At 46.7% G+C, this 288,358-nt stretch overlaps 1 protein-coding gene across 7 annotated transcripts; it reads left to right on the forward strand.

The window, feature by feature from the left end:
• Window positions 1–11,799: 11,799 nt before the first annotated feature.
• On the forward strand, window positions 11,800–230,963 carry LOC140485559 (electrogenic sodium bicarbonate cotransporter 1-like). Of its 7 annotated transcripts, XM_072583789.1 has the most exons (27): window positions 11,801–12,197; window positions 41,786–41,859; window positions 45,283–45,465; window positions 82,357–82,489; window positions 85,145–85,305; window positions 86,226–86,405; window positions 89,109–89,204; window positions 94,382–94,458; window positions 97,600–97,757; window positions 98,612–98,699; window positions 106,646–106,800; window positions 123,012–123,125; window positions 125,970–126,144; window positions 130,765–130,898; window positions 140,817–141,088; window positions 175,779–175,861; window positions 187,091–187,276; window positions 191,159–191,272; window positions 193,522–193,683; window positions 202,612–202,790; window positions 206,079–206,151; window positions 209,231–209,299; window positions 211,997–212,170; window positions 216,620–216,778; window positions 221,279–221,357; window positions 226,626–226,705; window positions 230,586–230,963. In XM_072583789.1, the coding sequence occupies exons 2-26, from the start codon at window positions 41,787–41,789 to the stop codon at window positions 226,667–226,669; spliced, it is 3,321 nt and encodes a 1,106-aa protein (XP_072439890.1). In that variant the 5' UTR covers window positions 11,801–12,197; window position 41,786; the 3' UTR covers window positions 226,670–226,705; window positions 230,586–230,963. The 7 variants fall into 7 exon arrangements, with proteins under 7 accessions (XP_072439888.1, XP_072439889.1, XP_072439890.1 ...); XM_072583787.1 differs by lacking the exon at window positions 221,279–221,357 and having other exon boundaries at window positions 11,800–12,197; XM_072583788.1 differs by lacking the exon at window positions 221,279–221,357 and having other exon boundaries at window positions 11,800–12,197; window positions 86,226–86,378.
• Window positions 230,964–288,358: the final 57,395 nt, after the last annotated feature.

Below are 288,358 nucleotides of genomic sequence, written 5' to 3' on the forward strand. Positions count from 1 at the left end.
CACGCTAATGTTCCCAGTGAAGTACTGAAGGGGAGCTGCACTGTCACACACTGTTGTTCCCAGTGCTGTACAGAGAGGGAGCTACACTGTCTCACACTGATGTTCCCAATCTAGTGCTGAAGGGGAGCTGCACTGTCACACGCTGATGTTCCCAGTGCAGTACTGAAGGGGAGCTGCACTGTCACACGCTGATGTTCCTAGTGCAATACTGAAAGGGAGCTACACTGTCGGTGGCTAATGTTCCCAGTGCAGTAGTGAAGGGGAGCTGCACTGTCACACGCTGATGTTCCCAGTGAAGTACTGAAGGGGAGCTGCACTGTCACGCTCTGATCTTCCCATTGCAGTACTGAAGGGGAGCTGCACTGTCACACCCTTATGTTCCCAGTGCAGTACTGAAGGAGAGCGGCACTGTCAGGGTCTCTTTTTCCCAGTGAAGTACTGAAGGGGAGCTGCACTGTCACACGCTGATGTTCCCAGTCTAGTACTGACGGGGAGCTGCACTGTCACACACTGATGTTCCCAGTGCAGTACTGAAGGGGAGCTGCACTGTCACACGCTGATGTTCCCAGTGAAGTACTGAAGGGGAGCTGCACTGTCACACACTGATGTTCCCAGTGCAGTACTGAAGGGGAGCTGCACTGTCACACGCTGATGTTCCCAGTGAAGTACTGAAGGGGAGCTGCACTGTTACACACTGTTGTTCCCAGTGCTGTACAGAAGGGGAGCTACACTGTCTCACACTGATGTTCCCAATCTAGTGCTGAAGGGAAGCTGCACTGTCAGGGACTGATGTTCCCAATCTAGTGCTGAAGGGGAGCTGCACTGTTACACACTGTTGTTCCCAGTGCTGTACAGAAGGCGAGCTACACTGTCTCACACTGATGTTCCCAATCTAGTGCTGAAGGGGAGCTGCACTGTTACACACTGTTGTTCCCAGTGCTGTACAGAAGGGGAGCTACACTGTCTCACACTGATGTTCCCAATCTAGTGCTGAAGGGGAGCTGCACTGTCAGTGGTTGATGTTCCCAGTGCAGTACTGAAGGGGAGCTGCACTGTCAGGGGCTGATGTTCCCAGTGCAGTACTGAAGGGGAGCTGCACTGTCACACGCTGATGTTCCCAGTGCAGTACTGAAAGGGAGCTACACTGTCAGTGGCTGATGTTCCCAGTGCAGTAGTGAAGGGGAGCTGCACTGTCACACGCTGATGTTCCCAGTGCAGTACTGAAGGGGAGCTGCACTGTCACACGCTAATGTTCCCAGTGCAGTACTGAAGGGGAGCTACACTGTCAGTGGCTGATGTTCCCTGTGCAGTACTGACGGGGAGCTGCACTGTCTCACACTGATGTTCCCAGTCTAGTGCTGAAGGGGGGCTGCACTGTCACATGCTGATCTTCCCAGTGCAGTACTGAAGGGGAGCTGCACTGTCTCACACTGATGTTCCCAGTCTAGTGCTGAAGGGGAGCTGCACTGTCACACACTGATGCTCCCAGTGCATTACTGAAGGGGAGCTGCACTGTCACACGCTGATGTTCCCAGTGCAGTACTAGAGGGGAGCTGCACTGTCACACGCTGATGTTCCAAGTGCAGTACTGAAGGGGAGCTGCACTGTCACACGCTGATGTTCCCAGTGAAGTACTGAAGGGGAGCTGCACTGTCACACACTGATGTTTCCAGTGCTGTACTCAAGGGGAGCTGCACTGTCACACACTGATGTTCCCAGTGCAGTACTAGAGGGGAGCTGCACTGTCACACGCTGATGTTCCCAGTGCAGTACTGAAGGGGAGCTGCACTGTCACACGCTAATCTTCCCAGTGAAGTACTGAAGGGGAGCTACACTGTTAGTGGCTGATGTTCCCAGTGCAGTACGGAAGGGGAGCTGCGCTGTCACACGCTGATGTTCCCAGTGAAGCACTGAAGGGGAGCTGCACTGTCACACGCTGATGTTCCCAGTGCAGTGCTGAAGGGGAGCTGCACTGTCACACGCTGATGTTCCCAGCGCAGTAATGAAGGGGAGCTGCACTGTCACACACTGATGTTCCCAGCGCAGTAATGAAGGGGAGCTGCACTGTCACACACTGATGTTCCCAGTGCAGTACTGAAGGGGAGCTGCACTGTCACACGCTGATGTTCCCAGTGCAGTACTGAAGGGGAGCTGCACTGTCACACGCTAATGTTCCCAGTGCAGTACTGAAGGGGAGCTACACTGTCAGTGGCTGATGTTCCCTGTGCAGTACTGACGGGGAGCTGCACTGTCTCACACTGATGTTCCCAGTCTAGTGCTGAAGGGGGGCTGCACTGTCACATGCTGATCTTCCCAGTGCAGTACTGAAGGGGAGCTGCACTGTCTCACACTGATGTTCCCAGTCTAGTGCTGAAGGGGAGCTGCACTGTCACACACTGATGTTCCCAGTGCATTACTGAAGGGGAGCTGCACTGTCACACGCTGATGTTCCCAGTGCAGTACTAGAGGGGAGCTGCACTGTCACACGCTGATGTTCCAAGTGCAGTACTGAAGGGGAGCTGCACTGTCACACGCTGATGTTCCCAGTGAAGTACTGAAGGGGAGCTGCACTGTCACACACTGATGTTTCCAGTGCTGTACTCAAGGGGAGCTGCACTGTCACACACTGATGTTCCCAGTGCAGTACTAGAGGGGAGCTGCACTGTCACACGCTGATGTTCCCAGTGCAGTACTGAAGGGGAGCTGCACTGTCACACGCTAATCTTCCCAGTGAAGTACTGAAGGGGAGCTACACTGTTAGTGGCTGATGTTCCCAGTGCAGTACGGAAGGGGAGCTGCGCTGTCACACGCTGATGTTCCCAGTGAAGCACTGAAGGGGAGCTGCACTGTCACACGCTGATGTTCCCAGTGCAGTGCTGAAGGGGAGCTGCACTGTCACACGCTGATGTTCCCAGCGCAGTAATGAAGGGGAGCTGCACTGTCACACACTGATGTTCCCAGCGCAGTAATGAAGGGGAGCTGCACTGTCACACACTGATGTTCCCAGTGCAGTAATGAAAGGGAGCTGCACTGTCACACGCTGATGTTCTCAGTGCAATACTGAAGGGGAGCTGCACTGTCACACGCTGATTTTCCCAGTGCAGTGCTGAAGGGGAGCTGCACTGTCACACGCTGATTTTCCCAGTGCAGTACTGAAGGGGAGCTGCACTGTCACACCCTGATGTTCCCAGTGTAGTACTGAAGGGGAGCTGCACTGTCACACACTGATGTTCCCAGTGCAGTTATAGAGGGGATCTGCACTGTCACACGCTGATGTTCTCAGTGCAATACTGAAGGGGAGCTGCACTGTCAGGTGCTGTTGTTCCCAGTGCAATACTGAAGGGGAGCTGCACTGTCACACGCTGATGTTCTCAGTGCAGTACTGAAGGGAAGCTGCACTGTCACACGCTAATGTTCCCAGTCAAGTTCTGAAGGGGAGCTGCACTGTCACGCACTGTTGTTCCAAGTGCAGCATTGAAGTGGAGCTGCACTGTCACATGCGGATGTTCCCAATGTAGTACTGAAGGGGAACTGTACTGTCACACGCTAATGTTCCCAGTGTAGTACTGAAGGGGAGCTGCACTGTCACACGCTAATGTTCCCAGTGTAGTACTGAAGGGGAACTGCACTGTCACACGCTGATGTTCCCAGTGAAGTACTGAAGGGGAGCTGCACTGTCACACGCTAATGTTCCCAGTGTAGTACTGAAGGGGAGCTGCACTGTCACACGCTAATGTTCCCAGTGTAGTACTGAAGGGGAACTGCACTGTCACACGCTGATGTTCCCAGTGTAGTACTGAAGGGGAGCTGCACTGTCACACGCTGATGTTCCCAGTGCAGTAGTGAAGGGGAGCTGCACGGTCAGTGGCTGATGTTCCCAGTGCTGTACTGAAGGGGAGCTGCACTGTCACAACCTCATTTTCCCAGTGTAGTACGGAAGGAGAGCTGCTCTGTCACGCGCTGATGTTCCCAGTGCAGTACTGAAGGGGAGCTGCACTGTCACACGCTGATGTTCCCAGTGCAGTACTGAAGGGGAGCTGCACTGTTAGTGGCTGATGTTCCCAGTGCAGTACTGAAGGGGATCTGCTCTGTCACACGCTGATGTTCCCAGTGCAGTACTGAAGGGGAGCTGCACTGCCAGGGGCTGTTGTTCCCAGTGCTGTACTGAAGGGGAGCTGCACTGTCACACACTGATGTTCCCAGTGCAGTACTGAAGGGGAGTTGCACTGTCACAGGCTAATGTTCCCAGTGAAGTACTGAAGGGGAGCTACACTGTTAGTGGCTGATGTTCCCAGTGCAGTACTGAAGGGGATCTGCTCTGTCACACGCTGATGTTCCCAGTGCAGTACTGAAGGGGAGCTGCACTGCCAGGGGCTGTTGTTCCCAGTGCTGTACTGAAGGGGAGCTGCACTGTCACACACTGATGTTCCCAGTGCAGTACTGAAGGGGAGCTGCACTGTCACACACTGATGTTCCCAGTGCAGTACTGAAGGGGATCTGCTCTGTCACACGCTGATGTTCCCAGTGCAGTACTGAAGGGGAGCTGCACTGCCAGGGGCTGTTGTTCCCAGTGCTGTACTGAAGGGGAGCTGCACTGTCACACACTGATGTTCCCAGTGCAGTACTGAAGGGGAGCTGCACTGTCACAGGCTAATGTTCCCAGTGAAGTACTGAAGGGGAGCTGCACTGTTAGTGGCTGATGTTCCCAGTGCAGTACTGAAGGGGATCTGCTCTGTCACACGCTGATGTTCCCAGTGCAGTACTGAAGGGGAGCTGCACTGTCACAGGCTAATGTTCCCAGTGAAGTACTGAAGGGGAGCTACACTGTTAGTGGCTGATGTTCCCAGTGCAGTACTGAAGGGGAGCTGCGCTGTCACACGCTGATGTTCCCAGTGCTGTACTCAAGGGGAGCTGCACTGTCACACACTGATGTTCCCAGTGCAGTACTAGAGGGGAGCTGCACTGTCACACGCTGATGTTCCCAGTGCAGTACTGAAGGGGAGCTGCACTGTCACACGCTAATCTTCCCAGTGAAGTACTGAAGGGGAGCTACACTGTTAGTGGCTGATGTTCCCAGTGCAGTACGGAAGGGGAGCTGCGCTGTCACACGCTGATGTTCCCAGTGAAGCACTGAAGGGGAGCTGCACTGTCACACGCTGATGTTCCCAGTGCAGTGCTGAAGGGGAGCTGCACTGTCACACGCTGATGTTCCCAGCGCAGTAATGAAGGGGAGCTGCACTGTCACACACTGATGTTCCCAGCGCAGTAATGAAGGGGAGCTGCACTGTCACACACTGATGTTCCCAGTGCAGTAATGAAAGGGAGCTGCACTGTCACACGCTGATGTTCTCAGTGCAATACTGAAGTGGAGCTGCACTGTCACACGCTGATTTTCCCAGTGCAGTGCTGAAGGGGAGCTGCACTGTCACACGCTGATTTTCCCAGTGCAGTACTGAAGGGGAGCTGCACTGTCACACACTGATGTTCCCAGTGTAGTACTGAAGGGGAGCTGCACTGTCACACACTGATGTTCCCAGTGCAGTTCTAGAGGGGAGCTGCACTGTCACACGCTGATGTTCTCAGTGCAATACTGAAGGGGAGCTGCACTGTCAGGTGCTGTTGTTCCCAGTGCAATACTGAAGGGGAGCTGCACTGTCACACGCTGATGTTCTCAGTGCAGTACTGAAGGGAAGCTGCACTGTCACACGCTAATGTTCCCAGTCAAGTTCTGAAGGGGAGCTGCACTGTCACGCACTGTTGTTCCAAGTGCAGCATTGAAGTGGAGCTGCACTGTCACATGCGGATGTTCCCAATGTAGTACTGAAGGGGAACTGTACTGTCACACGCTAATGTTCCCAGTGTAGTACTGAAGGGGAGCTGCACTGTCACACGCTGATGTTCCCAGTGAAGTACTGAAGGGGAGCTGCACTGTCACACGCTAATGTTCCCAGTGTAGTACTGAAGGGGAACTGCACTGTCACACGCTGATGTTCCCAGTGAAGTACTGAAGGGGAGCTGCACTGTCACACGCTAATGTTCCCAGTGTAGTACTGAAGGGGAGCTGCACTGTCACACGCTGATGTTCCCAGTGCAGTAGTGAAGGGGAGCTGCACGGTCAGTGGCTGATGTTCCCAGTGCTGTACTGAAGGGGAGCTGCACTGTCACAACCTCATGTTCCCAGTGTAGTACGGAAGGAGAGCTGCTCTGTCACGCGCTGATGTTCCCAGTGCAGTACTGAAGGGGAGCTGCACTGTTAGTGGCTGATGTTCCCAGTGCAGTACTGAAGGGGATCTGCTCTGTCACACGCTGATGTTCCCAGTGCAGTACTGAAGGGGAGCTGCACTGCCAGGGGCTGTTGTTCCCAGTGCTGTACTGAAGGGGAGCTGCACTGTCACACACTGATGTTCCCAGTGCAGTACTGAAGGGGAGTTGCACTGTCACAGGCTAATGTTCCCAGTGAAGTACTGAAGGGGAGCTACACTGTTAGTGGCTGATGTACCCAGTGCAGTACTGAAGGGGATCTGCTCTGTCACACGCTGATGTTCCCAGTGCAGTACTGAAGGGGAGCTGCACTGCCAGGGGCTGTTGTTCCCAGTGCTGTACTGAAGGGGAGCTGCACTGTCACACACTGATGTTCCCAGTGCAGTACTGAAGGGGAGCTGCACTGTCACAGGCTAATGTTCCCAGTGAAGTACTGAAGGGGAGCTACACTGTTAGTGGCTGATGTTCCCACTGCAGTACTGAAGGGGAGCTGCGCTGTCACACGCTGATGTTCCCAGTGAAGCACTGAAGGGGAGCTGCACTGTCACACGCTCATGTTCCCAGTGCTGTACTGAAGGGGAGCTGCACTGTCACACACTGATGTTCCCAGTGCAGTACTGAAGGGGAGCTGCACTGTCACACGCTAATCTTCCCAGTGAAGTACTGAAGGGGAGCTACACTGTTAGTGGCTGATGTTCCCAGTGCAGTACGGAAGGGGAGCTGCGCTGTCACACGCTGATGTTCCCAGTGAAGCACTGAAGGGGAGCTGCACTGTCACACGCTGATGTTCCCAGTGCAGTGCTGAAGGGGAGCTGCACTGTCACACGCTGATGTTCCCAGCGCAGTAATGAAGGGGAGCTGCACTGTCACACACTGATGTTCCCAGCGCAGTAATGAAAGGGAGCTGCACTGTCACACGCTGATGTTCTCAGTGCAATACTGAAGGGGAGCTGCACTGTCACACGCTGATTTTCCCAGTGCAGTGCTGAAGGGGAGCTGCACTGTCACACGCTGATTTTCCCAGTGCAGTACTGAAGGGGAGCTGCACTGTCACACACTGATGTTCCCAGTGTAGTACTGAAGGGGAGCTGCACTGTCACACACTGATGTTCCCAGTGCAGTTCTAGAGGGGAGCTGCACTGTCACACGCTGATGTTCTCAGTGCAATACTGAAGGGGAGCTGCACTGTCAGGTGCTGTTGTTCCCAGTGCAATACTGAAGGGGAGCTGCACTGTCACACGCTGATGTTCTCAGTGCAGTACTGAAGGGAAGCTGCACTGTCACACGCTAATGTTCCCAGTCAAGTTCTGAAGGGGAGCTGCACTGTCACGCACTGTTGTTCCAAGTGCAGCATTGAAGTGGAGCTGCACTGTCACATGCGGATGTTCCCAATGTAGTACTGAAGGGGAACTGTACTGTCACACGCTAATGTTCCCAGTGTAGTACTGAAGGGGAGCTGCACTGTCACACGCTGATGTTCCCAGTGAAGTACTGAAGGGGAGCTGCACTGTCACACGCTAATGTTCCCAGTGTAGTACTGAAGGGGAACTGCACTGTCACACGCTGATGTTCCCAGTGAAGTACTGAAGGGGAGCTGCACTGTCACACGCTAATGTTCCCAGTGTAGTACTGAAGGGGAGCTGCACTGTCACACGCTGATGTTCCCAGTGCAGTAGTGAAGGGGAGCTGCACGGTCAGTGGCTGATGTTCCCAGTGCTGTACTGAAGGGGAGCTGCACTGTCACAACCTCATGTTCCCAGTGTAGTACGGAAGGAGAGCTGCTCTGTCACGCGCTGATGTTCCCAGTGCAGTACTGAAGGGGAGCTGCACTGTTAGTGGCTGATGTTCCCAGTGCAGTACTGAAGGGGATCTGCTCTGTCACACGCTGATGTTCCCAGTGCAGTACTGAAGGGGAGCTGCACTGCCAGGGGCTGTTGTTCCCAGTGCTGTACTGAAGGGGAGCTGCACTGTCACACACTGATGTTCCCAGTGCAGTACTGAAGGGGAGTTGCACTGTCACAGGCTAATGTTCCCAGTGAAGTACTGAAGGGGAGCTACACTGTTAGTGGCTGATGTTCCCAGTGCAGTACTGAAGGGGATCTGCTCTGTCACACGCTGATGTTCCCAGTGCAGTACTGAAGGGGAGCTGCACTGCCAGGGGCTGTTGTTCCCAGTGCTGTACTGAAGGGGAGCTGCACTGTCACACACTGATGTTCCCAGTGCAGTACTGAAGGGGAGCTGCACTGTCACAGGCTAATGTTCCCAGTGAAGTACTGAAGGGGAGCTACACTGTTAGTGGCTGATGTTCCCACTGCAGTACTGAAGGGGAGCTGCGCTGTCACACGCTGATGTTCCCAGTGAAGCACTGAAGGGGAGCTGCACTGTCACACGCTCATGTTCCCAGTGCTGTACTGAAGGGGAGCTGCACTGTCACACACTGATGTTCCCAGTGCAGTACTGAAGGGGAGCTGCACTGTCACAGGCTAATGTTCCCAGTGAAGTACTAAAGGGGAGCTGCACTCTCACACACTGATGTTCCCAGTGCAGTGCTGAAGGGGAGCTGCACTGTCACACGCTGATGTTCCCCGCGCAGTAATGAAGGGGACCTGCACTGTCACACACTGATGTTCCCAGCGCAGTAATGAAGGGGAGCTGCACTGTCACACACTGATGTTCCCAGCGCAGTAATGAAGGGGAGCTGCACTGTCACACACTGATGTTCCCAGTGCAGTACTGAAGGGGAGCTGCACTGTCACACACTGATGTTCCCAGTGCAGTTCTAGAGGGGAGCTGCACTGTCACACGCTGATGTTCCCAGTGCAGTACTGAAGGGGAGCTGCACTGTCACATGCTGATATTCCCAGTGCAGTACTGAAGGGGAGCTGCACTGTCACATGCTGATTTTCACAGTGTAGTACTGACGGGGAGCTGCACTGTCAGTGGATGATGTTTCCAGTGTTGTACTGAAGGGGAGCTGCACTGTCACACGCTGATGTTCCCAGTGCAGTACTGAAGGGGAGCTGCACTGTCACACGCTGATGTTCCTAGTGCAGTACTGAAGGGAAGCTGCACTGTCACACCCTGATGTTCCCAGTGCAGTACTGGAGGGGAGCTGCACTGTCACAAGCTGATGTTCCCAGTGTTGTACTGAAGGGGAGCTGCACTGTCACACGCTGATGTTCCCAGTGTAGTACTGAAGGGGAACTGCACTGTCACACGCTGATGTTACCAGTTTAGTACTGAAGTGGAGCTTCACTGTCACACGCTGATGTTCCCAGCACAGTACTGAAGGGGAGCTGCACTGTCACATGCTGATGTTCCCAGTGCAGTACTGAAGGGGAGCTGCACTGTCACACGCTGATGTTCACAGTGTAGTACTGAAGGAGAGCTACACTGTCACACACTGATGTTCCCAGTGCAGTACTGAAGGGGAGCTGCACTGTCACGCGCTGATGTTCCCAGTGCAGTACTGAAGGGGAGCTGCACTGTCAGGGGCTGATGTTCCCAGTGCAGTACTGAAGGGAAGCTACACTGTCAGGGGCTGATGTTCCCAGTGCCACACTGAAGGGGAGCTGCTCTGTCAGGGGCTGATGTTCCCAGTACAGTACTGAAGGGAAGCTACACTGTCAGGGGCTGATATTCCCAGTGCCGTACTGAAGGGGAGCTGCACTGTCACACGCTGATGTTCCCAGTGTAGTACTGAAGGGGAACTGCACTGTCACACGCTGATGTTACCAGTTTAGTACTGAAGGGGAGCTTCACTGTCACACGCTGATGTTCCCAGCACAGTACTGAAGGGGAGCTGCACTGTCACATGCTGATGTTCCCAGTGCAGTACTGAAGGGGAGCTGCACTGTCACACGCTGATGTTCCCAGTGCAGTGCTGAAGGGGAGCTACATTGTCGCAGCTGTTGCCTTTCAGATGGGACGTTAAACAGAAACTCTACCTGCGTTTTCAGGTTTGGTAATGATCATGCTGCCAATATTTTGAACAGCAAGTGGATTAGAATATAAGTTTTATAAGACCAATAGCAGAAACAGACCGTTCAGCCCATCGAGTCTGCTGTGCCTTCAATTAAATCATGGCTGTTTTGTAACCCCCAAGTCCGCTTTCTACCTTTCCCCAGAAACACCGTCACTAATTAAGGTCTGATTATCCCAGTCTTGAACATGACCTGACCCCCCCCCCCTCCCCGACACACACAGCCATGAAGAATCCCTAACCTCTGAGAGAAGGAACAGTTTGCGATTTTACACAAGATTTGTTTCTGGAAGGCATTAACAGCTGATTCAGCAAGTCATTTTTCAAAACGTTTCTTATGAGATCTTGCTATGCAAATTGGTTGTTAATTTTCCCCCATTACAACAGTGGTTATACTTCGGAATTGAAACAAAGAGGAAACCCCCCATGTGTCGCCGTGAAGCGCCTCACTGGGGTTACTGCATGCCTTTTTCTGGGGAGAGACCTGGGTTTTTTTGGTGTGGTTTGGAGGGGGAGGATGAAGGTGGTGTTGGAAGTGGCTCTCTCTGTCTGTGTGTGTCTGTGTCTGTGTGTGTTTGTCTGTGTCTGTGTGTGTCTGTCAGTGTCTGTGTGTGTCTGTGTCTGTGTGTGTGTCTGAGTGTGTTTGTCTGTGTCTGTGTGTGTGTCTGTCTGTATCTGTTTGTTTGTGTGTCTGTCTGTGTGTTTGTCTGTGTGTGTCTGTCTGTGTCTGTGTGTCTGTGAGTTTGTCTGTGTGTGTATGTCTGTCTGTCTGTGTGTTTGTCTGTGTCTGTGTGTCTGTGTGTTTATCTGTGTGTGTCTGTCTGTCTGTGTTTGTTTGTGTGTCTGTCTGTGTGTGTCTGTGTGTTTGTTTGTGTGTCTGTCTGTCTGTCTGTGTGTCTGTCTGTGTGTATGTCTGTCTGTCTGTGTGTTTGTCTGTGTCTGTATGTCTGTGTGTTTATCTGTGTTTGTTTGTGTGTCTGTCTGTGTGTGTCTGTGTGTTTGTTTGTGTGTCTGTCTGTCTGTGTGTGTCTGTCTGTGTGTTTGTCTGTGTGTGTGTGAACCAGTAGAGAGCGCTCCTCCACAGGCTGCCCCGCCACACACACACAGACAGACACAGTTCGGCGTCTGATATCAGATTATAAAAAACACACACATGAAACTTTGCAGCTCGTGGTCGGAGACCAACAGTTACTAAACTTTACAGTAAAACTGAAATAACTGCTTTGTCCCGGAAATGTGGAGATTATTTGATGTGTTCCCTGGCTGCAGACACTTGCATGGGACTGTCTCGCTTTGCTAAACACAAATGTTTGCGAAATATAAAACAAGTGAAAGGAACTTAGGATGGTAGGAAGAGAAACTGCTGGGGGAGGGAAATCCGTATAAACGCTGAATGCACACTATTCACTTGCCTGGCTGTGTCTAAAACCATGCTCTTGTATCGCATGTGGTTCTTATACTGACTTTGGAATTGAGCTAATTCTGTTAGAGATGCTGGAGGTTCACATTAGTGCAACTCTCCAAGGGTCGGTCAGCAGAGGACTAAAGTCCCTTTAACAGGGCACTTTGACCCCTTGAAGATCTTGCCTCCCACTTGGCTGAGTGACGTGGTACAAGACCGGCTCTTTAAATATGGAAAGGCAACTTGGACTCTGAGTTACTCAAGAGCCAGAGAGAAAGGCGGCGTGTGTGTGAGGGAGAGAGAACTGGAGCGGCCAATTACACACTGAGGCAGGAACTATCCAAGGACAGACAGACACACACAGACACAGAGAGGAAATCCTCCCTCTCTGTGTCCTCTCCCAAAACTGCGGCCGCATGTTGTGACAGTGAGTCTGGGCAGAGACTGACACACACACACAGAGACAGAGAGAAGTGCCTGACCGTCAGACTCTGTGCCCAGGCGGGGTGTGGGGGCAGGAAGACCTCGGGAGACCCTGGACACAGCTCGGAGGTAAGAAGCAGCAGAGGCTTGAGCTATTATTGACTGGTCTCTGCAGCAGCAAGTCCAGCGAAGAATGAGAAGGGTATTGTATGTGTCTGGGTATTGTTCAGTGTGTGAGACAGAGAGAGGGGTTCTGACTGTACAGCATTGTCTGCGAGGGAGAGGGGGTTTTCTGTGAGTACGGAGCATTGACTGAGAGGGGGGTGGAAGAGAATTGTCTGTGAGCATTGTTAAATGTGTGTGTGTGAGTTAAGAGAGAGGATTATATGAGAGAGATAATGTGAGAGAGAGAGCTTTGTTCAGTGACTGTGTTAGAGAGAGAGGCGAGAGGGCTAGAAGTGTATTGTAAGTGAATGCCTGGGGTTTCTGTGTCTCTGTATGACTGTGTGTGTCGGTGTGTGCCGAGGGTGGGGGAAGATCAGTTTTTGTGTCGCTTTCCTGGCTGTTGTGGAGCAGCGATTGCCCGAGTCCCCTTGAGGACAAAGAGAGTGTGCGGGACACGGGTTTTTTTGTGTGAGATGGTAGTGGTCGGGGAGGGTGGGGATGTTCGGAGGGAGGGTGTGTGTGGGTGGGGAGGTGGTGGAGCGTGTTTCCTGCATCTCGGGCGGGGGGCTGAGTTTGGAAATGAATGAAGGGAGACGGGCAGTGGGATTGTGTTTCACTTTGTGCTCCTGAGGACTGTGTTGTGGTCGGTGGGGGAGCCACGTGTTTCTCCAGTCTGAGCCACCATGTGAAACAATCCACACCACAGAGGCACAGGATTAGGCCATTCAGCCCATCCAGCCTGCCCCACCATCGAATGAAGGCTGATCTGTTTCTCAACCCCATTCTCCTGCCTTCTCCAGTAACCAGATCCCTTAATAATCAAGAACCTATCTATCTCTGTCTCACATACACTCAATGACTTGGCATGCAAAACTCTGACTGGGACTGGGGGGGGGGGCAGAATACCCTGGCTGTTCATGCTGGCCGAGGGGGTGACAGGGTGGGCAGGGATGTGCCCAGATTTGCTTCATTCACTTCACACTCCCAACATTGTGGGATCAAGTCACATTGCGAGAGAGATTGACACAAAATCGATACTAACACATTACTACAGTACTGAGGCAGTGCCGCACTGTCGGAGGGTCAGTGATGAGGGAGTGCCGCACTGTCGGAGGGTCAGTGCTGAGGGGGTGCTGCACTGTTGGTGGGTCAGTGATGAGGGAGTGCTGCACTGTCAGAGGGTCAGTACTGAGGGAGTGGGCACTGTCGGAGGGTCAGTGATGAGGGAGTGCCGCACTGTTGGAGGGTCAGTGCTGAGGGAGTGGGCACTGTCGGAGGGTCAGTCTTGAGGCAGTGCCACACTGTTGGAGGGTCAGTGCTGAGGGAGTGCCACACTGTCACAGGGTCAGTGCTGAGGGAATGCCATACTGTCGGAGGGTCAGTGCTGAGGCAGCGGGCACTGTCGGAGGGTCAGTGCTGAGGGAGTGTCGCACTGTCGGAGGGTCAGTGCTGTGGGAGTGCCACACTGTCGGAGGGTCAGTGCTGAGGGAGCGCCGCACTGTCGGAGGGTCAGTACTGAGGGAGTGCTGCACTGTCGGAGGGGCAGTGCTGAGGGAGTGTCGCACTGTCACAGGGTCAGTGCTGAGGGAATGCTGCACTGTTGGAGGGTCAGTGCTGAGGGAGTGGGCACAGTCGGAGGGTCAGTGCTGAGGGAGCGGGCACTGTCAGAGGGTCAGTGCTGAGGGAGTGCCGCACTGTCAGAGGGTCAGTGCTCAGGGTGTGCCGCACTATCATAGGGTCAGTGCTGAGGGAGTGCCGCACCGTCAGAGGGTCAGTGCTGAGGGTGTGCCGCACTATCATAGGGTCAGTGCTGAGGCAGTGCCGCACTGTCAGAGGGTCAGTGCTGAGGGATTGCCGCACTGTCAGAGGGTCAGTGCTGAGGGAGTGCCACACTGTCGGAGGGTCAGTGCTGAGGGAGTGCCGCACTGTCAGAGGGTCAGTGCTGAGGGAGTGCCGCACTGTCAGAGGGTCAGTGCTCAGGGTGTGCCGCACTATCATAGGGTCAGTGCTGAGGGAGTGCCGCACCGTCAGAGGGTCAGTGCTGAGGGAGTGCCGCACCGTCAGAGGGTCAGTGCTGAGGATGTGCCGCACTATCATAGGGTCAGTGCTGAGGCAGTGCCGCACTGTCAGAGGGTCAGTGCTGAGGGATTGCCACATTGTCGGAGGGTCAGGATTGTGGAATGCTTCACTGTTGATGCCGTGGTCTTTAAATGAGAAACTAATCCATGGCTCTAGCTGCGATCTCAGGCTGATGTAAAGGATCCCAGGTGTGTGCTGGAAGAAGAGCAGGGTATTTCTCTCCTTGTGATAATGAGTATTTCCCAAGGAATCTCACTCAAAACAGATTTTTCTGCACACTTTTCCATTGCTGTTTGCTCTACTATCCCCTCCAGTGTACTTTTCCTGGCCTACAAGCTGTGTTTAAAAGCCGTGAAATCTTGTAAGGTGCTAGAGAAATGCAGGTGTTTCTCCACCTGAGACTGCCACAGGAACAATGTAGAGGTGAGATCCCTGACTTTTTGATCAGTTCAGTGCTTCAGTGCTGTCCCGTCTTGGGGCTGTGAGAGCTGATGGTAAAGTGCAGTGTAACCAGCTGGTCTAAATCTGAAAAATTTCAAATCTTCCTTTAGCAGTGACCCAAACTCAGTACAATCCTCTGTCTTCACATCCCATCCACCTTGCTCGCTCTCTGCACGATATACTGACTGTGCTCCTTTCCTTCCCCAGGATTACTGGCTGTGCATTTATATAGCATTTATCTTACCCTTTGGAAGTGTTTTGTTGTCACTAAGCCCTTTATAAAGTGTCGTCATTGTTGTAAAGTAGGAACTCTGGCAGGGTTAGCTTTCCCAGACAGGTAATGACCAGATAATCTGTGTTTTTTTTAACAATGGTGATTGAAGGATAAATGTTAGCTAGCTCACTTCAGTCAAATGTTCTCTGTTGTATAATGGCTATCTGATTTATTTTTCGTGTGTCCCTGCAAGGGCAGATGGGGTTCAGTTTAACACCTCTGTCTAAATTCTGGATTAGTGGTGCTGGAAGAGCACAGCAGTTCAGGCAGCATCCAAGGAGCAGCGAAATCGACGTTTCGGGCAAAAGCCCTTCATCAGGAATAAAGGCAGAGAGCCTGAAGCGTGGAGAGATAAGCTAGAGGAGGGTGGGGGTGGGGAGAAAGTAGCATGGAGTACAATGGGTGAGTGGGGGAGTGGGACAGGAGTTTTTACCTCTGTCTAAAGACAGCTCCGCTGATAGTGCTGCACTCCATTAACCCTGGCTCTGGGGCTGTCAGCCTGGATTTTGTACTGGCTCAAAGTAGCCTTGACTAATCAGCAAGAGAGACATCGAACATGTTGGCGCAGTACAGGCCTTTCGGCTCCTCGATGTTGCACCGACCTGTGAACTCAATCTGACGCCCATCAATCCTCCACTATTCCATTCTCGTCCATACGTCTATCCTATGACCATTGAAATGCCCTGAAAGTTGGTGAGTTTGTTTTGTGTCCCTGTCTGAATTAAGGAAGTTTATAGGGGATTATCAGTATTTCCCCCTCCCCCCTCAGTGATGAAGAGTTCCTAAACCAGAACACTTGTCTCTTTATGAAGGTTTATGAAGTTTTGACTTCAAACGTTATAAGGAGCTCGCACAATGAAAGCTTGGCCTTTTCTTTGATGTAACATCCAGGTTACACACTGTCCCTTTGTTTTGAGGGGAACGTTAAAAATCCTGTGGCTCTATTTTGAGGAGCAGGCTTGTCCTCCCCATTGGGTGTTTTTTTTAACGGTGAAGGGTAACCGCAGAATGTTCATCCCAGCTTCTTCAAACATGGTCTTTAAAAACGGGGTATTGCTGTATACAAATTGGCTGCTGCTTGCCCTCCAAAACAACCTGATGCTTCAGAAAGGGTTTTGCTGGCAGAGGTAATGAAAGATGCTATGTCAATGCGTTGTTCCTGAGTACACTTCTCGTGTACATACAACAAGTCTCTCTCACATTATCAGCCTCCACACTTTCCAATCACAAGCATACAGAACACTCAGTCCCCATCACCCTATACCCAGTAGTTGCATAGCGCTGTTGCCCCTCGCTGTTAAAAACCCCACTCACACCTGTGACTGCTGTCTACGGGACCTCCACCCCCAATAAAACACCCTCATATACACTGTCACACGTTCACTTACTCTCACACTGTCTCTCTCTCACACACACATACAAACACACACAATCACTCATGCTCTCACACACAATCTGTCATACACACACACTCTTCTTTCACACACACTCTCTCATACACACACCCTCTGTCTCAAACACACACACACACACACATACAGTCTCTCACATACACTCTCTCTCACACACACACACATTTACACACACAAACACACACACTCTCTTAACACAATCTTTCACACACGTACTCTCACACATTCACACTCCCACACACCCTCAAGCTCTCTCAATCTCACACACACTCTCTCATACACTTGCACACACACTCTCTCACACACACCCTCTCTCACACTCACATACTCACACACACGTTCTCATACATTCTCTCACTCTCACACACTTGCTCACTCTCACCCTCTTTTACACACACTCTGTCATGCACACTCACTCACACACACTGTCTAACACATACACTCTCGCACACGCACACACATACTCTCTCACACACTCTCTCTCACACACACACTCTCATACATGCACCCTCTGTCTCACACACACTCTTCTCTCACACACACTCTTCTCTCTCACACACACTCTGTCACACACACACTCTCTCACACACACACTCTTCTCTCTCACACACACTCTGTCACACACACACTCTCTCACACACACACTCTCTCTCACACACTCTTCTCTCACACACACACACTCTCTCACGCACACACTCTCTCTCATACACGCACCCTCTGTCACACACACCCTTCTCTCACACACACACACTCTCTCACACACACACTCTCTCACACACACACTCTCTCACACACACACACTCTCTCTCACACACACACACTCTCTCACACACACACACACTCTCTCACACACACTCTCACACACACACTCTCTCACACACACACACTCTCCCACACACACACTCTCATACATGCATCCTCTGTCTCACACACACTCTTCTCTCACACACTCTCTCACACACACACTCTCCCACACACACACACTCTCATACACACACTCTCTCTCATACACGCACCCTCTGTCACACACACTCTTCTCTCACACACACATTCTCTCACACACATGCACTCTTACACATACACATTCTTTCTCAAACACACACACCTTCTCACACAAACATGCACTCTCACACACTCGCACACTATCTCATTCACACACATACACACACTCTCTCACATACATGCCCTATCTCTCTCACACACATGCACTTTCTCCCGCACACACACTCTTCTCTCTCTATCTGACACACACACACACGTGCACGCACACACACATACTCTCTCTCACACACACACACACATTCTCTTATGCACACACACTCTTTCACTCACACACTCTCTCACTCATACACACACACACACACACACAGAGCTGTCTGTTGGTTTTGCCTGTGACAATGTTAACTCTCCTACTCTAGAAAGGCAGCATCCTGCAGACCACTGTTGTCATCTGGGGAATGTAACAGTCAGTTTATGTACAGCAAGATCCACCTGCAAGGGCAAAGTGAGAATGACCACGTCTGCTTTTTCCTGATACTGGCAGAGGGATCACTATGCCAGGACCTCATAAATAAACACTATTCTTCTCTGCCAAAAACTTTCCTGATGTTCCAGACCAACATTTATCCCTCAACTGACAAAATTATCTGGTTGTTCTCACATTGGTTTTGATGGCATCACGCAATACACAAACCACTCTTAACAAAAAGGCGAGACCTTGCTTTGCTTCCATCCAGATTTGTAGATGGATCAGATCCCACACAGAGATATGGATTAGATGGTGCAGTTTGACAGCAACAATTGCAAAAATGTCAGCCAGTACCATTGGGCCTCCTCCTCCTCTCCCTCTGTTTCTCTTTGATGTAACTTGAGATTTTTGCAAGAGTTTGTGGATTGTGGAAGGTGGATTAAAATTGACGTTTCAGGCAAAAGACCTTCTCTTTTGCCCCAACGTCGATTTTACTGCTCCTCGGATGCTGTGCTTTTCCAGCACCTCTCATCCAGAATCTGGCTCCCAGCATCTGCAGTCACGGTTTTTATGAAGGTGGATTAATGTTTGATGTCCTGCTTGTGTTCCCTTTGGCTTTCGGTATCCACAGAGAAGGGAAGGAAGAAGTTTTCGTGTGTTGTGCTAGTAATTTTTTCCAATGATTCATTCTACTGTAATTTATTCTAATGTATTATTTCAACATGATGTCTCATGATTTATTTAATTTTAAATTCTGTTATAATTCTGTTAAACAATGTTGTAACCACAACTGGATGGGAGTATGAGGAATATTTGAGGACTCTGGGACTATACTTGATGGAGTTGTGAAGGGTGAGGTGGAATCTAATTGAAACATCCTGAAAGGCCTGGACAGAGTGGATCTTGGGAAGATGGTAGGAGAGACTGGGACCTGAGGGTACCACCTTAGAGTAAAGGGAAAACCCTTTAGAATGGAGATAAGGAGAAACTTCTTCAGCCAGAGAGTGGGGAATCTATGGAATGCATTGCCACAGAAGGCAGTGGAGGCCAGGGCATTGTGTGCATTTAAGACAGAGATAGATAGGTTCTTGATTGTTAAGGGGATCAAGGGTTATGGGGAGAAAGTGTGAAAACGTAGTTGAGAAACTGATCAGCCATGATTGAATGGGGGAGCAGACTCAGTGGGCTGAATAGCTTAATTTCTGCTCCTATGTCTTATGGTCTTATGGTATAAACGTCCTCCAGGTAAATATTGGGAATTTTCAACTCATTGCCTTTGGTGTCCAAATTGCCGCTATCACACCTCCTGTTAGAAAATAACCCAGACTCTGTGTAACCTTGTTTCCTTTGTTGACCAGACGTTACGAGTCTAGAAGTGTATTGATGTCATTACTCAGATCTCCTGGTTCTCCCTTCATAGCTGCATCTGAATCTGTTCCTGCTTTGTCCTGTCTCCTTGGCTGGTTGCCAAGCTCTGGTTGGAGAACTTGCAGGCGAATCCACTGAATTTGTTGGCCAATTGGCAATTGAGTGGCATGTGTTGGCTGTTCCTCAGGAATCAGTGACTCCCTCCCCAGGGTGGGGGGGGGGGAAGGCTGAGGGAGTGGGGTGAGGGTGGCACAGCTGGCTGCCCTGTATAAGACTGGCAGACTTCCATCACCCATCAGTTCCACAGGAAGACCGGGGGTCCACTTGTTGAGGGGGAGGTGGAGTTTGTGGGTTAAGTTAAAAAAATCACACAACACCAGGTTATAGTCCAACAGGTTTAATTGGAAGCACTAGCTTTCAGAGCGACGCTCCTTCATCAGGTGATAGTGGAGGGCTCGATCGTAACACAGAATTTATAGCAAAAATTTGCAGTGTGATGTAACTGAAATTATACATTGAAAAATTGATTGTCTGTTAAGCCTTTCATCTGTTAGAATAGAGGAAGTCAGTTGCAAGGGGTGGAGATGGCTGTCTGTGGGAACCCCCTCTTTCACATTGAAGGACATTTAGTGCCTTTAAAAGAGGGGTCATGCCCTTAAGCCACCCATTGGAGGTTGCTGGCCAATCCCATCTGGTTTCTCCTATGAACCTATGAATCAGGAGAAGGAATAGACCATTCAGCCTCTCCAGCCTGCTGTGTCATTCAGTGAGATCATTGGCTGATCTGATTTTTATCCTCAAGCCTACATTCCCACCTGCCCTTGGTAACCTTACATCCATAAGAACCGACATACACCTGCCTTAAAAATATTCAGGGACTCTACTTTCATCGCTTTTTCAGGAAGAGAGCTCCAAACATGATAGAGATATAGGAGCAAGAGTCTGTTCCACCATTCACCAAGATCATGGCTGATCTAATCATCCTCAACTCCATTTTCCAGCCTTACCCTCATAACCATCTGTGAGAGAAAAGAAATCACCTCATCGCTGTCTTAGATGGGTGACCCCTAATTCTTAAGCATTGGCACCTTGTTCTAGCTTGTTCCTCTCCACAGTCTCCCTGCAAAGACCCTTCAGCATCTTGTATGTTTCAATCAAGTTGACTTTTACTCCAGCAGATACAAGACTAACCCCTCCCACCTTTCCTCATATGCCAACCTGTTCATTTCTGGTGTTAGTCTGGGAAACCATCTCAGAACTGCCTCCAATGCATTTACATCCTGTCTTAAATAAGGAGACCAAACTGTACGGAATACTCCAGAGATGCTCTCACAGGGCCCGGTATCACTGAAGAATAGCTTTTCTATTTTTGTATTTAATTCCCCTTCTGATAAATGATAACATTCGACTAGCTTTCCTGATTACTTGCTGTACCAACGCATGAACCTTCTGTGATTCATCACGAGAACACCTAGGTCTCTCTCCTGGAGAGGGATTCTGGCCCCTCTCCCTATTTTCATTCAAACAGGGCAGAGCCCAAATGAGAGAAGCAGGGAGAGGAAGGGTCTGAGGAAGGGTCACCAGACCCGAAACATTAACTCTGATTTCTCCGCACAGATGCTGCCAGACCTGCTGAGCTTTTCCAGCAATTTCTGTTTTTGTTTGAGATCTAAAGGGGTGGGAGGAGACTCATAAGCACCAGCTAAGAGTTGGGCTGAATGGCCTGTTTCTGAAAAGGCTTGTACCTGTACTGTATTGAAATAACATGAAGGAGACAAGGATCCCTCATCATCCTTTATTTAGCTGTGCATAGGCTCAGAAAGTGATCAGAACCTCTGAATTGCCTGTTTCTTTTTTTTAAGCATGAACAGGATGTCTGACACTCCTATTTGTTTTTTTTCTTTATTCTTTTTTTTTCTTTTAGTGAACAGAACTTTGGACACTCCTGTTCTTTTTTATTATTTTTCTTTTAGGGCTTATTTTCCCCAGCACCCGTGTTGTGTGTGTGCAGGTGTGAGACACAGTGAAAGAGAATCGCCTGTTTCTAACTGTCAGCCAGGGCCCCCTGATTGGCCCCAGGTTAACAGCCCCAATCAGGGATCTCAGGGTAAATGAGATCCACCTGGTTTTTGTTCCAATCACTAATGCCTCCCCACCTCATGTTCAGGGATTCACATCGGATTCTTTCCTTGTTGCCTCTCCTGGGATATTTTCAGCCCAGGTCCAGTTCCTCTGACTGTGATGTGGACACGGGAATAATCAAATAGGAATAGCCCTGTGTGCAACTACAGGGATAGCTCCGGCCGAGTTACTGATGGGGATAAGACTCCGCACCAGATATTCCTGGACTTGGGGGGGGGGAAGGGCGTGGGGGTGGGGGGGTGAGGGGGGGGTTGGTTTTGGTGGGGGTGGAATGGTGGCTGGAATGTCAGTGCCAACCATGTGCCTCCTGGAAGTGAGAGACGGATTACTTTGTGTATATTCCATGTAATTCTGTGTAAGATGAGGAGAGGGAGAGTGCTGGCTGGACTTGTAAGTACTCATGGGGAGATTAGCATTGACTGTGAAGAAGCAGCTGTTGGTGCAGCTGAGGAAAGTCTGGCCTTGGGTTTGCTCAGCTGGGCCATTGCTTCAGGAACATTTTTTGTTAATACGTTACTTGGTCTGCGTTTATGACAGGTGTTCAGTGTGTCTTTTTTCACATTGAGAGATCTTCACAAGTGCAGTCATGTTGCGAGATCCCCAGGTATTTGAACCTCAGCTGCTGGCCAGTGTAGACCTGCCAAGGCTGGGTAAGCGTGGTTAGTGCCAACAATGGTTAGTTCTGGTGAGGCTGGGGCAGCGTGAGGAATTGACAGCGCTGGATGTGGTTATTCACCTGCAGCAGCAGGAGGTTTAATTAATTTGTAAAATGTCATCTTTTTGCAGCATACTTTCAAGGCCAGAATGACTAATTTCATTGCTATCTGATATTAGATGGAGCTGAAATGTCAAAAGTGGTGATAAAATGAGTTTCACATCGGGTGGGATGAAAGAATTTGCGCAGTTCAGTCACCAGCCTGAAAGTATTAATGCTCAAGGGTCTTGATAAAGTAGACAGGCAGAGGGTGGTGGTGGAGGGTTGTTTTTCAGACTGGAGGCCTGTGACCAGTGGAGTGCCACAAGGATCGGTGCTGGGTCCACTGCTTTTTGTCATTTATATAAACGATTTGGATGTGATCATAGCAGGTATAGTTAGTAAGTTTGCCACTCAGGTGGATTGAGCTTGTAAGAAGGCCTAAGGTGTATTAGCGTTCATTAGCAGAGGGATTGAATTCGAGAGTCGTGAGGTGATGTTGCAGCTGTACAAGACTTTGGTTAGGCCACATTTGGAGTACTGTGTGCAGTTCTGGTCACCTCACTTTAGGAAAGATGTGGAAGCTTTGGAGAGGGTGCAGAGGAGATTTACCAGGATGTTGCCTGGAATGGAGAATAGGTCGTATGAGGATAGGTTGAGAGTGCTAGGCCTTTTCTCACTGGAACGGCGAAGGATGAGGGGTGACTTGATAGAGGTTTATAAGATGATCAGGGGAATAGATAGAGTAGACAGTCAGAGACTTTTTCCCTGGGTACAACAGAGTGTTATAAGGGGACATAAATTTAAGGTGAAGGGTGGAAGGTATAGGGGGGATGTCAGGAGTAGGTTCTTTACCCAGAGAGTGGTGGGGGCATGGAATGCGCTGCCTGTGGGAGTGGCAGAGTCAGAATCATTGGTGACCTTTAAGCAGCATTTGGATAGGTACATGGATAGGTGCTTAAGCTAGGACAAATGTTCAGCACAACATCGTGGGCCGAAGGGCCTGTTCTGTGCTGTATTGTTCTATGTTCTATGTTCTATGACACCAAAATTGGAGGTATAGTAGACAGTGAAGAGGGTTACCTCAGATTACAACAGGATCTTGATCAGATGGGCCAATGGGCTGAGAAGTAAGTGGCAGATGGAGTTTAATTCAGATAAATGCGAGGTGCTGCATTTTGGGAAAGCCAACCTTAGCAGGACTTGTACACTTAATGGTAAGGTTCTAGAGAATGTTGCTGAATAAAGAAACGTTGGAGCGCAGGTTCATAGCTCCTTGAAAGTGGAGTCGCAGGTAGATAGGATAGTGAAGAAGGTATGCTCTCCTTTATTGGTCAGAGTTTGAGTACAGGGGTTGGGCAGCCATGTTGCGGCTGTACAGGACTTTGGTTAGGCCACTGTTGGAATATTGTGTGCAATTCTGGTCTCCTTCCTATCGTAAAGATATTGTGAAACTTGAAAGGGTTCAGAAAAGGTTTACAAGGATGTTGCCAGTGTTGGAGGATCTGAGCTATCGGGAGAGGCTGAACAGACTTGGACTGTTTTCCCTGGAGCGTCGGAGGCTGAGGGGTGACCTTATAGAGGTTTACAAAATTATGAGGGAGATGGATAGGATAAGTCGACAAAGTCTTTTCCCTGGGGTCAGGGAGTCCACAACTAAAGGGCATAGGTTTAGGGTGAAAGAGGAAAGATATAAAAGAGACCTAAGAGGTAACTTTTTCACACAGAGGGTGGTACGTGTATGGAATAAGCTGCCAGAGGAAGTGGAGGAGGCTGGTACAATTGCAACATTTAAAAGGCATTTGGATGAGTATACGAATAGGAAGGGATAAGAAGGATATGGGCCAAGTGCTGGCAAGTGGGACTAGATTGGGTTTGAATATCTGGTCGGCGTGGACGGGTTAGACCAAAGGGTTTGTTTCCGTGCTGTACATCTCTATGACTCTCTGACTCTGTAACACAGCAAGCCAGGCAGCATTAGGAGGTGGAGAAGTCAATGTTTCGGATGTATCCCATTTCCACCTCCTGATGCTGCCTGACTTGCTGTGTTTTTCCAGCCTCCTGCCTGTTCACTTTGGATTCCAGCATCTGCAGTGTTTTTTGACTATAACCAAGCGTCTTGATAAAGCAGAAAAATCCAAACACTGGTGTAGGGGTCGGTCACCAGAAATTATGATTGTCATGGAGGTCTACAGCATGGAAACAGGCCCTTCAGCCCAACTTGGCCATGCTGCCCAGTTTTTACAATTGAACTAGTGCCATTTGCCTGCATTTGGTCCATACTCTCCATACCTACCCTATTCAGATGCCTGTCTAACTGTTTCTTAAATGATAAAATTATATTCGCTTCCACCATTACATCTGGCAACCCATTCCAGACACTCACCACCCTCTTTGTGAAACAAATTGCCCCTCTGCACCCTGTTGTATCTCTCCCCACTCACCTTAAACCAGTGCCATCTAATTTTCAAAGGGAAAAACTGTTGGCTATCTATCTTATCTATGCCCCTCATGGTTTTATAGACCTCTATAAGGTCACCCCTCGGTCTCCTACACTCTGGGGAAAAAGTCCCAGCCTATTCAACCTCTCCTTATAACTCAAATTTTCCAGTCCACATAACATCCTTATAAATCTTTTCTGCACTGTTTTTAGTGTAATCCTTCCGATAGTACAACACCAGGTTATAGTCCAACAGGTTTAACTGGAAGCACTCCTTCATCAGGAGCGGCACTTCGAAAGCTAGCGCTTCCAAATAAACCTGTTGGACTATAACCTGGTGTTCTGTGATTTTTAACTTTGTATACCCCAGTCCAACACCGCCATCTCCAAATCATGACTTCCTATAGTAGGGTGACCAGACCTGCATAAAGTACTCCAAATGTGGCCTCCATCGTCTTGTGCAGCTGCAACAAGATGTCCCAACTCCGATACTCAATTTTTAAAAAAAACATTCATTCACAGGTTGTGGTTTCACTGACTAGGTCAACAGTTATTTCCCATCATTAATTGCTCAGAAGGAGAACAAAAAACATAAGTGAACTAGATAGATTTTTAACAACAATGGTTTCATGGTCATCATGAGCAAGTCAATTCCAGATTTTTATTGAATTCAGATCCACCATGGTGGGATTTGAACCCAGGTCTTCAGGACATTATCTGGCCCTCAGGATTAATAGGAGAAAGTGAGGACTGCAGATGCTTGAGATCAGAGTCAAGTGTGTGGTGCTGGAAAAATGCAGCAGGTCAGGCAGCACCCGAGGAGCAGGAGAATCGACATTTTGGGCAAAAGCCCTTCATCAGGAATCGTGATGAAAGGTTTATGCCTGAAACGTTGATTCTCCCGCTTCTCAGATGCTGCCTGACCTGCTGTGCTTTTCTCTCAAGATTAATAGCCTAGTGACAGTGCCATTTGGGCACCACCTCCCTTTTATTGATTAAAGATCCTGAGTAGAGGTGAGGGGAAGAGCATCTAACAAAGTATTCTGTGGTCTGGAACACAGCCTGAAAAGACAGTGAAAGTAGATTCAATAATCAGAAGGGAATTTATGTGGGAAGTACATGGGACTGGGGCAATTGGGATGGTTCTTCCAAAGAGGCAGCACATGTCTGAGTCATGGAAACTCAGAAAATAGGGGTAGGAGTAGGCCATTCAGCCCTTCGAGCCTGCACTGCCATTCATATATGATCAGGCTGATTATGGTTTTCTCCATGGAATCATATAGTCCAGACGAGACCCTTCAGCCTACTGGGTCAACACTGACCAAATCTGCACTCAGCTCACTTCCCAGCACTTGGGCCATAAGCCTTGAATGGTGTGGAATCTTTTACCTTTCCCTGAGAGGACATGCAGGGCTTTAACATTTTTTTCCAAAAGTTACTGTCATGCAATCCCAGAATCCCAGTCCCGCTTTCTCCCCATAACCCGTGATCCCTTTAGCTGCACAGGTAATGTCCAGCTCTCTCTTGAATCTATCTCATGAACTGGTCCCAACCGCTTCCTGTGGGAGAGAATTCCACAGGTTCACAGCTCTCTGAGTGAAGACATTCACCCCAATCCCTTATTTTTAAACTGTGAATGGCCTCTTGCTGTGTTTCTAATTCTGTGAGATCCCAGAGTCTGACTGTGCTCACTCTTGCAGCCCGCTAGCACACCCAAGATCTGAGGCTATAACCCAGTCAAACATCTGAAATGAGCTGTTCATTACTTTGTAATTGATGTAAGTAATGCTAATGTCAGTTTGCCAGTCAGCTTGCATTTACTGACTCGCTATTAATCCATATCTGACCATAAAACTTACTCGTAATTAACTGCATTTCCAAATATGATGTAAGGCCAGTTTAATCTTTAATCTCTCGGTGTGACTGTCACATTCCCGTGAGATTGGTCGGGTTACCAACTCCCCAGGACTGGCCTGCAGTCTCCAGGGGAATTAAAAAGGAAGACTTGCATTCATATAGCACCTTTTTACCTCTACCTGCTTTTCAGTTAATGCAATAATCTTGAAGCGTAGTTACAGTATAGTGTAGGAAGCAGCCACTGTCGGTTTGCGCACAGCAAGATCCCACAAACAGCACTGTGAAAACGACTGAGAAAATCTGATTTTTTTAAAAAATTGTGGTGTGGATATAAGGGATAAGTATTGGCCAGGACACTGGTTGAACTCCCCTGCTCTTCACAGAGTCATAGAATCATATAGTCAAAAAGTGTGGTGCTGGTAAAGCACAGCTGGTCAGGCAGCATCTAAGGATACTTCCTGTGGTTTTCCAGCACCACACTTTTGAATCTAATCTGCAGCATCTGCAGTCCTCACTTTCTCCAGAGAATCATATAGTCCAGATGAGACCCTTCAGCCCACTGAGTCAACGCTGACCAAATTTGCACTCATCTCACTTCCCAGCACTTGGCCCATAGCCTTGAATGGTTTGGAATCTTTTACCTTTCCCTGAGAGGACAGGCAGGGCTAAAGGCAGAAGTGAGGACTGCGGATGCTGGAGATCAGAATCAAGATTAGAGTGGTGCTGGAAAAACACAGCAGGTCAGGCAGCATGTGAGGAGCAGGAAAATCAATTTCGGGCAAAAATCCTTCATCAGGAATCAGGCAAAAGGGCTTTACTTTAACATTTTTTCCAAAAGTTACTGTTACCAGCAGTGTAGGGAGAGCCGCAGCACTACGCTGGAATTTGAGCATGGATTTTCTATTCTAACTCCTGGATTGGGATTTGAACCATAAATGCATTATGCCTGTGATGGTGCCAATCACAAGAAGCAAGTGACAGATTAGTCAATTGGCTAATGAAGGGCCAACTTGATTTTCAGTAGACTGCGGGGACAGTGTGGATGGAGGTTTTGGGTGATAGTTGGGGGAGGTATGTGGAGGGGTTGGTGTTCAGAGGCAAACAGTCATGTGACAGAACCTACCAGAACACATTGGGTATGACCCCACCAGTATACCACCACAAGAACTGAAAACCCACTGTGTGAGCAATTAGGTTCCTGTCCTGAATGGTGCTTTCAAAACAAACTCAAGATTCAATGGGAATAAGGTGTACGTGTAAACTGCAAGAGTTATGGAGGAGGCACGGGCCTAGTTCTGAGGAAGGGTCACTTGACCCAAAACATTAGCTTTCATTTCTCTCCACAGATGCTGCCAGACCTGCCGAGCTTTTCCAGCAATGCTGCTGTAGTCAGTAAAATGACAGCGTTAGGAATCCTGTACCCCAGCTTGCTGTTCTGGGAACATTGGTTTCAAATTCCACCATGGCAGAGGTGGAATTTGAATTCAATAAAAGTCTGGAATTAGAGTCACAGTGTCATAGAGATGTACAGCACAGAATCAGACCCTTCGGTCCAACTTCTCCATGCCGACCAGATATCCTAAATTAATCTAGTCCCATTTGCCAGCACTTGGCCCATATCCCTCTAAACCCTTCCTATTCATATACCCATTAGATGCCTTTTAAATGTTGCAATTGTACCAGTCTCCACCACATCCTTTGGCAGCTCATTCCATCCACGCACCACCCTCTGTGTGAAAAAGTTGCCCCTTAGGTTCCTTTCACCCTAAACCTATGCCCTCTAGTTCTGGACTCCCCGACCCCAGGGAAAAGACTTTGTCTATTTATCCGATCCACGTCCCTGATGATTTTGTAAATCTCTATAAGGTCACCCCTCAGCCTCCAACGCTCCAGGGAAAACAGCCCCAGCCTGTTCAGCCTTTCCCTATCGCTCAAATCCTCCAGCCTTGGCCACATCCTTGTAAATCTTTTCTGAACTCTTTCAAGTTTCACAACATCTTTCCAATAGGAAGGAGACCAGAATTGCACACAATATTCCAACAGTGGCCTAACCAATGCCCTGTACAGCCGCAACATGACCTCTCAACTCCTGTACTCAATACTCTGACCAATAAAGGAAAGCATACCAAATGCCTTCTTCACTATCCTATCTACCTGAGACTCCACTTTCAAAGAGCTATGAACCTGAACTCCAAGGTCTCTTTGTTCAGCAACACTCCCTAGGACCTTATCATTAAGTGTAAAAGTCCTGCTCTGATTTGCCATTCTAAAATGTAGCACCTCACATTTATCTAAATTAAACCCCATCTGCCATTCCTCAGCTCATTGGCCCATTTGATCAAGATCCTGTTGTAATCTGAGGTAACCTTCTTCACTGTCCACTACACCCCCAATTCTGGTGTCATCTGCAAACTTACTAACTATACCTGCTATGTTCACATCCAAATCGTTTGTATAAATGACAAAAAGTAGTGGACCCAGCACTGATCCTTGTGGCACTCCACTGGTCACAGGCCTCCAGTCTGAAAAACAACCCTCCACCACCACCCTCTGTCTTCTACCTTTGAGCCAGTTCTGTATCCAAATGGCTAGTTCTCCCTGTATTCCATGAGATCTAACCTTGCTAACCAGTCTCCCATTGGGAACCTTGTCGAATGCCTTACTGAATCCATATAGGTCACGTAGGTAACCTAATGGTAACTGTTGTCGTAAAAGTCTATCTGGTTCACTGACGTTCTTCAGGGGAGGAAATCTGCCCTTCTTACCTGGTTTGGCCTACATGTGACTCCAGACCCATAGCAAGTGGGTTGACTCATAACTACCCTCTAAGCAATCCCAGTAGAGCAGTAATTACCATCCTAGTCAATGGTGCCCACAATGAATACAAAAATAGTTTAATGTATTGACACTAGTGAATAGCTGGTGAGTTTGCAAAGGAGTGTAACATGCAGTAGGTTTTGCAGCAAATAAAGTATTTGTTCAACATTTACTTAAACCGATCTACAGGTTACAAAACAAAGAATTGTGAACGTTGGAGGTCTAAAACAAACATAAACACTGGAGAAACTCAGCAAGTCTGGCAGCATGTACAGAGAGAAAGCAGAGTTACCGTTTCTGCTCCAGTGACCCTGCTTCAGAACTGTTCTGATTAGTTGGATTTGAAACGTTAACTGTTTTCTCTTCACACATACTGCTATAAAGTCTACAGAGTCTGTTTGAACAACAAACCTTACCAAACATTCAACAGAGTGTATTGTTTCTGTAGAATCAATCACTACCACTCACGGCAGTGTAGTCTCATGATGTGATTGCCAATGGTATGTACCAGTCATCATTAGACAGGCAAGAGGCAAAGGATAACAGACTAAGGAACAGACTGGACTGATTTGGAGACACCATTGTTGAATTTGAGTGTCAGTTATAAACTGTTAAAGCTCAATTGTCATGTTTTGTCTTGAACACATTAATTAGTCTTCAACATTGAATGCACTTCCCACAGTCTATTCTACATTTAATTACTTGGAACAGCTTGTGGTTGGACTACAATGCTGATTTATATATTTTTTTCTTAAATGATTTAATATAGTCATATGACTTTCCCTTAGATTGGACTTTATTTGATAATGAACTTCCTTAGAATCCTACTGAGACAAAAATGATCTATTATGAAAAGTATGATGTTTGCTAATATATTTTAATCCCAGGAGCAGGTGCATGCAGATCATGTAACCTACACGGAACTGTCTACATTCTCCAATAGCATTACATTGAAATTACAGCTTACAAATGGAGCTTTTGAGAAGAAAAGGGATTTATACTCTTGTTGCATCCCTCCCTATCACTCCATTCTCCCTCCTGTGCTTCTCCATTTCTCCTTGATGCCATTTACACTATCTGAGCAAAAGAGTAAGGACAGTCTTCAAATGGAGTTGGTATTTAATGGGCTGAATGGCCTTATCCTGATCCTATTTTTATGTTCTTATATTTAAAAGAGTAGGAGGAGACCTTTTGGCCCCTCAGGCCTGCACTGGCGTTAAATACAATCACAGCTGATCTTTTCATAGAATCATAGAATCTTTACAGCGTGGAAACTTTTGCTTCAACTTCACTGCAGACTGTAAGTCCACATGACCTCGCAGGAGTTGGAGGCCATTCAGCCCATTGAGTCTGCTCCACCGTTAAATGAGATCATGGTCTGATCATCCTCAACACTGCTTTCCAGCCTTTTCCCCATATCCCTGGTTCCCTTCTGATTCATAATCTGTCTATCTCAGCCTTGAATATATTTAATAATCCCGCCTCCATAGCCCTCTGTGGGAAAGAATTCCACGGATTCACTCCCCTCCGTAACAAGAAATTCCTCCTCACCCTTCCCTGTTTTAAATGGGTGATCCTTGATTCTGAGATGATGTCCTCTGGTCCTCGACTGTCCCACAGGAGAAACACCCTCTCCATACCAACCCTGTCACCTCCCCTAATATTATATGCTTCAGTTAGGTCACTTCTCATTCTGTGAAACTCCAATGAATACAGGCCCAATCTACTCATCCTCCATAAGACAGTCCCTCCATTCCCAGCACCAACCTCGTGAACCTTTTCTGTAGATTAGATTACATTACAGTGTGGAAACAGGCCCTTCGGCCCAATAAGTCCACACCGCCCCGCCAAAGCGCAACCCACCCATACCCCTACATTTACCCCTTACCTAACACTACGGGCAATTTAGCATGGCCAATTCACCTGGCCTGCACATCTTTGGACTGTGGGAGGAAACTGGAGCACCTGGAGGAAACCCACGCAGACACGGGGAGAATGTGCAAACTCCACAGTCAGTCAGGCAAACAGTCAGTCACCTGAGGCGGGAATTGAACCCAGGTCTCTGGCGCTGTGAGGCAGCAGTGCTAACCACTGTGCCACCGTGTCTCCAATGCTAATATCTCTTTTGTTAGATACAGAGCCCAAAACCATTCACAGTATTCCAGCTGTGGTCTGATAGTGCCTGTATAGTTTTAGCAAAACTTCCCTTCCTGTATTCCTGCTGAAATGAAAAGGCCAACATTCTGTTTGTCTTCCCTATTACTCTCTGTGATTTATGCACAAGGGCCCCCCAAATCCTTCTGTTCTGTAACTTTCTGAAGTCTTGCTCCATTTAAATAATATTCAGCTCCTTTATTCTCCCAGCCAAAATGCAGGTCCTTATCCCTGCACATTACAGTCCATCTGCCAAGGTTTTTGCCCAGCCACCTAACTTGTCTGTATTCCTCTGTAGACTCTGTCATTCTTCACCACTTGCTTTCCCACCTGTTTGGTGTCTTCCACAAATTAACTCACTTTCCCCATCCAAGTAGTTAATATTGATTGTAAATAATTATGATTCTAGCATTGTTCCCTGTGACACTTCATGAAAATGCTCCCCTTATCCCAACTCTCTGTCTTCTATTAATTAGTCGATTCTAATTCCATGCTAATATATACTATCTCCAACACTATTGCCTCTTCTCTTAAGTAGCCTAATGTGCTGTATCTTGTCAAATGCCTTCTGAAAATCCCAATATATTACATCCTCTACTTCCCCCTTATCTATACTGCTTGATACCTCCACAAGGAGTTCTATTGAACTTGCAAAGCATGAGTACACCTTTATGAAACCTTGCTGGATCATACCATTTTCCAAATGTTGCACTATCACATCCTTGAAAATGAACTCAACCATTTTCCCAATAATAGATGGTGAGCTCACTGGTTCCCACCTTCTCCTAGTGTTCCTTGAGTCTTTGCAAGGCCAACCTCTGTCTGTTTCAGCCTTGAAAGAACTCAACATTGGTACATCCATCGTCAGTCCCAGATGGACACATTTCCCATCATCTCAGACCTAACAATTACCTGTTACCCTGAGACTGTGCCCATGTGTTTGGGATACCCCACTGGGAGCATCATCCTCTCTGTGTTTACCCTGTGAAGCTCCTGCACAATCTGCAGAAGGGGGCATGTAAATGGGCGATTCTTTCTACTATAGTATTCTTCTTTTATTCTCCAAGAGATTTTGATTTTATGCTGGTTGCTCAACCTTCAGTCTCAAACAACTGCAATTTAGGGTGTTGAGTTAGTTATTGAAATAACTCCCTGGAGCCGGTAGCCCGTCACCTAGTCACCCTTTATTTATATGTGGAGTGTACACAGGCTGTGGTCTGCCAGCTCTGAGCCAGTCCCTAGAGTGAGAAGACTTTCTGAATCATCTATTTCTTTCATTGGCTCCCTCAGAGCCAGCGCTCAGAGTGTGAGGATGTCCAACACTTCTGTTCATTTTTAAAAAAAATTATTAACTAATACAAGTTACAAACAGTTAACAATGAACAGCAGTTTGCAAGAAACAGCAATTTTACAGGAGAATGGGGCAGCAGAGCCAGGACCCCCCCCACCTCCCCCCCCGCCCCCCCCGCTCCCAAACCCCACCATAAAACCAGTTCACAGGGAAAATGGGATGAACCTCTGTATCTCTTGTTTCTATCTGTCAGCCAGGGCTCCCCGATTGGCCCGGATTAACAAACCCCAATCATGGATCTCGTACTGAATGAGATTGGAACAGGCTGACTCTGTTCCCATCACTACACTTATCACTTGGGCTGACTGCTCTGGTGTGTACGGGATACTGAGACAGCACAGTATCACAGCAGGAAATGGTCATGATGCTTCTGCCATCTTCGGAGACTTCAGAGGGTATAATCAGGAGACAAATTGACACTGGAATCTGAGACTAGGGGTAGGGCTTGCAGACAGGAAGTAGGTGTACGTGCATAACCTTGAAAGTAATGATAGGTTTATTTTCTGTTGGAATAAATCCCTAGTGAGGCCCAGCTGAAGCGCTGCACCTAGTTCAAGCACATGACGTGAAGATGGATGTCAAGGCCTTGGAGAGGGGATTTTCTTGCACATTAATGAAACACAGGGGTCTGGTTAGCTTGGTTGGCTGGATGGCTGGTTTGTGATGCAAGCTAATGGTTCACGTCCTGCACTGGCTGACATTTTTACCAACTCTCCTTCTCGACCTCTGCCCTCGCCTCAGGCATGGTGACCCTCAGGTTAACCTATCACCAGTTGCCTTTCTCTAATGAGAGGGCTGTCCCTATGGTCTCGTAGGACTCTGGTGACTTTATCTTTTATCTATTCTGTAAACAAATCGGTGTGCTATGGCATGCCAACTTAGCCTTTGTTGTAGCATAGTCCGTGACCAGTCCCACCAGCTTCCTCAAAGGAGTCATTGAAACCCTCCAGTGTGGAAGCAGGCCATTCAGCCCATCCAGTCCACACTGACCGTCCGAAGAGCATCCCACCCAAACCCAATCACCTATCCTATCCCCATAACTCCACATTTCCCATGGCTAACCCACACATCCCTGGATACTATGGGCAATTTAGTATGGCCAATCCACCCTAACCTGCACATCTTTGGACTGTGGGAGGAAACCGGAGCACACGGAGGAAACCCACGCAGACACGGGGAAACTCCACACAGACTGAGGGTGGAATCAAGCCCGGGTCCCTGGCGCTGTGAGGCAGCAGTGCTAACCACTGGAGAATGTTCCAAACAATGACCATCAGCGTTACGTACCTGGGCAGTTATGATCTGGTCCACACTCACCCACCCCAGTTCACTGACATTTATTCCTCCATCAATATCGGTGCAGCAAATTGTTTAATGGTTAGTTATTTTATATATGGGAGCTTACTGTACACAAATTAGCTGCAGTGTTTCCCCAGATTAAAACATTGACGTTTCAGAAAAAATATTTGATTGGTTGTTAAGGACTTTGAAATGTTCCATAAAGTGGTGAAGAAATGCAAGCTACTTCCTTTGTGATGTCTGGGTGATGTTGTTGTTTATGTATTCTGAATTCTTACAGGTTAAGGTTAAAACTGCGACTCTGAATATTTGCAGAATCCTGACATTTGATTGGCATAAATCCTAAAGCAGAAAAGCACCAGGATCCTGAAGTGACTGGGACTTGGATAAATTGGCACCCTCCACCTCCCAAGTTTTAATGTGAAAACATTTAAAAGAATTACTGACAGCAGGATAGGCCATTCCTCCCTTCCAGGCTGTTCCGCCATTTAGAATGATCATTGCAAATCATCCAACTCCGTCCCCTGTTCTCTCATTATCCTTTGATTCTTTCAGCTCAAAGAACTATATCTAACACCTTCTTGAAAACTTTCAATGTTCAACCTTCACCTCAACAGTGGCTCAGTGGTTAGCACTGCTGCCTCACAGCACCAGGGTTCCTGGTTCAATTCCAGCCTTGGGTGACTGTCTGTCATTCTCCCCATGTCTGTGTGGGTTTCCTCCCACATTCCAAAGATGTTAGGGTGAATTGGCCATGTTAATTTGCCGATAGTGTTGGGTGCATTAGTCAGAGGGAAATGGGTCTGGGTGGACTTGTTGGGCCAAAGGGCCTGATTCCACACTGTAGGGAACCTAATGTAGGGAACTTAGAAAATTCCACAGGCTTCCCGTTCTCTGGGTGAAAAATATTTACCCTCAACTCAGTCCTTAGACTGTGACCCCCGGTTCTGAATTCCCCTGTCATCAGGAACATCCTTCTCTGTATATCCTGTCCCGTCCTGTTAGAATTTGCTAGTTTCTATGAGATTCCCTCCCTCATTCCCCGGGTCATACACTTGGAAACAGACCCATCGGTCCAACTGTCCACGCTGACCAAGTTTTCCAAACTAAACTAGTCCCACTTGCCTGCGTTTGGCTCATATCCCTCCAAACCTTATCGATTCATGTACCTATCCAAATGTCTTTTAAACGTTGTAACTGTGCCTGCTTCTATCATTTCCTCTGGCAATTCATTCCATAAGTGAACCACCCACTGTAAGAAAAAGTTGCCCCTCAGGTCCCTTTTAAATCTTTCTCCTCTCAACTTAAAATATGCCCCCTAGTTTTGAACTCCCCAAACTAGAGAAATTACCTTTGCTATTTACCTTATCCATGCCCCTCATGATTTTATAAACCTGTATAAGGTCACCCCTCAACCTCCTGTGCTCCAGTGAAACAAGTCCCAGCCTATCCTTATAACTCAAACCCTCCAATCCTGGCAACACCCTGGTAAATCTTTCCTGAACCCTCTCCAGTTTAATAATAACCTCCCTTTAACAGAGGACCAGAACTTCATGCAAAACTCTCGAAGCGGCCTCACCGATGTTCTATACAATCTCACTGTGATTATAATCCTAACTGATCCAGTCTCTCTTCATACATCAGTCCTGCCATCCCAGGAGTCCGTCTGGGAAACCTTCGCTGCACTCCCTCCCTCGCCAGAACATCCTTCCTCAGGCATGGAGACCAAAACTGCCCACAATACTTCAGGTTTACTTTTGGAAAAGTGACATCCAAGCCTCCACACAAGACCCCAGTCCCCCAGCAGGCTCTCTGTCACCCATGTCTTCAAAGTGCTGAATTAAATTTGATGGTGGGGGAGTCTAAAACCAGAGGGTATAGGTTTAAGGTGAGAGAGGAGAATGCAACAGGGTCCGGGGACAATTTGTTTCACACACAGGATGGTGTGTGTCTGGCACGGGCTGCCAGAGGGAGTTGTGGAAGTGAGTATAATTTCAGTATTTAAGAAACAGTTAGACAGGTATGTGAATGGGATAGGTATGGAGGGATATGGACCAAATGCAGGCAAATGGGACTAGACTAATTATGAGAACTGGGCGGCATGGCCAAGTTGGGCTGAAGGGCCTGTTTCCGTGCTGTAGATCTCTATTACTCTGTTTGAAGAGCTTTCATGATTTTGGTCTGGTTTGTGATGTTATTTTGAACTTGTGACAGTGAGATTTGAGTCCCTCTGCTGCTTCCCTGCAGTGAGATTGTAACAATCCCTCTTGATTTCTGGATGAATCTCACTGATTAAATTGTGTTAGTTGTGACTTGGTTAGTAACACTCTCGATTCCTGAGTGTCCAGGTTGTGAGTGAGCTCAGGAGGAAGCAAAGGTGTAGTGATAATGTCACTGAATTGGTAATACCAACACCAGAAACTCCAGCCCATTCTGGGATTGTACATTGACTCTCACCATGACTAATGGTGAAAATCCAATTCAATTTTAAAAACCCTCCTACTTCTGTACCTGGCCCAAAACAATCTACTGGATGCTCCATTGCGCTGTCCAGGGTGCTGTCCTTCCAGATGACACATTAAGCCAAGGCCTGATTGTCTATACCGATCCAAGCAATCTCAAAATACTGTGTTGAGGAAAGGCAGAGGGGTTCTCCTGGAGTTCTGGCCATCAGACAAGGTTGCACTAGTGTCACAAAAACACAGAGAATCTGGTCATTATTATCTCGCTGTTTGACAACATGTTTTGTTCAAAATGTATCGCAATGTCTTCACAGGGAGAGGCAGTAAACAGTGGTAATGTTCCTTGCCTAGTCATCCTTAGACTTGATTCTGGGAAAAAGGTTCATAACACACCAATGCAAGAACTTCAATTCAGTTAGGAACAGGAATAGTCATTAGCCCCTCAAACCTACCCCACTATTGAATATGGTCATGGTTGACTGAATGTTTCAATACCATTTACTTGTCCCATAACCATAACCTTTATGTCACTGGGAATTGGAAATATATCAATCTTTACTTCAAACTATACCTAAAGACCATACCAAAAGTCCGTCACTTGAAGACCGTACCTAAACACTGTACCTAAAGACCGTACCTAAAGACCGTACCTAAAGACAGTACCTAAAGACTGTACCTAAGATCGTACTTGAAGACCGTACCTGAAGACCATACCTATAGACCATAACTAAAGACCATACTAATGACCATAACTAAAGACCGTACCTAAAGACCGTACCTAAAGACCGTACCTAAAGACCATACCTGAAGACTGTCCCTAAGAACCATACCTAAAGACTGTACCTAAAGACTGTCCCTGAAGACCATACCTAAAGACCGTACCTATAGACCGTCCCTAATGACCATACCTAAAGACCGCACCTAAAGACTGTCCCTGAAGACCATACCTAAAGACCCGTCCCTAAAGACCATACCTGAAGACTGTCCCTAAAGACCATACCTAAAGACCGTCCCTAAAGACCATAACTAAAGACCATACCTGAAGACTGTCCCTAAAGACCATACCTAAAGACCGTCCCTAAAGACCATACCGAAGACTGTCCTTAAAGACTGCCCCTAAAAACCGTACCTAAACGCCGTACCTAAAGACCGTACCTAAAGACCATACCTAAAGACCATACCTAAATGCCATAACTAAAGACCATACCGAAAGACCGTATCTAAAGGCAGTACCTAAAGACCATACCTGAAGACTGTCCCTAAAGACCATACCTAAAGACCATCCCTAAAGACTATATGTAAAGGCCGTACCTGAAGACAATACCTAAAGACCGTCCCTAAAGACCGTACCTGAAGACAATACCTGAAGACCATACCTAAGGACCATACCTAAAGACCGTCCCTAAAGACCATACCTGAAGACTGTCCCTAAAGACCATACCTAAAGACCGTCCCTAAAGACCATAACTAAAGACCATACCTGAAGACTGTCCCTAAAGACATACCTAAAGACCGTCTCTAAAGACCATACCGAAGACTGTCCTTAAAGACTGCCCCTAAAAACCGTACCTAAACGCCGTACCTAAAGACCGTACCTAAAGACCATACCTAAAGACCATACCTAAATGCCATAACTAAAGGACCATACCGAAAGACCGTATCTAAAGGCAGTACCTAAAGACCATACCTGAGACTGTCCCTAAAGACCATACCTAAAGACCATCCCTAAAGACTATATGTAAAGGCCGTACCTGAAGACAATACTAAAGACCGTCCCTAAAGACCGTACCTGAAGACAATACCTGAAGACCATACCTAAGGACCATACCTAAAGACCGTCCCTAAAGACCATACCTGAAGACAATACCTAAAGACCAACCTAAGGACCATACTAAAGACCATCCCTAAAGACCATACCTGAAGACAATACCTAAAGACCATACCTGAAGACCTTACCTAAAGACCGTCCCTAAAGTCCATATCTAAAGACCATACCTGAAGACTGTCCCTAAAGACCGTACCTAAACACCGTATCTAAAGACCATACCTAAATGCCATAACTAAAGACTGTACCTGAAGACAATACTGAAGACCATACCTAAGGACCATACCTAAAGACCGTACCTAAAGACCATACCTGAAGACCATACCTAAAGGCCGCACCTAAAGACCATACCTAAAGACCTTACCTGAAGACTGTCCCTAAAGACCATACCTAAAGACCGTATCTAAAGGCAGTACCTAAAGACCATACCTGAAGACTGTCCCTAAAGACCATACCTAAAGACCATCCCTAAAGACTATATGTAAAGGCCGTACCTAAAGACCATACCTGAAGACCATACCTAAAGACCATCCCTAAAGACTATATGTAAAGGCCGTACCTGAAGACAATACCTGAAGACCATACCTAAGGACCATACCTAAAGACCATACCTAAAGACCATACCTAAAGACCTTACCTGAAGACTGTCCCTAAAGACCATACCTAAAGACCGTCCCTAAAGTCCATATCTAAAGACCATACCTGAAGACTGTCCCTAAAGACCGTACCTAAACACCGTATCTAAAGACTGTCCCTAAAGACCGTACCTAAACACCATACCTAAACACCGTATCTAAAGACAGTACCTAAAGACCGTACCTGAAGACCATACCTAAAGACCATACCTAAAGACCATACCTAAAGACCATAACTAAAGACCGTTTCTAAAGACTGGTACTTGAAGACCATACCTGAAGACTGTCCCTAAGACCATACCTAAAGACCGTACCTAAAGACCATAACTAAAGACCGTTTCTAAAGACTGTACTTGAAGACCATACCTGAAGACTGTCCCTAAAGACAATACCTAAAGACTATACCTGAAGACTGTCCCCAAAGACCTTACCTGAAGATTGTCCCTAAAGACCATACCTGAAGACGTACCTAAAGACCGTACCTAAAGACCATACCTAAAGACTATACCTGAAGACTGTCCCTAAAGACCATACTAAAGACCGTACCTAAAGACCATACCTAAAGACTATACCTGAAGACTGTCCCTAAAGACCTTACCTGAAGATTGTCCCTAAAGGCCATACCTGGAGCGACTGGGCTTATATACACTTGAGTTTAGAAGGATGAGAGGGGATCTGATTGAGACGCATAAGATTATTAAAGGATTGGACACTCTGTAGGGCAGGAAACATGTTTCCGCTGATGGGTGAGTCCAGAACCAGAGGACACAGTTTAAAAATAAGGGGTGGGCCATTTAGAACAGAGTTGAGGAGAAACCTCTTCACCCAGAATAGTGGTGGATGTATGGAATGCTCTGCCCAGAAGGCAGTGGAGGCCAAGTCTCTGGATACTTTCAAGAAAGAGATGGATAAAGCTCTTTAAGATAGTGGAATCAAGGGTTATGGGGATAAGGCAGGAACAGGATACTGATTAAGGATGATCAGCCATGATCATAATGAATGGTGGTGCTGGCTCGAAGGCAGAATGCCTACTCCTGCACCTATTGTCTATTGTCTATTATCAACACTTCTTACAGACCCCTCCCACCCCGGTTATGATCTCATCCAACCTCTTCTATCAGGCAGAAGACACAAAACTTTAAACAGCCGCACCAACAGATTCAAGAACAGCTACTTCCCCTCTGTTATTAGACTTCTGAAGGGACCTCTCAAATTTTAAATTTAATATTGATCTCACTGTCTGTGCACCTTCTCTGCAGCTGTAATTCTGTATTCCTCTCTCTGTTCTAATACCCGATGCACGTTGTATGGTATGATCTGCCTGTACTGTTTGCAAAACAAAATTATTCACTGTACCCAGGTACATGGGACAATAATAAATCAAATCAAAATAAAAAGACTACACTTCCACCATCTCTGTGGTAGAGAATTGCAAAGATTCACAGGTCTCCAAATTTAACCAAAATCTCCTCATTTCAGTCCTAATTGGCATTTGCCTTATTTTTAAATTGTGGCCCCTGCTTTTAGATTCCCCAACAGGGGAAACGTGTACCTACACCCACCCTGTCCATCCCTTTCAGTATTTTCTAAGTTTCAATGAGGTCACTTCTCAGTCTTTGAAATTGTAGAGATTACAAGCCCATGGGACAGTCCCACCATTCCGAGAACAACCTTCATCACACTTTCTCTCTGGCAATGATACCTTTCCTGAGTTAGGGAGACCGAAACTATGCACTGTGCTCCATGTGTGGTGTAACCAAACTCCTATATAGTTGGAGCAAGACGTCACTACTCCTGTACTCAAATCCTCTTGCAATAAGAGCTAATGTTCCACTAGCCTCCACAGGAAAATACTTTATAAAAATCATTGTCAAAGTCACAGTCTTGGTGATTATCCTAAGTTGTTGTAAAAACTGATGTTAAGTGGATGAAAGTTTGCTGTCCTCCTCTGGTCTGACTTCAGATTCTCAGCAAAGTGGTTCACTTCCTCCACCATGACACATCAGCGACAGTGTGGACCTCCATAAGATCCGCTGTGGCCACTTGCCAAGACTTTTTCAACAGCTCCGTCCAACCCCATGACTCCTACCATCTCAAAAGGCACATGGGAATACCGCCCCCTCCAAGGCACATTCCCCTCCAAGCCACTCACCATCCTGACTTGGAATATAATGCCGTTCCTTCACTGTCACTGGGTCAAAATTCATGGAAATCGGTTCAAGAAGGCAGCTCACCACCACAGGGGTAATTAGAATTGGGTGATAAATGCTGGCCTTGTCAGCAATGCCTACATTCCATGAAAGAATTTAATAAAACTCTTTGAGGTGTTCCATGGTCATGAAAAATGTTTTATCAATGCAAGATTTTATTTCTGTTTGAACAGAGTGTCCACTCTGAGCTACCTTTCTATGGGCTAGGGGTGATGGTCATGGGTAAGCTTGAGTGACTTGCCAGTGCCTGAGAGCAGGTGATTTGCTAAGTTTGTGTTTGGAGTTGGGGAAGTGGTTGTATCTTTTAAAGCTAAGGAGGCCTCTTGCTGAACCTGCCCAGCCTCTGCATTTCCAGCCCAGCCCTGTCACATCCGACACATCAAATTCAATCAGCCTTAGAGAGCCCGGCTTGGATTAACTGGCTCACACTACGCAATACAGCGGTCCTTTCAAGGACACAAGGTTCGGACAATGCAGAGGCTCCAGTCGTAACGTTGACCAATAACATCTTTGTCAACCAGAAAGTAATGAGGAAGTCTTATGCACAGCTCCAGCTCTGAAAGCAACATCTAGTGCATCCACAGAAAAATGCGACCAATCTTTCTTCCTCTTCTACTATTACAGGATGGAAGATGAGGCTGTACTGGACAGAGGAGCCTCCTTTATCAAACATGTCTGTGATGAAGAGGAAGTAGAGGGTATGTAAATGGCATTTTTTTTCAACTCCTTTAATTGTTACATTTAGCTAACAGTGACTACAATTCCCTTTAGCATGTAGTCTGAGATGGTGCAGGTGCTATAAAAATAGAAGTTCTTTTCTCTATCTCTCTCTCTGTCTCTCAATCTCTCTCTTGCTCACTCTCTATCTCTCTCCCTCTCCCTCTCTCCACATGCAAGGTGCTGTGGTAAATTGTTCAGTGAGTGGGTCTTTGACACAAACCTGTTGAATTCTGCTTTTCGATGATAATCAGCCTTGCTATAATTCAGTAATATTCCACAGCAATTTGCACTTATTTGTGGAGCTGTTACATGTCACAAGCCAAATTTGATACTGAGACAGGTTTCGAAAAACCTGGTCAAAAGAGTAGGTCTTGAGGAATGTTCTGGAGGTGAGGAGGGAGGCAGGATGGTTTTGGGACAGAATTCCAAAGCTCGGGGTCTGGGCAGCTGAATGTACCGAGTGCCAATGTGGGAATGAGGGGCCCAGAATTGGAGGGACTGCAGAGATTATTGAAGGGTTGTAGGACCAGGAAATGCCATAGAGATTAGAAGGATGTAAAATCCTGCAGGGTTCTGAACAGCGAAATGAGAGTTGTTAACTTGAAGGTGTTGCCAGAGTGAAAACTGATGAGGCCCAGCCAGCACTTAGATAATACCTGGTTATATCATTAATTAATTGAGGATTTTTCATTTTACGAATCCTGCTGCACTCTTTTATTATTAGAATATGTGGCATTCACTCTGGCCACTAGCATGAATGTTGCAGTGCACGTTTGGCTGTTTAATCAGTGGTTATTATTGTTTTGGGTTAGCGCACAAGACATTAATCCTCTGTCTGGCAGTGTGTGCTGCATTATGTAAACACCATGTGGTGTCCTGGAGAGGTGTGTTTCAAAGCCCAGGCTTCTGTCTGGGTCATCAGCAGGGTTCTCCCAAAACAAACCTCGTTATTACGCGGTACAGAAAGAGACACGCGGTACAGAAAGAGACCATTCAGGCCATCTGATCCATGCTGGGGTTAATGTTGCACATGGGCCTCCCTCTTTCATGTTCATCTGTCAATGCTTCCTTCTATTCCTTTCTCCCTCATGTACCTAATTGTCTTCCTCTTCTCAATCATTACATTACACATTCCCCACTCTCTGTGGAAAGAAATTTCTCCTGAGTTCCTGACTGGATTTATTTGGGACCGTCTTGTTTGTATTGATTTCACCACCCCCCCCCCCCCCCCCCCCCCCACCCCTTCCCCAGTTTTGCTTTTTCCCACAAGTGGGAACATCTCCCCCTCATCAGCCTTTTCAAGTTTGAAGTATCAAACCTTGAGGATTCTTATTTGGAGTGGAAAATGAGAATGAAAGTGAGACAGTGAGTCGAAGGGGTTATGCTGGGTTTGATGGGCTGATGGAACCAATGTTTCCCCTCGTGCTCTTTTCTCTCTGAACTCCGTGTTCAGCAGCAACCTCTGTGTGTGGAGGTCGATGCGTTGCCATGCCGATTGGCATGCCTGGAACCTCCCAGTTGCTGTGTTACCACAAAGCTTTGAGGGAACCTTGACATTCCACAGGCTATTCAGTCCATTAAATTGGCCCCACTCTCCAATTAGAGCAAGTACAGCTGCACACCTTGAACATTGGCTGGGTGTGTGTGCAGAAGACGTACAGAATCGTAGAAATGGTCACAGCACAGGCGGAGGCCATTTGACCTCCTGTTTCTCTGCTGGCTCTCTGCAGGTGCAGTGCAGAGCTTGGGGAAGTGGGGGTGTAAGCAGGGTTATGGATGTAAGGTCAGCAGGTCAGGCAGCATCAAAGGAGCAGGAGAATCGACGTTTCCGTCATAAGCCCTTCTTATGCCTGAAACGTCAATTCTCCTGCTCCTTTGATGCTGCCTGACCTGCGCTTTTCCAGCAACACATTTTTCAGCTCTGATCTCCAGCATCTGCAGTCCTCACTTTCTCCTATGGATGTAAGGGTTTGATTGTGAGGAGTGATGAACAAGAACTGCTTAATATCGAGGCCTGTGTCTCCCTGCAGAGAAGTCAGGCCCAGACTGGCTCAATTCCTGGACGATTTACCACATGACCGCTCTCCTCCAGCAGCCCTGCTTGGTCCAATAACCTTTGCCCCCCCCCCCCCCCCCCCCCCCCCAATGCATCAAACGTGTTTTCCCAACCAGTAAAACAGAAACATTCCCAGGAACAAAATCAATATCTGTGGCCTGTTGACTCCCCCTCCCCAGGGTGTTTGGATCAGCAGAAGTGATGGGGTGGGCAATTCTTCACTGCTGGAGGCTCTTGGACAATCTTATAGAGTTGACAACGTCCACACACAGTGTTAAACTGCAGCTATCCAAGGCTGAAGCACCAGGAAACCTCCATTCGATGGAATGATCAGCAGTTTAACACGGGCATCACTGTTACCATCTCCTTGTCTATTAAACTGACTTGTTTATCTGGACATGAGTAAGTCATGTAAAGAGACGGCAATAATTAATTTTAAATCTGTGGTTAATAGTCAGACGTGTTAAAGGGTATGGGGTGAGTGATCTCGAGTTGGATCACAGATTGGCCGTGATCTCATTGACTCATGGCATAACTGGCTGAATATTCATAATAAGTCCGACTGGACAAAGAATGTCTGCATTATTTGTCTGAGATGACGCAGTCTGAAATGATCATCTCCCTTCTCACCTATCCGCTCCACCCTCCTCTCCAACCTATCTCCATCACCCCCCCACCCCCTATCTATCGCATTCCCAGCTACCCACCTGTTAGCCTCACACCCCTCCCATTTATCTCTCAGCCCCTTTGTTACCCCACCTCATTCCTGATGAAGGGCTTATGCCCAAAACGATAATTCCCCTGCTCCTCGGATGCTGCCTGACCTGCTGTGTTTTGACTCTGATCTCCAGTATCTGTAGGCCTCACTTTCTCCCAGTTCCCAGAAGGCCTCACTGTGAATACTTGTCTGAACTCCCAAGAATCATTAATGGAACAGCTCAGCAGTTATTACAGGTGGAAGATGATTTTCTTTGATTGATATTTGAGGCTATAAATAATTATTCTTTCTTTGAACTCTTTCTGTCAATGTCTGTGTATTTATTTGGGCAAGATTAAGGAATGTGATTAGACATTAAAGCATTAACATTTAACATGTAACACTTTTCTCAGTAGGAATATGAAGGGTTGCAGATCCTAGGTAGATGTGATGAATGTACAGGTTGATCATGAACTAATTGAACAGCAACACAATGTGAAGGGGTTGAATGGCCTCCTATTCCTGTATCCCACTCCATTCCCACAGCTAGGTGTTGAGTGTTTAACGCTGTACACGGACAGTGCATGCATGCCGACTGAGTGTGTAATGAAGCTGAGTCCCTGGTTAACCCTTTGTTGTTTGTTTCAGGTCACCATACTGTTTATATTGGGGTCCATGTCCCAAAGAGCTACCGCAGAAGGAGACGTCATCGGAGACGAACAGGGGCGAAGGAACGGAATAAAGAACGGGAAAGGTCAACTGAGGCTTCTGATCGCTCAGACACTGAAAACAACGATGACCCAACAAGTGGAAGTCTCTTCAAACCGCTCCGTGAGTACCACCATGTGTATCCTCCAGCCACTCAGCATCCTTCATCTACAACATGTGTCCATGTCTCTCCCGGTACCAAGGAGAATGACACCATTCACACAGTAAACGTGCACATGCCCCAGTCAAACTAGACATTGGCAAAATTTGTAACGAGTTCCCAACGTAACACGAGGAATCTTTCCAGTGAGATAAAAGGCAAGGTTACTCCCATTTGCAGTAGAGATGAAAAGAGTCTGAGTGAGTGAGGAATCGTTTCAATGATAGTTAGGTGCCTGATTTTTCCTTTTAGTACTTTTCATTTTGTCATGATGTCAGCATCACTGGCCCAGCATCTATTGGCCGTCCCTAGCTGCTCTTTGAGAAGGTGGAGGTAAGCTGTCTTCTTAAACCGTGTGCTGTGGGTAGACCCACAATGCCCTGACAAAGGGATTTCCAGGATTTTGATTCAGCGACACTGAAGGAATGACGATATATTTCCAAGTTTTGTTTTCAGGAACGAGGTAGATACAGCTCTTGTGGCTAAAAGGATAAAGAGATGGTGGGATGAGGGTATTGAGCTCAGTGACCAGCCATGATCATACTGAATGGCAGACCAGGCTCAAGGGCCCAAATGGCTTACTCCTGTTTGATCTTCTATGTTTCTATGTAAGTCAGGATGATCAGTGGCTTGGAGGGGGACTTGCAGGGGGTGGTGTTCCTATGTATCTGCTGCCGTTGTCCTTCTGGATGGAAGTGGTCGTGGGTTTGGAAGGTGCTGTCTAAGAAGCTTTGATGAATTTCTGTTCAGTAGGTGCTTCCATGGTGGAGTTAGTGAATGTTTAAGGTGGTGGATACAGGTCTGATCAGCTGGGCTAATACGCATTTACAAAGCAAATATCTCACCATTGTTGGCCCCTGGCTATAATGTATGAAGGTTTATTTATTTCTGACCCTAAAGTTTGTAGATTGTGCCTGAACTATATCCTATTTGCATTTGTGAGGGGATAGGAGGCGACAGAGGCAACAACAACATTCATTCTTATAGCACCTTTAAAGTAGCATGGTCCTTTCCAGCTGTATTATTGGACAGGTCTGGGACACTGAACCACAGCAAGAGATTGTAGGGCAAGTGAATGCAAACCTGGTCAATGAGGCAGGTTTGCAGGAGGAGAGAGAGGGTTTGGGAAGGTGTGTGTGTGTGTGTGTGTGTGTGTATATGTGTGTGTCAGTGTGACTGTGAGTATGTATATGTGAGTGTGTATGTGTGTGTTTCTGTGTGTGTGTCTGTGTGAGAGTGTGTGTATGGGTGTGTGTGTGTGTGTATGTGTGTGTGTCTGTGTGTGTGTGTGTGTGTCTGTGGGTGTGTGTGTGTGTCTGTGTGTGTGTATGTGTGAGAGTGTGTGTGTGTGTGAGTGTGTGAGTGTGTCTGTGTGTGTGTGTCTGTGTGTGTGTGTATGTGTGTGTGTCTGTGTGTGTGTGTCTGTGGGTGTGTGTGTGTGTCTGTGTGTGTGTGTATGTGTGAGAGTGTGTGAGTGTGTGTGTGTGTGTGAGAGTGTGTGAGTGTGTGTGTGTCTGTGTGTGTGTGTATGTGTGTGTGTGTCTGTGGGTGTGTGTGTGAGTGTATGTGTGCGTGTGTGTGTGTATTGAGCCACAGTGACAGTGGTGAGAACCTGCAGGATGGGAGTAGAGTTGAAGTTTCTGACTGATGTTCACAAACACAAATTGCATTTCCGCCTCACTTGCTGATTTGACTTTGTGTTTTACTTCGGGAAGCTGCTGTTTCTTTGTCTCCAATATGTGACAACAAAATTTTCCATTTCGACCCTGTGTTGCCAGAAGAGTCAAAGCTTGAATGGCGCCCAAACTTTAAAATTTCAATGTCACTGGGTGAAGTTTTTGAATTGGGTTTACAATTAGAGTCATGGAGATGTACAGCACAGAAACTGACCCTTCAGTCCAACTCATCCATGCCAACCAGATATTCCAATCTGACCTAGTCCCATTTGCCAGCACCTGGCCCATATCCCTCCAAACCCTTCCTATTTATATAGCCATCAAGATGTCTTTTAAATGCTGTAATTGTACCAGCCTCCACCACATCCTCTGGCAGCTCATTCTATACACGCACCACCCTCTGCATGAAAAAATTGCCCCTTAGATCTCTTTTCTATCTTCCCCCTCTCACCCTAAATCTGTGCCCTCTAGTTCTGGACTCCCCGACCCCAGGGAAAAGACCTTGTCTATTTATCCTACCCACATCCTCATGATTTGAAAAACCTCTATAAGGTCACCCCTCAGCCTCTGATGCTCCAGGGAAAACAGCCCCAGCCTATTCAGCTTCTCTCTATAGCTCAAACTCTCCAACCTGGCCCGCCAGCCTCTTATACCATCACCTCTCCTTCCTCACTCCTCCCTTCCCAAACTTCTGCTTCTAAGCACACTGGATGATTTGTTCTTTGTATGATTGGATAGATGGAGATGGGCATCTTGTTGGGTATCTCCCACTTAATGGTTGCTCAGAAATCTTGTTTGAAGCCTCGGGATTTGTAACAAACCCAATTGAACCCGACATTTAAGAGACCGGGCGTTCAGTTTAAAAACTGGATTATTTGGCATCATATTGAGCTCAAAATGATAGAATTGTTACAATGCAGAAAGAGGCCACTTGCCCCATTGTGTCTGTGCCAGCTCTTCAAACGATCATCATTCCTTAGTGCCAACCTCCCACCTTTCCCTGTGCACACCACCTCTATCCAAATTCACCTTCTGGAGATGTTGGACTGGGGTGGACAAGGTCAGAAACCACACATCACCAGATTAGAGTCCAATGGGTTTATTTGAAATCACAAGCTTTCGGAGCAGCACTCGAACAAACCTGTTGGACTATGACCTGGTGTTGTGTGACTTCTCACTGTAACTGAATCATCATGCAATGCCGGTTTTGAACGCCTCAATTGAACCTGCCCCCATCACCTTTCTAAGCAGTGTGTTCCACACTCCTACCCCTCGTTATGTGAGAAGGTTTCTCTCTCCCATCATTCTTGTTTCGTTTCCAAATCACTTTCAGTTCTTTGTGCATCTCACTCTTGTTCCTTTCACCCCATGAAAGAACTGGGGCTGATTGTCCTCTTGCTCCTCCTTCCCGCTATCTCTCAATTGTAGACGACTGGTTGGAATGGGAGCCAGATCAACCACATCTCAGTGGGACCCTTTTCTCCACAAACAATCTGAACAAACCCTTTCCTAGTTTGAGCAGCCCTCTGCCGTCTCTTTTGTCAGAGAAAGCAGCCCAGCCAGTTTCTTCATTTCCTGATGTCCTGGTCCTTCCTCAATTTAACATCATTCTTGTCAATCGTTTCTTGCCTTTTCTCCTGCACTTTCATATCCTTTTCAAATTTGGAGACGGGAACACTGCACTGGTCTGTGGGTTTGTTTGAAAGTAAAATCGAAAAGACTGTCTATGGGGTGGAGTTTTAAATATTTTAAAAAATATTTCACAAAACGTACATAAAAGCCTTGGGGTCACCATGGTCTTATTAACTCGATGAGCTCACAATGGAACCCACGTTCACCAGCTGAACAGCAGCACCCTTTAATCTGTACATCTGTGAGTGACTGCAGTTACAATGAGCTAAGCTTACTTAATTCTTTGCTGAAGTTCACTTTGTGTTTTGTCAGAGGCAACAGTTTTTAAAAAATGTCTAATTTCTGGTAATCGCTGCAGAGTTGCGATAAACGGCTTCAGGGCCATTGTTACTGGATTCCTGGATGTGAGATGGGACATTTGGTTTATCACATCAGCTCCACCATTGAATGAGCCCACAATGGATATGGTTGTGGCTTTAACTGCACTTTCCCTCCTGTTCCCTCCCCTAAACAATCTGTGACTCCCTCCTGAATCAAAACTCCAAGCATTTCCACCATGAATGTATTTTCTGACTCAGCGTTCACTGCCACATGGAAAAAAGAAACTAACATTTCTCTGGGAGATGAAGTTCCTCCTCTTCTCTGACTGGAATGATTAGATTAGATTCCCAACAGTGTGGAAACAGGCCCTTCGGCCCAACCAGTCCACACCGACCCTCCGAAGAATAACCACCCAGACCCATTTTCCTCTGACTAATGTACCTAACACTATGGGAAATTTAGCATGGTCAATTCACCTGACCTGCAACCCTTGGACTGTGGGAGGAAACCGGAGCACCCGGAGGAAACCCCTGCAGACACGGGGAGAATGTGCAGACTCCACACAGACAGTCGCCCGAGGCCGGAATTGAACCTGGGACCCTGGTGCTGTGAGGCAGCAGTGCTAACCACTGAGCCACCGTGAATGGGTGACTTATTCTCCAGTGTCCCTCAGATGTTCTTTTCACGGTATTTCCGTCAATGAATCCCCGACTGTCAACATTCAGGGCTACCGTTGATCAGAAACTCAGCTATATAAGTGCGCTGGTTACAAGAGTAGATCAGAGAGCAGGAATCCTGCAACGAGTAACTCATCTCCTGATATACTGTCACTGCCCTCTGGAGAGTTTAGAATTATTGTGCTGAGCTTTTGACTTGCTTCTGCTGAGATGGGTGCCTTTAGCTTTGTGTCAGGAATTCTGGATTTCGGATTTCTCAGAGAATGGGGCTGTCAGACTAGTTTGTCCTCAGGATGAGCATTGACCTGTCACAGAGTCTCAGCTATATCTCAGAGACTCTCATTTTTGGATCGTTGTCTGGAGTCACTTTAAACAGGTTCGCAAAATTCATAATAGGATCGATCAGACACCTGACATTCCCTGCTGCTGTCACTGCATTGTCTTCATCACAATAGTTACAGACTATTTTTCTCCCTTATGAACTAACATTCCCACCCTGCTATAAGGTATGCATTGAATGATCTCAATCTTTATCTGACAGTGCTTTCATAGTCACGCTGAATTCATTCCAATCATTGTCAGATGCCTTTAGAGTAATTGAATCTTAGAGTCATATGTGAATCATAGAGGTCTACAGAAAAAGGCCCTTTGGCCCATCATATCCACATTGGTCAAACCCCCTCACTATTCTTTCCCAGCAGTTGGCCCACAGCCCTGTACACTTTGACATCACAAGTGAACATCTAAATCCTTCTTCAATGTGATGGGAGTTTCTGCCTCTCCCACCCTCACAGGCCCTTTCCTTTCAATATATCCCCCCCCCCCCCCCCCGCCACCCCGCTCATTGATCCCTCCACCAAAAGGAGGTGTGCCTTCCTGTCTACTCTATCTGTGTTCCTTATTCATTTATCCATCTCAATCATGTCCACTCTCGATCCCCTCTGCTTTAAGGAAACCAACCCCAGTCTGTCCAATCTCTCTTCATCACTGAATCGCTCCAGCCCAGGCAACATCTTGAGAAATCTCCTCTGCATCCTGTCCTAGTGTGATCACTTTTCTCCGACAACGTGAATTCCACAACAATACTCTGGCTGTGGTCTAACCAACATCCTGTACAATTCCAGAATAGACTCCCTGCTTTAATGCCTCAACTAATGAAGGCAGGTATACCAGATGGCTTCTTCACTGCTTTATCCTGATACCTTAAGAGACTAGTGCACATGTACACCAAGGTCCCTCTGGTCCTCAGTCCGACTGTTCATCCTGTCTACCCTCGCTTTGTTTGTCCTGCGCGAATGTATTGCTCCACATTGTCTTGGATTGAATTCCATTTGCCACCGATCAGCCCATCTGACCAGTCTGTAATCTCAGACTATTCTCCTTGCTCATTACCACCCACCAACTTTTGTATTGTTTGTCAATGTAGGATTGACCTTCCTACATTGATGTATAAACCATTTATATAACAAACAGCAGAGTTCCACCACTGGCCCCTGTGGGACTCCACTGGATACAGTTGGAAATAACTCCCCACAACCATCACCCTCTGCTCTCCGGCCACTCGGCTTTGGTTTTTAATAGGTGTGCTTGTCTACTTCCAGGTGAAACCTCCTCTACAAGCTGCAGTTAAAAGCAGCTGTTTACCCCTTTTGCTGGACATGTTTTTGCTTGTTTTATCTGACTGCATCCAAAATATTTGCAACTTGTCCTATTGAGTTGGATTTTTCTGTTGGTGCTTCTCGGATACTTGGTACCATTCTCCATGCTGTTGCCTGAATAAGGTGGGAGCTGTTTGCCAACACCGTGCCCGGCATTCCTCCATATTGTGGACAGACCTGGACCTGTATGTTCTGGATGCTCTTCATTTACAAACTTCAGAACTTCTTTGAGAGTTAGAGTCACCTCTGTCAGCATTCACACTGCCATAGTAGAATCATAGAATCCCTACAGTGTGGAAGCAGGCCATTCAGTCCACACTGACCCTCAAACAGCATCCCACCCAGACTCACCTGATCCCTGTAACTGTTACATTTCCCATGGCCAACCCACCCAGCCTGTACATCCCTGGACACTATGGGCAATTTAGCATGGCCAATGCACCTCTTTGGACTGTGGAAGGAAACCAGAGGACCCGGAGGAAACCCATACAGACACAGGGAGAATGTGCAAACTCCACATAGACAATCACCCGAGGGTGGAATCGAACCTGGGTCCCTGGTACTGTGAGGCAGCAGTGCTAACCACTGTGCTACCGTGCCATCCCCCAAGATCTATTATGTGTAAGATGATTCTATTTTTAGTTGCGAGAATTCACAGGTTTCTGAGAGTGGAGTTATTGACACGACACCTTGATCAGTAAACTCTCTATATTCAGCTTTGGCCCTTGATTTAGAAAGCATATCATTACCGTTTGTGCATAACATGTATTAAGGCTCAAAGCATGCAGTCAGAGCTGATCAAATTTCTCTTGTGTGCACCTTCTGGTCTGAGGGTAGAATATACTTTTGAAACTGTCTCTTCCAAACAGTGACAAAAATATGGTGACTTGGACTTGTTCTGGTTTGCTCAACTTGCCTGTATCTGTTAAATAATTCTGCCTTTGATCTGGTTTGAACCGCCTGACTCTGCCTCCCACCCCCAGTTATTCGGACAGGAGCCCGAATGGGGAAGCTCTGTCTGTTTCCTCTGGAACAGTGTTTTTTCACTGGGATTCACGGTGTTCCAGGGAGAGCTCCCAGCCGGGCTCCTTTTTATTTCACATCCACACACTTCCCCCCTCATTCCTGATGAAGATCTTATGCTCGAATGTCGACTCTCCTGCTTCTCGGATGCTGCCTGACCCACTGTGCTTTTCCAGCACCACATTTTTTGATCCCACACTCCCCTCAGTACCTCTTCTGACACTGTGTTTAGGCTGTGCAACATTACACTGAAAAGTAGGGACTAGCAGCAGGAGTAGGCTATTCGGCCCTTTGAGCCTGCTGCACCATTCAATATGGCTGACCATCCAACTCAGTGCCCTGTTCCTGCTTTCTCCCCCATACCCTTTGATCCCTTTGACCCTAACAATCTGCATCTTCCTTGAAAGTCTTCGGTGCTTTCCCATCTCACAGTATTATGTAGATCCCAGTATTCCTCTCAGATATTCTCTGCTGAGTACGTTGAACCTTGTCCCAACAGCATGAGTGAACTGTCCCACAGCGCCCTCAGGCGTGGCCCTGCCCAGTTGGTACAGCTCCCCGAGAGGCCGTCCCAGACTGGGGCTGCATCCCCGACAGGGCAGTGTTTCCCCATGGCTACCCACTGGCTCCCTGAACTCCATCTCTGGATTATGGAAACTTTGAAGGGTGGCGGGGGGTGTGTGTGTTTGTGGTGAACGTCTGGTCTCTTGGGGATGGGTGGGATCAGTGTCTGTCTCTGGGGGAGGGGGGATGGGTGGGATCAGTGTCTGTCTCTGGGGGAGGGGGGATGGGTGGGTTTCTGTCCATGGGGATGGGGGAGAGTAGGGGTGAGTGTGTGTGTTTGGGTAGTCTCAGCCTGTCATATTCACGAATGAAGCTTCACCCCTGTTGTGTCTTTGATAGAAACGTGTAACAGGGCTGAATGGCCTCCTGTGTTGCAGCAGACCACACCTTCCAAGAGGCACCGTGTAGTTCTGGAGCAGGTCCGGCGTGTCAGCTCTTGTCCTCCTCCCACATGCACTTTCCAGAGAGGGATTGGAAATCGGGAACATGAACCCGATCTGATTTAACCCTCCGTACCAAACCCCCAGGGTAACTGCAGAATCACCCCCCACTCTCCATCCACCCTCACCCCCACTCCCCATCCACCCTTAACCCCCACTCCCCATCCACCCTTAACCCCACTCCCATCCACCCTTACCCCCACTCCCAGCCACCCTTAACCCCCACTCCCCATCCACCCTCACCGCCCATTCTCCATCCACCCTCACCCCCCCACTCCCCATCCACCCTCACCCCCACTCCCCATCCACCCTTAACCCCCACTCCCCATCCACCCTTAACCCCCACTCCCCATCCACCCTCACACCCCCACTCCCCATCCACCCTTAACCCCCACTCCCCATCCAACCCTCACCGCCCATTCTCCATCCACCCCTCACCCCCACTCCCCATCCACCCTCACCCCCCCACTCCCCATCCACCCTTAACCCCACTCCCCATCCACCCTCACCCCCCACTCCCCATCCACCCTCTCACCCCCACTCCCCATCCACCTAACCCCACTCCCCATCCACCCTCACCCCCACTCCCCATCCACCCTTAACCCCACTCCCCATCCCCCCACACCCCCCACTCCCCATTCACCCTCACCCCCCCACTCCCCATCCACCCTTAACCCCACTCCCCATCCACCCTCACCCCCCCCACTCCCAATCCACCCTCACCCCCCCACTCCCCATCCACCCTCACCCCACTCCCCATCCACCCTTACCCCCACTCCCCATCCACCCTCACCCCCCCACTCCCCATCCACCCTCACCCCCACTCCCCATCCACCCTCACCCCCCCACTCCCCATCCACCCTCACCCCCACTCCCCCATCCACCCTCACCCACCCACTCCCCATCCACCCTCACCCCCACTCTCCATCCACCCTCACCCCCACTCCCCATCCACCCTCACCCCCACTCCCCATCCACCCTCACCCCCACTCCCCATCCACCCTCACCCCCCACTCCCCATCCACCCTCAACCCCCCACTCCCCAACCGCCCTCACCCCCCACTCCCCATCCACCCTCACCCCCACTCCCCATCCACCCTTAACCCCACTCCCCATCCACCCTCACCCCCCACTCCCCATCCACCCTTAACCCCACTCCCCATCCACCCTCAGCCCCCCACTCCCCATCCACCCTTACCCCCACTCCCCATTCACCCTCACCCCCACTCCCCATCCACCCTTAACCCCACTCCCCATCCACCCTCACCCCCCACTCCCATCCACCCTCACCCCCCACTCCCCATCCACCCTCACCCCCCACTCCCCATCCCACCCTCACCCCCCCCACTCCCCATCCCACCCTCACCCCCCACTCCCCATCCACCCTCACCCCCCACTCCCCATCCACCCTCACCCCCCACTCCCCATCCACCCTCACCCCCACTCCCCATCCACCCTTAACCCCACTCCCCATCCACCCTCACCCCCCCACTCCCCATCCACCCTCACCCCCCCTCTCCCCATCCACCCTCACCCCCACTCCCCATCCACCCTCACCGCCCACTCTCCATCCACCCTCACCGCCCACTCCCCATCCACCCTCACCCCCCACTCTCCATCCACCCTCACCCCCCACTCTCCATCCACCCTCACCCCCCACTCCCCATCCACCCTCACCCCCCCACTCCCCATCCACCCTCATCCCCAATCTCCATCCACCCTCACCCCCACTCTCCATCCACCCTCACCGCCCACTCCCCATCCACCCTCACCCCCCCACTCCCCATCCACCCTCACCCCCCCACTCCCCATCCACCCTCATCCCCAATCTCCATCCACCCTCACCCCCACTCTCCATCCACCCTCACCCCCACTCCCCATCCACCCTCACCGCCCACTCTCCATCCACCCTCACCGCCCACTCCCCATCCCACCCTCACCCCCCACTGTCCATCCACCCTCACCCCCCACTCCCCATCCACCCTCACCCCCCCACTCCCCATCCACCCTCATCCCCAATCTCCATCCACCCTCACCCCCACTCCCCATCCACCCTTACCCCCCCACTCCCCATCCACCCTTACCCCCCACTCTCCATCCACCCTCACCCCCACTCCCCATCCACCCTTACCCCCCACTCTCCATCCACCCTCACCCCCCACTCTCCATCCACCCTCACCCCCCCACTCCCCATCCACCCTCACCCCCCACTCCCCATCCACCCTCACCGCCCACTCCCCATCCACCCTCACCCCCCACTCCCCATCCACCCTCACCGCCCACTCCCCATCCACCCTCACCCCCCCACTCCCCATCCGCCCTCATCCCCAATCTCCATCCACCCTCACCCCCCACTCTCCATCCACCCTCACCCCCACTCCCCATCCACCCTCACCCCCACTCCCCATCCACCCTCACCGCCTACTCCCCATCCACCCTCACCCCACTCCCCATCCACCCTTACCCCCACTCCCCATCCACCCTTACCCCCCCCACTCCCCATCCGCCCTCACCGCCCACTCCCCATCCACCCTCACCCCCCCACTCTCCATCCACCCTCACCCCCACTCCCCATCCACCCTCACCCCCACTCCCCATCCACCCTCACCCCCACTCCCCATCCACCCTCACCCCCCCACTCCCCATCCGCCCTCACCGCCCACTCCCCATCCACCCTCACCCCCCACTCCCCATCCACCCTCACCCCCACTCCCCATCCACCCTCACCCCCCCACTCCCCATCCACCTTCACCGCCCACTCCCCATCCACCCTCACCCCCACTCCCCATCCACCCTTACCCCCCACTCCCCATCCACCCTCACCCCCCACTCCCCATCCACCCTCACCCCCCCATTCCCCATCCACCTTCACCGCCCACTCCCCATCCACCCTCACCCCCACTCCCCATCCACCCTTACCCCCCACTCCCCATCCACCCTTACCCCCCCACTCCCCATCCGCCCTCACCGCCCACTCCCCATCCACCCTCACCCCCCACTCCCCATCCACCCTCACCCCCACTCCCCATCCACCCTCACCCCCACTCCCCATCCACCCTCACCCCCACTCCCCATCCACCCTCACCACCACTCCCCATCCACCCTCACCCCCACTCCCCATCCACCCTCACCCCCCCACTCCCCATCCGCCCTCACCGCCCACTCCCCATCCACCCTCACCCCCCACTCCCCATCCACCCTCACCCCCACTCCCCATCCACCCTCACCCCCCCACTCCCCATCCACCCTCACCCCCACTCCCCATCCACCCTCACCCCCCCACTCCCCATCCACCCTCACCCCCACTCCCCATCCACCCTCACCCCCCCACTCCCCATCCGCCCTCACCGCCCACTCCCCATCCACCCTCACCCCCCACTCTCCATCCACCCTCACCCCCACTCCCCATCCACCCTCACCCCCCCACTCCCCATCCACCCTCACCCCCACTCCCCATCCACCCTCACCCCCACTCCCCATCCACCCTCACCCCCCCACTCCCCATCCACCCTCACCCCCACTCCCCATCCACCCTCACCCCCACTCCCCATCCACCCTTACCCCCACTCTCCATCCACCCTTACCCCCACTCCCCATCCACCCTCACCCCCACTCTCCATCCACCCTCACCCCCACTCCCCATCCACCCTCACCCCCACTCTCCATCCACCCTTACCCCCACTCTCCATCCACCCTCACCCCCACTCTCCATCCACCCTCACCCCCACTCTCCATCCACCCTCACCCCCCACTCTCCATCCACCCTCACCCCCACTCCCCATCCACCCTCACCGCCCACTCCCCATCCACCCTCACCCCCACTCTCCATCCACCCTCACCCCCCACTCTCCATCCACCCTCACCCCCACTCCCCATCCACCCTCACCGCCCATTCTCCATCCACCCTCACCGCCCACTCCCCATCCACCCTTAACCCCACTCCCCATCCACCCTCACCGCCCACTCCCCATCCACCCTCACCCCCCACTCCCCATCCACCCTCACCCCCCCACTCCCCATCCGCCCTCATCCCCAATCTCCATCCACCCTCACTCCCCACTCTCCATACGCCCTCCCCCCCACTCTCCATCCACACTCACCCCCCCATTCCCCATCTACCCTCACCCCCCACTCTCCATCCACCCTCACCCCCCACTCCCCATCCACCCTCACCCCCCCACTCCCCATCCGCCCTCATCCCCAATCTCCATCCACCCTCACTCCCCTCTCTCCATACGCCCTCCCCCCCCACTCTCCATCCACACTCACCCCCCCATTCCCCATCTACCCTCACCCCCCACTCTCCATCCACACTCACCCCCCCACTCCCCATCTACCCTCACCCCCACTCCACATTCACCCTCACCTCCCACTCCACATCCACCCTCACTCCCACTCTCCTTCGACCCACACCCCCAATCTCCATCCACCCTCACCCCCCACTCTCTATCCACCCTCATCACTCTCTCTCCATCCACCCTCACCCCCACTCCCCATCCACCCTCACTCCCTCTCTCCATCCACCCTCACCCCTCACTCCCCATCCATCCTCACTCCCCACTCTCCATCCACCCTCACCCCTCACTCCCCATCCATCCTCACTCCCCACTCTCCATCCACCCTCACTCCCCACTCTCCATCCACCCTCACCCCTCACTCCCCATCCATCCTCACTCCCCACTCTCCATCCACCCTCACCCCTCACTCCCCATCCATCCTCACTCCCCACTCTCCATCCACCCTCACCCCTCACTCCCCATCCATCCTCACTCCCCACTCTCCATCCACCCTCACCACTCACTCTCCATTCACCCTCACCCCCCACTCTCCATCCACCCCCACTCCCAATCTCCATCCACTCCAACTCCCTCTCTCCATCCACCCTCACCCCCCCACTCCTCATCCACCCTCACTCCCACTCCCTGTTCACACTCGCTCACATTCTCTATGCCCGATCAGCACTGAGCAGATATCCAACCCTGGGACTTGCTGCTGAATCACAGCAGAGAGTGTTCTTTATCCTTCAGCTCTGGGACAGGTTTCCACTGCCCTGCACATGTCACCTTTTGTGATGATTATGTTTCACTGGTTGTGAAACATTTCCAGATGTGGTGTGTTTGTTAGTATGGTGTTTACTCCTGCCCACCTACCAAAACTGAATGGTCTGTACACACACCTTGAGAAGATGCAATAAATTGAGTCTATCTTGCCTTGGCCAATCCCCTGAGTTCCTGCAGGATTGACCTGGAGTCTCCAGGTATTGATGCTCCCTTCTGTATAAGAGGGTTAAGGAGGCGTCCGGCATTGCTTACCCTCATCAGCCGGGGTGTTGGGAATAAAATGAGCCGAATTATGCTGCAGCTGTATCAGACATTGGTGAGGCTACATTTGGAAGATTGTGTGTAGTTCCGGTCACCACACAAGATTAGATTACATTACTTACAGTGTGGAAACAGGCCCTTCGGCCCAACAAGTCCACACCGCCCTGCCGAAGCGCAACCCACCCATGCCCCTGCATTTACCCCTATCCTAACACTACGGGCAATTTAGCATGGCCAATTTACTTGACCTGCACATCTTTGGACTGTGGGAGGAAACCGGAGCACCCAGAGGAAACCCACGCAGACACGGGGAAAACATGCAAACTCCACACAGTCAGTCACCTGAGGCGGGAATTGAACCCGGGTTCATGGCGCTGTGAGGCAGCAGTGCTAACCACTGTGCCACCGTGCCGCCCACAAGATGTAGTGGCTTTAGAGAGATTGCAGAAGAGATGTTGCCTGGATTGGAATGTATTAGCTTTAAGGAGAGGTTAGACAAACTTGGATTGTTCTCATGAGGGTGTTGGCATTAGAGAGGCGACCTGCTAGAAGTATATAAATGATAAGGTGGGCATGGATAGGGTGAATACTCAGAGTCTTTATCCCAGGGCGGAAATGTCAAATAACGGGGCCATTAGTTTAAGGTGAGAAGGGGAAAGGTTAAATGTACAGAGAAAGTTTTTTATGCCGAGAGTGGTAGGTGCCAGGAACACTCTGCCAAGAGAAGGGGTAGAAACAGATACAATAGGCATTCCGAACAGGCAGGAATAGAGGGATATGGACCATGTGCGGGCAGATAGGATTAATTTAGAATGGTATTGTGGTCAGCACAGACATGATGGGCCAAAGGGCAACTACCTGTGCTGTGCTGTTCTGTTTTTTCTATTTTCTATGTTCTAAGCGTCACTCTGGACTCAAAACATGAGCTCTGTTTCTCTGTGCACAGAAGCTGCCAGACCTGCTGAGTTTCTCCAGCACTTTGTTTCAGATTTCCAGCATCTGAAACATTTTGCTGTTGTGTAGGTTGAGTCCCCAGAACACTGCTGTCTGCAACACTGAGTAAAGTCAGAGAGGAGTTTAGTTGTTTGAACTTTTTACCAGGAATGAAGATATTGAAAGAGGGAGAAAAGGGCTGTTTGGTTGACAGTTAGGCACCGTGCAGTAAAGGGTCTGTCCATGTGGTGTCTGGGAACAGTGTTACAGCATCAATGTGACAAGAGCAGCTCCTGGTTGGAAAGTGGAGACAAGTATTTTCACCCTACAGGTGTACGGTTCATCCCAGTTCAGGGGAGGAGGAGACCTAGTGGTATTATTGCTGGACTGTTAATCCAGAGACTCGGTTAATGTTCTGGGGACCTGGGTTTGAATCAAGCCAAGGCAAGTGGTGGAATTTAATAAACATCTGGAACTAAGAGTCTAATGCTGACCCTGAATCATTGGCTGATTGTTGGGAAAAACCCATGTGGTTCACTAATGTCCTTTCGGGAAGGAAACTGCCTATCTGGTCTGGTGACTCTAGAAGCATAGCGATGTAGTTGCCCTCTGGGGCAATTATGGATGGAGAATAAGTACCAATCTAGCCAGCTATGCCCACATTCCAGGAATGAAGTTAAAAAGTCAGCCACCCCATGCAGCACACTGACTATCTTTAGGTAACACTTCTATAATGGGAACCATCTGAAGGCTCCTCATAAGAATGATACACCAATAGAATTTGGATGCAAGAAGGGGATGTTATGACAGATGATCATAGTTGGTCAAAGTGGAGAGTCTTACCACTGGAGGGTAAGAATAACACAATTCACACAAGCACCATCTGAACTCTCCGTACAATATCAAACATTCAATAGGTCTCATTGTTATAGAGTCACAGAGATGTACAGCACGGAAACAGACCCTTCGGCCCAACCCGACCATGCCGACCAGATATCCCAACCCAATCTAGTCCCACCTGCCAGCACCCGGCCCATATCCCTCTAAACTCTTCCTATTCATATACCTATCCAGATAACTCTTAAATGTTGTAATTGTACCAGCCTCCACCACTTCCTCTGGCAGCTCATTCCATACACGTACCACCCTCTGTGTGTAAACGTTACCCCTTAGGTCTCTTTTATATCTTTCCCCTCTCACCCTAAACCTATGCCCTCTAGTTCTGGACTCCCCAACCCCAGGGAAAAGATGATGTCTATTTACCCTATCCATGCTCCTCATGATTTTACAAACCTCTAGAATGTCCCCCCTCAGCCTCCAACATCTCATACATTTAGGATTCAGAGTTGTTGAGAAAGGCAAGGGGGGAGGGAGAAAGCTGATAGAGACCTTCATAATCCTGAAAGGGTTTGATAGTGTAGAGAAAATGTTTCGCGTTGTGAGGTGTTCAACCCTAGGGTCATAAGTAGAATGCAGTCGCTACAATAAATTCCATCGGGGACTGGGGGAGTGGTGAGAATGTGGATCTGGTGAATTGGATAGATGTGTAGCAGGACATGCAGAGCAGTCAGTGTGGGACAGAAAGGTGTGGGAGAAGGATCCTGTGGGACGGAGTGTGGGATTGATTGAGCTGAAGGCCTGGATTTCTGTGCCAGTCCCTGGGGTTTGTGATCAGAACACCATGTGCAACGGTCAAGTATCAGGGTCATGGTCTCTTTGCGTTTTGGCTTTCTGTAGAATAATGAATTCCAGCAAACGTATACCAGAACAGACTCTCCAGCTCGGTCTTTAGTTGTTCTGATGGATGTCTCAACTGAATAATTCAGTTGTGCAAACTTTAGCAGATCGTCTATCTTTTTTGTTCTTGCTCACCACAGTCTTGCCTAATAATTCCTGACAGCTCAGAACACCACCTCTCTTCCTCCTCTCTGTGAAATATTCTCCCCCCGTTCCTTTCTATGGTTCCTGTAGGTTCTGGTGAAAGGTTTCAGGCTGACATGGGAACTCTACCATTGAAGGGAATGCTGCATTTCGACTTCCTCATTCAGTTAGTTATGAAGTTACGGATTCTCAAATCATTCTCTTGAGTCCATTCAAGCAGATCAGTCACAAGATGTGCTCACAGATTGGATCCTAGCCTGTGGTTTAGTTTTCACAGAAATGCACATTCTTGCATGTGAGCAACTTAGTGGATAAACAGCAGAAACCTCAGCTCATCCTGCCTGTACCGGCTCTCTGAGTGAGCATTAAGAATTTGTGCAATTCTCCTGCCTGTTCTCCCCTACCGGAAAATTGATTTTATTTGTCTGGCCCTCAGAACTGACCCTCCGACAGTGCGGCACTCCCTCAGCACTGACCCTCCGACAGTGCGGCACTCCCTCAGCACTGACCCGCCGACAGTGCGGCACTCCCTCAGCACTGACCCTCCGACAGTGCGGCACTCCCTCAGCACTGATCCTCCAACAATGTGGCACTTCCTCAGCACTGGCCCTCCGACAGTGCCCACTCCCTCAGCACTGACCTCTAACAGTGCGGCGCTCTCTCAGCACTGATCCTTCGACTGTGTGGCGCTCCCTCAGCACTGTCGCTCTGACAGTGCAGCACCCCTCAGCACTGACCCTCTGACAGTGCAGCACCCCTCAGCACTGACCCTCTGACAGTGCAGCACCCCTCAGCACTGACCCTCTGACAGTGCAGCACTCCCTCAGCACTGACCCTCTGACAGTGCAGCACTCCCTCAGCACTGACCCACTGTCTGTCGTTGACATAGCCGTAGGTGGCTGGTTATGTGTATGGAGGTTGATTTATGAATTGCTTTGGTGCACATTTCTATGGGTCAGATATTCAGTGTAAGATCTCACAGTGACTACCACGTAATAGCATTTTAATTGAATTGCATGAAGAACATCCTTTAACTGATGTCCCCAGAGCTTTGAACCATTGCTTTGGGGAATCTGGGGCTCAGGAATATGATGATTGAATCAATGAAAAGTATTGTTGAAGGATCTGAGGACTGTATGTGATGAGTGCCTCTCATATCTCACTTTCATCCCCTTGCATCGTCACGTAGCCAGTGTATCAAGAATTGTCAGTAATTTGGACACAGTATGCATGATCAACCACAGTAGCAATTAACGATTGCTTTAAGGGATTAAAAAAGGGATTAAAAAAGGGAACAAGTTCCTATAATCACGAGTAAACTTTATAGATTAGCCATTTGGAATTAGTAGCTTGTTACTTTAAAAGTAATCACTTTCAAAGGAATATGCAGTCATTAAACTGGTCCCTAATCCCAATGGCAAATAGTCAGTACCTGAGCCAAGAATCCTATTGGAACTGACCTCTCAGTCAGATCCACAATAACGGTGGCCACCCACAGTGCGCAGTTTGTGGATGCTAGGCAGGTCTCCCAGGGTCTGATCAACCCTGCGTGTCATCTGACAACAGGGCTGGAGAGGGAACAGCATGGTATCGGGGTGGGGGGAAGGGAGTAGAGGTGGGTGGGTTTGTGGAGACTTGGAGAAAGAGACTGGACAACAGGAGCTCACCACCAACACCCCTCCCCTCCCCACAGTATCATCATGTGGCACACTGTGAGGGTCGTCTACCCTTTCTCTCTCTAGGCACAGGCTGTAGGCTCACCACCTGCTGACCTTGCCTCAGCGTTGTCCTTTATGTCCAGCGAAAGCATAGTTAGTGCCAACACCAGACAGGCATGATGGACTAGACCTCTTCACTGGCTGTGAGGTGCTTCACAATGCCAAAGGGTAGTGAAAGGTGCTATGTAAATGTAGGTTTCCCATCCTGTCTTCATTCACGCTCTTTTTTTCTTCGATCCTTTCACACTATTTCTCTTCCAATGTTTTTTATCAACATGGCAACATGGTAAATTGCCCATAGTGTTCAGGGATATATATGTTAGAATACATTAGTCAGGGGAAACAGAGAGTAATGGGATAAGGGAAATGGGTCTGGGTGGGATGCTCTTTGGAGGGTCGGTATGGACTTGTAGGGCCGAAGGGCCTGTTTCCACACATTCTATAACTCCAAAAGGACATTTGGAGCAGAGGATAGGGGACACATGAGGTTTAATATAGAGAAGTGTGAGGTGATGCACCTTAGTGGGAACAACATTGACAAACAAAATTAAATACAGGGTACAATATTTAAATGGGTGAAGGAGCAGAGGGACTTTGGTGTAAGTGTGAATGGATCATTGAGGATCAGGACAGGTGGAGAGAGCAGTTCATAAAGCACACTGTCCTCAACTTTATTAATAGGGGCATACAGCTGAAGAGCAAGGAGGTGATGTTGAACTTGTGCAAGACCCTTGTCAAACCAGCTGGAGTGTCGTGTACGTTGGTGGATGTCATATTATCGGAAAGACGTGAAATCATTGGAGAGGGTGCATGAGGAACTTCAGTGATGGGGAGAGTTTAAAGATGTTGAGACTGGTCTCCATGAAGAGAGGAAGGCCGAGAGGAGATTTGATAGAGGTTTCCAACTTCATGGGGGGGCTGGACAGGGTAGATAGAGAGAAGTGATTCCCGCTGGTAATGATTGAGAGGGTGTAGATTTAAAGGGAGGTATAACTGAAGCAAGGGTGAAGTGAGAAAACCCTTTCTCACCCAGTGAGTGGTTCGAGTGCACTGCCTGGAAATGTGGTGGAGGCAGCTTCAGCTGAGACTTTCAAGAGGGTATTGGGTGGTTATTTGGATAGAAATAGTGTGAGACGATAAGGGGAAAAGGCAGGAGATTGGCACTAGGGAATAGAGCCGGTGGCAGGAACGATGAACTGACTGGCCTCTCTGCACTGTAATAATTGTGTGACTCGATGAAACCAGGCAGTGGCAAGGGGGAATGTGCTGACTCGAGGTGGGTTCCCCACCAATGGCAGGCTGCCCTAATTTCCTCTGTTCTCCTGCCCACCAATGGCACATAAACATCAGCTGAGGTCAGTCACCCCTCAGCCTTTATTTTTCGAGAGAGAGAGAGAGTCCCAGCATGTTTGCTCTTTGCTGGTAGTTATTACCTTTAAGTGCTATCATTCTGACAGGTGCACCTTCTGCACGGTCATATCCTTTGGTAAAACTGAGGCCTGAACTGTGTATTTTTTTTTAACAAGGGAGAATAATCATTGATGGACTGTTCTTTCACTTCAAAACCATATACGTACCCAAGACAGTTTTGTCTTTGTGGGCTGTGGATTGTGCTGTATTTCTAGTGAACAGTGGCAGTTGTTCACGGTTACAGTATGAGATAATTGAGGGATTGGTGTCACCGAACACTCTGGGTAGGGCCATAAATATTCACCATGGAATTCCAGGGGTTTAAGCCTTTCATTGCTGGCAGGGAGCTCGCACTGTGATCTTTATATAACGATGATTAATTTTTAATCATGGTATTACTGCATTATAAATTAAATTGACATCATACCATTACAGAGTTTTTTTAATATACCAGACTTAAACAGTGAAAAAATATAAAATAAAGAATCTAGGGGCTGGATCTTAAGAATCTTCCAGAAGGCCAGAGTGTTTCTGCCCCCTGGGGTTGGGGGGCTTCGCTTTCTATTCATTCTCAGTCGAGGGTTTGGATCAATGACCTTTGGGTGTTTGAAGATAAACGTTCCAGGGACTAACCAGCTGGGAATCCCACAGTACGGTCAAGGTAAACCAGTTAAATCCAGCTCCATCTCCCTGCCTTTGAGGTGGATAAAAGGCAAGATGGGGCCTTAATTCAAGTCATGAGAATGAAAGATAGGCATTATTGTTGGCATCAGGATTCACAAAAACAGGATTTACAAAAACAGGCCATTCAGCCCATCTGCTAGTGTTTCTGTTCCACATCAGTCTGTCACACCAACAACATCTCCTGTTAGATGTGACATTCTAATCACCTCAGCTACCAGCTGTGGCAATGAGCTCATATTCCCACCACTGTCTGGGTGGAGAACCTTTTTCTGACTTTGTTGCTGGGTTTCTGGGTGATGGCCCGTCTGTCTGGGCTCCCTCTGCTCATCCCCTCAGCCGTCGCTTTTCTGAGAGAGGGGTCCTGGCCTGTTCAGCTTTTCCTGATGGTTCTAACCTCTTTGGCTGTGAGCTCCCCTGAACCACAGGAACATGGAGCGTGATGAACCTCCCGGGCTCCATTTCATGGTGTTGCTGACCATCTGTGAGAGAAGGGGAGATTGGCTTTGCACTGTCCCCTCCATCCTCACTCCTCTTACCCCTGCTCCCTGGGCTGCTTGGTGCAAAATGGCCGCTGACAGTTATTGTCATCAGTAACTCCCTTCCATCAGCTCCCCCATCCACTCCCTGCAAGACCTGTCCCTAACCCCTTTAACACATGTCAGGAAAGAATGAACAGACTGGGACTCGAGTGTAAAGAAAGCTGACGGGTTGACGTTATAGAAGGACCTAAAATAATTCATCATGTAGACACAGAAGACATACTTCCACTCACAGAGGAAGCAAAAGTGAGAAGCTTTCAAGACAAGACAGTCACAAATGAATCCAGAACAAAGACTCTTTACCCCAAGAATGGTGGGAATGTGAAACTAGCTACCATTGGAAGTAACAGACTCAGAAACTGCTGGAAAAACTCAGTAAGTCTGGCACCATATGTGAGGAGAGAAACAGTTAACATTCTGAGTTTATTATGACTCCAATAAATGGAAGTATTTGAGGTGCTTGGTATGGCTGTAATTTAAGGCTGACGATCAAGCCCTTGGTGTTCAAGCTGCAGGTTCACAATTTATGGATGACATAAACTTGGAAGCGTTGTGAACTGTGAGAAGGACAGGATAGACTTCAAAAGGACAAAGACAACTTATTGCAGCAGGTGAGTAGGTGAGAGATGCGGAGGTGTGTGAAGTGACTTATTTTGGGAGGAAGAACTTGGAGACAAAACAAAGTGCACAATTCTACAGTGGCTGCAAGGACAGAGGAACTTGGTCTAACAAGTGAAAAAGTCTGATGTCCTTCAGGGAAGGAGATGCTGTCCTTCTCTGGCCAGGCAAACATTCACTAAATCTAATTGTTGAAGGCAGCAGAACCAGGTGGGTGAGATGATCAAACCTTATCACATCTTGGGCTGTATTATTAGGGGAGAAAGTGAGGACTGCAGATGCTGGAGATCAGAGCTGAAAATGTGTTGCTGGAAAAGCGCAGCAGGTCAGGCAGCATCCAAGGAGCAGGAGAATCAATGTTTCGGGCATGAGCCCTTCTTCAGGAATCATTCCTGAAGAAGGGCTCATGCCCAAAACGTCGATTCTCCTGCTCCTTGGATGCTGCCTGACCTGCTGCGCTTTTCCAGCAACACATTTTCAGCTCTGTATTATTAGGGGCATAGAATAAAAGAGTAACAAGTTTATGGCAAACATATTTAGGGCACTATTTAAACATGAGCTGGAGTATTGTGTATCAATCTAGGTGCCACACTTTAATGCAGAGTCCGAGGTTTGGGAACGGTTCTGGGGATAAGGCATTCAGTTATGAGGACAGATTGGGAAAGTTAGGAAGATTTTCTGTGGAGATGGGAAGGCTTGATGGAAGTGTCTAGATAGAGCAGACAGGGAGAATCTATTTCCATTTGCAAGAATATTGAGATTGAATAAACACAGATTCCAATGTCCTACGTTCTAAAATATCAGCCCTTGAAGAATAAAACAAACCATTTGTGAATAGCTCTGAATTTGCTCTGAACACACCCACTGATAGTTTAGATTTTGCCCTGATATTAAAATAGATTATGAAATGTATGAATTATTGATCTTTATACTTTCTGAAAAGCCTGATGTAATTGAGAAGTTGTTAAACATTTATGTGTGGATGTGGTTACCAAGAGTTACTGTTTAGCCAGGGCTTGGTTACAGGCAGGTAATCCCAATCATTAACTCCTTCCCACTCCTCGTGGAGTCATGGTCATTCTGTACCAACTCCAACACTGCTGTGTCACTCTAGTTAGTAAGTTAACAAATTGTTTTAAGATTCTTTTCCCCTTTGCTTGGTTCAGTAGGTAAGATGGAAAAATGAGAGGAAACCTCAGTGAGCCAGAGAAAGCTCTGCGAGGGTTTGTCAGAGTAGATAGACTTTGAGAGATTGTAATCGCTGGTGGGGAGTCTAAATGCAAGCCCACACTGTCAGGGTAAAGAGCTGTTCATTTAGGACTGAGATAGAAACAGAAGTAGGCTATTCAGCCCCTCCAGCCTATTCTACATTCACTGAGATCATGGCTGATCTGTGGCCTTACTCTGTATGTATGCCTTTGGTCCATATCCCTTAATAGCTTTGCTTCACAAAAAATCATCTCTCTCAAATTTTAAATTAACAACAGATCCAGCATCCTTATGGAAGAGAGTTCCAAACCTCTCCCACCCTTTGTGTGTAGCTGTGCTTCCTAACATCTCTCCTGAACCTGGCCCCCATTCTCAGACTGTGCCCCTAGTTCTAGAATCCCCAACCAGTGGGAATCGTTTAACTTTACCTACCCTGTAATTACCGGTTAATATATTGAAGATTTGATCATTTCACCCCTTAACCTTCTAAATTCAAGAGAAAACGGGCCTAACTTGTATAATCTGTCCTCACATGTAACTCCCAAAGTCTAGGTATCATTCTTGTAAACGTCCAAGACCAGTCAATCCTTCCTTAGGTGTGGAGCCCAGATCTGCCTGCAGTGCTCCTAGTGGGGTCTCACCAGGGTTTTGTGTAGCTGCAGCATAACCTCTGCATCCTTACACGCTAGTCCTCTCGATACATAGGCTAGCATTCCATTAGCTTGCTTGATTATTTTCTATACCCATTTGTGACATTTTTAAGATGTATCCACCCAAACGCCCATGTTTCTGAGATGAGGAGCAGTCACATCACTCCACAGGTTTGTGAATCTTTCGGAATCTCTGTTTCAGAGGATTGTGGACACCCATCAGTGAATGTGTTTGAGGATATGGCCAGAGGTTTGGCTTCTCTGGAAATTGAGGGATACAGGGAGTGGGCAGGAAAATAGGGTGGAAGGCTGAGGTTAGCTATTACCATATTGAGTGGTGCAGTGTGACATGTGGGTTACTCCAGCTCCTTTTTCTTATGAGTAGCGTCCTTGCCTTTTGAGTCAGAACATCATCAGTTCAATCCCCATTCCTTAATCTTCAATACATCCCCATCCACCAATCAGAATGCTGCACTGTTGGTGCACTGTGTATTCAGTTACAATATTAACTGCTTCTAACCTGAGAAAAATGGATTTGTGTTTAGGTAGCACCTTCCCCCAGCCTCAAGATATTCCAAAAGACTTGACAACTGATGAAGTCCTTTTGAAACGTAGTCACTGTAATGAAGTAGGAAGCCAGTTTGCAAATCTCAATCTGACCTTGACCAGGTTATTTGCTTTAAGCGGTGTTGATTGGTGGTAAATATCAGTCAGGACCGTAGGGAGGGCGGAGGGTGGGGGGGTGGTGGGGAGGAGTGTATGGTGGATTTCTCCTGCTCTTCTTCAGAATAACACTCTCAGTTCATTCGTGCCCGTCCAAGCAGGTTGAAGGGGCCTTCATATCTTATTCGAGAGATGGCACCATGACAATGCAGCATGTTGTTGATGGACCTGAAAGGGTTAACGCTGAGGTGTGCCATAAGCACCACCCACTATGATGATGTCATATGGACTTGTGGGTAAAGTAACTTGGGATTTTAGAACATAGAACATAGAACATAGAACAATACAGCACAGAACAGGCCCTTCGGCCCACGATGTTGTGCCGAACTTCTATCCTAGATTAAGCACCCATCCATGTACCTATCCAAATGCCGCTTAAAGGTCGCCAATGATTCTGACTCTACCACTCCCACGGGCAGCGCATTCCATGCCCCCACCACTCTCTGGGTAAAGAACCCACCCCTGACATCTCCCCTATACCTTCCACCCTTCACCTTAAATTTATGTCCCCTTGTAACACTCTGTTGTACCCGGGGAAAAAGTTTCTGACTGTCTACTCTATCTATTCCTCTGATCATCTTATAAACCTCTATCAAGTCACCCCTCATCCTTCGCCGTTCCAACGAGAAAAGGCCGAGAACTCTCAACCTATCCTCGTACGACCTACTCTCCATTCCAGGCAACATCCTGGTAAATCTTCTCTGCACCCTCTCCAAAGCTTCCACATCTTTCCTAAAGTGAGGCGACCAGAACTGCACACAGTACTCCAAATGTGGCCTAACCAAAGTCCTGTACAGCTGCAACATCACCTCACGACTCTTGAATTCAATCCCTCTGCTAATGAACGATAATACTCCATAGGCCTTCTTACAAACTCTATCCACCTGAGTGGCAACCTTCAAAGATCTATGTACGTAGACCCCAAGATCCCTCTGTTCCTCCACCTGACCAAGAACCCTACCATTAACCCTGTATTCCGCATTCTTATTTGTTCTTCCAAAATGGACAACCTCACACTTGGCAGGGTTGAACTCCATCTGCCACTCCTCAGCCCAGCTCTGCATCATATCTAAGTCCCTCTGCAGCCGACAACAGCCCTCCTCACTGTCCACAACTCCACCTAACTTTGTATCATCTGCAAATTTACTGACCCACCCTTCGACTCCCTCCTCTAAGTCATTAATAAAAATTACAAACAGCAGAGGACCCAGAACTGATCCCTGCGGAACTCCACTTGTAACTGGACTCCATGCTGAATATTTACCATCTACCACCACTCTCTGACTTCGACCGGTTAGCCAGTTTTCTATCCAATTGGCCAAATTTCCCTCTATCCCATGCCTCCTGACTTTCCGCATAAGCCTACCATGGGGAACCTTATCAAATGCCTTACTAAAATCCATGTACACTACATCCTCTGCTCTACCCTCATCCACATGCTTGGTCACCTCCTTGAAGAATTCAATAAGACTTGTAAGGCAAGACCTACCCTTCACAAATCCGTGCTGGCTGTCCCTAATCAAGCAGTGTCTTTCCAGATACTCGTAAATCCTATCCCTCAGTACCCTTTCCATTACTTTGCCTACCACAGAAGTAAGACTAACTGGCCTGTAATTCCCGGGGTTATCCCTATTCCCTTTTTTGAACAGGGGCACAACATTCGCTACTCTCCAGTCCCCTGGTACCACCCCAGTTGCCAGTGAAGACGAGAAGATCATTGCCAATGGTACTGCAATTTTCTCTCTTGCTTCCCACATAATCCTAGGATATATCCCGTCAGGCCCGGGGGACTTGTCTATCCTCAAGTTGTTCAAAATGTCCAACACATCTTCCTTCCTAACAGGTATCTCTTCTAGCTTATCAGTCCGTTTCACACTCTCCTCTTCAACAATACGGTCCCTCTCGTTCGTAAATACTGAAGAGAAGTACTTGTTCAAGACCTCTCCTATCTCTTCCGACTCAATACACAGTCTCCCACCACTGTCCTTGATCGGACCTACCCTCGTTCTCGTCATTCTCAGGTTTCTCACATACGCATAGAATGCCTTTGGGTTATCCTTGATCCTATCCGCCAGGGATTTTTCATGCCCTCTCTTAGCTCTCCTAATCCCTTTCTTCAGGTCCCTTCTGGCTATCCTGTATCCCTCCACTGCTCTGTCTGAACCTTGTTTCCTCAACCTTATGTAAGCCTCCTTCTTCCTCTTTACTAGACATTCAACCTCCCTCGTCAACCAAGGCTCCCTCACACGACCATTTCTTTCCTGCCTGATCGGTACATACATATCAAGGACACGTCGTATCTGCTCCTTGAAAAAGTCCCACATTTCCACCACATCCTTCCCTGACAGCCTATGCTCCCAACGTATGCTCCTCAAATCCTGTCTTACAGCATCGTAATTTCCCTTCCCCCAATTGTAAAATCTACCTTGTTGTGCGCACCTATCTCTCTCCATAACCAAGGTGAAAGTCACAGAATTGTGGTCGCCATCACCAAAATGTTCACCCACTAACAAGCCCACCACTTGTCCCGGTTCGTTACCGAGTACCAAATCCAATATGGCCTCCCCTCTGGTTGGACAATCTACATACTGCGTTAGAAAAGCTTCCTGGACACACTGCACAAACACCGCCCCATCCAATCTACTTGATCTAAAGAGCTTCCAATCAATATTTGGGAAGTTGAAGTCGCCCATGACTACGACCCTGTGGCTTCTGCACCTTTCCAAAATCTGTTTCCCAATCTGTTTCTCCACATCTCTGCTGCTATTGGGGGGCCTATAATAAACACCCAACAAGGTGACTGCACCTTTCCTATTTCTGACTTCAGCCCATACTACCTCCAGAGGCAGATCCCCCTCAAACTTCCTTTCTGCAGCCGTTATACCATTTCTAATTAGCAATGCCACCCCCCCTCCTTTTTTACCACCCTCCCTAATCTTACTGAAACATCTGTAACCAGGAACCTCCAACAGCCATTCCTGTCCCTCATCTATCCATGTTTCCGTGATGGCCACAACATCGTAGTCCCAGGTACCGATCCACGCCTTAAGTTCACCCACCTTATTTCTGATACTCCTTGCGTTGAAGTATACGCACTTGAGCCCATCTCTGTGTCCGCAAGTAGTCCCTGTCAGTGCTACCTTCTCCACAGCCTCCCTACAGTCTTGGACATCCTGACACACAGCTAGCTTACTTGCTGGACTACAAGTCCGGATCCCATCCCCTGCCAAATTAGTTTAAACCCCCCCGAAGAGTGCTAGCAAACCTACCCCCCAGGATATTGGTGCCCTTCTGGTTCAGGTGCAACCCGTCCTGTTTATACAGGTCCCACCTTCCCCAGAATGCAGTCCAATTGTCCAAATATCTGAAGCCCTCCCTCCTACACCATCCTTGCAGCCACGTGTTCAACTGCACTCTCTCCCTATTCTTTGCCTCTCTGTCACGTGGCACCGGCAACAACCCAGAGATGACGACTCTGTCTGTCCTAGCTTTTAGCTTCCAGCCTAACTCCTTGAGCTCTTGAATGATTTTGAGGAGTGAGTCTGAACATCTAGGGCCTCCTCCAAACCGCTAATGTTACTAATGTTACCTGTAACTAGTTTTTGCTAAGGTCGAATAAACTCTGTCTTGTTAACTGCAAGACCCTCTTCCAGCTGGACCAGAAAGTGGTTTTCCTGTCCCACACTAGATAGAGCAGTCCCTGCAGAACCGTACTCTGGGAGGGGATTGATGCAGTAACTCTTTGTTAGGAGCATGTGCTCATGCAGAGGAGTGAGCGGCTGTGGCCCCTCCAATGCAGCACTCCATCGGTCACACACTGGGAACATCAGTGCTGACATGAACACTCACGCTGCTGCAGTGGGATCAACTCTTGGCTACCATTTTGAAGGAGACCAGGGGCTTTCTCACTGGGATGGAGAGGTGGGAGGGCTTCACCACCATCTTCCTCAAATTTACAACACCTTTCTCCTTATAGATTGAGCCCTACAACGTGGAGACAGGCCCTTTGGCCCAAACTGGTCCATGCCCATCAAAGTGTCCATTCACGCTAACCCCATTTCCCTGCACTTGGTCCATATCCTTCTAAACCTTTCCTCCCCATGTATTTGTCCAAATGCCTTTTAAATGTTGATAATGTACCCTCCTCAACCACTTCCTCTGGCAGCTCATTCCATATGCGTACCACCCTCTGTGTAAAAGCATTGTCCTTCAGGTTCCCTTTTATTCTTTCCCCCTAACCTTAAACTGATGCCCTCTAGTTCTCGAATCACCAACCCTGGGAAAAAGACTGAGTGCATTCACCCTATCCACGCCTTTCATGATCTTATACACTTCTATAAGGTCCCCCCTCAGTCCCTTACACTCTAAAGAAAAAAGTCCTAGCTTGTCCAACCTCTCCCTATAACCCAGACCATTGAGTCTAGGCAACATTCTTGTAAATTTCTCCTGCCCTCTTTCCAGTTTAATAACATCCTTCCTATAGCAAGGTGACCAAAACTGAACATAATACTCCAAGTGTGGCCTCACCAACGTCCTGTACAACTGCAACATAGCTTCCCAACTTCTATCCTCAGTGCCCTGACTGATGAAGGCTATGTTGGTGGTGTGACTGAATTCATAGTTTCTGACTCCAGCTCTTGGATACAAAGATTGTCAAAACTACCCACAGGGGAAAGAAAACCAGGAAACTTCACTTCTCAGTGGAGGTGCTGGTATACAAGACGGGCCAGAGCAGTATGAGACATTACCAGAAACAAAAACAGAAGTTGCGGGAAAAGCTCAACAGATCTGGCACCATCTGTGAAAAGAAATCAAAGTTAATGTTTTGGATCCGGTGACCCTTTCTCAATTCTGATTTCTGTCCACAGATGCTGCCAGACCTGCTGAGCTTTTCCAGCAACTTCTGTTTTTGTTTCTGGTTTACAGCATCCGCAGTTTTTATTCAGTGTGAGATATTGTTCAGTTTTACTGGTTCTTCTTCTGTATATGTAACTCCCTCCCTCCTCTATGTTCACATTTGTAAAGGCCATTCCCAGTATCCCTCTGATGACTTTCCCTAATCCTTACGCTATTACAACTGGTTGGCGTGTGTTGTGTCACCACAGTCTTACCAGACCTGAGGGACCACAATCTCATTAGAGAGAAGTGACTTGTGGTGATTTAACCGGAGGGCTACCAGACCTCAGGAGAGGGAAGAGGTTGGGAAGAAGAGTCCTTCATAATAACCTCAAACCAGTGATGGGAATTGAACCCACACTGTTGGTATCAAATTGCTCTGCAAGCCAACGATACAGCCAACTGAGCTAAACTGATTCCCGGCAACAGGCTAGTGTCCTGTGCAATAAGGCTCTTGATAATTTTGGAAGTAATGTCTTCACTTGGAGGAATGGGAAGCTTTGCTGAAGAACTTGATCAGGCCTGATTCTGGTCAATGAACATTCAGCTAACATCACTAAAAACCAAATTGACACATTGTTGTTCGTGAGATCTTGCTATGCACAGCTTGACTATTGTCCTTCCAGTGTTCTGGCAGTGATCACAGTTCTGAAATACTCATTAACTCCATTAATGCCCTTTGGAACACCCTGAGGTTGTGAAATATGCTGTTTTGTTTACTGCAGTCTCTACCCCAGTTTCTGATTCGCCCATTTTTCCACACTGCTGTTTTGTGCCACAAGGTTAGAATAAGGAATTACTTAGCCTGAAGACCTGATGTTCCCACTGGAAACTGGGAATACTGAGCATCTACATCGTATCTGTCACTGGCTTCATCCTTCCTCAGCTCTGGGTTGCTAACTTTGATTGGTTTATAACTGCTCCCCGCTATCCACGCTCCCCCACCACCATCCAATATGTTCATCCTCACTCGATCCAATCCTTCTCTTCCTGTGGCCAATTGGAAAGCCAAAAATCCTTCACTTTCTGATTGGACAATTATGCATGGTCAGCCTAAACCACACACCCTCCCTCTCCCCAAACCCCAATATATTTTTGGGTGAATTAACAGAAGGCAATGAACACAAAGAAGACAACTTTCTTTTAACGCCCCTGGGAATTTTCTCTCAGATGTTTGCTCACAGCAGTGTGTTGCAGCGTCATCCTCAGAGTTCACACATTGTTCTTTCATTCTCTTTCCCTGGAAATTGTTTGAATTGAATCTCGAATTCAGCAGTTTCTGTCAAATGTAAGGCTGTGTGGAGTAGTTTGTCTGAAAGGGCTTGGGGTAATTTATAAGCATTTTGAAAAAAAAACAAGAAGAATGTTAAAAATGAATTGAAAGCCGGTGAGCAGTTCTGGATTTAACCCTTGTCGTGCTGGATTTTGAGTGACAGCACAGCTCAAAGTGTCAACATTGCACATAGAAGGTACAAGGGTTGCTCCCAATCAGAATATCTTACAAAAATGACTTGCAGGTTTTGACTGCCGTCTAGAATGTTCCGATTAATTATGCCCCATGATTTGCACCTGTGACTGAACCTAAAATCTACGCGTCCATTGTGTGTGTGTGTGTGAGTGTGTGTTTTTCCTTAATTTGCTCCGTCTGTGACTCATTCTAAGGTTTAGTTTTATTACTCAGATTCTGAGGCTGTTTGGTGGCTCAGTCAAGTGGCCACGTTTCTCTTGGATACTAGATTTCTGCAGCTCAGGGGAGGTTATTCGGCCCATCACACTTTGACAGGGCTGTCCAATGTTTGACCACGCCTCCCCCGATTTTATCCCCATATCCCAGCAAGCCTGTTCCTTTCTGAGGAACCTGTTGGAGGTTCCGCTGCTTCTAGTGCTTTTTCAAACGGTGTGTTCCAGATCACAACCACCCTCTACGTGTAGAACTCCACTTAATTCCTCCCCGAATTAGTCTAGCCGGTGCTCCCCTGCTTTCAGTTCCACTTTTTGTTTTATCAACTGGTTGGACATGGGTGTCATTGATTGGCCAGTTTTTATTGGCTGTCCTTAGTTGTCTGTGACCAATGGTGTTCCACAAGGATCAGTGTTGAGAGCTCTGTTGTTTGTAATTTATGTAAATGATTTGGATGAAAATGGCAGTGCTCTGATTAGTAAGTTGGCAGACGACTCAAATGTTGGTGGAGTTGTGGATAGTGAGGAAGAATACAAAAGGATGCAGGAGCATGTGGATCGTTTGGAAGGTTGGGCAGAGCAATGGCAGATGGAGTTTAATGGAGATAGTGAGGATTGCAGATGCTGGAAAGTCAGAGTTGAGCTTGAAAAAGCACAGCAGGTCAAGCAGCATTAGAGGAGCAGGGCAGTCGATGTTTCCACCAGGAACCATGAACCCAGACATGTGTGAGGTGAGGCACTGTGGATGGTCAAAAGCAAGAGGAAAGTATACAGTAAATGGCCAAATCCTGAGGAGCTCCAATATACAGAGGGATCTCGGAGTGCAGGTCCATCGCTCCCTGAAACTTGCCAGTAGTTTCTCCTTATTCACCTCGAAACCTCATGTAATTTTGAATTCCTGTATTCCATCTCCTCTTACCCTGCTCTGCCCAAACCAGAACAGTGGCAGGTTTTCCCTCACTCAGTGAGTGTTCATACCACTGTCAGAATGTAAATGTTGTTGTTCCTCAGTTGAATGAAAGGTTTATTGATTTTTATAAATGAAAGAAAAGATGGCTCAAGCTCATGGTCAGATGTGAACACTTCCTGGTTCACCAGTTTTGATGGGTCAGTGACAAGTTCATCTGGGTCGGGAGACGTTTGATATGATACATTGATTTCTGATCAGCCATTGTGTCCTTGCCCTCATTAAAGAATGGTGATGTTATCCACTTAGTTCCTTACTGACAAGAGAAATGTCAGGGTATGCTTGCAAAAAAAACTCTGTATTTGTATAGCATGTTTTGCGTCTCAGTGTGTTTTGAGAATCAATGAAGCAATTTCAAAGACTTGCCTCTGGTGCTATAAGGAAATGCTGTTAATTTATTCACGGGAACCTCAACATTCCAGACATGTCCCGATCATCCTGTTCTTTGTCATATTGATTGAGGAATGACTGTTGGACTGAGGACCACAGGGAAAGCTGCCCTACTGTCTGTTGAACATTGGGGTGGGTCTGTTATTGCTAGCAGAGAGGGAGGTGGCCTCAGTTTAACATTGGACTCAGGGACAGCCCCTCAGCTCTGTACCTAGAATAGTTTCTAAGCTCGAGTCTGAAGTGGTACACGAACCGATAACCACCATGCTTCAAGAGAAAGATAGTGTTAACCACTGACCCACCTCATCTTCTGCCTCGGAACACTTCAACCCCAGGGCATCAATGTGGACTTCAACAGTTTCCTCATTTCCCCTTCCCCCACCTCACTCTAGTTCCAAACTTCCAGCTCAGCACTGTCCCCATGACTTGTCCTACCTGCCTATCTCCTTTTCCACCTATCCACTCCACCCTCCTCCCTGACCTATCACCTTCATCCTCTCCCCCACTCACCTATTGTACTCCATGCTACTTTCGCCCCACCCCCACCCTCCTCTAGCTTATCTCTCCATGTTTCAGGCTCTCTGCCTTTATTCCTGATGAAGGGCTTTTGCCCGAAACGTCGATTTCGAAGCTACTTGGAAGCTGCCTGAACTGCTGTGCTCTTCCAGCACCACTAATCCAGAATCTGGTTTCCAGTATCTGCAGTCATTGTTTTTACCCTGTAGTGCTCTGAGCTTACCTGTCGTGGACTTCACAGTAACTGTGATAAAACTGAACTACCTCTCATAAGGTCCTCACCTTGAGAGAGAATCTGACCCTACCTTGCTCCAGAGTCAGGTCTCTGACCTGAGACCCAGGTAGTATTTACCCTCTGAGTCAGAGCAATGGGAAATCACTGGGCCAGGAAACAGTAACTAAATTGTAAAGATAAATTAATTCAGAACTTTCTGCAGAAGTCAGTTTGCACCTGAACAAAGGGCAGAACTGACTCAATATTTATTTCTGCTGAGTGGAATTATTCATGAATAACCTCCTGTGGAAATAACAGGGCCTCTGAGTCAAACTGGACTACTCCAATGTTCGTGTGCCTAGAAACCACCTCCTACCCAATCTCCAACAAACTCAATGTCAACATATCGTTCTCATCCTGCTTTCACCTGTTTGTTCAGCTTCCTCTTCCTTGTATTGAGACCATTCGGCCCAACCTGGGCTAACATGTTATCACAGTCTCGCCATTCTCTGGGTAAAGACATTTCTCCTCAATTCTCAGTTGGAATTTTTAATGGTCAGTTTACGCTAATGACGAATACTGTTAAAAGCAGAGAATTACTGCCATATATATAAATTATTGCTGTTTCTCATTAAGTGCATCATTATAGGGTCAGTTGGCTGGATGCCTGGGTTGCAATACCAGGTGACACCAACAGCGTGGGTTCAGTTCCCTTCACCAGCTGAGGTTACCATAAAGGACTCTCCTTCTCAACCTCTCCCTCTCACCCTGAGGCACGGTGACCAGTTGTGTGTGTGTGTGTCTCTCTCTGTCTCTCTCTCAAGAGAGAGCAGGGCTATGGTACTCCTGCAGCTTAGAGGAATGAGAGGTAATCTAATTGAGGTCTGTAAGATGCTCAAGGGGATTGACAGAGTAGACACAGAGGGGATGTTTCCTCATGTGAGGCAATCTACAACAAGAGGTCAGAGTTTTAGGATAAGGGATAGCAAATTTAAAACAGATGACGAAAAATTACTTCTCACAAAGGGTCATGAATCTGTGGGATTCTCTCTCCCAGAGTGCAATGGATGCTGGGATTTCGGGTAAATTTAAGGAGGGGAGAGACAGGTTTTTAATTAATAAGAGGTTGAAGGATAATGGGGAGCGGGCAGGGAAGTGAAGTTGAGGCTAACATGAGATCAGCCAGGATTGTATGAAATAGTGGAACAGGCTGGAGGGGCTGAATGGCCTTCTCCTGCTCCTAGTTTTCATGTTCGGCTGTTAATATAATTGTGCTCTCACTTCCTGACTGCATGTCTGCCCACATATTTATTTTCAGTAGTTAGCTGTACCAGACGGTCTAAACACTTGGAATGAAGAGTCTGTGTGTAATGGAGTGGTTGTGGGACTGAGCCTGTAGACAATAGACAATAGACAGTAGACAGTAGGTGCAGGAGTAGGCCATTCTGCCCTTCGAGCCTGCACCACCATTCATTATGATCATAGCTGATCATCCTCAATCAGTATCCTGTTCCTGCCTTATCTCCATAACCCTGGATTCCACTATCCTTGAGAGCTCTATCCAACTCTTTCTTAAATGAATCCAGAGACTGGGCCTCCACTGCCCTCTGGGGCAGAGCATTCCACACAGCCCACCACTCTCTGGGTGAAGAAGTTTCTCCTCATCTCTGTCCTAAATGGTCTACCCCTTATCTTTAAGCTGTGTCCTCTGGTTCGGCACTCACCCATCAGTGGAAACATGTTTCCTGCCTCCAGGGTGTCCAATCCTTTAATAATCTTATACGTCTCAATCAGATCCCCTCTCAGTCTTCTAAACTCAAGGGTATACAAGCCCAGTCGCTCCAATCTTTCAACATAAGATAGTCCTGCCATTCCAGGAATTGACCTCGTGAACCTACGCTGTACTCCCTCAATAGCCAGAATGTCTTTCCTCAAATTTGGAGACCAGAACTGCACGCCATACTCCAGGTGTGGTCTCACCAGGGCCCTGTACAGCTGCAGAAGAACCTCTCTGCTTCTATATTCAATCCCTCTTGTTATGAAGGCCAGCATGCTATTAGCCTTCTTCACTACCTGCTGTACCTGCATGCTTACCTTCATTGACTGGTGTACAAGAACACCCAGATCTCTTTGTAATGCCCCTTTACCTAAATTGATTCCATTTAGGTAGTAATCTGCCTTCCGGTTCTTGCCACCAAAGTGGATCACCATACATTTATCCACATTAAACTGCATCTGCCATGCATCTGACCACTCACCTGACCTTTCCAGGTCACCCTGTAATCTCCTAACATCCTCGTCACATTTCACCCTGCCACCCAACTTAGTATCATCAGCAAATTTGCTAATGTTATTACTAATACCATCTTCTATATCATTAATATATATTGTAAAAAGCTGCGGTCCCAGCACTGATCCCTGCGGTACCCCACTGGTCACTGCCTGCCATTCCGAAATGGAGCCATTTATCACTACGCTTTGTTTCCTATCAGCCAACCAATTTTCAATCCAAGTCAGTACTTTGCCCCCAATACCATGCACGCTAATTTTGCTCACTAACCTCCTATGTGGGACTTTATCAAAGGCTTTCTACATCCACTGGATCTCCCTTGTCCATCTTCAGAGTTACATTCTCAAAAAATTCCAGAAGATTAGTCTAGCATGATTTTCCCTTCATAAATCCATGCTGACTCTGGCCTATCCTGTTACTGCTATCCACATGTGTCATAATTTCATCCTTTATAATGGACTCCAGCATCTTTCCCACCACTGAGGTCAGACTAACTGGTCTATAATTTCCTGCTTTCTCTCTCCCACCTTTCTTAAAAAGTGGTATAACAAATTAGCCACCCTCCAATCTGCAGGAACTGATCCCGAATCTATCGAACTCTGGAAAATAATCACCAACGCATCCACGATTTCTCGAGCCACCTCGTGCAGTACCCTGGGATGTAGACCATCAGGCCCTGGGGACTTATCAACCTTCAGACCTAACAGCCTCTCCAACACCAATTCCTGGCAAATATAAATTCCCTTCAGTTCAGGTCCTTCAGCCACTGTTACCTCTGGGAGATTGCTTGTGTCTTCCCCAGTGAACACAGATCTGAAGTACCAATTCAACTCTTCTGCCATTTCTTTGTTCCCATAATATAGTCCCCTGTTTCTGTCTTCAAGGGCCCAATTTTAGTCTTAACCATTTTTTTCCATTTCACATACCTTAAAAAAGCTTTTACTATCCTCCTTTATATTTTTGGCCAGTTAACCTTCGTACCTCATTTTTTCTCTGCGTATTTCCTTCTTAATAATCCTCTGTTGTTCTTTAAAGGTTCCTAGTCCTCTGTTTTCCCACTTATCTTTGCTATGTTATACTTTTTCTCCTTTGACTTTATATGTTTCTTAACTTCCCTCGTCAGCCACAGCCACCCATGCCTCCTCCTCGGATCTTTCTTCCTTTTTGGAATGAACTGATCCTGCAACAACTGCATTATATCCAGAAATATCTGCCATTGTGCCTCCACTGTCATCCCTGCTAAGGTATTGAACCATTGAACTTTGGCCAGCTCCTCCCTCATAGCTCCATAGTTCCCTTTATTCAACTGAAATGTTGTCACTACCGATTGTACCCTCTCCCTCTCAAATTGCAGATTGAAGCTTATTGTATTATGGTCACTACTTCCTAATGGCTCCTTCACTTCGAGGTCCCTGATCAATTCTGGTTCGTTGCACAATACCAGATCCAGAATTACCTTCTCCCTGGAGGGCTCCAGCACTAGCTGTTCTAAGAATCCACCTCAGAGGCACTCCACAAAGTCTCTTTCTTGAGGTCCAATACCATCCTGATTCTCCCAGTCTACCTGCATGTTGAAATCCCCCATAACAACTGTAGTAACATCTTTGCGACAGGCAATTATCCCAGGGGTGCTGGAATAATTTCATTCTCCTGTACATGTCTTTCCCAGCTCCGTCACCACCTTGTGTTGTAACAAGGCCTTGAACTCCATAACAGAGAATGGTCAGTGGGACGTAACAATGTCAGATGAACAGGGAATGTTAATTATAGGCTGGGACATTCATCATGAGGCCCTGTACCTCTGGACACTAGAAGAGAACGTGAGCCTCCCATCCTTGTTAATAACTCGTCCCACTTCCCCTCTTCCTCTGTAATTCTCTCCAACCCTATATCTCTCCGAGATATCTGCCCTCCTCCAATTCTGGCCTCATGAGCAGCCCAGATTTTCTTAACCGCACCATTGGTGGCTGGGCTTCCACCTGCCTGGGTCCTGAACTCTGGAATACTGTCCTCCTAAACCTTATCACCTCTCTCTCTCTCGCACTTTAACACACTCTACCTAGCACACACATCTCTGGTCCCCTTCTCCTTTATGGAGCTTAGTGTTAAATCTTTAGGTGGGTTTTTGTTTCTTTGAAGCACTCTGCGGATGTTGGTAATGGCGTTAAAGGTGCTATGTTAATGCGAGCCATTGTTGTGAAATGCAGTAACTTTGTCTTTGCAGTCTCACCTGCTGCTGAGAGGATTCGCTTCATCTTGGGGGAGGATGACGAAAGTCCAGCCCCACAGCTCTTCACGGAATTGGATGAACTCCTGGCCGTGGATGGACAGGAGATGGAATGGAAGGAAACAGCCAGGCAAGCAAACCTTCTCCTGTTCAGAAAAATCCCAGATGAGGAACCAGTTTCTGTGAGCTCAGGATGACTCACAGGCGATACTGGAGTGCTTTTGACATGTACCCATTGTTACAGCGCAAGGGTATCGAGCGGGTAATTTGTACAAAGCAAGCTGCACCAAACAGCAAAGGATCGGACGATCTGTTTCTGAGATGTTAGTTGAGGCATACGTAGTGCCCACAGATTTTAGATATAGTTTCAGCCAACACCTGACAGACAGGGAAACCCGTCCATTGTGTCAGTGTCAACTGTTTGTACCATGAGGATTCTCACACCAGCTGTAAGGTTGGAGTCTGCACTCTGTGCACCATCAGATCTTGAGAGCTTCTACACTGAGCCAGTTATCACATTCGACCTTCCCCTCCCTTCCAAGAGTTTGTGATTTTCATTGTCATCAATCTATTCAAGATCGACCTTCTCTAGAACAGGGATAAGGAGAAACAGTTTCAGTCGGAGAGTGGGGAATCGATGGAATTCACTGCCACAGACAGCTGTGGAGGCCAGGGCATTGAGTGTGTTTAAGACAGAGATAGATAGGTTCCTGGTTGTCAAGGGGATCAAGGGTTACGGGGAGACATGGGGTTGAGAAACTTGTCAGCCATGATTGAATGGTGGAGCAGACTTGATGGGTTGAATGGTCTTATTTCTGCTCCTATGTCTTATGGTCTTATGATCTTAAACCCTCTTTTCAGCCTCCCTGGGCCTAACCCTCAACAACCATCCCCTCTAATTTCCCCATTATCTCTCTCCATGTGTCCCAAACAAAGGTATGTTATGCATGACTCCAACCTCCTGCTAACTTAAGTCTCCACTCCCTCCAAACTGTTGAGTAACCAACTGAACATTCCTATCTCTGAAAGCACAATCGTCACCCTCCTTCTCTACAAACCTAATCGTTTGACCAATTTATCACTGCCCACTCTCCATCCACAGTTTCTCACCATGAAGTCCTTAAAAGAGGGCTCCCCAGTCTCCTATGCAAGTGCTTATGCCCTCAACGATCCCCACTTAAATGAATTATAGAACAGAATCCCTACAGCGTAGAAACAGGCTCTTCGGCCCAGCAGGTCCATACCAACCCTCCAAAGAGTAACCCACCCAGACCCATTCCCCTTCCCTACTATTCTACATTTACCCATGACTAATGCACTTAGCCTACGTATCCCTGAACATTTGGGCGGCACGGTGGCACAGTGGTTAGCACTGCTGCCTCACAGCACCAGAGACCTGGGTTCAATTCCCGCCTCAGGCGACTCTCTGTGTGGAGTTTGCACATTCTCCCCGTGTCTGCATGGGTTTCCTCCGGGTGCTCCGGTTTCCTCCCACAGTCCAAAGATGTGCAGGTCAGGTGAATTGGCCATGCTAAATTGCCCGTAGTGTTAGGTAAGGGGTATGGGTGGGTTGCGCTTCGGCGGGGCAGTGTGGACTTGTTGGGCCGAAGGGCCTATTTCCACACTAATCTAATCTAAATCCTTCTTCGATGTGATGGGGGTTCCGCCTCTCCCACCTTTACAGGCAGTCAATTCCAGATTCCCCATTCCCCCTCTGGGTGAGAAAGGGTTCCCTTGAAACCCTCTGCCCCTTCCCCAATCCCCGGACACTGATCCCTCCACCAAGGGGAAAAATTTCTAAAACAAAAACAGTAAATTGCTGGAGAAGCTCAGCAGGTCTGGCAGCATCTGTAGACAGAAGGCAGAGTTAATGTTTAGGCTGCAGTGACCCTTCTTCAGAACATTGTTATCACCGAGATAAAATTGTCTGTTCGATGCGGTTCCTGCCTCGGTCTCGGACTTCTCTGCTCCAAGAAAAACAACCCCAGTCTGTCCCATCCCTCTCCATAACTGGGACTCTCCAGGCCAGGCAACATCCCAGGAAATCTCCTCCCTAGTGCAATCACATCCCTCCCACTGTGTTGATTCCAGAGCTGTTGAAGAAACTGTCAGCTCTCTCCTGATATTTATTAATGGAGTGATTGACAACTCCATTGTGTTAGACTAGATTAGACTCCCTACAGTGTGGAAACAGGCCATTTGGCCCAACAAGTCCACGCTGACCCTCTGAAGAGGAGTAACCCATCCAGACCCATTCCCCTACCTTATATTTTCCCCTGACTAATGCACCTAACACTATGGACAATTTAGCATGGCCAGTTCACCTGACCTGCACATCTTTGGACTGTGGGAGGAAACCAGAGCACCCGGAGGAAACCAGCACAGACACGGGGAGAATGTGCAAACTCCACACAGTCAGTCGCCTGAGGCAGGAATCAAACCCGGGTCTCTGGCGCTGTGAGACAGCAGTGCTAACAACTGACTCACCATGCCACCCAGCGGGTGAGTGGGAAAGGGAAACTAGCCTGTGGTTTAATTCCTAAGCTACAACAAAGCAGGGTTTATTCACTTAGCAGAGGCTTTGCATTAGGAGCTGGGTCTACAGCACAGCCTCCCAAGAACAGCAGGCTCAGTGAGCAGAGGGTCATTGGAGGGCTTGTAAAATTGTGAAGGGTGGTCTCTGAGTGTGACCGTTGAAGAAAACCACTTCCATTCTGCCCAGGATACGCAAGGTCACTGGAGGTAGACATGCTTTATATTTAAAGCTTTCCTTGCTGTCCAATAGGTGGATCAAATTTGAAGAGAAGGTTGAAGAAGGGGGTGAGCGATGGAGCAAACCTCATGTGGCCACGCTGTCCTTGCACAGTTTATTTGAACTCCGGACGTGTATAGAGAAGGGACTGGTCCTGCTGGATCTGGAAGCTTCGACACTCCCACAGATTATTGGTATGTTTCTACAACTCAGCACCTGGGGACATCCCGGACCCTCAGCTTACGTTCATAAAGGTGCTATATCAATGCATGGTGTATGAATATACAATTTCAGTGCAGTTCCTGAAGGAGTGCTACACTGTTGGAAATGCCATCATTTAGATGGAACATTGAACTACAGTACTACTGTAGCATGATGTGTCTCTGTTTCATTCATATTCTGTGTGCCCCCCCTCCTGCCAGATGAGTTTAAACCCCTCCCAAAAACACTAATAAACCTTCCTGCAAGGATGTTGGTCCCGATGTGGTTCAGGTGCAAACCATCTTGTTTGTGCATGCCCTTAAAAATGGTCCCAGGGATCTAGGAACCTAAAACCCTCCATCGAGCCACACATTTGTCTGCCCTATTATCCTATTTCTATACTCACTAGCATGTGACACCAAGAGAAATCCAGAGATTATGAACATTTGAGGTCCTGCTGTTTAATCGACTGCCTAGCTCCCTGAATTCTTGATGTAAGACCATATTCCTCACTTTGGTACCAACATGTACCACGAGCTGTAACCCATCACCGTCCCTTTTCAGGATGGCCTGCAGCTCCATTTGCCCTCCCAGTTCAGGATGAGAATGAGAGTTTTCACCAGCCAGTATTTCTGAGAATGGACGGTCAGGTCTTTTATTTACAGCTGCTAGTTTTGTGGAGCTTACTGTGTGCAAATTGACTGCTGTTTCCTACATTCCAAGACCGACCGCCCTTTAGAAATACTTCATTGGCTGTAAAGTGTGTTTTGAGGACATGAAAGAGGCAAGAGCAATGCAGGTTCTGTATTGATGGTGCCTGGTAACTTTGTCACAGCAGAGTTCGGAATTGGGAGCTGGCTTCCTGACCCCTCCAGGGGGAGGGGATTGACCCTTTCTTCCTGTGTTTTGGCAGAGACAATCATTGATAACCAAATTGCTCACGGGCTTTTAAAAGCCGAGCTGAAGGAGAAGGTGACCTACACGCTCCTGCGCAAGCATCGGCACCAGACGAAGAAATCCAACCTCCGCTCACTGGCTGAAATTGGGAAGACGGTGTCGAGTGCAAGTAGGCTGTTTTCCGCCTCGGATAATGGTAATGCTGGTGCCAATTTGCTGCAGTAACCTCCCCCACCCCCCCACCACCCCCCCCCCCCCCCCCCAGCCCCACCAACTCCTGTTACTGTCTACCAGCCCCACTGCTCCTCTTCAGCCCTGACGTCCTCCCTCATCATCCTCCATGTATGGTCTCATATCATATGAAGGAAACATCACCCCAAAAGAACAACTTCATGGAGACTCTTCACCCATGGGCGAGGGTGCAGGTAGGGGCAGCTCCAACAACCTCTGAACCCTGCCCCGACCTCCCATTCCACCCCCCCCCTACCTATTATTAGACACTACATCCAGAGTATCGCAATGTCCAAACATCTTATTAAGATAATACGCCAACCAGGAGGGAAGTGTAGACGATTAGGACAAAATGGCATTTCCTTCTATGGAATGTAAGAAACAAAGGAGGCCATTCAGCCCCTCAAATCAGTTCCAGATTCTGCTTCACCGTGACTGCTCTGCATTCCAACTTCACTCTGTAAAATCCTTAACCAATAAATTTCTGTCAAGTCTCCCAACTCCCACAATCCCAACAGTCCGAAAGCGCTTCAGGGAAGAGAGAGTTTCAGATTCCCACTCTGCTTTGTGTGGAGTAGATTAGAAACACACAATGGGAAAGGAATCCTTTACCCATGGGCAATTCCTCACAGAAAGCACTTGTATGCTATTACCTGATTTATAGCTTGTTCCGTCTGTTGTAGAGTTATGGATGCCAAGAGCTGTAGCAGATTGCCCTGTAGTTAGTACAAAGCCGTTCCGTATACTTTCAACTCTGACCCTTCAAACATGTTCCCAGTGTCAAGATAATTAATCAGCAGAGTTAAACTTGCCACACCTTTACAAAGACACCGAGGAGTGGAAATTGACTCCAAATGTAACCTGTCACAATAATTCAAAATGGGAAACTGTTAGCTCATTAGACCCACTAACCATTGGGTAATCTGGAACATTTGAGTCTTTTTGAGTTAATGATTTGGGTAATTTTTCTGCTAAAAGCTGCATTATCTGGCAATCCCATGCATCCACCTGCCTGGTTAGTGTATACCCTTCTTAAAATAGTTCTCGGCTACTCCTGCACCAACGTAGATCCCTGAAGATCCCATTGACCAACTGGTAAGAGACAGCAGTAATATTACACTCAGAGAGATGTCTGTTCCTCTCAGTTAGTGTTCCTGCCTCTACGCTGTAACTATTGAAATCATTTGGACTTTCAGATGGCGTACTGGTTGACTGGCGTAATCCCTGGTGGGAAGTTCATTGTTTCTTTCTTGTGGATTGTGGAGTCACATGGCACAGGCGGAGACCATTTGGCCCATCATTTCCTCTGCCATGCCTCTTAACAGAATGATCAAATTACACCCACTCCCCTTGTTCTTTCTCCATAGAGCAGCAAATGGAGTCTTGCTCCAATTCTCCCTTTGGAAAGTTCTTTAATTTTTGCAATAAAGTGATTTAAAACCTGCAAACATAAAATAATATCAAACAATAATGAAGATATTTTCTTATAGTAATATTTTAAATGATCTATTACAACAAGATATATATACATATATAAATATATATATATTTATCACTGAGCTCCTCATGTGTACTGATTGGAGCTGGAGTGGACGGTGTTATAGAAATCACCAGTCAGTCACTACCCCATCTTTGGGTATGATCACCATACATGAAATCAATTGGAGCATTGGTAATGGAGTTGGTTAGATCTCAGTTTATTCATTGGGGTGAATCTTGTGAGGTTCTGGCTGACTGTACTGATCCAGACTATACTGACATCATGGAAACTCGGTTTCTCAACAAACCCCAACCCCTTGGGGGGGTGCAATGTTACAGATTTGTGACATTCCATTGACAGAATCAACAATACATGACCATTCCGATACACCACCTCCCAACGCCCTGATCCACATGCTCCACCAAGTAAAATTCAACATCAGGAGGTCAACCTCACCAGCTTCACCCTGACATATACTGGTTGTGAATTACTCAAATGCTGATAATGATGTGGGTTTTTGAATATGATTTTAAGTTACATATCCTTCATGTTTTTAGTGAAGGAGCGATACTGAAAGTAGATTGTAATTCAATAACTCATGACCTGATTGGCTAGAATAACTTTGTGGAACCCTGAATTATCTCAGTCAAAGTAATTTTCCAAACTGTCAAAATGAATACATTAGGCCTTTATTCTACAAGATGGATTAACAAACCTAAGGATATGTAATTAATATTTTGCATCTTAATTCATTTTGCTTCTTAAACATTATTGACCAGGGTTGACTGTTCACTTGTCATCTTCAGGTTTATAGTGAGATTTCTCCCAATATTGGAAACAGTTTGCAAATGTGAAATATTTTGAATACATTTGCGCATTTAAAGTATCGGACTACATTTGAATATTTGTAAGATTGGAATAATAATTTCCGAAGGTTTTGGAGTACAACACATTCCCTGGTTAACTGAGTTTGACAAGCAATATGACGAGATATGAGATTTGATCTGTTGATTTTGTTCCTTGTAATTGTCTGATATTTGAGATTGCTGGTCTAGAAATTCCTCCTCTTGACTGTCCTTTTTTGCTGTAAATCAAATTTCCTGCTGCTGTTGCTAGATTTTTCTCTTTCTCTCGCCTTTGCCTTGCTGCCGTGCTCTCTCCATCTCGCTATCGATGGCCTCCAATAAGCTTGCAGTCCGCTCAAGAACTCTGTACCTTGCCTGGCATTTCGATGCGCAGACCAGGACCTCCAAGCCCAGCAGAGCCTAAGCATGGCACTGCTCAGTAAGTCCAACACTTACCAGCGAGGGGAGTGGTGGGGGAGGGGGGTACAGTGTGATCTGAGCTACAAGGAGACCAACTGAGCAATAGTAACCTGCTCATTTTATTCATTTGTGCTCTTGTGCATCGACTGAGGTTGTATTACATCAAGTATAGAGGATTAACGGGTGATTGAGTTATAGAGTCTACAGCACTGAAACAGACCCTTTAGTCCAACTTGTCTACGCCATCCAAGTTTCCCAAACTAAACTGGTCCCATGTTCTTGCGTTTGGCCCATATCCCTCTAAACCTTTCTTATTCATGTACCTGTCCAAATGTACACTACTTCTAGCATTTCATCCCACACACAAGCCATCCCCCCCCCAATCTCTCACCTCCCTTTCTATCCTTCCTGTAGCATTTGTATCCTGGAACATTAAGCTGCCAGTCCTGCCCATTCCTGAGCCATGTTTCTGTAATTGCTATGATATCCCAGTCCCATGTTCCCAACCATGCCCTGAGTTCATCTGCCTTCCCTGTTAGGCCTCTTGCATTAAAGTTAATGCAGTTTAATATATCAGTCCTACCTCCTTCTTTGCCAAGCTTTTGTCTGCCTTGACTATTTGACTTGCTTCCCTTATCTACTGTACCAGCCTCAGTCTTTTTCCTTTTCTCACTACTGTTTTGGTTCCCACCCTCACCCTTACTCATCTAAAGCCTCCCCAACAGAACTAGCAAAACTCCATACATTTGTCCCCTTCCAACATAAGTGGACCCCCCTCCACTTGTCCCTCTTATCCAGGTCATTTCCATCCCAGAAGAGATTCCAATGATCCAAAAATGCACAACCTTCTCCCCTGCATCAGATCCTCAGCCAAACATTCATCTGCTCTATCCTCATATTCCTACTCTCACTAGCCCGTCACACCAGGAGTTATCCAGATATTACTACCCTCGAGAACCTACATTTTAACTTCCTGCCTAGTTTTCTGTATTCTCTCTGTAGAACCTTATTCCTTTTCTAACCTCTGTCATTGGTACCAACATGTCCAACAACCTCCTGCTGCTCCCTGTCCCCTTTGAAATATTCTGTACCTGCTCTGAGATATCCTCAATGCTGGCACCAGGGAGGCAACACACCATTCTGATGTCACACTGACACCCTTACTCACTATTGTAAATTTACAAAGAAAAACAGATTAAGGCTTAGAGGTTTTAATAAGTCTTAAAATCAAGCAAAAACCAAAGGCCGTTCTTTTCCCCTGGAGTTTCAGGCAGTGATTTAGTTTGAAATCACTGATAGCTCTTGCAGCTGCCCCTAATGTTGGATGTTAGAGCCCACCCACCCCCCAACACATCAGCTATGAAACTGTACTGCATGTTGGTTATTTCAGTGTAACCCAATCTCCAAAGCCCTTGTGCGATTTCTCAGCCTGACAGCTGTGAAACTACACTGTTAACTGCTCCACAAAAAGCCGATCTCTGAGCCTTATGCAACTCCTCAGCCTCCAACCTTGCTAACTGGTCACTGTCCTGAAACACTCACTCCTTCCTCCCTTCCAAAGCGTCTTTTTTTAAAAAGTTCCAAAAACAATGCAAAACTTATGAAAACAGTGATTACGGCCCCAAGGATATGAGTAAATCCAAACCAAGAGCAGTTCTCACAGCCATGATCCTCTCCCAACCACCATTAGACATGAGGGGCTGAATGGCCTCCTCCTGCTCCTATGAAAAGTACAGCTGTCTCAGAGATATTACCACAGCATCAGGTAGTTTTGTTACGGCTGAATTATGGAGCATTTGGGAGCTCTGTGACCGGGACCTCAGTGGCTGTAGGATTGGTGGAGGCCTAGTTTTACCCCACCCACTGAAGACTCAGATTGCACTGAGTACAAAGCCAGGCATTTCAGCTGACGCCCATAGAGTTTGATGGTGACGCCCATAGAGTTTGATGGTGACGCCCATAGAGTTTGATGGTGACGCCCATGGAGTTTAATGGTGATGCCCATAGAGTTTGGTACTGATGCCCATGGAGTTTGATGCTGGGTGAGTTTTCTACTGGAAACGTGAACCCATCCCGCGTTGGCATTACCTTATGAACTGCTGGCAGAGCCTTCAATGGGGTAATGTTAGCGAGAGTCTGTAATCATAGGCCTCAGCTTATTGACCTCCCATAACCCTCCACCCTAAACCTCCCAACACTCACCTACTACAACCCCCCGTCCCATCCCAGCACAACCCTCACTTCCCACCCCCCCGAGAATGGATCTGCTGGGGTGTGAGCTCCATTTTCCCCCAACTCCCCCATTAACCTCCACCCCTTAAAGTTCCCCAGCATGGACTTGCTCTCTGTACCACAATCTCTCAGTAGGTGTGCTATCCAGCTCCTTTAACATAGGTAAGGCACAGCCCTTGAAGTCCTAGTCTAACTGATAAGGAGGAGAATGGTTGGGTGTTGAGCCCATTCTGTCTCAATGTGACTGCGACAATATTGACCTGGAGGGTAGGCTGTATATACTGCCTTCAGCGGTATAGCACAGGACCTCTGGTATTTCAATCCAGCCCTCACTTCAGTTCTAAAGTATGAGATCCAGCCACATGTTCTCAGAACAGAGCAGATGTTATCAAGTGGCCTTTTGTTATAAGTAAGTCTTTATAGGGATGGTTATTAGTGATTGTAGGGAAAGTCTGTCCTGACCATTTATTTCAACACTCTGCTCTCCAGAATGAAGGTAACCAGAACCTTGAAACAGCAGCTGGCCCCACTACATTTTCTTAAAAATGTGTTGCTGGAAAAGCGCAGCAGGCCAGGCAGCATCAAAGGAACAGGAGAATCGACGTTTCGGGCATAAGCCCTTCTTCAGGATCTCCAACATCTGCAGTCCTCACTTTTTCCACTACATTTTCTTACCAGCCTGAGATTTGGCAGTGCACTCATCCAGCAGTAAATATCTGTACCCTCACACAGCCAGAGGCCACTTTAAACCAGGTCCGACAAGCTGACTGGGGTTGAAACTGCAGCAAATAAGATGGCATTGGTACCACGATGTAGGTGACTTGGAGTGAATCTGTTTCAACATAGCTTGAAGTGTATCTGTTTAGAGTCATTTCGCCTCAGATTTTTAAAGCTTTACGATTCATTCTGGGAGGCTCAAGGTATGCAATCACAAGTTGTACAGAGACTATTTTTTTCCTCAAGAAATGGTTCCTTCCTTCGCTGCGTGGATGGGTTAATGGAAACACAAAACTGAGTTTGGGCTTCCTGTCACGTACTCCAGGGTGGGTGCTCTCTCCTCCCTGGGTGAGCATGAGTGTCTTACCCACAGCAACAGCCTGAGGTGCAGTGGGTGCAGCCCATTAACCAGCAGTCCCCCGCCTCCATTCCCACTCTTGGGCTTGCTGGCCTACAGGCGAGTATCGAGGATACTGGCAAACTCTTTGGAGGGTCGGTCTAGACTTGATGGGCCGAATGGCCTGAATCCACACTGTAGGGATTCTATGGGGGAGCACTCACAGTTGAAGGTAAGATGTTGTGGATTTGACTTTGAATAATGCCCACTTGTGCCCTCAGGTGGATCCCAACAGAGCAAAGGCGTTCCTCCCGGTGAATGGGCCAATGTTTATTCCCTAATTAGAGACAAAAATATTATTTTTAAAAAGTGCTTGTTTAAGTTATTAAAATTCTATTGGTTAAGTGTTAATTCAGTCATTTAGATCAAATTTAACTCCCTAAAGATGAAAACAGCAATAAGTAAATCCAGCGAAACAATTGTAACAATGGCTTCCATCAGACCCTCAGAAATGCCTTTCCCAAAATAAAGCCACTTCTCTGCAGCATTTTTTTTGCTAACCTGCCTTAAAAGTTAATAGCAATATATTAATGACAAGACCAATGTTTATCTAATAACTGTTTAACCATTTAGGGTTTTACATCCCTACCCTGAATTAATGCCACTAAATATGACCTTGTTCTCCCATTGGTGTCTGTGGGACCTTGTTGTGAGCAGGTTGGTTGATGTGGTTTCTGCAGTGTAACAGTGACTACACTGCAAAGGTAAAGCCTCCTTGGCTGCAAAATACATTGGGATATTCTGGGGTTGGAAAAGACAGTGTACAAATTGCTAATCTTTCTTTAATCCTGGGCCCAGTCCACAGTAGTTTTTGGAGATGCAACTTAGGAAGAGACTCTGACTCTCCCGGGAGGAAGTGAAGGTTTTCCCGCATCTTGCAAGAGGATTCACAGCCAACTGTTGTGTGTCTAAGACAGTACTGCCCGCTGTAATCCACACCTCTCTGCCGATAGCCTCAAGCTCCTTGCAGCAACGTGGAGGGATCTGCAGTCCCACGGAATGGGAATGCAGCGTCAAGGTGGTTCCTGCAGCTACACATTGAAGTGCTGGCCTTCTCCCCAGCTTCCCAGGACTCAGTCCCAGGGTGACACTGGTGGCAGGCGTGTTGCACAGTCATAGGAGGACCCCATAGTTTCACCAGAGATTCACCGAGGAGTGAATCCTCCACCGCAGAATAACTCCCAACGTCTGTTTCAGTACTTACGGACCTCTCCTCCACCCAAGACATCTCCCCACACCTTCGGGGTGTTGCCTTTGGCCATAGAGTCACAAAACCAGAGACATCCACAAGCTGCAGAAGCCCATGCAGCAATTCCTGAGCTTCTCAGCTCCCAACGATGAGTGATCAATGGACAGTGAGGGGCATGCTACACTCACACAGGTTAGGGATCTCCCAGATTTTAGCATGGGGCCCTCCTCACTGAGTTCACACTCCACTCAGGAGACTCAAACATCCAACTGGGGCATTCAGGAGGGGATTGGATGATGATATGGATAGAAATGGGGCACATGGATGTGGAGAAAAGGCGGGGAATTGGCATTAGGGGATAGAAGCAGTGCAGGCACAGTTGGCTGAATAGCCTCCCTCCGGGCCACATCAGTTTTGCGATTCTGTGAAAACCCATTTCCAGCAGTGGGGAAGAATTGAGGAAAAAGATTTCTGTGCAATGCAACATGCACTCAAAAGAAAAGAGACAAGAGTAGCCAGTAATCGAGGCTTGCATGCTTTGATTTTTCTCTCTCAGAATCTATTCTTCAGCTGCATGCTTTCCGTCTGTGTTCTGGATGGAGTTGCCCTGGATAACAATGAGAGTTCTGTTTTAATTCCTGTCATTGGGTTTCCATTCCAGGTAGCCCCGGATTAACCCATCGGAACTTGACTACAGGGAGCATGAACGATATCTCGGACAAACCAGACAAGGATCAGGTGACTGTGGGTGAGGGTTGGGAGGGGAGGCTCTGAAGACAGAAATGATACAGCTTTCAGAAGACTTCACAAAGTCACAACTTTGGGAACATCCAAGAAAAAACCCAAATTGGCCAGCCTGGAAGTTACAGCCCTCAATACCTTCACTCATTGTCAGAGAGTTTGTGTTATTAATGTTTTCAGTGAATGTGAACATTGCTGTTTGGGCGAGACAAGTCACCCTTTGACAACCCGGTGGTGGTTTGCTGCAGTCTGTATTGTTGGGGCACATTCACAGAGCAGGTTTTGTTTTAGTTATTTATTCCTGGGTGTCACTGGCTGGGCCAGCATTTATTCCCTGTCCCTAGTTACCCCTTGAGAAGGTGGGGGTGAGCTGCCTTCTTGACCCGCTGCAGTCCACATGCTGTAGGTAGACCCACAATGTCCTTAGGGAGGGAATTCCAGGATTTTGAAGCAGCAACACAGGAGGATATATTTCCAAGTCAGGATAGTGAGGGGCTTGTAGGGGAACTTGTAGGGTGGTGTTCCCAAGTATCTGCTGCCTTTGTCCTTCTAGGTGGAAGTGGTTGTGGTTTTGGAAGGAGCTGTCTGAGGATCTTTGGTGGATTTCTGCAGCGCACCTTGTATATGGTACACACTGCTGCTACTGAGCATTGGTGATGGAGGGAGTGGATGTTTATGGATGTGGTGCCAATCAAGTGGCTGCTTTGTCCTTCTTGAGTGTTGTTGGAGCTGCACCCATCCAGGCAAGTGCAGAGTATTCCATCACACTCCTGACTTGTACTTTGTAGATGGTGGACAGGCTTTGGGGAGAGAGGAGTTGAGTTAGTCGTCACAGTATTCCTGTGAAGGAATATTTGGGAGGGAGTTCCAGGATTTTGACCCAGGGAGAAAGGGATAATGTATTTGTCAGAATGATGTGAGACTTAGACCTTCAAACCCGTTAGGATGCATTTAATATAGTAATTTGGTTACAATTAGTATAATGTCTGGTGATGCCTTTTGCTTTGTCTTAATAAAAAATCCTTGCTCTTGTTTTCAAATTCCTCCATGGTTTCGTCAAACCCTACCTGAGTCACCCCTCCAGCTCCACAACACTCGTGTTTCTCTGATTGTCACCCCGATGCATTTTCCAAATCTAATCACTTCGTCATTGGTGGTTGTGTTTCCAGCTTTTGAGGTGCTAAGCTCTACACTTCTCTTGCTAACCCCTTCCCCGTCTCTCTAAGGCATTCCTTACAACCTCCACACACTTTCCTGTTTCCTTCTTGGTTGATTCAGTAATGTACCACAGGACATTCTGTTACACTTACAAGGTTTTTGCCGTAAATGTTGGGAGCTCTGCACAGAAGGTCCTGCGGTGCTGTTTGAAACCGCAGTCTGCATTTAGTCTCCTCCAACCGTGCCCTGATTGCTCACTTGCACTGACTCTGCAGGGTTGACACATGTGTGTGGTTCTGACCTTGTATTCTTCACTGGTCTTGGCAGTGAGCCGTACCGAAAGCAGTTCCCACTCCCTCTTCGGAGGCTAAAGCTTGGCAATGAACTGGATCAGTACCTAGTGGTGTTCGCTCTGATTCTTGAACGGTCATGTCAGAAATCTCAGTCCCCAATGGTGCTCACTGCCTGGGTGCCACCCCTAACCTGGCCCTGAAAGCCCCCAACCCAGAACACAACAGCTTCTCCCCAACCCAACTTCCCCTGCACTCTCCCCCGTCAAACACTCGGGCCCCTTTGGGGATCGGTTATTCAGAATCCTGAACATACAACACTCTTGTTATATTCCCACGCTCCCTGATTGTGACTCCTTCATCTCATCCCCATGAATGCCATTTACACTGTCCCTTTCCATGGTGACCGATAGTCCAACAATGAAATGGACAAACTAACTGGGCATTACCAAAGAGGGTAGTGTTTACATTCAGAGTGCCACAAGTCAACAAATTATTGTCGTCCTTTCTGTGTGACAAGTGGACACTGCTCGTCCCGAGCCAGAAAGAAGATTTGTTTCCCCACACTCCTGTGAAAATCTCTGACCTCTTTTCAGCTGCCAAGAAACTATAAAGCAGCAGGAGTTGAAGAAAGGAGGATTTACATCAGGCCTTGACCATGAGGTGACCCAAGGATGGGTCTGGTTGCCTTGGAGATAGTTTTACAGGAGTCAGAAACTTCTCAAAGGAACCATGAGATGGAGGGGTGGGATTTATTCCCAGTGAAAGAGCTGTGGCTGAGGAGAACTGACCACAGATGGAGCAGCTGAAGGAGACTCCCGTGGTGAACAGAGGGGGACAGCATGAGATCCTCAACTCTCTCTGTTTGTAACAAAACTGTCAGTCCAAAGTGCATTACTAATAACTTAAAATCTTGTTAACCCTTTTCATTGCTGATTTCTTCAAACATAGTGATTTACAGCAACATTTCAAAACCAAACATTTAAACAGTACCAGAGGACAAGGATCAATGGATTTCTCCTACCCAATTTTCCTTCAATTCTCATCCTCAAAGAGCTACTTCTTTGACCAATCATTTCAGTCATCTTATCTTCTGTGGCTCAGTGCCATACTCTGCAAGATAATCCTCTGGAAAGCACCCTGCTCTGTTCGAACTATGTGTGGTTGCTGTGTAAATGTAGGCTGGGTGGCTGTTTATTGATTTAATGATTAGATTGACTGTCTGCTATTTATGAGCACAACTTTTTGTCTCCCCCACATCTCCTTTGATTTATCATAGTATTGAATCTTCCAACATTTTGGAGAAAGTGGTAAATTAGCAAGTGTCTCTCAGGGCATTAATTCCCTGTTGTGTTACACTGAGTGTGTCTCTGGGCAATAATTACCTGTTGTGTTACACTGAGTGTGTCTCTGGGCAGTAATTACCTGTTGTGTTACACTGAGTGTGTCTCTGGGCAATAATTCCCTGTTGTGTTACACTGAGTGTGTCTCTGGGCAGTAATTACCTGTTGTATTACACTGAGTGTGTCCCTGGGCAGTAATTCCCTGTTGTGTTACACTGAGTGTGTCCCTGAGCAGTAATTCCCTGTTGTGTTACACTGAGTGTGTCCCTGAGCAGTAATTCCCTGTTGTGTTACACTGAGTGTGTGTCCCTGGACAGTAATCACTTGTGGGTTTTTTTTTACTGTAGCTCAAGAACAAGTTCATGAAGAAGCTCCCACGTGATGCAGAAGCGTCCAATGTGCTGGTGGGTGAGGTGGACTTCCTGGACATTCCGTTTATTGCCTTTGTACGTCTGCAGCAAGCTGTGATGCTGGGTGCTCTGACTGAGGTTCCCGTGCCAACCAGGTGAGGATGCTGTGACAGGACCTTTCACCCTGCCAGGTCCCCAAAGTTCCTCTGTGAAGACCAACATGTGTCATCATTGTCAGTGACTCAGTGTGGAGCCCGCTCACCCCTGACTCTCAGGGTTATAGCTTCAAGTCCCACATCATAAAGCCGAGTGCAGGTTCCAGACTCTCTCTTGCAGTGCAGAACCAAGGGAGCATTACACCTTTGGAAACGCTGTCTTTCCATTGACGTGTTAAATGGAGGTCCCCCCTCCCATGAGGTAGATGTTTTGTAATTTAACCTCCATGTTTGTTACATTTCAATCATGACCTCAAGAGGAATGTGTGTCTAATTGGCAGGGAAGTGATTTAGGACAGTTTGACGTGCCAATAAACAATGCTATCTAAATTCACCAGCTTCTTTCCTTCCTGTGGATTTGTGAGATGTTTTCCCAAAGTGTCCTTGGGAAATGTACAACTCAATATCTGCTTAAAGGAGGAGAGAGCAGTAGGTAGACTGAGTGGTTTCAGAACAAAACTTCAGAGGGTAGCCAGCCAGCTGAAGTTGGGCGAGAAAGCACAGAAAGTGAGGGAAAAGCTCAGCAGGTCTGAGAAAGAGTCACTGGACCCGAAACGTTACCACTGATTTCTCCCCACAGATACTGCCAGACCTATTGAACTTTTCTAGCAACTTCTGTTTTTGTTTCTGATTTCCAGCATCCGTAGTTCTTTTATATTTGGCTGAAGTTGGGATGTGTGGTACTGGAGGAGTGTGGAGATTTTGGAGGAATATGGGGCTGATAACATTGGGTAACTGAGCCACTTTGTTTCTGAACTGTTTGAGACTTACACCATTATTATGTTGCTGTCTAGGTTTCTGTTTGTTCTGCTTGGACCTAAAGGCAAGGCAAAATCATACCATGAAATTGGGAGAGCAATCGCCACACTCATGTCTGATGAGGTGAGGGTTATGGACATGTTGTCTATCTGTGATGTCAACACATATTACTGGGAGCTGTGCCTTACAGAGTGTGCAACAAAGATCTATTGGACTTCCTCCAAGATCATCTGATGAGGAAGGATTGATTAGAGTGAGGAGATTGAGATGAATGAGTTTGAGTGACGTTACTGAGGTGGAATTAGACGATATCAGTGAGGGCACAACTATGAGGGTGGGAGTTCATCTTGGGATCAAATGTATCACTGGTCAGGAATAGACCGTCTTAATCTAGACTCTTCAAAGATTCATGGTCAATGAAGTGTTGATATATCACAAGGATGCAACAGGCACTATATAAATATAAAACCTCTTTATTCAAAGACTTCCAGGCTTTGGAGAAACAGCACCCATGATGAACTCTGTCATGATTAGAATCTAAATCTTCCCATCTTTGGAGTGTTGGAGGCAGGCATGTGTCTGATGATGAAGATCAGTATCTCAAACAGTCCTGGTGCATTGACCTCCATGGAGAATGCCCAGGAACTTTCAACTCCCAATTCTGGTTTTTATTTAGCTGAAGTTGGGACGTGTGGGACTGGAGGAGTGTGGAGATTTTGGATGAGCATGGAGCTGTTGGAAGCGCTGGGCTCCTCCGTCTGTAACTTTGAGTCAGAGACTGCAGGCATATTTGACTAATGTTCCTGAATTGATATCCAGGAAACATTTGACAAAATTTAGGGTGGCACAATGGCTCGGTGGTTAGCACTGCTGCCTCACAGTGCCAGGGACCCAGCTTCGATTCTACCCTTGGGCGATTATCTGTGTGGAGTTTGCACATTCTCACCATGTCTGCGCAGGTTTCCTCTCACAATCCAAAGGTGTGCAATTCAGGTGAATTGGCTGTGCTAAATTTCCTATAGGTGCATTAGACAGGGGTAAATGTAGAGTAATAGGATAGGGGAATGGGTCTGGGTGGGTTACTCTTAGGGTTTGTGTGGACTTGTTGGACTAAATGGCCTATTTCCATGCTGTAGGGATTCTATGGAAATTCCTGTGCTAACTTCTGAGGAACACAAGAACTGTCTACCCCCTGACCATTCACACTGATTCCCACCCTCCTACTTACCCCCCTTACCTGATCTAAATACCCCCCATTAATTCCTGGATCATCCAAATACCCATCAGAACCTAGTTACCACCTCACTCATATGTCAAGGGTTACCGAGGGACACACAGGAAAGTGGGACTGAATCCAAAACCAGATCAGACCTGATCTTATTAAATGGAGGAACAGGTCCAACGGGCAGAATGGCTTCCTTTTACCCCAGGTCCTGTTTCTTTTTCCACTCACCATTCCCCCCCCCCCCCCCCTTACCCACTCTCCTCACCATTCCCCCCTTCACCCATTCTCTGGTTTTCACACCCACGCCAACTGATTGAATTAAAGAAAGATTAGGCCCAAGCTTTACTCACCCACCATCTGGTTCTGTTTCAATGTTTAAAAAAAAATACAATACAGCAGGAATTATTTGACATGATCACCATAAAAACATTTAGTGATTTCCCAAATCAAGCTGCTGCACCTTGAAGAATATTCCAACCGTTAGTGAGATAAACATTTTTATTCAGTAAGAATGCCTTGATCTCAAGAGTAGCTTCTGTTTAGTAACATTAATCATCCTTTTAAGTGACTACTTCCCTAGACCAATTCTTCAGCTTTGAAAAAAATTAATGTTTTCGAATTAACCTCATCCATGGCATAAAGACTCGGACAAAACAGAATGAGGTTATTCGGCCCATTGACTCCCTTTCTTTCCCACAGCCCGGTGTTTGTTCCTTTTTCATGTTTTGATGTAAGTTACAATTGAATCTGCCTTTTCAGGTCACAACAACCTGACACATTGAAATAAAAAGTTCCCCTGTGTCTCCCCTCTTGGCAGTTATCTGAAATTTATTTCCCTCAGTTACTGACCCTTTTGCCAATGGAAACCGAATAAATGGGGAGAAATTCTCAAAATCCTTTGTGGCTTTTTTAGTATCTTCTTCTCTATCGGTCTGACCCCTGGGTAAGGTGAGGAGGCAGAGTAAATATGTAAAGGAGTGATGACAAATCATCACCTTCAGTGCATTATTAATATTCAAGGCCTCTGCCAAATTATTGACTAATGAATATTTACAGAGGAGACCAGAGGATAAAAGGAATGCATATTTCACTGATAAACTCTCATGACTTGGACTTTTCTTCTCAAATTCTCTGCCTGAAGACCAACCTGACACCTCGCATCACGGTCACCACTCTGTGTAAGACAAAGGTGCACATTCCGAATCTGTCCCAGCCAGAACAGGGAGTCGGAATGCTGGGCTGTCACACTCTCTGTCCCGCCGAATGTTGGAGAAATTTGCAGGTTGATCCTTCACCTGTCTGGCCAAACGATGAATGCACATCCCTTACCCATCGGGTCTTGCTGTGGGAGCTTGTACCTGGAAGAGAGATGGTATTGACCATGCCCCTTTCTGCACCCAAACCATTTCAATCCTTTCCATAACTTTTCAGGCTCAAGTCATTTTTCACAATCTGGCCTCGTTAACTCGAGACAGTTTGTTAAAAAAAGACTACTTTCTATTGGTTAAAAACCATTTAACTTACCTTGTGGAAACAGTTTGTTGGATTGGTCATATTTTCTTTAATCTTCCACGGAATGTAAGTGCCAGGATGTGGGGAGGTCAGTACTTCTCTCTTGTCCCTAATTGCCTAGGAACGGAGTTTCTTACTCAGCCACTTAAGAGTCAGCCACATTGCTGTGGGTCTGGAGTCACGTGTAGGCCAGGCCAGGTAAGGATGGCAGATTTCCCCCCCGAAGGATGTTCCAGTAAAGGTTTTCATGATAATGGTTACTTAGTCTTCATTAGTCTGGCTTTTAATCCCAATCTTTGCTAATGCAAATTTCTTCAGGTGCTGTGGTTGGGTTTGAACTCACAACTAAGAACGTCCCCTAAACCTCTGCATTGTTAATCCCGTGACCCCACTGGACCCTCCCTCCCGAACCTGAGTATATTCAAAAGATAAAGTTTCTTTATCAAAATGGGCTCTTTGTAATGATGAGGCTCTCACCGAGCTGTGAGGAAGGAGCAGGTATTCACTACAGGGAGTCATGTGGACAGAGAGACACCACTGTGTCAAACTCCCTCTCCTTTTCCTGTTTCTCTCAGGCAGCCATGCAAATCCAATCAGTAGACATGTACCATACAATCTAATCAAATGAAAGAGTTTGCATTGGTATGGCACCTCACAAGTGAGTGGCTAACTTTGATTATGTCTGGAGATTGCATCACATGACATGCTGCCCTCAAGTGGTCAACCCAGGGGCAAAACCCAAAAAAAGCCCCAAACTCTTTTAAAGTAATTACCAAGAGTGTTTGAGCCACCTTTCCCTAATATCCCCTTCACTCTGTCTGGGTGTTGTTTACGGCAATGGCTTGGGGATTATTCTTTTAGAACATAGAAATGGCAGCACGTTACAAGTCCTTCAGCCCTCAATGTTGTGCCAACCTGTGGAACCAATCTGAAGCCCATCTACCCGACATTATTCCATTCTCATCCGTATGCCTATCCATTTAAATACCCTTAAAGTTGGTGAGTCTACTATTGTTGCAGGCAGTACGTTCCACGCCCCTACTACTCTCTGAGTAAAGAAACTACCTCTGACATCTGTCCTATATCTATCACCCCTCAGTTTAAAGCTATGCCCCCTCCTGCTAGCCATCGCCATCCAAGGAAAAAGGCTCTCCCTGTCCACCCTATTTAACCCTCTGATTATCTTATATGTCTCAGTTATGTCACCTCTCAACCTTCTTCTCTCTAATGAAAACAGCCTCAAGTCCCTCAGCTTTTCCTTATAAGATGTTCCCTCCGTACCAGGCAACATCCTAGTAAATCTCCTATGAACCCTTTCCAAAGCTTCCACATCCTTCCAATAATGCAGTGACCAGAACTGTATACAATACTCCAAGTGTGGCCACACCAGAGCTTTGTACAGCTGAAGCATGAGCTCATGGCTTCAAAACTCAATCCCTCTACCAATAAAAGCAAACACACTGTATGCCTTCTTAACAACCCATCAACCTGGGTGGCAACGTTCAGGGATCTATGTCCATGGACACCGAGATCTCTCTGCTCATCTACACTACCAAGAACCTTACCATTAGCCCAGTACTTTGCATTCCTGTTACTCCTTCCAAAGTGAATCACCTCATACTTTTCTGCATTTAACTCCATTTGCCACCTCTCAGCCCATCTCTGCAGCTTATATATGTCTCTCTGTAATCTACAACATCCTTCAGCACTATCCACAACTCCACCAACCTTAGTGTCATCCGCAAATTTACTAACCCATCCTTCTACACTCTCACCCTGGTGATTTATAAAAATCACAAACAGCAGTGTCCCCAAAACAGATTCTTGTGGGACACCACTAGTAACTGAACTCCAGGATGAACATTTCCCATCAACCACTACCCTCTGTCTTCTTTCAGCTAGCCAGCTTCTAATCCAGGATTCCTGGCTCAGAACTTTTAATCCTGAATGTGGAGGCCGTAGGGGTAAGGCGTTTGGGGGTTCATCCTGGAGGCTGGGCCCAGTTTCAAAATGTAGTGACCCTTTCTGCTTCCTGTTGTCCCAACTCAAAGCTAATGCAGGAATATTTCTCCCAGGTTTCGGTAGAGCTGGCCTGTTGAAGGTAAGGCCCCGTTATCACTAACTGTCCGATCTCCTCTATCACAGACTGGCTTCCCCAGGGGCCCTGCGTTCAGCATTGGATCAGCTCTGTAAGAACAGCCACTCGACATAAGTCAGCACACACCCAGTAGCCATCTCATACGATCGGGCACTTGGAGGGGAATAAACGTGCGGGGTGACAGAGAGAGAGAGAGCAGAGGACAATAGGACTGACTAAATCACTCAACAGAGAGTCAGTTTAGGTTTGATGGGCTGAGCGGCCTCCTTCTGCATTGTGAAAACACTGACATTCTTGATGAAGGTTGAATTAATAATGAGCTGTTCTCCAGTACGCAATACCACTCAGTGACCTGGTTTCCTTGCAGTAAAAACAGAAACACCACAACTTCACAAAGTGGGTATGTTGGCTGTAAGCTGTGGGTGAGGGGTGTGGTGGGTGGGGGGAACATCCATGTTCTCTCCACCTCCCCCCTCATTCCCCACCCCCCACTATCCCCCTACTCCACCCTGTCAGCGTTCCATTCTGGGTGCACCTTGAAACTGCTTCAAGCATTGTGTCGTCCCGGGGATGAAACCTGCTTTCTGCAGGAGACGTGATTGTTTTCTCTTGTAAAATCTGGCACAATGTCTCTTGTTCACTGAGGCTATCACTGCCTGTCACAGCCTTGTCCTATTCCGCACACTTGCTGTTGTCTCCATTGTCTGACAGCTCAGTCTCTTAACGTCCCAATTCTACCGGGTCCAGTTAAATGCTGTTGTGGCTGTTGTGTGTGTTTTTAATGCAGTCTGTTCATTGTTCAGGTGTAGGCCCACCAGTAGATGTGATACTCTAACAGTGGTGAGGTGCCAAAGTGGGGGGTGGGGAGGTCAGTGTGCTGCCTCACACATAGAAAGGACAGTGGGAAGGGCACTGCAGTGAGGAGAAATTGCGAGTGCGTCAGTATAATTAGGGCATTGTGTTTCCTTTACGAATTCAGCTACCAATGGCTTTTGTTCTCAGGTTGGTTCAGTGCCGACATATAATGTGACCCAGAGTCATGTCTTCTCTTCTTCTTGTGTGCACTTGCAACTTAATCAAGCTCTTTACTAATGACCTAATCGAGGCGTTTAGGATTACAACAGGATAGGTCATAGAGTATTAGAGATGTACAGCACGGAAACAGACCTTTCGGTCCAACCCATCCATACCGACCAGATATCCCAACCCAATCTAGTCCCACCTGACAGCACCCGGCCCATATCCCTCCAAACCCTTCCTATTCATATACCCATCCAAATGCCTTTTAAATGTTGTAATTGTACCAGCCTCCACCACATCCTCTGGCAGCTCATTCCATACACATACCACCCTCTGTGTGAAAACATTGCCCCATAGTTCCCTTTTATATCTTTCCCCTCTCACCCTAAACCTATGCCCTCTAGTTCTGGACTCCCCGACTCCAGGGAAAAGACTTTGCCTATTTATCCTATCCATGCCCCTCAATTTTGTAAACCTCTATAAGGTCACCCCTCAGCCTCCGATGCTCCAGGGAAAACAGCTCCAGCCTGTTCAGCCTCTCCCTATAGCTCAAATCCTCCAACCCTGGGAACATCCTTGCAAATCTTTTCTGAACCCTTTCAAGTTTCACAAAAACTCTCCGGTAGGAAGGAGACCAGAATTGCACGCAATATTCCAACAGTCGAGAAGCTATTTCCTCCTGTGGGGGAGACCAGAACTGGAATCCATAAATTGAATACAGTGACCAGAATCCAATGGGAAATTCACCTGAAATCTCGTTCCCCAGATGTGGAGGTGCCGGTGTTAGACTGGGATGGACAAGGTCAGAAGTCACACAACACCAGCTTATAGCCCAAAATCACAAGCTTTCGGAGCAGATTTCAAATAAATCTGTTGGTTGATAACTTGGTGTCACATGTCTTCTGACTCTTTCCCGAGAGAGTGGGGAGAATGTGGAATACATTCCCACCGGGGGTGGGCGAGGTCAAGTTAAACGAGAAATGACAGAGAAAGGGACAGCACAAAATCGGGTGAAGATGATTGGAGGAGGGACCCAAGGAGTATAAACCCACCGGGGTGTGTAACCTGTGCCCTTGCTGTACGTTCTATGCAGGAGGGATGAATTAAATTCTCGACCCAGTCATACAGCTGGTCAGTAAAGTGACCGTTCTCTCACACTTTCAGAGTCCATTAATAAATCATTATTTCCTAAGATGTTTAAATACATTTAAAAATATGTGTTTACCTAACAGGGATGTCCTGCCAAAAATAGCAGGACAAGCCAGACTGCCACAGATGTTTTCCAATTGGTCTGGTCGGAGATGTTATTGCACACCTCTGGAGCAGGTGGCACTTGAAGCTGCACCTCCTAGCTCAGAGGCATGGACACTATCACTGTGTCACAAGAGACTCCCCAGATTACTGCATTATTTTTGTTTGTTATGATATTGTTCTTATCATCCTGGGGCAACCAATTTGGAGCGACACCGTGGCTCAGTGTTTAGCACTGCTGCCTCACAGCGCCAGGGACCGGGTTCGATTCCAGCCTCGAGTGACTGTCTGTGTGGAGTTACACATTCTCCCAGTGTCTGTATGGGTTTCCTCCGGGTGCACCAGTTTCCTCCCACAGTCCAAAGATGTGCAAGTTAGGTGAATTGGCCAATAGAAATCGCCATAGTGTCCAGGGATGTGTAGGTTAGGTGCATTAGTCAGGAGTAAATATAGGGTAGGGGGAATGGGTCTGGGTGGGTTACTCTTCGGAGGGTCAGTGTGGACTTGTTGGGCCGAAGGGCCTGTTTCCACGCTTTAGGGAATCTAATCTAAACCTGTTCAGAAATGTGATGGCATGCCCCTGGACCAAGTGGGACTTGAACCCAGATTTCCTGACTCAGAGGTATGGACACTGCCATAATGCCATACTCAACCTTCAGTGAAGTGAAGGAAGGCATAACCTCCGATATCACACAACATCTAGGAGAGGCAGTGTTAGTGGCCCTACCTCTGGGCCAGGATTGAAAGAGCACAGAGATCTGGGTTGAGTGGTGGAGGGTCTGTTGTGTTTATAGAAGAGGCCAATTGACCTTCCTCTCGTTATAGACAGTCTGGATGATTCCCCCACCCCGTTCTGACATTCCTAGTTGGAACTGAGTCAGGAGCGATGAGCATTTGTGATGTTATTTGTTGGTGTTTACAATATGTGACTGGAGTTCTGCTTTTCCCTCTCGGATTGTTTAGCTGTTTCACGACATCGCCTACAAGGCGAAGGATAATGCTGATCTCCTGGCCGGAATTGACGAGTTCCTGGATGAGGTGATTGTCCTTCCTCCTGGAGAGTGGGATCCTGAGATTCGAATAGAGCCTCCAAAGTCACTCCCTTCATCCGACAAAAGGTAAAGATATCAGTGTTTGGAATGGAAATATGGACACACGAGGTAAGGAGTCCTACTCTGGAGTTGGCCCTTTATATCTGGGACTGGTCTAGATACTCAGGGTTACCAGTGCCTGGTAACTGAACTGCTCTCAAATGGTCCACACAGAGGATAGCAAAGACAATCTACTTATCAAATGGTCTCTCAAATACTGGGACTAGTATCCCTCCGCCCTTACGGGACTAGTATCCCCCCGTACAATTTGAAAGCAACGACGGGCAGTTGTCCCTAGTGCCCGGGCCAATATTTGTCATTAGTCTTAAACAAAGTCAGTGAGCGAGTTATTAATGGATCTGGTCGCCCAGTGGTTTGCTCAGTGAGGGACAGATTGATTGTCCAAAGGCATGAGATCAAATCCCATTATAGGACCTGAATTTAAGTTCAATTAACTGAATGAACAAAACCTAATCTCATGGTGCTGACTGTGAAACGACTGAAATCTTGTAATACCCACTCACTCCAGAACGTCATTCCAATCGCCTGACAAACCCCTCCATTGTTTGATAAGATGGTGGCTCACCATCACCTTGTTAAATACATTTAGGGATGGGTCATAAATCTGGTGTTGTCAGTGATATCTGCGAGCTGAGAACAACCTTTTTAAAAAATCACTTTCCCATTTGTGAGATCCTGCTGTGTACAAATTCAAGGACTGAATTCCCTATGATGCATCACTTCAAAATTATTTCTTAATGCACTTCAGGATATTCTTAGGTTGTGAAAGGCGCTATAGGAATGGATGAATTTATTTTAGTCTGACCACCTGGGGTGGCATGGTGGCTCAGTGGTTAGCACTGCTATCTCACAGCACTAGGAACCCGGATTCGATGCCACCCTCAGGCGATGGTCTATGTGGAGTTTACACACTTCCCCCTGGGTCTGTGTGGGTTCCCTCAGGGTGCTCCGGTTTCTTCCCACAGTCCAAAGGTGTGCAGGTTAGGGTAGAGTGTCCAGAGATGTACAGGCTAGGTGGATTAGCTATACTATAGTGTCCGGGGATGCACAGGATTGGCCATGGGAAATGCAGGGTGCACAGGATTGGCCATGGGAAATGCAGGGTGCACAGGATTGGCCATGGGAAATGCAGGTTCTAGGGCTGGGGTAAGGAAGTGGTTTGGGTGAGATGCCCTTTTGACGGTCTGTGTGGACTCAATGGGCCGAAAGTCCTGCTTTCACACCGTGGGGATTCCGTTATTCTAACTATAGCATGGTAAAGCCTAGCAAGTGGTGTTGGTGTAGGTATTTACTCAGGACTCCTCACAGAGACACAGCCAAGATCAAACTCACTCTGGAAACAGAGAGGGCCAGTAAACACATTAAAACTGACTCATCAGTCTTTGGAGCACGTGAATTCAAAGGCTTCAGAATGAAAGATAATGTCAATTTTATGTAAAGGTATATTTCTGCTTGAAAGCCAAAATATTTGAAGGAGATGCCGGAAGAGAAGGAGGAGGCGGTGGTGGTGATCATGGTTGAATCTCAGAGGTCAGCTCAACATGCTCCAGGGTCAAATAGCCAACCCTGCCCGTTCAACAGGCACACATTGTCATGGGTATATCTGAGGCTGGCTAGAGATAGGAGGATGAGATGGTACAGTTTGCTGGGAAGCTAGATGAGATTACTCTGATATCAAAAGTTACATTACTCGGACTCAATGGAAGAATAGAAACACATTGGGTTAGAGAGCTCCAATCACTGCAATGTATGTTAGGATGTAAGTAAAGAGTTGACAGCACTGTGAGGATGAGAGAGGGTGTTGTTTTGACATCAGGAGCAGCCCTGGGAGTGTAGGAACAACTCCCAATGCCCAGAGAGCCCATGGTTAATAAAGTCCAGGCAGAGTTAGCAATCTATAGAGGCAACACAATCCATGGTTACAGCTAGAGACACAGAAAACCTGCTGACGTTGGGATCTGTTCAAACCAGGAGGGTTAAAATGTAGTGATTTTACAAATATTTCCGCAACGGGCCTCTGAGTGGTCATACAAATGGGGAGCAGGTGTCGCGTGGACACTCTGGTTTGTCACCACCCAGTCACCTCTCACTCTGGGCTTTTCACAAAAAGTAACAAAAAATGTGATTGATTTTCTTTTCCCTTTGATTGGTTTACCGGTGTTCCTCTCAGTTTCTCCTTCTGTTGTCCCCCCCTCAAGGGACTAAAGGGAACAGGGGAGAAAGCAGGAACAGGGGACTGAGTTGGATGATCATACTGAATGGTTGAGCTGGCTCGAAGGGCCGAATGGCCTACTCCTGCTCATATTTACTATGTTTCTGTGTTTCCATACCCCTCTTTCTCCCTCCACTCCCCTGTTGTTACTCTGCACCACTTTCCAGTTGATCTTTTTCCCTCCTGATGAATGGCCTAAGGCGTTCGTTCTGATCTCTATGTCAATGGTGGGGAGCTACCAGGGAGGAGCACAGTGTTTGAGCTGCATCATGTTCAAACCTTGTCCCTGACAAATACCCCAACTCCCAGTCCTCCAACTTACCAATTTTCTTGGTACAGAGGTGGTTTCAGTGTGTACTGCAGGATCCCACAGACAGGAACTTGTAAATAACTGAATAATCTGTTGATTGATAGAGCTCCCCTGCAGCTTCCTAATGGCAGTGAGGAAAGAACAAGTATCGGCCAAACCCGTGACACCAACATAGAGCCATACAGCATGGAAACAGACCCTTCGGCCCAACCAGGCCATGCCGACCTGAATCCCAAACTAAACTAGTCCCACCTGCCTGCTCCTGGCCCATATCCCTCCAGACCCTTGCTATTCATGTATTTATCCAAATGTCTTTTCAACATTGTAACTGTACCTGCATCATATCCACCACTTCCACAGGAAATTAATTTCAGACGCAAACTCTGTGCAAAATATTTACTCCTCATGTCTTGATAAATCTGTCTCCTCTCACCTTAAAAATGTGCCCTCAATTTTGAAATCCCCTATTGTAGGGAAAGGACAACTACCATTAATCCTATCTGTATCCCTCATGATTGTATAAACTTCTATAAAGTTACCTCTCAACCTCCTACGCTCCAGTGAAGAAGGTCCCAGGCAAAACAGCCTCGTCTTATAACCCAAACCCTCCATATCAGGCAATATTCTTGTATATCTCTTCTGAATACTCTCCAGTTTAATAATATCCTTCCTGGAACTGGTCCAGAAGTGGACGCAGTACTCCAGAAGGTGGTACTCCTGTACAACCTCGACATGGTGCAATTTTGGGGCAGCATAGTGGCTCAGTGGTTAGCACTGCTGCCTCACAACGCCAGGGACCCGGGTTCGATTCCAGCCTTGGGTGACTGTCTGTGTGGAGTTTGCACATTCCCTCCATGTCTGCGTGGGTTTCCTTCGGGTGCTCCCACAGTCTAAAGATGTGCAGGTCAGGTGAATTAGCCATTCTAAATTGGTCATGCTAAGGCAATTAGAGAGAAATGGGTCTAGGTGGGTTACTCTCCGGAGGGTTGGTGTGGACTTGTTAGGCTGAAGGGCCTGTTTCAGCACAGTAGGGAATTTAATCTCAGTCCCAACTCCTATACTCAACACATCCACAAATAAATGTAAAACCATATTGTTCAGGACATGGGGAGAACATCATCTGACGTTTGTGTATATCAGTGTGGCACTACCTCAGCACTGACCCTCCGACAATGTGGCACTCCCTCAGCACTGACCCTCTGACAGTGCGGCGCTCCCTCAGCAATGTTACTGAGAATACAGCGATACAGGCTACAAGATTAGATGGAATTGAGGTTGACAAAGAGGACGTTTTAGCAATTTTGGAAGATCTGAAAATAGATAAGACCCCGGGGCTGGATGGGATTTATCCTCGGATTCTCTGGGAGGCCATGGAGGAGATTGCAGAGCCTTTAGCCTTGATCTTTATGTCATCATTGTCTACAGGACTAGTGCCAGAAGACTGGAGGATAGCAAATGTTGTTCCTTGTTTAAGAAGGGGAGTAGAGACAACCCTGGTAATTATAGGCCAGTAAGCCTTACTTCAGTTGTGGGTAAAGTGTTGGAAATCGTTATAAGAGATGGGATTTATAATCATCTGGAAAGGAATAATTTGATTAGGGATAGTCAATATGGTTTTGTGAAGGGTAGGTCATGCCTCACAAACCTTATTGAGTTCTTTGAGAAGGTGACAAACAGATGGATGAGGGTAAAGCGGTTGACATGGTGTATATGAACTTCAGTAAGGCGTTTGATAAGGTTCCTCATGGTGGGCTATTGCACAAAATAAGGACATTCAGGATTGAGGGTGAGTTAGTGGTTTGGATCAGAAATTGGCTTGCTGAAAGAAGACAGAGGGTGGTGGTTGGTGGGAAATGTTCATTCCTGTAGCTTGGTTACCAGTGGTGTTTTGGGGCCCCTGCTGTTTATCATTTTTATAAATGATCTGGAGGTGGGCATAGAGGGTAGGTTAGTAAATTTGCATATGACCTTAAAGTAGGCAGAATTGTGGATAGTGCCGAAGGATGTTGTGGGTTACAGAGAGACATAGATAAGATCCAAGCTGGGCTGAGGTTGGCAAATGGAATTTATTGCAGAAAAGTGTGAGTAGTTTGCTTCAGAAGACATAGCAGGAATGCAGAGTATTGGGCTAATGGTAAAATTCTTGGCAGTGTAGATGAACAGAGAGATCTTGGTGTCCAGATGCATAAATCCCTGAAAGTTGCCACCCAGGTTGATAAGGTTGTTAAGAAGGCATATGGTGTTTATTGGTAGGGAGATTGAATTTTGGAGCCACGAGATCATGCTTCAGCTGTACAAGATACTGGTGCGGCCACACCTGGAGTATTGTGGACAGTTCTGGTCACCACATTATAGGAAGGATGTGGAAGCTTTGGAAAGGACTCAGAGGAGATTTACTAGGATGTTGCCTGGTATGGAAGGAAGGTCTTACGAGGAAATGCTGAGGAAACTGAGGCTGTTTTCGTTGGGAGAGAAGAAGATTGAGAGATGACTTAACTGAGACATATAAGATAATCAGAGGGTTAGATAGGGTGGACAGGGAGAGCCTTTTTCCTTGGATGGTGAAGGATAACATGAGGGGACGTAGCTTGAAATTGAGGGGTGATAGATTTAGGAGAGATATCAGGGTAGTTTCTTTACTCAGAGAGTAGTACGGGTGTGTAACGGCATGTCTGCAACAGTCGTAGACTCCGCAATGTTAAGCGCATTTAAACGGGCATTGGGCATATATAGGGATAATAATGGAATGGTGTAGGTTAGATGGGCAGCAGATTATTTCCACAGGTCAGCACAACATCGGGGGCCGAAAGGCCTATACTGTGTTGTAATGTTCTATGTTCTATGACCCTCTGTTATAGAGAATGGAGACCTGACCTCTCAGCCTGAGGACAGGAATATCCCCATGTGGGGCAATGGCTGACAATATTTAACAATGTTTGAATGGAGCTGGTCAAGCAGTAATCCGTCAATAAAATCCGAATGAGCGGATGCTGTCAATCAGATGGAGTACTGTTTGTCCACATTCATTCCGGGGTTGAAGTGTTCATTGCCTAATTGTGGAGAGCTATGTTGTAAGGTAGGATGTGAAGGGTCTCTCTGAGCTGGGTGTGATGCGAAGGCCTGTTAACGAGTGAGTTTTTTGAGTGTTACTTTGTTGTGTATGAAGAGGTGGTAATCTGCCAATGATGTGGAAATATTAGCCCCCACAACATCGCCCTAAACCCTGTCAGTGTGGAAACACATTAGCTGCAGGTATACCAGAGCTTCTACAACATCAGAGAGCCTGCTGTTCCTCCTTGCTTTCAAACTGCTTTAATTTAGTGACTACTTTTGTGATGGAACGAGACAGTACAATTCTAGATCTAAATTCAAACCAATCCTGAACTGACCCAGGACAATGTTCATCTGACCCTCTGGAATACTGGTTTGCAGTTGCAACTCTCACACGCTCAAACTTGCTTTAAATATCGGAAAGTGGACAGCTGCTCTGACCCCCATGGAGTCTGCCTCAAGATTAGTTCACATCGCGTCTTGTTACTCCTCCCTCCTCAAGCTCACCAACCTACCTTGAGTATTGAATACAGGATTTGGGAGGTCATGTTGTGACTGTACAGGACATTGGTTAGTCCACTTTTGGAATATTGTGTGCAATTTTGGTCTCCCTACTATCGGAAGGATGTTGTGAAACCTGAAAGGGTTCAGAAAAGACTTACAAGGATGTTGCCAGGGCTGGAGGATTTCAGCTGTGGGGAGAGGTTGAACAGGCTGGGGCTGTTTTCCCTGGAGCGTCGGAGGCTGAGGGGTGATCTTATAGAAGTTTATAAAATCATGAGGGAAATGGTTAGAAAAAAACAGACAAGGTCTTTTCCTTGGGGTCGGGGAGTCCAGAACTAGAGGGCATAGGTTTATGTGAGAGGGGAAAGATATAAAAGGCACCTAAGGGGCAACCTTTTCATGCAGAGGGTGGTACGTGTATGGAATGAGCTGCTAGAGGATGTGGTGGAGGCTGGTACAATTAAAGCATTTAAGAGGCATTTGGATGGGTATATGAATAGGAAGGGTTTGGAGGGATATGGGCCAGGTGCTGGCAGGTGGGACTAGATTGGGTCGGGATATCTGGTCGGGTTGGATCGAAGGGTCTGTTTCCATGCTGAACATCTCTATGGGTCTCAATGATTCTATGACTCATGGTGTATCAGAGATTTGATCTTCAAATTGACACTCTGGTTTTCAAATCCTTCCTACATTGACTCAGGCCTCTTTGATCTTGTCATTCCCTCTATCTGAGTGCTAACCAGCTCTCTCCATATTCCTCTAATCCCCGCCTCATTAATACATCCCACTTCCCTCTCTCCTCATTGGCAGCTCTCTCACCTCCCTCTCTCTCAGCCTCACCACCTCTCTCTCCTCTTTTAAGACACTCCTTAATATTTACCTCTCTGACCAAGATTCTCATCTCTTTTTAAAGTTTCATTCAGGGAGTTGGGTGTCACTGGCTGGGCCAGTATTTTTGCCCCGTCCCTAGTTGCCCCTTCAGAAGGTGGGGGTGAGCTGCCTTCTTGACCCGCTGCAGTCCACGTGCTGTGGGTTGACCCACAATGCCCTTAGGGAGGGAATTCCAGGATTCTGACCAAGTGACAGAGAAGGAACAGCGATATATTTCCAAGTCAGAATGGTGAGTGGCTTGGAGGGGAACTTTCAGGGGGTGGTGTTGTATGTGATGCTGCCCTTGTCTTTTGGAAGTGGTTGTGGGTTTGGAAGGAGCTGTCTGAGGATCTTTGGTGAATTTCTCCAGTGCATCTTGTAGCTGGTACACACTGCTGCTACTGAGCATCGGTGGTGAAGGGAATGGATGCTTGTGGATGTGGTGTGAACCAAGCGGCTGCTTTGTCCTGGATGGTGTCGAGCTTCTTGAGTGTTGTTGGAGTTGTCCCCATCCAGGGCAAGTGGGGAGTATTCCATCACACTCCGGACTTGTACTTTGTAGATGGTGGGACAGGCTTTGGGGAGTCAGGAGGTGAGTTACTTGCCGCAGTATTCCAAGCCTCTGACCTGCTCTTGTAGCCACTGTATTTATGTGGCAAGTCCAGTTGAGTTTCTGGTCAATGTCCTGTTCTGTCCAAATGTCCTTATGCGATTCAGTGTCAAACTTTGATTGGAAACATAGCTATGAAGTGCTTTGCAATGTTTTGCTGCATTAAGATGCTACATAAATGCAAGGTGCTGTTGTGAGCAGTTCTCAGTGATTCAGAACAACCTAAAGTGAATCAAACCTCTGCTCTCCTTCCTGCATTACACTCCACTCCCAGTTTATCATGTTAACGGACTGAGTAAAAACAAAAGAAACCTTCCTCATTAACTAAATTAATTTGACAAGGCTCACCTATATTTTTATACAGAACAGAACAACATCACTGCAGAAGTAATGAATCAGTTTGAAGGGCTTTTAGAGCACATTAAGGTGCTACGTGAATGCAGGTCCTCCCTTTCGTCAGGGAGTTGTGATTTTTGGATTGTTGCTTGACCCTGTTACTTTATAATATTGACATTTGGAAGATTAAAAAGTCAAATTGGTTTTCAGTGTGTGTATAATCCCTGAACAGAACCCCATCAGTAAGAGTCAAGTAAATAAGTGCCCCCTCCCAGCTGTGAAGGACCAGATATTTCATCCTCAGTATGTGCAGTATGATCAGTTAGAGTTCCACCAGCAGTCCCTGAGTTCAAGAAATAGCAACAACAGCAATGTGCATTTATGTAGCACCTTTAGTACTCTCGAAAGTGTAGGCCCTGGAGCAGCAGCACGGTGGCTCAGTGGTTAGCACTGCTGCCTCACAGCACCGAGGACCCAGATTTGATTCCAGCCTCAGGTGACTGTCTGTGTGGAGTTTGCGTATTCTCCCCGTGTCTGTGTGGGTTTCCTCCGGGTGCTCCGGTTTCCTCCAAGATGTGCAGGTTAGGTAGATAGGCCATGCTAAATTACCCATACTGGTCAGGGATGTATAGGTTAGCCATGGGAAATGCAGGGTTACAGGGATGGTGTGGGTCTGGGTGAGATGCTCTTTGGAGGGTGAGTGTGACTCAATGGGCTGAATGGCCTGCTTCCACACTGTAGGGATTCTATGAAAGTGCTTCACAGGGTATGGAGTCAGACAGAGGTTGATACGGAGGGCAGGGCCTTCCTGTTTTTGGACTAAGTCCAGAAGTGGGAAAGTGTCCAGGAGAGAAACCTGTGCCAGTCGAAATTGAGAGAGCCCAGGCAATCTCTGGCAATCAGACAGCTGATTGGCTGCCTGCGTTGGGAAGTCCCTGAGTTATTGGGCAATCTGAAACTGCCAGCCCCAGCACTTGGCAGCAACGCCCCACTCCACAAAATCAGAAACCCAGGATGAGAAACCTCCCACACGCCAGGTACATGTGGTCTGGAGGGTTCCCACAGGGTGAGGGCTGATGGGCGCGAGGGGTTCAGGCTGCTCAGAAACAAGGGTGACTCTCAATGCTAACCATTGGCCTTTCCCCCCACCCCCCACCCTCCCCTCCCCCCCCGGGTCCCATGTCCCCACCGAACCCTCCATGAATTGTGCTCAGACTGATGTCCTCCTATCTCCCCAAACTTCCACTCCAACAACCTGCCCATATTAAAAAGATTGGCCAACTCTTCCTTCTCCCACCTCGAGCTGAAATAATTGTAGTGGGGAGGCAGGGTGAGGCCCTTAAGTCCTCATTGACTTCAGATGGAGATGAGGAGGACCTTCCTCCCAGAGGGGAACGGATCTGTGGAACTCTTCACTGTAGAGGGCTATCAAGGCTGGGAGAGACAAAGTTTTAATCATCAAAGGGAATCAAGAGGTTGTGGGAAAAGGTAGGAAAGTGGAGTTGTGTGTATGAAATGAGCTGCCAGAGGAAGTAGTGGAGTCTAGTACGATTACAACATTTAAAAGGCATCTGGATGGGTATATGAATAGGAAGGGTTTAGAGGGATATGGGCCAAATGCTGGCAAATGGGACTAGATTAGGTTAGGATATCTGGTTGGCATGGACGGGTTGGTCCCAGAGGTCTGTTTGCGTGCTGTACATCACTCTGACCCTATGATCAGATCAGCCACGATCTTACTGAATGGTGGAGCAGACTCGATGGGCAGAATGGCCTACTCTTCCTGTTTAGAGACAAAAAAAATTGCAGATGCTGGAATCCAAAGTAGACAAACAGGAAGCTGAAAGAACACAGCAAGGCAGGCAGCGTCAGGAGAGAGAGGGAACACAGCAAGGCAGGCAGCGTCAGGAGGGAGGGGAACACAGCAAGGCAGGCAGCATCAGGAGGGAGAGGGAACACAGCAAGGCAGGCAGCATCAGGAGGGAGAGGGAACACAGCAAGGCAGGCAGCATCAGGAGGGAGAGGAACACAGCAAGGCAGACAGCGTCAGGAGGGAGGGGAACACAGCAAGGCAGGCAGCATCAGGAGGGAGGGGAACACAGCAAGGCAGGCAGCATCAGGAGGGAGGGATACAGCAAGGCAGGCAGCGTCAGGAGGGGGAGGGACACAGCAAGGCAGGCAGCGTCAGGAGGGAGAGGGACACAGCAAGGCAGGCAGCGTCAGGAGGGAGAGGGACACAGCAAGGCAGGCAGCATCAGGAGGGAGAGGGACACAGCAAGGCAGGCAGCGTCAGGAGGGAGAGGGACACAGCAAGGCAGGCAGCGTCAGGAGGTAGGGGAACACAGCAAGGCAGGCAGCATCAGGAGGTAGGGGAACACAGCAAGGCAGGCAGCATCAGGAGGTAGGGGAACACAGCAAGGCAGGCAGCATCAGGAGGGAGAGGGAACACAGCAAGGCAGGCAGCATCAGGAGGTAGGGGAACAAGCAAGGCAGGCAGAATGTTTGTTTTTTTATGTTGTTGCTGTTGTGTGGGAGCTCTGAGGCCAGCCTGCTGACTTCAGACAACAGTCACACAGCAATGCTGCTCCCTCCCCAGAGTTTGATTTGGGCAGAGGCAGTGAGATGCAGGGGTTCGAACCCAGCACCATGCGACCCTACCAACTACAGGCACCCAGCCTCTGAGACACATCAGGTCACCACACTTTCCATCAAAGAGGAGTGTTAAGGAGGAGAGAGGAAGGGGGATGGAGGGTGCGGGGTTGGAAGGGGGGATGGGGGTGGCAGGATTAGACAGAAGCTCAGAGCCCCAGCAGCTGAAAACTCTTTGAAAGGTCAAACCCAGATCTTCCCCACCGCCTCACCTTTTTGAGTGTGTTCCATTGAGGAACCAGTCAGAACTATACAACAGTAATCGCTTGCCTAAGGCCATAGATGACAGAATCGTTACAGTGCAGAAAGAGGCTATTCAGCCCATCGTGCCTGCACCAGCTCCATCCCCTAACGCCAATCTCCTGCCTTTTCCTCACTTCCCTGCACACCGTTTCTAACGAACTAGCCATCTAATCCCGCCTGGAATGCCTCGGTTGAACCTGCCTCCTCCACACTCCCAGGCCCGAACTACTCACTGTATAAAAGTGATTTTTCACACTTCACCTTTGCTTCATTTGCACAATTTTCCAAATCTGCACCCTCTCTTTTTTTCTTTGATGGGCAAGAACAACTTCTCTCTGTCTAGATAAGATAAAATATTTTGGCTTCCAAACAATAATAGATGGAGATGGTATCATAAAAGTTTTGGAATATCTTTCTGTTCTATATTTTAATCTCTTGTGAGCTATTCCAGTTGTGGCCAGTTAAAAATAGTGTCTGGTTGCTACCATCACAATATAAAGGATTTTTTGGTTGAACTTTCACCCTTGCTTAAATAACTCCCTTCTCTGTGAATAGATTCAGACTAGTTCCACGTTTGTGAATGTGGTTCTATTACCCAAAGCCTCTCTTTAACGTGGTGTTGACTCTGGTATGGAGGTATCTGCCCACCCCCTTGGTGGTCATTATTGGTGGTGATGGGGGTCTTGCTTTTAGCTGGACAGTCAGCAAGAATTCACCATTCCCTCTTTTCAGGATGCACTGCTGGATGGAGCATCAATCAGGTGTGTAACTGGGCAGCGGTGATCCCATCCCCACCCCATCCCCTGAAGGCAGCCAATCCAAGACTCTAGACTGAGCTCTACATTGCTCAGTGGCGCCACTGTGAAGCCACATGGTTGTGGCCGGTACTGCTACCACTCACAGGGTTTTGTTTTTCTTTCTCTTTTTGATTTTTTTTCCCCAGCCCCCAGGGTGTGTGTGTGTGCAGGTGTGAGACACAGTGAGAGACACAAGGTCACAAGGTGCACGAATCTTTATTCAATTTCCACCACCAGGAAGAAAGGAAACACCCCATTGGCCAGTGACAAGCCGTGCCCTACACATCAAAGGGCAATGCTGTGTGATCAAACAGTGAAGGGGAGGGCAGGGACTAAATCAAAATAGAGTTGGAGGGGGAAATAATGCACTCCGCTACCACTCACAGGTTGAACTGCTGAGCAGATCAGTGATTGGATATGATTTGATTGATTATTGTCACGTACTGAGATACAATGAAATGTATTGTTTTGCATGCCAACCAGGCAAATTACGCCTTTCATAAGTACATCAGGGTAATAGAACAGAATGCAGAATATAGTGTTACAGCAACAGAAAAGGTGCAGAGTAAGGCTAACTCTAATATATGAGGGTCCCTTCATCAGCCTGATAACAGCAGGGAAGAAGCTGTTCCATAATGGCAGGAGAGGGTCCAGCAGGTTTAGGGAGTGGTGTGAGGAGGAAGGGGTTGATTTCCAGTGAATCCCATCCATGATTCTCTCATTTTCCAAATCTGGTTCCTTCAGCCATCAGCAGAACCCAGTCAGATATCAGCCTGCTAACTGGGAACCCAGTCAGATATCAGCCTGCTAACTGGGAACCCAGTCAGATACCAGCCTGCCAACTGGGAACCCAGTCAGATATCAGCCTGCCATCTGGGAACCCAGTCAGATATCAGCCTGCCATCTGGGAACCCAGTCAGATACCAGCCTGCCATCTGGGAACCCAGTCAGATACCAACCTGCCAACTGGGAACCCAGTCAGATATCAGCCTGGCTAAATGGGCATGGTGAATATTGATACCATCAGAATGAGGACACTAAAGTGAAGTATAATTGTCCACCTGAAGTTGTTAATTGGCAGCAACAAAGGAAGTCCAGCAGGAGCTGCCCACGAGGCTTCCAGTTCTTTGGGCTAGTGAGGCCAGAAACAGGGAGATAATGGACTGAACGTGTGGTTGGGGACCTTTTGCAGGAAGCAAGGATTTAAATTCTTGGATCACTGGGGTAAGTTTTGTGGTAAGCATAAATTCTACAAGAGAGACGGTTTGCACCTTAATTGGTTAGGGACTAGCATTCTGGCAGGCAGGTTTGCTACTGCAACACAGCTACATTTAAACTAAGTAGCGGTGGGGAGGGGACAAACTGGATGTTTAAGAAGGAAATTGAAGGGAAAGTTAGAACAAGGGAAGTCAAGAAAGACAACTGTATCAATGAGGCAGAAAATTCAAAAGGGATCATGCTGCAAGGGTGAGTGAAATAGGAGCTGATGGGAAGGGTGAGGGCAGTAACAAATTAAAAATACTATACATGAATGCACAAAGCATTAGAAATAAGATGGATGAGCTTGAGGCTCTTTTGGAAATTGGCAGATACGATATTGTAGGGATAACTGAGACGTGGCTTCAAGTGGACAGGGCCTGGGAAATGAATATTAAAGGCTATACGTGCTATCGTAAGGACAGACTGACGGGCAGAGGGGGTGGGGTGGCCATGTTGGTAAGGTATGATATTCAGTCTCTTGCGCAGGGGAACCTAGGATCAGGGGATGTAGAGTCAGTGTGGATAGAGCTGAGAAATACTAAGGGTAAAAGGACCTTCTTGGGAGTTATCTACAGGCCCCCAAACAGTAGTTTGGATGTTGGATGTAAGTTGAATCAGGAACTGAAATTGGCCTGTCGCAAAGATATTACTACAGTTGTTATGGGGGATTTCAACATGAAGGTAGACTGGGAGAATCAGGATGGTATTGGACCTCAAGAAAGAGACTTTAAGGAGTGCCTCAGAGATGGATTCTTAGAACAGCTAGTGCTGGAGCCCTCCAGGGAGAAGGCAATTCTGGATCTGGTATTGTGCGACGAGCCAGAATTGATCAGGGACCTCGAAGTGAAGGAGCCATTAGGAAGTAGTGACCATAATACAATAAGCTTCGATCTGCAATTTGAGAGGGAGAGGGTACAATCGGTAGTGACAACATTTTTGTTGAATAAAGGGAACTATGGAGCTATGAGGGAGGAGCTGGCCAAAGTTCAATGGTGCAATACCTTAGCAGGGATGACAGTGGAGGAACAATGGCAGATATTTCTGTGTATAATGCAGAAGATGCAGGATCAGTTCATTCCAAAAAGGAAGAAAGATCCTAGGAGGAGGCATGGGTGGCCGTGGCTGACGAGGGAAGTTAAGAAACATATAAAGTTAAAAGAGAAAAAGTATAACATAGCAAAGATAAGTGGGAAAACGGAGGACTGGGAAGCTTTTAAAGAACAACAGAGGATTACTAAGAAGGAAATACGCAGAGAAAAAAATGAGGTAAGTAGGTAAACTGGCCAAAAATATAAAGGAGGATAGTAAAAGCTTTTTTAGGTCTGTGAAAAGCAAAAAAATGGTGAAGACTAAAATTGGGCCCTTGAAGACAGAAACAGGGGAATATATTACAGGGAACAAAGAAATGGCAGAAGAATTGAATTGGTACTTCAGATCTGTGTTCACTGGGGAAGACACGAGCAATCTCCCTGAGGTAACAATGGCTAAAGGATCTGAACTTCAGCAAATTTATATTTGCCAGGAATTGGTGTTGGAGAGACTGTTAGGTCTGAAGGTTGATAAGTCCCTGGGCCTGATGGTCTACATCCCAGGGTACTGAAGGAGGTGGCTCGAGAAATCGTGGATGCGTTGGTGATTAATTTCCAGAGTTCGATAGATTCGGGATCAGTTCCTGCGGATTGGAGGGTGGCTAATGTTATGCCACTTTTTAAGAAAGGTGGGAGAGAGAAAGCTGGAAATTATAGACCAATTAGTCTGACCTCAGTGGTGGGAAAGATGCTGGAGTCTATTATAAAGGATGAAATTACGACACATCTGGATAGTAGTAACAGGATAGGTCAGAGTCAGCATGGATTTATGAAGGGGAAATCATGCTTGACTAATCTTCTGGAATTTTTTGAGGATGTAACTCTGAAGATGGACGAGGGAGATCCAGTAGATGTAGTGTACCTGGACTTTCAGAAAGCTTTTGATAAAGTCCCACATAGGAGGTTAGTGAGCAAAAGTAGGGTGCATGGTATTGGGGGCAAAGTACTAACTTGGACTGAAAGTTGGTTGGCTGATAGGAAACAAAGAGTAGTGATAAACGGCTCCATTTCGGAATGGCAGGCAGTGACCAGTGGGGTACTGCAGGGATCAGTACTGGGACCGCAGCTTTTTACAATATATGTTAATGATATAGAAGATGGTATTAGTAATAACATTAGCAAATTTGCTGATGATACTAAGCTGGGTGGCAGGGTAAAATGTGATGAGAATGTTAGGAGATTACATGGTGACCTGGACAGGTTAGGGGAGTGGTCAGATGCATGGCAGATGCAGTTTAATGTGGATAAATGTATGTTTATTCACTTTGGTGGCAAGAACAGGAAGGCAGATTACTACTTAAATGGAATCAATTTAGGTAAAGGGGCAGTACAAAGAGATCTGGGTGTTCTTGTACACCAGTCAATGAATGTAAGCATGCAGGTACAACAGGTAGTGAAGAAGGCTAATAGCATGCTGGCCTTCAAAACAAGAGGGATTGAGTATAGAAGCAAAGAGGTTCTTCTGCAGCTGCACAGGGCCCTGGTGAGACCACACCTGGAGTACTATGTGCCGTTCTGGTCTCCAAATTTGAGGAAAGACATTCTGGCTATTGAGGGAGTGCAGCGTAGGTTCACGAGGCCAATTCCTGGAATGGCGGGATTACCTTACACTAAAAGACTGCAGCGACTGGGCTTGTATACCCTTGAGTTTAGAAGACTGAGAGGGGATCTGATTGAGACGTACAAGATTATTAAAGGTTTGGACACTCTGGAGGCAGGAAACATGTTTCCACCAATGGGTTAGTGCCGAACCAGAGGACACAGCTTAAAAATACGGGGTAGACCATTTAGGACAGAGATGTGGAGAAACTTCTTCACCCAGAGAGTGGTGGGTGTGTGGAATGCTCTGCCCCAGAGGGCATTGGAGGGCCCAGTCTCTGGACTCATTTAAGAAAGAGCTGGATAGAGCTCTTAAAGATAGTGGAATCAAGGGTTATGGAGATAAGGCAGGAACAGGATACTGATCATATTGAATGGTGGTGCAGTCTCAAAGGCCTACTCCTGCACCTATTGTCTATTGTTTATTGTCTTACTGAGGCGGGGGGGAGAGGGGTCCCAGCCTGGTCAAATAAACCCAAACTCACCGGGGGGGATGGTTGTGGTGGGTGGGGGGGTGGGGGCGGTGTGCGGGGGAGCGGATGGACCTTCAATTCCAGGCCATAGGTCTTCACCATGATGAGCCACTTTGACCTATTCAGCAAACCCAACAAAACACAGAGGTGTTATTCAACCCAAGTGCAGCAGTTTGAAGGCCAATGTTTCAGTGTAACACCTTCCTTTTTAACAGGAAGAACATGTTTGCCGGAGGGGAAGCTATCCAGATGAACGGAGACATGCCTCACGATGGGGGACAAGGAGGTGGTGGCCATGAAATCCCAGACGAACTGAAGAAAACAGGAAGGTAGGAATCACAGGTCCAGCAGGATGACATTATTTAGCTGTTTGTATATGGGCTGTGGCCATCGCTGACTAGACCAACCTTTATTGCTGCAACGTTGGCCTGGAGCTCCTGCACCTGGTCAATCTGGTGGATCTCAAAGATGCTAGAGGAAAGGCTGGCACCTGTAGAGGGTCTAGGTCAGTGTGTTCCCCTCCCACTCAAAACAGACGGCCAATAATGCAGTCGAAAAGTGTGGTGCTGGAAAAGCACAGCTGGTCAGGCAGATACTGAGGAACAGGAGAGTCGGCGTTTTGAGCATAAGCTCTTCATCAGGAATGGCTGCTCCTCGGATGCTGCCTGACCTGCTGTGCTTTTCCAGCACCACACTCTCTGACTCTGATCGCCAGCATCTGCAGTCCTCACCTTCCCCTGACCAATAAAAGTGTCCTAACCTGTAATACATAACACCCAGCGTCATTCAGTGTCAGGATTGACCGATACGACGGATATGGGGATAATATGGGAAAATAGCGCTGTGGCAGAAGCTTAGCCACAAATGAGTCAGAACCCAGACAGATACCAGTCTGCTAACTGGGAACAGTCAGATACCAGCCTGCTAACTGGGAACAGTCAGATACCAGCCTGCTAAGTGGGAGCGCAGTCAGATACCAGCCTGCTAACTGGGAACACAGACAGATACCAGCCTGCTAACTGGGAACAGTCAGATACCAGCCTGCTAACTGGGAACAGTCAGATACCAGCCTGCTAACTGGGAACACAGACAGATACCAGCCTGCTAACTGGGAACAGTCAGATACCAGCCTGCTAACTGGGAACAGTCAGATACCAGCCTGCTTACTGGGAACAGTCAGATATCAGCCTGCTTACTGGGAACAGTCAGATACCAGCCTGCTTACTGGGAACAGTCAGATACCAGCCTGCTAAGTGGGAGCGCAGTCAGATACCAGCCTGCTAACTGGGAACAGTCAGATACCAGCCTGCTAAGTGGGAACAGTCAGATACCAGCCTGCTTACTGGGAACAGTCAGATACCAGCCTGCTAAGTGGGAACAGTCAGATACCAGCCTGCTTACTGGGAACAGTCAGATACCAGCCTGCTAAGTGGGAGCGCAGTCAGATACCAGCCTGCTTACTGGGAACAGTCAGATACCAGCCTGCTAAGTGGGAACAGTCAGATACCAGCCTGCTTACTGGGAACAGTCAGATACCAGCCTGCTAAGTGGGAGCGCAGTCAGATACCAGCCTGCTAACTGGGAACAGTCAGATACCAGCCTGCTAAGTGGGAGCGCAGTCAGATACCAGCCTGCTTACTGGGAACAGTCAGATACCAGCCTGCTAACTGGGAACACAGTCAGATACCAGCCTGCTAAGTGGCTTGGTGGCTCAGTGGTTAGCCCTGCAGCCTCACAGCACCAGGGACCTGGGTTTGATTCCAACCTCAGGTGACTGTCTGTGTGGAGTTTGCACATTCTCCCCGTGTCTGCGTGGGTTTGCTCCGGGTGCTCCAGTTTCCTCCCACAGTCGAAAGATGTGCAGGTCAGGGTGGATTGGCCATGCTAAATTGCCCATTGTGTTAGGTGTATTAGACAAGAGGGGAATGGGTCTGTGTGGGTTACACTTCGGAGGGTCGGTGTGGACTTGTTGGGTCAAAGGGCCTGTTTCCACACTGCAGGGAATCTAATCTAATCTAACTAGGAACCCAGTCAGATACCAGCTTGTTAACTGGGAACCCAGTCAGATGCCAGCCTGCTAACTGGGAACAGTCAGATACCAGCCTCCTAACTGATAACCCAGTCAGATACCAGAACAAGTCTCAGTGGTGGTGCTGGTTAGAGGACTGTATGGTATATTCCTGCTTCTCTTCCATCTGTTCCAAATAGTTGCCAGATTTAGCATCACAACATCTTCCCACTGTAGGAATGAACCTGTTTGATTCTGTGGGACAGCTGTGGCAAAGTACGTTATATTGAAGAATCCTGAGGGAGTGGCTTGTTCGGGCAGATGCTCTAAGAGAATGTTTCCTCTCAAAGGGAAATCTAGAATGTGACCAGAGACCATTTCAAAAGTAAGGGTTCTGTCAGAGACTGAGGAGGAATTTCTCTCTCACAGGGTCGTTTGTTTTTGGAATTCTTTTCCCCAAAGCTCAGTGGACACTCGGTCCTTGATTATATATCCAAGGTTGAGTCAGACAGGTTTTTACGTGAGAAGGAAGTCCAAGGTAATGGGAGGGCACAGTGAGACGGGCAGGAAGGTGGAGTTGGGACCAAACCCAGATCAGCCATGATCTTCTTGAATGATGGAACAGTTAAGAGGGTCTGAATGGCCTACTCTTACTCTTGGGTCTAATGATCTATTGTTGATTCTCTAACGTTGCATTCCCCAATACTTTATTTTGAGTGACTTGATTTTAATTTGAAACAATAAAATTAAACATGGCAGTGTCATTGGCACGTTTCACACACTGCATTCTCTCAGATACCTCGGTTTGAAATAATTTACTCCAGCTCCTGTTTTGAATACAGAGGAACCTCAATTATCCAGTATTCACTAATCTAAATTTCAGATTATCTGAACAAGATTGCAAGGTCCCGACGCTTGGCTAACTGTGTTATCCAGCATTTGATTATCTGAACATTTGATTTTTCGAACATTCGATTATCCGAACAAAATACTCCCTGCCTGTGTCATTCGGATAATCGAGGTTCCTCTGTAAAGGAGATCTGAAGGAGGGTGGAGTTGGGGTTGGAGATCTGGTCTGGAATGTTGAACTCGAGGTCTCCCTCAGCTTTGTCCCTGAAGGAATGTTCTGATGAATGTTCTCAGTTTCATGTTTTCTGTTCCTCAGGTTGTTTGGGGGTTTTATGGCTGATATCAGAAGGAAGATCCCATGGTTTGCCAGTGATTTTTATGACGCACTGAGCATCCAGTCACTTTCTGCCGTTTTGTTTATCTACCTGGGCACCGTGACCAATGCCATCACCTTTGGAGGTCTCCTGGGGGATGCCACTGACAACATGCAGGTAGGCTCTGGTTGTCTATCCACTGTCTCTGACGCCACATTGTCCTCATGTGGACACATCGCGCTGACTGCCATCCTCCTTCAACCTGTCACACCTGCAGCTACAGAATCGGGCCATTCGGCTCAATGCTTCTAAACTGGGGCTTATTCTTTCCTCCAATCACACTTCACCTCACCCCATCAGCATACTGTTCCATTAATCACTTGTCTTTATCTAGATTCTCCATAAATTCATCGGTACCAATTGCCCTGATAATCCCTGTAGGAGTACAATCCATACTCTCCCCATATATACACCGTCATTTACAAAATACCTTGCAAGGCCTGCAACAAACACTACATCGGACAGAGGAGCAGGAAACCAGCCACCAGGATACATGAGCACCAACTAACCACAAAACGTCATGACCAATTCTCACTAGTGTCGAAACACACAGACAAAGAGGGACACCAGTCCGACTGAGTCAATATATCCATCCTAGGACACGCTAAACAAAGACACACACAGGAATACCTGGAGGCCTGACATTCAAACAGGAACTCCAACAATAAACAATCGATTTGGACCCCATTTACCAACCTCTGAGGAAAAGAACCGGAAATGATATCACCCACCCTAACAGACCAAGCCACATAAATAGAAAGCTGGAGACTCTCACTGACGATGTTACCCAGTGTGGTGACAAAACGTCTGGAAATGAACCTTCCAGCTCAGCGAGCAAACCTACATCCAAAACCTCAACCTGAGCTACAAATCTTCTCAAAAATGGCAAACTCCTCCTACTCTCATGGATTCCCAGTTGGATTTATGACTGATAGTCTTTTAGATTAGATTACCTACAGTGTGGAAACAGGCCCTTCGGCCCAACAAGTCCACACCGACCCGCTGAAAAAAAACCAACCCCCCTATATTCACCCCTGACTAATCCACCTAACACTACAGGCAATTTAGCATGGCCAATTCACCTGACTTGCACATCTTTGGACTGTGGGAGGAAACTGGAGCACCCGGAGGAAACCCACACAGACACGGGGAGAATGTGCAAACTCCACACAGTCAGTTGCCCAAGGCAGGAATTTCTGATTCCTATTTCAAGTCTCACCAGTAAGTAGAAACATCTTCTCTGTTGCTGTTCTCTATCACCCCTTCCGTGCTGCATCAGGTCATTCCTCAGTACTCTCTTTTCGTGACCAAAGAGCCCCCTGCTCAATCGTTCTTGATGACTGTACCTCTTGCAGTTTGGGTATCACTGTGGTCAACCATTTCTGATCTTCTCTGCTGCATATTTCGTAACCTGGAGATCAGAATTACTCTCAATTCTCCAAGTGAAGGTTATGGAAGTTTAACAGAACACCTCTTCAGTTGTAATTGTCTGGAAAAGCATCACAGTTGCTTGCTTTGCTTCAGCAGTGACCTTATCAAACTGCCTCGCTACCTACAGTAATTTCTTTATCAGTTTCCCAAAATCCCTTTGATCCTTTGCTACAATTGATTCAGACTTTGCAAAGAATGTTCCAACATAGAGGTAAGCCATCTGTCTTCATTAGAGACTTGTCAGCAATGTGGAGGCTGGGGGATTGGAAGGCCAGTGTGTTTGTAAGTTTAGCTCACAGGCACTGCAAGCAGAGCGTCCTGGTGAACAGTTAGAAAACAGACTGGAGGAAAGTGTCCAACTGTTTCTCCCAGTATCAGGAGCACCGTCCTTCCAGAGAAACAGTCTGCTGGTCACACAAAGCTTGGAAATGTAGTAAACAGTGAAGGGGACAGAGATTGATAGGTTCTTGATCAGTAAGAGGATCTAGGGTTAGACTATAGACTATAACGCAATAAGATATTGGAGCAGAATTAGGCCATTCGGCCCATTGAGTCTGCTGCACCATTCAGTCATATGTTTCTCATCCCCAAACTCCTGCCTTCTCCCCTTAACCTGATTCCCCTTCCTAATCAACAATCCATCTATCTCTGTCTTAAAGACACTCAGTGACTTGGCCTCCACAGCCCACTGTGGCAAAGACTCCCACAGATTCCCCAACCTCTGGCTGAAGAAATTCCTCCGTATCTCAGTTCTAAAGGGTTGTCCCTTCACTCTGATGCTGTGCCCTCAGGTCCTAGTCTCTCCTCCTGGTGGGAACATCTTCTCCATATCCACCCTCTCCAGGCCTCTCAGTATTGGGTAAGTTTCAATCAGATCCCACCTCATCCTTCTAAATTCCCAAATATAGACCAAGAGTCCTTAAACATTCCTTTTATGACAAGCCCTTCATCCTTGGGATCATTCTTGTAAACCTCTTGTGGATCCCTTCCAACACTAGCACATCCTTCCTTAGATATGGGACCCAAAACTGCTCACAATGCTCCAAATGCAGTCTCATTCGAGCCCTATAAGGCCTCAGCAGTGCATCCCTGCTCTAGTATCCTAGTCCTCTTGAAATTAATGTTAACATTGCATTTGCCTTCCAAACTGCCATTCTGTACCTACATGTTAACCTTAACAGAATCCTGAACTAGGATTCCTAAGTCCCTTTGTGCTTTTGATTTCTGAAGTATTTCCCAAATTACAAAATAGTCTGCGCTTATATTCTTCCTACGCAAGTGCATAACCTCACACTTTTCCCCCATTGTATTCCATTTGCCACTTCTTTGCCCACACTCCTAACCTGTCCCAAGTCCATCTGCAGCCTCCGTGCTCCCTCGGCAAAGCTGTCCCTCCACCCGTGTTTGTGACACCTGCAAACTTCATAACAATGCCCTCCATTCCTTCTCCCAGACATGAACAGTGGGTTACAGGGAGGGAGCAGGAGATTGGGGATGAGAAACATATCAGCCATGGACGAATGGTGGGGCAGACTGGATGGGTTGAATGGCCTAATTCTGCACCGATATTTTATGGTTTTATGGCCAAGCTTCAGGAGGTAAAGTGGTAAAATGGACAGGTGGGTGGCAGATTCAATTTCACAGCAAGAAACATGAACCGATATATTTTGGAAGAAAGAGCCAGGAAAGGCCAAACTGAACAAACACTACTAAACCAGAGAGTGGCTGTGACCTGAGAGCAGTTCAGAGCTCTCCATGTGGATTTGGATCAATATATGAAAAGGAGAAGTTTGCAGATTTATGGTGGAACAGCAGAAGGATGGTTAGCCCTTTCAGAGTATGAGCACGGCCTTGCCCTTTCTCTATAAATATTGAATTTTACTCTGATACTTGCTCATATCTCCAGTTTGGGGTGTTTATCAAATGCATTTTTCTTTTTATCACATTTTTTTTATTTGCTGCTGACAGGCCAATCACTTGTAATAGATTTCAACATTTCTTTTGAAGGAATTGCTCTGTAACACCATTAGGGAAGGACTGGGGATAGTGTGGAACCAACACAAACAGAGTGGGGAAGTGAATACTGTTGAGATGTTACTGGGGAGGCTCATTAGTCAATATAAGGTGTCACAAAGCTGGTCCCTTTTTTTTTAAAAGCTGTTCCTTTTCTCAAGGAAACTGTGTCATTGTCTTTTTTCAGAAGTGTCGTAAACATCTCCTGGTGTTGATTAGACTGGGTTGTTACAGAGATTAAAGTGTATTGAGAGGCCTTTTTGTTTATATGTAAACAGGTGAGGCTTCAGGCCAAAGTGGTCATGTTTTAGAAGTGACCTGTACAATGAAAGGGGAGTGGTCAGCTCTCTAGCTGAGCAGTTAAGTTCAGTCCAGAACTCGTTAGGAGTTCAACAATGAGCTGTGTGGAAACAGGCTCACTCTCTCTTTCTGCCCTTCTAACTTCAACCTGTAAGCATCTGTTCCACTTTGTATTACTGCTAATTGGGACTGTTGTTTGTATTCGGAACAGCATAATTAAGCCTAGTTTGGATAGATAGAGTTCTGTAGTGGTTCTTTATTCTGTTCTTCGTGTTTCATTGTGTAATTTTGTGAATATAAATTTCTGTCTGTTTTAAAACCTAGTAGTCAACCGAGCTAGTTTACTTCCAGTAATTCTCACTGTACACTTACCGAAACAAATTGCAAAGTTATGGCCTGGGTTGCCTGCTCAAGAATGTTTTGAGTAATCTGGCCTGGTCCTTAACAAAGAAATAAAGGAAGGATACCTCAAGAATACCAGGAAGGACTTGCTTGGGCCGAATGGCCTGTTTCTGCACTGTAGGGGTGGCACAGTGGCTGGGGTGGCATTGGTGGCTTAGTGGTTAGCACTGATGCCTCATAGCGCCAGGGACCCGGGTTCAATTCCAGCCTCAGGCGACTGTCTGTGTGGAGTTTGCACGTTCTCACCGTGTCTGCGTGGGTTCCCTCCGGGTGCTCCGGTTTCCTCCCACACTCCAAAAATGTGCAGGTTTGGTAAATTGCCCATATTAAACTTCCCACAGTGTACAGGGATGTGTAGGTTGGGTGCATTAGTCAGGAGGTAAATATAGGGGAATGGGTCTGGGTGGGTTAATTTTCAGAGGGTCAGTGTGGACTTGTTGTTTCCACATTGTAGGGATTCGATGATTCTATGTAACAGGGGTCACTGCTGCCGACCCAGCCTTTTAGTCAGATTAGAAACCCCCTTCGAAGGGGATTTGAGGACCACATGTCTGATGGAGGTTTCTGATTCTGATTTTTATGTTATCTCAGGGTGTGCTGGAGAGTTTCTTGGGCACAGCGATTAGTGGAGCTGTCTTCTGCCTTTTCGCTGGACAGCCACTCACCATCCTTAGCAGCACGGGGCCGGTGCTGGTCTTTGAACGTCTCCTGTACAGCTTCAGCAAGTAAGTAAACCAACTGCTGCAATTTCATAACACGGTCCGAGAGTGGGCACATGTCACAAAAGGGTCTTATTTGCAAACATTGTGTGGTCTGGCCTAGTCCATAACAAAGCGAAGTAAAAGAAGGATACCTCAAGAACACCAGCAGGGACTTGGTTGGGCCGAATGGCCTGTTTCTGCACCGCAGGGGTGGCACAGTGGCTGAGTGGCCCGATGGCTCAGTGGTTAGCACTGCTGCCTCACAGCACCAGGACCCCGGTTCAATTCCAGCCTCTGGTGACTGTCTAATAAAAATATTTGCAAAGAAGATCCTGAGAGTTCTGGGATTGATGAGGTTGGGATAAAGCGTTATAAAGTACTGGGTCCTTCCTGTCTCCAAAACACTGTTTGGTGTTGGCTGGACCTTTATTTCTAATTCGTGGGCGTTGCTCTATCAGGAAAGTGCAAAGGGCCTCGAGTAGGTGCAGAGGTACTAGGGGCTGGAGAGACTGGGTTTGCACCACCTACAGCAGAGAAGGTTAAAGCAAGGTTTAAATGAGGCTGAAATTAGATGGGGCTTAGTTAATTGGGGAGGAACAGGAAGGTCTTTCCATTTCTCATCAACAGAATTTTACCTCGAAGTGCCTCACCCTGACAAGGTGTTGGGCAGACTGAGTGGATCTGTTGTGATCTGTCGAGTGTCTCTGAGCACTGTTCCCTCATTTCTTCATCAGTGTGTCGCAGCTAACTTTAGTTTGTACCAGCCACCCCATAAACTGACCGAACACAGGAGGCCATTCAGCCCCAATATGCCAGTGCCATCCCTTTAAAGAGCTCAGCGCTCCCCTGCTTTTTCCCTGGAGCCCTCCAGAGTTTTCTTTCTTTTCTCAATTCCCCCTTGTGAATGTGCTCCCACCGCCCCACCATGCAGCTGGTTCCAGATCATTGGAACTCACTGCTTAATTACACATACCTCAAACAAGCCTCACCTTTACCCACCTCCAAATGGTCCTTTTATCTTCAATCACCTTCCTTGGGTAACCAACCCTTCCAATGGGGCAAACAGTTTCTCTTAACCTTCCCAATCCCTTTGTGATTGGATCCGCCAACCAAGTGTAGAGGACAGATTTGAGGGCATTCTGGAGAATCTGTACCAGTGTGGCATCAACTTACACCCAGTCCTGGGCACCTTATAATCTCTGCCCTTCAGCACAGCTTTCTCTGTGCTTCTGTCTGATTTCCAGTATCCGGTACTTTGGGAACATCTTGAGATTGTGAAAGGTGCTATACAAATGCAATTCTTTTGTTTTGGTGAGGGAAGTAAATAATCTGAGTGTCATGTTCTTGGGCACATCTGAACTGTCTGGGTGGACTTGCACCAACCAATCCTTCTTGTTTAGTTAGTCTAAGTCTTCAGTGGAAGAGAGGGTCAACCTTGATAAACTGAAGAGCTGGTCGCATTATCTCTGGGATACGTCATGTCCTCTGTGGGACCTCAGAATCAGCACAGAATAGTGCTTCTGGAACATTCTGGTACACAATCTAAAGAAACTGGTTAGCTCCTCCCAGGAGTGTTTTTTTCTATCCCAATGGACGGAGCTTCTTTCATGTTGTCAGTTAACCCTTTCAGGTGCTAACTGTCAATACAACAGCCAGCTTTTGGGAAAGGAAATGAAGATTTTGGACAGAGTGCAGTGAAGACTGATTCGGCAGTGTAAGAGTCTTCAGGAACGAGTATAGATTGGATTAAAGCTGGGGCTGTTCTCGTCAGAGACATAGTGACAGGGAGAAGGATTTGATGGAGATGGGACTGAGCAAATAGGGAGAAACTGGTGGGAAGGAGCAAAAGTTTAACTGTGGTTGGGAAAACGAAACCATCCAATCAGAAGGATGTTGTGAAACTTGAAAGGATTCAGAAAAGATTTACAAGGATGTTGCCAGGGTTGGTGGATTTGAGCTACAGGGAGAGGCTGAACAGGCTGGGGCTGTTTTCCCGGGAGCGTCGGAGGCTGAGGGGTGACCTTATAGAGGTTTACAAAATTATGAGGGGCGTGGATAGGATACATAGATAAAGTCTCTTCCCTGGGTTTGGGGAGTCCAGAACTAGAGGGCATAGGTTTAGGGTGAGAGGGGAAAGATATAAAAAGGACCTAAGGGGCAACTTTTTCACACAGAAGTGGTATGTGTATGGAATGAGCTGCCAGAGGAAGTGATGGAGGCTGGTACAATTGCAACATTTAAAAGGCACCTGGATGGGTACATGAATAGGGAGGGTTTGGAGGGATATGGGCCGTTGGCAGGTGGGACTAGATTGGGTTGGGATATCTGGTCGGCATGGACGGGTTGGACCGAAGGGTCTGTTTCCATGTTGTACATTTCTATGACTCTAAAAAAAGGCTGTGTCTTATATGTGCGTGATTCGAATGTGCTACCTGATATTGTGCGGAAGTCAATTCAATCATGGCTTTCCAAAAGGATGTAGATAATTGTCTGAATAGCTCTTACAAACACAGTACAAGCACAATGGGCCAAATGGCCTCTAGCTGTGCAGTTATCATTCTATGACTCTCTTTGGATCTTGAGAACAATGGGAGGTATGGTTTGGTTTTTACTGTTTGATCTGCCTCTGTATCCCATTGACACGAGATTCACCCTTGCATGAGTAGTACACGCTTAAATAAATATCTATTTTTAAATGTTCTTTTTATAAAAAAGTTAGCATCTGCTACTACCCGGTGCTAATCTGAGGGGGTAAAATCTGCTCAGTGAGTTGTGAATTAATTAACTGTCAGCAGGTGTCTGGCCAGCAGAGAATGTGACACTAAGATCATTTACTTTCCTCACTAAAACAAGGGATTTGCATTTGTATAGCACCTTTCACAATCTCAAGACGTCCCAAAACACAAACAAAAAGCTATGGATGCCGGAAATCAGAGAGAAACACAGAGAAAGCACTTCTGAAGAAATGTCAGATCAGACTTGAAGCATTTACTTTGCTCCTCTCTCCACAGATTCTGCCAGACCTGCTGAGTTTCTCCAGCATTCTCTAAATTTGTTTCAGGATGTCCTCCATTGCTTTACAGAGAATGAAGCACTTTTGGAAGTGTTTCCCAGAAATGCAGAGCGAGTTTTAACATCCCACAGACAGCAGTGCAGTAATGACCAATAATCTGTAATGGCCAATTCCTGCTTTCTCTTGTACAGTATATAACTTGTACTGCAAACCAGCATTCTGTGAAAAAGGTAATATTTAAGCAACAGAGAATTCTTAGGATTTGCTACATGCAACTGAGCGAGTTTAGAGCAATAATGGCTTACAGCTGTTGAAAAGCTGGAGCTGGTGCTTGTCAGTAAGTGCTGGAGTAATCCAGTAATCCAAGGGAATGCAGGACAGAAAGTGGACCAGCAGACCATGAGCAGTCTTGGAGCTAGTCTCTGATGGAGTGGCTTTGGTCAAATGGTTAAGGCCAGATCATGGAAAGTTCCGAGTTGTGATCCCTTGTGAAGATTTAATGAGATTTGGTGAATCACAGAGACACAAATGTCTTTGGGTTTCGCAGAGAACTCCAGGGAGTCTGTTATTTGCTGTTGATTATATTCTGTGGAATGTTCGACTCTTATTAGTTTGTTGAGAGTGTGGTGCTGGAAAAGTACAGCAGGTCAGGCAGCATCCGAGGAGCAGGAGAATCGACGTTTCAGGCAAAAGCCCTTCATCAGCTTTTCCAGCGCCACACTCTTGACTCTAATCTCCAGCACTTGCAGTCCTCACTTTCTACTATCATTAAGTCTGTAAGTCATATCTTCCTCTGCACGGTTTAAACTAGTTTTTTTGTTGTTGATCATCTTTGCAAGTTTAGTTAAGTGTTTTTATAATAAATAATTTATTCTTCCCATTATGAATGAATCCTGGCTGAATTGTTTCCACAACTAATTCAGATACGGTCCAAAACCTCTCTAATTGACCACGTCATCACTCTGGGTAATGTCAATTTGTTCTCACCAATCAGGGAGTGGCAGTAGAAAGGAAACATGCCCTGGGTCATAAAAATGGAGACTACAGCAAGTGCTGGAGAACCTCAGCATGTCCAGGAATGTCCATTGGGAGAAAAACAGCAGTTCAGATTGATGAGCTTTCACTTGATGTACACGAGGTCCCTGGGGAGCACTGAGAATGAGAGAGACCTTGGTGTATATGTCCTCCAGTCCCTTAAGGTAGCAAGGCAGGGAGGTAAAACAGTTAAGAATTCATATGGGATCCTTGCCTTTATTAGCTAAGGCAGAGAGTTGAAAAGCAGAGAGGTTATATCGGAACTGTATAAAGTGTTGGTTAGTCCACGGCTAGAGTATTATGTTCAATTCTGGAATCCATATTACGGGAGGGGTATGATAGCCCTGGAGAGAGTGCAGAGCGAGATTTACCAGGATGTTGCTTGGGCTGGAGAGCTCCAGTGATGAAGAGGGATTGGACTGACTGGTTTCCTTAGAGCTGGTGGGGATTGAGAGGGGGCATGATTGAGATTGATAAAATGATAAGGGGGATAGACAGGGTTGACAGGAAGGAACGTTTCCCCTTGGTGGAGGGATCAGTGTCCCTGGTGGGGAGGTACAAAAATTGAAAGGAAGGGGCAGGAGGCTTTGTGGGGATGTGAGGAAACCCTTTCTCACCCAGAGGTGGGGGGGGAGCGAATCTGGAACTCACTGTTTGTGAGGATGGGAGAGGCAGGAACCCCCATCACATTGAAGAAGGATTTAGATATGCAATTGTGATGTCAAGGTGTACAGGGCTATGGGCTAAGTGCTGCCAAATGAGATTGGAATAGTGAGGGGACTAGTTTCTGACTGGCGTAGACTCAATGGGCCGAAGGGCTTTTTTTGTAGCTCTCTATGACGCTTTATCTGAAGTGTATACAGTACAGGAGACCTTGGCCTGGTTTCTGTTCTTTATCTTCCTCCTTCATCTCAAGATTCTTGCTGCAAAGAGATAAGTGTTTCAGGATGTGGCTGTGGGTAATTATTATTGCAGTGACAGTACACACCTTAGCGCAAACACACGCACCACACATACACACACATATGCATCACACACTCACACACGCGCACACACACACAGGAACTGAACTAAAGTGAACATCATTGCTGTAGTCAACAATTTGCCTGTTGGTGCAGTGACCAGCTCCATTGGCACCAGTCACTCTGTGTGACCTGGCAGGTTCCTGTGCACCTCCAGGGTAACCTGCTGTGTTGTTTGCCAATCAGCTGTGCCAGCTTGGAACTGGGCACAGCAGCCAGATTCCCTCTCCCAAGATCAGAACAGACATGACTCCAAGGGAAGCAAAGACTGTACTCAGCATCTTTCTCACCAGCACAGCAGAATAAAACAAAACCATACTTGCAAAGCTGAAAATGAGGTTGCTCAGCTGCAGATGGAGACTCTTTTGGAGTGTTGGGAAGTAGGTCTCTCTCTCTCCTCCAACCAATTCTATTGTTTCCTGTGTGTGATGACCATAAAGTGCTCAAGTCACCATAATCCACAGACCCAGATTAATGTTCTGCAAACGTTGATTCATATCCTCCCAAGCCAACTGGTAGAATTTAAATTCAATAAATCTACAATATAAAATCACACCCCAGTCCAACACTGGCATCTCCAATCATAGAATCATGGTGACCGAGAAACTGTCATTGGTTGTTGTGAAATCTGCAGGCCCTACCTGTTCTGGCCTACATGTGACTCCAGTCCCATGCCAGTGTTGCTCACTCTTATTTGCCCTCTGACATGGCCAAATGACACATTCATTCAACAGGGGCTTATCAAGAGGCAACACAGGCTAGTAGCAATTCCCACATTCCTTGAAACGATTTTTTTTTAAATTGTATTCCTTTTCTTCAGTTAGGGACATAGAAACTGGAGGAGGCCATTCAGCCCCTTGACTGGTTCTCATATCCCTTGACACCTTCGCTTAACAGAATGTATCTCTCTCAGATTTAAAATTGACAACTGACCCAGCATCCAGTGCCATTTGTGGAAGAGAGTTCCAAACCTTTATCACCCTTCGTGTGTGCTTCCTAATGTCTCTCCTGGAGAGTCTGGCCCTCAGGCTATGCTCCTAGTTCTCTATAGAAACCCCACCCAGTGTTTATCTTATTCAGTCCTGACTTTTCCTGTTAATATTTTGAGGATTTTGATCAGATCACCCCTTAACTTTCTAAATTCTAGAGTAAATAGGCTTCATTTGTATAAACTCTCCCCCTAATGTAACCCCCTGAAGTACAGGGTTTAGTTCTTTGGTCCACAACAATAACAAACTGTTTTTTTGGTGTTGATGAATTTCTGAAGATTGGTCCTCCTCAGCGTCACAGAGATGCCCATTTCCAACTCTATGACCTTGCCAGTCTCCCTTCCTTGGTTGCTGTGACAACCTTCATCCATGCCTTAATACCAGAGAGTGGACTGAACTGTACCCGCCACCCCCCCCCGGCTCCAAGCCCCCGCCCGGGCGCTGGCTCTCCTGCAATATTCTACCCTCTGGAATGAATTGATGGTTGTTGGGCGGAGGTTGGTGTTTGTGAGACATGGAGCCAACAGTGCTCCACTAACGCTCCTTCTCCTCCTCACTCCCATTGGCTGGAGCAATTGTGATGGACTAAGCCAGACCACTCAAAACATTCTTATGCAGGCAGCCCTCGACCTAACTTTGCAATGTGTTTCAGTAAGCGTATAGTGAAAAGTACCTGGAGTAAGCTAGCTAGGTTGACCACGAGATTTTAAAACAGACAAAAATGTATTCACAAAATTACATAATGAAACACAAAGAACAGAATAAAGAACCCCTACAGAACTCAGTCTGTCCAAATTAGACTTAATGATGCTGTTCCAAATATGCACAACAGTTCCAATTAGGAAACTCCCTTTAAAACTCAGTATAAATGGAACGCATGCTCACAGGTTGAAGTTGAAGGGCAGAGAGAGAGAGAGAGAGTTTCCACACAGCTCCCTCACCAGTTCAACACTGAATTAAAAACTGCTCAGCTCAGCTACAGAGCTGACCACTCCCCTTTCATTATACAGGCCACTTCTAAAGCATGGCCACTTTGGCCCGAAGTCTCATCTGTTTACATATGAACAAAAGGCCTCTCTGTACCAAACCAGACTGATTGGAGCCCGAGCCGGTTTATTACCCCTCTAAAACAAATCAAGGACAGACTCTCCCTGAGCCAAGGAACAGCCTTTAGAAAAAAGACGCTAGCTTTGTGACACAATAGGGTGCCGAGAGAACCACAGATATAATCTGACCATTGACCTGCTTTGGTTTCACAGTCCTCTGTGGTTCCATTGCTGCCTGTCTATCTGGACTTTGTGTGCAGCTGGCGAAGGGAAAGCAGGGTCTGGGGCAGGGGGAGGTCACGGAATTCTTAGTTCCACGTCAGGAAAGGAGCCATTCTTCGAAATCAGTGGTTGGTCCCCTGTCGGAATACGGGTGGCTCCATTGCAATATTAACAGATACAACTCTGGCCATTGTATCATGGCTGCCACCACATCCCACAGCAACAACCCCCCGCCCCCACACACACACCCCAGTCCATTATAGAGGGGGATGGGGGTCGAAAGCAAGTGGTCTGGGCAAGTGGAAGCACAGGGAGCCCACATTCCCCAATACCTTCAGAATGAAGGAGCTGGCAGAGGAATGCTTCAATTTACTCACTCCTGGAGTTAAACACAAATGGAGATTCTTTTAGCTAAGGGGTCCATTGTCACTGTACAATCTTAACCATCGGCATTCAGACAATGGTTCTTTCAAATGTGAGAAAACGTTGCCTTTGTCATTTCCACATTTGTCGGGAGAGAATTCCATTCTCGCACGCACTGATAGTATCTGTGACCAAATGTGATGATGGAGCGACTTCCCAGGAAATTATAAAAGGCCTAGCCTTTTCCATAAAATGTTTCAAGCTCTGATTCACGTGGGTCCCCCGATTTAACTCTTTGTTGTAAAATAATGCTCAATTGTCCTGTGTTTTCCCACTCACTCCCTGCACAGTCAGCAGCACAAGAGTATCTTTCTGAGGGAATCTGTTCTGTACCTTGTTTGATACTGAGGAACCTGCAAAAAGTGTCAGAACAATGTTGTAGCCTCAACTTTTGTAATTTTCATCCTCGTATTTGTCTCTCCAGTCTCCTCCAGTGTGATACCCCCTACAAAACTCTGCCATCTGTCTGCTCCCTCTGAGCTTGCCCAGCTTCCTACATCCCGCTGTGTCTTCAATTTTTGGGCCTAAACTCTGGGGCCTGTGATTTCAGCCCCTGATTTGGCCTCGTTACTGCCCCCCCCCCCCGTTTGTAGAGTCCCACCCTAAAATCCCAGGGTGTTCTGGGGTGTTAACCCGGTCACTGAAACCCCTGGCCAACCACAAAACTCAACCCCAACCCCCAACCCCGCCAATAAAATCCAGCATGTCATCAAAGATGTTACTGTTTGTAGCGAAATGAAGACGCAGAATGATGAATGTAGGATAGTTATTCTTAACTTCATTGGGAAATCCGGGAGGAACATAACTTTTTTTCCACTTGTGGGACTTGGCAATAAGAGGGAGATGAGCTAACCACAAGGATGAGCAGGAGATGGAGATGGTGATAAAGTGAAACAAGGAAGGGGTAGGAAGAGGCTTCAACCAATTGAAGCAAGGGGCCCGTTCGTTTATCAGATAAAGTCTCACTTTTGTGATTTTCTTGCAGTTATGTTTTTCTGATCAGTGTTAAATGGTCCCCTGCCCCCTTCCCCCTGCCCTTGCTCCCTGTCTCCTACCCCCTGCCCCCGTACCCTGCCCCTGCCTCCTGTCCCCTGCCCCCATCCCCCTGCCCTTGCTCCCTGTCTCCTACCCCCGTACCCTGCCCCTGCCTCCTGTCCCCTGCCCCCATCCCCCTGCCCTTGCTCCCTGTCTCCTACCCCCTGCCCCCATACCCTGCCCCTGCCTCCTGTCCCCTGCCCCCTTCCCCCTGCCCTTGCTCCCTGTCTCCTACCCCCAGCCCTTGTACCCTGCCCCGCCACCAGTCCCCTGCCCCTATCCCCCTGCACTTGCTCCCTGTCCCCTAACCCCTGCCCCTGCCTCCTGTCCCCTACCCCCTTCCCCCTTCCCCCTGCCCTTGCTCCCTGTCTCCTACCACCTGCCCCCGTATCCCGCCCCTGCCTCCTGTCCCCTGCCCCCTTCCCCTTGCCCTTGCTCCCTGTCTCCTACCCCCTGCCCCCGTACCCTGCCCCGCCACCTGTCCTCTGCCCCCTTCCCCCTGCACTTGCTCCCTGTCTCCTACCCCCTGCCCCCGTACCCTGCCCCGCCACCTGTCCTCTGCCCCCTTCCCCCTGCACTTGCTCCCTGTCTCCTACCCCCTGCCCCCGTACCCTGCCCCGCCACCTGTCCTCTGCCCCCTTCCCCCTGCACTTGCTCCCTGTCTCCTACCCCCTGCCCCTGCCTCCTGTCCCCTGCTCCCGTACCCTGCCCCTGCCTCCTGTCCCCTGCTCCCTTCCCCTTGCCCTTGCTCCCTGTCTCCTACCCCCTGCCCCCGTACCCTGCCCCTGCCTCCTGTCCCCTACCCCCTACCCCCTGCCCACTGCCCTCTGCCCTTGCTCCCTGTCTCCTACCCCCTGCCCCTGCCTCTTGTCCCCTGCTCCCTTCCCCCTGCCCTTGTTCCCTGTCTCCTGCCCCCTGCCTCCGTATCCTGCCCCTGCCTCCTGTCCCCTGCTCCCTGCCCCTGCCCCTTGTCCCCTGTCTCCTGCACATACACTTGACACCCCTGATTGTCACAGACTGCATCAGCACTATCATGCTGACTGTTATACAACTTGTGAGGTTCATTAACGGGGAATCATTTAGGGGCATCTTACTGTTTCACCATTTTGAATCCTTTGAGCCAATTGAAGACATTCACTCATCTTAATCTCTTTCAGAGACAATAGCTTTGACTACCTTGAGTTCCGTCTCTGGATCGGTTTGTGGTCGTCCTTCCTCTGTCTCATTCTCGTTGCCACTGATGCAAGTTTCTTGGTGCGTTACTTCACTCGCTTCACTGAGGAAGGCTTCTCATCACTCATCAGCTTTATCTTCATCTACGATGCCTTCAAGAAGATGATTAAGCTGTCTCACCACTACCCAATCAACACAGACTTCAAAGAGGATTACATCACTCTGTTTGGATGTGCATGCCTCCCACCTGAACCAGGTAAGGGTGACCTCACTCAGGTTACTGTAGAGTGACACACAGAGATGATTCATTTACTACAGACTCCAAACTTGTCTTTCAACCACACACTGAAATATATCTCCACTTCTTAAATTTGAGCATCATTTGGAAAAGACACCATTTATTGCCTATCCACTTGATTCCCTTGAGAATTATAGAACCCTTACAGTGTGGAAGCAGGTCATTTGGTCCATTGAGTCCACAGGAGCCTCCAAAGAGCATCCCACCCAGTCTCAGCGCCCTACCCTATTCCTTTAACCCCACATTTCCCATTGCGAACCCATTTGGCCTGCACATCCTTGGACACTATGGGTAATTTAGCATGGTCAATCCACCCTAACCTGCGCATCTTTGGATTGTGGGAGGAAACTCACGCAGACACGGGGAGAATGTGCAAACTCCACCAGACAGGTGCCCAAGGCAGGAATCGAACCCAGGTCCCTGGCACTGTGAGGCAGCAGTGCTAGCCACTGAGCAGCCGTGCCTGTCCCGAGGCATTTGAGAAGGTGGTCATGCTTGACGTTGAACCACTGCAGTTCTGCGTGGTGTCAGGAAAAGATCTCCAGGACTGAGACCCAGCAGCAGCCAATGATGGCCAGTGTTGGAGTGATTGCATTGACTGTTGGCCTGTTTACTCCTTGTTGTAGGACCCTTTAATGTAAGTATTGCCACACCAGGTCAACACAAGGCTGGGGTTGGCATGGGTTAGTTCTTCAGAGCTCAGGTCAGTTTGAAGGTTAATTGGGTGAGGCTTTGTGGGATTGAAGAAGTTTAGAAACTACTGCATGCCAATAAGAGCATTAGCTGTATATTATCTTACTGCTTCCTCTGTTAGTTAGCGAGCTGCCAAGCTCTTTATTTTAGGGGAAGTCTTGTTGTTGGAGATTTGTTCAGCATTCTGACAGTAATTGGAGATAAAGTCATAGAGTCACTCAATACCAGAGGAGGGGCTGTAGAAACAGTGATATTTATGACCATAAGAGTGAACATGAACTGACATTATTAAACAGGACTATGTGGGGGAGGAGAGGACATCTTCAGCAACTCAGCAGCCTCGAACTCCAGTTCCATGTCATCTGACATCACTGTGGTCGAGCTCCTCACTGCACGTGCTCAGTGGCTGTTATTAGATTAATGATGTAATTAACCCATTATACTCCAGCCAACAGCAGCGCATCACAGGTAAAAGGGGTAGCTTTTGGGGTGATTAGGGATGAGTGATACATATCACCTTACCAATATCCCTCACAACTCCAAAATAAGGAAGTTGTGGGATGATTTAGTGAAAGGTTGAAAGTTCTAGAGGATGCACATCTCTGTTGGAAGTGTTGCCTTTCAGATGATGCTTCTAGCCTTTTGCATACTGTAAAGGGACCCAGGGTCATTATTTGAGGAAGAGGAGCTGAACTGATCTATTCTGACAATCTGCAGTAAAGGAGGTGAGGGTTTTTTTTAACCAGGGTATTCAGACCCATTGAGGTAATGGTTATGTTAGCTCCCGTAACCTCAGGCCTGACCTGAATCACATCGTACTGGGAGCTACAGTAGCTGGTTATCCCAGCCTCTGATATTTACATGTTACAATCACAGTATGGCTGTGTCCGGGCTAGCACTGAGTAACCGTGTCCACTTCCCTCATCATGTCATGCTGCCAGTGCCTGCATTAAGATGGAGACTGAGACTTTTCTAGGCTCAAGTCACAGGTCCTGATGTGATGATGATATCATGAGCAATTACTCTTAACATAGCTTGCATACCTGCTCTGAGAGAGTTAAAAATCACACAACACCAGGTTATAGTCCAACAGGTTTAATTGGAAGCGTACTAGCTTTTGGAGTGACGCTCCTTCATCAGGTGATTGTCAGACAATCACCTGATGAAGGAGCGTCGCTCCGAAAGCTAGTGCGCTTCCAATTAAACCTGTTGGACTATAACCTGGTGTTGTGTGATTTTTAACTTTGTCCACCCCAGTCCAACACCGCCATCTCCAAATCATGCTCTGAGAGAGAACTCAATAGGACGGCTGGTAGCACTAGGGCCTTGGTCTATGTTTATCCCTTAACTAACTTCAGAAACAATTCACCTGCTCATAATGTTATTGGTTTTGGATCCTACTGTACAGAAAGTGGCTAGCACATTTCCTGCAGAATTTCAAAAAATTATCACTTGGTGCTTCAGCTGTGTCTTAGGGTATGAGTGGAACTTCTGCAAGTTCACAAGTTTATAAAATTGTCCAGCCCACACAGAAACCATTCAGCCCATTGTACTTGTGCCAACTCTTTGGAAGAATGATCCATCAGCCCCTGCTCCTTTCCCCATCACCCTGCATTTATTCTTTTCCTTGTTGAGGATTTCTCCAGTTCTATTCTGAAAGGTCTGACTGAAATTACTTCCATTGCTCCTCCAGCAGTGTGTTCCAGATCACAACAGCTCACTCAGTTTAAAAACCACATTCTTCATTATTCCCCGGCTTCTTTGGTGAATGATCTTAAATACATGTCCTCTGGTTGCTGTCCTTTGGGAATGCTTTCTGATATCAAAACCACTCAATCCTTTGAGTTGTTAACCCCAGGGCTCTGATGTGATTAACAGAGTCTGCTAACAGCTAGGTGTCTGCGTGAGAGCATTGGTGTTGGGTGAGGGAAGTTGCCAGCATTGGTGCAAATGGTCAGTGTCTGAATAAATCATTGGGCCTGAAACAAGGGAAATGAATCAGCGTTGGTGAAGTTTGAGGTGGACCTCTTTTTGGCTCATTGATTGATTGTAAGTGACTTTCTGTGTGCATGCAGCAATGGTGAAACGAACTGGCTGTTTTGTACTGATATCAGTTTCCAGATCCCCATTTCAGAATACACGGAAACTCTCTCAAGTCATTTTTAACAGGGAAAGTAATTCATCGCTGCTCCTGGCTCTCTGAGACAACATACTTCAGCTTTAGGCTGTGTTTTATTTGTGGCAGTTCATAGACGATTAATAGCTTGGGTCATCGCAGTCACTTCCCATAACCTTTTCCTCCTCTGATTAGCCTCATATTCCCTTGTTACCCATTGTTCCAAAAGTGGCAGGCCAGCTGCAAGAACCTGGAAGTTCCAGTTTTGTTGGAACAGGAGGAGGCCATTCAGCCCTGTTCTGCCGTTCAGTTTGAGCTGATGTGAGTCTGAATTCTGGTTAGCCCTATTTGCTCCATAACTCTGAACGCCCAAGACTGACAAAAACAAAACAACGGATTGTGCATGCTGGAAATCCGAAACAAAAATACAGTGCTGGAGAAACTCAGCAGATCTGTGGAGAGAGACTGAGAGGAAAACAGAGCTAATATTTGGAGTCCAGTGACCCTCCTTCTTAATAGAGCTGAAAAATCTGTCCATCTCAGCTTTGTTAGTGTCGATTGACCACTCACTCCCCGCCCAAATAATTTCTTTGGAGGGGGGAGTGCATTCCAAGTTTCCACTCCGCCTTGTACAAGGAAGTGTTTCCCGGCATCATCCCTGAATATCCTGACTCAAATGTTAAATTTCTTCCCTTTTGGAGCCTGGAGTCTCCCCCCAACTCTGTCGATCCTATTAAAACCCCATATTATATGAAATTATTCCATCAGATTAGTCCTCACTTTTCCAAACTCTCACAATGTCTACACAGTCAGTTCTCCCAAATTAAAAGATTTTGTTTTTGTAGTGCTGTTCTGCTGAACCAGTGTTGTGCCCCTTTCTCCAAAGCCCTGAGCTCCTTCCTAGGGCCTGGCCCCCAGAATTAAATACACTTTCTCCAGGTGAGTGCTGTCTGACCTACGTCACTGAGCAACACACATCAATCAGAATGTGTGGGATTGGACCACACCAACCATTTGAGGACTGAAAGCCAGGTGGAGACACCAGGGTAACACTGAGGGAGTGCTTCACTGTCACTGGCTGAGATGCTACCCACTCATTTGAATGGCTAATATTTAATCCCTCAACCGACCTCACTAAAACCAGATTATCTGATTCATTCATGCATTATTTTGTGAGATCTTGCTCTGTCCTCGCCGATTGTTGCGTTTCCAATATTGTATCAATGACACTTTATAAAGGCTTCATTGGCTGGAAAGTGCTTGGGATGTTGTGTGGTATGGAAGGTGCTACATAAATGCAGGTAAACAGTCAGCATCTAAATTTCTAGCATCTGCTGTCCTTTAATATTCACTGTTCCCCAAAATTAAACCTGCTCAGTGTTCTGCTGGAACCTCCTTCCACCTATCACATTTCCAACACCCCTCCCCCAAGTCCCTCCTCCCTACCTTTTATCTTAGCCTGCTTGGCACACTCTCCTCATTCCTGAAGAAGGGCTTATGCCCAAAACGTTGATTCTCCTGCTCCTTGGATGCTGCCTGACCTGCTGTGCTTTTCCAGCAACATATTTTCAGCTCTGATCTCCAGCATCTGCAGTCCTCACTTTCTCCTATGACTTGTCATTGCCCCACAAGGGCAAACATCCTCTCCAAATCCATTTTGTCAATCCCCTTTAAAATCTTCCAAACTTCAAATTGTGTGAGGCCAAAGTTCAAATCCCACCAAGGCAGAGGGTGAAACTTGAATTCTATAATTTAAAAAAAGTCTTAATTAATTAAATGCTAGCGTAATGCTGACTGTGTAACCGTTCTTGGTTTATGTGGAGGATAAATGCCAGCTCAGAGAAGATGGGCCAAATGGCCTGTTTTTGTGCTGTAAATTCAGCATAACTATCCGTTATAATAAAACTTGCAGCCAGATGGGGAAAATGTAGGTCCAGGGCAGTAATTGACGCCACGGGTCTGGCACTGAGTGAAGCTCAGGAAATTGTCTCAAACCCACTGCCGTCCATGGATTGTAGGTAGACCCACAATGCCCTTAGGGAGAGAATTCCAGCAACAGTGAAGGAACGGTGATATATTTCAATAGACAATAGGTGCAGGAGTAGGCCATTCTGCCCTTCGAGCCAGCACCACCATTCATTATGATCATGGCTGATCATCCTCAATCAGTATCCTGTCTTATCCCCATTTCCAAGTCAGGATGGTGAGTGGCTTGGACAGGACGGTGTTCCCATGTATTTGGTGCCCTTGTCCTTCTAGATGGAACTGTAGGTGGGTGCTCAGGATCTTTGGTGAATTTCTGCAGGGCATCTTGTAGACGGTACACACAGCAGCTACTGAGCGTTGGTGGTGGAGGGAATGGATGTTTGTGGATGTGGTGCCAGTCAAATGGCATTGCTTTGTCCTGGATGGTGTTGAGCCTCTTGAGTGTTGTTGGAGCTGCCCCCATCCAGGCAAGCGGGTTCTCTTCCATCACACTGCCTTGTTGATGGTGGACAGAATTTGGGGAGTCAGGAGGTGAGTTACTGGCTACAGGATTCCTATCCATTGACCCGCTGTTGTAGCCATTGTATTTATAGACTAGTTCAATTTCTGGTCATGGGTAAACCCCAGGAGGGGATTCAGCAATGACAATGTGCTTAAGTGATCAGTTGTTAACATCTCCCTTGTTGGAGATGGCCATTACCTGGTAGTGTAATGTGTTAAAGTTACAGCCACTTATCTGTGCAAACCTGAAGGTTAGTCAGGAGCTACTGCTAAAAGATTATTCACATGTGGGCTGGCAGGTTATAGATTTCCATCTGAAAATCTCACGTGACTCCCCAACAATTACATTGTGAGTCACATTGTGACTCATCTCAGATGTCTTCACTTCTACAAGAGCTTGCAATGAAATCAAATCTTTAAAACTCAAATGAGAAGAGTCAGTTTGTCTGACTCACTCACTCTCTCTCAAGACATTTTATCAGCTATTTTTCTGATCTAGATGCAGAAAATCCCAGCACCAGCAGAAATGTGTAGCCAAGTTGATAATGCTGCCACAGGCTTTGCTTGTTTTCTAATTCCTCTTATCAATGAGGACAGTAAATCTTTTATCGCCTGCTCTGTTGCTATTAAAATTGACTGAACACAAAGCTTCTGTTGACAAAAAAGCGAAGCATTTAAAAATGGCGTCTTTCAAATCCTTAGCACTTTATTGATTTCCTAAGGTGTGGAAGCAGCCATTTGGCCCATCAGGTCCACACCAACCCTCCCAAACGTAGTCCACCCAGACTCAGCCCCCTGCCCTGTCCCTGTCACCCTGCATTTCCAATGGCTAACCCACCATATCCCTGCATATTATGGGCAATTCAGCATGACTAATCCATCCAAACCTGCATATCTTTGGGCTGTAGGAGGAAACCCACGCAGACAGGGGGAGAACATTCAAACTCCATACACTCAGTTGTTCAAGGCTGGAATCAAATCCAGGACCCTAGCACTGTGAGGTAGCAGGACTAACCACTCAGCCACTGTGCTTCTGTAGCCAGGCAGATCCTTAGGGGGAGCAGCCTGAAGTCGTGGTCCATATTGGCACCAATGACATAGGTAGGAGGAGGGCTGAGGATGTTAGACAGGCTTTTAGGGAGCTAGGTTGGAAGCTCAGAGTTAGAACAAACAGAGTTGTTGTCTCTGGTTTGTTACCCGTGCCACGTGATAGAGAGTCGAGGAATAGGGAGAGAGAAGAGTTAAATGCGTGGCTACAGGGATGGTGCAGGAGGGAGGGATTTCGGTACTTGGATAACTGGGGTTCTTTCTGGGGAAGGTGGGACCTCTATAAACAGGATGGTCTGCACCTGAACCTGAGGGGCACCAGTATCCTTGGGGGGAGGTTTGCTAGTGCTCTTGGGGGGGGGGGGTTTAAACTAACTTTGCAGGGGCATGGGAACCCAGACTGTAGCTTTAGGGTGCAGGACCTGGAGTGTAGGGAGGTTAGGAATATGGCATCAATCTTAAAGGAGGGTGCCTGTAAACAGAAGAGTGGCTTGAAGTGTGTATACTTTAATGCCAGAAGTATACGAAATAAGGTAGGTGAACTTGCAGCGTGGGTTGGTACCTGGGACTTCGATGTTGTGGCTATTACGGAGACATGGCTAGATCAGGGACAGGATTGGCTGTTGCAGGTTCCAGGGTTTAAATGTTTTAGTAGGGTCAGAGGTGGGGGCAAAAGAGGGGGGGGTGTGGCTTTGCTTGTCAAAGATAGTATTACAGCGGTGGAAAGGAAGATGGACGAAGATTTGCCATCTGAGGTAGTTTGGGTTGAGGTTAGGAATAGGAGAGGTGAGGTCACCCTGTTAGGAGTCTTTTACAGGCCTCCTAATAGTCCTAGAATCGTTGAAGAAAGGATTGCGAAGATGATTCAGGAGAAGAGTGACAGTAATAGGGTGATTGTTATGGGAGACTTTAACTTTCCTGATATTGATTGGGAAAGCTATTGCTCAAGTTCGTTAGATGGGTCAGTGTTTGTGCAATGTGTGCAGGAGAGTTTCCTGACACAATATGTAGATAAGCCAACAAGAGGTGAGGCCATACTGGATTTGGTTCTGGGTAACGAACCAGGCCAGGTATTAGAACTAGAGGTAGGTGAGCACTTTGGGGACAGTGACCACAATTCGGTGATTTTTACTCTAGTGATGGAGAGGGATAAGTGTGTACTACAGGGCAAGAGTTATAGCTGGGGGCAGGGAAATTATGATGCGTTGAGGCATGACTTAGGATGTGTGGATTGGAAAAGTAGATTCCAAGGCAAGAGCGTAATTGATATGTGGAACTTGTTCAAGGAGCAACTATTGAGTGTCCTTGATAAGTACGTACCTATCAGGCAGGGAGGAAAGGGTCGTGTGAGGGAGCCGTGGTTTAATAAGGAGTTGGAATCCCTTGTTAAATGGAAGAGGGCGGCCTTTGTAAAGATGAGGCGTGAAGGTTCAATAGGGGCGATTGAGAGTTATAAGGTAGCCCGGAAGGACCTGAAGAGAGAGCTAAGAGCAGCAAGGAGGGGACATGAAAGGTCCTTAGTTGGTAGGATTAGGGAAAACCCTAAGGCTTTCTATAGGTATGTTAGGAATAAAAGAATGACTAGGGAAGGAATAGGTCCAGTCAAGGATAGTAATGGGAAGTTGCGTGTGGAGGCTGAAGAGATTGGGGAGGCGCTGAATGAATACTTTTCGTCAGTATTCACTCAGGAACAGGACATTGTTGTCGATATGAATACTGAGGCACGAATAAGTAGAATGGATGGCTTTGAGATATGTAGAGAAGAGGTGTTGGATATTCTGGCAAGGGTGAAAATAGATAAGTCCCCTGGGCCTGATGGCATTTATCCTAGGATTCTCTGGGAAGCAAGGGAGGAGATTGCAGAGCCATTGGCCTTGATTTTTGTGTCCTCTTTGTCGACAGGAGTAGTGCCAGAGGACTGGAGGCTAGCAAACGTGGTTCCCTTGTTCAAGAAGGGGAGCAGGGATAATCCTAGTAACTATAGGCCAGTGAGTCTCACTTCTGTTGTGGGCAAAGTCTTAGAGAGAATTGTAAGGGATAGGATTTATGCACATCTGGATAAGAATGATGTGATCAAGGATAGTCAGCATGGGTTTGTGAAGGGCAGGTCGTGCCTCACAAACCTTATTGAATTCTTTGAGAAGGTGACTAAGGAGGTAGATGAGGGGAAAGCGGTAGATGTGGTATATATGGATTTTAGTAAGGCGTTTGATAAGGTCCCCCATGGTAGGCTACTGCAGAAAATACAGAGATATGGCATTGAGGGTGAGTTGGAGGTTTGGATTAGGAATTGGCTGGCTGGAAGAAGACAGAGGGTAGTAGTTGATGGCAAAGGTTCATCTTGGAGTGCCGTCACTAGCAGTGTTCCGCAAGGATCTGTTTTGGGACCATTGCTGTTTGTCATTTTTATAAATGACCTGGAGGAAGGGTTAGAAGGTTGGGTGAGCAAGTTTGCGGATGATACGAAAGTCGGAGGAGTTGTAGACAGTGAGGAAGGATATGGCAGGTTACAGCGGGGTATAGAGAAGCTGCAGAGCTGGGCAGAAAGGTGGCAAATGGAGTTCAATGTAGCTAAGTGTGAAGTGATTCACTTTGGTAAGAGTAATAAAAAGATGGATTACTGGGCTAATGGTCAGATACTTGGTAGTGTGGAAGAGCAGAGGGATCTTGGTGTCCATGTACACAGATCTCTGAAAGTTGCCACCCAGGTAAATAGTGAAGTGAAGAAGGCATATGGCGTACTGGCTTTTATTGGTAGAGGAATTGAGTTCCGGAGTCCTGAGGTCATGCTGCAGTTGTATAAGACTCTGGTGCGGCCGCATCTGGAATATTGTGTGCAGTTTTGGTCGCCATACTATAGGAAGGATGTGGAGGCACTGGAACGGGTGCAGAGGAGGTTTACCAGGATGTTGCCTGGTATGGTAGGAAGATCCTATGAGGAAAGGCTGAGGCACTTGGGGTTGTTTTCATTGGAGAAAAGAAGGTTTAGGGGTGATTTGATAGAGGTGTACAAGATGATTAGGGGGTTAGATAGTGTTGACAGTGAGAACCTTTTTCCACATATGGAGTCAGCTATTACAAGGGGGCATAGCTTTAAATTAAGGGGGGGTAGATATAGGACTGATGTTAGGGGTAGGTTCTTCACTCAGCGAGTCGTAAGTTCATGGAATGCCCTGCCAGTAGCAGTAGTGGACTCTCCCTCTTTATGGGTATTTAAGCGGGCATTAATAGGTATATGGAGGATAGTGGGTTAGTGTAGGTTAGGTGGGCTTTGATCGGCGCAACATCGAGGGCTGAAGGGCCTGTACTGCGCTGTATTCTTCTATGTTCTATGTTCTATGTAATACCTGGTTTTAGGTAAATGCAGCAACTTGTTTTGTGCAACATCCTTATGTGAGACGCAGATAGTAGCCTGGACCAGATGGGCCACATGGCCTACGCCATTTTCTAATGTAATCCCAAGTTCCTGATTTCTGGCCTGATTCCTAATAAAGCAAGGTCAACTTTTGCCAAACCCCCAGACTCTCAATGTTCAAACTGGGGAAGCGTAAGATGGAAATGTAGAGCAGCTACTGCACAGGAGGAGGCCATTCAGCCTGACATGTCTGTGCTAGCTTTTGGAAGGAGCAACCCAGCTGGTTCCCAGCACCTTTAGCCTAATCCTGTATGTACTTTCTCATCAGCTGCTTCTGCAGTTCACATTTGAAAGCCTCGATAGTATCTAACTGAGCACACGTTCAGGCAATGTACTCATCACCAGATACTGATCTCCAGCCCCTGCTCAACTGCAGCAAGACCACAACACCATCCAGGCTTCAGCTACGTTACAAGCAATATTCCCAGTTTACAAGTGCCAGGCAATGCCCCTTGCCAACAAGAGAGAATCTAATTATCTCCCCTTGACATTGAATGGCTTTGCCATCGCTGACTCTCTCCCACTAAACAACCTCCTGGGGATTACCGTTGACCAGAAACTGACCTTGACCAGCCATGTAAAAACAGTGGCTACAAGAGCAGATCAGAGACTGGGAATTCTGTGGTGAATTACTCACCTCCATAACCCTCAAGAAGCTCAAAACCCATTCCATACAAAGCAGCCGCTTGATCGATGTCCAATCCACCACCTTAAACTCCCTTCACCACTGACACTCAGTAACAGCAACATGTAGCAGGGTGTAATAAATCTCTTAACCAGCACAGATTCTCCATAAAAATAACACTCCAGAACTCCTGACCTCTACCATCTGGAGGACAACAGCAGCTGATACATGGGGACAGCACCCCTTGAAAGTTCCCCTCCAAGCCACTCACCATCCTGACTTGGAAATATATTGCCCCATTCTGTCAGTGTCACTGGGTCAAAATCCTGGAATTCCCTCCCTCGGGCATTGTGGGTTTACCCACGGCACATGGACTGCAGCGGGTCAAGATGGAGGCTCACCCCCACCTTCTCAAAGTCAGGCAGTGAATGCTGGCGCAGTTTATAAAGTTTACATCCTGTGAGCGAATCGATTTAAACAAAAAAAGTGAGGTAGTTCTCCTGGTGATCATGTAATATTTGTCTCTTAATCAGCATCATCAGAAAACAGCTCAGCTGATTGTTTCATGAAAGTGTTTCATTGGCTGCAGAGCCCTTTGGGTCGTGCTGAGGTTATTAACACCTTTTCTCTCCCACCTCCCACTGGAAAACCATTCTCCTTATTTCCTCTTAAAATCATGAGGAGCGTTTGACATCTCCGGGACTATACTTGATGGAGTTTATAAGGATGAGGGGGGATCTAATTGAAACTTTCAGAATACTGAATGGCCTGAACAGAATGGATGTTGGGAAGATATTTCTGTTAGTAGGAGAGACAAGGAGCCAAGGGCACAGCCTCAGAGTAAAGGGAAGATCCTTTAGACTGGAGATAAGGAGAGTGTGAGTCTGTGGAATGCATTGCCACAGAAGGCTGTGGAGACCAGGTCATTGAGTGTACCTAAACAGAGAGAGATAGGTTCTTGATTGCCAAGGGGATTAAAGGTTATGGGGAGAAAGTAGGAGAATGGGGTTGAGAAAACCTATCATTTCCTGATGAAGGGCTTATGCCTGAAACGTCGATTCTCCTGCTCCTCGGATACTGCCTGACCTGCTGTGCTCTTCCAGCACCACACTCTCGACTCTGACCTCCAGCATCTGCAATCTTCACCTTCTCCTCTTTCTAAAACCTGTCAGCCGTGATCGAATAGTGGAGCAGACCGATGGGCCATTTCCTGCTCCTGTGCTCTTATGGTCTAAATCCTTCAGGATTCAGAACAACCTCTCCTTAACTGTCTCAGCTCCAACAGGATTAATGTCAGCCTCTCCAGATCCAATAAATGCAAAATAATGTGGCTGCTGGAAATCTGTTACAAACACAGAAATTGCTGGAGAAACTCAGCAGGTCTGGCAATTTCTGTGGAGAGAGTGAAAGAGGGTTCATTTTTCGAGTCCTTTTCTCAAGAAGGGTCATATTAGACTCAAAACGTTAGCTCTGTTTCTCTCTTGGTAAATGCTGCCAGACCTACTGAGTTTCTCCAACATTTTCCCCGTTTGGTTCCTGTTCCATGCTCTCAGACTGCAGATTCAAGTGAAGCATTTCAACATCATTGAGTTTTGACAGAACGGAGGCGAAAATGATGTTGGAATCACGTTGGATAGAAGGGGAGAAGTGAACTGGGAGGATTGTTCAATTCAGATTGTGAATCTATGGCTGATTGTATTCATTTTTATCCGCTCTTTCTGTGAAAGTGATATCAGTCTGGAATATAGCTGGACGCCAGCATTGTCACAAACAAAACCTTGCGTACTCTGAGTTTTATCTTTTCATTATTACTGACAATGACTGAACGGAAAGTCTCACCTCTTTGTTTCTGGCCCTGTCATTTGATCTAAGTGTTGACTTTCTCCCTGTACTCCTGCCAATAATTGATGAACAATTGGAGGGCTTTGATGAGGGACGTCCCATCTGTTAGCAGGAACCGTCACTGTTGTATCCTTTGAGTGATTCTCACCTCATTGTTTGAGGGTCACTTCCCAGTCACACTCAATCTGCTCAGTGACCAACTTCAAAGGCACTGCCAGGTTCGGGGCTGGGGTGCGGAGTGTGGGAGGTGGTTGCTGGGTCGTGCTGGGAGCGTGCAAGTGAAGCCACAAGCTGTCCTTCCGCAGGGACAATGTGTCCTTCTGCTCTGTGAGGCTGTACCGTCTGTTGCTCCCAACAGGAGTGCAGTTGATTCATGGAAACGGAGATAGGCTGCATACAAAGGAAATGGCTTTAGACAATCAGAGGTGGTACAGCTGCTGCCCACAGGCAAGGTCATGGGATCTGTGGCTCTTGGACGGAAAAAGCTCTTGTGTTGGAACGAAGGCAGCCTCAAAGGGAAGGTTTCAAAATCCCCAGGGATACTGCAGCATCCATGGGTCTCGGGGCGGCACGGTAGCTCAGTGGTTAGCACTGCTGCCTCACAGCGCCAGGGACCCGGGTTTGATTCCAGACTCGGGCAACTGTCTGTGTAAAGTTTGCACATTCTTCTCGTGTCTGTGTAGGCTTCCCTCCTACAGTCCAAAGATGTGCAGGTGAGGTGAATTGGCCATGCTAAATTCTCATAGTGTTAGGTGCCTTAGTCAGAGGTAAATATGGGCAATGGGTCTGGGTGGGTTACTCTTTGGAGGGTCAGTATGGACTTGTTGGGTTGAAATGCCTGTTTCCACACTATGGGGAATCTAATCTATCGGAAACCTCGCCTTGCGATGCAGAGGCACGGAGCTCAGTTTTAACATCAAATGGGAGCAGCCTTTGGATTCAGTCATGGGTGAAAGGACCAAAACTGTGTGGTGACTCAAACCTGCCTCCAGCCCTCTTTCCCCTGGATTCAGCTGAGGCCGGAAGTGATCCACATGACATTAACCCACTCGAAGGAGGTGGCTTTACACCCGATGATGCTTGGGGGCTTCCCAATTATCAGGACACCCTACCACTTTATAGAAACTAGGAGCAGGTGTAGGCCATTCAGCCCTTCAAGCATGCTCCACCATTCAGAATGATCATGGCTGATCACCCAACTCAGTCCCCTGTTCCTGCTTTCTCCCCCATATCCTTTGATCCCTTTAGTCCCAAGAACTGTGCCGAACTTCTTCCTTAAATCATAGAGATATACAGCGCGGAGGCAAATTCTTTGGCCAAACTCGACCATTCTGACCAGATATCCTAAACTAATCTAGACCCGTTTACCAGCATTTGATCCATATCCCTCCAAACCCTTCCTGTTCATATACCCATCCAGATGCCTTTTAAATGTTGTAATTGTACCAGCCTCCACCACATCCTCTGGCAGCTCATTCCATGCACGTACCACCCCCTGCGTGAAAAAGTTGCCCCTTAGGTCTCGTTTATATCTTTCCCCTCTCATCCTAATCATATGCCCTATAGTTCTTGTCTCCCCCACCCCAGGGAAAAGACCTTGTCTATTTACCCTACTCATGCCCCTTGTGATTTTATTATCCTTGTAACATCTTTGTTTTCATTCAATGTATTGGCCTCAACTGCTCTCTATGGCAGAGAATTCAGCAGGATTATGATATTGAGCTGGATAAGTCGTATTGAATGTTTAGAGGAGGCTGGAGGGGCCGAATGGCCTACTCCTGTTCCTAACATCTGTTTCTCTTGTGTTGTTACTGACTAACTGCAATGATTCAAGAAGGCATCTTCTCCAGGACAGTTAGAGACTGGCAATAAAAGCTGGCCTAGCCAGTGACGCATACATCCATTGAATGAACAAGTTAAAAATCTGTGATTCTGCACAGAACGCAGGAAGCAGCACTGCACCCAATTACCTGTTTGAAAGGCCAAGTTACATTTGCCCATTGAGAAGGTCATATCCACCTGCCCCCCCCCCCCCCCCCCCCGAGTGCATTGGTTCACTAGGTTCACTTCAAATTTTACCCTTAATGTTCATTCAGTGTGAATAACATAGCAGAGGCGTCATTTGTTAAAACATCCACCACAAGTTGGTGGGTTTTAAAAAGGAAGGCTTCTTTAAATGAATCTGAATCAAATAAACCTTTCAGAATATAGGGAAGCACGGTGACTAAGTGGTTAGCACTGCTGCCTCACAACACCAGGGTCCCACATTCGATTCCAGTCTTGGCTGACTGTCTGTGTGGAGTTTGCACGTTCTCCCTGTGTCTGCGTGGGTTTCCTTCGGGTGCTCCGGTTTCCTCCCACAGTCCAAAAAATGTGCAGGCCAGGTGAATTGGTCATTCTAAGTTGTCCATAGTGTTAGATACATTAGCCAGAGGAAAATGGGTTGCTCTTTGGTGGGTTGGTGTGGACGGGTTGGGCCAAAGGGCCTGTTTCCACACTGTAGGGAATTTAATCTAAAAAACATCTTCTGCACAAAATAGTTGGATTTGTCAGGTTGAACGTTCTCCCCAGAGTTCACCTCAAAATGGTTTCACAGAGACTTCACAGTGCAATGTCCTAGAAAAGGTTAATTATTTTCTAATGTACTGCACCCTGAACTAAAGATATCAGTGTCGACCATTTTGTCAAGATGATAGAAAGGTAGGTGGGAAGGAATCAAAATCATGAAAGCAACGTGAAATAGCCCTGCCATTGATTTAGAGCAAGTATTCACTGAGTTAACCAACCTGCTGTAACAGCTGGGAGTTTCTGACAGAGGTGTTTGGTGACACTGTATTATATTGACAAAATGTATGAAGCTGATGATTAGATAGATTGCTTCCTGAGGAAGGGTCACTCGACCAGAAACGTTAACTCTGATTTCTCTTCACTGATGCTGCCAGACCTGCTGAGCTTTTCCAGCAATTTCTGTTTTTGTTTCTAATTGACAGCATCTTCAGTTCTTCAGAATTTTACCTACTGCAGCTTCTCTGACTATCGCCCGCCTACAACCATCCCTCTCTGTCCTAGCCTCTGATCTGCGTTTACATTGTCCGAGCTCTCTTACCCATCTCCCATATGCCTTTAATAAGGCTCATGACAGTCGGAGTGTCCCACATCTTGCTGGTTTCTATCTTCACAATCTGACTGGCGATATTCTGCCTTCTGATATTCCCAGACTTTGTGCACATTAGAAGGTGTGAGGTTTGGCACAGTCAAACAGATGAGTCCATATTCCAGGTTATGATCGTGGACTGAACACAGCCAGCTGCTTGGAATGGTGAGTGAGGTGTGGGAATACCTTTGCCCCTGTCCACACCCTGTTTAATGAGAGTGTGTGACTGGGCAAGAGGTCTAAAGTACCTTTGCTCACAAATATCTCCGATTATAGATAAGTATGGCATTTCAATGTGATAGCAAGGCATACAGAGCTAGGGGCCAAGTTCTGGAAAATGAGACTTGAACATTTAGATGGTTACTTCTGACCAGCACAGACTAGATGGGCCAGAAGGTTTTTTTTCTCTGTGATATAGACCTCTAGGACTCTACTTGCTCATTGATTGAAGGGTCCAAATGTAAGAGACTTTTAGAAACTTGGTCAAGGTCATTGTGCCTTTGGAAGCACAGTCACGTGACCTGTCAGCACCCTCCTCCCCCATACGTACCCGGTACTCATCCTCAAATACATCTGCAGCACCCTTCAAATCGTCAATGGAATTTGCTTCTCCTGGTTTTCTAGAGTGACTGTCCTGGATCCCAGGGAATTCTCTTTATCTCTCTCACTCTCCAGTTTTTTTTTGCCAGTAGGGGTTTGAAGCCGTGGTTTATGGTATTGACTGACTGCCAGAGGGAATATTTGTCCATCGCCATCAAAGCCCCCCCCACCCTTAAAAAGCTGCACTTGGTCACCTCCCTATCCCATGGAAAACAATCGAAATGTTTCCTCAGAACTCAATCCCTCATCTTTGGTGCAATCCTGTTGAAGCTTCTTTGTTCTCTTGCTGAACATTTCACATCTTCCCGAATGTCCGCCGCCCAGAATTTTCCACAGTGCTCCTGACGAAGCCAAACCTGCTCTTTATAAGGTTCTACCATGACCCTTTACTTTCATGCTCTGTATTTTATGCTCATAAACCCAATGACCCATCTCCATTTCCAAACCCAATGACCCACCTCCATTTCCAAACCCAATGACCCTCTCCATTTCCAAACCCAATGACCCATCTCCATTTCCAAATCCAATGACCCTCTCCATTTCCAAACCCAATGACCCACCTCCATTTCCAAACCCAATGACCCATCTCCATTTCCAAACCCAATGACCCATCTCCATTTCCAAACCCAATGACCCTCTCCATTTCCAAACCCAATGACCCACCTCCATTTCCAAACCCAATGACCCATCTCCATTTCCAAACCCAATGACCCATCTCCATTTCCAAACCCAATGACCCATCTCCATTTCCAAACCCAATGACCCTCTCCATTTCCAAACCCAATGACCCATCTCCATTTCCAAACCCAATGACCCTCTCCATTTCCAAACCCAATGACCCATCTCCATTTCCAAACCCAATGACCCATCTCCATTTCCAAACCCAATGACCCTCTCCATTTCCAAACCCAATGACCCATCTCCATTTCCAAACCCAATGACCCATCTCCATTTCCAAACCCAATGACCCTCTCCATTTCCAAACCCAATGACCCATCTCCATTTCCAAACCCAATGACCCTCTCCATTTCCAATCCCAATGACCCTCTCCATTTCCAATCCCAATGACCCATCTCCATTTCCAAACCCAATGACCCTCTCCATTTCCAATCCTCAATGGACTCTGGTACCTTTACGATTTTGTGAATATCAACATCCAGGACCCACGCGAACTTTACTAAGCCATGCCATTGACATTTCTTTCAAATATAAATCCTCCTAAAATCTATCACTTTGCAATTGGCTTCCTCCAAAGGTGGTGAAAGCAAAGTCTTTGAGTCTTTTTAAAACAGAGATGGGTAGATGCTTGATAAACAAGTAGAGGAGGGGAAGCAGAAGGCAAATGTGGATTACGAGTAGTCAGGAATGGATTAATCAGATCAGCCATGATCCTATTGAATGGGGGAGCAGGCTCAAGGGGCCAAATGGCCTACTGCTGTTCCTAATTCATCTACATGCTTACAATTCTTCACATTGAGCTCTGTGTGCCACTCCAATCCTCCTGCTGTTTCTCATTTCAATTATTTATAATGTAAAAAGGAATCTGCTTCCATATCAGGTTTCAGCCGTTTCACCTGTGTTGACTCCATTTCCTACATTGATATCTAATGTGTATGAATTTGTTAGCAGTATTGTGCTCAGGACACACTTACCCAGAATAAAACCTAGCAACAACGCAATTGGAAACTGAATTATTTCCAGACTTGCTTTGTTACTTTTTTAAGATGATTTCATTGTATCTTTGGGAAAGAGTTTGTGTTTTTCTCTCAATTGGCGTGATGGTCATCACCATTAAAAGCGCAGAGGACGAGAGTTAGGAAGTTTTGCTAAACATCATTAAAGGCTGGGTATGACCTCAAACAGTGTATAGAATCCAGTTCTATGCAACACACTTTACAATCAGTTTGAAGGTTTGATGAGGCTACGGAAAAGATTCACTCGAGTAGAGTCCCAGATCTGAAGGAGCATTGTTATGTAGAAACTTGAGTCTTTCTGCAAAATCGACGTGTGGTCCGAATGTTTCCTCTCACACTCATCAGGACTGATGCAAGAGTGCCAAATTCTGAAAGGAGTGACCCTTTATCCTGCATGTAAAACAGGGTGCTGATTGGTTGGCAGTTGGACTCTGATTGGTCAAGATGTTGCCATGGAGGATACAGCAGGGATTAGATACCTTAAAAGTATTTTTTTCAGAGTCATAGAGCTGTATAGCATGGACGCTCAGAAATAGACCCTTTGGTCCAACTTGTCCAAGCCGACCAGATATCCCAAATTAATCGTGTCCCATTTGCCAGCACTTGGCCCATATCCCTCTAAATCCTTCCTATTCGTATACCCACTTCCATCATCTTGTAAATATTCCCTTGCCCGGTGTAAATTAGTGTTAAATCTGCTTCTCTTGTCCATTTCAGGCAACATGTTTCAGATTTATATCTACAATTTTGGTAAAGATATTTCTTCTCTTTCATGTTGAAAGGGTGTATTGATCTGTGATCCCCCTCTGAGCTGGCATTCAATTCATCAGCAACTCACTGTGGTCCTGAATTCCCCTCACTTCTCCCTTTCTTTCTCTGCTGGTGAACAGACATTGATTTTAATTGAAGAATCAAAGCTCCATAGATTGCCTGTATCCCTGCTGGCTCACCGTTAGTTATTGAACATTGTGTTCCACTGCATTACCACCCAATCACAGTCTGCCACTTGCCCAGCATTCAGTGATCAGCCCGGATCATTTCGGTGCACACAAAACTGAGCTTCTGGAAAACAGATCAATACAACTCAATCCCAGCCACGTGGTCAACGCAGTCAGGATTGGCTGAAGTCGAAAACTGGAGGAGTGAGGAAGACGGTATTGGTTGAGAGAGCCTGTGACTTCCAACAGCTCCTGCATACTGACAGTACTCCACATCCCATGGCTTCAGCTTTCTAAAAGTATTCATACCTTTGCCAACTATTTCCACAACACCCATTTCTCCCGACAATAAGGGAAAAACTCAAGGAGCTTCCACATGAAGAAATGTTTCACACAGTGTCGTAGAGATCTACAGCATGGAAACAGACCCTTCGGTCCAACCCGTCCATACTGACCAGATATCCTAAGCTAATCTAGTCCCACCTTCCAGCACCTGGCCCATATCCCTCCAAACCCTTCCTATTCATATACCCATCCAAATGCCTTTTAAATGTTGTAATTGTACCAGCCTCCACCACTTCCTCTGGCAGCTCATTCCATATACACGTACCACCCTCTGCGTGAAAAGGTTGCCCCTTAGGTTCCTTTTATATCTTTCCCCTCTCACCCTAAACTTATGCCCTCTAGTTCTGGACTCCCCCAGCCCATGGAAAAGACTTTGTCTATTTATCCTATCCATGCCCCTCATGATTTTATAAACCTCTATAAGGTCACCCCTCAGCCTCCGACGCTCCAGAGAAAACAGCCCCAGCCTGTTCAGCCTCTCCCTATAGCTCAAACCCTCCAACCCTTGTTGTTCTATTTTGTATTTTAGAGTCTCCTGGAAATTTTGTTCCAAATCAGCAGTTGAAAATGAAATGCTATTTTGAGTCACAGAGTCATACAGCATAGAAGCTGACCCTTCGGTCCATCTCGTCCATACCGACCATGTTCCCAAACTGTGAGACATACTGTACAAGGATTTAAACAGATTCCAGAGGGAGCATGGGAAGGCAGACAATCCAGCACAGGAAGAGTCCACTTTTCCCATTGAGTCGGCACCATTTTTTCAGAGGCCAATTCAGTCTGTCCCAGGTCACCACGCTTTCTCCAACTTCCTGTATTTGTTTCTCCATTTTATGGTTGTACATCCAGAGCTGTGGGAAGGACATTGTTAAACTTGTAAGGGTGCAGAAAAGATTTACAGGGATGTTGCTGGGACAAGAGGGTTTGAGCTACAGGGAGAGGCTGAATAGGCTGGGGCTGTTTTCCCTGGAGCGTCAGAGGCTGAGGGGTGACCTCATAGAGATTTAAAAAATCATAAGGGGCACAGATAGGATAAATAGACATAGTCTTTTCCCTGGGTTGGGGGAGTCCAGAACTAGAGGGCATGGATTTAGGGTGAGAGGGGAAAGATATAAAAGGAACCGAAGGGGCAGCTTTTTCACACAGAGGCTGGTACGCGTCTGGAATGAGTTGCCAGAGGAAGTGGTGGAGACTGGTACAATTGCAATATTTAAAAGGCATCTGGATGGGTATTTGGCTAGGAAGGGTTTAGAGGAATATGGGCCAGGTGCTGGCAGGTGGGACTAGATTAGTTTAAAATATCTGGTTGGCATGGAAAAGTCGGACCAAAGGGTCTGTTTCTGTGCTGACAATCTCTATGACTCTAAGAATGAGATAAATTGGATAGTTCTTCCAAGACCTTTCAGCGTGATGGACCAAATGGCCTCCTTCTGAGCTATAAATATTAAAAAGACCTTTTTAATGTTGTCAGTCTTACATCTGTGAGGATCATTAATGGCAGAACAAGTATATGTATGTGCATCTGAGATGAGGAACAGTAAATGGTGTGTTTGAGGACAGAGAGCAGAATATGCATCTCTGGGGACAGAGAGCAGTGTGTGCCACTGGGGACAGGGAGCACTGTGTGTGTGTCACTGGGGACAGAGAGCAGTGTGTGCCACTGGGGACAGGGAGCACTGTGTGTGTGTCACTGGGGACAGGGAGCAGTGTGTGTGTGTCTCTGGGGACAGAGAGCAGTGTGTGTCACTGGGGACAGGGAGCACTGTGTGTGTGTCTCTGGGGTCAGGGAGCAGTGTGTGTGTGTATCACTGGGGACAGGGAGCAGTGTGTGCGTCTGTGGGGACAGGGAGCAGTGTGTGCGTCTGTGGGGACAGGGAGCAGTGACTCAGGGCACCTCCTGGTATGAGGTGAAGATTCTCAAGAATGCAGATGTGTCTCTCACACCTTACTGTTGGTGTGATTTGGTTTGTCACACCTGAGTCTGAAGTTCTAATCTCTGTGTATGTTGAAAAGGCGAATGGGGTGTGAAACTTTTTCACATTTTGTACATTCCTGAAAGCTGTAAATAGAACATGCAAAAGGCCAGAAATTCTCAACAAATCCATCAGCAGCTATGAGGCTGAGTCAGCATTTCAGAGCCTGACCCATTGTTTAAAGGGACATTGCTCCACACTCTTGGACCTGCTGATTATGAAGACCTTAAGACATTGGGACAGGGGTAGGCCGTTCAGTCCCTCAAGCCTGCTCCACACTTCATTAGGATCATGGTCGATCCAGTATCCCTCACGACCAGTTTCCTGCCCTTTCCCAATAACTCTTGATCCCCCTCGTGATCAGGAATCTATCTCTCTCAGCCTTAAATATACACAAGGACTCTGCCCCCTCAGCTCTCTGCAGCAAGGAGTTCCAAAAAGAGAGAAGAAATTCCTCCTCACCTCCGTCTGAAATTAGTGCCCCTTTATTCTGAGTCAAGGTTTAGATTCTCGACTCTAATCTACAGCATCTGCAGTCCTTACTTTCCCCCTCTATTCTGAGACTGTACCCTCTGGTCCCAGACTCTCCCATGAGGGGGAACACCCTCTCAGTATTGACCCTGTCCAGCCCCTTCAGAATCCGATATATTTCAATGAGGTCACCTCTCATTCTTCTCGACTCCAGTCAGTAGAGATCCAACCTGTTTAATCTTTGTTTATAAGAGGATCTCTCCATACCAGGGACCATCCTCATGAATCTTCTCTGAACAACCTCCAATGAAATGATATCTTTCCCTAAATAAGGGACCAAACCTGCTCACAGTGCTGCAGACATCGTCTCCCCAGCCCTTGTACAGTTGCTGTAAGACCTCCCTCCTCTTATACTCCAATCCCTTTGAAATAAGGACCAATATTCCATGACCCTTCCTGATTAGCTACTGCCCCATGTGCGAGCTTTCTGTGTTTCATGTACAACTTTCCCCAAGTCCTTTTGTGTTGCATCTTTCTGCAGTTTTTCCCCATTTAAATAATATTCTGTTTATCTGTTCTCCCTTCCAAAAAGAACAACTTCACATTTTCCAAAATACGTTCCATTTGGCAACTATTTTACCCATTTACTTAACCCATCGATATCTCTCTGTAAACCTTTCACAACCTGAGACTCCACCTGTGTCACCAAATCTCTCATTTCAAATCCCTAACACCAGCTAGATTTTATATTTCCGAAGGTCAATGCTAAATACTGTCCCCTCGTTTTCTTGCAGAACTCGGATAAATTGATATATTTCACTTTATAAAGAAATATCTATGTTAAAGAATGTGGTTTGTCGGGTTCGAGACTTGCTGATATTCAAAGGGGGATTACACCATAAAATGAATGGAATTTTCATTCTCTTCTCCGATGTCAGAGATATTTCTGTGTGCGTGCAGTGAGTATTGTCAGTCCCAAGAGAGGAGCTGGTGCACTGAGTGAACCCTGTCTGAGACATCGCAGGGAGTGTACCTGCACATCTCAACAACACGCCCGGCCCAAACCAGGACAGCTCAACTTTGCTCTGAAGGCCGCTCCTCTCTGTCCTCGCTGAGGTCGAAGCATTCAAACAGGGATTGTTCCTCACCCCTGTGTCTCAGTCATTACCAGATCAGCCAATCACTCCAAATGGAAGAAAAATTACAATTTCTGTAGTGTCTCAGAAATCTCAACATGCAGGGAGAGGCAACAGCCTCATAGAAGCAGCACGGTGGCACAGTGGTTAGCACTGCTGCCTCACAGCGCCAGAGAGTTCAATTCCCGCCTCAGGCAACTGTGTGTGGAGTTTGCACGTTCTCCCTGTGTCTGCGTGGGTTTCCTCCGGGTGCTCTGGTTTCCTCCCACAGTCCAAAGATGTGCAGGTTAGGTGAAATGGCCATGCTAAATTGCCCATAGTGTTCAGGGATGTGTAGGTTAGTCAGGGGTAAATGTAGAGTGAGAGGATAGGGGAATGGGTCTGGGTGGGTGACTCTTCAGAGGGTCAGTGTGGACTTGTTGGGCCGAATGGTGTATTTCCACACCACAGGGTGTATGTGACTCTTTGAAGATAATAATCTGGGGACCTGGGTTCAAATCCGACCAGGGCAGAAGGTGGAATTTAAATTCAATAGATATCTGGAATTAAGAATCTTAACAATGATCATTAATCCATTGTCAAAAAAGTCCATCTTGTTCGCTAATATCATTTCGGGAAGAAACTGCCATCCTTACCTGGTCTGGCCTACGTGACTCCAGACCCACAGCAATGTGGGTGACTCTTAACAGCCCTCTGGGCAATTAGAGATGGGGCAATAAATGCTGACCTGGCCAGTAATGCCCTCATCCCATTAATGAATAAAAAAAGTTATAGGCTTTGAAGTGCCGCAAAATAACAGCAGATGCTGGGAATCTGTATCAAAACAGAGTATGCTAGAAAAGCTCAGCAGGTCTGGCAGAATCCGTGTTGAGAGAAACAGAGTTAATGCCTCGAGTCCAGCATAACTCTTCTTCAGAAGGTTTGACTGTTATAATGTAAGATAAAATGGCAGTTAAATAGTGCATTGCAAACGGTCCAAAGAAGCAATGTGATAATGACTAGATAATCTTTTTTTGTGTGTAATGTCAGGATAAATATTGGGGCAGGATAGTGAGGAGAGCTCCTCCAGCTTGTTGTTAATTTAGGACAAATAAACCCCTTTTATTCGAGGGCATGGTTTAACATCTTACCCAAAAGAAGATAGAGAGGATTGTGGTGCCACAATCCCTGGTCTGAGCACGTGTGCAGCCAGCCGAGCCTACCCCAGTTGGTGCTTTGTATCTCTATCACCTGACTGTGATTTATTGTTGTCACATGTACCTAAGTACAGTGAAAAGTTTTGTGTTGCGAGCAGTGTAGTCAGATCATAGCAAACAAGGACATACACACCACAGAGTGCTGAGACAGAGTGAGACACACAGGGATAAACTGCACAGGAGGTGGGCAAAGCAAGATCAACATTGACAAGACCAACATTATCTGAAGTTAGAGAGGTCCATTCAGCAGTCTAGTAACAGCAGGGAAGCTGTTCCTGAACCTGTTGGTGCGGGTATTCAAACTTCTGTATCTCTTGTCTGATAGAAGAGGGTGTTGGAGAGCATTACTGGGGTGGGAGGGGTCTTTGATGATGTTGGCAGCAATGTGTCCTGTAAATGGAGTCCATGGATGGAAGGTTGGTTTCTGTGGTGGTGTGGGCTGTGCAACCTCATGATGGAGAAATCTAATACTCATCTCACACTCGCTGCTCTCTCTCACCATTACCTCGGTACATGAACCTCTGTTTTGAATATTTGCCCATTTCACATATTCAGGCTCGAGTTGACTATGCCGTAGCTACACTCTGGGTCAAAATTGTCTATGGTCCAACAATTGCCTTCTTAAAGGATGGAGAACAGCCTGGCTGTTTATTTTATAAATGAGAAGTAAAATGCTGTGGATAGTAAAAATGTGAAATAGGAGCCAAAAATTCAACGGGTTTGACAGCATCTGTGAATGGAGAAACAGAATTAACATTCCAGCTCAATCACCTTTTGTTAGAATATAGAATCATAGAATCCCTACAGTCTGGAGGCAGACCATTCAGCCCATCCGGTCCACACTGACCATCTGAAGAGCATCCCACCCCCCCCCCCCCCCCCACCTCCATTTATCGTATCCCTGTAACCCATGACCAATCCACCCTAACTGGCACATCTTTGGACTGTGGGAAGAAACCAGAGCACCCGGAGGAAATCCACAAGGAAAGATTAAATAATCGATTTAATTTGATGAACAGATCAAATGTGTCCTACTGTCTGATCCAGGCAATGTAATACCATGATTGGGGTGTGAGAATTTGGAATGTTTGACATTTTGTTTCTGATTCACTTCCATTGGTCTCAGGTTCCTGACACTAATGGAGCAGCTTGTGCCAGTCTTGTTCAGCTCAGTGTGACTGTGGGTTTTCCTGGTGTTGTTATTTTCAGTGGGCAGTCAAGCCTTGAGTTGTCTGCCCCCTGGCACCCTGCAGGGGGCAGTCAAGCTGTCTGCCCCCTGCAGGGTGCCAAGAGTGGGGTGAGCTCTCCCTAGTGACCTACGGCCAATTTTCATTCCACCAGCAACATTACTAAAAAAACAGAGGATCTGTCATTGTCACTTTGCTGTTGGTGGGATCTTGCTGTGCACAAATTAGCCAATTGTCTCCTGTACATGGTGACAGTGCTTCGAGAAATGGCTTTAAGCCACCTTTGGACCTTTGGCGATTGCAAATATTGTTACGGAAATTGTAAACCTTTTTTTTCCATGCTGTAGCGATTCTGTGAGGCTGTTGCCTCTCCCTGCATGTTGAGATTTCTGAGACACTACAGAAATTGTAATTTTTCTTCCATTTGGAGTGATTGGCTGATCTGGTAATGACTGAGACACAGGGGTGAGGAACAATCCCTGTTTGAATGTTTCGACCTCAGCGAGGACAGAGAGGAATGGCCTTCAGAGCAAAGTTGAGCTGTCCTGGTTTGGGCCGGGCGTGTTGTTGAGATGTGCAGGTACACTCCCTGCTATGTCTCAGACAGGGTTCACTCAGTGCACCAGCTCCTCTCTTGGCAAAGATGAAACCAACTGCACGTAAACACAGATAGCTCTGACATCGGAGGAAAGAATGGGAATTCCATCCTTTTTATGGTGCAATCCTCTCTCTGAACCTCAATGAGTCTCGAACCGACAAACCACATTCTTCCACCTAGATATTTTTTAAACAGTGAAATAGAAATGTTCTTGAAGATGGGCTGAGATGGTTCTAGCTCAGTCGTTACAACATATAAGTATGAACGTAAGAGCTAGGAGCAGCAGTAGTCCATTCAGCCCATTGAGCCTGTTCCACCATTCAATACAACCGTGATGTGGAGGTGCCGTTGTTGGACTGGGGTGAACAAAGTCAGAGGCCGCGCGACACCAGGTTATAGTCCAACAGGTTTATTTAAAATCACAAGCTTTCAGAGTGCTGCTCCTTCTTCACCTGACAAAGGGGCAGCACACCAAGAACTTGTGATTTCAAATAAACCTATTGGACTATAACCTGGTGTTGCATGACCTCTGACTCAATACAATCAGGGCTGATCTCATTGTGGCCTCAGCTCCACTTTCCTGCCTACTCTCCCTAACCTTTCAATCCTGTTACCAATTAAAAATCTATTATGATTAGATTCCCTACAGTATGGAAGCAGGCCCCTCGGCCCAACAAATCCACACTGACCCTCCGAAGAGTAACCCAGACCCACTTCCCTACCCGGGTCCCTGGCGCTGTGAGGCAGCAGTGCTAACCACTGAGCCACCGTATCTCCTCAAATTTATTCAGTGTCCCAGCATCCACCGCACTCTGGGGGAGTAAATTCCACAGATTTGCGACCCTTTGAGAGAAGTAATGCCTGCTTATTGAAATAACTCCACAGAGGCTGGTATCCCGTCATCAAGTGCCCCTGTGTTTACACACGGAGGGTCCGTGACACTGCTCCAGCTCCCTCAGAGCCAGCTCTCAGAGTGAACAAAACCCCTGACACTCCCGTTTATATCTGTCAGCCAGGTCCCCATGATTGGATCAGGTTAACAGCCCCATTCATGGAACTCAGATTCTATGGGGTCCACTTGGCTGACTTCATTACAATCCTTAACTCATTCCTGTTTTAAATCTGTTTCTCCTTAGCCTCAAATGATGACCTCTCGTTCTAGATTGCTTCACAAGGGGAAATGTCCTCTCTACGTCTACTCTGTCAATCCCTTTAGCATCATGTTTACTTCAATTAGATCTCCTCTCATTCTGCTAAACTCGATTGAGTATTGGCCCAAACTGCTCAATCTCACGGTTTTTATCTGTGATTAGTCCAGTGAACCTTCTCTGAACTTTCTCCAACATTCCAATTACCTCTCATTAATGTCAGCAAATTGCAAAACCAGTGATGTTGAGTACCACTAAAGAGTGAAAGAAAGGCTCCAAACAGAGAGACAAAGCCTGCTGTGGGATTGCAGTGGTTATGGACAGCAGTGATTGGTGAGCAGCACTCAGTGTTGTACTATGTGACACACAGCCATTCCTGTCACTCTATTGGCCTCTTGCAATTAAAAACCTTGACTGGTCTGTATACAAGTTGGTTTGTGAACTGACCTGAAAGTTACAAAAACATATATGGCATAGAAACAGGCCATTCAGCCCACCTTGTCAATTCTGGTATTTATGCTCCCACCTGGGATCACCTTATACTTCTGTTCCTTTCTCCCTCGTGTTTATCCAGCTTCCCCTTAAATGTATCAACATTATTTTACCTCAGGCCCTCCCATGGGGAACACACTCCACAATCTCACCACACTCTGGGTAAAGTAGTTTCTGCTGATCTCCCAGTAAGATTTATTTGTTTATAGATGATATTTTAATGTACAGTAATTAAACATAACACTCCAGTGCAATATTGAAGGAATACAGCAGTGTTGGAGGGGTAGTCTGTTGAATGAGACATTAAGGCCAATCTTCTTGCTCAGGTAGTTATAAAAGATCTCAAGGCATTATTTTGGAGAAGTGGGACGGGGTGGGGGTGGGGTGGGGTGGTGGTGTGGGGAGGTGCGGGGGGTGGGGGGGGGGGGGTCCTTGATATCCTGACCATTACTTAACCCTTAATCAACAAAACAAAACAAAAATTGTTCAGTTTTCATCACAATAGTAGTTGCAGATTTTTACTATGTACTAAACATTATAACAGTACTTCAGTATTTTGAGACTTGCAGAGGTGATGAAAAGTGCTAGATAAATGCACAATTTTCTTTTTCTCTTTCATTTTATCCCCATAATGCAGGCCTTACCTACAAGTGGAACCAACCTTTCAAAAGAGGAGAAGGAGATAGGGAAAGCATTAAATGAATTCTGAAAGTGTTGGCTTTGATCTTTATGTTGTCATTGTCTACAGGCGTAGTGCCAGAAGGCTGGAAGATAGCAAATGTTGTTCCCTTGTTCAAGAAGGGGAGTAGAGACAACCCTGGTAATTATAGACCAGTGAGCCTTACTTCAGTTGTGGGTAAGGTGTTGGAAAAGGTTATAAGAGATAGAATTTATAATCATCTAGAGAGGAATAAGGTGATTAGGGAGAGTCAACATGGTTTTGTGAAGGTAGGTCATGCCTCACAAACCTTATTGAGTTCTTTGAGAAGGTGACCAAACAGGTGGATGAGGGTAAAGCGGTTGATGTGGTGTGTATGGATTTCAGTAAGGTGTTTGATAAGGTTCCCCACGGTAGGCTATTGCACAAAATACGGAGGCATGGGATTGAGGGTGGTTTGGATCAGAAATTGGCTAGCTGAAAGAAAACAGAGTGGTGGTTGATGGGAAATGTTCATCCTGGAGTTCAGTTACAGTGGAGTATCGCAAAGATATTTTTTGGATTCACTGCTGTTTGTCATTTTTATAAATGACCTTGATGAGGACGTAGGAGGATGGGTTAGTAAATTTGTAGATGACACTCAGGTTGGTGGAGTTGTGGATAGTGACGAAGGATGTTGCAGGTTACAGAGAGACATAGATAAGCTGCAGAGCTGGGCTGAGAGCTGGCAAATGGAGTTTAACATGGAAAAGCATGAGGTGATTCACTTTGGAAGGAGCAACAGGAATAAAGAGTACTGGGCTAATGTTACGATTCTTGGTAGTGTAGATGAGTAGAGAGATCTCGGTGTCCATGCACATTGACTCCTGAAAATTTTCATCCAGGTTGATATTGCTGTGAAGAAGGCATACAGTGTGTTAGCTTTTATTGGTAGAGAGATTGAGTTTCGGAGCCATGAGGTCATGTTGCACATGTACAAAACTCTGATGTGGCTGCACTTGGAGTATTGCATACAGTTCTGGTCGCCGCATTATAGGGAGGATGTGGAAGCTTTGGAAAGGGTTCAGAGGAGATTTACTAGGATGTTGCTGGGTATAGAAGGAAGGTCTTATGAGAAAAGTCTGAGGGACTTGAGGGTGGTCTCGTTAGAGAGAAGAAAGTTGAGAGGCGACTTAATTGAGACATGTACGATAATCAGAGGGTTAGATAGTGTGGACAGTGAGAGCCTTTTTCCTCGGATGGTGATGGCTAGCATGAGGGGACATAGCTTTAAACTGAGGGGTGATAGAGATAGGACAGATGTCAGAAGTAGTTTCTTTACTCAGAGAGTAGTAAAGGTGTGGAATGCCCTGCCTGCAACAGTAGTAGACTCTCCAACTTTAAGGGCATTTAAATGGTCATTGGATAGACATATGGATGTTAATGGAATAGTGTAGGTTAGATGGGCTTCAGATTGGTTCCACAACGTCGGTGCAACATCGAGGTCCGAGGGACCTGAACTGTACTGTAATGTTCTAACATCTACCTTATCAAACCTCTTCATAATCTTAAGGATTTCTATCAGCTCACTGTTCAGTCAGGAGAAAGTCCCAGCCTAAACAGGTACTGCTGATAGTTATATCCTCACAGGTTTGGGATCATTCTACTCAATGCAGCTTCCCCAGTGACCCCACATCCTTTTAAATTTGAGAGGCCAGAACTGTTCACTATGTTTTTAGATTTGAAAGGCATGAAGGAACATGGAGAGAAAGTGGGAATATGGCATTGAGAGAGAGGATCAGCCATGATCTAGTGAGTGGGGGAGCAGGCTCAAAGGGCCGAATGGCCTACTCCTGCTCCTAGCTTCTGTATTCTAGGTTTGATCTAATCCAGATTGTAAACATTCAACACAACTGGCTCTCCGCTAATCTGCTACAGGTTGTGAAGAAAAATCTTAGCAAGCTAAGATTGCTTAAACTACTGTATATAAGTCTTTAGTAGCTGCAGGATCCTCTCAATGCCCTGAGGAAGTGAAAGGAACCAAATAAATGCAGGTTTTCTCCTTTGTCTAACTATACACCTAATCTACACTGATTGGCTCACTGGGCTGGTCCCAGGTATGGAGGGACTGTCTGATGAAGAAAGGTTGAGTGGAAAGTTCCGGTAACTCTTTGGTGATTAGAAGAATGAGAGATGCCCTGATTGAAACATACAGGGTTCTTAAAGGACTTGACAGGGTGGATGTAGAAAGGTTGTTTCTCCTTGTGGGAGAGTCCAGGACCAGAGGGTATCATCTCAGAGTAACGGGTCACCCAGTTAGGATGGAGATGAGGGATTTCCTCTCTCATATGGGAGTGAATCTATGGAATTCTTTCTCACTGAGGGCTGTTGAACTGGGACATTATGTATATTTAACGTTGAGAAAGTTTTTAATCAGGAAAAGCAATCACTGGTTATGAGGAAAAGGCAGGAAAGTGGAGCTGTGGATTATCAGATCAGCCACAATATCATTGAATGGCAGGATAAACTCAATGGGCTGAAAGGTCTAACTTCTGTTCTTATGTCTTGTGGTTGTTACTGCCATTTCTGCTACATACCAAGAAATCTCTCCATGTTTGTAATTTTACAGCACAAATATAAACTAAAAGAAATGTGTATTTGGATGGGATACAATATTCATTCATTAAAATGATGCTAAGGCAGGAAGGGGTAACTTGTGGTGACATGCTTTATAGATTAGGCTTGGTTTCCTCAATATTCGAGAGGTCAGGCAGTCAAATTGAAATTTTTCAAACAATTAACGAATTTGCTGGGCAGATAGTGAGAAACATTGTCCTGTGGTGAAGCGGGCAGAACATTCAACTCAAGCCCAGCCAATGTGGGATCAGGGAGGCACTCCCTCACACCATGGGCAGGGGAAAGCACCCAAATCACCATTTGTTTCAGGGATCAATTGGAAATCTGAAAACTGGGATTAGTAGGTTTTTGTTGGGTGAGAATATGAAGGGTTACAGAGGCAAAACAGATAAATGGAGTTGAGATCAATCATGATCTCATGAAAGATGATCTAAGGAACAGACTGGAGAGGCAGTGTGACCTCCTCTGGGTCCTGTGTTCCTGACAGTAATAATAAAAAACATATGCTGAAAATTAGAAACAGAAAGAATAAATGCTAAAGGAAATGATCCCTTGTCATGACTGAGAAGCCTCTGGTCAGTGACTGGCCAAGTGTTTGTTATCTGCCCTGACCCTCTTTGACCAAACGTGTGTTCCCAGTGTGTTCCCAATGTGTTCCCAATGTGTTCTTGATTTTGAGAATTGTCTGAGCAGGTCCTGTTCCTGATCCTGAACAATGTGAAGTAACCAGCCACTCCCGAACTTCACCTAGAGTCTTATTGTAAATGGTTGGCTCAGACTGTTCTTAATCTCTAACCTCACTAATTGATTTAATTATACAAGAGTTAGCGATATGTCCACTCCCCACAATAAACATAATTATGGAAAGTGTATCTTTTATCACTGAACTTCCTTTGATACATAGCATGATCTCGATCCTGTCTCAAAGTGCAAGTAATTAATCCTTGAGCCCATTAATACCCTTTTCTCAGACACCCAGGAGCCATTTTACATTGACTGAGAACACACTGGGATGGAGTTGCACCGTTGTTGGTGCACAGACTGTTGTTGGGATTTTGTTTTTGTTGAGTGCCAGCTTATGGACATAAGCCTGTATTCCTGATGAAGGGCTTTTGCCCAAAACATTGATTTTCCTGCTCCTCAGATGCTGCCTGAACTGCTGTGCTTTTCCAGCACCACTCTACTCCAGAATTTATGGACATAATTGGTAAGGCCAACATTTATTGCCAAAGCACAAATGGCCTTGAGAATGTGATGTTTGGCATTAAGTCCTTCACTACTACAACAGTTCAAGAAAGCAGCTCACCACCACCTTCTCAACAGCAACTAGGAATGGGCAATAAATGCTAACCTTGCCAGTGATGCCTGCATTTTTTGAAAGCCTTAAAAACAATGTCTTTATGGTGAAGGTGTCACCAAGTATCATCAATGCAATGCAACTAACATCAGCTATTGGCCATCTCCACCAAGACAGACTCTAACAACCTCCCTTCAATATTTTATGGTATTATGATTGCTGACCAACCCATTATCAATATCTTTTAGCTGGTGCTCTTCCCATGTGCTCGCTATCCTTGACTTCCTGGGAGGTAGAGGTCACGGGTTTGGTAAGAATTGGCTATATGATCAACTGTGACGATGTGTAAGGTCAATGCTTACTTCAGAAGGGGTATTAGTAATTGGAACAAAGTGTGTATCTGATGAGGTTGGGAATGGGCTTGGTTATGAAAGAAAGATAACCTGGAATTGCAACTCCTTCCTTCAGTACAATATGTTCAGACACCTGTTATCTATACCTTTAAAAGGTGTTCTTCATTGTCGAACCCACCCTGGGTGCAGTGACCCAAAGATGTTGCTTTGTAACATTATTTGCAAAGTGTATTTTTGGAGGAGCCTTTGTTTTATATTTGGCAGTGGATGTTCACTGGGGGTTAGCGCTGAGGTCACACACTGCTACGTATACCTGAGTGATGATGTCCCATCCATTGGACATTGTTTCTGCTTTTTGTGTTTCCATTTCCCTTTCTCAAGACTGCAGTAACTGAGTGGCTAAACTTCCAATGTGACGTATACATATTGCAGCTCACTGCACAACATAATCACGTTGTCACAGCCACTTGGACTCCCTGAGTGCGACGGAACACCCCCCCCCCCACCATCGTTTAACATCGAATTGTAGGATTAAACATTGGAGGCCATTCATCCCATCTTGTTTGTGAAAGAAACAATGCAGATGGCTCCACGTTGTAGCTCCTTCTCCATAACTCTATAAAGTTTCAGCTTTTCAACTATTTATCCAGTTCCCTTTGGAAGGTTCCATTCACTGTTATGCTGAGCAAATCCAACAGATAATCTGCACACAGCAATATGATGTGGTTTGTGAGATAAATACAGAATGAAAGACTATCGAGAAAGTCCTCAAGGTGGATGGGGCAGTGGGAGATCCTTTCTCTCCATCTGTGAGGGCGGGCGGGGCGTTAGGCTGAGAAATGTAACTTTGCAATGTTCCATTTTACCCTCTCAGCTTCCCTCCATTGTCATGGTGGAGGTGATGGTGTTGGACTGCGGTGGACAAGGTCAGCAACTGATGAGGCTTCACCTGAGAAAGGAGCAACAGGGCTCCGAAAGCTTGTGATTTCAAATAAACCTCTCGGACTATATCCCGGTGTCGTGTGACCTCTGACCTTGGCCCTCCATTGTGGCTGTGCGTCAGACACTGGGCATTGGGAGTCAGTCAGATAGCCCTCCCAATATTAATTTTAATGACCATAAAATGACAAAAACCTCCTTACACCTTTAAAGGAGCAGTAACTTAGCAATCATGTTGTTTGTCTTGTAATCTAGAGGGCTCCAACCAGAACATATGTGGTCAAATCCCACATAGCAGTTGGTGGGATTTAAAATTAATTAGTTCATAAATCTCAAATCAAAAGCTAGCATCAGTAATGATAACTATGAAATTACTTGGTAAAATCACATCAGTTCACCAACATACTTTAGGAATGAATCTGTCCCATTCTTACTTGGTCTGGTCTATGTGACTCCAGTTCTCCAACAATGTCATCAACTCCTTAACTCTGTGGCTGGGTGAGGCAATCCAAATGGTCAAATTGATACCGAAAGGATGGACCTCAAAGATCTGACTACACTGAGGGAAAATACCTTCGCCTCGAGAGCTTTTTTATTATTCATTCACAGGATGAGGGTATCGCTGGCCAGGCCAGCATTTATTGCCCATCCCTAATTACCCAGAGGGCACATTGCTGTGATCATAGAATCCCTACAGTGTGGAAGCAGGCTGTTGAGCCCAACAAGTCCACACTGACCCTCCAAAGACCGAGAGCCATTCCCCTGTATTTCCCCCTGACTCATGCACCCAACCTACACATCCCTGGACACTACGGGCAATTTAGCATGGTCCATTCACCTGACCTGCACATCTTTGGACTGTGGGAGGAAACCGGAGCACCCGGAGGAAACCCACGCAGACACGGGGAGAATGTGCAAACTCCACACAGACAGTCACCTGAGGCTGGAATCAAACCCAGCTCCCTGGTGCTGTGAGGCAGCAGTGTACTTTGAGTCTGGAGTCATACATTATCCAGACCAGATAAGTTTCCATCAATAAAGGATATTAGTGAACCAGATGGGTTTTTCCAACAAGTGACAATGGTTTCATGGTCATTATTAGGATCTGAATTCAGGATGTTTATTGAATACAACCCCCCCCCCCCCCCCCCACCTATCTGCCAAGGTGGGATTTGAACCCAAATCCCCAGAGTGGGGAGCCTGGGAATTTTCTGCCACAGAAAACAGTTGAGACCAAAACATTGAATGTTTTGAAGAAAGATGTTAAATATAATGCTGAGGGCTAAAAGGACAAAAGACATTGGGAGAAAACAGGAACAGGGGAGTGAGTTGGATGGTCAGCCATGATCATATTGAATGGTAGAGCAGGCTGGAAGGGCTGAATGGCCTACTCCTGCCCTAGTTTCTACATTTCTATATTTACACTAATCCCATTTTCCATTTTGCATGATCCTAAATTCCAGCACTTTATAAATTATACTCTCGCTGATTTGATGATGGTTAATGCAAGGCTGTTATATTTCAGGATAAATCTATTGTTATTGGAATGCTTGAGGTGTGAACAGAGTTTAGCCAGCAGGTAGGGAGAGGTGACATTCTTTGCTGAACTGTTCACACTGTTTTCACAGGTGCTAATTCAAGCCTTCATTGGAACGACACTGACTCAGCAAATTCAACCATCATCCACCTGGCCAATAGCAGCACTCCAGAGGTAAGTGCCCATCTCTCAGGCTGCTGGTGATAGCTGTCCTCCGGGCGGGAAAGATTGAGAACGGGACTGTGGAGCTGAGTTTTCACGGGCATTTTGCATGTTCGGGTCTGTCCTGATCATGTTGGAGGAAGTTTTGTTCATTGGACAACGACATGGTTGTAAACGGCAACAGGATGTGTTATTCTGTTCCTCTTTATATCTCTCTGCCCTCTAAAGGGTTATCTGTTAGTACCATCCTTCTACTCCTTACCCAATGTGCTGGGGTGGCATGGGGTGGCTTAGTGGTTAGCACTGCTGCCTCACAGCACCAGGGACCCGGGTTTGGTTCCAGCCTCGGGTGACTGTCTGTGTGGAGTTTGCATATTCTCACCATGTCTGCGTGGGTTTTCTCCGGGTGCTCCAGTTTCCTCCCACAATCCAAAGATGTGCAGACTAGGTGAATTTGTCGTGGGAAATAGTCCATCCTCTCCAGGGATGTGTAGGTTAAGTGGATTAGCCATGGAAAATACAGGGATAGGGTACAGGGTGGGTCTGGATGGGATGCCCTTCAGAGGGTTGGTGTGGACTCAGTGGGCTGAATGGCCTGTTTCTGCACTGGAGAGACTCTATAAAAAAGTACACCCCTGTAATCTTTTTCTCTTTGGTATTTATTCATTTCTCTTTTTGAAAGCTGCTGCTGAATCTGTTTCCACTACCCTTTTTGGCAAATCACAACCAATCATTGTGTTAAAGATATTCACCCCACCTCGGACAATCCTCTTAAATCTTAAATTTTTAAGATTTTACCTGATCTTAAGTCTTTGTAATTTTGAGCAACTATCTTAAGTCATTTCATAATTTAACATCAAAGGCAGTACTTGAATGCAAGTTGTTGTTGTTGGTGAATTCAGGGCAAGCCGCCTCATTAGATAGATGCTGAAGGAGCAGTGTTAGTTTGGCGTGGATACAAACTGGCTCCAATTATACTGGGTTTGCTCTGAGTGACCCGCAGCTTACCAACGGCTGTTAAATGTTTTACTGTGAGATCCTCAACAGACTGCCCCTTCATTCCTCATTCCCCACGACTGAGTTTTGGTTGTAATTCATTTTAAGGATTCCATCTTCTGAATGTTAATTTAAATGGCAGTATTTCATAGAAACAGAGAAAACAGGAGCAGGAGTAGGTCATTCGGCCCCTTGAACCTGTTCCCACTGTCTCCCTATACCATGTGATCTCTTTAGCCCTAAGAACTATATCTAACTTCCTCTTGAAAACACTCAATATTTTCACCTCAACTGCTTTCTATGATAGAGAAATCTATAGTCTGTGTCTTAAATCTAAGACGTTTCTCCTCAACTCAGCTCTTAAATGGCCTCTCCCATCCTTCAGGACAATAAAACTGCAGATGCTGAAATCCTAAGTAGACAGGCAGGAGGCTGGAGGAACACAGCAAGACAGGCAGCGTCAGGAGGGGGAGAAGAGTCCTGAAGAAGAGTTACACCCGAAACATTGACGTCTCCACCTCCTGATGCTGCCAGACTTGCTGTTTTTCTCCAGCATCCTCCCCTTATCCTTAGAGAGTGATCTCTGGTTTTGCATTTCCTGGTCATTGGGAACATCCTTCCTGTGTTGACACCATTTCGTCCTGTTAGAATTTTATAGGTTCCTATGAGATTCTTCCCTCATTCTTCTAAACTCCTGTGAATGTAATTCGAATTGGTGGGCGGCACGGTGTCACAGTGGTTAGCACTGCTGCCTCACAGCGCCAGAGACCCGAATTCAATTCCTGCCTCAGGCAACTGACTGTGTGGAGTTTGCACATTCTCCCAGTGTCTGCGTGGGTTTCCTCCGGGTGCTCCGGTTTCCTCCCACAGTCCAAAGATGTGCAGGTCAGGTGAATTGGCCATGCTAAATTGCCCGTAGTGTTAGGCAAGGGGTAAATATAGGGGTATGGGTGGGTTGCGGGTCGGTGTGGACTTGTTGGGCCGAAGGGCCTGTTTCCACACTGTAATGTAATCTAATTGAATTGATTCAAACTCTTCCCGTACATCAGTCCTGCCAAGCCAGCAGTCAGTCTGGGAAACCTTCGCTGTACTCCCTCCATTGCTAGAACGTCCTTCCTCAGATAAGGAGATCAAAACTGCACACAATAATATGCCAGGTGTGGTCTCACCAAGGCTCCTGTACAACTGCAGCAGCACATCCTTGCTCCTGTACTCAAACTTGCTGGCTTTGAAGGCCAACATAACATTTGCCTTCTTTATTACTTGCTGCACCTGCAACACTTACCTTCAGCAACTTGCATACAAGGACACACAGGCCTTATTCCACCTCCCCCTTTCCCGATCTATCGCCATTCTGATAAGAAGCCTGATTTTGCTCCTAAAGTGGATAACCTCACATTTACCCGCATTATATAACCTGCCATACATTTTCCCACTCCCTCATATTGTCCAAATCAGACTGAAATACTGCTGCATCTTCATCCCAGCTCACCCATTGCACCTAAAGGTTGACAATAGTTACTGTGAGATGAGTCTTTAATTCCAGATTTTTATTGAATTCACATTTGAATTGAAATCTGCCATAGTGGGTCTTGAACCTGCATCCCCAGAATATTCGGCTGGAGTTCTGAATTACTACTCATTGCAGATGCTGGAGATTAAAGTCGAGAGTGTGGTACTGGAAAAGCACAGCAGGTCAGGCAGCATCTGAGGAGCAGGAGAACTGACATTTCAGGTGAAAGTTCTTCCTCATTCCTGATGAAGGGCTTTTGCCCGAAATGTCGATTCTCCTGCTCCTCGGATGCTGCCTGACCTGCTGTGCTTTTCCAGCACCACACTGATCTAGACTCTGGTTTCCAGCATCTGTAGTCCTCACTTTTGCCTAGTATCCCTTTTCTGTCAGACTACTGCAATTGTCTGAAGTTCTGATGGTTTGTCTCTCATGTTACATGCTTTGAACCAGTTTGGGTGTCAGAATTGAAATTGACTGTGACCCACTCACCTCATCCAGCATGTACAAGGAGAGGGACTGAGAGATAAAGGGGGAAAGTGGGGTGGGTTTTGTGTTTTCCAGAGAAGTTTCTCTACCAGCTAATTCCGGAGCAGAGTGGACGTAAGAAAAAGCTGGAGAAACTCAGTGGGTCTGGCAGCACCTGCCAGAGAGAAACAGCAGCAATGTTTCCAGTGACTGTTCTTCAGGGTGTCTCTGGGGAAATGGTTTGTCTTCTAAATGTGAAGTTTGAAAAATCACACAACACCAGGTTATAGTCCAACAGGTTTATTTGGAAGCACACTAGCTTTCGGAGCGCTGCTCCTTCATCAGGTGATAGTGGGATTTACATATCAATGAATTAAAACCTGCAACCCATTTTAAAAGATGAAAGACTTAACAGTAATCCAATTCAACATATCACATCAGTTGTATGACGCTTTGATCTTCTAATATAAATTCTGTGTCCTATGATCCTGTTCCACAACTACCTGATGAAGGAGCAGTGCTCTGAAAGCTAGTGCTTCCAAATAAGCCTGTTGGGCTATAACCTGGTGATGTGTGATTTTTAACTTTGTCCACCCCAGTCCAATACTAGCACCTCCACATCATGGCTTCTGAAGATGAAGAGTCATATTGGACTCGAAAATGTTAACTCTGTTTCTGTCTCCACAGATGTTGCTGAGTTGCTCCAGTGTTTCCTGTTTTTATTTCTCATCTCTAGCATTCACAGTGATCTGCTTTTAGCATAGAATCCCTACAGCGTGGAAGCAGGCCATTCAGCCCCTACCGCTCCTCCAAAGAGCATCCCACCCAGACCCGTAACCCTGCATTTCCCATGACCAATCCACCTAACCTGCACATCTTTGGGTTGTGGGAGGAAACCAGACCACCCGGAGGAAACCCGCGGAGAGAGAATTTGCAAACTCCACACTGACAGTCACTCAAGGCTGGGATCAAACCCAGGTCCCTGGCACTGCGAGGCAGCAGTGCTAACCACTGAGCCACCATGCCATCCAGGAGAGAGGTTTTAAAATAGATCCTTTTACTCTCTTTGTAAATAGCCATGGTGTCACACAATGGAGGAGAATTTGGGGTGAATGTAAAAGTTAGCATTTTATCTGGAATGTATTGGTGAACATAGGAACAGGAGAAGGCCAGTCAGCCCCTCAGGGATGTATCACAGTTCAGTTAGTCATGGCTGGTCTAAATATTAATTCTGTTGGCACAATCCATAACATTTAATCGTCTCACTGAACAGAAAATCTCAGCTCTGAAATTTTCATTTGAGCAGCAGTCCTCCCCACCCTGAGCCTCAGCAACTTGTGTGTGGGACGAGAGATTTGCAGATGTCCACTTCCCTTTATATTAAGACGTGGTACAACCAGGGCTCAGATGTTAAAGCTCTGACCCTTTGTTCCAAATCCCCCCTCCCACCAGAGGAAATAGTTTCTCTCTTCCAACCCTATCAACCTTTGAACCATCTGAAATATTTCAATTAATTCACCCTAATGTTCTATAATTGAGAGAATACAGCCCTATGGTATGAAATCTGCATTTACCTCAGTTTAGTATCAGACAGCAGGGAGCAAATATTTTCCAACAGCGAAACTATTTTCTTCAGAACAGAAGATCAGAGGTTTTCTTTTGTACTTGTCTGAAGCAGCAGGAACATCATGTGACACTGCAGACTTTGTCCTGTGAAGCTAAAGGCCAAAGGTTTAATTACCAACTTGTGTCCACTTCTGAGCTTCAGGTCATCTACAGTGAAGGGGGGCGGGTAGGGGGGGGTGGGGGGGGTGCAGGGAGGGAGAGATTGAGGAGGGAAGAGAGAAAGACACATGAGAGGGAGTGGGGGGAGAAGGAGAGTGAGAGACAGTGGCAGAGATAGAGAGAGAGGGGGAGGAAGAGAGGGGAAGGGGGAGAGAGAGAAAGAAAGAGAAACATGAGAGGGGAAGAGTGGGTGGGAGAGGGGGAGATGGAGAAAGAGAGAGAAACATGAGAGGGGGAGAGGGACAGAGACATGGGGGGGGGGGAAGTGAGAGAGAGAGAGAGGCATAGAGAGAGAAATAGAGAGGGAGAGAGAGATAGCGAGAGAGAAAAACATGAGAGGGGGAGAGTGGGAGAGAGAGGGAGGGCAAGAGACAGAGATAGAGATGGGGGTGGGAGAGAGACAGAGAGACAGAGAGAGAAATAGAGAGGGAGAGAGAGATAGCGAGAGAGAAAAACATGAGAGGGGGAGAGTGGGAGAGAGAGGGAGGGCAAGAGACAGAGATAGAGATGGGGGTGGGAGAGAGACAGAGAGAGAAATAGAGAGGGAGAGAGAGGTGGAGAGAGCAGGAGATGAAAAGGCAGAATCTTCACGTTCTGCACTTGGAGAGATGGGAACAGGAACCTCTCAAAGTCATTTTAACTAGTTTTGTGGCCTGCCCACCTGAGAAGAGCCACTGATTGAAAACTAGAGGGATAGGCTTACATACAAAACATACATACAATACCAATTAGGAGCAGAATAGCCAGATGGCCCCTTTGTGTGCCCTGCTTTTCATTAAGATCATGACTGATCTGATAACTCCTTATGATCGCCTAACCCCTGATCACCTTTAACCTCCTCGCTTATCAGGAATCGACCAATCTCTGCCTTGAAAATCATCCCAAAGTTCTGCTTCCACTGACTTTAAGGAAGAGAGTTCCAAAGACTCATGGCCCTTTGTGTGTGGAAAATTCTCCTCTCTTCTGTTTTAAATGGGTGACCTATGATTTTTCAACAGGGACCCATAGTCTAGATTCTTCCACACGGGGAAACATTCTCTCCATGCTGACCCCGCCAATACTCGTCAAGATCTTACATGGTTTAAACCAGTCACCTCATAATCTTCCAAACTGCAGCAGGTACATGCTGCTTGTTCCAGGTATTAGTCTGGTAAACCTTCTCAGAGCTGCCTCCAATACATTTACACCCTTTCTTAAATAAAGTCCTTTCTTAAATAAAGTGACCAATACTGTGCGTAGCAATTTTGCAGCTGAACAGGACATTGGTTAGGCCACTTTTGGAGTATTGCGTGCAATTCTGGTCTCCCTCCTATAGGAAGAACTTTGTGAAAGTTAAAATGGTTCAGAAAAGATTTACAAGGATGTTGCTAGGGTTGGAGGATTTGAGCTATAGGGAGAGGCTGAACAGGCTGGGGCTGTTTTCCCTGGAGCATCAGAGGCTGAGGGGTGACCTTATAGAGGTTGATAAAATCATGAGGGGCATGGACAGGATAAATAGGCAAGGTCGTTTTCACAGAGTAGGGGAGTCCAAAACTAGAGGGCATAGGTTTAGGGTGACAGGAGAAAGATTTAAAAGGGGCCTAAGGGGCAACTGTTTCACACTGAGGGTAGTGCGTGTAATGAATGAGCTGCTAGAGGAAATAATGGAGGCTGGTACAATTACAATATTTAAAAGGCATCTGGATGGGGACATGAATAGGAAGGGTTTAGAGGGATATAGGCAAAGTGCTGGCAAATGGGACTAGATTAATTTAGGATATCTGGTCGGCATGGACAAGTCGGACCAAAGGACTCTGTTTCCATTCTGTACATGTCTATGACTATATGTGATCTCACCATTGCCTTTTAGAACTGAGGCAACGAAACCTTGCTGCTTTTGTTTTCAATTCTTCTTGCAATGACTGATAGCCTTCTTCAATGTGCCTAATACTCTGCACACTAACCCTCTGGAATTCAGAGACAGTGATCCTCAGATCTCTCTGCCACTCAGAGTTCACAATCTCTCAGAGACAGATGCTAATTGAGTGTCCCTAATAATTCACAGCAAAAGGTACAACAGTAATTCTTAAATTATGGGCAATCACAAACACAAACCTGAGTTTATCACCTGGTCTGTGCAACCTAACCTTGTAATTTAACCCTTTCCATTGCAGTGCTGGTTCCTGTCAGTGTCCCCCACCTGGAGTCATGTCCATACACAGCCTCAGCTGACACAGCTGATTTGGCAGAGTGTGTGTCTGTGGTGTTATTATTAAAGTTACCCCACTGCACTGTACCGCTGAAGCATCCACACAAGAGGCAGCCCTGAAACCTACAGGAAATCCAACACGCTCAGAGAGACCCCAAAGTCGCAAGCCGTGCACTGACGGATGGGGGGGAAGGTATTGTGTGTCTGTCTGTCTAATGGCCAGACTGGAGCAGTTAGGAGGGATTGGAATGGGTGCTGCCCACAGCAAAGAGAGTGGCCAGTCAGCTGTGTCCCTGCTCATTGTCATTACTACCACGTGCAGGTAACCACCATTGCTAGCTATCTTGGTGGTAGCAGTACATACCATTTAGACTCTGGTGTCTCAGTATTACACCCCCTTCCCAATGAGACCCACACAGCTACGCGAGTCCTGGGTTCACCTTGAGATGCAGCCTCTATCAGGGAATTAGTCTGTTTTGTGAATGGCCAGTGGATCCCATTCATAAACAGTTTTTTTTTGCAACGGGAGTTGTCAGCTTTTGACTGGGTTTTTGCTACACACCCCAAATGAGATTGTAATCTCCCTACTCATGTTACTGTCATACAAAAAAAATTAAATCGTACAATAGAGCCTTGTTCGCAGATGCTTTCCAATCGTTATCAATTACACCAGGTACACGGGGAGTGCACAGAACAAAGACTTTAATATAATCACATTGGAGATCTTTATATTGATGAGACTAATAATGATGATGGTTGGAGCATACTTTTAGAGAACAAGTAACACTGCTGTCTATTGAATCATTTAATGAAGAACTCAACAAAGCAATATCGAGTAAGATAGATAGAGTACTAAAACCCATTGCATAAACATTAATAACTTTCTCCATCGGGCGCTCACATCTCCCTTGTGGTTTCTTGAAAAGGATTAAACTGTCTCAGTTACTGATGAAACAATTCATGACCTTTGCTGCATTGACAGAGGTTTACAGCATCAGTTGACTTTGTGATGTGGTGGAATCGGGCAGTAATTTGGCCAGTAATTACAGGAGCATTAAACGAAGATGCACTTGCTTGCGTCTTTCTGTCCAGAGGAACTTGTATTTGATGATGGGGGAGGGAGAAGAGGAAATGACGATCCCTCAACTTGCCCAACCAAATATTCCAGGGGCAGGTGGAATTTCTCACTGGGAATTTGCCCCTCGAGTGGAATGGGATAGGGGTGTGTGTGTGGCTGTGGCTGATAGAGTCCCCTGACTTGTGAGTGTGCATGCTATGAAATCACGAGGAAGGCTCCACTAGAGCCGTATCCCATAATGCATTAGGGTCTTCGTTAATGCCAGTGAATGAGGCTTTGCTGTTTCTGGGACACCTCAAGGGAATGTGCCGGCTGTCGTGAATTAGCACACTGAGCTTTTAGAGAGGGTTCTGACTCTCAGCTGACTTCCCGATGTTGAGCTGACCTGGAGATGGTGTGTTGGGTTAGTCCAATATCCCAGTGAGCCTGTGTTTAATACCAGTGCAGTTTAATGAGATATCGGTTCTGACTGTGACATTAGAAGAGATCTTGTATTTCCATAGCACCTTTCTCATCCTCGTCATGTCGCAAAGCAACTCAGGGCTGCTGAAGTCTCTGATGCGTTGTCACTGTTATAATACGAGTAATGCAGGGGCCAGTTTGTGCACAGTGAGATCCCACAAAGATACAGCATTGATAAGCAGACAATCCTGACTGTTTGTTGAAGATAACAAAATTGTCCTGGCACTCCCTGGAGAACATTTTCTGTTCTTCTTCAAAATATTGTTTACTGTACCCCTTAGGACCACCTAAGGGATCAGATGGGGTTTTGGTTGAACATCTTGTCTGAAAGACCGTATCTCTCTGCTGTGTAGCACTCTCTCAGTACGAGCACTGGGAGTGTCAAGTCTTTCTAGACTGTACATTCATACCTCTGTCGTGGGACTTGAACCTTGTAACTCAGACAAGAGTTACACAATGACCTGTATCTAACACACTCTCACACTGGTCCACATAAGAGTTTCTATTGATTTATTGAACCTCTTTAAGACACTTGTTACACCCCAACTGGAGTATTATGTAGGGTTGTGGGTGCCCCATTATTGGAAGGATGTGAACACATTGGACAGAGTACAGAAGCAATTCAGTGGTGCGGATAGATTAAAGATGTTGGGACTGTTCTCACTGGTGAGGAGAAAGCTGAGGGGCGATTTTATAGAGGTTTTCAATGTCTTGAGCTGGATAGAGCAAGTATGGAGAAGCTGGCAAAAACAAGAGGGGCATAGATTTAACTGTGTGCAGTTCTGGTTGCCTCACTTTAGGAAAGATGTGGAAGCTTTGGAGAGGGTGCAGAGAAGAATTACCAGGATGTTGTCTGGAATGGAGAATAGGTCATACGAGGATAGGTTGAGAGTTCTCGGCATTTTCTCGTTGGAACGGCGAAGGATGAGGGGTGACTTGATAGAGGTTTATAAGATGATCAGAGGAATAGATAGAGTAGACAGTCAGAAACGTTTCCCCCGGGTACCACAGAGTGTTACAAGGGGACATAAATTTAAGATGAAGGGTGGAAGGTATAGGGGAGATATCAGGGGTGGGTTCTTTACCCAGAGAGTGGTGGGGGCATGGAATGCGCTGCCCATGGGAGTGGCAGAGTCAGAATCATTGGTGACCTTTGGGCAGCATTTGGATAGGTACATGGATGGGTGCTTAATCTAGGATAGAAGTTCGGCACAACATCGTGGGCCGAAGGGCCTGTTCTGTGCTGTATTGTTCTATGTTCTATGTGAGGTGCCAAGCAATGATGTGAGAATAAACGTTTTCACTCGGCAAGTAGTTAGTCGGAGATTGAGTGATTATTTGGATAAAAATAGTGTGCGGGGACATGGGAAAGGGCAGGGGATAGGCACAGAACAGGAACAAGATCAATAGACTGAATGGCCTCTTCCTGCGATGTAACAGTTGTGTAATTCTTTATCCAAACGTATCGTCGAAAAAGATCTAGAAGCTGGAAATTCGACCAGAAATAGTCAGCACGAATTTCAAAAAGGAAGGTCATTCTTGACTAATCTATTGAATGGTTTAAAGTAATACCAGAAAGGTTAGAGAAGGATAAAGCAACAGATGTTATATATTTGGATTTCCACAAAGCCTTTATCAGGGTAACACATGGGGGATCTCATGCACAGTGTGAGAGAATGTAGAGTCAGTGATAGGGGTCTCCAATAAAATAAAGAGGAAGCATAGATTATGGGATAAATGAAGTTACTCACATTGGCAAAGGGTGGGAACTGGTAATCCAGGGGTTGGAGCTGACACTATTGATGTTCACCATATACAGCGGCAACTTAACTCGAGAATTTTCAGGACAATGTCAAAACTTGCAGGTGACATAAATTTGGATGTAGAGTTAACACAGAGGAAATATGTAACAAAATGCAACAAAATGTTAATGAACTTGCAGAATGAGCTGGCAACTTGAAAACAAATCTCAACACGGAAAAGTATGTGAGAAATAGGAGCCAGAACTGTGGATGCTGTACAAATCAAAAACAAAAACACAAGTCACTGGCAAAGCTGAACAGATCTGGTAGCAGCTGGGCAGAGAGTTAACTTTTCAGGGGTTCTGAGGAAGGGTCACCGAACCAGAGACGTTAACTCTGATTTCCTTTCACAGGTGCTGTTTCCAGCCGATCCTGCTTGGATCAGGGGTGTCTGAGGGGGGTAAACTTACAGTGAAGAGGATAGACTAAAGATTTCGATGCTATTCTCCTCCAGAAGAAGGCGGCTGAGAGGAGAGTTGGTTGAGGTCTCTACAATCATTAATGGGCTGGACAGAGTAGATAGGGGCAGGAGAAACATGAGGGGCACAGATTTAAAGTGTAGTACCAGTGGAACTAGGGCGATGTGAGATAAACCGTTTTCCTACAGTAATTACCTCGGGTCTGGAGTGCACTGCCTGGAAATGTGGCGAAGGCAGGTTTATTGAAGAGAGGCTTTGGATGGTTATTTGGATAGAAATGGTGTGTGGGGATATGGGGAAAAGGCAGGAGACAGGCTCTAGATAATGGAACAGGTGCAAGCATGATGGACTGAATGGCCACGTTCTGCATTAGAACAATTCTGTGATTGGTGCAGAGTAATAGTTAGACCAAACATGGAGCACTCCGCCTTACAAAAAGCTCACAGAGTGACTGATGAAAAAAAACAATGTCACACTTCTCAGTTATGACACTGAGTTCTGGAACAGTGAGTGTGTTTCTCTTCTCTCCCCAGAACATGAGCATCGACTGGTCTTCACTGACAAAGACAGATTGCGAAGGCTATGGCGGCAGAGTGGTCGGTACGAGTTGTGGCTTTGTCCCCGATGTCACCTTGATGTCATTCATCCTTTTCCTCGGCACCTACACCTGCTCCATGACACTGAAGAATTTCAAAACCAGCCCTTACTTCCCAACCACGGTAAGTCAGAGCGATCCACTCTCACTGTCTTTCTCTCGGTAAACTGCTTCACCCTAGGCTGCAATTTGAACAGAGAGTGGTCGTCATTTGAATGTTGGCTGGTGATGTTCAGCTTAAGGCCTGACTGTTGATGGCCCCTCTCAGTTACGGATTCTCTGCCCAACCCTCAGATCCAACAGTTTCTCTCAATCCGCAGGAACTCTGGTAATTCCCCCAGTTTCGGGAGTCCCTCTTCCTGCCCTCACCTGAGCAAGGAACCAGCTGTGATGCCAGATTAGGAACTGTCCCAGTCAAAACCTCCCACCAGTGACTGAACCCCATCCCAACCACACCGCTAGGGTTAGGGCTGGGACCTGCAAACAGTCCTGCCTCGTGCCCCCCATCACCAAAGAACAGCCAGTGCTGGAAATCAGAAACAAAGACAGAAAATGCTGGAGAAACTCCACAGATCTGGCAGCACCTGGCAGCGAGTTAACGTTTTGGGTCCAGTAACCCTTCCTCAGAACTTGAAGTGAAACATTCAGCCCAGGGGGTGAACACCTCTCATCAGCTTACAGGCCAGCTGCTGGATTCTCTGAGACTGAAGCAAAGCACAGCCAGTGTCCCAGTGAATTTTGGGCGTTAATTCGGACAGGTCAGTCCCTGCTGACAGCTGGGCTCGGTGAGTTACAATGCTCCTGGACATTGTACCCGCAGAGTCAGTACACATCAAAGAGAGTGCTTTGAAATTTGAGCATGTGGTTTTTAAACTGGCTGGACAGTGACATCTGTGACAGTCCCAAGTCGTTGCCAGGAAAGCCTCGGAGCAGTTTTGTGAAGCAGTCCTTTCTGAGTTTGCCAGAGCTGTCTGACCGCCAGCAAACAGCCCTGGGTCACTCCATCATTGTTCACAACTTGGCAGCTGCTTTTAGCTAAATTGCTGAGCCAGTTGGTAGAGGAAGGGCACATGTGTGGGGGTTAGAATGCAGTCCTGAGGTCAGGAACCCACGGCCAGCCTCTCCATCCACCCTCCCAGCCTTAACTTTAATGCACTTTGAGAAATGGGGGGAATCACAGTCATGTTCCGGGGGGGAACCTCCAAGGTACCTTACACTATAACACCCCCACCCCAGCAACCCACCGCGAGTGGACAAACTGCATTTTCGTTGCACCTTTAAATGAGTCTTTTTTTCAAACAAAGTATGCCATAGGATGTGACCATTGCTGGCAAAGTCAGAATTTGATGGCACAATATCACACTAAGATCTGAGATGAGCTCCTGACCATATCCACGCTGTCACAAGGACACCAATTTCCAACTCTGTAACATCCCAGACTCTGACCTGAGTTCAGTGTAACCAATCCACATAGAGCTGTGGGAATATCCTCCTCAGTTGGATTCCAATTAGATAGTTTCTCGTGAGCAAATCTGTTCCAATCCTGGATCCATTTTATTTGTATTGACTTTATCAAACATCATATTCTTTTTGAAAAGCTTTATTTGACTCCTCCCCTACGCCACTCCAAACATTCTGCTTCCTGGTGAGATTTTCCAGCAGTTCTGTCCTGGAGTTCACTGCCTTGTTTTTGCAGGGTGTGAACCTCGCAGTATAAACTTTCCCTTTCATTAGCAACAAAAAAAAAATACAATTGAACAAGCCTCCCTCCCATGCTCTGTCCAACGGTTACCGGAGACCAGACTGACTAGGATATGCAGATCATGTGAAACTGGAGACTTGGATTGGGAACGCCACATGAGTGAGACAAAGACAATAATAATCAGCTAATGGCACCTCAGCAACCTGCAACGCGAAACGCGAGTGGAAATTCCATTTGCTGTCAGAGCCGTCTTACTCAGCTGGGGCACTGTTGGAGCCCTGTTATTAGGATCTACCTTTCCCCAGGTCCTTGAGATGTCTGCTCCACCTCCATTATAAGTCGAGTCTGTTAGGACTATATTCAGTGGAGTTTCGGAGAGTGAGGGGAAACCTCATAGAAACCAGTCAAACTCTAACACAACTAGACAGGGTAAATGAAGGGAGGGTCAGAGCCAGGGGCAAACTGTCTGAGTATACAGGGTAAACCCTTTAGGGCTGAGCTGAGGAGAAATGTCTTCACCCAGAGAGTGGGGAACCTGTGGAACTCTCTGTCACTGAAAGCGATTGATGTCAAAATATTGAATGTTTTCACAATTGATTTGGAGATGCCGGTGTTGGACTGGGGTGGACAAAGTTAAAAATCACACAAGACCAAGTTATAGTCCAACAGGTTTAATTGGAAGCACACTAGCTTTCGGAGCACTGCTCCTTAACCACCTGATGAAGGAGCAGCGCTCCAAAAGTTAGTGCTTCCAATTAAACCTGTTGGACTATAACCTGGCGTTGTGTGATTTTTAACTCTGTTTTCAAGAAGGTATAGTTCTTAGGGCTAAAGGGATCAAGGATGATAGAGGAAGGGTGGGATTAGGATTTGGAGTTTGATGATCAGAATGAATGGTGTAGCAGGCTTGAAGGGTCAAATGGCCCACTGTTGCTTCTATATTCTATGTTTCAGTGTTTCTTCCACAGCACTGGATACTGAATGGACTCACAAACTCTTAATATTCGCCTATACCTGTGTTTTTGTTTTTGCTGCTGATTATCCATTATTTACTTATCTATGCTACTTAACTCTGTGATCTGCCTGTATTGCTCACAAGACAAAGCTTTTCACTGAGCCTCAGTACACGTGACAATCAATTCAATTCAATTCAATTCAACCCAACTTCCAGACCCACAGCAATGTGCTTGATTCTTAAGTGCCCTCTGGCAGTGGGGATGAGCCATGAGTGTTGGCCTGGATATCCTGTGAATGTATTAGAGAAAGCTGTATATGTTCCTCATCCCTAACTGCTGTTGAACTGGGTGTCTTGCTGACAGCAATATTGAGTCACCCACATTGCTGTGGGTCTGGAGTCACATGTAGGCCAGACTAGGGTAATGATAGCAGATTTCTTGCCCTAAAGGACATTAGTGAATCAAATGGGTTTTACGATACGTGGTCATTAGGCTTGCTTTTATTACCAGATTGTTATTGAGTATATTATTTCTCATCTGCCATGGTGGGTTTTAAATCTGTGTCCCCTCTGGGTTCTGGATTTCTGAGCCAGTGACATTACCAATAGCTCACCATCTCACCTCAGGGAGGTTTGTTACATAATGTACTCTGATGGTGTTTTATAATCAATAGCGAGTTCTGAAGGTGTGCAATGTTGGGGGTGCAGTAACAACCTGCACATCCCACAAATGTAGAGTGACAATGATCAGCTACTCCGATTCTGTGACACTTACTGAGGGGTAAATTCTGTCCAGGACCCAGGGAGATCTCCCTCTGCTCTTCCACATAGTGATCATGGGATGTTTTTACCTGCAGTCAAGAAGAGAGCTAAGACCTTGATTTCATGTTTAATCGACAGTTCAGCACTCCCTCGGTGTTGCACTCAGAGTGTGGGCCTGAAAACCAACCAGAGGAGGCACTGCTGTTCACCTTTTGATTGTGCAATGTGATTTAAAATGAATGGAACTTCCTTTGAATATCTCACCAGCAGAACAAACTTTGCAAGGTTTAATTTAAAAGTGTGAGGCTAGATTCAATGACCCCAAAATTAAAGAACGTTCTGTAGTTCTTTTGAGATTTATTTAGTTCTGCCAATTCCAGAGTCTATCAGAGAGGAAAAGAACTTATGATTGAGAAAAACTCAAACATCTCCGAAGGTGAATTGTCCTTTCACCAACTGGTGTCGGGATGTCCTTTTTATTCTTTCATGGGAAGTGGGGGTTGCTGGCTAGGTTAGCATTTGTTGCTCAATTGTGTGTGTGAGGCACGTCATTATTCCTTGTGTTTTTTTTTGTCTCTCCCCATCAGATCCGGAAGCTGATAAGTGACTTTGCCATCATCTTGGCCATTCTGATCTTCTGTGGACTTGATGCTCTGGTTGGAGTTGATACACCAAAGCTTATAGTGCCAAGCGAGTTCAAGGTTAGTCAATCACACAATTCTTGGTCGTCTCATTCCTTACAAATGGGAGGTGTTTTCCCTCTCTCTGCCTTCCATTTTTCCTTTTACCGTTGAATTGAAAAATCAATTCCCCTCAGTAAAGCGGTCCCTTTTAACTGTCAGCTGTGTTGTGTTTTATCAAACCTTTGACAGAGTATGGGTCCCACAGCATGTTAGTCCCATTGTAAGGTTGGACACTGGGGGTGATACATGCTGCAGTCTGGGAGGGTTTGAAACAATGGGCACGTGCTGAACATTTACTACTGACAGCCAAATAATTCTAACTTAACCGTTCTGGAGAACTTCCATTCTGCATTGCCAACATGTTCTCCAAATGTGATCTTTCACTGTATCATAAACAGAGGAGACCACTCAGCTCTGATCTGGCTAGGGCTACTAACACATTCTTCATTTTCAACTGTTTAACCAATTCCTCTTTCAGATGTATTGATTATCAGGTTATGGGAATGAAAGGGTTAATCTTTGTGCTAAGCTGAGGTACTGCCCATCTTGATTTAATAACAGCCCTTGTGTGAAGAATTGAGCAGTTGGATATAATATCATGGAGATGTACAATCTGCCCTCTTCAGTAGATCATGGAATCCCTGCAGTGTGGAAACAGCAGTAAGTTCACATTGACCCAATGAAGGGTAATCCACCCAGATCCATTCCCATATTACTCTGCATTTCCCCCTGATGAATGCAGCTAACCTACACATCCCTGGACACTATGGACAATTTAGCATGGCCAATTCACCTAACCTGCACATCTTTGGACTGTGGGAGGAAACCAGAGCACCCAGAGGAAGACCACGCAGACACGGGGAGAATGTGCAAACTCCACACAGATAGTCACACAAAGCTGGAATTGAACCCAGGTCCCTGGCATTGTGAGGCAGCAGGGCTAACCATTGAGCCACTGTGCCACCCTTAGTAAATTTCAGTTAGCTCTGAGTTAATGTACCCTGTACTGAATTACTGCTGCTTTCCACTGACACTTGCTCATGGTCCATCCCCCAGCACTGACTACTCACTATCCCATGGCCACTATGGGAGATCTCCCTGGTGTCCTGGACAGGATTTATCCCTCAAGCACTCTCCCTGGTCAGGGTCACTGAGATGAGCTGGGGAAAGGGAATTGATGGCAGCATGCCCTACCAGCTATAGTCCACCAGTAGATAGGCACCAGAATATAACAAGGTGCCAACACCAGGCATCACACCAAATTACAACAGTTCCTATTTATTGAACTGGCTTCAACACATCCCTATCCTCTTGTTATGGATTGACTTGCCAGTGAACACATTTACATAATTTGAAATGCCGAGTGGATAACAGAGTGGACCCTGAGAAATCACAGCAGGTCAAGCAGCATCAGAGGAGCACGGCGAATCAGCATTTCAGGTCAGAACCTTTCACCAGGATGTTCACCAGCCCTGATGAAAGTTTCCAACCTGAAATGTCAACTTCCTCCCTCCTCTGATGCTGCTTGACCTGCTGTCATTTCTCCAGCTCCACTCTCACTCTCCAGCTTCTCCAGTCCTCTCTATCTCCACGATTAAAATCCTTCCTACTTATGAGAAGTTCAGTTCGTCACGCCAATGAGAATGTTAACCCTGAAAGCTAGCCCTAACCCTAACTCTAACCCAACCCCAACACTAACCCTAATCTTAAAGGTTAAAGTTGACCATGTTGCTGTCTGGAGTCCCAGATCAGCTGGACTGGGTAAGGATGGCAGATTTCTTTCCCTGAAGGACATTCCTGAACACGCTGAGTTTTTACAACAGTCTACAATAGTCACCGTGAGACAAGATTTTTAATTCCAAATTTCTATTGAATTCACATTTCACCATCTGCCATTTCAAATTATGTCCTCAGAATGTTGGCCTGGGGTTCTGGATTACTAGACCAATGACATTACCAATACACCTTCACAACTTTTCCAATGTGTGCGAGTCCAACCTACTCAACCTCTCCTCATACGACAGTCCCTCCACACCCAGGATCAGCCGAGCGAACCTTATGTGATCTGTCTCCAATAGCCAATCTGACTTTCCTCAGATAAGGGTATGATGTGCATTCACATGACAGTCCACTGTCTGCTGTTTATTGCAAACCCGTTTGAAGACTTCAGGCTGTTCAGGTGGTGTGTTGTTCTAATGTCTGTTACTGACAGTAGTTATTGATAGGGTTGTCTGATTCAACCTCCCCCTTTCCTCTTCTTGTTTTAGCCAACCAGTCCAAACCGGGGCTGGGTTGTTCCCCCTTTCGGTGGTAACCCGTGGTGGGTGTGCCTCGCGGCTGGGCTCCCGGCTCTGCTCATCACCATCCTGATCTTCATGGACCAACAAGTCACCGCGGTGATAGTCAACAGGAAGGAGCACAAACTCAAGGTCAGTGTTAAGTGCTTAATGCAAATGTGCTGGTGAGTCAGGCCATTCAGCCCATCGTGCCTTCTTGAATCAGTTAGCCTGTTTTGTCACACCCTTCCCCGAACAGTCTGGCAACGGTTTTCCTGATCCAGGGTGTGTCCAGCTCCCCCTTAGAAAGTTACATTTGAATCTGTTTCCACTGCCCCTTCAGGCAGCACCTTTTGGATTACAACAACAATTCACTGCATTTCATAAACTCTCACCTCTTCCTCAGGTTGTTTTGCTAATTACCTGTGTCATCTGGATACCAACTCTCCCGGAAACTGTTTCTCCTCATTCACTTGATCCACACCTCTCCTTGACCTTCTCCACTCCATGGAGGATAATCCCAGCCTCCATAGTCTCTCTCCCTCCCTAAAAGTCCCTACTCCCTGCCCCCAATCCTCCGGAGACCCCACCCTGTGCGACCAGAGTGGTGAGCGATCCTGCATTTCAAGGCACATGTGCCTCAGCTGATTGTTCCTGTTCCAACCTCCTGCCTCTGCACCAACAGTGAGCCTGTGAACTTTGCCACTTGCTCCCCCCCTCTGTGCTGTTGCACTCCACATGCACACACACACAACTATTTGTTGTCATCATCTGATTTCTCGTTATTTTTAATTACTGAGTCTGAGGTCAGTGGAACTTTACGCCATTATTAGCCAAACAGCGTCAAAGACACTGACACTCTGCTCCAGCCTGAGATCCTCTCTGATCTCAATGCTCCTCTAATCCTCGATCTGATCCACTCCAGACTTTAATCATACCACCGTGCTCTCAGCTGCCTGGATCCGAAGCTCTGGAATTCCCTCACTGACCTCTCCAGCTCTGCTACTTCCTTGATGGCTTTCTTGAAATCCATCTCTTTGACTGACCATTCCATCACCCTGAAGAATGGCTGATGCCCGAAACATCGATTCTCCTGTTCCTTGGATGCTGCCTGACCTGCTGCACTTTTCCAGCAACACATTTTCAGCTCTGATCTCCAGCATCTGCAGTTCTCACTTTCCCCCATTCCATCACCTGCCTTTATATCATCCACATACCTGCCACTTTAACACCCCCACCCTGTTCCCTGGCCAACATCTCTGTCTCAGGCTTGCTGCAGTGCTCCAGTGAAGCTCAGCACAAGCTGGAAGAACAGCATCTCATTTTCTACTTGGGAACCCTGCAACCCTCCAGATTCAACACCGAGTTCAACAATTTTCAGGCTTGAGCTCTCCCATGTCCTTTTCCCAACCCCCACACACCGGGCCTTGTTATCACACAGTCTGCTATTACACTCCTCCCACTGTTAGCCTCTAGCAGCCCTCACTAACAGTTCTTCACCCTCCCTGGTCAGATTGTGATCCACTCCTTTGTCTAGGCAAATGTGAGTTCTGCAGATGCTGGAAATTAGAGCCTAGATTAGAGTGGTGCTGGAAAAGCACAGCAGGTCAGGCAGCACCCGAGGAGCAGGAGAATCGACGTTTCGGGCAAAAGCCCTTCATCAGGAATTGTGATGAAGGGCTTATGCCTGAAATGTTGATTCTCCTGCTCCTTGGGTGCTGCCTGACCTGCTGTGTTTTTCCAGCACCACTCTAATCCAAACCCCACTCCTTTGTCTGTCTAACTGCTCTCCTCTGTCTTTGGCTCTACCTCCACTTATCGTTTACTCCTTAAACCCCCACCCCACTCCCCCTACCCTATCTTCTGCATACAAACCTATATTCTCCTAGGTACCATTAGGTCTGAGGAATGGTCACTGGAGCTGAAATGTTAACACTGGTTTCTCTCCTCCGATGCTGCCAGACCTGCTGAGCTTTTCCAGCAATTCCGGTTTTTGTTTAAAACATCCCATGTAGCTCAGTGTCACAGCTTGTTTGAGAACAGTCCTATTTGAACCACCATGAGATACTAAATGGTGCCGATAGGAACCTAAGTCCACAAGGGAGCTGTTGGTTAGAGAGAGACAATTGGTTACGTTACTTGAGAGGTGTCACTCTGCCTCAAGTATGGAGCAGCTCCCAAGTTGACCCCAGCCACTGCAGGAATCGAACCTGTGCAGTTGGCATTACTTTGAGCCATGTGTTAGCCCCACGGCTGAGCAGCCCCCGGCCTGGATTGATACTTCTCCAAGGAGAGGAAAAATAGAAACAATATTATTGTGTTTAGTTTCTCTTCGGCGAAATGTTATTCCAATGGAATGGTGTCAGGAACATGAAGAATGGGAGTGTTGGCTGATTGGTGGAAAGGTTTCTGTCCTTGTGGAAATGGAGGAAAGAAGGACTTTCATGAATTCAGGACGTCCCTAAGAGCTGGGTAGCCAATGGAGTGAACTGTGGTCACCAGTGTATGCTCACAAAGGTGGAGTGATGTTAGAACAGTGCCCTTTCAGTATTAACAAGGTCCCTGGTGGTTACTGAATTAACACTTGGAGTTTGCTTAGCACCCCCATTCCTTGTTTGGAACAGTGGTCCCCCGATGAACTGATTTGGAGATGCCGGTGTTGGATTTGGGTGTACAAAGTTAAAAACCACACAACACCAGGTTATAATCCAACAGGTTTAATTGGAAGCACTAGCTTTCAGAGCGCTGCTCCTTCATCAGGTGGTTGTGGAGTGCTCGATTGTGAGACACAGAATTTATTCTCCACAACCACCTGATGAAGGAGCAGCGCTCTGAAAGCTAGTGCTTCCAATTAAACCTGTTGGACTATAACCTGGTGTCGTGTGGTTTCTAACTTTGTATATCCCAGATGAACTGTCTCTCTTAAACACATTACCAGTTTAAATTGCTTCAGTTTTTTAATCAGGGAGGGGTCTGTGGAACTAGGGGCAACTGCTAAACTTAAAATCAAGTAAAAGAAGTAGAATTTGGCTCAAACACAAGCCAGAATAAAATGAAACAAAATTTCAATGAGAAAATCTTGTTCCATTCTTTATTAATCATGAGTCAGAGGTGAGTGTCTCAGTTATAAAACATTGACCTTTCAGCTTCATTTGCCATCCTGTTAACTTGCTTTTTTTATACTATTTTAATTTAAATTCCATTCGGCACTACACCAGTAACAGCGTTTGGGATTTTCAACTCCACTGTTCCCAGAGAGATGGGGCTAATAAAAAATTGGGAGCGATTGAATTATCAGCACATGTCACATCCCTCCTGACAACAACAACTCGCATTTACGTAGTCTCTTATCACAGTAAAATGTCCCCAGGTGCTGCGCTGGGGCAATTATCAAACAAAATATTGACACTGAGCCACTTAACAAGACATTAGGACAGACTAACAGAAGCTCAGTCAAAAAATTAATTTGAAGCAGCATCTTAAAGGAGGAGAGACAGACAGACAGAGGGGTGGAGACATTTAAAGAAGTCATTCCAGAGCTTGGTGCACAGGCACCTCAAGGTGTGACTTGCCCGAGTGCAATGCACAAAGGGTCCATCCAGCTAGAAGGAGTCAGGGAACTCGGGGAATGTGGGGCTGGAGGAGGTGAGGGAATCAAAGCAGTTGGAATCAAAATTGAATTGAATTGAATTTATTGTCACATGTACCGAGGCACAGCGAAAAGCTTTGTCTTGTGAGCAATACAGGCAGATCACAGAGTTAAGTCGCATAGATAGTAAATAACAGGTAAACAGCAGCAAAAACAAAAACACAGGTACAGGCAAATGTTAAGAGCTTGAGAGTCCATTCAATATTCTAACAACGGTAGGATAGAAACTGTTTTGAAACCGGCTGGTGCCAGTGTTCAGGCTTCTGTACCTTCTCCCCAATGGCAGAGGTTGTTGAAAAACATTGCCAGGGTGGGATGGATCTTTGAGAATGCTGGCGGCCTTTCCTTGACAGTGGGCCTGGTAGATGGGAGGTTGGCCTTTGTGATTGTCCGGGCTGAGTTCACCACTCTCTGGAACCGTTCTGCAAAACTCAGTGAAGGCCTGTTTCAGGCCACGCTTTGAACACGGCTCCCTGTTTTGGTCACCGTGCCATTAACTTTTTGGCCAATGCTGGGAGGAGCCATCGGACTGAGAGCTGGTGGGAGGAGTCTGGACTTTACCAAGAAACCTCTGTGGGATATAAACTCTTCAATCTCGGGGTAAGGCGAATGAGAAGGGACATGCTGATGTGAGATCAGAGAGTAACTAGCATCAAGGAAAGGTTCGATGTAGAAAGGAATGCTCCGGAAGGTCAGGATGGGGTGGTGAGCTTTCCTGCTGACGATGGAGGTGTTCTCCCCGGTGTGTATGTCTAAAGTGTAGTAGTCCTATAAATGCCGACATCTCAATCTTTTCTTTCCTTCAAAACAAAGAAATTAGGTCATCTAATGACAGAAAATTAAAGTAGGATTTGCTAGACAAATTTCAATCTCATGTCAGCAAGCTGTTTCTGTGAAGGAGGAATAAAACCAGTCAGGAATTCAGAGCCATGGGGTTGCAGGGCACCAGGGGCACTGGTCGCTGCTGAGCTGTAAGTGTGGTTCCTTGTACAGGCGGCACAGTGGCTCAGTGGTTAGCACTGCTGCCTCCAGCACCAGGGACCCGGGTTCAATTCCAGCCTCAGATGACTGTCTGTGTGAGTTTGCTCTGGTAACGTCCTAGGGAATGTTGCTGAACAAAGAGACCTTGGAGTGCAGGTTCATAGCTCCTTGAAAGTGGAGTCTCAGGTAGATAGGATAGTGAAGAAGGTGTTTGTAATGCTTTCCTTTATTGGTCAGAGTATTGAGTACAGGAGTTGGGAGGTCATGTTGTGGCTGTACAGGACATTGGTTAGGCCACTGTTGGAATACGGTATGCAATTCTGGTCTCCTTCCTATCGGAAAGATGTTGTGAAACTTGAAAGGGTTCAGAAAAGATTTACAAGGATGTTGCCAGTGTTGGAGGATCTGAGCGATAGGGAGAGGCTGAACACGCTGGAGCTGTTTTCCCTGGAGCGTCGGAGACTGAGAGGTGACCTTATAGAGGTTTACAAAATTATGAGGGCATGGATAGGATAAATAGACAAAGTCTTTTCCCTGGGATCGGGGAGAACTAGAGGGCATAGGTTTAGGGTGAGAGGGGAAAGATATAAAAGAGACCTAAGGGGCAACTTTTTCATGCAGAGAGTGGTACGTGTATGGAATGAGCTGCTAGAGGATGTGGTGGAGGCTGGTACAATTGCAACATTTAAGAGGCATTTGGATGGGTATATGAATAGGAAGGGTTTGGAGGGATATGGGCCGGGTGCTGGCAGTGGGACTAGATTGGGTTGGGATATCTGGTCAGCATGGACGGGTTGGACCGAAGGGTCTGTTTCCATGCTGTACATCTCTACGACTCTATGACTATGTGCAGGCTAGGGTGCTAAATTGGTCATGCTAAATTGCCAGTGATATGTCAGATAGCCATGGGAAATGCAGGGTTAGAGGGATTAGGTCTGGGTGGGTTGCATGTTGGAATGGGGTTAGTGTCGACTTGATGGGTTGAATGGCCTGTTTCCACACTGGAGGGATTCTATGATTGATCTGAGAAAAGGAGTCTCTGACAGAGGCTGCCACAAACCCAAGCTGGTGGAGCTGAACTGCACTTTGGGTGGCTGTAATGTTTCTGCTTTTTGTTATTCTTGGACGGGCTCCAGACATTGGCTGGTGTTTGTTGGCTGTCCCTGATTGCCCTTAAACTAAGGCAGTATGTCAGAAACATAGAACAGAAGGAAATCTAACATCTGTAAGGTGATGAATGGTGGACCTTTACAACAATGACCATGGTTATTGTTAGAGCAGCTTTTAATTCCAGATTTTTATTGATTCACATTTTACCTTCTGTCTCAGTGGGAACTGAAACCACATCCCAGAGCATTGACCTGAGTTTTGGATTACTAATCCAGTTACATCACCACGACATCATCATCTCCCCATTGAACTTTTAGTAATTTGCCTGCTCAGGTGGTACATAGCTTTATCCACAGTGACATTTGTTTTCTTGTGGTATGTGTTTTTGGGAGATTGTCATTACAGCCAGTCTTGGCATCCATATCTGTTTCACGAATCCCCATCTTTGGAGCCAAATCTCCCGGTTTGTCCATGCAAGCCTTCCAAAGTCTCCCTGTAAATCTCCCAGAGTGACCCTGTAAATCTCCCGGTCTGTCCTGTAAATCTCCCAGTCTGTCCCTGTAAATCTCCCAGTCAGTCCCTGTAAATTTGCTAGTCTGTCCCTGTAAATCTCCCGGAGTCTCCCTGTAAATCTCCTGGTCGGTCCCTGTGAATCTTGATGTTGATTTGGCGTGGTTTGGGAATGCCATGATATCACGGGAAATGAAAGAGAACAAAGTTTTCTACCGAACAGGATAATGGAGTGTCTCATTCATGTTTCGAGCAGGCTGGATATATTTTCAGCTTAAGGAGTGAACTGGTTAGTTAGGAGCTTGAACCATCAGGAGCAGACGCTGTCCCTGCCCCAGTGTACAGTTTACGAGCTAATTCTTTCAAGTAAATTGTAGTCCCCAATTCTTCATTTGCTCACGCTCTCTATCTGTCATCCTTTCATTGGAGTGGGAGTGATGGAGGGTGGGGGAGTAGGGGGGTAGTTCTTGCTGCACATCGCCTGGTGACTCGCAGTATCATTTTCTACTTCATGAGGAAAGGGTAGATCAAGCTGGCTTGTCGTGCTAACTTGGCAAGAGATAAATTCCTGAGGTAGGAACAAAGGAAGTGGAATCAATAAATACCTGCTGTTAAAAATCAAAGTCGTCACAGGAGTTCAAAGGAAAGAACTTGGATTTATACAGTGTCCTTCACAATCACCCAAAAGACCCTGTTGACAAAGAAGTATTTTCAAGGTGTAGGTGTAGGAAATGCAACAGCTGACTTCCACACAGCAACCCCCCCCCCAGAAACAGTAACCCCCCTGACACAGCAACCCCCCAAAAACAGTAACCTCCCCTGACACAGCAACCCCCCCAGAAACAGTAACCCCCCCTGACACAGCAACCCCCCCCAGAAACAGTAACCCCCCTAACACAGCAACCCCCCAGAAACAGTAACCCCCCCTGACACAGCAACCCTGACACAGCAACCCCCCCCAGAAACAGTAACCCCCCCTGACACAGCAACACCCCCCAGAAACAGTAACCCCCCCTGACACAGCAACCCTGACACAGCAACCCCCCCCAGAAACAGTAACCCCCCTAACACAGCAACCCCCCAGAAACAGTAACCCCCCCTGACACAGCAACCCCCTCCCAGAAACAGTAACCCCCCCTGACACAGCAACCCCCCCAGCAACAGTAACCCCCCCGACACAGCAACCCCCCCCAGAAACAGTAACCCCCCTAACACAGCAGCCCCCCCAGAAACAGTAACCCCCCCTGACACAGCAACCCCCTCCCAGAAACAGTAACCCCCCCTGACACAGCAACCCCCTCCCAGAAACAGTAACCCCCCCTGACACAGCAACCCCCCCCAGAAACAGTAACCCCCCCTGACACAGCAACCCCCCCCAGAAACAGTAACCCCCCTGACACAGCAACCCCCCCCAGAAACAGTAACCCCCCCTGACACAGCAACCCCCCCCAGAAACAGTAACCCCCCTGACACAGCAACCCCCCAGAAACAGCAATTAACAAAGTTACCATCCATTTGATAAAAGTACGACTTGATGAATCTTTGTTGGCACCTCAAGCGTGGTTTCATCCCCAATGGTAACCTTCGGGACTCTCGTATCCACCGGAGAAAGCAGATCAGATCAGAGTCAAGAAAATGTCTTTCTGACAGCACAGCACTCCCTCAGCACTGACCCTCTGACTGTGCGGCACTCCCTCAGCACTGACCCTCCAACAGTGTGGCACTCCCTCAGTGCTGCCCCTCCAACAGTGTGACACTCCCTCAGCACTGACCCTCCAACAGCATGGCACTCCCTCAGCACTGACCCTCCAACAGTGTGGCACTCCCTCAGCACTGACCCTCCAACAGTGTGGCACTCCCTCAGCACTGACCCTTTGACAATGAGGCATTCCCTCAGCACTGACCCTCCAACAGTGCGGCACTCCCTCAGCACTGACCCTTTGACAGTGTCCACTCCCTCAGCACTAACCCTCCAACAGTGCAGCACTCCCTTAGCACTGACCCTCCAACAGTGCACACTCCCTCAGCTCTGACCCCCCAACAGTGTGGCACTCCCTCAGTGCTGCCCCTCCAACAGTGCGGCACTCCCTCAGCGCTGACCCTCCAACAGTGCGGCACTCCCTCAGCACTGACCCTCCAACAGTGCCCACTCCCTCAACACTGACCCTTTGACAGTGTGCTACTCCCTCAGCACTGACTCTCCAACAGTGTGGCACTCCCTCAGCACTGATCCTCCGACAGTGCGGCACTCCCTCAGCACTGATCCTCCGACAGTGCGGCACTCCCTCAGCACTGACCCTTTGACAGTGCCCATTCCCTCAGCACTGACCCTCCAACAGTGCCCACTCCCTCAGCACTAACCCTTTGACAGTGTAGCACTCCCTCAGCACTGACCCTCCAACAGTGCGGCACTCCCTCAGCACTGACCCTCCAACAGTGCCCACTCCCTCAACACTGACCCTTTGACAGTGCGCTACTCCCTCAGCACTGACTCTCCAACAGTGCGGCACTCCCTCAGCACTGACCCTCCAACAGTGCCCACTCCCTCAACACTGACCCTTTGACAGTGCCCACCCCCTCAGCACTGACCCTCTGACAGTGAAGCACTCCCTCAGCACTGACCCTCCGACAGTGTGGCGAGAGCTCATTATCTCAGAATTGACTGATGTCACATTGCTTGGGAATTTCCTGAACACTTGCATCTATTTTATTGAGTTTGTTAGTCTAGCCTTCTCTTCTCTTGCTCATTGTAATTTTAGTGGAGTAAATGATGCAATTCTTCCTTAAATGCATCCTGAGTGGACTGAAATGGTTTGTGTTTTTGAATACAGAAAGGGGCTGGTTATCACCTTGATCTCTTCTGGGTGGCGATCCTAATGGCGCTCTGCTCGGTGATGGGGTTGCCATGGTACGTCGCAGCCACTGTGATCTCCATCGCACACATCGACAGCTTAAGGATGGAGACAGAGACATCTGCCCCTGGGGAACTGCCCAGGTTTCTGGGTGTCAGGTAGGAATCATCTCATTGGCTGCTGTCCTTAAGGTTTATGGGAAGGATATTCAAACATTGACATCCATTGAGTGGTCAGATTGGCACTAACTGTTAGGGAGGAGATACTGGCAGCAGAATAATGACATATAGGATGCAGAGCAGGCCATTCAGCCCCTCGAGCCTGCTCTGTTGTTTACTAAGCTGGCTGCTAGCCTGATTCTGGCCTCAGTTCAACATTTCCTGCTTCTCCCTGTCCAACACTCTCTGACTGTCTTATTGCTCTCTCTCTCTCTCTCTCTCTCTCTCTCTCTCTCTCTGCCTTTCACTGTATCCTCAGGCAGAATGTACTGACTAGACCCCTGTTTAGGTGGAGCCCCTTGCTCCTTCCTGTCAGTGTGAGGTCTGGAGGTTGTGCTCTTCCCTGTGATTGTTGGGAAGAAGCTCAGGGGCACACTACCCTCCCATCGCCCCCACTATCAGCGTGCAGAGGGTCCGTGCATAAACACTGAACAGTCAGAAACGACTAACAGTCAATGCTTTCAAACTCTCATCACGCAGAACCATGGCTATGAATTTGTGCACAGCAAGCTCCCACACACACAGATAGAAAGACACATAGAAACACACACACACATACACAGACACACACAAAGATACACATACAAACAGACACACACACACACACAGACACACACACACAGAGACACACACACAGAGACACACACAGACACAACATACACACATGTACACGCAGACACACCCGTGCACACAGACACACACACAGAAACACACAGACACAAACATACATAGTCAGACACAGACACACACACATACACAGACAGACACACACACAGACACAGAAACACACAGACACACACATACAAAGTCAGATACATACACACAGGCAGACACATACACAGACACCCCCACACAGACAGACACACATACACACACACACACTGTCTGTACTGCTGTTGCTGACTGGGCCAGATATTTAACAGGGGACTGAGGAGCTGAGGAGAGCTCAGGGTCACACAGGCCTGAGGTCATGGGCAGTGCCTTAGTCTGAGCATGTGATCCACGACACTGAATCACCAACAGTGTGGCATTCCCTCAGTGGGGCATCATCCAAGATGGCATCCTCAAGCCTCCGGTGTGGCCACGAGGTGAACCCACGACTCTGGGATTTTGGGATGCCAGTGTGGCAAAGTCGCCATTGAATCCTGGGAGAGGAATCCCCCCCTGCCCCCAGGAGGGAGACAGGTTGTAATTTCCTGCAGTTAGTCAGGGCCATTGCTAATAGCACTCCTGCAGTAATACACACAGTGCAGTGATTGGTCTCCTTCTTAAGGAAAGGATGGAAATGCATTTGGAGGCAGTTCAGGGAAGGATTACCACACTAATCCTGGGAATGGGCGGGTTGTTTTATGAGGAAAAGTTGGTCAGGCAGGGCCTACATCAGCTGGACTTTAGAAGATTAACGGGTGACGACTGAAATCCTGAGAGGCATTGACCAGGTGGAGTGACCAGGTAAATGATGTTTCCCCTTTTGGGAGAATCAAGACGAGGGGTCACTGCTCACAAATGACCTATTTATTAGAGAGGCACTATCTAATCTCAGGGGAGTGAGAGTCTTTGGTGGAATCTCCCCCTGAAGCGCTGATGGGAACAGAGCTCTTAGCCTGCTTTCAGATCGAGGTTGCTCGGTTTGTGTTAAGCTCAGCAGTGGAAGGTTAGTCAGGGAATGTGGATCTGAGGTAACAGTCATGACCTTATTGAGGAGGAGGCTGAAGGGGTTGAACCAGCTCCTACGCTGTGCACTCATACAAATGTTTGTTTCTGCTGTTGTAACAGGAATTACACACCACTTCTGCTCTCTCAGAATCACAGAATTGTTCCAGTGCAGAAGTTGGCCATTTGGCCCATCGTTAATGACGCTCCCTTTATATTGTGGAAGCGACAATGATGTGTTTTTGCATTTATTCTTCACTGAGTGTTGATGTTATGGTGGAGTGTCACACTCTCCGAAAAGGAATGTGTTGGTGAACGTTCTGAGATGGACACACACACACATCTGGACAGCACCATCACTGCTGTTAGCTCATCATTTTCCTGCCTTGATTAACCCCCTCCCACTCAACCACAGCCAGGGCCCCAGGCCCACTTCACCCCTCCATGTCTCTGACCCCACCATCTATCATCGAGCTCTACACAGTAGGCCCTTCAGCCCATTAATCTGTACTGCCAAAAACAAACTAACACCTGCAATAGTCCCACTTCCCAGCACTGGATCCATAGCCTTGACTGCTATGACCCTCGAAGCATTCAACTAAGGTTTTGAAGGTGGTCAGGTTTCCTGCCTCATGTCCCCTCCCAGGCAGTGCATTCCACATCCCTGCCACCCATTGGATGAAACAAGTCCTCAAATCACCCTAAATTTCCTGCCTCTCACCTTCAAATGGTGCCTCCTTGTTATTGAGCCTCAGACCATGGGGAACAGCTGCTTTCTATCCTCAGAATCTTATACATCCCTCTCAGATCCCTCTCAGCCTTCCCTGCTCCAAAATAAGCAACCGGAGCTTATCCAGCCTCTCTCCATTGCTGAAAATCTCCATCCCAGACAATGTCCTGGTGAATCTCCTCTACACCCCCTCCAATGCAATCCCATCCTTCCTATAGTGGGGGACCAGAACTGCACACAGTGCTCTGGCTGCAGCCCAACTAAAGTTCGAGACCCCTCTTCCAATGGTCCATGTCCCCAAACTGTGTTCCTCTGTCCTCCTCAGCACTGACTGACCGTCACCAGCCTTGGTCTTTGGTGGAAGTGTCAGATCGATCCCTTGTTCAGTGAAGTTAAATTCCCTGGAAACCCCCTGACCTTACACAGACCTGCACACAGTTTTACTAGCTTTCCATGATAGTGAGTGAGCCAGATTATCAAACGATTAGTGTATGCCACTGGTTGAATCCCAGGGCCTTTATTAAAAATAGATTCATGCAAATAATTATTCATAGTACACTTCTCAACTCGCTATCCTAATACACTAATATGTTAAAAGTACGATGTTACCCCAGGACAGTATGAGGCTCATTGACACATGGCTGACTTTACTTCACCATCAGGAGATCAATGTTTCACATCCTGCCCAATTAGTTCACCCATGTTTCACATTTCCCACTCTTGTAAACTCCATAACATTCCCCCAATGAGTTTATTTTGTGAAATGCGGTATAGTTTCACGTTAACGCTCATTTTTGTTTGTGATAGTACATTCCTCACTAAATGCTCTTGCTGTTTCTTTCCAGGGAACAGCGTGTGACTGGGACAATAGTCTTCATTCTAACTGGTGTATCCGTCTTCATAGCTCCCATACTAAAGGTACCAGATTTAAACATTCCTTCCAGAATCACACATTTTTCAGGGGGTGTAAATTAACTGCACAAATGGTCAGTTTTAGCTTGTCATGTGTCCTTTACCATTTCTCTATCCAGAGATATTATCACTTTGCAAAATCTGGGCACACATTTTTAACTTTCATTGTGTGCATTTTCTGTTACGTAGTGAAGTGAAAATTGTATAAATTCACACACACAAACCCACTTTCTCTCTCACACACACGCTGAAACCCACTCACTCATACGCACAAACTGATTTTCTCACACACACACACGCGCACACACACACACTCCCACTCTCTCTCATATATGCACACAGACACACGCGTGCACACACACTCTCTCTCTGTCTCTGTCTCTGTCTCTCTCTCTCTCACTTTCTCTAACAAGTAGCACTCACTCAGCAATAACCTGTGCAGTGACGCCCAGTTTGGGTTCCCCCAGGGTCACTCAGCTCCTGACCTGATTACAGCCGTGGTTCAAACATGGACAAAAAGAGCTGAATTCCAGAGGGGAGGGGAGACGGACAGCCCTTGACATCAAGGCTGCATTTGACCAAGTGTGGCATCAAGGAGCCCTGGCAAAACTGGAATCAGTGGGTATCAGCGGGTAAATTCTCCAGTGGCTGGAATCATACCTGCCACTTAGGAAGCTGGTTATAGTTTTTCAAGGTATACTCCCCACTTGCCTGGATGGGAGCAGCTCCAACAACACTCAAGAAGCTCAACACCATCCAGGACAAAGCAGCCACTTGGTTGGCACCACATTCACAAACATTCACTCCCTCCACTATCAATGCACAGTACAAGATGCACTGCAGAAACTCACCCAATCTCCTCAGACAGCACCTTCCAAACCCACTACCACTTCCATCTCAAAAGGACAAGGGCAGCAGACACATGAGAACACAACCTCCTGCAATTCCCCTCCAAGCCCCTCTCCACCCTGACTTGGAAATATCTCACCGTTCCTTCACCGTCACTGGGTCAGAATCCTGGAATTCCCTCCCTAAGGACATTTTGGGTCTACCTACAGCACATGGACTGCAGCGGGTCAAGAAGGCAGCTCACCCCCACCTTCTCAAGGGGCAACTAGGGAAGGGCAAGAAATGCTTGTTCAGCCAATCATGCCCTCAGCTAATGTAGACCATAGGAAATAGGAACAACAGGAGGCCATTCAGCCCCTCGAGCCTGCTCCATCATTCAGTAGGATCATGGGTGATACAACATTCCTCATGTCCCCTTTCAATGCCCTTACCCCAGAACCTGTGATTCTCCACCTGATCAGGAATCTATAGATTTTCGTTTTCAATATACACAAAGACTCTGCCCCTCAGCTTTCTGCAGCAAGGAGTCCCAAAGACCCAGAACCCTCTGAGAGAAGAGATTCCTCCTCATCTCAGCCTTCAGTTGGTGCCTCTTTACTCTGAGACTGCACCCTCTGGTCCCAGACTCTCCCACGAGAGGAAACACTCTCTCAGCATTGACCCTGTCCAGCCCCTTCAGAATCCAATATGTATCAATGGGATCACCTCTCATTCTTCTGAAACTCTAGTCAGTAGAGTCCCAACCTGTTTAATCTTTGCTCATAAGACAATCCTTCAGTATCAGGGATCATCTCAGTGAACCTTCTCTGAAGAATAGAAAACACTCTCACACAAAAATTCACCCTCTCTCTCACGAGAAGCTGAATTGTCTTGAATTGCTGAGCTGGCTTTGATGCTGCAGGTTTCTGCTGCCTCCTTATGGTGACTTCTTGCCAGTGCCACTCAGGCAAGTGATTAGGTTAGATTACATTCCGGAAACAGGCCCTTTGCCCCAACAAGTCCACACCGACCCATTCCCTGATCACTATGGGCAATTTAGCATGGCCAATTCACCTGACCAGCCTACCTTTGGACTGTGGGAGGAAACCAGAGCAACCAGAGGAAACCTGCACAGAGAATGTGCAAGCTCTACGCAGACAGCCGCCTGAGGCTAGCGTTGAACCCGGGTCCCTGGTGCTGTGAGGCAGCAGTGCTAACCACTGAGCCACCGTTCTGCCCCATTTTGTGGGATTTTAAATTGAATAACACCAATTGTTTTTCCTTCTTTCAAAAAGATTGTGTCTGTGTGTATGCGCGCACACACGTCCATGTGTGTGTGTATGCGTGTGTCAGTGTGTGTGTGTGTGTGAACGTGTATGTGTCTGTGCATGTGTGTGAATGTGTCTGTATGTGTGTGTGTGTGAATGTGTCTATGTGTGTGAGTGTCAGTGTTTCTGTGTGAATGTGTCTGTATGAATGTGTGTGTGTGTGTGTGAATGTGTCTGTGTGTGTGTGTCAGTGTTTCTGTGTGAATGTGTCTGTATGTATCTGTGTCTGTATGAATGTGTGTGTGTGTGTGTGAATGTGTCTGTGTTTCTGTGTGAATGTGTCTGTATGCCCATGGGGAACACTGGGCATTGACTTCAGAAGGGAAGGGGGTAATTGGAGATGGAGTCTGCTCTCGCCCATCTCCTGATAGTCCAAGAGTCAGTGACCAACATCAACAAGAAACAAAAAGCAGGGAAAGGACAATCATAGCTTCCCTTAGACAAGCTGGGCCTTAGGTGAGGGAAGAGGTTGAGTTCCCTCAGCCTATGAAGGAATTGAACCAACACCGTGGTGGTATCACTTACCAGCTAGCCAGCCCACTGAGCTAACCAACCCCCTGGGAGGTGTGGGGCTACCATAGTCCTAGAGGATGAGAAAGTTGCTTTCTAATGTGAGAGACAGACGAATGGTGGTGGTTTCACCTGTCAATCACCATGACTCAGGCATGTCTGATTTGAAAATAACTCCATCACTGGGGCTGCTGTACCTTCAGCTGCCTCCACCGGAATATCCAGCACTCCCTCCATAAACCTTCTCTTCATCACCGTTCCCCATATCTTCTCGTGACTCAACGTTGAAATTTTCTCGAGTGTTCCTTTGAAGCACCTTGGAGTGTTTCATTGTGTTAAAGGCACAATATAAATGTAATGTGTTGTTGTAAACTGTGGGCTGCAGTCAGTATTCTAACTGACTTTCTCCTTTATTGTAGTACATCCCAATGCCAGTACTTTATGGAGTTTTCCTCTACATGGGAGTAGCTTCTCTGAAAGGTGTGCAGGTCAGTAACCATAGCAACAGTGACGGGTTTTAAGCTGCATTCCAGAGAAAGTGTCTGAGAATTATTAACCAACACCTCGATTGTCAAAGTTAGTCTGAATATCTGTGACTGAAAATAATCAGAGAGACAATTATTTCATCTGAATGTTGAAAATTATTTCAGTGCATAATCGTAAAAGACAAAAAATTAAATCACGCCGCACTGTCAGAGGGTCAGTGCTGAGGGAGTGCCGCACTGTCAGAGGGTCAGTGCTGAGGGAGCGCCGCACTGTCGGAGGGTCAGTGCTGAGGGAGCGCCGCACTGTCAGAGGGTCAGTGCTGAGGGAGCGCCGCACTGTCGGAGGGTCAGTGCTGAGGGAGTGTCGCACTGTCGGAGGGTCAGTGCTAAGGGAGTGTCGCACTGTCGGAGGGTCAGTTTTGAGGGAGCGCCGCACTGCTGGAGGTTCAGTGATGAGGGAGCGCCGCACTGTCAGAGGGTCAGTGATAAGGGAGTGCTACACTGTCAGAGGGTCAATGCTGAGGGAGTGCTGTGCTATCGGAGGGTCAGTACTGAGGTAGTGCTGCACAGTTGGAGGATCAGTGCCGATGGAGTGCCGCACTGTCTGAAGGTCAGTACTAATGGAAAGCTGCACTGTCAGAGGGTCAGTACTAAGGGAGTGCTGCACTGTCAGAGGGTCAGTGCTGAGGGAGTGCTGCACTGTTAGAGGGTCAGTGCTGAGGGAATGCTGCACTGTCGGAGGGTCAGTGCTGGGGGAATGCCCCACTGTCAGTGGGCATGGCAGGTGGTGGAATTTGAATTCAATAAAAATCTGGAATTAGGAATTTAATGATGACCATGAAACCATCGTCAATTGCCAGGAAATCCCATCTGGTTTACTAATGTCCTTTTGGGCAGGAAACAGGAAACAGCCATCTCCTGACCCACAGCAATCTGGTTAACAATGGGCAGTGAATGCTGTTCCAGTCACCAATGGCCTCATCTCGTGGCACTCTGGTGGTCAGGCTGGGATCTGGAGTAAAACCCTGCCCCATTACCCCGTGGCCCACCCCATTCCAGCCACCAGTCGAAACAGACAGTTTGGAGTTAAAACCTGGGAACACAATGGAATGGTGAATAATTATGAAACCAACAAAAGCAGAACACTTATTTTCAGACATGAACTAAAAGGATATGTCACAAACGATCTAGGCCTCACGAAGCCTGAGATGATGCCCAGCATGGTCTGGAGGCTAGGTGCTAGTCTGGTCTGGATTGGAAGAACATTGTTCTCAACTGTGTCCTCTCTCCATTTTATAATTTATTCCTAAAACCCACAATGCTGGTGTTCTTACTCGTCTGTGTATCTAAGAACAGTAATTGACGAAGCTGTACCTGGGTACCTTTGGACCTCAGCTGGTTCTGTAAGTGGAGAATTGTAAACTTTTTGCTGTACTCATGTGACAATAAAGCTGATTCCAGTTCCAAATGACCTGCGCTTTAGCAGAGGAAATATTTAAGTGCCTTTTCTTGACTGAAGATTAAATGAACTCATAGAATCCCCACAGTGCGGGGCAGGCCATTTGGCCCATCAAATTCACACCGACCATCCCACCCAGACCTCTCTATTCCCCTGTTCAGTCCACCTAATCTACACCTCTTTGGGAGAAAACCCACACAGACAGGCGAGGAACGTGCAAACTCCATACACAGTCACCCGACAGAGGAATCGAACTCAGGTCCCTAGCTCTGTGAGGTAGCAGTGCGAACCACTGAGCTATGGTGTTTGCATTTCCTGCCACACTGCCACTGGTACCAAAGTAAGGTTTCAGACATAGTGAGCTTCAGCTGCAGCACTGCCTACACTTGCCTCCATCCAGAGTCACGTTTCAATATTCTGACACTGTGGGCTGTGAGTCCACACTGATGAGAGCAGTTTGGACACAGGAAGATGCTGAATTGAGTGACTGGAGTCACGCTGAAGGGTACAGCCTCAGTCAGCGCTGCACTGTGTTGGTTCATGCATGAGATGTGGCTGTCACTGCCAAGATCTGACTTTGTCTCCCATCCCTAATTGCCCAGAGGACAGCTGAACATCAACCACATTGCTGTGGGTCTGGAGTCACATGTAGGCCAGACCAAGTGAGCAGGGCATATTTCCCTTCCTAAAGGGCATGCAAAATAGGAGAGGAGTAGGCCATTCGGCCCTTCCATCCTGCCTCACCATTCAATAGGATCACGGCTGATCGGGTCCAGCTCAGTCCCCTGTTCCCATTTTCTCCCCCATTCCCTTTGATCCCTTTATCCCCAGGAACAATATTGAACCTCTTGAAAGCATTCAATGTTTTGGCCTCAGCTGCTCTCTGTGGGGTTAGTGAACTGGATGGGTTTTTATATCAGTTGTTACATAGTTGTGTTTAGGCCAGGTTTTTAATTATGAATTCAAATGTCACCATCTGCCATGGGACTCAAACCCAAGTTTAAAGAGAATTAGCCTGGGCCTCTGAACTGCTGCTCTACCACATCCCCTGCAGCATTGCACCTATCATTGAACAACGGTTTATGTTTGGATGGGCACATCTTTATTTAATGGGGGCTGTTTCAGTGCTATCCGACTCTCTGGTACTGTTTGAGCCAAGTGGCCAGTGTCAGTGGTGTTGTATGTTTCTGTGAAAGCTCTCTGTCTGGGTTTTAAAAACCGCCTCTTTCTCATTGTCTCAGTTCATGGACCGATTGAAATTGCTGCTGATGCCCCCGAAACACCAGCCGGACTTCATCTACCTGCGTCATGTACCCCTGCGCAGAGTTCACCTCTTCACCTTCATCCAGGTGATCTGTCTCGCTCTGCTCTGGATCCTCAAATCAACCGTGGCAGCTATCATTTTCCCAGTCATGGTAAGGTATCCCATGTTCCCTCCCTCCCCATCTCCTCACTCCCCTCCCTTCCTCCTCCAATCCTCCCCCTCACCTCCCCATTTCCTCACTCCCCTCCATTCCTCCTCCAATCCTCCCTCCTCACCTCCCCACCCCCTCACTCCTCACCTCCCTACCTCCTCACTCCCCTCCATTCCTCCTCCAATCCTCCCCCTCACCTCCCCATCTCCTCACTCCCCTCCCTTCTTCCTCCAATCCTCCCTCCTCACCTCCCCATCTCCTCACTCCCCTCCCTTCCTCCTCCAATCCTCCCTCCTCACCTCCCCAGCCCCTCACTCCCCTCCCTTCCTCCCCCGATCCTCACCTTCTCTGTCCCTCCAAATTCAACATCCCACCCTTGGATCTTCATTACTTTCTCCTTTTGATCTCTACCTCCTGCATTGTCCTGCACCTCCAATACCTCCTCCTTCTCCCTGGGGTGGGGCAGACATGTGAATGTTTGTGCTACGAGCTCCTGGTGAGACCCACATGGTGGGTATAATCCACGTGGAGTTGGAATTTGCACTGCTTTCTCTTGGTGGGGCTAAATATTGATATTCAAGATCCCACAAGGCTCCAAAAGCATTTCTGTCTGTTAAACAGACAGGTGGCTATTCAACTTGAGGAGCATCACCGTACAGACATGGGGAAGTGAGAAGGGAGGGTCCCACCAACTAAAAGCAGCAGTATGGGGATTGGACGCACACTGTCAGCATCAATCTGCACCAGACCAGCTTCCACCTCCACTGAGTCATGAGCACAAAGAATAAAACAGCGTTCACCTACCCCTGGACCAAAAGGCCCAGTTCAAGACCCACCTACTCCAGAGATCTGTGATTAGAAACTAGAATTTCTAAGGGAGCTGGGGTCTGTCTTGCACTGTCCCTGTCAGGCTCTGTACATATGTTGGTTAATTGGAAACACAGGTGATCTAATGGTGACAGATAATAGATAAACATTACATAATTCTTTGAGATTTTCACCAAAGGGAGACAGTGTGGCTAAGAAAGCGTTTAGCACAATTGCCTTTATTGCTCAGTCCTTTGAGTATAGGAGTTGGGGCGTCATGGTTAGGTTGTACAGGACATTGATGAGGCCTCTTCTGGAATACTGTCTCCAGTTCTGGACACCCTACTATAGGAAGGATATTGTTAATATTGGAGAGGGTTCAGAAAACATTTACCAGGATGCTGCTGGGAATGCGAGGGTGGTTGAAATATAAAAATTGACTGGATAGGCTGGGAATTTTTTCACTGGAACGTAGCAGGTTGAGAGGTCACGTTATACAGGTTTATAAAATCATGAGGGGCATGGATAAGGTGAATGGCTAGGATCTTTTCCCCAGGGTGGGGCTGTTCAAAACTAGGGGCATATTTTTAAGATGAGTGTAGAAGGTTTTTAAAAGGACATGAGGGACAACATTTTTACACAGAGACTGAATGAACAGCCAGAGGAAGTGGTGGATGTGGGTAAGTTACAACATGCAAAAAACATTGAGGTAAGTACATGAATAGGAAAGGTTTGGAGGGATATGGATGAAGCACAGGCAGGTCAGACTAGTTTAGTTTGTGAACACGATTGGCGTGGACTGCGTTTCCGTGCTGTATGACTCTATAACTCAGTTACCACAGATGATTTAATGGTGAGAGCTAATAGATGAACATTACCATGGGTGATTTAGTGGCCGAAGAAAAGTTGTGTGAGAGAGGGCTTCTGGGTACAAAGAGGGAAAAGGAGTGGGTTCTCTAGGGTTCTTGTGTCATAGCAGTAGATCCCTGCCTTGAAGATCCACCTGTTTCTTAGGTGTTTCATAACATCTCTGACCAGGTTCATTAAAAAAAAGGTTAATTTTAAAAAATTTAAAGTGTAGACACCAAAGCATCATCTTAAAAATCCAGACAAATGTGTCAGAGCATGAAATTGTCGCAAACACCTCTCTCTGTCATTACCAAAGCTGTAAGCTGATAGGTGTCTCTGGAGAACATTAAGATGGCTGTGGGGAGTACATCTCAATCCTTATTCATTGTCTTGCCTCTGAAGAATATGTGCCCAAAACCCCTCCCAGAGAATGAATCCATGCACCTGGCTGTTATTTGTGTTGAATAAGGAGTTATTTAGTGGTGTCAGTTTGCTGAGGTTAGGGATTAAGGGTTCCCAGTAAAACTTAAAGGAGATTTTGCAAAAACATTTTATAAAACTCAGTTAGTAAACAGTTGACTGAGAAACCCATTGGGGATTTTTAAATTGGAAAGTTGAGACGTTCAAATATTGTCGTAGGAAAAGAGAGGACATTAAAATAAAATTTTAAATAGCTCAAGGTCTGGCTGCTTGGACAACTTGCCTATAACATGGGCAGTGATCATTGTTAGCAAAGACTTCCTTTAAACACAGGATCCTGCAAGAAGATTGAGGGGTGACCGATCGAGGCTTTAAAGTTACCATGAGGTTTGAGAGAGATGAGAGAAAATGTTGAGATATTTTCACCAGTGGGAAATACTGAAACAAAGAAGGACCATGATTGCAAGGCAGTTGAACCCCGTAAGGAATTCAGAAGAAAATTTGTTACCCGGATACTTGTGGGAGTGTGGAACGATTGGTGTTCCCTTGGACCAGGAGTATTAGTGTCAGATCTCACCTCCCCCTCGCTGTGTTCACTGAGCTCTGTTGGTTCCTGGTTCTGTAACACCTCAATTTTAAGATGCTCATCTCTGCAAAATCTTCAGTGGCCTTCACCCAACCCCCATTCCAGTGTAAATTCCTCCAACTTGAATACTTTTGAGGATCTCAATACTCCTTCAGTTCTACTCCCTTGGGAATTTCTGATTATCTCTGCTGCTGAAAGTTGGGCAAAGGTGATGGTTTGTCTGTAAACAATATACAGTCATAGAGCTGTACAGCATGGAAACAGACCCTTCAGTCCAACTCATCCATGCCGATTAGATATCCCAACCTAATCCAGTCCCATTTGCCAGCACTTGGCCCATATCCTCCTAAACCCTCTCTATTCATATACTCAACCAGATGCCTTTTAAATGCTATAGTTATACCAGCCTCCACCACTTCCTCTGGCAGCTCATATCATACACGTACCATCCTCTGCCTAAAAAAGTTGCTCCTTAGGTCCCTTTTAAAACTTTCCCCTCTTACGTTAAACCTGTGCCCTCTAGTTCAGGACTCCCCCACTCCAGAGAAAAGACCTTGCCTATTTACCCTATCCATGCCCCTCATGATTTTATAAATCTCTATAAGGTCACCCCTCAGCCTCTGATGTTCCAGGGAAAACAGCCCCAGCCTATTCAACCTCTCCCTGTAGCTCAAACCCTCCAACCCTGGCAACATCCTTGTAAATCTTTTCAGATTTTAATAAAACTTAGGTATAGTCCAAGGAAGACCTGATTAGTCTTTAGCAAAAGTACAGATCTGGACCCTGAAATTTTGTAAACAATCGCTTCATTTGTTTTGGGAGTTGCGGTGAATTAAGAATGTTTTGAGTTAACTCGGCTGCAATGGTAGAATTTGTCACAGCTGTCAAAATTATGAGCAGAGTTTTCAGAGCAGATTGTTGGCTTAGAAGGGCTTGAAGCCTCTTCAGTGAAATCAAATCTCTAAATAACTTTTTTGCAGCTTTGTAGTTACAGAGCATCAACCAGACAGGGAAAGCCCTCAAGTGGGTGGCATGGTGGCTCAGTGGTTAGCACTGCTGCCTCACAGCACCAGGGACCCGGATTCGATTCCAGCCTCAGGTGACTGTGTGTGAAGTTTGCACATTCTCCCCGTGTTCAGCGTGGGTTTCCACTGGGTGCTCCAGTTTCCTCCCACAGTCTAAAGATATACAGGTGAATTAGCCATGCTAAATTGGCCCATAGTGTTCAGGGATGTGTAGGTTAGGGCCATTAATCAGGGGTAGATGTAGAGTAATAGGGTAGGGGTGCGGATCTGGGTGAGATACTCTTCAGAGGGTCGATGTGGACTTGTTGGGCCAAACGACTTGTTGGGATTCAGTGAAGGGCTGAATTAACACAGTGTGGGTAGAACTATGTCCTCCACTGAACATCCCCCTCCCTTATAGGAAGTAGTCCCTTCATCTGCTTTGATCATAAGCTCTGGAATTCTTTCCCCAAACCCCTCTGCTTGTTTAAGATGCTGCTTTAGCTTTGACCCAGCCTGTTGGTGACTTGCCCTAATATGACCTTAAATGGCTCGGCATCAGATCCTGCCAGACAGCCTCACAGTGAAGAGCCTGGGACATCAAAGTCACGTGGAAGGCCCTGTATTAAAGCGAGCTTTCTGTTGCCATTGCTGTGATAATCTGAGTCATTGAGGGTCAGAGTCTTCTTATCACCCAGGAGCTTGCAGGCTGAACCAGAGAGGGAGATGTTTCGGGGACTCCCATTGCAGAGTGCAGCTTCAAGGGTTTGATTCCATCCACAGATCCTCGCACTTGTGGCTGTTAGGAAGGCAATGGACTACATCTTCTCCCAGCACAATCTCAGTTTCCTGGATGATGTAATTCCGGAAAAGGACAAGAAAAAGAAGGAGGATGACAAGAAGAAGAAAAAGAAGCAGAGTATGGACAGCGATAACGAGGATGTAAGTGATATTTTAGCAGCACACTGACACATACTGGAGTCCGTTACACAGGGAGCTTAACTTAAACCCTTGTTTAGATAGCCAACAACTGGGTTTTAATCTGTTTCTCATTGTCTAATCCAATTGAAATGCTCAGTTAAGCGTTCAAAGTCGGAATGCAGATGGATGAATTTTCCCAATCTTCAGCAATCATCCAAGATTCTCCTTGATTGTTGGAATGTGCCACACAGGAGGAGGCCATTTATCCAATCATATCTGTGCTGGCTTTTTGAAAGAGCTGTCCAACTTGTACCATTGCCCCTCTCCTTCCCCATAGCCCTGTCCTGTGATATTGTTCTCAAGGCTTATCCACTTTCTGTGTGAAAGTTGTTATTGAACTGCTCTTGCAGACAGTGTGTCCCTGATCACAACAGCTTGCTGTGGAAAGAAAAGAGTCTCCTGGTCTCCCCCTTTTGCTGATTCTGCAGGTTACTGCTGGAGGACCAACTCATTTCTCCTTCACCAGCAGCTGCAGGATTACCAGCATCACACAGGAAATCTAGCAATTCGACACAATTCACTTTTAAAAACCAGTGACCAAATGGATTCAGTATAATGATGGTTGTCATTCCCGCAGCCTAATACACGCACTATTTGTGATGTTTTAGTATGATAAAGGCCTCAGATAAATGTATAAAAGCAAAATACTGCAGGTGCTGGAAATCTGAAACAAAAGCAGTCAGTGCTGGAGAAACTCAGCAGATCTGGCAGCATCTGTTCAGAGAGAGAAACAGAGTTAAAGTTTTGATTCCAGATGAACCAATGCAAGGTAGAACTGTGATCAGTTTTATGTTGTTGAAAGGTGGGGAAAGTGAGAGGGGATTAATCTGACTTTGCTCTCACTCAGGAACCTCACACCCCACTTCCCAACTCTAGCAGTGTCTGAAAACAGAAACCATTTTCTAATCTTTCAATTGGATTCAATCTCTTCTGTTCAATGTTAGTCAAGTAAAATTTAACAAGAAATGACTCAGTCTAACAATTCCGTTAGGTACTGCATTGGTGTGGTGATGGGTTATTCACTGCTCTCCCAACATTCCAAGTGACCACTAATCCCGCCTGACCTGGCCTGACCTGAAGAGTCCAATCCAAACCTGGGAAAGAGCAGACCCCTGACACAGCCACTCTCCCCCTGCCAGTATTGGCTAGGAGATAGAGAATCTGCCCAACTGCTCCAACTACATCTGCCTTTTGTTCAATGACATTGAATCTTTCCCCATCGCAAGCCTTGCCTTTGACTGTTTGTCCCCTCGCTGCTTTGAATAACATCTCCCTCTTCACCACAGATGCTGCCAGAGCTCGGAGCATTTCCAGCAGCCTCGGGTTTTGTCACATATCGAAGAGTCATACTTGACCAGAAACATCTTTACTCCCCCAGTGCTGTCAGACCTGCTGATAGAAATATCAATTGTTCCTGTTTTATTGCAGTGATGCTGATTCTAGTTTATTTTGAGTGATCTCAGGTACTGGGCTGGCACAAGGATGAAAACTGGGGACTAGTGTTTTTCCCTCCTTCAGTCAAGTACAGATTGAAAGCAACTTTGCTCAAGAATCCGAGGAAGATAGTATCTGGAGCAGCTCATTCAGCCCATCATGTCTGTTTGGCTAGATTCTGACTGATCTACATTTTAATTCCATCTACCCATCTTGGTTTCATGAGACTTAATTGTAAAAATGTATCAAACTCTTTTCTAGCTCTTTCAACTGCTCCCCAGCCCCTGCAGTGGGGGGAAGGAATGCGTAGTAAGGGAGTTCCAGATTCCCACTCACCTTTGTACAAAATAAGCATTCCCTAAAATCATCCCCAAACAGCCTGGTTTATATTTCAGTGTTCTGTTCCCTTGTTTGGGACACTCCTTCCTCAATAATGACTTCAAAAGTGTGTCTTATTCCTGTGGACATTGGCTTGGTGAGCATCTTCCAAATGTGAGAAACACTGTTGTTTAGGAATGTCGAATTAGAAAGTCAAAGCTTATCTGTCACATGAATGTCTTGGTCTGGGCTGTAGCTTAGCAGCCGCTGAGATTCCTTCCGAAACCTTGTCTTTGATTTGGGATTTGCTCCATACAGACCTGGGAGACCATTGGCAGGTGTCCTCTGTTGTATTGGTGCCTGGCTACAAGGGGAAAAGAGGATTTGGTGTCTGTGGTGTGCAACACTAAATGGAATTTGTTCCATAACATGATAAAAGCAAACTGACTCATACGAAGCAAAACATCTGAGATGAAAACAGAAAATAATGGGAATACTTAACAGGTCAGGCAGTGTCTGTGGAGAGAGAAATAGAGTTTAAGGTTGAAGACTTTTCATCAGGGTTGCTAACACATCCTGTTTCAGGAACAGGGTGAGGCAAATGTAATCCCCCACTTAGTGTGTAAACTGCCTGCTTCATGTTTCTTCCTGAGCCAATGATAAGGCACATTGACTCTAATGATGTAGACATCAGTACATGTGCATTGTCACCATGACCTTCTGAAACATAAATGCTTTCACCTTTGAACTGAGTAATTCCAAGGTGGATTGAGGGTTATCCTGACTGAATACATCTTCATCACACTGTATCTAACCATTTTACCCACACACTCCTGCCATTGGTCACTTCAAATATCCATCATTGATGTGACTACCTCCCGCCCCCACTTCCCATGATCAATTGAAAAGCAAAGATTCTTCATTTTCTGATTGGTTAGTTTTCATTGTCAGTAAAAACCAGCTCATTTCCCTTTATCTCCCATATCCTTCGCAGTGAATAATACTTGAAAAAGAAATTACCACAAGTAGTTTTTAAAAGCCCCCGTGCCATGACTTTTCCTCCAGGTGTTGCTGGGCTGGTGCTGGGGTTTGATCCTGAATCCCTGGAGATGGCAGCATTGGCAGTGCCACTGAGAATTCTGTGGGTGCATTCCCTCGCTCTAGTTACTGGCGAGAGACTTTAAGCAACACCCAGGATAAATCTCCCTCTGCTGCTCCTTGCCTCATGTTTGACCAATGGCTCGGCCAACCTCCCAATCTGGGAGTACAGTGAATGCAGGCTGCAGCCTTCCAAGAAGGGTGCTCCTCACCACCCTCTGAAGGGGCACTGAGGAAGGGCAGTACGTCATAGTCTCAAGAGTGACACTCCATGAAGGAATGAAAGGAAAGTCAGACACTCACTGTGACAAGCCCGATACCAGGCCATTGGTGAACATCCTTGCCACTGCTTTCATTATCAATCCCTGAGCTAACAGGAAGGCAGAAATTGCAACTTTGCCACCCAGCCATCAGCAGGTTGGCCAATCGCAATATGGGTTAGTAGTAAGTCTTGCTTGGTGGCTCAGTGGTTAGCACCGCTGCCTCACAGCACCAGGGATCCTGGGTTCACTTCCACCCTCAGGTGGTTGTCTGTGTACAGTTTGTGTATTGTGCCTATCTGGGTTTCCTCCCACCATCCAAAGATGAGTGGATTGGCCATGCTGAATTTCCTGGGATGTGTGGGTGAGCCATGGAAAATGTAGGGTACAGGGGATGGGCTGAGTGACCTCTTTTTGCACTGCAGGGATTTATTGAGGCCAGCTGCAGCATCTGAGATTTCCTCTCTCACTCAGAGATTGTATTGTGGAGTGTGGCCTATCACACCAGTTTACATCCTCACGTTACAAACGCCAAAAACCCAGTTACTATGAATTGTAACGATGGTGTGAAAGCTGACGAGTGTTGACTGTTAGTGTAATTTGCTGTGGTGAGATAATAGTTGCTGTTTTCTATGTGCTGTATCATTGCTGCTACCTTGTTTAACATGTCTTCTGAAATGTTTTACAGTTTTGAGTCACATTTCTGCTCTTTCTTTGCAAAGTAGCCAACGGGACGCTCTGTTCCACTCCGATCTCTGATGCTGCCCACGTGTCATCAGTCATACGTGTAGTCTCCATGTAATCCTCAGTGCCATGTAACTGTGCTGATGCCACAAAGCCGTGTCACGCTCCTTCCTATCAGTTTCTGCAAATCAATCGACATATTCCCACAGGAGTTTATCGTCTCATTCTCACCCCAATGAGATTTCTTACTAAAGAAGCAACTAACAACATGATATTTTTCAGCTGTTTCTTGTTCCATTCTGAAACGAATCCTAAAAGCAGCCTTTAGGACCGATGCTGATTGCTTCACAAACAGGTTAAACAGACCATTGATGTGGTGACTAACAATGACGGGTGTTTATCTGACAGATTAGAATCCTATTGGCCATCTTTCAGTGAAAGACTGTGACACGCATTTGAGATAAATAATCAATTAATTTGGAGAATAATTACTAGATTCAAGGATTTTTGCTGGTCTCTGAAATTCATATTCTCCACAGGACAGATTAAGCCCCTCACCCTTTTAATGACCAGTAACGTGATAATTCACCATCAGTATTTTGTTTGGTCGTTTCCAGCTAGCAGTTTAGTTTATTTAATTTAAGCATTGTACACATTTCCTTCACAGTCTGATTACCCATATTCAGAAAAAGTTCCTGCTATTAATATTTCAATGGATCTGATGGAACAAGAGCCCTTCCTAACCAGTGAGTAATATCTTCTGCCTGCCTAACTTCATTTATTTCAGTGAGAAATGTCGTCATCTTTATCCTCACCCTCTCTTTATTCTGACCCACATCAAATGGTGCCTCCAGCTGTCTGTCTCTCCAGTTTTCACCCTCACTCTCTCTCTCTTTCCCTTTTGTGCTTCATTCTAACTGTTACAGCCCTGTGCACTGGACTGGTCCAACAATCATCAACTAACTATGCTTCAGTGGGAACTTTAACCAAATTCTAACCCTGCTCCTTTTGTCTCTCCCTGCTGTCATTCACTTTGTGTTTCAGGTCAGTGAATTCCTTTAATCTGTTTGCGCGCTCTTTCTCCTAATCACAACGCAGAATGGTTTTATTATATCATAGAGCTCACACCTTGACCTTCTAGAACGGTCAATGTGGGAGCGCAAATGGCTTTTACAGCAATTCTTCTTGGCTGCCTGTTAAAGTGCATGGGGAGTGATTTGTTGCTTTCTGAAATAGCCTTGTAAATCTATTCCTCAGTCTGCAGCCTCCCCACACAGTAGGAACATGGCCTTCTGCCTAGGAAGACTATGAATAAAAGGGAAATACTGCGATACTGGAGACTTGAAGTAAAAACAGAAATTGCTGGAGAAACTCAGAGAAAAACAGAATTAACATTTCGAGTCAGTGATCCTGCACATCCTCCCCGTGTCTGCGTGGGTTTCCTCCGGGTGCTCCGGTTTCCTCCCACAATCCAAAGATGTGCAGGTTAGGTGGATTGGCTATGCTAAATTTCCCGTAGTGTTCAGGGATGTGTAGGTTAGGTACATTAGTCAGGGGTAAATGTAGAGTAATAAGGTAGGGGGATGGGTGTGGGTGTGTTGCTCTTCGGAGGGTCGGTGTGGACTTTTTGAGCCGAAGGGCCTGTTTTCACACTGTAGGGATTCTAGAATCCTAAATTCTGAGATAAAGGTCATGTTAATTCTTCAGCTGTCCGTAGACAGTTGGGAAAAGGCACTTTCTTTAGGAAAATCATGAACTGCCACTTTGAAAAAGGCCATTTATTTCTCCCCTCTGTTTCCTGTCTGCTAACCAATTCTCAATCCATGCCCCCAGTGCTATTAACCCCAAAGCCAATTTACTGTAATTTTGCCCACAAACCTGTGGTGTGGGGGCTTTATTCAACCAATCCTACTGCCCCTCCCATTCCGCCAAGGACATGCAAATCCTGGGCCTCCTCTACTACCAAATCCAAGCCACCCGAGACCTGGAGGACGAACGCCTCATCTTCCACCTTGCCACCCTCCAACCCCACGGCATCAACATCGACTTCACCAATTTCCTCATCTCCCCTCACCACCACCTCAACCCAGATCTAACCCTCCGACTCAACACCGCCCTCTTGAACTGTCCTACCTGTTCATCTCCCTTCCCTCCGCTCCGACCTATCACCATCAATCCCTCCACCCCCACTTACTTATCGCCATCCCAGCTACCTATCTCCCCAGCCCCACACCCAACCCCACCCCCACCCCCACCCCCACACCCAACTCCACCCCCACCCCCACCCCCACCCCCACACCCACCCCCACCCCCACCCCCACACCCACCCCCACCCCCACACCCAACCCCACCCCCACCCCCACACCCAACTCCACCCCCACCCCCACCCCCACACCCAACCCCACCCCCACCCCCACACCCAACCCCACCCTCCTAATTATCTCTCAGCCTCCTCCCCCGCCCCACCACATTCCTGATAAAGGGCTTATGCCCGAAACGTTGATTCTCCTGCTCCTTGGATGCTGCCTGACCTGCTGTGCTTTTCCAGCAACACATTTGACTCTTCCTATATCTACCATGTCTCGTCCTCTTAAAGGCAGGATGCACATATGACATCTCAGGTGGTGTTTGACACCACAGCAAAGACAGAGGTGCCATTAGCCAAAGGATGAAGTCTCCCATCCCTTGTGGTAGGTAGAGTTTTTAATATGACTTGAAAATCACTTTATTCACTGATGATCGACTCAGTTCTTTATTGTAATCTCAGGCAATGCTCACCTACATTCCAGAGTATCTCCAGCATCTGTTCACCATTGACTTATAATCTCACCCCAGTTGGAACTTTGTTATGACTTCAGTTTTAATAGCTCCATCAATCTGATTGGGTCATTGTGGGCTGGCGGGTGGAAACATTTAGACCCAATACATTCTGCCCACTGCCAAACTGCATGGTCACTGTATTAGGAATGTTCAGTCGATGGTTTTCCCAGAGTGTAAAGGCCTATGGTGTGTGGAGGACTCCATGACATTTACAACATGTAGAAGGTACCAACAGGTAGGCAATCTACTGACTTCAAATCAATGAAAGCTTGCAGCCCCTGGGAGCTCAATGAGGAATTATAAGCATGGTCAGCGGATTTGGTGTCTGTGCATTTAAACCTGTCTACTCCACACCTTCAGAATGCGCCTGCATTACCAGGGAATGATTTGTTTGATTGTTGATGGGCTGGCGATTTTCGTTCATTTGTGTGTGTGGTCTTTGCTTTTATAATAAACATCAGGTTTGTGAACTTTGAGAAGATTTGTAGCTCAGGTTGAGAATAAGTCTGTAAATTAGCTTGGTGAGCTGGCAGGTTTGTTTTGTCACCAACATCATCAATGAGAGTCTCTGGTGAAGGGCTGGTGGTGTGTCCCACCTCTCCATTTATAGCTCTTGGTTTCTTAAGGTGGTGATGTCATTTCTAGTTCTATTTTTCAAGGGAAAGTAGATAGGGCCTAAATCTATGTGTTTATTGATGGAGTTCTGGTTAGATTGCCATGCCTAAGAATTCTCATGCGTGTCTTTGTTTCGCCTGTCCTAGGATGTGTGTGTGTTGTCCCAGTCAAAGTGGTGTCCTTCTTTGTCTGTATGTATAGAAACTAGTGAGAGTGGGTCTGTCTTTTGGTGGCCAGTTGGTGTTCATGTATCCCAACCAGAACTCCATCAATAAACACATCAACGTAGACTCCATCCACCTTTCCTTGCAAAAAAAGAACCAGAAATGACATCACCCACCTTAAGAAACCAAGACCTATAAACAGGGTGATGGGACATACCACCAGCGCTTCACTGGAGACTCTCACTGATGATGTTACCAAGTCATGGTGACAAAAATGTCTGAAAATAAACCTTCCAGCTCAATGAGCTAACTTACAGACTTATCAGGTTTGTTGCCGTCCTGTCACTAACTCCATTTCAAAGACTTAAAGCTCTGTTCAATCTGAGCTTGCTGCTTTGGTTTGTGTGAATACTGCAGCTCTGTACAGACGCTGAGAATCAAGTGTCACATTCACCCCAGTCTATCCCTATCCCATCTGTCCACCTTAATCCGAATTGGAGTATATGTCCTGTCATTTGGAAATGTGGAGGATCCCCCCTCCCCGGTCCTGATGAGAGAACAACCAACTGTCCACCGGTGGATACTGAGGCCAGCTGTGGGTGGACAGCAGTCTTTGATGGTGTGCAGTAAGTTAGCAGACCTGAGGAACGAGGGCGTCATGCTTTAAGTAACAGAAAGAGTTTGAAAAGCCAGGCCAACTCAGACATTAATATCACACACACCACAGTTGTGAGAAAGTGAGGAGGAAGTTCTGATTCTCAACACATCCACTCTGGCGAGGTCACAACAATAGGGGGAAAACTATCACAGGAGGGACACCTATTTGCAACTATCGATGCAGAAGGAGGCCATCGTTCCAACATGCCTGTGCTAGCTCTTTAACAGAGTTTTCTGATTAGCCCCACTTCCCACTTCCCTTTCACCAGGGCTCTAATCATTTTATCCTCGTCAGATAGTTATCCAATTACCTTGGGAATATTCCAATTCAACCTGCTTCCCAATGACCTTTCAGGGAGCATGCTCGAGATCACAACAACTCACTGCTGAAAGAAAATTCTCCTCAACTTCCCTCTTGATGTTTTGCCAATGCTCTTTAAGCTGCATCCTCTGGTTACTCCTTCCAGTGGAAACACTTTCTCTGTAATTGGTTTTATCTAAACCCTTCATTTTTGATACGAATTCTGTGATTAAACCAGAATAACCACAAATGTTCCCGTCTGTCCACATAACTGATATCCCTCCATTCCTGGTATCTTTCTAATAAATCACCTCCACACGGTCTCCATCAACTGAGATGATTCCTTTCCTTGGTTTATGAATCTGCATGTGGGGGCATGTCTGTCTGTGCATGTCAGTGTATGTATGTGACAGAGTGTCTCTGTGTGGGTCTGTATCTGTGTGTGAGGGGTGTGTGTGTGTGAGTGTATCTGTGTTTGTGTGGGGGGGCATGGTTTGTGAGTGTGTATTGGATGTGTGTGTGAGCGGGTGGGTGTGTAGGTTGGTGGGTGTGGGTGTGTGTGTAAAGGGTGTGTGTGAGTGCGTGGGTGTAAGTGTGTAGTGAGTGGGTGGGTGTGAGTGTGTAGTGGGTGTGTGTGTGAGTGTGCATATGTGTCTGTTTGTTGGGGTGGGGTTGTTACATGGCATCCAATGCCATCCCACAAAACAAAAACCCCATGAACCCACCTGCCAATTGTGTCCCTGTGAGCTTCCAGGTCAGGGAGGGTGTGTCCCCTCGCGTTCCTGTCAGAGGCTGGAGCCCAGGGCCTGCTCCTCAGAGGGGAGCATGCCAGTGAGACGGAGTGATTTTTATCATCTGTCCTGGGCTGGGAGGTGTGCGGAGAGGGGAGTTCAGACACACACACACACGCGCACACACACACACACACACAAGCCATCACATATACACACACACACGCACCCACCCATATACACACACACACAAGCTGTCACATATACACATACATGTGCACACATACACATACATGCACACATAAACATAGGGTATCCATGTACACACACACGTACACATGCACACACACAGTTTTCCCATATCGAGTAGTAAGTTGAGAAAGTGACTGTTGGACCCTCTCCTCCGTTATTTAATCGCAGAGGAGTCACGTAGGGCTGGTGTTGATCTGTTCTTTTTGAGTCAATATGAAGGGGTTTCTCTCCAATGCTAACTTGTCCAACTCTTGCCCCTTCTCCCTATCCCTAGGGGTGAAAATTAGCACCCATCCTCTCAAACGTGTGGAGCCCAGACTCAGAATCCATTGGAGAAGCACAGGGGCAGTGACAGGAGGAACACTAGCCTTTTTTTTGGGGGGGGGGGGGGGGAAGGGGAGGGGTTGTATCCTGGTTGAACAATTGCTGTGTAAAGTCAGCCAGTGCCTAATGGAGTCTCTTTTCTTCACTCAGGAGAAAAGCCCCCGATGTTCCTTGAACGACATACTTCATGCTGATCCAATTCCTTTTCTTCAGCCAATCACTCTGTCCAGGTAAGACCAGTGATCCATCCCACTGCTGATCCTGATCGGTGGATCAGTCTGCAGACACAGTGGACACTGACTCTCCCACGTGTGTTTGAACATCATTCACTGATGTTTCTGGCAAAGTTAGGAACTGGTTGGGAGGTCCACAACCAGATCAAAGTGGCACAGAATTTCTCCCTCTTATATTTTGTGGGTGTGTGTATGTGAGGCAAATCCACAAATGGGACACAGCTCATGAGGATTTACTGCTGGGAAAGTCTTCCACGTTGCCAGGGAGTCCAGAACTAAGGAAGGTGCAAACTTAGAATAAGGGATCTCCCATTTAAGATGCAGATCTTCCCTCACACAGCTGTCAATCTGTGGAATTCTCATCAGTAATGGAAGCTGGATCATTGAATATATTTGAGTTTGAGTCGAACACAGTTTGGATCAATTAGGGAGTAGAGGGGTCAGCAGGGAGTGGTATTAAAACTACAACCAGATCCACTATGAGCACCAGTTTGAGGGGCTGAATGGAACTGTTCCTAGTTCTAATGATATTATTCTCCCAACTCTATGGGTAAAGAAATGTCTTCTGGATTCCATTTTGAATTAATTAATTATGTCATATTTTAAGGCCTTTCATTCTGGGCTCAAACTGGAAACATCATCTCAACGTCTGTATAAATACAAAATACTGTGGATGCTGGAGATCTGACCTAAGAACAAGCATTGCTGGAGAATATCAGCAGGTCTGCCAGCATCTATGGGGAGAGCAATAGAGTTAATGTTTCAACTCCAACATGACTCTTCTGCAGAAGAAAGTCTAAAGTTTTTGATCTTGATTCGATTTATTCAAGTCGCATGTACCTAAATACAGTGAAAATTTCTGTTTTGCGAGCAGTACAGGCAGATCATAGCAAACAAGGACACACAGATCACAGGGTGTTTAAACAGAGTGAGGCACACAGGGTTATTGCTGCACAGGACATGTCAAAAACAAGATCAACCTTATTTGAATTTAGAGAGTCCAGGGAAGAAGCTGTTCTTGAAACTGTTTGTGAATGTATTCTTCTGAGGAAATCATAATAGACTCGAAACATTAACATTTTCTCTCTCTCTCCACAGACGCTGCCAGGCCAACTGAGTTTCTCAGTGTTTTACTATTTTTATTTCTTCTCTACATCCAACCTTTACATTCCTATACAACTTTAAATAACTCCCTCTGGTTACAATTTCTAATTTCCACGGAAAAGAGCCCTATCTCTTGAGGATTATAATCTCTCAGATTGAGTGCTCTCCTTTGCACCTTTCTCAGTGCCAGTACAGGTAGTGTTTCTATAATGCATTAGAACATAGAACAGTACAACGCAGAACAGGCCCTTCAGCCCTCAATGTTGCGCCAACCTGTGAACTAATCTAAGCCCATCCCCCTACACTATCCCAAAATCATCCATGTGCTTATCCAAGGACTGTTTAAATCTCCCTAATGTGGCTGAGTTAACTACATTGGCAGGTAGTGCATTCCACGCCCTTACCACTCTCTGAGTAAAGAACTTGCCTCTGACATCTGTCTTAAATCTATCACCCCTCAATTTGTAGCTATGCCCCCTCATACACGTTAACATCGTCATTTCACTGTCTACCCTATCTAATCTTCTGATTGTCTTGTATGTCTCTATCAAATCCCCCCCTAGCCTTCTTCTTTCCAATGAGAACAGACCCAAGTCTCTCAGCCTTTCCTCATAAGGCCTTCCCTCCAGACCAGGCAACATCCTGGTAAATCTCCTCTGCACCTTTTCCAATGCTTCCACATCCTTCCTGTAATGGGGCGACCAGAACTGTACACAATATTCCAAGTGTGGCTGCACTAGCATTTTGTATAGTTGCAGCATGACACCCATGTATACCACGTCAACTGCCCTACCCTCATCTACATGCTTGGTCACCTTCTCAAAAAACGCAATGATATTTGTGAGACATGACCTGCCCTTAACGAAACTCTGTTGACTATCTGCAATCAAACTGTTGCTTGCTCAATGATTATAAATCCTATCCCTTATAATCCTTTCCAAAACTTTTCCTACAATAGACATAAGGCTCACGGGTCTATAATTATCTGGGTCATCTCTACTGCCCCTCTTGAACAAAGGCACAACATTTGTAATCCTCCAGGCCTCTGGTACTAAACCTGTAGACAATGACGACTCAAAGATCAAAACCAAGGCTCCAACACCTCCTCCCTAGCTTCCCGTAGAATCCTCGGATAAATCCCATCCGTCCCAGGAGACTGGTCTACTTTCACTCCTTCTAGAATTGATAACACCTCTTCCTGATTAACCTCGATCCTTTCTCCTCTAATAGCCCATATCTCATTCGTCACCTCTACAATATTCTCCTTTTCCTGAGGGAAAACTGATGAGAAATATTTGTTTAGCATCTCTAAAGACTGCTCATGTCCTCTCTTTGCTCTTAACTCTCTCTTTAAATCCTTCCGAGCTGATCTGTAACTCTCCATCGCCTCATCTGAACCATCTCGCCTCATCATCACATAAGCCTCCTTCTTCCGCTTAACAAGAGATACAATTTCTGTTGTAAACCACGGTTCCCTTACCTTATCACTTCCTCCCTGCCTGACAGGGACATACCTATCAAGGACACAAAATATCTGTTCCTTAAACCAGCTCCACATTTTTATTGTCTGCATCCCCTGCATTTTGCTACCCCATTCAATGCATTCTAAAGTTTTGCCTAATTACATTATAATTGTCCTTGCCCCCTCAATAACTCTTGCCCTGTGGCATGTACCTATCCCTTTCCATCGCTAAACTAAACGTAACTGAGTTATGGTCATTCTCTCCAAAATGCTCGCCGTCCACTAAATCAAACACCTAGCCTGGTTCCTTACCGAGCACCGGATCCAGTGTGGCCTCCCCTCTTGTCAGCTCTTCGACATACTGTGTCAGGAAACACTCCTGCACACATTGAACAAAAACTGATCCGTCCGACATACTCGAGTAATAGCATTTCCAACAATGTTAGGGAAGTTAAAGTCCCCCATAATGACCACCCTGTTGAGACAGAGAGCAGAATTGTTCACATTGCTACAAGTCTGGTTCAGCCAAGATTCTGTATCGGCTCAGCTTCTCTGTTTTTAAATTCTTTTATTGGTGTCTTTCTTAGATATTACTGGATGAAAAGTTTGGTGAAATTATGCATGAAATTACTACCTCTGTTACAGCTTCACAGAAGCCAGCAGTAGTTAATAATATTCAGGCTGCCAGTTAGGGAGTTGAATTTCTTAGCTTAAATCTGGTTTGACCTCACTTTCTGGGACAGCTGAGGAAGACTGAAGAAGCCTTAAAATAAGAACTCTGGTTTAAGCAAGAATCAGAACATGGGGTTACGGCACAGATAGCTGGAGTTCGGAATGAGTATCTTCCTGCCCTGAAACATCATGTTATCACTTGGGAAGGGAATGTGTGTTGGGGGAAGGCAGCAAACCTGTAACTTTCTCTTCCAGTGACGTTAAAGTCTGCTGCCAATAAATAGGTGCATTATGTCAAAACTCCTATCAGGAGGTAGCTGAGGGTTCGATATATTAGTAATTAATTTAGCTTTTGTGCAGTATACAGTGAACTGTGACTGCCTTCAAATGTCAGAGTTGATGTGATTACTGTACAAACCTATGACTTTCACCATCCAGAGGGACGGGACAGCAGGTTCATGGATAGTTGGCATGGTGAGGGGTTTGGAGAAGAACTTGCAAGGGAGTGGTATTCCCATATATCTGTTGCCCTTATCCTTCTTGATGGTAGAGATTGTGAGTTCAGGTGCATTATTTTTACAGAGAATCTCCTCTGGTTTATACAGTTAATGATGCCTGTGTTTTTGCTTTTCTTTTCAGCCCTCCAACCACTCCAATAAGAAATGTGCCTCAAATACGAATAGAGCTTGATCCAGACTCTGACACAGACTCGATGTGGAGAGGGAGGGGCGCTGAAACAGCACTGTAACTCTCCACCCACTATCGACATGCTAATACTTCAAGGTGACTCTCTCCCATCCTGGCAGCCGCACCATGGAATTATGACTGGGTTACACCCCAGCAAAGGGCTTTGGGCGCACTGTGTTCCTCCATCCCTTTCTCACATTACCCTCACCCAGTTCAGAGCTCTTCTCCCTGGACTGGCTTCCAGCCTGAAGAACAGATGGGTTTTTGAGGGGTAGGGGGAATTGTGAGGTGAGGTGAGGATAGGTTGGTTGGGAGGGTGTTGGAGGGAGGTGGGGTGAGGTGAGGGAGGGTTGTATTGGACGGTGTTGGAGGGAGGTAGGGTGGGGCGAGGGTGGGTTGTATTGGAGGGTGTTGGAGGGAGGTAGGGTGGGGCGAGGGTGGGTTGGTTGGGTGAGTGTTGGAGGGAGGTGGGGTAAGGTATGGGTGGGTTGGTTGGGTGAGTGTTGGAGGGAGGTGGGGTGAGGTGAGGGTGGGTTGTATTGGAGGGTGTTGGAGGGAGGTAGGGTGAGGCGAGGGTGGGTTGGTTGGGTGAGTGTTGGAGGGAGGTGGGGTAAGGTACGGGTGGGTTGGTTGGGTGAGTGTTGGAGGGAGGTGGGGTGAGGTGAGGGTGGGTTGATTGGGAGGGTACTGGAGGTAGTGGGGTGGGGTGAGGATGGGTTGTATTGGAGGGTGTTGGAGGGAGGTGGGGTGAGGTACGGGTAGGTTGATTAGGAGAGTGTTGGAGGGAGGTGGGGTGAGGTGACAATAGGTTGGTTGGCAGGGTGTTGGAGGGAGGTGGGGTGAGGTGAGGATAGGTTGGTTGGGAGGGTGTGGGGGGGCGTAGATTGTTGGTGGGGGGTGTGCATTTCCATGGTACACCACAACAGTGAAACACTGCACACACCACACCCCTTCCTGCACATTGGCCTCCCCTCCCCTGCGCATCCATCTCTGCTTCCCTCCCACCTCTCCCACCTTCTCCTGTGACACGAGCTGATGGACAGTGGTCTTCTCCTTTCCAGCCAATGTGAAGGACTGGTGCTCTTCTGGGTGACTTGCTCGGCACTGCTGACTATGCAAAGATGCTATTTCTAATGACACTTTAGCCCAAATAAATGGGATACGAGTGATTACAGACACATTACAATCTCTTCAGGCCTGAATGCTCATATTGATGTTCTCTTATTGCTTGCCACCTTTATTATAATTACTGTTAATGGGATACATTGTTCTTACAGCAGCTGTCTGTAGTCAGACATAGTTCTACCTCTTATTATTAGAAGACCAGAAACTCTGTATAAATTAATATTACTGTATACCGTGTGATTACTAATCTCAGTCTGAAGGGCAAGAATTTAGGAGTCTGTAGGATACTAAAGCACTTCGATTTATCTCAGCTGCCCTTTCTGGTGTTTTTAAAAGGTTAAAATTATATTATTATAAGTGATTGATATATTTGTCAGCAAGCTGTAATTTAAATAATGATTTTTTTTTTAGAAAATCTTTTCTTTTTTGTACAGTGTTTAGTCCCTTGCCACTCAGTAGATTGAATTTGGTGATTTTTTTAATTTAACTTGTTCTAATCGGGGACCAATTTTGAAGTATTCCCTTTGCTTTTACCCACCCAGCCTGCTTTTTGTTCTATGAGGACTGCTCCTGAACGGTTCCCTAGCCTTGATCTCTGGTCTACCTGCAATACTGAGGGTACACCCCACCCCATCCCATCCCCTCCTCCTCTTCATATTCCCAGTGAGGCACAGTGGGTGGAGAGGGGGTGAGGAGAGGGGGTGCATTTTAGTGTATAAAGCTTAGCTTTAATGCAGTTGGATCCTTTCTTTGCCCCTATTAATGTTATTAACAAAAGTCAATCCAATTCATCTCCAAACAAAGAACTGCTGATGCTAGAAATCTGAAACCAAAGCAGCAAGTGCTGGAGAAACTCAGCATGTCTGTGGAGACAGAAACAGAGTTAGCATTTTGAGTCCAGTGAAGAAGGGTCACTTGAAATGTTAGTTCTGTTTTTCTCTGCCAGACCCGATGAGTTTCTACAGCAGGATCTGTTAGTATTTCTGATCCTCCCAATGAAGGTCAGCTCAACATTCTCCACCTGTCCAGCTGTAAACTGTTTGCAACTTTGCTGCTGGTTCCAGAGTTTGGGAATATCCCTGACGTCTGTGCACTCAGTAGCCACAGGATTTATACAGGCAACAGGATGCAGTTGAGTCCCTCAATTCTCTTCTAGCAGATAGCCCGATCAGAGCTGATCTGTACATCAGCTCCAGTTATTCCACCTTGATTGTGTAGCCTTCAGTTCCCTCCCTGACAGTAAAAATCCTATCGCAGTCTCGGTTTTGAGATTTTAATATGACCGTGGCCTCAGCTGGATGTTTTGGGGAGAGTGTTCTCCTTGTCATTGTGTGAACCAGGACTCCCCCCTGGCAGAAAGCAACTGCTCCTCTCCTATTAAACCCTTGAATCACTGGCTGCTATCTCCTGGATCCCAATATGTCAAGGAGATGTCAAACATCTCCACGTGAGCCAGATGATGGGGTTAGGGTTTGGATGGAACACATTGAGATGATTGGCACCAGGAGAATCCCAATTCCCTGAGCAATGCACTCAGTGTACCACTCGGTTAATTTGAAAGGGGGAGTATTGATTGAGTTGTATTACAGTCACATGACATGATCCTCACCCGGGCTTCCCTTTTCTCTGGGCTGCACTCAGACAACACGCGTCAGTCAACCCTGGGGACATGAATTCAAACTTCACTGGAGGTGGAGGGATTTAAGTTTAATTAATAAGTCTGGAATATCAGCCAGTAATGCTTACCATCATTGATTGTCAAAAATATCCAACTGGGTCATGAATTCCCTGTAGCAGAGAAAATCTTACCTGGTCTGGCCCACATGTGGCTCCAGACGCAGTGCAATGTGTTTGCCTCTCAGCCACTCTCTGAAACAAGTCCAATGTTGCTGCTATAACCTGACTTGGAGGCGTGTCCCACAAGGTGCCCATTCTCATGGTGGTGAGGGATGTTTGGTGATGCAGTGAGCCAATGTTGGGGTTATCAAGGACACAAGAGGTGCACCTTACTGAGCTAGTGCTGCAGACAGGGAGTCTTGGATCTGTGTGTTAATGGTATTGGATTGTGAAAGGAGGGTGGGGAGCACGGACCAGTGAGGATTAGGGGTGACTAAGGTGGGCTTGAGTGCTGATGTTGGCAAAGAGAGATTGGGTGAAGAGTTAGAGATGGGACTGCAGTTACCAGGAGCCCAAGTATTGCTGCTAGAGAACAACAGGAATTTCCCAGTGAGTTCAAGTAGCAACCACAGTGACAGCGTACCATATAATCATGCACCACATTGTAGATTGTCAGACTCAGCAGATTTGAAATAATCCTGAGACATGATTTAGCTAGACGATTCTTTGTAACATCAGCACTGATCCTTACTGGGGATTTCTGTGTGAGTGCTATTTATGTGTTACCTGTTATAAGTTGCCCATTGTTTGTTAATCCTTTGAACACTGGTGTCTAGAAGAGAGACCTTAGAACATCCAGTTTAATTGAAAGGAATATTCAAAAGGGGGAAACGTTTCTACTCCTGGCACACAGCACCATATGGGGCAGTCATTACCTTAACCCACCTGGAATTCCTGTGGAGGTGCTCGGGTTTAACCTCATGTTAAGAGATCAGAAAGCTGAGGGAACAGCACAGAATCCTGGTTTGAGAGCTCATCATATTGTCTGATCGGAGTGAAGTCATCGAAGCCAATCATTGGGCAGGGAATATCAAACCAACAAGTACATGGATTTCCTGCAACTGTGACAGAAATCCAGGAAGGTATCTTCCCTCCCTGATAGTTACAAGATGCCAATGTGCATGAGTCTGCTGGCTGTTTAAACTGCGGTTTGCAAATCTTCAGAGTCAAGTCATTTGCCTCAGTGTCACGTTGTGAACAGACATTATCCTGTGTACAAACTTTGTTCCAGCCCTCCTGGGAATCACACTGGGAATATCCGGGATGTAGAAAATTATAGAACAGCTCACTGTTAGATACAGATTGTCAATTCTCTCAAGATGCTCTACAGCAGCATTGACAAGTTAAAACTGACACATAAGGAGATATCATAACATTTAAAAGGCATTTGGACGGGGACATGAATAGGAAAGGTTTAGAGGGATTTGGGTCAAATGCTGGCAAATGAGACTAGATTTATTTAGGATATCTGATTGGCATGGACAAATTGGACTGAAGGGTCTGTCTCTGTGCTGTACAGCTCTGTGACTCTGTTTTAGAACAGGGATCTGAGTTTTAAGGCTCTAAAGGAGAAGAAAGTTTGAGAGACAGACAGATTGAGGGGAGGACATTTGCAGAGGTTAGGATCTAGATGCCGAAGAGAGGGCAACTGGTGGAGGGGTGAACACCCTTAAAGAAGATTTTGGAGAAATATGGGTCCAAAGGAGGTGGGCAGATGGTGAGAAGGTTGTAAAAGGATTTGCAGGATGAGAATTTTAAATTTGAGGCAGTTCAGGATAGGGAGCTTTTGTAGATGGGAAGACTCAGGGGTAATGGGTGAGTAGGACTCCTGGGATTGGGCACTTTGTGCTCCCCTCAGTCGCCAGAATTGTGCCTATCTCAGCAAAGCAAGGTCTTCCATACTGTGATTATACTTGAAATGTAATGACTACTGAATCACTTCAATCATTTACTGAGATACCAAAACTTGATTATTTTGTATTAAGTTTATTTTGTAGTAATTGTTTTGGGAGAGGGAGAGGAGGAGTGAGGGATGGAATATGTATGAACTTTTCCTCTATATCTCTTTTCATTGTAAGCTCATCCATCCCCTTCATCCATGGGCTAGACTTTCTGTGTATATTTGTAAACTCATCCTATGCACCTTGAGCCACTTAAATTACTAATGATCTCAGCAGGGCTTTTGATTGTCTTGTAGGAGAAATGTAAAAACCATTCTAACTAACTTTGACACGTTTGAATAAGAGATGCGATGAAATGTTTTGCTGAGTACCTGAAGATTGCAGCATTATGAAGTATCAGATTAATATAATGTTATACAAATCTGCATTGTCAGTGCTAGTCTGACGATTTGTTCTTAAATCATAAGGGCAGAAAAATATTGGGGAAATTTCACATTATTTTCAAAGCGATAAAAATAAAGCAATTTTATGCTCTATCTTTCCTTGGGTGTCCTTGTCAATTTACTATTAAAATACGGCGTAGAGACAGGGTTTGAATATGTGGGTATCTCTACCAGAGAGTCAGCATAACCACGATGATCTTCTCATATCGATTAAATGTACTATCAACAGACAGCTGGCTTATGCCTGAAACATTGATTCTCCTGCTCCTCGGATGCTGCCTGACCAGCTGTGCTTTTCCAGCACCACACTCTCGACTCTAACCTCCAACATCTGCAGGCCTCACGTTCTCCCGGTGGCTCTGAGAAGTGCCAAGTGCAAGTCCTTTTTTTTCCTTAACATTTGGGATTTTGCTAAAATATTTGGCTCTTCGTGTGGAACACTTTAACCAGAAAACAAAAGGCAACCCTGGGTTGGGCGTGGGAGCAACAAAGTGAAGTAAATGGGAAAGCAATGGCCCCACCCCAAATCCCATAAAGCCTCAGACCTGCCAATTGGCTGCTCTATCGGAGACTGGATTGTTGGCAGGTGATCACATTCCAACGGACCCATCCTGACACCAACTCAAAAAACATAGGACTCAGAAAATAACTTTTTCTCATTCATTGGATGTGGGTGTCACTGACTGGGCCCAACATTTATTGCCCGTCCTTGTTGCCCCTTCAGAAGGTGGGGGTGAGCTGCCTTCTTGAACCGCTGCAGTCCATGTGCTGTAGGTTGACCCACAATGCCCTGAGGGAGGGAATTCCAGGATTCTGACCCAGTGACACTGAAGGAACGGTGATATATTTCCAAGTCAAGATGATGTGGGGCTTGGAAGGGAACTTGCAGGGGATGGTGTTCCCATGTATCTGCTGCCCTTGTCCTAGATGGCAGTGGTCATGGGTTTGCAAGGTGCTGACTGAGCATCTTGAGTGAATTTCTGCAATGCATCTTGTAGGCTGGCTCAGTGGATAGCAGTGCTGCCTCAGCACCAGGGACCTGGGTTTGATTCCACCCTCAGGCGACTGTGTAGGGTTTGCACTTTCTCCCCATGTCTGCATGGATGCGCACTGATTTCCTCCCACTCTCCAAAGAAGTGCAGGTTAGGTGGATTGGGCATGCTAAACTGCCCATAGTATCCATGGATGTGCAGGCTAGGTGAGTTAGCCATGGAGAATGTGGGGATCGAGTGGGTGTGGGGCAGGGTCTGGGTGGGATGCTCTTCCGAGTGTCACCGAGATGTACAGTACACACTGCTGCTCCTGACTGCCAGTGGTGAAGGGAGGGCATGTTTGTGGATGTGGGCTACTTTATCCCAGATGGTAGAATACAATATCCTTTTTGTCAAATGTACCCCAGTACAGGAGCACAGTCAAAGGTTTTTACAATGGCTGCCTTTAATGGCACCATCTTTGATACAAATACAGAGATACAATTTTGGATACAGAAGAGGAATAAAAGGAAAAGTAGTAGCAGTACTACAGTATCTAACAAAAAAATTAGAAATAAGATAGTTATAACAGTTAAAGGATTGATATGACAGTCCACTCCGCACTGGCACTCAGCAGCAACGGGGTAAGCCATGCTGTACCAGGACACCCTCCTCCCTCACTGTACCAGGACACACTTCCCCACCCTTACTGTACCGGGACTCACTACCCACCCCCCCCCTCACTGCACCAGGACTCACTTCCTCCCCCCTCACTGTACCAGGACTCACTTCCCCCCCTCACTGTACCAGGACTCATTACCCCCCTTCACTGTACCGGGACTGACTCACCACCCCCCCTCACTGTACCAGGACTCACTTCCACCCCTCACTGTACTGGGACTCACTTCCACCCCCCCTCACTGTACCAGGACTCACTCCCCCCCCCCCACCCCCCCCCCCCCACCCCGCTCCCCCCTCACTGCACCGGGACTCACTTCCACCCCTCATTGTACCAGACTCACTTCCCCCCTCACTGTACCGGGACTCACTTCCCCCCCCCCCCCACTGCACCGGGACTCACTTCCCCCCTCACTGTACCGGGACTCACTTCCCCCCCTCCCCATTACTGTACCGGACTCACTTCCCCCCTCAGTGTACCAGGACTCACTGCCCGCCCCCCTCACTGTACCAGGACTCACTATCCCCCCTCACTGTACCGGAACACACCTCCACCACCCCACCCCCAATTACTGTACCGGGACTCACTATCCCCCCTCACTGTACTGGGACTCACTTCCCCCCCCATCACTGTACCAGGACTCACTACCCCCCCTCACTGTACCAGGACTCACTGCCCGCCCCCCTCACTGTACCGGGACTCACTATCCCCCCTCACTGTACTGGGACTCACTTCCCCCCCCATCACTGTACCAGGACTCACTACCCCCCCTCACTGTACCGGGGCTCACTTCCCGCCCCCCCCCCCCTCACAGCACTGGGACTCACTACACCTCCCTCACTGTACCGGGACTCACTACACCCCCTCACTGTCCTGGACTCACTACACCCCCTCACTGTACTAGGACTGTACTAGTATGCTGGCCTTCATAACAAGAGGAATTGAGTATAGAAGCAAAGAGGTTCTTCTGCAGCTGTACAGAGCCCTGGTGAGACTGTACCTGGAATATTGTGTGCAGTTCTGGTCCCCAAATTTGAGGAAAGACATTCTGGCTATTGAGGGAGTGCAGCGTAGGTTCATGAGGTCAATTCCTGGACTGGCGGGACTATCTTATGTTGAAAGATTGGAGCGACTGGGCTTGTATACCCTTGAGTTTAGAAGACTGAGAGGGGATCTGATTGAGACGTATAAGATTATTAAAGGATTGGACACTCTGGAGGCAGGAAACATGTTTCCGCTGATGGGTGAGTGCCGAACCAGAGGACACAGCTTAAAAATACGGGGTAGACCATTTAGGACAGAGATGAGGAGAAACTTCTTCACCCAGAGAGTGGTGGCTGTGTGGAATGCTCTGCCCCAGAGGGCAGTGGAGGCCCAGTCTCTGGATTCATTTAAGAAAGAGTTGGATAGAGCTCTCAAGGATAGTGGAATCCAGGGTTATGGAGATAAGGCAGGAACAGGATATTGATTAAGGATGATCAGCTATGATCATAATGAATGGTGGTGCAGGCTCGAAGGACAGAATGGCCTACTCCTGCACTTATTGTCCATTGTCTATTGACTCACTACCCCCCCTCACTGCACCAGGTCTCACTATCCCCCTCACTATCCCGGGACTCACTTCCCCCTCACTGTACCGGGACTCATTACCCCCTTCACTGCACTGGGTCTCACTAGCCCCCTCACTGTACCGAGACTCACTACCCCCCTCACTGTATCGGGACTCATTGCCCCCTTCACTGCACCGGGTCTCACTACCCCCTCACTGTACCGGGTCTCACTACCCCCCCTCACTGTACCGGGTCTCACTATCCCCCTCACTGTACCAGGTCTCACTATCCCCCTCACTGTACCGGGTCTCACTAACCCCCCTCACTGTACCGGGTCTCACTACCCCCCCTCACTGTACCGGGTCTCACTATCCCCCTCACTGTACCAGGTCTCACTATCCCCCTCACTGTACCGGGTCTCACTATCCCCCTCACTGTACCGGGTCTCACTACCCCCCCTCACTGTACCGGGTCTCACTATCCCCCTCACTGTACCAGGTCTCACTATCCCCCTCACTGTACCAGGTCTCACTATCCCCCTCACTGTACCGGGTCTCACTACCCCCCCTCACTGTACCGGGTCTCACTATCCCCCTCACTGTACCAGGTCTCACTATCCCCCTCACTGTACCAGGTCTCACTATCCCCCTCACTGTACCGGGTCTCACTAACCCCCCTCACTGTACCGGGTCTCACTATCCCCCTCACTGTACCGGGTCTCACTATCTCCCCTCACTGTACTGGGACTCACTTCCTTGTCGACGGGCTCTTGGGAATCAGAAGTTGAGGCACTCACTGCAGTATTCCTAGCCCTAGGCCTGCTCTGTTTATGTAGCATTTGTGGTTATTGGCAACCCCCAGGACATGACTGGCAGAGACCTCAGTGATAGTGATGCCATTGAATGTTAAGGAGAGATGTTTTGGTTCTCTTTTATTGGAAATAGCCTGTTGTCTGTCACTAGTGTGGTGTGAATAGTACTTATTATTTGTCAGCCCAACCTGGATATTGTCCAAGTCGTTGGATTGATCATCCTGGAGTTCCATTTTGAAGTATACACGATGAGTTGGACCTGTATGTCTCATGTCCTAGTTTGATTGGTTTTTCCTTCCAGGAAAGTACAATGTGGATTCCAGGTCTTGCTATTATTCCGCGTTTGGAATTCCAAACCTCTCAAAACATGGCGGCTGTCTCCAGGGTGACAGTTGCTAGGGGAATCAGCTGGGGCAGACAGTGAGTGTAAGCAGGAAGGTGTGGGACAAGTGGGAAGATAAAAACCAGCTGATGTCCACCAGATGGAGGCCAGAGGAGACTGACTGTGCCACCTCACGAGCAGCCAATGAGTGAGGCATCCAAGAACTGGCAGTGACCAGCGGCACTACATACCCTCGTCAGAAATCGGCACCTGCTCAAGCCAAGGAATAGTGGGAAACAAACCAGAAAATACAAACAGTGGTCACCCAGCCAAAATTGCGGATTGGCAATGAGTTGAAGAAAATAAATATCACATCAATAATCTCTTTGATCACAACCGCAATACATAAATTATTCAAACCAAAGAAAAAGCATTGTTTTCTTTGTTTTCAGATGTCATAACATTTGCTCCTGGCAGAAACCATTAAATGGTGATGCCCACCTCAGTTGAATGTCACATGGGTCATGAGCTCTCCATCATTGTCTCGCATGATTGCAGCTTAACTCATCTCATGGTGACACTCTGCCTCATTTCCACTTCTCAGCTCACCCCAGGGGAAGAAGCATGGGGCAGAAAGGGGAAGGAGGTGATGTCACTGGACTGGTAATCCCGAAGCCCACGCTGATCCACGCTGTGAGGCCAGCGGGACAAATCCTACCACAGTAGCTAGTGGAATGAATAATCCTGGAATTCCGTCCATCCATCTATCACTGATTGTTATACAAAATCTATCTGGTCCATTGATGTAGAGGAGCCAGTGTTGGACTGGGGTGTACAAAGTTAAAAATCACATGATACCACATTATAGTCCAACAGGTTTATTTGGAAGCACTAGCTTTCACAGCGCTGCTCCATCATCAGGTGGCTATGGATTATCCAGTCCATTGATACACTTTGGGCTATCCCTTCCCAGACTGGCCTACACATGACTCCAGAACCACAGCAAAGTGCTTGACTTTTAACTGTCCTCTGCAATGGCCCAGCAAGCAACTCATCCCACTGGATTCAGGTAATCTGATACCACCCCCACGTCCTCCCCCGGGTTCCACTCACCCCAACGACATCACCTTATAGAATCATGGAGCAGAACTGAGAGGCCAAAGAGCCTTTGGCTTTTCAATTTCTTACGTTCTTCTTTACCATGTGTCCAGTCTGACTATTCAGACACAATGGCATTATTTCTCCAGCTGCTGCTCCTTTGTTTAAAATAAGATAAAAACATTTAAAAGCAAAGGTTGGATAAGGGTGTTCAAAACTGCTGGCAGCCAAGCTGTTCCCATTGATGAAAGGAACAAAGACTAGAGGGCACTGATTCTGGCTTACTAATGAAATAGAACATTTGGAGTCCTTTTCTTGCAGAATAGTGGTTAGGATCTGGAGTGCATCACCTTCGAGTGTCGGGAGGAGTGCTTAATCGTAAATGAGGTATTCAAAACAGAACTTGGGGAATGTCTATAGGGTAAAAACCTGAGGGGAGCAGTATGAATTGAGTAGCTGCAACAGAAACCCAGCACAGACATGAGGGGCCAAATGGCCTCTGTTTGTGCTGTAACCATTCAATGTCTCAAACACGCCCCTACACCGAGAGTGTTATTCAAGGATTAAACCAACAGTCCTCAGCTGGAGTGGGACCCAATGAATTCTTCTGCTAAAGACCGGGGGGGGTTCAGAATGAATAAGCAGTTATAGCATTATTAATTATCTTGCAGGTATTCGTAATAATAGTGTATGTTGTTTTGTATAATGAGTGTTATTCCCTAGCTGTCAGGTGACAATCACAAACACACACACCCATATCTATAATATAATTCGCGCCCACACCATTCCCTGGGGGTTAAACTCAGGGGAACCGCAGCTACAAAAGTTTGGAATACACTATCAACTTAACGCAGTGATTGGCTGCTGAACAACTGCCAAATTTCAACGAGTAATATAATTTATTATGTGCTGGGTTCAAGGACGACAGAGTGGTTTGTGCTGGATTTTCGAAATGAGGAGTTGTATGGTGCAATAATCTGGTCAATGTAAGTGCATTTCGCGCTCTGTGCTTTATAATGTTTATTATCGGATTCTAATAGCTTCACCTTTCACTGCCCACACCTAGAACAACTTCCCATCGCTCTGTACGCAGCAAGGCTACATATTACACGCTAATCCCGTGTGTGCCAACATGCACAAAATAACACTTTGATATAGTCAGTGGTTTAACAATGACCATCTTATTAACAAACTCATCACTGAGTATTTTTCCATGTTTACTAGTCAGGTTGAGTATAACTTCATTATATTATCGAGTCAGTATTGACCAAGGGCATCAGATCAACTCTCCTGGTCTTCAAATTTTACAAAATTCCTACAGGGATTGACAGGGTTGGTGCAGGATATTTCCGCTGGTAAAGGGTGGCATGGTGGCTCAGTGGTTAGCACTGCTGCCTCACAGCACAGGGTCCAAGGTTCGATTCCAGCCTTGGGCGAGTCTGTGTGGAGTTTGCACATTTGCCCCATGTCTGCGTGGGTTTCCTCCGGGTGCTCCGGTTTTCTCCCATAATCCAAAGAAGTGCAGGTCAGGTCAATTGGCCATGCTAAATTGCCCATAGTGTTAGGTGCATTAGTCAGAGGGGGCGGCACGGTGGCACAGTGGTTAGCACTGCTGCCTCACAGCGCCAGGAACCTGGGTTCAATTCCCGCCTCAGGTGACTGACTGTGTGGAGTTTGCACATTCTCCCCGTGTCTGTGTGGGTTTCCTCCGGGTGCTCCGGTTTCCTCCCACAGTCCAAAAATGTGCAGGTCAGGTGAATTGGCCATGCTAAATTGTCCATAGTGTTAGGTGAAGGGGTAAATGTAGGGGAATGGGTCTGGGTGGGTTACTATTTGGAGGTTCGGTGTGGACTGGTTGAGCCAAAGGGCCTGTTTCCACACTGTAGGGAATCTAATCTAAACTCAGGCTCTGGTGCAGAGGTGAACTATTGAGGAGTTAGACATAGAATTATTGTCATACAACACAGAAACAGACCCTTCAGTACCACTCGTTCATGTCGACCAGACATCCCAATCTGACCTAGTCACATTTGCCAACATTTGGCCCATATCCCTCTCAACTCTTCATGTTCAAGCATCCATCCAAATGCCCTCATGAAGGAATTTCTTCACTTACTGAATGGTGTAGCTTTGGAATTTGCTTCCCCTAGGGATGTTGGATGCTCAGTTATTGAGTGTGTTCAAGATAAAGATTGATACATTTCCACAAATTAAAATCACCTCGAGCACAGAGGTAAAGCAAGCAAATGGATTTGAAATATACAGTGACCCCCAATCTCAGTGAAGGGCCAACTTGGCTCAGGGGGCTTTTCCAATGTATTAAAACAAAGAGCTGCCGATGCTGGAAACCCAAAGCAAAAAAGAAATTGCTGGAGAAACTCAGCAGGTCTGGCAGCAGCTGTGGAGAGAGAAACCAAGTGAACATTTCAAATCCAGTGACCTTTCTTCCAGAAGGGTTACTAGACTAGACGGGATTAAGGTTCACAAGGAGGAGGTGTTAGCAATTCTGGAAAGTGTAAAAATAGATAAGTCCCCTGGACCGGATGGGATTTATCCAAGGATTCTCTGGGAAGCCAGGGAGGAGATTGCAAAGCCTTTGGCTTTGATCTTTATGTCGCCATTGTCTACAGGAATAGTGCTAAAAGACTGGAGAATAGAAATGTTCCCTTGTTCAAGAAGGGGAGTAGAGATAACCCTGGAAATTATAGACCAGTGAGCCTTACTTCAGTTGTGGATAAAGGGTTATAAGAGATAGGATTTATAATCATCTAGAGAGAAATATGGCGATTAGGGATGGTCAGCACAGTTTTGTGAAGGGTAGGTCGTGCCTCACAAACCTTATTGAGTTCTTTGAGAAGGTGACCAAACAGGTGGATGAGGGTAAAGCAGTTGATGTGGTGTATATGGATTTCAGCAAGGCATTTGATAAGGTTCCCTACAGTAGGCTATTGCACAAAATACGGAGGCATGGGATTGAGGGTGATTTAGTGGTTTGAATCAGGAATTGGCTAGCTGAAAGAAAACAGAGGGTGGTGGTTGATTGGAAATATTCATCCTGGAATTCAGTTACTAGTGGGGTACCAAAAGGGTCTGTTTTGGGGCCACTGCTGTTTGTCATTTTTATAAATGACCTGGATGACGGCATAGAAGGATAGGTTAGTAAATTTGCGATGGCACTAAGGTCACTGGAGATGTGGATAGTGACAAAGGATGTTGCAGGTTACAGAGGGACATAGAAAAACTACAGAGGTGGGTTGAGAGGTGACAAATGGAGTTTAATGCAGAAAAGTGTGAGGTGATTCACTTTGGAAGGAGTAACAGGAATACAGAGTACTGGGCTAATGGTAAGATTCTTGGTAGTGTAGGTGAGCAGAGAGATCTTGGTGTGTAGGTACATAGATCCTTGAAAGTTGCCATCCAGGTTGATAGGTTTGTTAAGAAGGCATATGGTGTGTTAGTTTTTATTGATAGAGGGACTGAGTTTCAGAACCATGAGATCATGCTGCAGCTGTACAAAACTCTGGTGCAGCCACACTTGGAATATTGCGTACTGTTCTGGTCACCTAATTATAGGAAGGATGTGGAAGTGTTGGAAAGGGTCCAGAGGAGATTTACCAGGATGTTGTCTGGTATGGAGGGAAGGTCTTACGAGGAAAGGCTGAGGGACTTGAGGCTGTTTTTGTTAGAGAGAAGAAAGTTGAGAGGAAACTTAATTGAGACATATAAGATAATCAGAGGGTTAGATAGGGTGGACAATGAGAGCTTTTTTCCTTGGATGGTGATGGCTAGCAACTGGGGACATAGCTTTAAATTGAGGGGTGTTAGATATAGGACAGATGTCAGAGGTAGTTTCTTCACTCAGAGAGTAGTAGGGTAAGGAACACACTGCCTGCAACAGTAGTAGACTCGCCAACTTTAAGGGCATTTAAATGGTCATTGGGTCGGCAAATGGATGATAATGGAGTACTGTAGGTTAGATCAGCTTCAGATTGGTTCTACAACGTTGAGGGCTGAAGGGCCTCTACTGCGCTGTAATGTTCTATGTTCTATATTCTAGAACAGGACCCAAAACATTGACTGTTTTTCCACAGATGCTGCCAGATCTGCTGTGTTTCTCCAGCAAATTCTGGCATTTTCTTATATTCCTCAAAATAGTAGCTGTGGGATCTTTGACCTCCACCTGGGAGGACAGTTGAGGCCTCAGTTTAATATCTTATCCAAAAGGCAGTGATTTTCCTAATGTTAGCCCATGTAAAACATACTGTCATGACAGGGTTCCCATTGACACTGATGTCTTGAAATTTACTAACACAACCATGCATTTTGATGTGATGCCTTAGACTTACAAATACAGATTGGGAACTGTGCTCACTTACTTTGTTGTTCCATTATATCGGTAGCTGCCTGACAGATGCACTACATGAACTGACCAGACTGACTGCTGACCGTCACCTTCAGTCCGAGAGTAATCACATGCCATGCTGCCATCTAGCTGTCTTAAAGGAACAGTGCACTTTCTGAGATCTCTGCAAAAGTATAACAGGCAGCACCTCCAACAGCGCAGCACTCCTGCTGTCCTGCACTGGGAGTGTCAGCAGCCCTGATCTTTGCACTCAGGGATCTGGATTTGGGAGTTCGACCCACAACCACCTGCTGACTGAGCCCTGTCCAACAAAAATTTTGTGCTGAGTTTATTCAAATCGTTCACAGAATAAATTTCTTTTGAAATTCTGTGAGGAAACTTGCAAGACAACATTGCAGCATAGAGTTCCAGGTTAAACAAAGCTGCTCTGCTTGTTGTGAACTTGTGGTTGACATACTTTTGGGATTTCATTCCGGTAGTGTCAGAGTGGGAGGTGTCCTGAGAAGATCCAATCATGTAAGACCTGATACAATTGGGCACCCTCCCTGGCCCTTTACTGGCACAGAGTCCACTGGCACTCAGTGGGTAACCCCCTTTCAGCTTTGAGACAGATGGTTATTTCCGAGCATACAAATTAGGAACAGGAATAGGCCATTCGGTCCTTCAAACCTACCCCGCCATTCAATGTGATTACAACCTCAAATCCACATCCCCGCTATCCCAATAACCACTCACTCCTTGCTTAACAACATACTATTTCTCACTCCCTTAAAATACTCAATGCTGCCTCCACCATTGCTGGGAGAGAGATCCATAACCTTTTGGAGAGACTGCTTTTGCCTCATCTGTGTTTCAAATGGGTGACCAAGCAGTGACCCCAATTTCTAGATTCTCCCATTACAGGAAACAGATTCTGCACATCAGCCAGTCAGGACCTTCAGAATTTTCTATGTTTCAATCAAGTCACAGATATAAACCCAGCCTTTTCAACAAATGGCAATCCACCCCTTTCAGGAATTAGTCTGGTAACATTCTCTGAACTGTTCCCATTACATTTACATCAATGGTTAAATAAGGTGGCTGATACTGTGCACCATCCTCCAGTTGCAGCCTCACCTGTGCTCCCTGTATCTGAAGCACAGCCTTGCTGCCACGTATTCAATTCTTTTTGTGAAAAATGATACCATTATATCAGCTTTCCTAATTACTTGCTGTAGCTGTATACTCATCATTTGCAAGTCATACACAAAGACACCCAGATCCCTCTGCCTCTTAACTCTGAAATCTCTCATGATTTAGATAATACACTTTCTTATTGTTCCATCCAAATTCAACAGCTTCACATTGTAGATCGTATATTCAAATTCCACTCCTTTGAGTCAAACACGCAACTCAAGGCTGACACTCTCAGGGCAATACTCGGCGTGTGATGCTTTGTTAGGATTCCCAGCTTTTGCGTACAGTGGCTCAGTGGTTAGCACTGCTACCTCACAGCTCCAGGGACCTGGGTTTGATTCCACCCTCAGGCAACTGTCTGTGTGGAGTTTTCACGTTCTGCCTGGGTTTCTTCCCTCAGTCCAAAGATGGGCAGGTTATGTGGATTGGTAATAGTGAGAACTGCAGCTGCTGGAGAGGTTTTGGAGCTGGAAAGAGAACAGCAGGTCAAGCAGTGTGAGAGGAGGAAGGGAGGTTATGTCTCAGATCAGAACCTTTCATCAGGTTTCAACCTGAAATATTGACTCACCTGCTCCTCTGATGCTGCTTGACCTGCTGTGTTCTTTCCAGCTCCACTCTTTATCCACCCAGGTTACCTCAGATTACAACAGCATCTGGACCAGATGGGCCAATGGGCTGAGAAGTGGCAGATGGAGTTTAATTCAGATAAATGCGAGGTGCTGCATTTTAGATTTAGATTTAGATTTAGATTAGATTACTTACAGTGTGGAAACAGGCCCTTCAGCCCAACAAGTCCACACCGCCCCACTGAAGCGCAACTCACTCATACCCCTACATCTACCCCTTACCTAACACTACGGGCAATTTAGCATGGCCAATTCACCTGACCTGCACATCTTTGGACTGTGGGAGGAAACCGAAGCACCCGGAGGAAACCCACGCAGACACTGGGAGAACGTGCAAACTCCACACAGTCAGTCGCCTGAGGCGGGAATTGAACCCAGGTCTCTGGCGCTGTGAGGCAGCAGTGCTAACCACTGTGCCACCGTGCCGCCCCAATCATTTTGGGAAAGCAAATCTTAGCAGGACTTATACACTTAATGGTAAGGTCCTAGGGAGTGTTGCTGAACAAAGAGACCTTGGAGTGCAGGTTCATAGCTCCTTGAAAGTGGAGTCGCAGGTAGATAGGATAGTGAAGAAGACATTTGGTATGCTTTCCTTTATTGGTCAGAGTATTGAGTACAGGGGTTGGGAGGTCATGTTGCGGCTGTACAGGACATTGGTTAGGCTATTGTTGGAATATTGTGTGCAATTCTGGTCTCCTTCCTATTGGAAGGATGTTGTGAAACTTGAAAAGGTTCAGAAAAGAATTACAAGGATGTTGCCAGGGTTGGAGGATTTGAGCTCTTGGGAGAGGCTGAATAGGCTGGGGTTGTTTTCCCTGGAGCGTCGGAGGCTGAGGGGTGATCTTATAGAGGTTTACAAAATCATGAGGGACATGGATAGGGTAAATAGGCAAAGTCTTTTCTCTGGGGTCGGTGAGTCCACAACTGGAGGTCATAGGTTTAGGGTGAGAGGGGAACTTTTTCACACAGAGGGTTGTGTGTGTATGGAATGAGCTGCCAGAGGAAGTGGTGGAGGCTGGTACAATTGCACCATTTAAAAGGCATCTGGATGGATAAATGAATAAGAAGGGTTTGGAGGGATATGGGCCAAGTGCTGGCAGATGGGACTAGATTGGGCTGGGATATCTCATCGGCATGGACAAGTTGGACTGAAGGGTCTGTTTCCATGCTGTACATCTCTATGACTCTATAACTCTATGACAATACCAGTAGACCATTGACATCCCTTCTCCCCAGTCTCCCATCAGTCTTAGTTACTTCAAGAAGCATAAACACAGATCCTCCAATGAACCCTGTAACTAAACCCTCTGCTGCTGGAACAATGCCAGAAAAAGTATTGAGATATCACAAAGGTGTTTATGGACAGCGGCTGGGGAGGAAATGAATAAGCAGTTAGGGGTTGGAAAATAAATTACTGGGAACACAAGAGATAAGAGAAGCTGCAGGGCAGACTTGATCTGCGAGCAAAGCTACACCCTAAACCTCAACCTGAGCTACAAACCTTCACAAACCTTGCAAAAAAGACTTGATCTGTTAGCAGTTAAATCACCATTTTGTTATGAATATGTCATGCATAATACAGAATATAGATAAGAATAATCTCATTTTATGGAGTCATAGAGATGTACAGCACTGAAACAGACCCTTCAGTCCAATTCATCCATGCTGACCAGATATCCCAACCCAATCTAGTCCCACCTGCCAGCACCCAGCCCATATCCCTCCAAACCTTTCTTATTCATGTATCCCATCCAAATACCTCTTAAATGTTGCAACTGGACCAGCTTCCACCACATCCTCTGGCAGCTCATTTCATACACGTACCACCCTCTACATGAAAAGTCATCCCTCAGATCCGTTTTAAATCTTTCCTCTCTCACCTAAAACCTATGCTTTCTCTGTTGGACTCCCCTACCCCGGGGAAAAGACCTTATCTATTCACCCTCTCCATTGCTCTCATGATTTTATAAACCTCTATAAAGTCAACCCTCAGCCTCCGATGCTCCAGGGAAAATAGCCCCAGCCTATTCAGCCTTTCCCTATAGATTTAATTTTATTCTCAATCAATTTGCTAATTTTTGTGATCCAGATTATGTAATCAATGCTGGCAGATATCTTAATGAGTCAATGTGGTGTTGCTGAAACATTTATTGGCTGCAGTATTTGGTAATTCAGTAAACAAATCAATTGTCAGGAGTTGTCTAATCAGTTAGTCAGCAGAGCACAATCTGAGCATGTAGCTTACTGCTCTGTACTGTAAAGCAATTTATACCAAATAATGATTTAATAACCTGCAAAATTACTCCAACAATCAATTAGGGTACATTAACCTTTCACCTGAGTGATACTGAGGGTTAAAGGATGAGGACTGATTGCATAAACTTGACTTGTATTCCCTTGAATGCAGAGAGATGAGGGGTCAATGTGCTGGAGGTCAGTACGACAGGATTGCTATGACCCTGGCAGGTGGCATTTAGATGAGGAGACGTGGTCTTAACAATGTCTCAGCAAATGTTCTTATAAACAAATCATTTTTTGAATCAACCTGTTTGAACACGCGATGAAGACACAGTTCTGAACAGATGGGATTCGAGTCCAGAGATAGGGATACTGCCGTTGAACCAACTGAGCCATTTCAGGGAATTATTTTTTCATGATTTGGTAGAACTTGAGGATTGCTGATAAAAGACACGTTTTGCTTTAATTTTTTTTCATCTTACATTAATCAGGACAATTCACAAGAATACCAAATCGAGGGAAAATCCAACATTTTTGCTGCATGAGGAGAGTGTTGATTGGTTGACAAGTGCACTCTAATTGGTCAAGATATCACCAATTCATGCTTGACAGTTAACTACCAAAATTTGTTTAAATTTCAAACCAAGTAGACTGACTCTGATTGGGAGAAAGTGAGGACTGCAGATGCTGGAGATCAGAGCTGAAAAATGTGTTGCTGGAAAAGCGCAGCAGGTCAGGCAGCATCCAAGGAGCAGGAGAATCGACGATTCGGGCATAAGCCCTTCTTCAGGAATGAGGAGGGTGTGCCAAGCAGGCTAAGATAAAAGGTAGGGAGGAGGGACTTGGGGGAGGGGGGTTGGGAATGTGATAGATGGAAGGAGGTTAAGGTGAGGGTGATAGGCCAGAGTGGGGGTGGGGGCAAAGTGGTCAGGAAGAAGATTGCAGGACAAGAAGGTGGTGCTGAGTTCAAGGGTTGGGATTGAGATAAGGTGGGGGGAGGGGAAATGAGAAAGCTGGAGAAATCTGCATTCATCCCTTGTGGTTGGAGGGTTCCTAGGCGGAAGACGAGGCGCTCTTCCTCCAGGCATCGTGTTGCTATGGTCTGGTGATGGAGAAGGCCAAGGACCTGCATGTCCTTGGTGGAGTGGGAGGGGGAGTTAAAGTGTTCAGCCACAGGGCGGTTGGGTTGGTTGGTCCAGGTGTCCCAGAGGTGTTCTCTGAAACGTTCCGCAAGTAGGCAGCCTGTCTCCCCAATATAGAGGAGGCCACATCGGGTGGAGCGGATGCGGTAAATGATGTGTGTGGAGGTGCAGGTGAATTTGTGGTGGATATGGAAGGATCCCTTGGGGCCTTGGAGGGAAGTAAGGGGGAGGGTGTGGGCATAAGTTTTGCATTTCTTGCGGTTGCAGGGGAAGGTGCCGGGAGTGGAGGTTGGGTTGGTGTGGATGTGGACCTGACAAGGGAGTCACGGAAGGAGTGGTCTTTTCGGAACGCTGATAGGGGAGGGGAGGGAAATATATCCTTGGTGGTGGGGTCTGTTTGGAGGTGCCAGAAATGACGAAGGATGGTACAATGTATCTGGAGGTTGGTGGGGTGGTAGGTGAGGACCAGTGGGGTTCTGTCCTGGTGGCGATTGGAGGGGCGGGGTTCAAGGGCGGAGGAGCGGGAAGTGGAGGAAATGCGGTGGAGAGCATCGTCCCCTCAGACGTGGCACATCCTCCTCATTCCTGAAGAAGGGCTGATGCCTGAAATGTCGATTCTCCTGTTCCTTGGATGCTGCCTGACCTGCTGCGCTTTTCCAGCACCACATTTGACTCTGATTGGTCAGGGCATTGCCTTGGGAAATGAACCAGCAAATGGTTGTTATCTATTTTGTTGAGTTGAAAGGCACAATGTGTGTACACTTAAATGTTCTTCCTATCTGCAGAGATCCAGGTCCTCTGTATTCATATGCAGAGGAACCTCGATTATCCAGCATTCGATTATCCGGAATTTGATTAACCAAATAAAATACTCCCTGCCTGTGTCCTTTGGATAATCAAGGTTCCTCTGCATGTCCTTTCCTGTACGTGTAAATGCACCATATTGCAAGCCCAACTGACAATCTTATTTTGGCTATCAGTATAATTCTTCGTATTCTCAGGATTGTCCAGTAAATGTCGCCCAGTTGTAGGTTCAATTCCATTGTGGAACACTGCGTTAAGAGTTTTGCAAAAGTGCACTGGTTGGGTACAGTCAGTCCCTGGTTTATTGCAAACAGCCAAAGGGCGATGCTATTTGAAACAGCCCATCAGTCTTTGGGACATACAGTCTACATACTCAGCGTCATATCGCTATCCAGCAGGTCATGGGGCCGAGCTGATCAACTGTGACCTTCAGGCAAGAGTGATACGCTGAGCCAGGGGTGACACCTGAAGATGGAGAGTGGAGGAATTTCAAGACTGGTTATAAATATGAGGTCAAATAATGATTACAGGCGAAGCAGGTCATTGGCACCTATTAACTTATATGGCTCTGGCTGTTTCCGAGACATGATTTTGCAGGCATCTCGCAGTCAACCATGTGCAACAACACACTTGAAGCCACTGACACGCAGCTAGCAAGGACTTCCCAGTGCAGTCAATAAACAATTAGCAAAGATTTATACTAGCCTAACTGTGTCAAGGGCACTTGGGGAAGAGGGAGGGGGAGGTGGGAATGTTCAAGATTGTCACTGGAACGGTTACTTGTGGACTGACTGAGAATCTGACTAGAAACGTCTCACAAGTCACGAATCCAAGGACTTTTCTGGGCAACTTTCTTTGGGCATGTTTTCCCGTTGACTGAGAAGATTCTTCTGAAGCCCATTCTTGCTCCTATTTCTCATATTCTTGTCAGATTTGTAAGGGTATTTCATGGCACCAAGAAAAAGGCTCGGCCCAAATATTCCTGTTCACCGTTTCTAACATCGTTGTCAGTCAGTTCCTGATATTTTGAACAAATAATGGATGACTGGTGAGTGAATGAAGATGACATGAGTCAGAGGTCACCATTCAGAAACCTGTAACCATAACTCAATTGCTCAAAACTTGTCGACTTTTAAACTACAAGATGTGGGGCTAATTTTCACTGAGGGATGGTTTTAAACAGACGGTATTGAATTATTAGTAGATAATAATTATGAACTGAATTATTCAATTAGTTCTGAAGAAGGGTTGCTGGACCCAAAACATTAACTCTGTGTCTCTCTCCGCAGATGCTCCCAGACCTGGTAAGTTTCTCCAGCAATTCCTGCTTCTGCTTCAGATTTCCTGCACTCGTGATTCTGTGTTTTATTTTATCACATGGAATTATCAGTCAAAGGCCCTTCGATTTTCAGCAGGGACTGTGCAGGAGGCAATTTGGAATCACTCAAAGTTAAAATACTCCAGCTTTTGTTTATTCCCTGTATAGTGTTATCAATTTGCTAACTCCCCAAAAATAATTGCAGTTTGACAGAAATGAAAATATTTTGACACATTGATGTTGCAAATATTGAACTCATCTTTAAAACAAAATGCAACATCACGGTCAGATCTGTGCAGAGAGGGGTTTTGAGAGACAAACAGAAATAGTTGGTGAAACTCAGCAGGTCTGGCAGCAACTGTGGAGAGAAAGCAGAGTTAACATTTTGTGATCAGTATGGCACTTCTACTGAACAATTCTGGTGAAGGGCCACACGATTCAAAACATTAACTCTGTTTCTCTCTTCACGGATGCTGCCTGACCTGCTGAGTTTCTCCAGCATTTTCTGTTTTTGTGTCAGATCTTCAGCATCCACAGTATTGAAGAGTTTTGTGAGGCTGTGTGCTTGCTGCTTATCAGTGAGGAAAAGGGAGCTGTGTTATCGGAGACAGAGCCACTTTGCAGTTACTGAAAGCGAGCACAAGAATTGTTGACTGAAATGATTAGAAAAAAGAGCTGGCTTTGAGCTCTTTCCAGGCTCAGTAAACCCAGTTAAGTAGCTTGTTTGGCAGTGTTACAATGTAGGAAATAAGATTAAAATTTGTGAGGACTTTGGCTTCAGATGCTGTTTAAAATGATCAAAATGCCATTGCAGAATCTGTGTAATCCATTCTGATGCAAGTCACAGTGATGTCTGATAACCAAGCTCAGACCCTACATTGAACATATCCATATCCCTTCTGTTGCCCCATTCACAACATTACTGATAGACGTATTGGCAATAAGAACTCGGGGCAGGAGTAGGCAGTACAGCCCTTCAAGCCCGCTCCACCATTCAATACAATCATGGCTGACCTTTTCAGGGCCTCAGCTCCACATACCCACCTTGGGCCTTTGGCCTGACTAAGGTGACAAAGCTTCACACTTCACACAGCCTTGGTCAAACCGCATGCAGAGTAACTGGTTTGGTCCAAGGCACTGTCTCTCAGAAAGAGTAGCTTAACATTGTTAACAAAATCAGAAAAACTCAACAGTTCTGGCAGCATCTGTGGAGAGAAAGCAGAGTTAATGTTTCAAGTCCAGTTACCCGTCATCAGAACAGGGGCCTAAGGGACAATTTTTTCACACAGAGGGTGGTACGTGTATGGAATGAGCTGCCGGGGAAGTGGTGGAGGCTGGTACAATTGCAACATTTAAAAGGCATCTGGATGGGTATATGAATAGGAAGGGTTTGGAGGGATATGGGCCAAATGCTGGTAAATGGGGCTAGATTAATGTAGGATATCTGGTTGGCATGGACAAGTTGGACCGAAGGGTCTGTTTCTATGCTGTCCGTCTCAATGACTCTATGTGAGTCACTATGCTGTACAGCTTTGTAATTCAATAACAGTAGGTCTAGCTAAACATTGCATTGAGTGTAGAGTCAAATTCACCAGAATACTTCTAGGAAATACTCAGCAGATTAGGAAGGAAAGAAGCATAGTTAATAGTTTAGGTTAATCACTTTTCAGCTGAGTGATAGATTTACTGTTCAGAGCTCTCTTAAATCTAGTATTCCAGCACCTTCTGTTTTTATTTCAAACTTCCAACACCCTTAGGACTCTGCTTCTGTTACAGCAGAGTGGGACTGAGTGACTGTAAAAGTGTGGCATTTACGGACCTTGAATTTCTTTGACGGTAGAAGATCGAAGAATGATTTAATCAGGATTTTAAAAGCTCAAAAACTTGATTGGGTAGATAAGGTATCACTGGAGATGAATCACAAAAATCTAGCATCCACGTCTGGCAGGTCTTAGGGAAAGTAAATAAAATGTTGGCTTTTATTGCAAAAATTGGGAAATTGTGCTAAAACTATGCAAGGGTCTAGTCAGCCCACAGCTGGAATGTGGTGAACAGTTCTGGGCCCCTTACCTAAGGAAAGATGGACTAACATTGGAGACAGTCCAGAGAAGATTCATTCGGTTGATAGCAGGTATTCAGGGATTGACTCATGAGGAGAGGTTAGGAGAAAGTGAGGATTGCAAATGCTGGAGATCAGAGTTGAGAGTGTGGTGCTGGAAAAGCATAGCAGGTCAGGCAGCATCTGAGGAGCAGGAGAATCAATGTTTCAGGCACAAGCCCTTCACCATGAGGAGTGGTTGTGTAGGTTTGACTTTTATTTATTAGAGTTTAGATGAATGAGAGGATTATTAGGGGGTTTGACAGGGTAAATGCTGAGAAGTTGTATCCCCTTCTGGGAGAGTCGAGGAATGGAGGGCGAACCTCAGAATTAAGATTTGACCAGTAACAGCAGTGATAAGAAGGATTTTGTTCTCTTGGGGCGGGGGGGGGGGGTCAATCTGTGGAAACCTTTACCACAGAGGGCTCTCGAGGCTGGGTCATTCAGTACATTTGAGGCTGAGACAGAAACATTTTAAGGGGATCAAGGGGAGAGGCAGAATTATCAGAGCAGTTGTGATCTCGTTAAATAGTGGTGCAGTCTTGATGGGCTGAATGGTCTTCTTGTGAAGAGAAACAACATGCTGTGGTGAGACAATCCAAAATGGAGAGGGTGGGTGTTTGTTGGGGAGGGGGTGTTTGTGCAGAGGGGAATGCAGAATATTAAAATTAAAGCGAGACCATTCAGAAAAATTCCCAAAGTGTTGTGGAAAACCCGCACTCCTCTCCTCCAATAGGCTCCAAGTGTGTGAGTCAACTGATAACTTGCAAACTGAGATCGAGAGATTCGTGTGAAGCAAGGGCATCAAGGGTAATTGAACAAAGTTAGGTAATCATGAATTACGAGACAGATTGACCACGAGCTAACTGAATGTAGGATAGGCAGGAGCGGCTGAATGGGCACCTGCTGAGCCATACACAGGATATTCAGAGTGTCAGTGTCTGATGCAGCAACATTTATATTTTCTTTCTCCTGATGTTTCTGCTCAGAGGTTATCAGCAAATATTCACTGTATATCTGTGAGGGGCAAACAGGATGGTCTCTCTCTGTATCCTGTCCTGGATGTTATTTAACGAGAGGTTTCAGTTTGGGTGATGGCAATGTTACGTTGTGAAAACAGAGTCACAAAAAAAGACAAAGGCATCTTCGAAGAATTGTTTTTATCCGAGAGTTAGACATGGACATAGATCTTAATAGCACTGCATCAATTCTGAGTGGCAGTGCAATATAGAAACAAAATCGGAAGTTGCTGGAGAAGCTCAGCAGGTCTGGCAGCACTTGTGGAGAGAAATCAGAGTTAACGTTCCAGGTCAAGTGACTCTTGGTCATTTTGGAAATGCAAATTACGGCAGGTCTTATACACTTAATGGTAAGGTCCTGGGGAGTGTTGCTGAACAAAGAGACCTTGGAGTGCAGGTTCATAGCTCCTTGAAAGTGGACGTAGACAGGATAGTGAAGAAGGCGTTAGGTATGCTTTCCTTTATTGGTTAGAGTATTGAGTACAGGAGTTGGGAGGTCATTTGCGGCTGTACAGGACATTGGTTAGGCCACTTTTGGAATATTGCATGCAATTCTGGTCTCCTTCCTATCAGAAGGTGAAACTTAACAGAGTTCAGAAAAGATTTACAAGGATGTTGCCAGGGTTGGAGGATTTGAGCTATAGGGAGAGGCTGAACAGGCTGAGGCTGTTTTCCCTGGAGTGTCAGAGGTTGAGGGTGACCTTATAGAGGTTTACAAAATTATGAGAGGCATGGATAGGATAAATAGACAAAGTCTTTTCCATGGGGTGGGCGAGTGCAGAACTAGAGGGCATAGGTTAGAAGGAGAGGGGAAAAATATAAAAGGGACCTAAGGGGCAACTTTTTCACAGTGGATGGTGCGTGTATGAAATGAGCTGCCAGAGGCATTTGGATGGGTATATGAATAGGAAGGGTTTGGAGGGATATGGGCCGGGTGCTGGCAGGTGGGACTAGATTGGGTTGGGATATCTGGTCAGCATGGACAAGTTGGACCAAGTCTGTTTCCAGGCTGTACATCTCAATGACTCCATGACTATGACTATGACTCGATCCAAAAAGTTAACTCTAATTTTTCTCCACAGATGCTGCCAGACCTGCTGAGCTTTTCCAGCAATTTCTGTTTTTTGTTTCTGATTTACAGCATCTGCATTTCTTTCTGATTTTTTCTAATTTGGCTTTGGGATCGGAAGTTCACATTAAACTCTGTGTTGGTGCTGCCACTGAATTATCCACATCCTGAGGAAACTTAACCAGGTGGATGGTGAAAGGAGGTTTCCTCTTGTGGGACAATCTAGAACCACTGATTAAAATCAAGGGGGCACCCTTTTAAGACATACTTGAGGAATGTTTGCTCTGAGGATTGTGAGTGTTTGAAATTCCCTTCAATAAAAGACAGTGAAAGCAAACGTTTTGAATATTTTTAAGGTTGATCCGTTCTTGATAACCGAAGGGATGCAAGATTATTGCGGTACATGCAAAAATGTAGAGCTGAGATTAAAATCAGATCAGCCACGATCATATTGAATGGCAAAGCAGGCTCGAAGGGCCGAGTGGCCTCCTCCAGTTCCTTTTTGAATGTTCATTTCCAGTGAGATTCTGTTGTCAACACTTTGTCAAATGTTTCTGGTCCATTGTCCTCCTTCTCTCTTTAAATACATGTTTCCCTCTCATCTGGTAAAACTTTAACAATGTAAGGTTCATGGAAATTTCATAGGCAAGAAATTGGGGCCATAAAATCTTACACACATTAACTAAAACCTTTACTGTCAGTGCTGCACAACTGTAAACAGACTTCTCAATTATGATACATCTTTTTTTTAGGAAATAGAACAGAAGATGTTGCCTGAATTGGCAGGGATATTGATAATCGCTGTTCATCACCTTCTCAGGGCAGTCAAGAAAATGCTGGCCTTGTCACATCCCACGAGTAAATCTAAAAAACACAACAACCAGCAGAAAGGACACTTACTCAGTTAACAGGCAGGCTGATCTTTTTGTAGGAAAATTGTTAATCTGTCACAAAAGACACCTTTGCGGCTAAAGTGAGCAATAAGTAAAACTTTCTGTGGTTTCTGGCCACATCAAGGACAAACAAAATTTCATCAGTGAATGAATCCAAAGCATTAAGATCATGGAATTGTTCGGGCCCCTTTTCATTTTGGAGGTTTCTGTCTCAGGCACATTGTGAGAGAATAGAGTTATACTGCCAACTGTGTCTGAAATGGAGCTGAAGATCAAAATAATGTTCTTTCTGCTTCCATTCATGAGCCTCACCCTAAGGGATTTTGGACTCTGTTTTAAGATAAAGTTATTTTTATCTGTAGATAAACATAATCAGCTTCCAAAAATACGCACAATCTTCTCCTATTCATTCGAATCTTGCTCAACTAAAATTATCTGAGTGGTATTTCTCACCTATTCTCACTTTGTACTTCACAACCATTGCCGTGTGTGCAGCTTCTTGCCCCATGATTGTCTTTCTGTGTCTTTTTATCCTGTGCTGTCCCTTCAGGTTTTGTGCTTTTTAACATTGATATTCCCTTTTTCTCCTTGAAACCCCATCTTCCATAATGCCTTTTATAAGTCTCTTTTTCACCTACTCGGTACTGCCGGGAATTTGTTATTTCATTTTAAAATGATTGGATGAAGTAGATTTTCACCCACGTAGATAGCCACAATGAAATGGCGGGGAGTGACTTTAATTGAATTCATAAAAAGGGGATATCACAGCAAACGAATCAACATTAGTACAGACTGGGGACAAGCCAGTGAGGGTTGGGACGTATTTGCCAAGCCTAACCTAATGTGTAAAGCGAGAGAAAAAATTCTCAGGTCAGATTTTGTAATGGCTTTGCCTCACCCTGAGGTTGATCCCATAAGATATGTGACTCAGAAACTGGCCATTTGACTAAACCATTCATATCAGTGTTTGTGCCCATCTGGTCTCATCTAACTCCTTCAATATAACCCTCTATTCCTTTCTCTCAAAGTGGTACAGTGGCTCAGTGGTTAGCACTGCTGCCTCACAGTGCCAAGAACCTGGGTTCGATTTCAGCCTTCGGTGACTGTCTGTGTGGAGTTTACACGTTCTCCCCGTGTCTGCGTGGGTTTCCTCTGGGTGCTCCGGTTTCCTCCCACAGTCCAAAGATGTGCAGGTCAGGTGAATTGGCCATAGAGTTAGATGCATTAGTTAGACATTAGTTAGAGGGAATGGGTCTGGGTGGGTTACTCTTTGGAGGGTTGGTGTAGACTAGTTGGGTCGAAGGGCCTGTTTCCACACTGTAGGGAATCTAAAAAAAATTACAACTGAGATGAGAGGAAATTACTTCCCTCAGGTACTTGTGAATCTTAGAAATATTTATCCCAGAGAACTGTGGATTCTCAGTCGCTGAGAGTATTTAAGGCTGAGATTGATGGAGCATAAGGGAATTGTGAGACAGAGAGTGAATGGAAAGGTGGGGTTGGGATGATAATTCAGTCATAATCTTATTAAATGGAGGAGCAAGCTGAAGTCGCCTATGACCCGCCGAAGTCTCTAATCCACATATCCTCATGAGGCTATGAATATTTTGTGTGAAGAATTAATATTGAAAACTTTCTAAATTCCCACAGGCGCCAGTACATGCTAAAAGGCCAAAATAACCAATACTAGCCAAGGAGGTGTGTGTTGTACATTAACAAGATTGTTTAAAAGAGTGGATGTAAATTTTAGAACACTATAATGCATCGTAAATAGCTTTCCTGGTAACAAGATGTTTCATGTGGAAAATTGGATCTATTGGTGGGGTAATGAAAGCTGAGATGATTACACCAATTGCTTTGATGATGCTAGTGTTGACTTGTGTTTATCTCTATCAACAATGAGTGATTACAACCTTCGCCTTTCAACCTTCACTAAACCGTAGAAACTTGCAGCTCTGATTTCGAAAGTTGCACCTTTATGTCTGACACCAGAGAAATGAGCAAATCCAGAATTCTAAATTACTGATCAAGTGATATTTCTGCTACACAACTTGATATTTTTATTGAATGGGACAGGATCGATAAGGCAACACTTCAAGCACAGAAATCTCCCCATGTGTGATATTGGGGGAAATGATGAACTGTCAGGGGAGCAAGATTATAGCAACATAGTAACAGGAGGAGGCCATTCAGCCCCTTGATTATGAGATTGTGGTTGCTCTATGGCCTAACTCCATATACCTGCCTTTCACCTTAATACTTTGTTAATGAAAATTATCTATCTCAGATTTTAAGATTAATATTTAAAATCATGGATGAGATTTGTACTCAGGTTCCTGCATGGGACTTGAACATATGCTACTCTGTGTCAGGAAGGGACATGCTGGCAGCATTGGGGGAAGGTTTGTATGGAACGTAAAGACCAGTCCGTTCCATAAATGAACATGGCGCGAGGGAACTATTGATCCTCAGGTAACGCACAGTTTTTCCTTTCATCCCTTCATAAAGCACCAGTCAAAGAGGCAGCATCTGGTCTGTCCCTGAAACTGCTAATCCTGTCAACATCAAGCCCAGAAACTCCCAGTGAACCAACATGCAGGGGAGTTCACAATCTCTCACAGAAATCCACTCCATCTAGCGTCAACTTGGAATATGAGGCCATGAGTGTATCTGAACGGATATATCATCGACAAACCACAACCCACAACACCTTGAAAGAAAAGGACAGCGATTTCAAACTAGCACCATTCCATCCAGATCACTCACTGTCCAGACTTAGGCTCATGTCAACATTCCAAAAGAATTGCGGCCGCTGGAAATCAGAAACAAAAACAGACATCGCTGGGAAAGGTCTGGCAGCATGTGAGGAGAGAAATCAGAGTTAACGTTTCGGGTCGAGTGACCCTTCCTCAGAACCGATGGTCACCAGGAAAAAGCTGGTATATACGCTGTTGACAGGGGACGAGGTGGAGAAATAGAGTCAGTGGGTAGGTGGAGATGGAGCCCAGTGGGAGAGAAAGGAAGCTAGGCAAATAAAGGGGTGGTTGATGGTGAGCCAGGGAAGGAGCAAAGTTGGTAATGGGGACAATGAGTGGGTGAGAATGGGTTGGCTGTGCTGGGAGCAGCCGCCTGTGATGACAGGGCTGGGGGTGTGGGGCTGGGTAAAGGACATGGAGGGAGGTGCTCAGGTTTTTAAATGATTGAGCTTGCTAATGAGTCCAAAATTGCCGCTTCCCCATGTGGAAAATGAGACGCTGTTCTTCCAGCTTGTGTTGAGCTTCACTGGAGCACTGCAGCAATCCTGAGACAGAGATGTTGGCCAAGGACTGGGGGGAGGTGTTGAAGTGCAGGCATCTCTCAGTTGTGAAGAAGGGTTGCTGGACTCAAAACGTAAACTCTGTTTCTCTCTCCACAGTTGCTGCCAGAGTTTCACGTCAACATTCCTTCATCATCACTGAGCTTCCTCAGTAATGGGAATGTAGGTGTGAATTTGGGGAATATCATATTTTGAGAAGGCAGCTGTCTTCGCAGGAGTAATTACTGATGGACAACAAATGTTAGCCTTAGTATCAATGTCCATGTTCTGAGTATGAGTTAGAAATAACCCAAATTAATCGCTAACATCTCTCCACTTAATGCTTTGCAAATGGCCACTGACATTAAGACAGGTGACCAAAAACATTGTGAAAGGTGGAGGTTTTAGAGATGATTTTAAAAATAATGAGGATCTTCCTGTGTTTGGCTCCAGGCAGCTGCAGATGGAGTGGCAGTGGGGAAAAGATTAAAATTGGAGAAGCACAGAGCTTTCAGAGGGTTGTAGGACTGGAGGATGTTACTGAGGCAGAGAAGATACCAACCTGTAGTGAGGTTTAAAACCAGAATAAGAATTTGAAAGTCACAGCATTGCTGCAACAGGAACTCACATTGGTCAGTGAGCAAAGAGAGGCAGCCTCAGGAATAGGGGCTGGTGTAAGTTAGGACATAGGGCAGGAGATTTCTGGATGAGCTGAAGCTTACAGACAGTGTAAGGCAGGAGGCCAACTGGGAGCAGATTGAAGGTCCTCATGAAGAACATGTCAGAGATGAAGATTTCAGCAGCTGAGCTCCCCCTGTGACAGAGACTGATTACTTCATTGAGAGGGTGTCTACCTTGTAATGTTAGGGTGCGCACAAACTTGTGTGGCGCTGGAAAAGCACAGCAGATCAGGCAGCATCCGAGGAGCAGGAGAATCGACGTTTCGAGCATAAGCCCTTCATCAGGAATTCCCGAAACGTTGACTCTCCTGCTCCTCGGATGCTGCCAGACTGGCTGTGCTTTTCCAGCACTACACTCTTTGACTCTGATCTCCAGCATCTGCAGGCCTCATCTTCTCCTGCGCCCAAACTTGCTGAGTATACTATTCCATGAGTAAAAATAAACTTCACATCACTCTGAGAGAAAAGAGTTTTTCTCATTCGATGAAGCCACAGGATTGAAAGCTTAAGTGGACTCGGTGATTTGTAGAGTAACCTTTCAAATTCTTTACACAAACCTGAAACCACCACCTTAACCACACCACTACCCATCCCCCCCCCCCCCCCCCCCCCCGACCTCCACCCCGCCCCCCCCCCCCCCCCCCCCCCCCCCCCCCACCCCACCCCACCCAACCTCTGATTAGTTTGTAGAAATACAAAGCTCTGTGAAACCCATGGAGACATGGTGGGAGAACTGATTAACATACCGTGCCCAAACCTACGATCAAAAGAGAGTCAAGGGTACAAAGCTGCCAAGAATCTCTGGTTTGTTCTGCGAGACCAGCTCATTGGCAACAAATGGTGAGAAAGTCAAAGCTTAACATCTAACCCCATCAGAGCAAGCTTGGGATTATAATTGTAGCAAAAACAATCATTTCATTCACATTCCTCAGAACAGTCAACAGTCCCTGATTCAAGATGCGACAGTTTGTAGGTTAATCCATCTTGCAGTTGTTTTAAAAGCCCATCTCCAGGCCAACAGTGAGATTAGCTTTCTCAATTCCAAAAAAGTCTCCACCAGTCAACTGATTTAGAAAATGAGGGTCCACCTAAAGGTCAGTGCAATAAATCAAATACAAAAAACCAGCTTCCAGCTTCAAGTGGCTTAATACGGATAAGTCCCTGTGATAACTTTTAAAGGATAATCACAATATGGGTCCAAAGAACACAAACTGCTGATAATTCAGCTCAACATTTTATTTAAGATAGCCACATATCTGATTGAGGTAAAGAGTTGCAACTTACAAATTAACTTTGTGTTCATTCCTATACTATGGAACCCAAACTCAGTGGACTTCTAAGCTAAAGGGAAATAAGAGGGACGGGGGGAATTTGCACATCTGTACTCCCAGTGTGAGACCTTGCCATGACATTCCAACAGGTTCAGTTTTGTGCAATTGCTCAGAATCAATTGCCCAACATTGACCTTAAAACTCAATCAGCTTTCATTTCCCTTCTACCTTTAGCATGCAAAAATCACCCAGGTTTTTCCATCACACTGTTACCAACAATATTTAACATTGAATTAACAGCAACAATACTGCGGGTGCTGGAGCTCAGAAATAAAAACATAAAGTGCCATAAAAACTCAATAGTCTGGCAGTATCTGTCGAGACTGGGTTATTGTTTCATCATGGCCCTTCAGAACTGAGAGGGGGCTGGGAAATTGTGGCTTTGATGCTGTTCAGAGGTGGAGGGGTGAGGTGGAGCGAGTGGAACAGAATATAACAGTGGCCCAGAGATAAAGAGAAAGGGAGTGATAATGTTGGTGAAGGTGGATAAGAGAATGCTGTAAAATGGGTATGAATGAAGGTGTGAAGGAGAAAATAGGTCCACTCAGACCAAAGCTAACAAGACACAGCTGGGTGAAATAGGGGGAGTGTGTGGGGGGTGGAGGGGCGGGGGGGGGGGGTGGTTGGGGCGGGGGGGGGGTGGGTGTTGTGGAAGGAATGTAGGATAATAGGAGGCAGAGGTCATGTTCTGAAGATTGGGACTCAGTCATTGAGACTGTACAGTGACTCAGTGGAAAATTAGGTGTTGTTCCTTCAGTTTGTGTTGAGCTTCATTTGGGGATATAAAGTCCAAACGCTTGGTGGTAGATGTCAAAAGCAACAATAATTTATATTTAAATAGTGTTATTGGTGCATTCAAACAACCCAATCAGAGGAGCATTAAAAAATAAAAAAATTAAAAATGACACTAAGCCACATCAAGAAATCATAGGGCCGACGTCTAAAAGCCTCACCAAAGAGATAAATATTACAGACTGCCTGGAACGGAGGGAAGTAATCACAAGAGCTTGGAGCAGGGTGGCTCAGTGGTTAGCACTGCTGCCTCACAATGCCAGGGACCCGGGTTCAATTCCGCCCTCGGGTGACTGTCTGTGAGGAGTTTGCACCTTCTCCCTGTGTCTGTGTAGGTTTCCTCCGGGTGCTCTGGTTTCCTCCCACAGTCCAAAGATGTAGAGGTCAGGTGAATTGGTTCTGCTAAATTGCCCGTAGTATTCAGAGATGTGAAGGTTAGGTGCATTAGTCAAGGGAAATGTAGAGTAATGGGGTAGGAGAATGGGTCGAGTGTGTTACTCTTCAGAGGGTCAGTGTGGACTTGTTGGGCTGAAGGGCCTGTTTCCCACTGTAGGAATTCTATGATTCTTAGAACTAGACACATGGCACCAATGGTGAGTCAATTGAGATGGGTTCACAATGCGTTAGAGGAGCACAGATATTTTGGAGAGTTGTGTGGGTTGGAGGAGATTGTGGGAGGTAAGGAAGGGAAAGATTATGATGAGATTGGGAAGCAAATATGAGAATTTTAAAATCAACACAGTGGCTTGGCCAAGAGGCAAATTTGGCCGGTGAGTACCGAGGTGATGGCAGAATGGGACTTGATGTGGATTAAGACACGAGTACCAGAGATTTGGATGAAATCAACTTTAGGGAAGTGCACTGTGGGAGCCCAGTGTGCAATGGAATCATTGAGGCAAGAAGTAGCAAAGACATCGATGAATGTTCCAGTAGCAGGTGAGCTGAGACAGACAAAGTCGGGCAATATTACAAAATGGGAAATCAACCATCCTCTGATCAAAAGTGACATCAAAGTTACAAAATGACTGGCTAATTACAGTCTGTGGGCAGGGAGAGGGATGGATTTGATACCCAACTTGGAGCAGGGAGTCTGGTGCCAGGATCAAGGATATCTCAGAGAGGGTGCAGAATGTTCTCAGAAGGGGAGAGGAACCAGAAGGAGGTCATTGTACACATTGGTACCAATGATATAGGAAGGGAAAAGGATGAGATTCTGAATGGGGAATATCGAAAGTTAGGCTGGAACTTGAAAAGGAGTTTCTCGAGGGTAGTAATAACCTGGTGTTACGAGCTAGTGAGGGTTGGAATAGGAGGATAGATCAGATGAATGCTTGGCTGAAGAGCTGGTGTATGGGAGATGGATTCACATTTTTGGATCATTAGAATCTCTTCTGGGGTAGAAGCGACCTGTACAAGAAGGATGGATTGCACCTGAATTGGAAGGGGACTAATATACTGGCAGGGAGATTTGCTAGAACTGCTCAGGAGGATTTAAACTGGTAAGGATTGGGGCTGGGACCCAGGGAGATACTGAGGAAAGAGATCAATCTGAGACTGAGAAAAGAAGTGAGTCAAACAGTCAGGGCAAGCAGGAACAAAGCAGACGTCTGTGAAGATTGGGGACAATATTTCATCCTCACTAACACTCAACACCAGACCCCCCCCCCCCCCCCAAAGGTGTGTACTCAGTCCCCCCCACCTGTTCTCACTGTATACCCATGACTGCATCGCCAAATACCACACCAATGCCATTTACAAGTTCACTGATGACACCACCATCGTCAGTTGAACCTCAGATGACGACGAAACAGATAACAGACGGGAGGTGGAAGACCTGGAAAAATGGTGCACTGAGAACAACCGAGCTCTCAATGATGGCAAAACCAAGGAACTTATGATTAACTTTCGGCTGGATGCTAAACATGCCTCCCCTACACATTAACAGCGCATAGGTGGAATGAGTGGATCGCAAGACAAAGCTAGTCACTGTGCCTCGGTACATGTGACAATAAATTCACTTCAATTCAATTCAAGGTAGGACTGATAAATTAAACTGCATTTACTTCAATGCAAGAGGCCTAACAGGGAGGGCAGATGAACACAGGGCATAGTTGGGAACATGGGACTGGGATATCATAGCAATTACAGACACATGGCTGAGGGATGGACAGGACTGGCAGCTTAATGTTCCAGGATACAAATGCTACAGGCAGGACAGAAAGGGAGGCAAGAGGGGGTGGGGGGGTGGGGAGAGTGGCATTTTTGATAAGCGTAGAAGACGTTGAGACAATTGGGGAGGGATGTGTCATCGTCTGCTTTCTTGCACTGCTTCTTTTTACAACCTGCGATGTCCTTCAGTTCTTGCCATAGTCGCCGGGTGTCTATCTGGGTCTCTAGTTTGGATGGTATTGGTCCTTTGCTGTCTTAATGGCTCTGTAAAGATCATACTTGGATTCCTTATATTTGAGTGGGTATTTTGGGAAAGCAAATCTTAGCAGGACTTATACGCTTAATGGTAAGGTCCTAGGGAGTGTTGCTGAACAAAAAGACCTTGGAGTACAGGTTCATAGCTTCTTGAAATTAGAGTCGCAGGTATATAGGATAGTGAAGAAGGCATTTGGTATGCTTTCCTTTATTGGTCAGAGTATTGAGTACAGGAGTTGGGAGGTCATGCTGTGGCTGTACAGGGCATTGGTTAGGCCACTGTTGGGATATTCATGAAGTCCTAGTCTTCTTCCTATTGGAAGAATGTTGTTAAACTTGAAAGAGTTCAGAAAAGATTTACAAGGATGTTGCCAAGGTTGGAGGATCTGAGCTATAGGGAGAGGCTGAACAGGCTGGGACTGTTTTCCCTGGAGCGTCGGAGACTGAGGGATGACGTTATAGAGGTTTATAAAATCATGAGGGGCATGGATAGGATAAATAGACAAAATCTTTTCCCTGGGGTGGGGAGTCCAGAACTAGAGGGCATAAGATTAGGGTGAGAGGAGAAAGATATAAAAGGGACCTAAGGGACAACTTTTTCACACAGAGGGTGGTGCGTGTATGGAATAAGCTGTCAGAAGAAGTGGTGGAGGCTGGTACAATTACTACATTTAAAAGGCATCTGGATGGGTATAAGAATAGGAAGGTTTTAGAGGGGTATGGGCTAGGTGCTTGCAAATTGGACTAGATTGAGTTGGGGTATCTGGTCAGCATGGACAAGTTGGACTGAAGGGTCTGTTTCCGTGCTGTACATCTCTATGATTCTGTGACTGAAAACATTGTCTTCCTTTTTACAAATTTAATTTGAGGGAATTCCTGTACATCCAATACTTGGTGATCAGATGATTTAGCAATCAACATATTTTTTTAAAGATTGAGAGCTTGCAGAGGTCTGAGATTTGGAAGGATGTGTGTGTCCTTCTGCATGAATTACAAAAGGTTAGGATGCAGGTCCAGAATGTAAGGTTATAGTCTGTTATCATTTATCTTGAGGGGAATTGAATACAATAGTAGGGAGGTTATGCTTCAATTATTCAGGGCATTGGTGAGACCACATTGGGATACTGTTTGCTGTTTTGGTCTCCTTATTTAGGGAAGGATGTAAATGTATTGGAAATTGTTCAGAGAAGGATTCCCAGACTAATCCATAGAACGAGTGGATTGGAGGGAAGTTTGGACAGGCTGGTCCTGTTTCCACTGGAGTGTAGAAGAGTGGGACATGAGTTGATTGAAGTTTATCAAATTATTCTGAATGGCCTTGACAAGGCCTTTTGTGGGAGAGTCCATTTTGGAGGACACTTTATTCTAAAATTAGAAGTTGCCTTTTTAGGACTGAAATGAGTAGATTCTTCTCTCAGAGGTTTGTGTGACTTTGGGAACTACCTGCTTCAGGCAGCAGTGGGGAACAGCATTGAGTGTTTTGAAGAGAGAGTTTGGCTGAGACAACCAGATCAGCCATGATCACCGTGCTCTCGGGATTCCATCGCTGCGCCTGTAAACAGCTGCTCCACCATTCCCAGTGTGTGGATCGCCATGCCAACACTAATCACAACATCAACATCCACAACTGGAAACCACTGCTATGCATGGACGAAGGTGGGCTGTGCAGAAGAGAGGAATATTAGAGGGAATGCTGCCCATGATCTTATTGAATGACAGAGCAGTCTTGAAGGATCTTATCGTCTAATTCTGCTCCCAGTTCGTATGTACGTAACAAACTCAGGGTTTGTAGATAATCACAACTTATCCTGATCTCATCCAACAACAGAGCAGGTGACTCCTCAATCAAAAATGATCAATTACAAATTATTTCAGTTTTTTTAACTCAGTTCAGATCCCGTGTACATTCACTAGTCCAGCATGTACCTTGACAACGTATTTGGCAATTGTGTTCGGAAAGGGAATATCACCAGGCGCTACAACTGACCTGAACTGAACAGTTTTGTGCTGTAATTGTTGATTTTGTTCTCCTGGGAGGCTGGACATCAATGCAGTTTTTCAGGAAGATGACTCAAAGACTCAGAAATGTCAGCCAAAATCACCTCCTGCTTCTCTGAGTCTAAATTCAAAGCCTAGCAACCAATTAACAACAGCACGGCATTCCAACTTGGACATTTACAAGTTCATTCCTAAGCTGTGCATTCATCTGTCAGATCATAGAATTCCTACAGAGTGGAAGCAGGCTATTCAGCTCACACTGAGCCTCTAAAGAGAGTCTCATCAAGACCCAGCCCCTATCCTAATCCACCCCAACCTGCACTTTTTTTGAATTGTGAGAGGAAACCAGAGTACCCAGAGGAAACCCGCACAGATATGGGGCAAATATGCAAACTCCACACAGACAGTCACCCAAAGCTAGAATTGAACCCGGGTCCCTGGCATTGTGAGGTAGCAGTGCTAACCACTGAGCCACCATTCTGTCCCAAAGCATGACCTGCTTTGGTACCCAAACCCTAGACAATCAGATTAAAAGCCTGTTGTGCTGCCCACTAAACTATTGATGATCTTATGTCTAATACTCTGCTGGCTAAGGTGTATCACCAAATTACACTGCCCCATGCTGAGTGCGACCCAGAGTGCCACTTAACTACTTTTGTTCTGCTAAGAAATGATTCCATATTGCTGGCAAAATGAACACATTTTGTTAAAACTTTTGTGGTGCCATATGGGACGAACTTGTATACTTTTCATTGCACTCCTGCACTTCCATACGTGAACACAAATGACAATAAACCAATTCTAATTCATCAGGTCATTCACAAGAATACAAATGGAATGGGCACAGCATTTTGTGCTGCATGGTAAAGGTTTTGCCATAGAGAATGCACCAGTTAGATGATGACTGACTAGTAACTGCTAAGCTTTCACTAAGTTGCAAACAGGTAGGGTGATCCTGATTACTTAAGGCATTGCCCTGGTGAATCAAAAAAAAATAGCTGTTGCTTGGTCAAAGTATTGAGTGCAGGAGTTGGGAGGTCATGTTGTGCTGTACAGGACATTGGTCAGGCCACTTTTGGAATATTGTGTGCAATTCTGGTCTCCTTCGTTTTGGAAAGATGTTGTGAAACTTGAAAGGGTTCTGAAAAGATTTACAAGGATGTTGCCAAGGTTGGAGGATTTGAGCTGTTGGGAGAGGCTGAACAGGCTGGGGCTGTTTTCCCTGGAGCGTCGGAGGCTGAGGGATGACATTATTGAGGTTTACAAAATTATGAGGGGCATGGATAGGATAAATAGACAAAGTCTTTTCCCTGGGGTCAGGGAGTCCAGAACTAGAGGCCATAGATTAGATTAGATTACTTACAGTGTGGAAACAGGCCCTTCAGCCCAACAAGTCCACACCGACCTGCCGAAGTGCAACCCACCCAGACCCATTCCCCTACATTTACCCCATCACCTAACACTACAGGCAATTTAGCATGGTCAATTCACCTAACCTGCACATTTTTGGATTGTGGGAGGAAACCAGAGCACCCGAAGGAAACCAACACAGACACAGGGACAACATGCAAACTCCACACAGCGAGTCACCTGAGGCGGGAATTGAACCCAAGTCTCTGGTGCTGTGAGGCAGCAGTGCTAACCATTGTGCCACCCTACGTTTAGGCTGAAAGGGGAAAGATTTTAAAGAGACCTAAGGGGCAACTTTTTCATGCAGAGGGTTGTGTGTGTATGGAATGAGCTGCCAGAGGAAGTGGTGGAGGCTGGTACAATTACAACAGTTAAGAGGCATTTGGATGGGTATATGAATAGGAAGGGTTTGGAGGGCGCTGGCAGGTGGCACTAGATTGAGTTGGGATATCTGGTCGGCATGGACGAGTTGGACCAAAGAGTCTGTTTCCATGCTGTACATCTCTATGACTCTATGATTATAACTTACAAAAATTAGTTTTCAAGAAGGTCATAGATCTATTTTGGGGGGAATAACAGATTCAATGGGAATGGGGGCAAAGCAGGAACAAGGGACTGAGTTGGATGATCAGCCATGATCTTATTGAATGGTGGAGCAGACTTGAATGGCCGAATGGCCTATTCCTGCTCCTAATTTCTATGTTCCTCTGCTTGTATGAGCTCTTTCTGTCTGTAAAGAATTGGCCCCTGTTTGTAGCATTGAGGAACCTCCAGAACATTCAAGCGTGCCCTACTTTGACCCTGACCAACAATCCTAAATTGGTTGTCAGAGTAATTCTTAGCACACTCAGAAATATTTAGTAAATGTTGTCCAATCACAGAATTACATCTATTGTTGGATATTGTTTTGCAAGTATTGGTTGTTGGGTTTAATCAGTAGCTTGCCTATTGTGAACAGCCAATTGTACATGCTGTTTTACACAATCTGACATTCTTTAGGATGTATGGCCTACATACCTGGCATCACACAGGCACTGAAATTCATATACTACACTCCACATTGGTGTGATAGGCAGAATGGTAGCTTACAAACCAAATGGGTAGCCATGGGAACACGAATGGGCCCCAGCTATGCCTGTCTCTTTGTTGGCTACATAGAGCAGTCGATCTTCCGTAATTACACCGGCACCACTCCCCACCTCTTCCTCCGCTACATTGATGACTGCATTGGCGCCACCTCGTGCTCCCGCGAGGAGGTTGAGCAATTCATCAACTTCACCAACACATTCCACCCTGACCTTAAATTTACCTGGACTATCTCTGACACCTCCCTCCCCTTCCTGGACCTCTCCATCTCCATTAATGACGACCGACTTGACACTGACATTTTTTACAAACCCATCAACTCCCACAGCTACCTGGATTACACCTCTTCCCACCCTACCTCTTGCAAAAATGCCATCCCGTATTCCCAATTCCTCCATCTCCGCCGGATCTGCTCCCAGGAGGACCAGTTCCACCACAGAACACACCAGATGGCCTCCTTCTTCAGAGACTGCAAATTCCCTTCCCACGTGGTTAAAGATGCCCTCCAACGCATCTCGTCCACATCCCGCACCTCCACCCTCAGACCCCACCCCGCCAACCATAACAAGGACAGAACGCCCCTGGTGCTCACCTTCCACCCTACCAACCTTCGCATAAACCAAATCATCTGCCGACATTTCCACCACCTCCAAAAAGACCCCACCACCAGGGATATATTTCCCTCCCCACCCCTTTCTGCCTTCTGCAAAGACCGTTCCCTCCGCGACTACATGGTCAGGTCCATGGCCCCAAACAACCCACCCTCCCATTCTGGCACTTTCCCCTGCCAGCGCAGGAACTGTAAAACCTACACCCACACCTCCTCCCTCACCTCTATCCAAGGCCCTAAAGGAGCCTTCCACATCCATCAAAGTTTTACTTGCACATCCACTAATATCATTTATTGTATCCGTTGCTCCCGATGCGGTCTCCTCTACATTGGGGAGACTGGGCGCCTCCTAGCAGAGCGCTTTAGGGAACATCTCCGGGACACCCGCACCAATCAACCACACCGCCCCGTGGCCCAACATTTCAACTCCCCCTCCCACTCTGCCGAGGACATGCAGGTCGTGGGCCTCCTTCACCGCCGCTCCCTCACCACCAGACGCCTGGAGGAAGAACGCCTCATCTTCCGCCTTGGAACACTTCAACCCCAGGGCATCAATGTGGACTTCAACAGTTTCCTCATTTCCCCTTCCCCCACCTCACCCTAGTTCTAAACTTCCAGCTCAGTAACTGTCCCCTTGACTTGTGTGGACTTGTCCTACCTGCCTATCTTCTTTTCCACCTATCCACTCCACCCTCTCCTGCTTGACCTATCACCTTCATCCCCTCCCCCACTCACCCATTGTACTCTATGCTACTTTCTCCCCACCCCCACCCTCCTCTAGCTTATTTCTCCACGCTTCAGGCTCACTGCCTTTATTCCTGATGAAGGGCTTTTGCCCGAAACGTCGATTTCGAAGCTACTTGGATGCTGCCTGAACTGCTGTGCTCTTCCAGCACTACTAATCCAGCTTCCTGTTAGTGATGAACATGACTTGTGCTGCTACTGCAACACCCAAATAATAGAGAATTTCTGTACTAAAAAACAACTAAGAAATATTTTGTGGGTGTTGCCAGGATGCGAAAATACAGGACAATGATTTTGCAGTGTCCCATATCCATCACTCCCTCTTTCCCACCCTAGCCTTTTCCCAATCCAGAGCCATCTATTTCCACCTCCGTAACATTGCCTGACTCCATCAGCAGCTCAATCTCCTGCTTCGAAATCCCTTACTCAGGCTTTTATTAACCCCTCAGCTTAGACATCCTAATCGTTTCCTGCTCAGTTCCCCATGCTCCAACCTCTCTCAAATCAAAAGCCGAATACTATAGATGATCATAACCTAGAACCAAAATACACAATAGTGGAAACCTTCAACAGGATTGGCAGCAGCCCTGGGCAGAGAGAAACAGAGTTAGTGCTTCGTACCTGGCTCCTTTGCAGGATGGGGAGGAATCCGAGATGGAACAGGTCCAGAGCAAGGGCAGGGTGGGAGACGGACAACAGGAAGGCATATGATAGGCTGGGGGAGCAGGAGCGACTGCACGACAGAGCCAGTGGCAATGGAGATGGAACACAAAATAAAACAGGTGTGTCGAGAGCAGACAGCTGCCGACTGTGAGAAAGGATGCAAAAGAAGCTGAGGAATTGATGGCGCAGGGTTAGTGTCACTGGATTGTTGCTCTCAAAGGCTCAGGATACCTCTCCAGGAAAATGGGTTTGAATCCCCACGTGAAAGATGGTGAAAACTGAATTCAATAAAATCTGGAATTTAAAAAAAACTGTAACCACTGTCAATTGCCATAAAAGCTTTTGATTCTTAATTCCCTTGAGAAAAGTAAATCTCCTGGCCTACATGTGACTTCAGATCCACAGAAATAGGATTGACTCTTACCTGCCCTCTGACCTGACTAAGTCAGCCACTCAACTAAAGGACAATTCGGGACAGGTAATAAATGCCAGCCCAGATCCCATGAAAGAATGAAGAAAGAAGCTTCTGGAAGCTGCTGCTGGTGATGTGGTCTCCTTTACCTAGAGAAGGCCAAGTACAGATTGGGTAACTGTTTCACACAACACCTCCACTCAGTCCACAAACCATGACTTTGAGCATCCATTGACCGATCATTTTAACTCACCACCTTGCTGTCACATTGCCATCTCTGTGCGTGACCTGCTATGCTGAAATAAAACTCAACATTAGCTTGCAGAACAGCCCCTCATCTTCAGAAGAAGCCGCCTTCATTGGTCCACACTGAGTTCGACAATTTCAGACCATTAGTCCAATAGTTTTCTGTCCTTTCCTTTGCGTGCTTTGACTTCGTTCTGATCTTTTGCTTACAGCTGGCAAGCAGACCACATCCTGGTGCATCTTCTGAATGAATTATATGAACCCTTCAACTCCATCTCACTTCCTGTGGTTGGTATTTTGAAGGCAGATGGGGATTTAGAACATTAAATAAAGCAGGTTTCTGCTTTCCCACTCATCCCAATCTGCAATCCCACCTCATTATGGTGGGCAGTTAAGGAGCAGGAGTCCATATCGATTCGACTCTGGGACAAGGCACCCTGTTCTAGCTAGGTGGATAAAGAACTGGGTGAGCAACAGAAGACAGAGAGGTGTAGTTGAAGGGCGTTTCTCAAAATGGAGAAAGGTGACCAGTGGTGTTCCACAGGGGTCAGTGTTGGGGCCACTGTTGTTTGTAATGTGCATAAATGATCTGGAAGAGGGCACTGTTGGTATGATCAGCAGGTTTGCAAATGACACAAAGATTAGTGGAGTAGCAGAAAGCATAACGGACTGTCAGAGAATACAGGAGGATATAGATAGACTGGAGAGTTGGGCAGAAAAGTGGCAGATGGTTTTCAATCCAGTCAAATGTGAGGTGATGCATTTTGGGAAGTCTAATTCTAGAGTGTATTATACAGGAAACGGAAGAGTCTTGGGAAAAGTTGATGAGCAGAAAGATCTGGGAGTGCAGGTCCATTGTACCCTGAAGGTTGCTGCACAGGTGGATAGAGTGGTCAAGAAAGCATATAGTATGCTTGCCTACATTGGATGAGGTATTGAGTATAAGAGTTGGCAGGTCATGTTAAAATTATACAAGACATTGGTTCGGCCACAGAATAATGTGTACAGTTCTGGTCGCCACATTACCAAAAGGATGTGGACGCTTTGGAGAGGGTGCAGAGAAGGTTTACGAGGTGCTAGCTATGAAGAGAGGTTGAGTAGGTTAGAAAAAAGGAGATTGAGGGGGGACCTGATTGAGGTTTACAAAATCATGAAGGGTATAGACAGGGTGGATAGAAATAAGCTTTTTCCCAGGGTTGGGGACTCAATAACAAGAGGTCATGCTTTCAAGGTGAGAGGTGAAAAGTTTAAGGGGGACACACGCGGCAAGTACTTCACACAGAGGGTGGTGGGCGTTTGGGACGCGTTGCCAGCAGAGGCAGTAGAGGCAGGCACGGTAGATTCATTTAAGATGCATCTGCACAGATACATGAGTAGGTGGGGAGCAGAGGGATACAGATGCTTAGGAATTGAGTGGCAGATTTAGACAGTGGATTTGGATCGGCTCAGGCTTAGAGGGCCGAAGGGCCAGTTCCTGGGCTGTAAATTTTCTTTGTTCTCTTTGTTCTTTGATCCTGAGGGGCTCAAGCCCCACTCTGGTCCAGTTAAGTGTGTGTCAGTGTATTATTGTCATGGGAACAGCCAGAAATCAAGGGGCCAATGCACTTTTAACTTAGATAAGGTTCGCATGTGTCCTAATCATTTATTTGAAATCACATGTCCTTCCCTAAAAGACATTAGTCGACGAGAAGGATTTCTCCAACAATTAACAGTGGACTCAAGGTCATCATTAGACTCTTAATTCTGGATTTTTATTGAATTAAAAGCTCCCCTATCTGCTGTGGTAGGATTTGAACCCATGCCCTTAGGACATTGCCTCAGTCTCTAGATTAATAGCTCAGCAATAACACCACAAGACCATTGCCAGCCCTACATCTGGCAGCCTATCTCAAGTTTTTCATTTTTAATTTTGTCCCATCCCTAACATCCCTTTGTTGAAAACCGATTGCATTTCTAACTTTTGTTTCAGTTCTCATGATAGAAACATTAACTCATTCTCTCTCCACCTGACCTGCTGGCTTTTCCCACCATTTTTAGTTCTGTTTCTCTCTAAACTTGAATTCATTCAAAATGCAGTGAGCTTTTCCTGACCCAGACCAAGCCCTGTTCTATATCACTGTTTCTCTGATGACCATCAGTAAGACTGCTCACTGACCAACATTGATCCTGGGGTCCAGTAAGCAGTCATTTTAAAACTCTCACCTTTGTTTCTAAATCTCTTCAGGCCATCACCACTCTCTGTCACTAAAACCTTCTGCACCTCTGAAACCTTCTGTGCCCTCTGTATTTTACCATTCTGATCGTTATCTCTTTCCTGACTAATATTGCTGTCATTAGCTGCCATATCCTGCATGTCAGAAACCTCCATCTCCCCCTGCTCTTATCAATATGTTTCTCTTCAGGGAGTTATCCTAATTCATTTTTGAAAATCTCTGCTCCCACTGCCCTTTCAGACTGCACGGTCCACATTCCAGCTCACTGTGTAAAAATGGAAGTTTCTGCTCATTTCTCCAGTCAGGATTTTGCCAATTATCTCAAAGCGGTTTCCTCTGGTCCCAGCCTTCTGATCCCCGGAACTGGTTTCCCTTTAGTTGTTTGATCAAAATCTCTCATTGTTCTAACGCTGTTATTGGCATCTTTGTAAAGTGACTTGTACAATATTGTTCTTCCATTGTGAAGAGGTGACTGTGGTTTAAGTGATGAAGATAAAGAAAAACATCTTCAGCCGGAGAGTGGTGAATCTATGGAAGTCATTGCCACAGAAGGCTGTGGAGGCTGTGCCATGAACCCAAGGTCCCAGTTGAGGCCCTCCCTATCGGTACCGAACTTAGCTATCAGCCTCTGCTCGGCCACTTTCCTCTGCTGCCTGTCCCGAAGTCCACCTTGGAGGATGGTCACCCAAAGGTCCGAGGCTGAATGTCCTGGACCACTGAAGTGTTCCCCAACTGGGAGGGAACCCTCCTGTCTGTTGATTGTTGTGCGGTGCCCATTTATCCGTTGCCGTAGCCTTTGCTCGGTTTCCCCAATGTACCATGCCTCCGGGCATCCTTGCCTGCAACGTATAAGATAGACAACGTTGGCTGAGTCACATGAGTACCTGCCATGTACAAGGTGGGAGGTGTTCCCACGTGTAATAGTGGTATCCATGTCCACAATCTGACATGTCTTGCAGTGTCCACCGTGACAGGGTTGAATGGAGTTGTCCTGAGAGCCGGGCAGTTTGCTACGAACAATGATCTGTTTGAGGTTTGGCGGTTGTTTAAAGGCAAGTAGTGGAGGTGTGGGGAAGGTCTTGGCGAGGTGTTCATCCTCATTGATAATGTGTTGCAGGTCGCGAAGAACATGGCGTAATTTTTCAGCCCCTGGGAACTTGTCCCTCAACCGGGACCTTGGGTTCATGTCACATTACAGGTGATCACCATTGCACTACACACACACACACAGATATTCCTACACACATACTCTCTCACATACACACAGACGCGCACACAGACACCCACACACACACTTATAGACACACTCACTACACACACTCACACACACACTTTCTCACACTCACAACCCCCACCCCGACAGAGATACACACACACACACAGACAAAGATCCACATGCACACATATATTTTGTGGGGTGAATTTGTACTTGCAGAGTTACATTGCACTTTGCTCAAAAACTGCATACATTCATGTAGAACTCTGAGCTCAAAAACTACATGAATTTATGTAAAACTCTTTTATCTCACTTTTTAGATTAAAATCAATCTAAACATCAGGTCATAGACAGAGAATACAGGGGGCTAACACCTTCAACATATTGGTAAAAACAATGACTGCAGATGCTGAAAACCAAATACTGGATTAGTGGTGCTGGAAGAGCACAGCAGTTCAGGCGGCATCCAATGAGCAGCGAAATCGACGTTTCGGGCAAAAGCCCTTCATCAGGAATAAAGGCAGTGAGCCTGAAGTATGGAGAGATAAGCTAGAGGAGGGTGGGGGTGGGGAGAAAGTAGCATAGAGTACAATGGGTGAGTGGGGGAGGGGATGAAGGTGATAGGTCAAGGAGGAGAGGGTGGAGTGGATAGGTGGAAAAGAAGATAGGCAGGTAGGACAAGTCTGGACAAGTCATGGGGACAGTGCTGAGCTGGAAGTTTGAAACTAGGATGAGGTGGGGGAAGGGGAAATGAGGAAGCTGTTGAAGTGCACATTGATGCCCTGGGGTTGAAGTGTTCTGAGGCGGAAGATGAGGCGTTCTTCCTCCAGGCGTCTGGTGGTGAGGGAGCGGCGGTGAAGGAGGCCCACGACCTCCATGTCCTCGGCAGAGTGGGAGGGGGAGTTGAAATGTTGGGCCACGGGGCGGTGTGGTTGATTGGTGCGGGTGTCTCGGAGATGTTCCCTAAAGCGCTCTGCTAGGAGGCGCCCAGTCTCCCCAATGTAGAGGAGACCACATCGGGAGCAACGGATACAATAAATGATATTAGTGGATGTGCAGGTGAAACTTTGATGGATGTGGAAGGCTCCTTTATGGCCTTGGATAGAGGTGAGGGAGGAGGTGTGGGTGTAGGTTTTACAGTTCCTGCGGTGGCAGGGGAAAGTGTCAGAATGGGAGGGTGGGTCGTAGGGGGGCGTGGACCTGACCAGGTAGTCACAGAGGGAACGGTCTTTGCAGAAGGTGGAAAGGGGTGGGGAGGGAAATATATCCCTGGTGGTGGGGTCTTTTTGGAGGTGGCAGAAATGTCGGCGGATGATTTGGTTGATGCAAAGGTTTGTAGGGTGGAAGGTGAGCACAAGGGGCGTTCTGTCCTTGTTACGGTTGGAGGGGTGGGGTCTGAGGGTGGAGGTGCGGGATGTGGACGAGATGCGTTGGAGGGCATCTTTAACCACGTGGGAAGGGAAATTGCGGTCTCTAAAGAAGGAGGCCATCTGGTGTGTCCTCTGGTGGAACTGGTCCTCCTGGGAGCAGATACGGTGGAGGCGGAGAAATTGGGAATACGAATGGCATTTTTGCAAGAGATAGGGTGGGAAGAGGTATAATCCAGGTAGCTATGGGAGTCGGTGGATTTGTAAAAAATGTCAGTGTCAAGTCGGTCGTCATTAATGGAGATGGAGAGGTCCAGGAAGGGAAGTGAGGTGTCAGAGATAGTCCAGGTAAATTTAAGGTCAGTGTGGAATGTGTTGGTGAAGTTGATGAATTGCTCAACCTCCTCGCGGGAGCACGAGGTGGCGCCAATGCAGTCATCAATGTAGCGGAGGAAGAGGTGGGGAGTGGTGCCGGTGTAATTACGGAAGATCAACTGTTCTACATAGCCAACAAAGAGACAGGCATAGCTGGGGCCCATACGTGTGCCCATGGCTACGCCTTTGGTCTGGAGGAAGTGGGAGGATTCAAAGGAGAAATTGTTAAGGGTGAGGACCAGTTCGGCCAAACGAATGAGAGTGTCAGTGGAAGGGTACTGTTGGGGACGTTTGGAGAGGAAAAAACGGAGGCCCTGGTCATGGCGGATGGAGGTGTAGAGGGATTGGATATCCATGGTGAAGATAAGGCGTTGGGGGCCGGGGAAACGGAAGTCTTGGAGGAGGTGGAGGGCGTGGGTGGTGTCTCGAACGTATGTGGGGAGTTTCTGGACTAGGGGGGATAGGACAGTGTCAAGGTAGGTAGAGATGAGTTCAGTGGGGCAGGAGCATGCTGAGACAATGGGTCGGCCAAGGTGGTCAGGCTTGTGGATCTTGGGAAGGAGGTAGAACCGGGCAGTGTGGGGTTCCCGGACTATGAGGTTGGAAGCTGTGGGTGGGAGATCTCCTGAGGTGATGAGGTTCTGTATGGTCTGGGAGATGATGGTTTGGTGATGGGGGGTGGGGTCATGGTCAAGGGAGCAGTAGGAAGAGGTGTCCTCGAGTTGGCGTTTGGCTTCAGTGGTGTAGAGGTCAGTGCGCCAGACTACCACTGTGCCTCCTTTATCCGCTGGATTAATGGTGAGGTTGGGATTGGAGCAGAGGGATTGGAGGGCAGCGCATTGTGAGGGTGAGAGGTTGGAGTGGGGGAGAGGGGACGACAAGTTGAGGCGGTTAATGTCCCGGCGGCAGTTGGAAATGAAGAGGTCGAGGGCAGGTAATAGGCCAGCGCGGGGTGTCCAGGTGGATGCAGTGTGTTGGAGGTGGGCGAAGGGGTCCTCGGAAGGTGGGCAGGAGTCCTGATTGTGAAAGTAAGCTCGGAGGCGGAGGCGATGGAAGAATTGTTCGATGTCACGTCGTGTATTAAATTCATTGATGCGTGGACGGAGGGGGATGAAGGTGAGTCCTTTGCTGAGGACTGATCGTTCGTCCTCAGTGAGTGGGAGGTCTGGAGAGATGGTGAAAACTTGGCAGGGCCGGGAGCTGGGATCTGGTGTGGGTGTCTAGCTATCACCATTGTTAACAGCTAACCCGAGAATGCAACTTTAAAAAAAGGTTTTGTGATTTACACATGAAAGAAGTGAAACTATCACTGTATTCTAACAGATGAAAGGCTTAACAGACAATCAATTTTTCAATGTATAATTTCAGTTACATCACACTGCAAATTTTTGCTATAAATTCTGTGTTACGATCGAGCCCTCCACTATCACCTGATGAAGGAGCGTCGCTCCAAAAGCTAGTGTGCTTCCAATTAAACCTGTTGGACTATAACCTGGTGTTGTGTGATTTTTAACTTTGTCCAGCCCAGTCCAACACCGGCATCTCCAAATCATTAAAATCTGAGGTAGATACGCTCTTGATTATCAAGGGGATCATGGGAGAAAGTGAGGGAATGGGGATGAGAAACGTATCAGCAATGATTGAATGTTGGAGCAGACTCAATGGACTGAATGGCCTCATTTCTGCTAATGGTCTAATGGACTGCGGTGTTTTCAGAGCTATTGGGAGTTCTGTGTTCATGGTGCTCTCTGACAGACGGGGAGTAATAGTCTACTTGCTGTATCCTTTGTCGCTATCCACTTTTAAGGGGATTTGCAAAATCCCCAGGGTCGTGCAGTTAGCTTTTTCTTTAAGATATTTTGAAACACGGTCATTCTGCCCAGGAGGAAATGTTGAGGTAATTGTGCTGGTAGTTTTCAGTGGGGTTGTCAGTTCCCTTGGTCCCATGCCCTCTGTATTTCTGAGAAGTTAAGATTTAGCTGCTAACAAGGATTAATGGGAAATGAAAGTGGTAGGTCAAAATGTGGCTTCAGTCATATGTTCCTTCCATCATTACTGGGTCAGAGTCGCATGCTGTGATATAGCACAGAGAGATTATTTAACCCTTTGTGCCTGCTCCCTTATACAAATACACAAGGAGGATGGATAACTCATCTGCTTCGGCTCTTCTACTTGAAAAGATGAAGTTATGTACAACAATATTTGGGAAGCTAGTTACTATGTCTGGTCCCTAGAATCGCTCCTGTTCCTCTGAATGCTAACTGTGTGAGTTTACACAACATGCTGATGCATGGTCATGTTAGGTCTATCCCTTAAAGGTGGGCCACACAATGATGTTTTACTGTAATCCTCACCCATGTTACTATGTGGTGTAGGAACAGAGGTAGGCCATTCAGCTCATTGAGTCTTCTCCTCTGTTCAATGAGATCACGGCTGATTTGATATTCCCCAACTCCTTCCCCCTCTTTCCCTCCCTTTCCCCCCTGCTTCCCATAACCCTTGATTCCCTTACTGATTAAAAATCTATCTCTCTCAGCCTAGAATATACTTATGACCCAACCTCTGTGGTAAGGAATTCCACAGAGTCACTCCCCTCTGAGGGAAAAAAAAAATTCTCCTCATCTGTGTCCTAACTGGGCAACCGCTTAACCTGAGATGATACCCTCTGGTCCTCAACTCTCCCACTGGGAAAAACAACCTCGTCTTAGACTTTAGAGTGGAAACAAGCCCTTCAGCCCAACAAGTCCACAATGACCCGCAACCCACCCCCCTATGGGCAGTTTAGCATGGCCAATCACCTAGCTTGCACGTTTTTGGATTGTGGGAGGAAACCCATGCAGACACGGGGAGAATGTGCAAACTCCACACAGAGAGTCACCTGAGGTGGGAATTGAACCCAGGTCTCTGGTGCTGTGAGGCTGCAGTGCTAACCACCGTGCCACCAAATCTTCCTCCTTAGAGTCTTCTATGTTTCAATAACATCTTCTCTCATTTTTCTCTTTATGATATTGTTTGCAGTACTGTAAGTTTGATCTAAAGGATGCTCAATACAAGTTTAGCTAGTGTATCTAATTTTCCTTATCATTCCTCACAAAACAAAGCCCAATGCTCGATTTGTTTTTTTTAAGTCTGGCTAATCTGTGGCACAATTTTCAGGAGCTGCTATCTATAATCCTAGATTGTTTGTTACACTACCCTAATGAAAAATAGCACCAAATAAGTGATGTGCCTGTACTTCCAAAATATACTATTTTACGTTTATATGTCATAGAGTCATAGAGATGTACAGCATGGAAACAGAACCTTCGGTCCAACCCGTCCATGCAGACCAGATATCCCAACCCAATCCACTCCCACCTGCCAGCACCCAGTCCATATCCCTCTAAATCCTTCCTATTCATAGACCCAAATGCCTTTTAAATGCTGCAATTGTACCAGCCTCCAACACTTCCTCTGGCAGTTCATTCCACACATGTACCACCCTCTGAGTGAGAAAATTACTCCTTAAATCTCTTTTATATTTTTCCCCTCTCACCCTAAACCTATGCTCTTTTGTTCTGGTCACCTCCACCCCAGGGAAAAGACTTTGTCTATTTATCCTATCCATGCCCCTCATGATTTTGTAAACCTCTATAAGATAACCCCTCAGCCTCTGATGCTCCAGGGAAAACAGCTCTAGCCTATTCAACCTCTCCCTATATGTTAAACATCATTTGCTAAATATTTGCACTTTCTGCAAGTTTATTAATATCCTCCTGCAATTTGCTGCAGTCTTCCTCAGCATTGATTATTCCCCCTGATTCGGTGTGAATTGCTGTTAATGTGAATTGTGAACAGCAGTGATCCCAGCATTGATCCTTGTGGAATACCACCTCCTACCTTTCGGCCGTTCTGAAACACTACCCTTTACTCCCACTGTCTGCTTTCCATTTTGTAACTTGCACACAATCCAGGTTTTCAGGAGTAGAGTCATAGCCATAGCGATGTACAGCACAGAAACAGACAATTCAGTCCAACTCATCTATACTAATTAAATATCCTAACCTAATCTAGTCCCATTTACCAGCACTTGGCACAGATCACTCCAATGAAGTGGATTCTTGATGAAGGGCTTTTGCCCAAAACGTCGATTCTCCTGCTCATCGGATGCTGCCTGACCTGCTGTGCTTTTCCAGCACCACTCTAATCTGGACTCTAATCTCCAGCATCTGCAGTCCTCACTTTCACTATATCACTCCAAACCCTTCCTATTCATATACCCATCCAGATGTCTTTAAATGTTGTAATTGTACCAGCCTCCACCACTTCCTCTGGCAGCTCATTCTATGCACGTGCCACCCTCTGTGTGAAAACATTACCCCTCAGGTCCCTTTTATATCTTTTCCCTCTCACCCTAAACCTATGCCCTCTTGTTTTGGACTCCCCCACCCCAGGGAAAAGGCCTTGCTATTCACCCTATCCATGCCCCTCATAATTTTGTAAACCTCTATAAGGTCACCCCTCAGCCTCTGATGCTCCAGGGAAAACAGCCCCAGCCTATTCAACCTCTCCTTATTGTGCAAACCCTCCACCCCTGGTAACATCCTTGGAAATCTTTTCAGAACCCTCTCAAGTTTCACAACATCCTTCCAAGAGTCGTTGGTAATATGGATTTAAATTTACAATCAGATCAGCCACCATCATATTGAATGGTAGAGCAGGCTCGAGGGGCTGAGTGGCCTACTTCTGTTTTGTGACTTGACCCCGACTCCACATTCTCTGACCTCTGAACTGACACTGTCTGATCTGTACTCTGTAGGTTTTACACTGCCTTTCAGAATGAGACATTGAATCACCCTTCAGGTACCATGAAACCTTTGAAGAAAAGTGATGGAGTTGCCTCCCATGGTCTACATCATCCCTCAACCAATATCACTAAAACAAAGGAAAAGAACTACAAATGCTGGAAACATGAAACAAAGACAGAAATTACTGGAGAAACTCAGCAGCTATGGCAGATTCTGTGATCTTGGAGATCACTTAGAGACACGGTAAATCTTTTAAAATTATAATATTCCTTCACACAGATTCCAGTTTTATTTGTCTTTGATGTCATTTACAAAGTATAATTTGCACCTGGAGTAACTGCTTTCAGTTCTAGTGCTTTACCTCAGGAAGGTTAGACTGACCTTGCAGGGAGTATACCCAGGTTCACCAGAAATAGCCTGAGACTAAAAGCATTAAAGTATGAAGACAGAATGTACAGACTGGATTTGTATTCCCTCAGGTTTAGGAGATTGAGGTTGAAAATATGGCAGGTGTTTTTTACCTCGGGTGGGGGATTTCAAGACTAGGGGCATATATTTGAGGTGAGAGGAGAAAGATTTAAAAAGGACATGAGGGACAGAGAGTGGTTTGTGTGTGAAATGAACTTCAAGAGAAAGTGAAGGATTTGGGTACAGTTACAACATTTGAAAGACATTTGGATAAGTACATGAATAGGAAATGTTTGGAGGGATATGGGCCAAGCGCAGGCAGGTGGGACTAGTTTAGTTTGGGATTATGGTCGGCATGGACTGGTTTGACCAAAGGGTCTGTTTCCGTGCTGTATGACTCTGTGACCAATTACTTTTTATTTACAAATGCCTAACCTTTGACAATAGCACGGCTGCTCACTGAGTCAGACATTGAGGAGCTCAATACCCCTGACATTTACTCTTTTATGTCAGCCAGGACTCTCTGATTGGACCAGATTAAGAAAGTGTGTTGCTGGAAAAGCACAGCTAGTCAGGCAGAATCCGTGGAGCAGGAGAATCGACGTTAAGGCTTGTGGGCCGGAGGCTGAGAGATAAATGGGGTGGGGGTGGGGCTGGGGGGAACTTAGCTGAGAATGCAATGAGTAGGGGATGATGGTGGTGGGTAGGGATGATGGTGACAGGTTGGAGTGGAAGGTGGAGCATATAGATGGGAAAGAAGATAGGCAGGTAAGCAGGGTGATGCTGAATTGGAAGGTTGGGACTGGGATAAGGTGGGGGGAGGGGAAATGAAATTGGTGAAATCCACATTGATCCCATGTGGTTGCAGGGTCCCAAGGCAGAAGATGAGAGTTCTTCCTCCAGGCGTCGGGTAGTAAGGGTTTGGCGATGGAGGTGGGCCAGGACCAGCATGTCCTTGGTGGATTGGGAGGGGGAGTTGAAGTGTTCAGCCACGGGCCAGTGAGGTTGTTTGGTGCTGGGGTCCCAGAGATGTTCTCTGAAACAATCGGCAAGTTGGCATCCCCTTGACTTGTCCATCTTCCTTCCCAACTGAGCATTCTCCATCCTCTTCTCCGACCTATCACCTTCTCCCCCACTTCCATCTACCTATTGCATTCCCAGCTAACTTCCCCCAGCCCCACCCTCTTTCTCATTTATCTCTCAGCCCCTGGCCCACAAACCTCATTCCTGATGAAGGGCTTATGCCCGAAACGTCGATTCTCCTGCTGTTCGGATGCTACCTGACCTGCTGTGCTTTTCCAGCACCACACTCTCAATTCTGATCTCCTGCAATCCTCACTTGCTCCTACCAGATTAACAAAGCCTCAGTCAGGGAACTCAGATTCTATAAGCTCCAGCTAGTCAACCCCGTTCCAATCACTACATGGGTGTGGTCTAACAGAGTGGTTTACAAAGACTAAGGATTCAATATGGTTGATAAGAGAGAAAGTACTTCCTCTGGTGTGGAGAATCCAGAGCAAGGGATGAAACATTTAAACGTGAGGCAGGCTCGAAAGGTGATGGCCCTTACTCCCCATGAAGCTGCTCAGACTGGAAGTCAAATTGAAGTATCAAAACAGAGAAGAATAAATATTGTGTAAGGATATTAAGGATGGACAACCAAGGCAAGTGGAAAGAGTTTACATCAATGGTCTAATTAATTGGCTCCACAGCTGTGAGGGACTGAATAGCCTCTTCCTGTCCCTCTGCTGGGACTTAGATAGACAATTATCTCTCTGATCTCTTTCCTGTCCTGAACAAGTTAGAGTTAGAATTTACAGCATAGTTTTCTGTCTAATTGCCCTAACATTTATCAACATTATTACTTGGTCTGAGTCCCCTCCCATCAGAAAAAGGGTTCTGAGGAAGGGTTAGCGGACTTGAAACATTAGCTCTGATTTCTTGCCACAGATGCTGCCAGACCTGCTGAGTCTTTTGAACGATTTTGATTTTTGATTCTGATTTTCAGCATCCGCAATACTTTCGGTTTTTATTTCTCCTCCCACCCCTGTTCATCGTGCTCTATTGCTATTCCTATCTCCTGCCCCCACCCCCCAAGTGTTTATCAAGCTTTTCCCCTTAACTGTATCTGTGCTGTTCACCTCACCTACTCTCATAGGGACAGAACCATATAGAGCTACAGCCCAGAAACAGACCCTTTGGCCCATGCTGCTCAAATACTACCCCCTCACTATTCTAATCTCCTTTCCCAGCACTTAGCCCATAGTCCTGTACACCTTGACATTACAAGTGCATATCTAAATCCTTCTTCAATGTGATGGGGGTTTCTGCCTCTCCCACCCTCACAGGCAGGCGGTTCCAGATTCCCCACCATCCCCCCCCCCCCCCCCCAACCAGGTGAGAAAGGGTTTCCTCACATCCCCTTGAAACCCCCTGCCCCTTCCCTTCAATCTCCCCTGTCCCGTCCCCACCCCTCTAAACCACTGATCGTTTTCCACATCTCAGTCATGTCTCTCTCTCTCTCTCTCAATCTCCTTTGCTCCAAGGAAAACAATTCCTGTCTGTCCCATGCTCCGGGAATAAGTTCCAACTTCTCACCACTGGCTAAAAAAACATTTAGAATTAATAGCCTGTTGATGCATTCAGTCATTGATGTGAATATTTATCCCTCTTCCATTCAGCTAGTTATGACTCACCATCATCACACCGTTCTGGGCAGGTGGGTTAGAAAATCCTATTAAATTGTGCTTTGCAAATGATGTTGGAGACAATTAAAACTGGAACATGTCTGAAGGATAATTATAAATTAAGTAAATTTACAGTGACTGCTGACATTTATTAATCATTGTTTAAAAAAAAAGGGATTTGTTTTTAACTATTAAAACTGAATTCAGCTAATGGTCCTTCCTTCATTTGAAAAAGAACATTGCGATTAAGGTCTAAGGAAAAGGTCAAAATAATAAAACATCCTGTTTATTTGGATAAGGATTTGGAGCTAAACCTTGATCTTTTACCAGCCTGAACTAGCTCATAAAAGGATTTAGAAGGATAAGTAACTGGAGTATGTCAGCACAATACACCTGAACATTACGTTGAAAGTAAGAGCTCCATTGTTTATTTTCTTGTTGGGGGAGGAGACTGCACGTTACAATAACAGACTGCGGTTGTACAGTTAAAAGAACAGTCTGCTTTCATTAGCTTGTGTTATTTGAACCTTGTGAGGCAGGAAGAGGTCAATCAGCCCTCTGAGTCTGTCCATTCAAACAGGGCACGGCAGAATTCTCCCTCAACCTCCCCTTCCCAAGCACTTCCCACATTCCACGACCTGAAAATCGATCTCCCTCTCTGTCTTGAATGTACCTCTCCACTGAGTACCCACTGGTCTCTGGGCTGGAGATTTCCAAACTGAAGAGATTCTTCCTCTCCTCGGTCCTGAATGGCTGACTCTCAACATCCCGAGACCGTGCCTCTATGTCCTGGGTTTATCAGACATACAGCAAAACTAATCTCGCAGCATCCACCTGCCAAGCCCTCTCGGAGTTTCAGGCACCTCAGTGGAATCACCTGTCAACATCTCCCGATTCTGTTAGCTCCCTCCTCTCCATCTCGACTCCTAGCCCCTCAGTTCAAACATTCCAGAGTAAAGTGAGGCAGGATCATAGAATCATAGAATTCCTACAGAGTGGAAATGGACCATCCAGTCTATCGAGTCCACACCAACCCTCTGAAGAGCATCCCTCTCAGACCACGCACACCCCCACCCCATTTCTCTATCCCTGTAACCCTGCATTTCTCATGGCTATTCCATCTAGCCTGCACATCCCTGGACACAATGGATGATTTAGCACGGCCAATCCACCCTAACCTGTACATCTTTGGACTGTGGGGGGAAACTGGAGCACCCGGTGGAAACCCACGCAGACACGGGGAGGATGTGCAAACTCCACACAGACAGCCATCCGAAGGAATCTGGAGGAATGAGTGAGCCTTTTTATGTCTTCAATTCCAGTTCCTTGGTGACAGAATGAGGAGAGGCAACTGCGATTTGAACAATTAAGTTTTAAAGTGAGAGATGCAAGTAGGAATCCTGGGGGTTTACATTTACAAATCTCTGAAGGCGTGACATCAAGTACAAATTACATGGGATGCTTCAATTTATTAATAAAACAATTAGACATTTATAAAACACTAGTTCAATAGGGCTCTTGTGATATAGTGGCACTGTCCCTGTCTCTGAGCCAGGGAGCCTGTATCCAGAGCTGTATAATACCCTTGGTGAATTGGGGATGAGAGAATCTCTAAAACAGCAGGTAGGTTTCTGCTAGAGTTACCTTCTTTTCAACGC

Source organism: Chiloscyllium punctatum, chromosome 14 (genome assembly GCF_047496795.1).
Source record: "Chiloscyllium punctatum isolate Juve2018m chromosome 14, sChiPun1.3, whole genome shotgun sequence".
NCBI lineage: Eukaryota > Metazoa > Chordata > Chondrichthyes > Orectolobiformes > Hemiscylliidae > Chiloscyllium > Chiloscyllium punctatum.

Bases quoted from the DNA above. Each gene is read 5' to 3' on its own strand.
- LOC140485559 (XM_072583787.1), top strand. From the start codon at position 41,787: ATGGAAGATGAGGCTGTACTGGACAGAGGAGCCTCCTTTATCAAACAT. The intron at 41,860-45,282 runs GTATGTAAATGG...TGTTTGTTTCAG, and splicing joins TGATGAAGAGGAAGTAGAGG to GTCACCATACTGTTTATATT. The intron at 226,706-230,585 runs GTAAGACCAGTG...TTTTCTTTTCAG, and splicing joins CAGCCAATCACTCTGTCCAG to CCCTCCAACCACTCCAATAA.